Below are 232,816 nucleotides of genomic sequence, written 5' to 3'. Positions count from 1 at the left end.
AGATGTTTGAGGACTTTCTGCAATGTCACCCCACAGCATCTCAGTGAGATTAAGATCTGGGCTTAGACTAGGCCCAGGACTTTCCATTTCTTATTCTCAGCCGGTTCTTGATGGTATGGCGTGTTTTGTATCATTCTCATGTTGCAGTTCTGCTTTAGCTTTCATCTTTTTTTATAAATGTTCCTCATTTTTTCTCACACACCCTCTGAGACCAGATTGAATTCAGGGTGGATTCTAAGATGGTGAGTTGACTAAACCATGACACTTCTACCTCCATGCTTCACTGCTGGCATGCAGCCCTGTTAATGTCAGACATGTTATCTGTCCTGGTGTTCAAACTTACTTTTACACTCATCTGTTCAAACTAATATTTGTTGATGTTTTCTGTGGCAAATTTCAGTCTGACCTTCATCTTTATATTATAGAGCAAAGGTTTCCTCCTTGCAAACCTCCAATGAAAGTTAAAGTTGTGCCAAACCAGCTGTAGGTCCTGTGATTACATTTTAGGGTTTCAGAGTCTTCTTTTAGCATCTTGCTGTCTGTTTTCAGGGCAAACTTGCTTGGACACCCAGACCTGTGCATGTTGGCAGCTGTTTTCAATCTCTCCTAGTTGTACACTGTTTTCTATAAAGTGGAATAAATGTGTGTGATTTTAGCCATTTTTGGTGGAAACTAACAAGAAAACTAGTTTTTATTATAGAAAATGTTTAAATGTTTTATTTTCACTATTGTGTATTAATATCACTTAAAATTTTCAAGATTGATAAAATTGATGTTAAATATCCTGTCGTGTCCAAATATGTTAGAAAAACGTGCAGGCCGCTCAGAGTGACCAGTTAGATGATGGTGTGCCTGATTTCTACACCTGATCCAGACGCCGGTGGATGACGGCTGTTATAAAAGTCCCGAGTTTCAGAGTTTACTTCATCTGTGCATCACACCAACCACAGTCCCGTATTTATGTCAGCTCAAGTGAACATAAACACCAACACATGCTCATTCATTTATATTGTCCACAGAGCTGCGACCCATTTACATCTGTTGTGTATACAAGGAACCATTAATTGCAATGTTTGGAGACTCAAACCGGAGAAAACAGAAGTTTCACCTGCAGAGGTCACTCACACAGTTTCTGTTTTCAATTTGTTTCTGTTCCTCAGACCAGTTCATGACCATTTTTACAAGAATGTCTCTGTTTTTTGTTTATTAAATCTTCTTCAGGCATGGAAAAAGGTCCTAAACTCAAGGGATGAGCCAGAGTTGGGTCAACACATAACAGACAACAAGTCAAAGAAACAATTTGGGGGTTTTGTTACCAGCAGACTGTCAGAAAGAAACACTTGTATTTTTTTTCCTTGAATCTAAGAAAAGCACCAAACAGAATGAAAAACTTAATGCCTGACACTTAGTTTCCCTTAATCAAAGAAGATTAGACTGAAGTCCAAAGGAAAACTTGAAACCTTCAGAGAGTCCCAAGGACAACTTTAAAAGATTACTGGAACGTCTGGATCACGGGAAGTGAAACCATAAGAAATCTTTTAAAACTCTTGAGTCATAAACCCTCCTGATTAGCTGCTCGGGCCTCTGAGATGTGGCCGTTTACAGGAATAGTGAAGGAAAGTTTGATATCTGAAGGACTTTGGAAACTGTTTCCTCACAATGAACAGGCAGCCTCAGATGTTTCAACTAAATCTGCCTCCTGCATCGTTCAGGGTTAGAAACTCTGCACGTACAGTTAAGATGGAGCACTTTAGGGCAAAGGTCCAGCAAATAAATCATTCAACGAATAAATATTTATATAAATGAGACAGTTGAAAGCAAACTAAGACATATGGATCGACATTCACATCAATGTGTCAATAATTTATCAAATACACAAATTACAATGACCAATTAAAATGCTGTTGCCCTGTGATGGACTGGTGGTCCCACCTCTCACCCAATCAGCATACATCCATGGATGGATGGATTATCACTCATCATTTCATTATTTTCATATTTAATTATTTCTTTAAATATTTTATAAGTACTGAACTATCCAATTAATTCATTAATTAATCATGCAAAAAACATTTCTTCATTATTGATTGAATTGTGGCACCTTTGATCCTTCATAGTTCAAGACAGAGTTGGATGTTTTGTACATTTAATAAAGAGATCATCAGATTTTTCAAGCTCTTTAGTCCTTCATCAGAAACCTTGAGGTAATCTCCAGGCCCAGAAAGAGCCCAGGAATCCCACCGAACCAGAACATAGCACTGGAAAGTGTTGTCCTCTGTAGAGAGGCAGAATCCTGGGTTTTAGTGGTTCTTTTCATACATTTATTAAATGGCCTGTATTTTTATAGCACTTTATCAAGACCCCAAAGGTCTTTACACTACAGACTGTCATTAACCCATTCACACACTGTAGCCACGGCTGCCCTGGAGTAGACAGAAGTGAGGCTGCCATACAATCAGCACTACGGGGCCTCTGACCACCATCAGCAGGCAAGGAGGGTGAAGTGTTTTGCCCAAGGACACAACGACTGAGACTGACGCAGTGGGGGTTGGAACTGGAAACCCACTGGTTACAGGACGAACCTCTCCCACCTTTGCAACTGTCACTCCATTACCTCCACATCATGATAAAAGCAGTAAATGTATTATTTAAGCTCTGAACTCATGTTAAAGTTTCACATTTTCTGAGCTTACACTCAATTATAGCTCTTATATATATATATATATATATATATATAATACACATTATATATGTGTATTATATATATAATGGATACACATATATTAAACTTGAGCAGCTTTAAAAGATGCACTGAACTCTCAGAATGATCTAATGTTATCATAGACACAATGAATGAAAAAACAAATAATCCTAATAAAAGTGAACTACCAGTGGTAAATTTAATTTAAATATTTAAAAGTTTTGGGTCAAAAAGTACTTTTCCTACTCATGAAAAATGCTTTAATCCACATAAATCCTGATCAAATTGGATTTCGAAGCTTTTTTTATAGATCTTTGTTGCTTTTTACTTTACATTTTTTGGACATCATGGATAAAATAGTTGGTTTTGCTCAGGACTCACTCAGTTTGCAGAGCCAGGAGACCAGGACCCACAGGGCCACGAGATACGGTTCGGAGACATGGTGCCACTTCCACGTCACGATGGGCAAAGTGGTAACTGTTGCTGTTCCATGGCCACCGTTTGTGGTGGAATCGTTCCCGGTGCTTGAGGCTCCATGATTCTGGTTCGGTGTGGTCACATGGGTTGGGACATTACTGGCCAGACTCAAGGCCACCATCAACAAGCAGAGGAACAGTGCTGATCTCCAACAGTCCTCCATGTTCTAGTGAAGTACCCCAGGTTTCCTTTATCTGAACTGTTCAGTCCTCAGATGCAAGCTCTCACTCCTCCTGAGCTTTGACTTTACTAATAACATCCAAGATTTTATCATCCAAGACCATGATGAGACCTTTTTCTGCTCTCCTCTCAGGTCAGGATTCACTTTTCTACAGCAGGTGAAGCTCAGCCCATTCTGATGCTCCACCTTCTCCTCCCACTTCTCACCCAGACCAGCTTGTTTGACCACTTCTCTCAAAGACAGATTTGACACTATTGTTTCTTTTTATACACTGAGAATAAGAAACTAATATTAAACCTCACAGATGGCTAGAAAAACACTTCAGAAGCACTTTATGGATTGGACCTCAGGTTGTGTTCTCAATAAGAAAATGTTCACTCTATCATAAATAAGACTTGCTGAAATATGTTGGGATTTGCTTGATTTTGTGGAAGATTAACAACTTTTTAACCATAGTTCATCGTTTCCATCATCAGTATTTGAAAACGTCTTATAAAGTGAAAGTAAAAGAAAAAAACTGTCTGAACCGACTTGAAATCTGTATGATTGGATTGACCTTGAAAAGAGCCTTGAGATGACATGTGTATTGAACTGGCCTATACAAATAAAACTGAATTGAAACTGAATCAGTCTGTTTCCCCATCTGCTAAATGAACAAAATAAAAGCTGGTGATTATGAATCTGAAATTATTATTTAATATTTAATATTAATAATTTAATATTTTATCAAATAATATTTGGGTCTATTAAAGGTTGTCCTGTGAATACCAGCCCAGTAAGGCGATGGTATTAGGACAGAATAGAAAGGTGTGAGACGAGCTCTGACATTATTGAACAGCATAAACTCTGCACATATATGGAATAAATTCACACAATTTCTTAAAATACTTTGCTAAAACAATCCAACTAAACTACCAAGCAGAATGAAAGAATAATGAAGACTAATGGGCTATGTACATTATAAACAAGTTGATTAAAGATGATTGAAAATCATAACCAAAAGAGTGATGCAACATTACCATGCAATGTTTATGTTTGAGAACCACGGATTATCTTGAAGAATCTGGAAGTGAAGTTAAGTTAGTCTTGGAACTAACTTAGACAATAATCATCAAACGTTTAGACAACCATTCACATTGTAAGATCAGATAAAATATTATTTTAATAAAATAATGTTTTAAAGAATGATCTGCTGAATAAAACCAACCTTCTGGATGACTAATTCTCAACGGTGTCTCATTAGCTGCCTTTACTTATTAAATAATATTCAAAGAAATATTATTAAGGGAATATTTTGGAAAAGAGCCAAATCTTTCTGGAGAAATGGGGCTTAATGGTGTTTACTTAGTTATCAAATTTAGTAAAATTATGTTAAGGAACTATTATTTACTGGATTGAAAACTAAACCTTTCTGGGTAAATATTCGTGTTCTTAGCCGTTAGCAGTGAAAGCTAACAAAGAAGCTGATAGCTTAGCACCAGATTCAAACACACACCTTTAAAATACCGTTAATAAAAGGGTTAAAATGCATAAGCGGCGCGTTATGATCAATCTTCTGTGTTAAAATCACCCTTCAAGTAAAGTTTGTCTTAACTTTAAAAACACAGAAACACAGAGCACAAAACTGAGCCTGTGGTGCTGCAGATAGCCTGCTAGCACCAAGATAGCTGAGTTTCACACAAACAAAACTTCATAAAATGAAAAACGTTCAGATCATAAATCTTTCTCTATTTCTCTGCCCAAACCCTAACTTCGTATGAATCATGCTGAGGAGTTGTCTGGGCGACGACCAAGTTTGAAGAAACATCCACTTTGAACGAAGGTTAGCTTCAGCTAACCTCCGAAGCTGTTGGGGGGGGCGGCTCGTTGTCGGGCCGACCAAGCTGCACGTTACCACGGTGATGCGGCTCCTGTTGTCCTCCTTTCAGACCGGTAAAACCGCTCCAGTCTGCTTCGTAGAGACAGCGTCTCTGCAGGGGACTTCTCTGGAACACAGTTTGCTTCTGCAGGCCTCAGAGAGAAAGTCAAGCAATGCTTATACCTTAATCTCCCTTTTATGAATGAATACCAGGTACACAAACAGTGATTCATCCTTACTTAACTCAGTGCCTATGATCGATGATCTTATGACACCTTGGATCCAGTTTGAAGAGTTTATGTCTGTTTGCCAGCAAAGAGACATCAGCGCGCTGTCTCTCCGACCAGCCTCGCAGCGGAGTCTCGGTGGAAGAGATCGGACCATTGGAAAGGTGGGGATTTTATATGGGCAGTGGCTTCATGGGAAGTCCGCTGTTACCCCCCTTCCCCTTCTGAAGTTGTGCTGGAAGTCGGTTAAATGCAATTTATTTTGAAAGTTCCAGAAACGTTTGTACTAGAGTTTTCATGTTGCAATCCATGGCTGTGGGTCCCAACAGACTTAAAACACCAAACATCTCACAGGTTCTGCTCTTCATCATTACAGTCATGGTCACCAACTCATCATCATCGTGTTAATCTTGTTTCTGTCAAAAAAATAATTTTTCATAAAGCTAGTTTATTTTCAACCTTTTGTCCCGTGGGTCTGCAGGAGATCATGGATGAAATGATCCTGTTGGTTATTTTTTTTAATTACATTTTCAACTGAAAGAGATAAAATAATTTGAATAATTTGCCAACAATATTCCCTCTAAAATTAGCTCCAAATGTTGCCAAAACTATGTAAAACATGTAAAAGGTTTGGGTTTTATATCTAGTCGGTACCAGGACCAGGAGCATTATAGGTGTCTTGGGTGTTTGGGTTTTCTTCATTACCTAGGTGTTTATTTATGTCTTGCCATATTCAGTTAGTTTGTCTGTGTTCATTATTGTCAGTAAGGTGTTTCCATACTAGTTCTTTCCTTTGTGTTTAGTTTATTCTTGTTTTCTGTTCTTTGTCCATTTGGATTTATTTCTCTCAGTTCAGTCTTAACGTTTTCCTCTGGGTTTGACATTTCTTTGTGTCCTTGTTCAGCTCCTCTGTGTTTATTAGTCTCCCTCCCTCCCTCCCTGCCTCAGTTGCTCCACTTTGTCCTCTGTTTTACCCGCCTGCTTTAAATGTCATTCTCAACGCCTCCCTCAGTGTTTAAGCTTCTAGTTCTCATTTGTTCATCGCTGGATTCTTCCATTACTCTGTTGGACTGCCTGATATTTTGCCTGTCCAGCTTTTGTTCCTGTTCCTCCTGTGATTCCCTTGAGAGTTCTGTTTTATTTATTTGAAGTATTTCATTACCACAGTCAGCTTCTGCACTTACTTAGTGCAGTACTCCTTACTGCCTCACAAAGATGACAATAGGCCTTATTATTGAGGACAGGACATGATTTTCTCCGACCACTTAAAGCACATATTAATGTCTTAAATTAAATAATAATAATAATCATCATCTTTATTGGTCATTGCACATTACAATGAAATTTGTCCTCTGCATTTAACCCATCCCTTACTGGGAGCAGTGGGCTGCCATTGTGCGGCGCCCGGGGAGCATTCTGGGCCTAAAGGTCTTGCTCAGGGACCCAGAGTGGTAATCTGTGGGATACAAACCTGACCCCTTGTGTCTCCTCTGGAACACAAACCTCCTGTTCTAACCACTAGGCCACCACTCCCCTAAAAGACTATCATATATTATTTAAGATGTTTAAAGTAACTTTTAGAGATGCAAAGCCTCCTCCTGTTGTAATTAGCATTTTCGCCTTGCAAAATTATTCATGCTGGAGGAAGACTAACACTGCACATGGGTGCTCCTCTCTCTTTGGGTGTAGCTAAACATGTTGACCTGTTCTCTTCTCTTTCCTATTTTGAAGAGTCTCTGTCGTGTAAGATCATATTGGGGAAACAGAGAAACAGGAAATTATGAATCAGTGAAAGTTCCCAGGAACTCTAATGATCTTTAGATGCATACATTTAGAAAATGCTTCAGTTACCTCCCGTTCATTTTATAGGACATGTTTTCAGAAAGGTATTTTATTAAAGAATTTTACTCTGGATTTTTTTCCCCCACTGAATAAATTTTCTCAAACGAACGGTTGAATTTGTATGTAAGTGTGAGATCCTGCTGCTGCAATAAAAGATTAATTTATTTTAAGGTATTTTACAAATTTTTACCAGGAGGCATTATGTATAAAAGGTGCTATACATGAAAATGAGGCAGCTTTATTTGGGGCCTTAAATGAGGAAGAATTTAAATGTTAAACTATGATCAATATTTATTCAGAGTTTATGTGAAGAGTTAGTCCTGGCATCAGCAGAAAACTAATTTAGATTCAGCCCACAACTGTTCAGTTTTCTCATCTTTGTTTTGCTCAGACACAAAAACACAAATAAATTGCTTTTGAAGCTTAATTTTGTATTTAAAACAAGAGAGGAGGAATGTTCAGACAGAGTGGTTATCACTTTATTTATTAAAGTAATCTGACTGTGCATCAGAACCTAGATAAATAAAAGTCAGTTCTGCTGTGCAGTTTGTCTTTTCAGAAGTGTTTGGTTCGGAAAGTGGCAAAAAGTGGTTCTTTTCTTCAAGTTTGAACAAATGATGGGAAAGAGATTTGCCTCGTGGATCTGTTTTATTGGAAAGAGGCTCCGGGTGCGCTGCCTGCCACCAAACTGTTAAGCCTTCATGGCCTCCGTATGTCTGTGTTTCCGGGACAGAACCTGGTCAAGAACAACCTGTTTCAGTTCCCTGAACTGAAAGTTCGACGGTACTCCTAAAGATCAATACTTAGACGTGGGCGAAGTCCAGTTCTAGTATTCACAAAGGACAAATGCTTTCAAAGAACCGTATCTTCATATGTTTGTTATATAAATCTTCAACTGGACATATTCTCTGGTTTCAAAATCCATCTAAAGATAACAGATTTGCATCTGAAAGGAGTAATTGCATCAGAATATTAGCAACAAATCAAAAAGCAGCCGGCAGGAGAGGAAGGTCTTTGGATGTTTTACAGATAAACAGATTAAAATCCTGAAAACTTTAGTTATTATACCTGGGCTGGTGTGCTACTAACTACAGAATCTTGTAAAAGTTTTATGTGACAGACCAACACAAAGGAGTGTTTAATCAAGACGTTGAAGGCAAATGATTCATTTTCAATTGTGTTTGGAAATAAAAATCTAAACGTGTAGCATGCCCTCTTTATTCTGCTACCCCAGAAAAAATGTAGTGCAACCCCTTTCCTTGTGAAATCCCTTAATTACCAGAGTCTTCCCCCAGGCTGTTTCTCTGATGAACATTTAATAGAGTACAAAACAACAGCATACAGATGTTGCAAATGTACCTTTTCTATTATATATGTGTATATTGTAAATTGTAAATTTGTATATTATGTAATGCAAAAACAAAACCAAAGAGGAAAGTGTACCGGAGTCAAATTCCTTGTTTGTATGTACGAACTTAGCAATAAAGCTGATTCTGATTCTGATTCTGATCTGTGTGTAACTGAATCTGAGTATAAATGCAACTGATATGTGAAGGCCTCAGAGGTTACTTTGTGTCGGTCTCTCACATGAAATCCCAATAAAATGTGATAGAAGTTTGTGGTTGCCATGAGACCAAATGGCCAGAGTTGGAAAGGGGTGTGAAAACGTATCCAGGATACAGTAGTAACATGACTATTTTATTTATTTTTTTAAATATATCATCATTCAAAACAACTTAAGATTTCCATCTGTCTATTTTTTCTGGAATCCTGTTTATGGTGGGGGTGCTGGTTGTGTGTGTGTGTGTGTGTGTGTGTGTGTGTGTGTGTGTGTGTGTGGAGGGGGGGTTATCCAGGCAGGTTTCTGCAGAAGACTTACCCATACAGAGGGAAAACCTGCCTGGCTCCAACCTGGTCAGGGTTCAAACTTGTGACCTTCCTGCTGGGAAGCAACAGATTCAACCACCAGCAACACCCTGATGCAGAAGCTAAAAACTTTCAGCCTTGGCTTCGTCTGTTCTCAGGAAGTCGGCGCTGTTTACAGTACAGCTCTGTTGACGGTTCATTTGTGAACTAGTTGCATAAAGAAACACAATGCCAGGGTGGAAAAACATCAGCAAGTAACTTCAGAGCAGCAACTGTCACTGAAAAACAGAGTGAGCCTTCATGGTGTATAAATCACTGAAGCTGACACATAAAGTTTACAATTAGTTTTTATTCTGAACATGGAGAACAGCTGAACTCCCAGGTCCGGATGAGACCTGGGTGGCCCCTGTCAGAATCAGCCCATTGACCTACGAACCACAAACTCATCCTGCATCATGAGCTCTAACCATCATGCTGTCGGGTCAGTGGCTTGATGACAGGAAACCCCGAGTCACAAAGCCGAGGAAACAAAGCATGAACTGATTGGTTAAACAGGAGGATGTCAGTTAATAAATACCAATTCACAGACACTGACTCAGGATTTTGAAGAACATTAATTCAACCTGATTTCTTTGATTCAACAACAACCAATAAAACTCACCAAGTTTAAAACAATCAAACAATATGACACGAAAACAACCAGTTCTGCCATTAACCAAAACCAGGCTCTGCAACCTGCACCTCTACAGTGACCCTTAACTCTTGATAATAATAAGGGTTTTACATATTTATGAGAAGGGCTCCTTCAGCTGGACTCATTCTACAAATTAAAGAATATTTGTTTCCTTTTGTAAAAGTAAAATGTTTATTTTGTTCTGAAATCTGAAAATAGAAATACATTTTAGTTCCTTAGCTGTCAAAATAGCACATTTCATTCACTATTTTTTTATGAAATCTATATTTTGTGCAGCTCTTGACAAATGTTATTTTGTAGCAGCGAGGGGAAGAAGTGGTTGCCCACCGCAGGAGATTTCACACTGTCCTGCGGTGCTTGTGCTGCCAAGCAGAGGATGCCTAATTAAAGCACCATCATGGACGTCTGCTGAGGAACGACATGCACCGGAGTGTGATGCAGGTAAGTCACACAGAGATGTTGAATAAACACGGGATCCGAGAAGAGACCATTAATATGAGCGCTGATCCGATACCAATGAGACACATCAGCTTCGCTCAGCTGAGGAGCAGCTGCTATGTCAGTAAGAGGTGAGACTCTGAACAGGAAGCAGCAAATACCTGATCCAGCACTTGATCTGTGTGATGTTTCAGGAAGCTGTCATGGAGCTTTCTGATTCCTGCCTGAAGGTCAGGAGGTCATCTGGAAAGGGTTCCAGCACTGACCTTTAAGATTTATCTAGATTCCCTGGATACATTTTTGCTTTTTAAAGATCAAACAGTCAGAGACGCAACGTGTTGAAACCTGTTCCATCTTTGGTCCAAACCAAGATGTTTGTAGATGCAGAATCTCCAAAACATTTAAAAGCTAAAAATAGGCGTAGTTGAAGATGTTGAATCTGATGTAACTTTCTTCAGGTCATATAAAATTTTGTTTCATTTAACATTTAGAGAAGTCTGTATTTTGATAATTTCGTATACGTGATACAGTGTGCCTTACATCGTTCACATTTATATTGGCCTTCAAAAATACGAAAAGATGTCTATGTTTGATATTTTATACAAATACAAATCTGAAAAGTGTGGCATGCATCTCTATTCAGCCCCCTGAATCGTGTTTGTCTGCAGGCCCTAGGAAGGTGATATTAGGAAGGTATTGGGGTCTGGGTTTTGTGTGTGTCTGCTTGTAACATTGCTTCAGTTCTCAGATAGTGCTGTAGTTCTCAGGTGCGCTGGGTGACAGGTGTGACTGATCTGCTGATTGCATGGAGGAATACTTAAGCAGGAGGCTGCCAGCACTTCAGTGCCCGGGTGTTTGCCTTCAGTGGTAACAAGATCAGCCACTACTAATCTTTGCTTTGTTTTGTTTTTTTGCTCCAAGTCAACTTTGTGTATGCTACTTAGCAGGTTGCTAACCTGAGTCTTTGGTTTGGCAAGATCACAATCTTGTTTTTCTCTGCTCGAAATAAAAGCCCCTTGTTCAGAGGCAACCTGTAATAAAGAAGACTGTGAGAAAATGGTCACAGGAAGCTGAAGAAGCTCTGCAAGGTTGCTTTGAGGCTACAGACTGGGACGCACTGTGCCAGCCACATGGAGAGGACATCAATGCCATGACTGAGTGTGTGACCGACTATATAAACTTCTGTGTGGATAACATCATCCCCACCAGAACCGTGAGATGCTTCCCCAATAACAAACCTTGGATCACCAGTGACCTGAAGGACCTGCTTAACAAGAAAAAAAAAGCCTTCAGAGAGGGAGACAGAGAATCATTGAGGAGTTTACAGAAGCAACTTAAAGTCAAGATAAGAGACAGCAAGGAATTGTATAAGAAGAAGCTGGAGAGCAAGCTCCAGCAAAACAATATTAGAGATGTGTGGACAGGGATGAAGAAGATCACAGGCTTCAAGCAGAAGGAAGATCAGACTGATGGAGGTCTGGACAGAACCAATAAACTGAACACATTCTTCAATAGGTTCAGTTCAGAAAGAAGCTCAGCATCCTCCTCTCCTGCTCACAGCCAAACAGACATCCCATCTTCCTTTGTCCCACAGGACCCACAGCTGTCCAGTAACACCTCAAATGTTTTATCTTCCACCTCAGCCCTAGACCCTTCTGCTTCTACATGTTTGCCTTCAACCATATCAGAAGATGCTGATGCTTCCTTTGCTTCCTTCCACCTGTGTCTCTCAAGAATTCAGGTGAAGAGACAACTGGAGAGACTGAATCTTAATAAGGCTGCAGGTCCAGATCATGTCAGCCCTAGAGTCCTGAAGGCCTGTGCAGAGCAGCTCTGTGGGATTCTGCAGCACCTCTTCAACCTTAGCCTGGTCCAGAAGAAGGTTCTGGTGTTGTGGAAGACCTCCTGTCTTGTTCCGGTACCAAAGAAAACTCACCCATCAGTCCTCAATGACTATAGACCTGTTGCCCTGACATCTCACATCATGAAGGTCCTAGAGAGACTCCTGTTGGCCCACCTGAGTAAGCAAACAGTAAACCATCAGGACCCCCTTCAGTTTGCTTATTGCTGTGGAGTTGGAGTTGAAGATGCCATCATACACCTGCTTCAACAAACCCACTGTCATCTGGACAAAGCCAGCAGCACTGTGAGGATCATGTTCTTTGATTTCTCCAGAACATTTAATACAATCCAACCTGATTTGCTTTGTCAGAAACTCCAGAAGACTCAGGTGGAGGCCTCAACAATCTCCTGGATCAAAGACTACCTGACAAACAGACCACAGTTTGTGAGACTGAAGGGTTGTGAGTCTAACCAGGTAGTCAGCAGCACAGGAGCACCACAGGGGACGGTACTCTCACCATTCCTTTTCACTCTGTACACCTCAGACTTTCAGTACAAGACAGACTCCTGTCATCTGCAGAAATACTCGGATGATTCTGCAGTTGTTGGTGGATCAGAGATGGACAAGAAGATGAGTACAGGAAGGTGGTGGACCACTTTGTGGCATGGTGTGGAAACAATCATCTCATTTTGAACGTGAATAAAACAAAGGAGATGATTGTAGATTTTAAGAGGAACAGGAATAAGTCAAAAACTATTTCTATCATGGGAGAAGAAGTGGAGGTGGTGGAGGAGTATAAATACCTCGGTGTTCACCTGGACAACAGACTAGAGTGGAGATGCAACTGTGGAGCCATCTACAAGAAGGGACAGAGCAGACTGTACTTCTTGAGGAAGCTTAGGTCCTTTGGTGTTTGCAGCAAGATGCTGCATATCTTCTATAAGTCTGTTGTGGAGAGTCTGATCTCTTCTCCATCATCTGCTGGGGAAGCAGCATCAGAACCAGGGACTTAAAAAAGCTCAACAAGCTGATAAAAAAGGCTGGTTCTGTTCTGGGGACTCCTCTGGAACCTCTGGAGATCATTGTGTAAAGATGGATTCTTCATAAAATGAAGAACATTATGGAGAACCCTGAGCATCCTCTTCATGAGACTGTCCTACAACAACAGAGTGTCTTCAGTCAGAGGCTTCTTCAGATCTGCTGTAAGACGGAGCGCTACAGGAGATCCTTCCTGCCCACAGCCATCAGCATCTACAACGTTCTTTGAAGAAACCTTCATAATATGAGCTATAACAACATTTAATTTCCCTTTGGGATTAATAAAGTATTTTTGAATTGAATTGTTTACCTTGCCGCACTGACATCGCTCCCAGAAGTTTCTGGGCGATCAAGATTACCTACTCCTGTAAATAGGATCTGCGTTTTGAGGACTTCATTTCCAAACTCCTGTTACTCATCTGGACAAGGATCAAGCTGGCAGCTTCCCATTTCCTCCGTCTTCTGGACCAAGGCATAAGCGTACCCTGTCCACCCTCCAACGCAAGTACCTGCACCTTTTAACTGCCTTTTGAACTCACCTAAGGTCACTCTAACAGCACCAGAGAAAACATCTGAACTACTCCTGCTTCGCAAACCTGGACCCCAAATCCCTCTTCCCGTGGGGGTTAGAGTGCACCTACTTAGTAAGCCATTTCCCAGATTTCAATAGTTATTTTTCGCTAGCTTAGCATTATAATAGTTCTTTGTTTCACCGGTCATCTCCTTTCTCTTTCCATACAGTTGGCGATCAACCTGTTCACGTTCCTGATTACTTTGCTGACAATAAAACACCTTTACACTTGTTCAATTCTTCTGAGTGTTTTTCTGTATGTGGGTCAGATCTGTTTCGAAAGAGATGATGGAAGGATAAATAATAGAAACAATAAATAACCATGAATAAAAAGTGAACAAAATTAAAAACAATTTACAGACAGTAAAATGCTTAAAATAAATATATATATATATATACATCCAAACTGTCTCCAACAGTCCAATAATCTGAGCTCTATATCCAGAGCAGGAAGATGTAAATGAGGTGAATCTGTATCTGCTGTATTGTTCATGATGATGTCAGCAGCCTCAGCCTAAATGATCATCTCCAACATCTGTGGAGAAGTTCTCTGGTGCTGCTATCTCCTCTCTAGCTTCTAAATGCAGGAGGAACCAGAGCTGCTCACATTCCAGGTTGGTGCTGAAAGCAGAGGGAACGACACATTGATCTACTGGGAATGTCTATTGGTTCCCACCATGATCCCAGGACCAAATCTACCTTTAACACTCCTCTCTTCTCCTCCACCAGCAGGCTCTGCTCCTCTGTTCACTTCGCTTTTCTCCACCTTTTACCTACGTTTTGTTTCATCTATTTGATATAAAATAGATGAAGTAGGAAAAAGACCAGCATGGTGGGTAAACACAATAAACCCTATGGATTATTAATAAAAAGAAAATCGAAATAATGAGCATGTAAATAAGCTAGGTTCAAACATGTTGATGCTTTGCGACAGTTCATTTAATCTTGCAAAGTTTTATCATCGTGATTTGAACATTTCTGAATTCAGTCTAAATTCTATAATCTGATTTCTCTCCATTGATTATTAGGAGCACATTTGTTTTTTTTTTGCAACAACCAATCACAGCTCTTAGAAGACAGACTTGGCAATGGGGTCAACGGGGTCACCCACACCTCCTCACTAAAAGGAATCTCTGTCATCTCCTCCTCAGAGTCGCTCTCAGCAGAGAACTGAATCTCTCTGAAGCTGAGACTCCTTGGCAGGAAGTTTCAGGCTAGGTTAGGAGCTCTCTGAGAGACTCTCAGGATCTTTGGGAATATTGGTTGTTACAAAAGACAAAAAAATAAAACAAATGGGCTCCTAGGAATCAGTGAAGACAAATTAACCGATCATAGAATTTAGACTGGATTCAGAAATTCTTAAAACTTAGCAAAATAAAATTTTCACACAGCATCAACATGTTTGAACCATATTTATATGCAAATTTTAAATAGCTTTATTCTGTTTACTAGCCATGTTGGTCATTTTCCTACTTCATCTATTTGATATTAATATGGACACTCACCTGTCAGCATTTCCTCACCTTAGGAGCTCTCTGAAGGCCTAAGATGCTTCGTGAATCACTTTTATGTTACCGAGGGAAAATTCTGAGAATAATCTAAGATGTTTCTTAAAATGACATCACTAGGAGCTACTTTTAGTCTTTGGGTTCTTTGTGTAAACTGTTGGAGGCACAAAATATTCTTAAATAAAATGAAGACAAATTGTTCCCTCTCAGAGCCTAACGCAGGGACCTTTTATTCAGAACGCAACTCTGAATACATCACCAAAATACAAAGAATCACAACATTTGATACAAAGAAGGGCATGTATGTTTATTTATAAAATCATATGAGTGTGTGAGAATTCTTCAGCCAAGTCTACGTTTTACAAGTCTCTGTTGCACTCAGATGGGACTCTCAGAGAGAAGATTAAAAGCATCATATTGTACAAAGGCATTAGGAGTGTCATATTTTTGTTAAATATTGTGACCCACATGCAGAATCAAACCTGGAGGCAAGACTGCAAACAAGTTAAAAAGGTTTATTAACAGATGGGCGGTGAAGCAGGGAAATAAACTGCAGCAACGGGTCTCAACTGCATCTGGAAGGAGGAAGAACTTTATTAAAGGTGTTTAGATGGGTTTTCTAGGTTTAATGAAGGAGAACATCTAACTGCCTGGGGGAAGGTGTCTGGCTCAGAAGGGTGAGGATGTTCCTGGTGGTAGATGGAGGGCTGGCTTAGAGGTGGTTTGCTTCCAGATGTTTGGTGTTTGAGATCCAAAGGAGTACTGGGTGGAGAACTTCAGAGAGCAGGCTGGCAGACGCTTGAAGGCAATGAAGAACTGCAGAGGATTACCATGCTCAAGATTATGGAGGCTTAGGAACATGGAACTTTCAAGTGTAGTCAGAAACCAGCAGGGGAACTCAAACCTAGGAGGCACAGGAAAAGCAGAAGGTCAAGGGAAAAACAGGCAAACAGAGCTTCTCAAATAAGTCAAAAATCACACAAGGGACTTCAGATAGCTAGATTGAATATGAGGCAATTACTGGTTGTCAAACAGCTCCTTACATCTCCAGAGATCTGATGACCTGATCATCTGCAGGTGTGTCCTCAAAGCCAGCATCCTCTCCAACAAAGAGCATCTAAAGGACAGAGATCTTACACACAAACAAGTCACACTCACATCCACCAGGATCATGACAAGGAGAAAAAATTTTCAACCACATTATATGAATGTGCCATGGCATGATCATCAATACATCAGAAAGTCTTACGTTACAAAAGCTGGATGTTTTCCCCACATCTGATTAACAGATGAGAATGTCAGATTTTTATGATGTGATGTTTTACCTGACACATCCTTTACAGTTTGACTGAAATACAAACCTGAATGTTTGAGGGGAAAATGTAAGAAATGAAAATGATGCAACACACTGGATGCACCTGTGAGCATGCTGCAGGCATCCCTAAACCTGCTGGACTGGAGCACAAGAACCTGTATACCTCTGCTGTGAACAACCACATTTGAGAAACAGAAGCAAAAACCTTACAAAAAATCCAGCTGTTTTTCTTGTCTCTAAATGCAGAGGTTAATTAATACACCTCAAATTAACTAATTCTGTCCTGATAGAGCAACCAGTAGGTCTCGATGCGAGGATGCAAGGCACAGATGATTCTGTTTTTTCTCTGACTACAGCACATATTTGTAAAGAATGCATTTAATAGCTGTACAACTTGGTTAATTTTAACCACATTCTACCTTTAAATAAATCAAATGCCAGGATAAGAGATTTAACTGATTTTAATAACCCATAGCTCCTCATTTAAACCTCCTACATCTCTAATTGATTTAAAAATATGATTTCTTACAGGATTCCTGCTTGATACAATTGGACTGCTCCTCAGCACCTTTCAGAAAGAGACATATTGGACACAGCTGACCTGAGAGAGGGCTCATCCTTCAGTTGATCATCTGGCTTTGGGAATCACCTTGTTTGAGGTAAAATCATGTTTCATTTCTGTCAAAGTGACATCTTTTTCAGAGATTTAAGCATGCATTAAGCCCCTAAAATACTATCAAAACTACAAATGTTTTTATAAAATCCTCCCGCTGCCACCCGCATGTTCTTGGTATATCTGCCTCTTTTACAATGCTTTACATGACTTGGGAAAAGAGCTGTGTGCCACACTGTGCAGGCATATGTGGGTTCTTGTCAAATTTTCACTGGAAATTTCAGTATTGCGGCTTTCATTTCTTGCTGATCAGAGGCTGTGGAGTTCCCTGGTGGAAGCCTAAATTCCTTCTGGTTTTCCTCTGCATTCTCTGAGCAAATTGCAGCTTTGCATTCATGGAAAATGTTTTCTTTGATAGCCTTAGCCTCTTGTTGACAGCACATTTTTTATTATGTTGTACCAGGAACCTCTTCATAAATGTTTTACGTTTGGGTGTGAGGTTGGGATCGGCGCTGGATCTTTCCTTCACATATTTAATGTGTCGGTCTCTATAGATGGGATCGGTGCTATATCTTTCTGTCATATATTTCTTAATGAATATTTTACGTTTGGGTGTGAAGTTGGGATCGGTGCTGTAGTTTTCCTTCACATATTTAGTTTGTCTCCTCCAGAAAACAGCATCATGCTTGTATCTAGCACTTAATTGGTCCTTCCTCTCTGCTTGTTGAAGAATATGTTTTTTTCATTGCCTGTAGTTTTTTTTTACTTAAATGTAGGAGAGGTATAATTTCTTTCTCAGATGTTCTTTGTTTTATTTTTTAACTACATTGTGTCCTAGCTGTGCAGTAATCCTGTGCCTTACTTTTTGACTCTTCATCAGAAGCGCTCTCTGGTTTCTTAACACTCAGGTTTGCTTGTGAAATATTCAGAAAGCCCCAGGCCGGAGGAAAGGCACCACAAACGTTGTCAGTGGCAAATGCAGATACAGGTACAAACATGTACGTGGCATGGGGGGCCACAGTTTCAAAGAGGTTGTACAGATGTTCAACCATGAGCATCATCATGACTGCAGTTCCATCCAGAGAGACAGGCCTGCTGAATTTCTGGAGTGAGAATCAAAAACTCCAAACCTACCACCTCTGTCCAAGAAAACTGCAATGTACTCTGGAGTCACCAACAGGAAAGCATGGGCGAATTTTCAGGGCTTAGGAGAGAGACGGTTAAACACTGAAGGACACGGCCAAGTGGATCATCTGTAGAAGGTGAGCATTAAGTTGTTGGCAACAGCAGCTCAGCCAATGCCCCCCTCCAAGAAGGTGCCACATCTAAATACAGAGCCAGGCCAGGTGTAGCTTCTAAAAAGAGAAGAAACAGAGAGAGAACATAGAGTTAAAAGCTCAAATAACAGCCAGAGATAGAGCGGCTTAGGTTATTGTGAGCTTTATCAGAAAGGAAAGTTTTAAGCCTAGCCTTAAAAGTAGACAGGGTGTCTGCCTCACGGACTAAAACTGGGAGCTGGTTCCACAGGAGAGGAGCCTGATAACTAAAGGATCTGCCTCCCATTCTACTTCTAGAGACTCTAGGAACCACCAGTAAACCTGCAGTCTGAGAACTCAGTTAAATCAAAGTCAAAGGTTATTAAAAATGGTCAGACAGGACAGGGTTGTGAGGAAATATTTCTTTACACTCATTACCATATGTCAGCACAAGGATCCAGAGAATGAACACCAAAGTATGTAGATTTGCAAATGTTTTGAAAAAGGCCAGTTGAGTCTATAAAAGCTAGATGTTGTTTTTCAACTCACTGACAATTGTTTTAAATTCTGACTGAGACAACCAGGCCAACCCACTACCAGCCAAGGAGAGCTGTCCCCACAACGGAGATCGGCGCTCCTGCTGAGTCCTCTGCCTTTTCACTGGAAGGAAGTGTGCAGGATGACAGGATGACCGGTTACTTGCATACACACTACACTCAAAATGCCAACTATTTCTGCACTGATTAATTCAAAAAGGAATTATGACCATTATTAATAGGTATTCTTTGAATACATAAAAATATCATTAGCAAAATAATTAAATGTAGAGATGCTAAATCGCTTTTCTGATGTTCACACAGGACTCAGCATTGGAACCCACTGTCGGCGGTCTACCTGTCCAGTCTGTGACGGCTACACATTCCCAGGCGAACAGGAAATACTGTAGCTTTTCCCATAATCATCAGTGTACATGCACAGTTCTTACCTTTTTGGCTTATCACAATAAGGGCTTGCAGTTTGACACAGTGTTACTTGACAGAGTGCTTGAGCTAGGAGAGGCATTTATGTTTGCATAAAACAGCCGTTCATGTTGGATGGCACATTTGCTCATAATCACCTGACAGTTGAAGAGATGCCCAAACAAGTGCTGACAGATAGGAATATCTACACTGTACACAGAGCAGGTGTAATAATGATAGCCCTGAAAATTCGCCCATGCTTTCCTGTTGGTGACTCCAGAGTACATTGCAGTTTTCTTGGACAGAGGTGGTAGGTTTGGAGTTTTTGATTCTCACTCCAGAAATTCAGCAGGCCTGTCTCTCTGGATGGAACTGCAGTCATGATGATGCTCATGGTTGAACATCTGTACAACCTCTTTGAAACTGTGGCCCCCCATGCCACGTACATGTTTGTACCTGTATCTGCATTTGCCACTGACAACGTTTGTGGTGCCTTTCCTCCGGCCTGGGGCTTTCTGAATATTTCACAAGCAAACCTGAGTGTTAAGAAACCAGAGAGCGCTTCTGATGAAGAGGAAATGCCAGCTTGGCTTGGTGAAGTAGGCAACATATTAGAGGAAACCGTCGCAGCATTGCCAGATATGTCCAAAATGCTGAAAGCCAGGAGACAAAAAGTAAGGCACAGGATTACTGCACAGCTAGGACACAATGTAGTTAAAAAATAAAACAAAGAACATCTGAGAAAGAAATTATACCTCTCCTACATTTAAGTAAAAAAAAACTACAGGCAATGAAAAAAACATATTCTTCAACAAGCAGAGAGGAAGGACCAATTAAGTGCTAGATACAAGCATGATGCTGTTTTCTGGAGGAGACAAACTAAATATGTGAAGGAAAACTACAGCACCGATCCCAACTTCACACCCAAACGTAAAACATTTATGAAGAGGTTCCTGGTACAACATAATAAAAAATGTCTTATATTCTAGGTTCTTCAAAGTAGACACCTTTTGCTTTGATTACTGCTCCGCACACTCTTGTTGATGAGCTTCAAGAGGTAGTCACCTGAAATGGTTTTCACTTCACAGGTGTGCCTTGTCAGGTTTAATAAGTGGGATTTCAAGCCTTATAAATGGGGTTGGGACCATCAGTTGTGTTGTGCAGGAGGTGGATACAGTACACAACTGATAGTCCTACTGAATAGACTGTTAGAATTTGTATTATGACAAGAAAAAAGCAGCTAAGTGAAGAAAAACAAGTGGCCATCATTACTTTAAGAAATGAGGGTCAGTCAGTCCGAACAATTGGGAAAACTTTGAAAGTGTCACCAAGGGCCGTCGCAAAAACCATCAAGCGCTACAAAGAAACTGGCTCACATGAGGACCGCCCCAGGAAAGGAAGACCAAGAGGCACCTCTGCTGCGGACGATAAGTTCATCCGAGTCACCAGCCTCAGAAATCGCAGGTTAACAGCAGCTCAGATTAGAGAACAGGTCAATGCCACACAGAGTTCTAGCAGCAGACACATCTCTAGAACAACTGTTAAGAGGAGACTGTGTGAATCAGGCCTTCATGGTAAAATAGCTGCTAGGAAACCACTGCTGAGGACAGGCAACAAGCAGAAGAGACTTGTTTGGGCTAAAGAACACAAGGAATGGACATTAGACCAGTGGAAATCTGTGTTTTGGTCTGATGAGTCCAAGTTTGAGATTTTTGGTTCCAACCACCGTGTCTTTGTGCGGCGCAGAAGAGGTGAACGGATGGACTCTACATGCCTGGTTCCCACCGTGAAGCATGGAGGAGGAGGTGGGATGGTGTGGGGTTGCTTTGTTGGTGACACTGTTGGGGATTTATTCAAAATTGAAGGCATACTGAACCAGCATGGCTACCACAGCATCTTGCAGCGGCATGCTATTCCATCCGGTCTGCGTTTAGTTGGACCATCATTTATTTTTCAACAGGACAATGACCCCAAACACACCTCCAGGCTGTGTAAGGGCTATTTGACCAAGAAGAAGAGTGATGGGGTGCTGCGCCAGATGACCTGACCTCCACAGTCACCAGACCTGAACCCAATCGAGATGGTTTGGGGTGAGCTGGACCGCAGAGTGAAGGTAAAAGGGCCAACAAGTGCTAAGCATCTCTGGGAACTCCTTCAAGACTGTTGGAAAACCATTTCAGGTGACGACCTCTTGAAGCTCATCAACAGAATACCAAGAGTGTGGGTAGCAGTAATCAAAGCAAAAGGTGGCTACTTTGAAGAACCTAGAATATAAGACATATTTTCAGTTGTTTCACACTTTTTTGTTCAGTATATAATTCCACATGTGTTCATTCATAGTTTTGATGCCTTCAGTGTGAAGCTACAATATTCATAGTCATGAAAATAAAGAAAACTCTTTGAATGAGAAGGTGTGTCCAAACTTTTGGTGTGTATATATATATATATATATATATTTGTTTTTTTTTTTTTGTTTCTTTTAGGTTTTTCCAATTATTTCCAATTTTTTATTTTCGAAAGTATTTTACAGTCTGTAAATGTAAAATAATTCTGAAATAAAATAAACTAAGTTTATTTTATTTTAGGCTAACTGTTGCTTCTGCTAGCTAACCGCCTCAGGTGTGCGCGCTCCCCCCACCGCGGGAGCGCGCGGACAGGAACCGTCAGAGCATGAAGGAAGAAGATGCGGCTGGGTGAGTCTACGTACGGGTTTAAAACACCACAGAGTCGCATATTTGGGGCGTTTCGGCGATTTTTAACGGTTCAGTTCGACAAAGATCGTTAGTATGAAACTCCAGCGATGTCTCCGTGTATCTGCGGTACTTCACGGAGCTGATAGACCCGATTAAAGTCACCAAACTCGGTGTCGTGAGCGAAGTTGTCTCACGGGAGAAATGGTCGCTCTCAACTGAATGTTTGTTTCAGAGTGGAACAGGAAATAAAAAGTATTCTGTAATGATTAAAAACAGAGCAGTCTGGACAGGAGGGACAGATGTCAGTGTGGTGTTCGGGCTGGTTGACAGCTCCACGTCATCCGTCAGGTGATGAGCTTAAATGAGCCCCTCTCTGTGGGGCCGCAGAGGCTTTTATTCTGGGAATACTGGGACATTCAGCTGGGAAACAAAAGGCTGCCCGGTCCTGGAATGAGTGCATCTGAATCCTGTTCAATCCTGATCAGAGTTGGAAAGAAAAACTTTTAATTAGCTGAAAGTCGTTGAAATAGAGGAGTGGCTTCAGGGAACTTTTCCACCTCAGGAAAATCAGGAATACCAGAAATTAATTACAGCTCTGATACAACATGCCTTCATCATGCCTTTACCTGCAACACATGGAGGGTTATTTTTGAAATTATCTGCCTTCACACACACACATGAACTATGGTAACCTCTCATTATTAGGGTTTAACAGGATGTCAGCCAACTCTGCAGCTGTAAAAGCTCCAGCTCTTCTGGGAAGGCTTTCCACAATGTTTAGGGGTGTGTTTATGGGAAATTCTCACCTTTCTTTTTCAAGTGCATTTCTGAGATCAGACACTGATGTTGGACGGGAAGGCCTGGTTTACATTCTCCTCTCTAAATAATCCAAAAGGTTTTGTTTAGGCTGAGATCCGAGTCAGACAGTCAAATTCTTCCACTCCAGACCATCTCATCCACGTCTTTATGGACCTTGCTTTGTGCACTGGAGCAATGTTATGTTGGAACATGAAAAGACCATTCCTAAACGGTTCCCAAAACGTTGGGTGCATGAAATTGTTCAGAATATCTTCCTTTCACTGGAACCAACAGTCTGAACCTCCCTCTGCACCAAACTTTACAGATGGCTCAGTCCAGGGTAAGTGGCGTTCTACTGGGAATTGCCAAACCCAGATTTATGACCCAGATATGATTCATCACTCTAGAGAACATGTCTCAACTGCTCTAGAGTCCACTGGGGATGTGCATTCTGTACTTTGCATTGCCATTGATGATGTAAGGTTTGGATGCAGCTGCTCAGGAAAGGAAATCAGAATTAGCTTTTTTGCGAAGTTTGTTCAGACAAACAAGGAATTTGATTCCGGTACACTTTGCTCTCAGAGTGGAAATAAAGAATATCTTTTTAAATGTACTGTTTGTGTGCATGGTGTGTGGGGTCTGCAGAGATATTAGCTGGGACTTTCAGTTGGATGAGCTTCTGGTGGAGGATGTCTGGGTTGATGGTGTTGAAGGCTGAGCTGAAGTCCACAAACAGGATCCTGGTGTACATCCCTGGGTGGTTGAGGTGATGCAGGATGACGTTTAGTCCCAAGTTGACTGCTGAAAGAGTCTGTTTACATCTTCCTCTGAGATCCTTAGTGCAGACAGGGGTTCTGAAGGTAGGGGAGTGGTTGGTGTATGGCAAGAATTAGTGTCTGAGGGGATGTGGAGGAGTTGGGTTGAAGTGTGAACTGCTGCCCAGTAGAGGCCATTCAACTGATTTACCAGGTGAGGATTCTGCTCAGGGTTGGGGGAAGGTCTCCTATAGGCAATCAAGTTTTTTAAACTATTCCAAACAACAGAAGCGTTTCCATGTGAGAAGCTTTTCTTCAGCTTCTCTTCACTGCTTTGATCTCCTTGGTCAGTTTGTTCCTGGCCAGTTTATATAGGACCTGGTCCCCACTGCTATGAGCCTCTTCCTTATCTCTGTGCGGCTGCTTCAGATGAGACGTGAACTAAGGTTTGTTATTGTATGTGCAGAAGGTCTTGGTCTGCACATACATGTACTCATAGAAACTGATGTATGATGTTATCACCTCAGTAAGCTTGTTTAAATCAGTGGCTGAAGTTTTAAAAACAGTCCAATCTGTGCAGTCAAAGCAGGCCTGTAACATCTGCTTTGACTTCACTTCTTAACAGTCTAAACCACAAGTTTGGAAGCTTTTAATTTCTGCCTGTAGTTTAGGATGAGATGGACCAGAGAGTGGTCACAAAGTCCCAAAACAGCCCTGGTGACAGCATGATATGCATCCTTTAAAGTTGTGTAGCAGTGGTCCAAAGTGTTTTCATCCCTGGTGGGACACTTAATGTCCTTTTTGTATTTGGGACGTTCATTGGAGAGTTCATTCTGTGAAGCTCTCTATGATATGTTGTTGAGCGAATCTAAAGACCACTTGGATTTGGAACTCTGTAGCTACTGACTGCAAAAAGCTGGTGACATCTGCACTCTATGTGCCTCAGCATCTGCTGCCTGTTCCCAGTCGTTTCCTCTTTGTTAGAATCCCACAGACAACTGTGGAAAACCTGGGTCTGTTAGGAATAACCTTTTTTAAGCTCATAGCTGTTTTTCCCATTTATACCACAGTGATATAAAGTATAAGTTCTAATGTTTCCCTTTTGTTACAACAGGATAAGAAGCTCATAAACATACATTACAAGGATAAATGGCCCAATGGTTGTCATGAATGACCTGAAGCTGGGGCACTGGGGTTGATGGTGGAGCAGCTGGTATAACTGGTTTGATTAGAAACCTGCAGCACACTTAGATTAAGTATGTACACCCGCTACAACACAACCTACCAGATAGACACCACAATAGTGACACATAGTCTACTGATAATCACTGAGGGAGGAAACATCCATTGCATTGGAGAACCAGATATAAAACTATATTTCTATCGAGGCTCTTCATCATCCTCTAACAGACGGTGACGGTCCGAGACGGGAGCCTCAGCGTTGATCTCTGTAATTATTCCTCTGCCTTAATTTACATTAAAAGAGCTAAAAGTTAGAAACTGTTTGAGAGTCGTTCCTTTAAGAGTCAGAGTTAGATAAAGTGTGTGATCGCTTCTGGGGACCAAGGACCGGAGGATCTCTGAGGCGTCTGACCACCAACAGGGTACGGTAGCCCGGACAGGTCAGAAGGATTTCTAAACTGAACTTGTTGCACAGAAGTATCACAGAACCACGCTGGAATTCACTGAGCTCCTGAGAGTGACCCATTCTTTAACTAATGATTGTACAAACAATCTTCATGTCTGGTTCTGGCCATGTTAGTGACTGGAACATGATTCATACTTCTGGCAGGATAGTGTATGTTAATATTTTCAGCAGCTACCATCATTCAGATCATATTTGGATGTTCTATCAGTTTTGGAGAAACATCCATCTTTTTTCTCAGTCTCTGTAGTTAATGGCAAACGTCTTTGCTGTTAGCTTCTCCTGACAGATACCTTTATACAGTGAGATTATCTGATTCTGTGTAACCTTTCTGCAAGCTGTGGCTTTAGCTACAGGATGAAAGTGGGAGAAATCCTACGAAGACAGTTTTATTAAAAGGAAATCAGATTCAGTCTAACTTGGCAGGTGTGAACACAAGAAGACTTTATGCTGAAATCAAAATGAAAGGTGTCAGGGCGTGCTCACTTTCGCAGCAAGTTTATTTCAGCTTTTTTATGTTTTGTTTGCTTTTCAGTTGGATTGTACAGAGTACCTGTCACATTAATGGTTGAAGTAGGTATGAAGTAATATTTTTACATCACTAGAACCTTCTGTTTTAAGAGGTTTGAATACTTTAAAGCCCGTGTCAGATCGACACTGGGAGGAACATTAATGTGACCCCTCTGTGAATGTGACAAAGCCATCAGTGTTGATGAAGAATGAACTGACTGTCCTGAGTCTCCTGCATCCCGAAGGCTTGTTGGAATAAAATATTTCTGCACAGATTCTTCAGTGTCTTAGACTAAGCTTCAAAGCATGTGACAGTAACATCTTGTAATAGTAAAAGCCCTTCTTGATGCTCATTATATTTGAGGTATCTACATCATGTATGGTTGTACACTTTGTATGCATATTTCCTTGTGTTTGCGCATGAAGCTGTCTCCAATGTTCATGAAAATCTGTACAGAAATATTACATAATGAACTGCTGCAAAAGCACTCCGGTATCTTGTTTAAGTCGACAGTAACCATATATGACTACCTGACATTTCCTGCCACAGATTCTTCTCCGTATCGATCTGAATGACACAATGTTCAAGAAAATCAACACAAGTAGAAAGATAAAGCCCCACGGGTTTCTGATAATCAGTCCTGACACCACTGCTGTCCCGTGTCGGCTTGTTTGCGATTATTTGGACTGTACAGCGCCTTGCAAAAGTATTCACACCCCTTAAGCTTTTCCACATCTTGTTGCGATTCCACCTCGACCTTTCTTGTGGTTTTATGTGACAGAACACAACATGGTAAACAAATGTCAAGCAGGAGTAAAATGATTCTTTTTTGATTTTTTTTACAGGTAAAAACTCAAATCTGAGGCATGTACTTGTATTCTGTCCAACTATAGATCTACCAAGAGATGGATGTCCACCTAAACTGACAGGTGGGGCAAGATGAGCATTAATCAGAGAAGCAGCCATTATCGTTACTCTGGGGCAGCTCAGGTGGAGCATCTTGGCACACAACAGTTATATGAGGACACAAACCTGTCCTCACTGGAGGAGGGACAATAAGAAAGCTATAAGAAGTCCTCTTTGCATTTTGCCACAAACCATTGTTGAGGTAAAATAATGCTATCACTAATATCCATGTGGCCTCAACCTCTCCCAGTCCGGATGTCGTGAGAAAGAACAGATGAAGAGCAGGAAATTAAGATTAACACAAGTTTAATTTGGAAGATAATAAGTCCAATGATTTCTAATGCAAAATGAAAACATACAGAATAACACAAAGAAAGAAAATTACGTAAGGCCTTCGCAGATTTCGGCAAAGCATGGCTGTCTTTACCCCGATGTCTCTGTCATTACAAGTTCCAGAACATCTTTATACCGTTGACTTCAAAGCTTACCGACTGACTTCCCTTTTTGCAGTCTGATGTTATAAATCAGCCAAGCTCCCTTGTGGTATCTATACCATTCCCAAAAGTTGACATTTATTGCTTTATTGTCCCTACAGCCAGCTTTTACTGTTTGCAGCTGCCGAGAACCTCCTAACCTCTGTTTCATCCTTGTTCCATCCTGACTCCTGCTGTGATCTGTGATCTCTCCTCAAGGCTCACTCATGTTAAATCTCAGTTTAATGTTCCCACATGCAAACTAAACTAATATCATGAAAGTAAATGATTTTAATTCTCAACACCATATAGGAAATACCACAAACATATTGAAGAATGTGCTCTGATCAGATGTGACTGAAATATAAATCTTCAGCCTACTGGCAAACAGCTTTGTGGAGGACAACTAGCACTGTACATGGTGGTCAAAGTCCAGTCCAGAGTCCAATCTGTGGCCACACTTGAAAACTGATATTACCAGATGTTCTCCATCCAATCTGACTGAGCTAGAGCTGGGCAAGAAGAATAGGCAAAATGTGACTCTGTAGATGTTCAAAGCTGGTAGAGACAAACCCCTAAAGATCTGCAGCCGTCGGAGGTTCTACAAAGAACAAAATTAGTTGTGGTTGATAAATGTCCAAATGTCGAAGGGGTGTGAATACTTTTCTGCACATCTGTAATGAGGTTTGGTCTGGTAAAATCCCATCTTGGTGCAGCTTCTCTCATTGATTCCAAAGTTCTGCCTTCAGGCTCCTCTGAGAATTCAACCCTTGACCACACAGATAACACGAGTGCAGATTAATCAGCGCAGCAGTGAGTAATGTTAAAGGGGATGAGCCCAGTAGGATCTATGTGTTTAACCTTGGTGATTGTTCTTTTCTTTGCAGGACCGAGAACATCACATGTTCCCTCAGCTGATAGCTACACAGGCTGATATAAAGAGGCTTTAAACCTTTGCTTCTCTGGTTTTGTTTCTTCCAGCCTCAGAAATGGATCACAAAGCTGTTTTCACAGCTTTGGAGAAAGTCTGTGAAGACAACATCTCTGTCCTGTGTGGGCCCTCTGAGTCACCGTACGGCACCGTAACCAAGCGCCTGGTCCAATGTATAAGGAAAATCCAGCAGCACGGCCGCGCCCTGGAGCCGATGGTGGCCAGCTTCACCGCCGTCTACCATCACTACGACTTTGACTCACAGACGCCTGGAAACGGATACCGCACCCTGGTCAAGGTGAAGCACACCATCCCGTCTAGATGAACTTTATTGTTTGATAGTTTTAGATGTTGTTGAAGACAGTAAACGTTCCTCAGACTACGTGCAGCCGTACCATCCATTTAGAACATTATTGCATTCAGATTTTTAAAGCTTATTTTTCAGATTAGAGGTCAGCTCTCTGCCACTGCTTCCACACCACAGGACAGGCGGATTAAACAACGAATGAATAGCTGGAACATGGCCCTTCCTAATGTTGCAGAGTCAACAGTTTACATCTGAGGTAGCCTGAATATCTGATCAGATCAGAGGGTGTGCTTGTAGTCCATACCAAGGGGATCATCTCCTCTGTAGACCACAGCTTTTCCACAATAACCTATTAGTTCTGCTTCTGCTTGTTCTTCCATTATGTGACATCATGCCTCATCATATTTTATATTCTGAGAGACAACCTGACATGAACGTTTCTTAGGTTTTACTTCCATGACGTTCCTTCTGCTCTTCAGCCTCTGTTCTTTAGAGGTCATGCTGCTTTGGAACTTGTCGTTCTTCCTCTCTTCAGCAGCAAAACATTCAAAATGGCTCTTTGACTGTTAGTCACTGGATCCAGAGTAATGCTGCATTCCATTTGTACTCAGAAGTCGGTTCCTGAAGCACCAAAGCAACCCCAGACCATCACACCACCATGTTTGATTGTAGGTATGATGTTCTGCTTCTGAAATGCAGTTAGTTCTTCTCCAGATGTAGCAGGACCCCCACCTTCCAGAAAAGTCCTTTTTGTCTCATCAGTCCCCAAAATATTTCCCAGACATCTTGGGGATCATCGAGATGTTTTTTGGTAAACGTGAGTCGTCTCTTTGTGTTCTTTTGGGTCAGCAGTGGTTCTGGTCTTAAAACTCTCCCATGGAGGCCATTTTTGCCCAGTCTGTCTTTCTTATTGTTGAATCATGACCTCTGACCTCCGCTGAGGCAGTGTTCTGGGTTGCTCTCTGACCTTCTGGATCAATCAATGTTCTCTCGGAGTAACTATGGTAACCCAGCTACTCCTGGGAAGGTTCTCCATGGTGGATCATGGTTCTCACTGTGGTTCTTTGGAGACTCAAAGTCTCAGAGATGGCTTTATGACCTTTTCCAGGACAGATGGATCTCAGTGACTTTATTTCTCAACTTTTCTTGGATTTCTTTAGATTGGGGCCATGATGAGTTGCTGTTTTGAGATCAAGCCAAGAGTACCCTGGTTCGAATCCCACAGCCTGCCACTCTGGGTCCCTGAGCAAGACCCTGAATGCTCCCCGGGCGCCCCACAATGGCCGCCCACTGCTTCCTAAGGGATGGGTTAAATGCAGAGGATCATTTCTGCATTGTGAGATCAATAAAGTTAACATTTATTTTTATTTTATTCCCCTAACAAATGAAACCCTCATTTGAAAGTTCTGTTTTGCTCAGGTTCTCTTTGTCTGATTCCAACATTTGAAGTGCAACAAAAAAACAAAAACAGAAAAAATCTTTCAGAAATAAACGGGACCGTATGTCTCCATGCAGACCCCGGCCTCCAACTCCTCATCCAGGATGGAAACATCTAGTTAATATGTGCTCCTCCTACATTCAATGATGGTTTATTTTTATTTTGTTGCTCTGAAGACGAAGCCACCAAGCAGCTTTCATCTAATAGTTTGTGCCCTTGTCTGTTGCTTCCAGGTCTTACAGTCTTGCCTTCTGCACATCATTCATAAAGGCCGTTACATTGCCTCTAACTACAGAGGAGCCTTCTTCAGGGTGGAGCACAACGCCTCAGAGATGGAGGCGTACTGCAGCGCCCTCTGCCAGCTGCGAGCTCTGCTCTACCTCGCTCAGCAGCTGATCCACGACATCGACCACGGTCAGCTGTACATGCAACAGGATGCTGACCTGAGTGGCAGGTTTGTGCAGGAGTACAGCTCCATGCACAAAGCCTGTTTCTACGGACGCTGCCTAGGCTTCCAGGTGAGCCCGGCAGCTTTGTGATGCACGCATCAGCTTGATTCATCGTTCTGACTTGATTCCTTAAGAACCGGATCTGTTTTGTTTGGTTTCCCAGTTCTCTCCTGCTCTGCGACCGTTTCTCCAAACCATCGTAATCAGCATGGTTTCATATGGAGAGACGTACGGCAAGCAGCAGTCTGGGATAGGTGAGGCTCATTCCTCTCATGCTCTGAATGGAGATGGTCTCCTGTCCTGAGATCTCCTCTCCCTGCAGGAACAGCTGCCCTGTCCCTCCTCACTTCAGGAAAGTACGTGATTGATCCTGACCTGCGAGGGGCTGAATTTGAGCGCATTACTCAGAATCTGGACTTGCACTTTTGGAAGTCGTTCTGGAACGTCACAGAGTCCGACATTTTATCAGTAGGCAGGGTCAAATACCCTTTGTTCATCAAATTACCAGAAGAGCTCTGCTGCGTTTGAGATATTTACTCCTTGCATGTTTTCCTTTTCCCAGGGTTTCACCCGGATAGCCTCTAACCCCGTGCAGGTGAACCTCACGCTAACCGTGCCTCCTGCTGGCCTGCGCCTGCCTCTTGCCTCAGACCCCAGGCTTACGACCACCGTGTCGCCTCCCGTCGCCCACTGGGGCCCTGGGCCGGTCCACATGAGACTGATCTCCTATGAGCTGCGAGAGGGTCAGGTGAGGATCCACCAGTCTGATGCATGGAAGGTTTGAAATGGTGAACAATGAGCTGCACTGTGTGGTAAACCTTCTCCTGTTTCCACCAGCCAACAGGAGAAGGTTTCAAATTGAGAACACCATCCCAGCTGTGAAGTACAAGGATGGCAGCATCATGCTGTGGGAGTGTTATGTAGCAGGAGTGACTGGTGCACTTCTCAAAATAGAGGGCATCATGAGGAAAGAACAATATTGAAGCAACATCTCAAGACATCGTCTAGGATGTTAAAGCTTGAACACAAATGGGTCTTCCAAATGGACGTCTCTCAGTAATACACCAGATTAACCCCAGATTAGATCCAGTTGCAGGTTCTGTCAGGAGGAATGGACAGTTTGAAGGAAAGTTGACCGTATTCTGAGGAATTGTAAACTTCTAGATTTGAAGAATGTTTAAAGACCTCCTAATCCTAGCTGAACTGAAATACCAAAGGTTGTTGGATTGAATGTCAGACAGTGAGAAACAAAACATGTGTATTTTTATACAGTGTATGTGAATATCTGGTTTCAGCTGTAGGTTTTCTTCTTCTCCGTTTCTAATAAAGCGTTGTTCTTTCTATATTTTAGGACAGTGAAGACCTGCTCAGGTTTTCCCAGAGTGATGCTGCCCCCATCTCATCGCCCCGTCTGCCCTGGGTACAGAAGAGGCCTCCTTCTCCCTGGTTGCTTGTCCACTTCCATGGAGGAGGCTTTGTGGCCCAGACGTCCCGTTCCCATGAGGTGAACCACACACAAGAAGACAATGGAGCAGCTCATCAGACTGGTTTGCAGTTGATCATGTTTTGTGTTTTGTTTCCTTCATCAGAACTATCTGCGTAACTGGTCGAAGGAGCTGAGTGCCCCGGTCCTCTCTGTTGACTACTCTCTGTCACCTGAAGCGCCATTTCCTCGAGCTCTGGAGGAATGTTTCTACGCCTACTGCTGGGCCCTAAACAATTGCCATCTGCTGGGTTGGTCTCCTATTAGGAGATACTTTGATTGAGGAATACAGAGAAACAAAAGGAGGTCTTCACTGATAATTCAATTCATTTCAGTTTTATTTATATAGCACCAATTTATAACACATGTCGTCTCAAGGTTCTTCACAACAGTCAGGTTCATACATTCCAATTAATCGTAACCATTGAACAGTTCAGTCAGATTCAGTTAGTTATTCAAATTGGATAAAAAGTTTTTCTATCTAAGGAAACCCAGCAGATTACATCCAGTCAGTGACTTGCAGCATTCACTCCTCCTGGATGAGCATGTAGAGACAGTGGACAGTCACTGGTGTTGACTTTGCAGCAATCCCTCATACTGAGCATGCATGTAGCGACAGTGGAGAGGAAAAACTCCCTTTTAACAGGAAGAAACCTCCAGCAGAACCAGAACCAGGCTCAGTGTGAGCGGCCATCTGCCACGACCGACTGGAGGTTAGAGAGAACAGAGCAGAGACACAAAGAGAACAAAGAAGCACTGATCCAGGAGTACTTTCTATGGGAAGGAAAAGTAAATGTTAATGGATGTAGCTCCTTTAGTTGTTTCATCTAGAAAGAAAGAACAGATAAACTCTGATCCAGTTTTCAAGGTTAGAGTCTGAAAGAGAGAACATAGAGTTAGTTACAGTAGAAGCTCAGTCAGTAGCCATGTCTAGGAGAGAGAAAGGGTTAAACACTGAAAGACAGGGCTATGTGGATCATCTGTAGAAGGTGAGCATTAAGTTGTTGCCAGCAGAAGCTTGGATGATGCCCCTCTCCAGAAAGGTGTCACAGGTAGACACAGAGCCAGGCCAGGTGTAGCTTCTAGGAAGAGAAAAGAGAGAACAAAGTTAAAAGCTGAAATAACAGCAAATAATACAAAATTGGAGAGTAGTGTGAGAATGTAGCAGAGAGGGTGAAAGTGGTCATTATGTCCTTCAACAGCCTAAGCCTATAGCAGCATAACTACAGAGATAACTCAGGATAACCTAAGCCACTCTAACTATAAGCTTTATCAAAAAGGAAAGTTTTAAGCCTAGTCTTAAAAGTAGACAGGGTGTCTGCCTCACGGACTAAAACTGGGAGCTGGTTCCACAGGAGAGGAACCTGATAACTAAAGGATCTGCCTCCCATTCTACTTCTAGATACTCTAGGAACCACCAGTAAACCTGCAGTCTGAGAACAAAGTGCTCTGTTAGGAACATATGGACCAATCAGATCTCTGATGTATGATGGAGCTAGATCATTAAGGGCTTTATATGTGAGGAGGAGCATTTTAAATTATATTCTGGATTTAACAGGGAGCCAATGAAGGGAAGCTAAAATAGGAGAAATATGATCTCTCTTTTTAATTTTCATCAGAACTCTTGCTGCAGCATTTTGAATCAGCTGAAGGCTTTTAACTGCATTTTGTGGACATCCTGATAGTAAAGAATTACAATAGTCCAGCCTTGAAGTAACAAATGTATGTCCTAGTCAAAGTTAACACCAAGGTTTTTTACTTTATTATCGGAGGTCAATTTAATGCCATCCAGGTTAAGTGATTGACTAAGCAGTTTCTTTTTTAAAGACTCCGGTCCAAAGACGACAACTTCTGTCTTGTCTGAATTTAGAAGCAGAAAATTTAAAGTCATCCAAGTTTTTATGTCTTCAAGACATGCTTGTAGTCTATCTAACTGGTTGGGTTCATCAGGATTTATGGATAAGTAAAGCTGAGTATCATCAGCGTAACAGTGAAAATTTATCCTATGCTGCCTGATAATTTGACCTATTGGAAGCATATACAGGTCCTTCTCAAAATATTAGCATATTGTGATAAAGTTCATTATTTTCCATAATGTCATGATGAAAATTTAACATTCATATATTTTAGATTCATTGCACACTAACTGAAATATTTCAGGTCTTTTATTGTCTTAATACGGATGATTTTGGCATACAGCTCATGAAAACCCAAAATTCCTATCTCACAAAATTAGCATATTTCATCCGACCAATAAAAGAAAAGTGTTTTTAATACAAAAAACGTCAACCTTCAAATAATCATGTACAGTTATGCACTCAATACTTGGTCGGGAATCCTTTTGCAGAAATGACTGCTTCAATGCGGCGTGGCATGGAGGCAATCAGCCTGTGGCACTGCTGAGGTCTTATGTAGCCCAGGATGCTTCGATAGCGGCCTTTAGCTCATCCAGAGTGTTGGGTCTTGAGTCTCTCAACGTTCTCTTCACAATATCCCACAGATTCTCTATGGGGTTCAGGTCAGGAGAGTTGGCAGGCCAATTGAGCACAGTGATACCATGGTCAGTAAACCATTTACCAGTGGTTTTGGCACTGTGAGCAGGTGCCAGGTCGTGCTGAAAAATGAAATCTTCATCTCCATAAAGCTTTTCAGCAGATGGAAGCATGAAGTGCTCCAAAATCTCCTGATAGCTAGCTGCATTGACCCTGCCCTTGATAAAACACAGTGGACCAACACCAGCAGCTGACACGGCACCCCAGACCATCACTGACTGTGGATACTTGACACTGGACTTCTGGCATTTGGCATTTCCTTCTCCCCAGTCTTCCTCCACTCTGGCACCTTGATTTCCGAATGACATGCAGAATTTGCTTTCATCCGAAAAAAGTACTTTGGACCACTGAGCAACAGTCCAGTGCTGCTTCTCTGTAGCCCAGGTCAGGCGCTTCTGCCGCTGTTTCTGGTTCAAAAGTGGCTTGACCTGGGGAATGCGGCACCTGTAGCCCATTTCCTGCACACGCCTGTGCACGGTGGCTCTGGATGTTTCTACTCCAGACTCAGTCCACTGCTTCCGCAGGTCCCCCAAGGTCTGGAATCGGCCCTTCTCCACAATCTTCCTCAGGGTCCGGTCACCTCTTCTCGTTGTGCAGCGTTTTCTGCCACACTTTTTCCTTCCCACAGACTTCCCACTGAGGTGCCTTGATACAGCACTCTGGGAACAGCCTATTCGTTCAGAAATGTCTTTCTGTGTCTTACCCTCTTGCTTGAGGGTGTCAATAGTGGCCTTCTGGACAGCAGTCAGGTCGGCAGTCTTACCCATGATTGGGGTTTTGAGTGATGAACCAGGCTGGGAGTTTTAAAGGCCTCAGGAATCTTTTGCAGGTGTTTAGAGTTAACTCGTTGATTCAGATGATTAGGTTCATAGCTCGTTTAGAGACCCTTTTAATAATATGCTAATTTTGTGAGATAGGAATTTTGGGTTTTCATGAGCTGTATGCCAAAATCATCTGTATTAAGACAATAAAAGACCTGAAATATTTCAGTTAGTGTGCAATGAATCTAAAATATATGAATGTTAAATTTTCATCATGACATTATGGAAAATAATGAACTTTATCACAATATGCTAATATTTTGAGAAGGACCTGTATAGTAAAGAGAATTGGCCCAAGTACTGAACCCTGTGGTACTCCACAATTAACCCTGGAGTTTGAAGATAACTAATATATACACTCCCCGGCCACTTTATTAGGTACACCTGTCCAACTGCTCATTAACGCAAATTTCTAATCAGCCAATCACATGGCAGCAACTCAATACATTTAGGCCTGTAGACATGGTCAAGATGATCTCCTGCAGTTCAAACCGAGCATCAGAAAGGAGAAGAAAGGTGATTTAAGTGACTTTGAACGTAGCATGGTTGTTGGTGCCAGACGGGCTGGTCTGAGTATTTCAGAAACTGCTGATCTACTGGGATTTTCACGCACTACCATCTCTAGGGTTTACAGAGAATGGTCTGAAAAAGAGAAAATATCCAGTGAGCAGCAGTTCTGTGGGCGCAAATGCCTTGTTGATGCCAGAGGTCAGAGGAGAATGGCCAAACTGGTTGGAGCTGATAGAAAGGCAACAGTAACTCAAATAACCACTAGTTACAACCAAGTCATGCAGAAGATCATCTCTGAACACACAACACGTCGAACCTTGAGGTGGATGGGCTACAGCAGCAGAAGACCACACCTGGTGCTACTCCTGTCAGCTAAGAACAGGAAACTGAGGCTACAATTCACACAGACTCACCAAAATTGGACAATAGAAGATTGGAAAAACGTTGCCTGGTCTGATGAGTCTCGATTTCTGCTGCGACATTCGGATGGTCGGGTCAGAATTTGGCATCAACATCATGAAAGCATGGATCCATCCTGCCTTGTATCAATGGTTCAGGCTGGTGGTGGTGGTGTAATGGTGTGGGGGATATTTTCTTGGCACACTTTGGGCCCCTTAGTACCAACTGAGCATCGTGTCAACGCCACAGCCTACCTGAGTATTGTTGCTGACCATGTCCATCCCTTTATGACCACAGTGGACCCATCTTCTGATGGTTACTTCCAGCAGGATAACGCGCCATGTCATAAAGCATGAATCATCTCAGACTGGTTTCTTGAACATGACAATGAGTTCACTGGACTCAAATGACCTCCACAGTCACCAGATCTCAATCCAATAAAGCACCTTTAGGATGTGGTGGAACAGGAGATTCTCATCATGGATGCAGCCGACAAATCTGCAGCATCTGTGTGATGCTATCATGTCAATATGGACCAAACTCTCTGATGAATGTTTCCATTACCTTGTTGAATCTATAACACGAAGGATTAAGGCAGTTCTGAAGGCAAAAGGGGGTCCAACCCGGTACTAGCAAGGTGTACCTTATAAAGTGGCCGGTGAGTGGACATTGCCTTTCAATAGTACACACCCCTTGAACCTGAACTATTCCACATTTGGTCATTAAGAACACAAATATTGATGTATGTTATTGGGATTTTATATGACAGACAAACACAAAGTCTTGAGATAGAAGAAAAATGATTGATAGTTCTCTAAGGTTAGGTGTGCATTTATATTCAGCCCTCTGAGTCAGAACTTTGTAGAACCACCATTCTCTGCAGCTCCAGCTGGAGGTCTTTTAAGGTTTGTCTCTACCAGCTTTGAACATCTACAGTCTGAACTTATTTTTCAGCTCAGGTTCAGTAAGGATGGAGAACACCTCTGATGATCAAGTCTAAAGTCACAGATTCTCAGTTGGATTCAGTTCTGGACTTTGACCAGACCATTGTATTGCTTGAATCGGCTTTGATCCAAACCATCTCATCTCTGGCTGCGTGTTTAGGGTGGTTGTCCTACTGGAAGGTGAACCTCCACCGTGGTCTCAAGTCTTCTCCAGCCTCTAACAGGTTTTCTTCTTCTCAGTCTTCAATGAAGGTCAGATTTGTGGAGAGCACCACTCAGTTGTCCTGTGGACAGATTTTCCCACCTGCAGCTCCTCCAGAGTTACCATGCTCCTCTAGGCTTCTTCTCTGATCAATGCTCTCCTTGTCCAGCCGGTCAGTTTTGGTGGATGTCCATGTCTTGGTAGGTCTGCAGGTGGTCCATCCTCTCTCCATGTTCAGATGATGGATCAAGCAGAACTCTGTGAGATGTTCAAAGCTTGGGCTATTGTTGTGGAACCTAACCCTGCTTTTATCTTCTCCACAACTGCTATGGTCCTTGGTCTTCATGATGCTGGTTGTTCTCTAATGTTCTGTAAGGAACCTCTGAGGCCAGAGACAGAACATTTGCAGTTGGACTCAGATTCAGTGACACACAGCAGAACTCTGGTTATTAATGTTGGTCTCTGGTTGCTAATTAGGCGGCTTCTGAAGAAAGTTGGATTCGTTAGATTTTATTTAGGGGTATCAGAGTAAAGGGAACACAAATTATTTTAAATAAAATAAAAGTATAACCAAAAACCAATAGAAATGTACTGATTATCAGTAAATTATTACTTTAAAGAAGGGAACATTTTGCTGTGAGGTAGGTCCAGATGAAAGGATCCTTTACTCCGAAGGCCCGGTTTCCTTGCATCTACTTTCTGTTCTCCCGACTGCAAAGAACAATCGAATCTTTTGGGATAAAACTGAGCCTGTACGGCCCGATTTCATTCTGGGCTCGTTAGTCAGAGTGACACAGCAGAAATGGGATCTTTGTTGGTGTTACCTGTGCATTGTGACCTCCGTGTTTTCGGATAAACTGAACAATTTTCTGGGAATTGTTTGGACAGTAAAGAAAAATCATTGTTGAGACAAATGCATGGAGGGAGTTTTTCCAGCCTCATTTTGCAACAGTATTCTTCAGATTTCGGTAACATTAGTGAGATTAGAAGGGAAGCTCTGGAGATGAAGCAAAGCTCAGCAGCAAACTGGACGTTTTTATTTGGAGACAAGTTAGAAACATGCGGTCCAGACCGGAACATCATCTTTCTGTTCGGCTTCCTGTTATGTTATGAAGTCAGGAGCTTGTTGATGATACAGGACATCTGACATTTAACCAGAAATCACTGGGCGTGTGTGTATATTTGAGGCTGTATAAATAATTGTGTGGATCTGAGTGAAGACACCTCTTTGGGTTTCTGTATGAACATGACAGCAGGAGCTAACAGTGTCATTTTTCCATCATTGGTTCTTCCTAAATGCCCCTCTCTGAATCCCAGGTTCTACTGCAGAGCGAGTCTGCCTGGCCGGGGACAGCGCCGGAGGAAACCTCTGCATCACCGTGTCCATGAGGGCCTTGGCCGCCGGGATCCGGGTCCCTGACGGCATCATGGCCGCCTATCCTGCCACCTTGCTTACTACTGATGCCTCGCCCTCTCGCCTGCTCACACTCATCGACCCTGTGCTGCCTTTAGGCGTTCTCGCAAAGTGCATCAATGCCTACGCAGGTATGTGGGCGTCGCTCCATGCCTCATTTAACACAGCAGAACTTTCCGGCGCCTCTGGAACGGAACGCAGGACACCGGAGAGATTTGAGGAAACCGGACGATGTGGGAGGAACGGAAGAGGAGAATGTTTAACATCTGCAAGCTTCTGCACTGAAAGGCCGGCATTAACATCTGCTGTGTGGCGCCACCTAGATGTTTTATTGGTTTGACTGGTCTGTCAGATCAACAGTTACTGGGCCAAGAGATGATAGAGGCTATTATAATAGATATACCATAGGACAAAACCTTTTTATTTTCTGTTTTTTATTTAAGAAATTTTGACAATTTTCCTGACATGTAAACTCTAGTTTTCTCCCCCAGGTTCGGACTTCCAGACGCTTCAGCCTGCCGAGAGGAGAGGCAGCCTGAGCGCTCTGGGCAGAGACACGGCCCTGCTGCTCAGTGACCTTACTCAGGGAGCCTCTAACTGGATCCAGTCCTTTCTGGACCCTGGCCGGACGCAGAGCGACACATTGTTTCCGTCACATAGAGGGAATGATCACCGCAGGGCTTTGGCTCCCGCTGCCACATCAAGCTCTGCAGACATCCTTCCCTATCCTGATGGATTTGAGCCGCTGCGCTCTGAGTGTCACGCTTACGTCCTTCCGACGTCCTGCCCCGTAATCAGGAACCCATTTGTGTCTCCCCTGCTGGCGCCGACCAACCTGTTGAAGGGCCTGCCGCCTGTTCACTTAGTGGTAAGAGAGAAAGGAAGAGTTAATTTTCCGTACTGGAGACTGGAACAGGATCTAAAGATTTATGCGCCATCACACAGATACAGGTGAAACACTGAAAGGTTGTCCCCTGGCGGGTTCTGTTTGGGAACCTGGAATCAGAGCAGGTTCCCAAAAAAACAGCCAACTTCCTGATTCATAGATGAAATAAAAAAGATTCAGACAGAAAAATGGTAAAAATCTTCAGTTTTTAAATCTTCAGGTGCGATTTATTGGCGTTGGCTCTTTTCTGATATTATTGGGTGGATTTATAAACTGCACGCACTCCTGTTAATGAGGTCAGAATTTTCCACTTTGTTGTGTAAAAAAAAAAACAATTAGACCAAGATGAATAATATAAAAGTTCCCGCTTCCCATCATCTATAGACACCGTACCCACTGTGAAACGTGGTGGCGATATCATGCTGTGGGGATACCCGTCTCCAGCAGGGACAGGAAAGCTGGTCAGAGTTAATGGGAAGATGGATGGAGCTAAATCCATCAAGCACAATTTATGTTAGAATGGCCTAGTCAAAGTCTAGACGTGAATCCAACTGAGAATCTGTGTCAGGACTAGAATATTGATGCCCACTTGATGCTCAAAGCTAATAGGGACAAACCCCAAAAGATCTGCAGCTGGAACTACAGCGAGCTGTAGATCTGAGCAACCCTGAGTCAAAGTATTGACACCCCACACTTTTCAGATTTCATTTTGTAGAACATGATGAAAACTGTACATAATTTTCCTTCACAGTTATGCTCCATTTTGTTTTGATCTGTCCTGAAAAATCCCAATAAAATACACTGACCCCTTGTTCCTGCGTGTTTTCCTGCAGGCCTCGGCGCTGGATGCTTTGCTCGACGACTCGGTGATGTTTGCCAAAAAGCTGCGAGCGATGGGTCAGCCCGTGACCCTGGTGGTGGTGGACGACCTTCCTCACGGGTTCCTCAACCTGGCGCAGATCTGCAAGGAGACGCAGTTCGCCTCCGAGTTCTGCGTGGCACGGATCAGGGAGATCTTCCAGCCGGAGATCTCCAAACGCTCCGCGCCGGCAGAGACCTAGCTCCGAGACTTTAGGCTGGTTCTGCAAAGTCGAGAAGTAAAACTCGGATCATTTGCAGAGAGGGACGCTGGGGAGGAATGGAACAGATGAGGGGAAAACACTGCACTTTAAACCTGCACTGCACAGCTTAACTGGATATGGCAGCATTTTTCTCAGATTTTCCTGTCTAACGTTCTGATTGGTGGAAGGTTCAGAAGCACAGGAGATGATCTGTCCCTCAGCTTCTTCTTGAGTCACTGGTACCAGCTCAACGCTCTGGTTTTTAAAACTCATTCCCAGTTTGAAGAAAAACATTAAGACCATAAATCCAACCTCTTCATTCAGCAGCTGACCGATCAGCTATGCAGGTTGGAGGCTGACCATGAAGCAGGTCTACAGGTTACTCCTTAAATGTTCTGCCTGAGTAGACTGGGCTTGGACCTGAGTTCATCCGTTTGCTCAAAAAAAGCCGGAACACTTTGTTCTCCGTGGACAAAACCATAATCCATCTTCTGGTTATTGTCCCTCTCCCAGAAACACACTCCAGCTCATTCAGGCAGATCCCAAGGGGTTCCTTGCCCAGAAGGGATATTGGTCCCTCTTTTTAGTTCTGGTTCTGTCTTTGTGGCCTCCTCCCAGAAGCCTGAACCACCTGGGCTGACTCCTTTTGCTGGGCCCCTATTAAATGATGGAGCTCCTCTTCTTATTTCTAACGCAGAGCCTGGCCACTTTTTCAGATGAAGCTCATTTAAGATCCATTTATCCAGGATCTGGTTCTTCCAGTCTGGATCCATATCTCAGCACCAAAGCTGGAGCGGTGGATCCAGAGCTTCATCTTGCATCTCAGCTCCTTCATCCTCACCATAGACAGGAGCAGCGTTCTCATTAGTGCAGATGATCCATCTAGCCATCACACATGATGAACCTGAACTGGTCCAGTTGAAGCAGATGGACCACCAACCACCTTTCCTCTGGTTCAGAACCTTAGACCTAGAGAAGCTGATGAAGAGCTTCTCGGTGGAGTCCAACTTGCAGTGGAAACGCGTTCTGGGGAATCCAGACACAACCAAACTCCTGGTGACTCCCGGTTCTGTCCGATTGTCTTCTTCGGTCCACCTGGATGCGCTACACTCCAAGCTGAGCTCTCTCATGGTTTCCCGTCACTCACCGGAAGTATATGCAGATGATTCAAACTTGGCTTCAGATTTTTGGGGAGGTTTAAAACCCAGAACGTTCTGCTGGTGCTGGAATGTGATTAATTTTCTTCTTCAGAACAAAACAGGAAAACATTCTTCTGATGAGGTTCTGATGACTCACTCTAACAGAACCTGATCTCTGTGCCTTTAACAGAACGTTCTGCTTCTTATCGTCACTTTAATCAGCACTGAAGCTAGACCTTACGAGGAAGCTCATTCCAGATGACCCGTGGGTTTTCATTATTAATATTGTTGTATTTGGACCTGATATTTAACTTGATGTTTACAGCAGTTTGCGGTTCTGAGGTTGGAGAAAACAAAATGTAAAATCATCCTTTGTTTCTCACTGAGTTGTGATATCCAGAGTGTAATAAACCAGAACTACCAGAACTGTTTGGGTCTGTTGAACATTTACATTAGGGATGATGTTAACAATCAGCTACAGAAAGAAAAAATATTTCTGAAATAATTTTATATATTTGTTGTAAGATTAGTTTAGTTTTGGGCCACTTTTATTTTGCAGTTGGAGATAAACAGTCGTTTGTCATGGACGTTTTGCATCATACTGAGAAGTACCTTTCATGATGTAGAATCACAGTGTTTCACAAGAGCCCGCAGCATTACTAATTTCACACATCACCAGTAAGGTTGGTTTTAACGACAAGAGACGGGCCTTCAGGAACAATAGAGCTCAGTTAAAAGAGATGTAGAGTCAACAACCAGAGACTGAAGGACACAAGGAAGAGAAGTTCCCCTCGGTAAATGATGGCAGTCTGTTGATGCCATGACCAACATGGAACCCTACAGAAGGCGCTTAATCACAACAGATGATTTCAATAACGCCAATGAATTAAATCACTTCTGCCGGCGCCTTGAAAACCACTCAAAGCAACACTACAGTCCCTCACAAGTGACCCTGATCACCCAATCAGAAGCAGCTTCTTGTGTCTTCAGGTTCAATCCTCTGGCCCAAATGGAATATCTGCCTTCCTGCCAATGAGCCCCGATGACACCTGCTTGGTTCCTGTTTTTCAGAAGTGGCTGGACTCTCAGCAGTTCCAGAGAAGTTCTGTCTACTGGGAAATGACTACAGACCAATAACTCGCACCTCTGTGGTTAGAAAACTAGATGGTATCCATACTGGCAGCAGATATCAACCTGCTGCTAGACCCGAACCAGTTTGCATACAGGCAGAATAAAGGTTCTGAAGATTCACCTGGCTCTGGAACTTCTGGACCCCAGGGCCTAGGCCCGTTTACTGTTCAGCCTTTAATCCATTACAGCCTTATCTACTGATTCAGATGATGATCAGCATGGATATCAACCCTGTCATTAAATAGCAACAGTTCATCCTGTCCTGGTGATGCAGCAACCACCTTGTCCTTATGGTGAAAAAGACTGAAGAACCCCAGAGCTGTTGGTGACCAGACTCCACTGATCATGCATCAAACTGGGATCAGTCAGGTGGGCTCCTACAAGCACCTGGGGGTCTACATGGACCACATGTTCTCCTGGAACATACATGTTGGAAGTCTGTGTTCCAAGCTGCAGCAGAGGATGTTCCTCCTCAGAAGACAGAGTCCAGGGTTAGTAAGAAGATCAAGCTTCTCCTCTACCAGGCGGTGATGGAGAGCTTTTTACAGTTCAGGGTCCAGGCTGGGTATGGAGACCCATCTGTGCAGGTTCTACCTCCAGTTGCACTCCAGCATGCAGGTTACCCTCCAGTTTTAATTTTTTTAAACTTAAATTGTTACACTTTAGATATTTTTCTGTTTTTAATAGCTTGAATGATTTTCTAATGTCAAACTGTCTTTTATTGTTGATATATTTGATTGCTGAATTGTATTATTTTTACTATAGCTGCATGTAGTGCAGCTTCACTAGTCCAAATGTACAAAACGACAGCTAAAGAGCTAAACAAGGCTAAGCATGGAGCAAAAAACAAAAAATATGCACAGATTTAAAAATCCTGATGAGAATGTTAACTCTTAAGATAAAAGAATAAGAATTTATTATTAACCAGTTTTAATTTATTAATTGGAATTAAACTACAACCTTTATTTCACTTAAAGAACTGGTTATACAAGTTAATTAATCACAGCAATAAAAAACACAAGTATGGTGACAATAGTTTAAGAATCTGAAACTACTGATATTAACTTATGATAAAGTTACATTCGGAATAAATAATCCAAGTGACTAAATTTCAGCTAAAAGTCCAACAAAACTGCAAACTTTTCATTTAAAAACATCAGTAATGTTTAAGTTAAGCCACTCAATGCTGAGCTAGATCTTTCAGAATTAGAAAAGGATCCTAAACTAAGTATTTTCTTTAAAGATGGTCAGCTGTTGGACTTACACTAAATGAAAAAGCAGCCGAAGTTCAAAAAAACAATGTTGAAAATCTGGAGCATTTGAAACAAACATAAGGAGATAAGGAACTGTTCAGTTTGTACAATATATATTTTTTTATTTTTGACATATATCACATTATTATAATATACATATTTATCACAATATAGCCGAAAACAGTATGAACTTAATCTGTAGATGGGACATTTTGTGTAACGCTTTTTTGCACTAAGACCAACTTCATAATGTCATAACAAATATTTATGTTCTAACAATCACAGATATCTTAATATAATAAAGGGAAAATTGTATTGGTGTGGCAAATATAATTTTCAGCAATATATTATCACATTAGTACAACGTGATCAATATATTGTAAGAACATAAATAGTGTCTGAACTAACATGATAATTACGTCTATTGTATTGGTATATTAGGATATTATACAGTTCACAAAGAAAATAAATATATTGTAAAAATAAGAAAAAAGATATTGTTAGTACTAGAAGGTTTTCAGCTTATAACATGAAATAGCTCTATTTTTATTAACTGATGTATTTATTTAGGGGACTTCCTTAGTTTGGAGCTGGAGATTTTGAGTAAAAAAGCAAATTTGGAATACGACTTTCGTTCATACTCTTGTGTGACAGCAGGGGGCAGCAGTGTGACTCCAGACGCTTGATAATAAGCCGCCGGGATCCACCGAGGAAGCGGAGGCGACCATGTTGATTTAAAGAAAGAAGAAACACAATAGAGACAATTTATTTCAGGGTATTTAGAACTAAGTTAGAAGAAAGTTGTTGGTTCACTGCACTCAGAGCATCGTTCGTAAAGTTACAGAAGATTTCAGGTATGTTTGTCGGAATTTGGAGCGTTCACTCTCTGTTAAAACCCCGTTGGTGGCACGTTAGCTTGGTGCTAACGGCTAACTGTTGTGTTGGATTTACGAAGCGTCAAAGATTAAGATTCAAACAAAGGTCAAATTATGTACCATATTACCAATAATCAGGGCTTTGTAACTATGTATGTGTTTAGATAAATAAGTTGTGTGGTTATCAGTAGAACTATTTGTGCCTGGAGTTTAGTTGAAGATTGTTTTAGCCGTTAGCTGCTAATGTCTTTCCTGACTAGCAGTTTAATGCCACCTTAAAGGTTCCCGTTCAAATAAAACCAGTAAACCAATCAGAACTCTCCGCAGGCTGGAATGGGTGTCATTGTATTTATGTTTTTGAAATATTTATTTAGACTTTTCTGAATTGGACGTTAATTTGTGATTAGCTTAAACGCTCTGAGTCCTCCAACCTTCACTGAGTCACTTTATTTCTTATTTTCAGTCTAACCTGTTCTGAACACACCTGCTGGATTTACCTGCGAAGCATCAAAACAACAAACAATTGTCCTGTGTTGGGTTTATCCTGAAAGGCAAACGATGGTTCTTATCAGCCCACAAGACCATAAATTAAGTCAGTTTTAAAGAAAAAAAAACAAAAAACGAACACAAAACCTGAATTGCAGCGATCTGAACTGGATCATTTTAAAGAAAATAACATTTTTTTTATCTCATAATCCATGAGTAATCTAGGTTTTTATTTCTGTGGAAAAGAAAAGGCAATTCAATTGATAATTTGGGACACATGTCACTTTAGAAAGAATTTAACGATGTTAAACTAGATAATTACATAGATCAAATGTGGATGGTGACATTCCATAATTTATCCATACTGCTTAAATGTAAGGCAACTCAACTTAATCTCTTGATTCTTAAGATGCTTCTTATCCAAAGGTTTCTTCTGTTCTAAACATGGGTTGAGAACTGAAGACATTTTGAGATGAGATGTGAAAAATATTCAAGAAACAAGACATGAACTCCAATTTCCTTCTATTTGAACAGTCCAGCAATAATTTCCTGCTCTGTTTAAGGGGGATGCACGATATATCGGTCTTATAAGTAAAACTGGGTTTTTTCCCACTGAGAATATAAATTCATTGTAATGTAGTTAATTTGTAAAACTTTAACTGAATTTGTGGAAGTTTAAACAAAACCAGTTTATTGGCATTAGGACCACTTTAGAGTGGCTTGAACTGTTTCAATCAACAACCAGCTACATTTATCCCTGACATCATAAACAGACTTTAAAGATCTCATTGTTGGAAAGAATAATACAGTTTTAAATGGGAACATTTATTTTCTTAAAGCTTTCTATGGTAAACTTGCACAGAAGGACCCTCAGCTGTAACCCACCCCCATCTTAAAAACATTCAGTACTTTAAATGGTCAGATCCAGATTCTCCAACAGACCAAAAATTATTTTGCCAGATTTCACAGCATTTGGACCCTTTTAGACTTGGTCAATTTTAAAAACTGCAGTTGTTACACTGATTAAAACCAATGTATTGTATACTATACATTGTAAACAGTCTTTAAAGCAGAGATTCATTATTTCAGTTTTTCCAAACAGGCTTATATGCAAAAAGTTGATCAAATAATATGTGGGCCACGTTAGACCAGATCGACTTCAGAAGTTGGTGTAAAACCAGCAACAGTTGGACTCAGTAATCCTTTACCAGTTAGCACTGTTCAACCTTGGTTCTGATATAATATATAAAATGAAGTCCAGCCACTTGGATCGAGTTACTGCCTTTGCAGCAATCCCTCCTCCTGATCAAGTGTGTGGTGACATTGGAAAGCAACAACTCCCTTTAGACCAGAAGAATCCTTCAGTAGAAACGGGCCCGGCATGAGAAGCAATTCGCTAAAAGTAGCTGGCTGCTGGTTCAGTGGGCAGACAGACAAGTACTAAGCATTGAGTACTTTTCATGTGGAACCAGTACCTTCTATAGGATGGTGTAAGCGGGGTACACCTCCTTAACTGCAGCAATGGCTCCTTCAGTGGATCTGTCCTGCAAAGACATGAGCCAAGTATGGCAGTACTGTGCCAGGGCTACCTTTTTATAGGAAGAAAATCAGGAAAAGAATTCAAAGTTAATGGTGGAATAAACAATGTAATCAACAAAAAATGTGTTGGTTTTCAAAGCTGCTGAGACATTGTGGCGAATAATTGTGACTATGCTGTTTTCCATATTAGGTAGCTATAACTCTGTGTGTAAAGCTAAATGGCCTGAAGTTGTATAGCGGTTTATCAAGTCCCCAGAAACCCCAAAGAGCACCCAGTCACACACTGACAGTGGTGAGCTACATTAGAACCTCAGCTGCCCTGGGCCAGACTGACAGGAGTCAGGCTGCCATTCAATCGGTGCCACCGAGCCTTCTGGCCACCATCAGCAGGCAAGGAGGGTGAAGTGTCTTGCCCAAGGACACGATGACTGAGACAGACAGAGCGGGGGTTTGAACCAGCAACCCACCAGTTACTGGATGAACTTCTACCACTGTTGCCATGGTTGCCACTCGAGCAGTCCAAGTATTGGAGTATTTGATCCAGATGTTGGTGCTGAAAGTAGAGAAAGTGTCCTTTTTTCCTACCTCAAAGACAAACCTGAAAATGTTCAAACTGTAAATGTTTGGTTCAGTTTTCTGAACATGATCTAGGAAGAAAATATTCACTGCTTTTAATGTTTAGGAGGCAAATAAAACATCTCATTATGGTGACATAATGACAATAAAGAATCTTGAAACTTTTGTTTTATACAGGTCCTTCTCAAAATATTAGCATATTGTGATAAAGTTCATTATTTTCCATAATGTCATGATGAAAATTTAACATTCATATATTTTAGATTCATTGCACACTAACTGAAATATTTCAGGTCTTTTATTGTCTTAATACGGATGATTTTGGCATACAGCTCATGAAAACCCAAAATTCCTATCTCACAAAATTAGCATATTTCATCCGACCAATAAAAGAAAAGTGTTTTTAATACAAAAAACATCAACCTTCAAATAATCATGTACAGTTATGCACTCAATACTTGGTCAGGAATACTTTGGCAGAAATGACTGCTTCAATGCGGCGTGGCATGGAGGCAATCAGCCTGTGGCACTGCTGAGGTCTTATGGAGGCCCAGGATGCTTCGATAGCGACCTTTAGCTCATCCAGAGTGTTGGGTCTTGAGTCTCTCAACGTTCTCTTCACAATATCCCACAGATTCTCTATGGGGTTCAGGTCAGGAGAGTTGGCAGGCCAATTGAGCACAGTGATACCATGGTCAGTAAACCATTTACCAGTGGTTTTGGCACTGTGAGCAGGTGCCAGGTCGTGCTGAAAAATGAAATCTTCATCTCCATAAAGCTTTTCAGCAGATGGAAGCATGAAGTGCTCCAAAATCTCCTGATAGCTAGCTGCATTGACCCTGCCCTTGATAAAACACAGTGGACCAACACCAGCAGCTGACACGGCACCCCAGACCATCACTGACTGTGGGTACTTGACACTGGACTTCTGGCATTTTGGCATTTCCTTCTCCCCAGTCTTCCTCCAGACTCTGGCACCTTGATTTCCGAATGACATGCAGAATTTGCTTTCATCTGAAAAAAGTACTTTGGACCACTGAGCAACAGTCCAGTGCTGCTTCTCTGTAGCCCAGGTCAGGCGCTTCTGCCGCTGTTTCTGGTTCAAATGTGGCTTGACCTGGGGAATGCGGCACCTGTAGCCCATTTCCTGCACACACCTGTGCACGGTGGCTCTGGATGTTTCTACTCCAGACTCAGTCCACTGCTTCCGCAGGTCCCCCAAGGTCTGGAATCGGCCCTTCTCCACAATCTTCCTCAGGGTCCGGTCACCTCTTCTCGTTGTGCAGCGTTTTCTGCCACACTTTTTCCTTCCCACAGACTTCCCACTGAGGTGCCTTGATACAGCACTCTGGGAACAGCCTATTCGTTCAGAAATGTCTTTCTGTGTCTTACCCTCTTGCTTGAGGGTGTCAATAGTGGCCTTCTGGACAGCAGTCAGGTCGGCAGTCTTACCCATGATTGGGGTTTTGAGTGATGAACCAGGCTGGGAGTTTTAAAGGCCTCAGGAATCTTTTGCAAGTGTTTAGAGTTAACTCGTTGATTCAGATGATTAGGTTCATAGCTCGTTTAGAGACCCTTTTAATGATATGCTAATTTTATGAGATAGGAATTTTGGGTTTTCATGAGCTGTATGCCAAAATCATCCGTATTAAGACAATAAAAGACCTGAAATATTTCAGTTAGTGTGCAATGAATCTAAAATATATGAATGTTAAATTTTCATCATGACATTATGGAAAATAATGAACTTTATCACAATATGCTAATTTTTTGAGAAGGACCTGTACTTGTAGGTTTTCTGGTCTTCTGGACCTCATCCTCACCGCAGCTGAATGTTGTTCTTCATTTGGTTTTCTCGCTCTTTGGTGACAGTAATGCAGTTCAGACTGTCCGGAAGATCCTGATTTAGTTCTCTAACATTTTACTGTTCAGTGTTTTCCAGACAGAACCCAGAACCAGAAGTTTCCTGATGCTTCATGGCTGACATGTTCTAATGAACTAATGAGCAACCTGCATGTGAGAGTCTTAAGTGTTTTGTTTGGATTGGTTCCAGGTGGGACGTTTGAGTTGTCGGTCTGGATTTTTTGGAGGCGGGGAGTTTGCAACGCTGCACGCTTCGGGCCGTCCGGATCATCTGTGCTGTCGACGCAGAGGAGGACTAAAACCGGAGCACAAAGGAACCACGCTGAGGACTCGACAAGGGCGGAAAGCTTCTCTGCTTTGGACTAAAAACCTTGTTGGATCTTTATTTTTTTCCACATATGAAGTAACAGAACCTCTCCCCGTGGAAATAAACGAAATACTGAACTTCTGGGGACGACCTTGTACAAAGTTGAAAATCCTTTTCCGGATCAGGGATATGCAGCAGCTCTCTCGGACTCGCAGTAAAAAGCAGAGATATTGTTGATGATCTAAACAGAAATATTGACCTGAGCTCATTTTGCTGCAGATTGCCTTAGTTGTTCTGTTTCAGGACTTGAACCACTTTGATGCTTGTTCACGTATAATTTTTCTATATTGTGGACGAGTCTATTTCTGCACGTTTGCAGATTTCTCTTCATTTTGAAGAGTTTTTGTGTAAAAACTGCGTAGTTTTTGTTGGCTGTGCGGCGGTTACTCTGTTGTTGAAGAGGACTGAGCTGCACGTGTGTGTGTGTGTGTGTGTGTGTGTGTGTGTGTAAATATTATTGAGCCATTTCTCGAACCGTTTCAGACACACAACGCTTTATCGTTTTTTTTTTTACTTTTTTACTTACAAGAGAATTAAAAAGAGACAGAAATCTATAAACAAACAGAAGTTTAGAAAAAATGGCAACGGCCCGAACGGAAAATCTTGGTCCGGTCATGATGGGACTGAATAAGCAGAACGGGCAGCTCAGAGGACAGACCAAACCTGCTGTAGGACCACCAGCATCAACTCAAGGAAAGAATCCAGCCGGGAGCAACCAGGACGGAGGAGGAATTAAGTTTGGAGACGACTGGAAGAAATGCCTACAGCTCCCCCCAAAGGACAACAGGGTCAAAACCTCCGTGAGTCTCGGCCCAGTCAGTGTTAGCCCAGTTTGGTTTTAACAGACTTCCCTGACGTTATGTTCTGTGTTCTGCTGCAGGACGTCACGTCCACGAAGGGGAACGAGTTTGAAGATTACTGCTTGAAAAGGGAACTCCTGATGGGAATCTTTGAGATGGGCTGGGAGAAACCTTCACCTATCCAGGTTCTGCGACCTTTTTACATGAATCCATTTTATTTAACCCGCCAGTTTCAGCTTCTTGGTCTTTCCTTCTACAAAGTTCCTACAGACTGGAAAATATTTGTTCAAGACTTTTGGTTTTTCCTTTTTTGGTTTCTAAAAGATGCGAAAAACAGATGAAACATCAGAATGTTTAGAAAAGATGGTCCATATTACTGTCATCAAGTGTCAGAGCTGCTTCTCTGTGCAGAACCATAGTTTATCCATGTCTTAGGTCAACCTGTGGGTCTATAAAACCAGGATTTACCTGCTGCAGAAACAGTTTGCATTGCAGAGATCACAGCAGCAGCCATTAACATAAAATGTAGCAGTTTAGTCTGTAAATCCTCTCGGTGGAGCAGTGAAGTTTTGATGATTTTCCCGGTCATCCGGTGTACATCTACAGGTAACCCTAAAGTTTCCTCCTTTAAACAGATCAACTTCACCTGTTGTTCAGGTCAAGCATCTGTCAAGTTGATAGAGGTCCACCAATATGAGATTTTCTTTTATTGTAGATTCAGGGCGACCGCTGCTGTTAGGTATAGTAAACCAACATGTTTCTCTTCGCCTCATTTGACCTGTGATTGTAAGGTCAGAATTTTCCTGCTTTCTCTCACATGAAAACTGTGCAGAAATCAGCTGAAATGATCCGGTTGAAGCTGCAGTGATTTCTGTGTCCTTCTCTGACTGTTGGTCTGCTGTTGCAGACATTTCGGGCTCCACATCATTTTTATCTCAGCTCCCATCCCTAAATGGGTCACTTGGTCAAACGTTGAGCAGCCAGGAGGAATGTGCATCTGTTTCACTTGGAGTATTTTTACATAAAAAGGGACATTTTCTCCTGTGTATCCTTTTGTTTGGTGCTATAATTGTACGCACACAGTTTTTGGCTCATATTTGTGGAGATTTTCCAAGCAGAGCGTCACAGAAGAGATGATACGGATCAGGATCCAATTCGATCCGAGGAATGAGTGAAGCTCAGGTTTTAATGTAAAAATATGTCATTAATTCACTGACTCCTTCCCTCTTATTCAGACCGTTTGTCAGCACCAGCTGTTGCTGCATTAAGTTCGGCCACCGCTGGTAAGAGTGAATGTTTGAGTTTGACCTGGCATTAAAAAGCTTTTCTGCTGCTCCACGTGTGTGTGTGTGTGTGTGTGTGTGTGTGTGTGTGTGTGTGTGTGTGTGTGTGTGTGTACACAAACACATGCCAGGTGTCCACCTGCTCCATCTGTCTCCCGGTCAGTTCATCCTTTCCTCCTCTCATGATGGAGTGATGTAACCAACTCAGGCTCTCGGACACTGATGAAGAGAAGGTCACCGACATGCTGCTCACAATGAAACATCTTTTGAACCTGACAACACTTCCTGTTTCCTCACATATTTGACCCTGCAGTCCTGCTGCCAAACACTAGGTGTCAATAATGACAACATAACACTGCTTCTCAGGAGGAATGGTAGCAGAAGACACTTTCAATTTACCTGAGAGTTTTTTACTCAGTTGCACAGATGCTGTGTCACATCAGGCTGTGCACAAACAGCCTCAACATGTCCAGGGTTTTTACTGATGAAAAGGAAGCGAGTTTAGAAGAAAAGTTAGAATCTCTGCAGGAATCTGAGGTCTCCACTGATGGTTGCATTTAAAAGCAGTAGGTGATGCTGTTGTTTCCTCTGCAGGAGGAGAGCATTCCCATCGCGCTGTCTGGACGGGATATTCTGGCTCGAGCGAAGAACGGAACAGGGAAAAGTGGAGCTTATCTGATCCCACTGCTGGAGAGGATAGACCTGAAGAAGGACCACATACAGGGTGAGTCTGGTTCCCCTCTCCTCTAGCGCTCTGTTTCTCCTCCTGATGAGCAGAGCTTTCACTGTTGCTTGACTTCTCCTGCAGCCATCGTCATGGTGCCCACACGTGAGCTGGCTTTGCAAGTGAGTCAGATATGCATCCAGCTCAGTAAACATCTGGGAGGAGTCAAAGTCATGGCGACGACCGGAGGAACCAACCTGCGGGACGACATTATGCGCCTGGATGAGACGGGTAAAGACCACTCAGCCACAAGCTGAAAGTTTTCCTGTAAAACAGAAGTTCAGGTTTTTATCCAGCAGCAGGTTTTCTTCCTCCACCTGCAGATGTTAATCTGTCTCTATAATTTCAGTGCATGTGGTCATCGCCACGCCCGGTCGGATCCTGGACTTGATAAAGAAGGGCGTGGCGAAGGTGGACAGGGTCCAGATGATGGTGATGGACGAGGTAAATATAATGCAAACCTGTTTGCAGCTGCTTTCTCTGGAACGTGGTGTCGAGCGATCTGTTCTCCTCCTCCTCTTCAGGCAGACAAACTGCTCTCTCAGGACTTTGTGGTGCTCATCGAGGACATCATCAGCTTCCTGGCCAAGAACAGGCAGATCCTGCTCTACTCAGCAACCTTCCCCATTAGTGTTCAGAAGTTCATGGTGAGTAATGGTTTCCTTTGGTGGATGGTTCTGTGAGGGTTGATTGGTCCAAATCCATCCAAGTTCATGGATTTCTGAACTGGGAGAATGTTATCCCTGGAAGCTGGTGGGAATGTTGGCACTCTGTCAGAAGTTTTTAGATGCAGACCAATAGTTCCTGGTCTGGGTTCCTGGAAAAGTCTGGAATTTAAGTCCAGTGTTTTTCAGGTCCAGGCAGATAAGAACAAAGGAAAAGCAGCAATAAATAATATTTGTGTTTTCAGACTATTCCCAAACTCCCCAAAAAAATGTTGTGAGCTTTTCTTGGTGAGGTCATATTTAACCAGTTGGACCAAGTCTGTCAGCATCAGAAGCTCAGACTGGACACTGATGACATCACGGGGGGGACTCGGGCCGCACTTTGGACACCATTGCTCTAACCCAAGTTCTATCTCTCTACCAGAACCTTTTCTGGGGTAAATGTCTTTCATCAGTTTTTATCCTGCTACATGCTGTGGGAATTTGGGAAGCTTCCTGTAGTGGAAATACTTCTGGAAATCTGATTGTGGAAAAATCTGGAGTTTTGTCTTGAAACATGATTGGGCAACAATTTCTCCCTCTGATTCAGCAAGAAAACCAGCAGTTTTTCAGCCTGGGGGATGAAACCTTGGAAAATGTCTTAGTTTAACATTAAGATTCACACTTCCAGGAATTGGAATTTATTTCACATCATCTTAAGATTAAAATAATAGTTTTATTTAAAGGAAGAGATGGAGCGAATCCAGGAATCCGTCCGCAGTCTGAGGATGGATTTAATCCATGCTTGGGCCTGACTCTCCATATGTTCCTGTTGCAGGTGAAGCATCTTCAGAAACCCTATGAGATCAACCTGATGGAGGAGCTGACCCTGAAGGGCATCACTCAGTTCTACGCCTACGTGACGGAGCGACAGAAGGTCCACTGCCTCAACACGCTCTTCTCCAGGGTAACACCTTATTCTTCCTGATCTCCTAATGTCAGAACAAGATGCTCGGACCTTTAGAAGTCAGGTTAAAATCAGGTTTTATGTTGAGATGATGCTCCTGCAGCCTCCATCTGTCTACATTAAGGATGTTGTAAACGATTATTGTGGTAATCAGGTATTCTACGCATTTATTCTGACGATTAATTGAGTAATCGAATAAAAATTCTGTTTTTGTGTTGCAACTTAAGGTAGTAGAAATATATGACAGAGAAAATGGAATAAAAAATTTGATTTGCTTTTTAGATAACATTTTATTGCTTAAAATGCAATAAGATTCAAACATCACCTTTTAGTTTTAAGTATGAAATATAAAAAAAATTCTTTCTCTAAAGTACAAAAACAGATGAGAAATAAAATATTTGACATTAACTTAATGATTGAGTCATATTAGTCAACACTGACTGCCTTTTCCAGATCTGACACTAGACCTTCAGTCTGAGGTTTGAGGTCTGATAAAACTCGTGAAGGGATAGTTTACCTCGACTGATGCAGTAAAAGGTCATGAGTGATTCATGTATTTTAAGCTTCAATTACTTCAAAGTTGCATTAACTAAAAGTATTACAAAAGAATATTGTTTTAAAGATTACAAAACTAAATGTGATCTTTGCAAATAGGTTTGAGTTTAGAAATTTGGATACAAAGAACTGAGTTTTGTTGAGTTATTGTAAATAGTAAACGTTTATTCATGTTTTAATGAAGATTATATTATTATTATGTTGGTCCAGTGTTTGCAAAAACCTTTATTTTGACTGTTAGCTGTAAACAAATATTACAATTATAAAATGTCGGACATCGGCAGCAGTGCTTCGTGTTCTTTCTTCTTGCCAGAAAGAGCTGCAGAGCTTCCAGCAGGTGAGCTCGATGTATGCAGCAGATGTTTCCTGTGGAGGCGTTGCAGCATCGAGGACGCGCTGTAATGAAATGCTGAATTCATGTAGCTGTACACGCACTGCACTCTTTTCTTTTCTGTTTAGTTTAAAGATGCTTGTTGGCGTCGCGTCTTTCCCCTCGCCTCCTTCCTCCAGAGCTGCTAGGATCCCTCAGCCGCCATGCTTCAGCTCTGGTCAGCAGTGAGAGAAACTCTAATACGGATCCGGGCGGAAAACTTTGCGCTGAATAATAAAACATAATTTAACGAGGCAGATAATTTGCCTCGAGGAATTGTAGAAATCGAGGTTGTGGACTCGTTCGAGGAATCATTTCAGCCCTAGTCTACATGTTGGAGAAATGAGACGTCCTCATTTATTGATCTCCTCTGTGTTCTTGTTCCAGCTTCAGATCAACCAGTCCATCATCTTCTGTAACTCCACTCAGAGGGTGGAGCTCCTGGCCAAAAAGATCACTCAGCTGGGATACTCCTGCTTCTACATCCACGCCAAGATGATGCAGGTTGATATTCGATTCAGTTTCAGCTTCACTTTCTTTGAATCTTTTAGTTTTGACAGATTTCTGGGTTCTTGTTGTTTTGTAGGAATACCGGAACCGCGTGTTCCACGACTTCAGAAACGGGCTGTGCAGGAACTTGGTTTGCACCGGTGAGTTTTTCCTTCCTTAAACTTGGAAGAACTAAAAGCTCCTCTTGTTTCCCGAACATCTGATCTCATCTGGCTGTTTCCCGACAGATCTGTTCACCAGAGGAATCGACATCCAGGCTGTGAACGTGGTCATCAACTTTGATTTCCCTAAAAATGCAGAAACGTACCTTCATCGCATCGGAAGATCAGGTGGGTGGAGAACTGCTTTGTTTGTGGATGCTGGAAGCATTGATGAGCTCCCCTGTCAGTTCAGAATACACCAACCTGAACCTTTAATGCTCTCTGGGCTTTCCACTGAAACACTGATGAGTTCTGGTGACTCTGACTGAGTTGCTGCTTCAGACACAAAAGTTTCCTGAAAGTAACAGGAGCATCACGGGTGGTACAGGTCCGTATCACAGCAGGAATACATGTTAATGTTTCCAACACATTTACACCATGTCCAGGTTCTGTTGAGTAGATGACTTAACCTCGTTGATGTTTACAGCCGCCCTAAACATTAGTGAGAGCAGCCAAAGATCTGATTCAGCGGTACCGATCCAGGCGGTCGGTTCAGCCAACTGATTAGAAAAATGAAACCGGACATTTTCACTCCTCTAACGTCTCTCCAACATCTGTGACGGTGAGAAGTTTGACGGAAATGGACAGTTGTGGTGGCCTAGTGTCAGAGAGCAGGGCAGTCCTGGAGAGGCCACAAGTACTCTGGTTCAATTCTCCCCGTCCTGCCACTCTGGGTCCCTGAGCAAGACCCTTAGCTCCTGGATACTCCCTGGGTGCTGCACAATGTCAGAACCACTGCTCCTTGTGGGATGGGTTAAATGCAGAGGACGTTTCCTGCAGTGTGAGGTCAATAAAGCCTAAATTATTATTATTAAAGAAGTCCGGTTCCTCCAGTCTGAGGGAATGTGTGTAATTTGTGCCCTGGACTTTAAACGCTGTAAAGCACCAAGATCCAATCCACATCCCTTCATATCTTCCTTTCAAGCAGACATTCCTGTTAATGGTTTAAACTGGTTTTGACCAATAGTTCTGTAGGCTGCACTTGTTCAGTTCTTATGGTTGTTCATCAGTAATTAAAGGTAGACTGGATCAGGGTTTTGCAACCTCCGGTTCCGGAGCCACAGGTTTGAATTTCAACAACAGACCAGTACCAAGTACCAGTAATATATTTAGATATTTGTCTTGCCAACAGGTTGGAAATGTTGCATCCCATAGAAGATGATGTATTCATCCTGTTTTCTTATTTATTTTTAAAGAACCACCATTTTATTTCTAGTTTTAAGTTTGAAAATAAAGTTACTGCTCTCAGGTACCATTAGCAGCTCTAAACCAGTTTAATTTGGCTGGACTTGGGCTAGAACGGCTCTTTGGTTGCAGAACCTGGACTGGATAAAGACTCGGCACCGTGCCTGAGGAGCCTGCAGCATCTTTGGTTTGAGTTTCACTCTGAATTAATACGAATATGAATTTAACACTTCAAATGTGCTTCTCTGGTGTCAGGGAGGTTTGGTCACCTGGGTCTGGCCATAAACCTGATCACCTCAGAGGACCGCTTCAACCTGAAGGCCATTGAGGAGCAGCTGGTGACCGACATCAAGCCCATTCCCAGCAGCATCGACAAGAGCCTTTATGTGGCCGAGTTCCACTCGAGCAGCGGCGACTGCGAAGTGGAGGAGGTGGAGGAGAGCCCTCAGCGCCAGCAGGACAGTACCTAAAACAGGTGATTCACCTGGGAAACAGTCGGTACCATTCCTATTCCCAATCCTGCAGGAATTCTAGTTTCTTTACACAGCCGTCCTAATCTGATTGTTTTCTCCTCCTCAGAGCATCTTGACACTCCGGGCTTTAGCAGACATCATCACTTGAAGCAACTCTTCGTTTTCCTCATCATCCCTCTGCCAGATCCTGCCCCACGGCTGGAAATGCTGCTTTTAGTTCCTCAAACTTCTGCTTCTTGCTGTAAACTGTTGTTTTGCACCAGTCCAGAACCGGACTCTGAGATCCAGAGTCAGTTTTCCTCTGCCAGCCGGTCCGTCAGTTTGTTTCCCAGATGTGCACGCCCCCCCCCCCCCCCCCCAGCTGCCCCTCTGTTCACTGACACTGCTGTTGTCACTTAAGTGCCTTACTTCCTCCCTCGTGCATGCCCCCTTCACGTCCTGCTGCAGCAGCAGAGTACGAGCACAAACGGCAACCCGTTTCAGCATCCCTTATGCAAGAAAACGACAAAACTGTCTCATTCTCCTGCTCAGAGGTGTTTTTAAAGTGTTGCAATAAAAAAGGCAGCTTTCTTTAAATACTGCGTGACTGTTTTCCCCCTCCTCCTAAAATGCAAACGAGCAGGAATGAAGTTTAGAAAAACCCTGCATGGATTCATGGGCGTGCACGGAAACGGGAGCAGCTCACTTTTACTTCCCAGAATCACATTTGGCTGCTGCGTACCGTCAACCAATCGGCTGCTGCGTTGGAAAACTGACTGGAAACGGTTTGAATCTGTTTCCAGACGTAAATGTGTCCAACATCGGTGCAGAACAACAGTTCAAGCTTCCTGTACTGTTTTCCATCTTTTCCTGCCGATTTTTCAGTTAAACGAGTCGGAAGCCCGGACGTGTTGCACTTAGTGAATGTATTAGATGCCAATGTTTGTTCTGCAGCCTAGTTTGAATCCATTCAGTCCGATTCTGAGCTCATGTTCAGATAACTCTGGAGTTTGTTGCTGGAAATGAAACATTTCAGAGTCAAGCCGCATTGGAAGAACTTGGGTTCCAATTAGATTTAAACAGATGTTCATTCAGTTTCCCACAGCAGCACCAGAATCCAGGCCCAAACTGCAGAGTTGTCCGTGAACCGGACTCGGCTTTGAGTCCAGAAACGTCTGAACTTTTTTTTTTTTTTGCTGCTGTCTGAAACTGGTTCATGTTTGACTTTCCTGATGGACCAGGGAGCTGAAACCGGCTCCGGCTGAACAGGACCACGTTAGAAAGGTTTCCCCTCCTGCAGCAGCAATAACTTTTCCTATTCCAGCTCCAGTTTCTTTTGGTTCTGGACAAATGAGTGTTTAGTTTGGACTCAGCAGGATTGTAGCATCTCTGAACAGGGAGCTGGGGTTTCTTTTTGTCCTCCCCTCCCAGAGCATCATTATGATTAAAAAAAAAAAAACAAACAAAAAAACATAAAAAATATATTTTTTGCTTTTTGAGATACATTTTTGTTGCTTTTGGCAGTTCTGATGGGGCAGAACTTTTCCTTGAAACCGCGCGTTTGATCGGAAGCTTAAATCTCCTCTCTGGTACTTAAATCTGATTTGAAATAATTTTTTCACCAAAAAGTTTTGGTAGTTTTGTTTTAAGTGCCGAATGGAGCGTGGGGTCGGACCGGATGGGTTCTGGAAAGCACTGTGATCTTTCTGTTTGTTTTTCTGAACAGCTCGATCCATATTCCAACTTCAAACGAGGTGTTACAAATCATCTGGACCCACCAGGGAAACCGTAAATGATTCTGTTTACATTTTCCGATTACAACCAGAACATGTTTGTCTTCGTCAGAGGAGGAAGAGGAGGAGGAAGTTTTATTATTTTTTGTCTGGATACTGATTTTCAGGATTGAAGCAAAACCAAAAAAAAAAATGAGTGAGTGAGAGGTGTGTGTGAGGTGAGGGAGAGAGAGAGAGAGGTGTGTGTGTGAGGTGAGGGAGAGAGAGAGAGAGGTGTGTGTGTGAGGTGAGGGAGAGAGAGAGAGAGGTGTGTGTGTGAGAGGTGAGTGTGAGGTGAGTGTGTGTGTGAGGTGAGTGTGAGGTGAGTGTGTGTGAGGTGAGGTGAGTGTGAGGTGTGTGAGGTGAGTGTGAGGTGAGTGTGTGTGAGGTGAGTGTGTGTGAGTGTGTGTGAGGTGAGTGTGAGGTGAGTGTGAGGTGAGTGTGTGTGTGAGGTGAGTGTGTGTGTGAGGTGAGTGTGAGGTGAGTGTGTGTGTGAGGTGAGTGTGTGTGTGAGGTGAGTGTGAGGTGAGTGTGTGTGTGAGGTGAGTGTGTGTGTGAGGTGAGTGTGAGGTGTTTGTGAGGTGAGTGTGTGTGTGAGGTGAGTGTGAGGTGTGTGTGAGGTGAGTGTGTGTGTGAGGTGAGTGTGAGGTGAGTGTGTGTGTGTGAGGTGAGTGAGGTGAGTGTGTGTGTGAGTGTGTGTGTGAGGTGAGTGTGTGTGTGAGGTGAGTGAGGTGAGTGTGTGTGTGAGGTGAATGTGTGTGTGAGAGGTGTGTGTGAGGTGAGTGTGAGTGAGGTGTGTGTGAGGTGAGTGTGAGGTGTGTGTGAGGTGAGTGTGAGGTGAGTGTGTGTGTGAAGTGAGTGTGAGGTGAGTGTGAGGTGAGTGTGTGTGAGGTGAGTGTGAGGTGTGTGTGAGGTGAGTGTGAGGTGAGTGTGTGTGAGGTGAGTGTGAGGTGAGTGTGAGGTGAGTGTGTGTGAGGTGAGGTGAGTGTGAGGTGTGTGTGAGGTGAGTGTGAGGTGAGTGTGTGTGTGAGGTGAGTGAGGTGAGTGTGAGGTGTGTGTGAGGTGAGTGTGAGGTGAGTGTGTGTGAGGTGAGGTGAGTGTGAGGTGTGTGTGAGGTGAGTGTGAGGTGAGTGTGTGTGTGAGGTGAGTGAGGTGAGTGTGAGGTGAGTGTGTGTGTGAGGTGAGTGAGGTGAGTGTGAGGTGAGTGTGTGTGTGAGGTGAGTGTGAGGTGAGTGTGTGTGTGAGGTGAGTGTGAGGTGTGTGTGAGGTGAGTGTGTGTGTGAGGTGAGTGTGAGGTGAGTGTGTGTGTGAGGTGAGTGTGAGGTGAGTGTGTGTGTGAGGTGAGTGAGGTGAGTGTGAGGTGTGTGTGAGGTGTGTGTGAGGTGAGTGTGAGGTGAGTGTGAGGTGAGTGTGTGTGAGGTGAGTGTGAGGTGAGTGTGTGTGTGAGGTGAGTGAGGTGAGTGTGAGGTGTGTGTGAGGTGAGTGTGAGGTGAGTGTGTGTGAGGTGAGTGTGAGGTGTGTGTGAGGTGAGTGTGAGGTGAGTGTGTGTGTGAGGTGAGTGAGGTGAGTGTGAGGTGTGTGTGAGGTGAGTGTGTGTGTGAGGTGAGTGAGGTGAGTGTGAGGTGTGTGTGAGGTGAGTGTGAGGTGAGTGAGGTGAGTGAGGTGAGTGTGAGGTGTGTGTGAGGTGAGGGTGTGTGTGAGGTGAGTGTGTGTGTGAGGTGAGTGTGAGGTGAGTGTGTGTGTGAGGTGAGTGAGGTGAGTGTGAGGTGTGTGTGTGTGTGAGGTGAGTGTGAGGTGAGTGTGTGTGTGAGGTGTGTGTGAGGTGAGTGTGAGGTGAGTGTGTGTGTGAGGTGAGTGAGGTGAGTGTGAGGTGTGTGTGTGTGAGGTGAGTGTGAGGTGTGTGTGAGGTGAGTGTGTGTGTGAGGTGAGTGAGGTGAGTGTGAGGTGAGTGTGAGGTGAGTGTGTGTGTGAGGTGAGTGAGGTGAGTGTGAGGTGTGTGTGTGTGTGAGGTGAGTGTGAGGTGAGTGTGTGTGTGAGGTGTGTGTGAGGTGAGTGTGTGTGTGTGTGAGGTGAGTGTGTGTGTGAGGTGAGTGAGGTGAGTGTGAGGTGAGTGTGAGGTGTGTGTGAGGTGTGTGTGAGGTGAGTGTGAGGTGAGTGTGAGGTGAGTGTGTGTGTGAGGTGAGTGTGAGGTGAGTGTGTGTGTGAGGTGAGTGAGGTGAGTGTGAGGTGAGTGTGAGGTGTGTGTGAGGTGTGTGTGAGGTGAGTGTGAGGTGAGTGTGAGGTGAGTGTGTGTGAGGTGAGTGTGAGGTGTGTGTGAGGTGTGTGTGAGGTGAGTGTGAGGTGAGTGTGTGTGTGAGGTGAGTGAGGTGAGTGTGAGGTGAGTGTGAGGTGAGTGTGTGTGTGAGGTGAGTGAGGTGAGTGTGAGGTGTGTGTGAGGTGAGTGAGGTGAGTGTGAGGTGTGTGTGAGGTGAGTGTGTGTGTGAGGTGTGTGTGAGGTGTGTGTGAGGTGAGTGTGTGTGTGAGTGGAGCTGTTAGAATCACCAACCTGCAGCGGGAACTGAATGTGAAAGATAAGTGAAGCTGCAGGTCGGTGATTCTGTTTTTGTCATCTGATCCGACATCGGGTCGTTTGTCGGTTCGGACCTTGGATCAGGTGTGAGCTCTCGTCAGGAATGTGATCTTCTTGTTTTGTGTTTTCCTCCAGAAATACGTGCAAAACGTTTTTCTGTTGAGACATTTTCCTCTTTTTTTTCCCGTTTTCTGATCACGTCCCTGACGATCAATCCATCATCATCTCCTCTGGGATCCGGTTTAAGGATTCGTTAACAAACATATAACTCTCATAACCATTGACATTTTTTACTGCGATTCCACTTTATTTTCAGAGGCTAAGCTAAATATTCCCATTTTTAGGGAACAATGGACGGTAAAGCGATCTCTTTTGGACCATTTCAGACACAGCTCATCCCTGGAGCTTTAGGAGGATCCGATTGTTTGAGTGGGATTGGGATTCAGAGGAGGTGATGATGAAAGTTTTGTCGTGTGTTGTCGACCATCTTTGTGACAGCGCTGTGATGTGGAGCGCTGACGGGGGGTGGGGGGGTGGTAGATGAGCTAAAGCTAAATCTTAATGGATGGGTTTTGGGTTCAGGCGAATTCATAAAGGAGGTAAATAAACCTAACTAAAACTTTGACACCATGAATTTTTAGGATGCAAAGTTAAATTGGATTCAAACTTGCTGCACCGATTTAAACTCACCCTGTTGCTGGAGGTTTCTGATTAAAGACCATTTAAAATTTCAAATTGGCTCAAATTTCTCCGGCCTTTAATTTGGACTTATTGCTCAGGAAGTCTGTTTATTTTCCTTCTACATGTCCTGCAGGATTTGTTGCAATGCTATCACATTAAAAAAATGGAAAACTTTGAACTACAAAATTGTAATTTTGTGTATTTTTTTTTCCTTAAGCTCCAGTGAGTTGCTGACCAATCTGCCCTCTACTGGTGTAACATGGAAAAACATGCAGGGGCTTAAAAAATCAATAAATTGGCCTGAACTTTATTTGGTCCTCTTGGTTTTTATTTTTTCGTGGATGTTTGCACTCATTCATTGTTTACATTTGGATGTTATTTAATCTAATGTAGGTTCCAGAACCGTTCCGGAACCTGTTTGCTTCATTCTATTTTATTGATTTTGACTGGGTCACAGGAGTCATTTTTACTCTGTCATTTTCAGCCACACTGAATGTTTCAAGCTGCTTTTTCTTCTGCAGGTAATTTTGGATCTGCACATATTTTTCTCCTGGATTCTTCATCCACCCGTCTACTCTGGTCCATTCTGGATTGGCTCTGTGGCACATTTAATCATTTTTAACTTCCTTCATTTTAATTTTACACAAACAGTTCTGCTGTTAGATGTTTTTCGGTATACATGCAGACCAGTGACTGGGCCGTAAATGATTAGATTTACTAGAACCTGGGACAGTTCAGAACAGAACCAGGTGGCTTTGTGTAAACCCAGTGAAACTCCAGCCCTGGTAATGCTACGGGACGTCCTGTCTGCTGGCCTGATAACACTATGGTTCCAGTCCAGATGGTACCACCCATGCCCTCTGGTGATCATTGTAGATTTTACAGTTTGCTGCACATCTATTGATTTAGATCTCTGTATTTGGACCAAATGGTGTTTGAATCTGACCGTTCTGTGTGTGCTCAATCTTTTATTTATCCTCTCAAATAAGTTTTGAGCTTATATTATATCTCTGGATCTGGTTTCATTTGCTCATTTATTACCCTGTAGATATATTGTCATTCTGTCATTTTTGTGTATTAAACTTTAAGTATGGTTTGAGTCATGTTTTAAACATCTAATATTTAATTTAGGCCTAGCATTTTTGGGGTAAATTTTACGTGTTGGTCACATTTCTTTAATGATCTAATTTCTTGATTTTATTTATTTGTTTGTTGCCTTGTTTTCTCAATATAACCTCATTTAAATGAATCCACATCAAGATTTTGATTATTTTTAGCATGTTTAGCTTTTATTTTGTCCCGTTTTGTGATTGTTTGGTACATTTAACTTGTTTTTTTTGCTCCTTTCAGTACCTCCTCCAGCAACAAGCCGGTGTTCTTTGTCCCTGCTTGTCTCTCCGGAGGACTTCCTGCCGCCATTCGACCTTGAAGCTCCTCCTTCCTCTAATCTGACTCCCACCGCGGCCTGTCAGTCCATCCAATCAGGACGTTTAGCCCCTCCCTCGTGCAGGGGTCTCCGCGTAGATTAGCCAATAGGATGTGAGTATTAAGAGCCAGACTGCACGGCCAGTAGTTTTGTACGTCAGTAAGGCCGCCATGTTGACAAGGTACAGGTATCTGCAAAACGACCCTTCCAACTGTTCTAAAATGAAGCCGCGTTTTTCTGAAGGACATAAAATGACGCACAGCTAGTTGGACCAATCATAACGGGTCTTTTTCGTCACATCCGCTTGTTCGGGGGTTGTGGACAGTACTTCCGGCCGCATCGCCCTCTGGAAACCGCAGCGTGAGTAGAAAATCATCTGTTTAAATTGAGCAGTCTCCTTTGAGAGCAGCAGTAGGTTCTGTCAGCGGGAGTTTATCCGCGGGTCAGACGGAACCTGCTGTCTGCTGCCAGTGATGGAGGCCGAGTTCCGGTTCAGTCATTCAGTTTCTACCTGGAGTTGCACCTGAAAGACGGAGGAAGCTTTAATGCAGTGTTTCTTAACCCCGGTCCTAAAACCATTGCATTACTTCCTCAGCTGCTGCAGCAGCCTTTTAACCATGCAGGACATTTTGCCCTGAGGAGCAGGGTGGAGAAACCCAGTTTTAAGAACCATTACACAGAAACTCCACCCGTTTGGTTCTTCTTAGTCTCACATGGTTATGATTTGGGGCTTTATTCTAATGAATACACTGAACATCCATACCTGAAACAGCTGGTAATCATCGTACTGTTGCACCTGTCAATGGGTGGGACCATGTTCAACATCAGGTTCTGAGAACCTTTACCAGAACCACACTGGTGGCATGGGTGGAGTCAGAGCTGGTGCAGATCTGTTGGGCACTCCCACTCTGCAGGGATGAGGAGCCACCAGAGGCGACCCAGGGTTCTGGAACGAAGTGGGTCTGCAGAGTATCAATCAAATATGTAATTTAGAAGTTATTGATCACCAATAATCTGTGTCTTGCAGACTTTTCAAAATTGTTCAAATTTCTGTTATATGGGTCCATTTGCTTTTATTGTCCTTTTAATCTTCTCTCCTGAATAGAACATATAGTAACAGAGCTCTGCTCCCCCTCCCAACCCGTTGCTGTGCACTGCTGGCTCAAAGAAAGCACACATTTGGCAACTAATAAAAAAATCTTCCACATCTCTAGAGCCACCTTCGTCCGCTGCCTGATCCTCTTTGCACCGGTCCCTCATGGTTTCTCCTGTAGGTGGTGGGCCCTCGCGTCTCTCGTCTCACAGGGCCCAGCTGGGTCCTGCGAGAAGTTACCCGGCCACCAGGCGCTTGCCGACAAGTCCCGACCGCAGGCCTGGCTCCAGGGTGAGACCCTGGCTCCACCGTACCGGGCAACACCATGTGCCTCGTTGTAATAATAAGATTCAGACTTCTTCATGAGGCGAAGAGCCGCTGCTCCTCCACATTGAAGAGTCAGTTGAGGCGGCATGGGCATCTGTATCGGATGCCTCCCCTGGCAGGTGTTCCAGGCACGTCACGCCGGGAGGAGGCCCAGCGGACGGCCCAGAAAACGCTGGAGGGACCATTTCTCTTGGCTGGCCTGGGAACTGCTTAGGCGTCCTCCGGAGGAGCTGGAAGAGGTTTCTGGGCAGAGGGAACTCTGGGCGTCTGCTGCCCCCGTGACCCGTTTCCGGATAAAGCGGGAGACTACGAGTATACAAATATTTTATTTAAAATATTGTTGCTTTCCTATTTTAAATAAAAGAAACTCGGTCATGTCCTGGACTTTTGGATGATTACTGTGAGACAGTGATGCTTTTACTTAGCGTCAAACTGGCCACTGTTTCTTCTGGCTGCAACTTTGACACACAGCTCCTGACCACATCAACAATTTATAGAAACAGTATTCCCTGACAACCGTGCACCTCTTCCATCAGTATATCGCTCCCTGTCAATCCCTGGCTTGATGCCTTGACTCAGCCTCCAGATTCTCCAGATCTTAATCCTACAGGATGTTCTGGGTGCCTTTGATCCATGAGGATGGAGCATCCATGGGTTTTTGTGGATATGTTGTCCAGTAGGTCTCCTTAGCCTTAAAAGTCCTCTATCATCCGATTGGCTCACCTCTGGAAGCCTGACCTCAATGTTCTGTGTGTTTAAAATAGAAGTCCATGGATCAGGGGCAGAACTTTGACCAGAGGAGGTTATATCTGTGTCTAACCCAAGTATTTATCCTCTTTGTTTTCTCAGTGCCTCCCAGAATGGGCAGTGTTTTGGCTGCCAGCTCCCCCAGCCCACTCCCTGATGCATCAGCTGCCAGTTCAGCCTCACCCGGGGTGACGATGCCACCTGGCTTCGGGATGCCTCCGGTGTCCCCAGTCGTTCCTCCAGCTGGGACGGGATCTGGACTGCAGCAGGAGGCAGAAGACACTCTGCCCAACCCCGGAACGTTTGATGAGTGTCATCGAAAATGTAAAGGTAACCAGAGCTTCATGTGCCTGAAAACATGAATGTAGAGCAGAAGGTAAGGAGCTTGTCTGCTTTTCTCCTCAGAGGTGTTTCCGATGCAGATGGAAGGAGTCCGACTCGTTGTGAACAAAGGTCTTAGCAACCACTTCCAGGTTAGTGTGTAAATGTGTCAGGAACAGTTCAGCCTAACAGTTGGACTGCATATGAACTGCAGTTCCCAGAATATAAGAATATGTGATCATAAAATGAAAGTAAATACAGCAATGTGTTCCATATCAACCACCAACCTCGATGTGTTTTACTGGGATTTTATGTGACAGCCCAACACTATGTTGTGTGAAGTGCATCAAAAATGATAGTTGTCAACATGTTTCACGAGTCGAAACTTTGCAGAACCACCTTTCACTGCAGGTCTTTAGAGGTTTGTCTCCAACAGCTCTAAACATCTACAGACTTTCTTCTTTGTAAAACGGCTCCAGGTCATTCAGATTGGATGGAGAACATCTGTGAACATCAGTTTCCAAATCGTGTCGTAGATTCTCACTTGGATTCAGGTCTGGACTTTGACTAGGCCATTCTAACATATGACTATGCAACTTGGTTCTCCAGAGCTCCATGTTGCTTGTCAGACCCTCGAACCGAGCAGAGACATTAGACATGAACGTAAGAAAAAATGCTTGTTTTAGCTTCTGTAAAGAATTTCCACATTTGAATTGATGACACATGGAAAAAAATCTATTATGAAGAAAATTACATTTTAACTTTTCTTTTGTGTTTATATAGAATGTTTTGTTCCACTCATTTTTTAATGTTTGATGTATTGGTTTTTGGTCTAAAACCTGAAATCAGGATAAAAACCTCTTTAAGCATAATAAATGTTAAATGGGAGGTATCGAAGGTACAGAAGTCTTTTAGGTTTCATGTTTGTTTTGCAGCTTGTTGTAGAAAAATTAGGGAGATGTCCGCCCGTCCTTCTAGAACCTGAAGGGAGATGTTTGCCCGTCCTTCTAGAACCTGAAGGGAGATGTTTGCCCGTCCTTCTAGAACCTGAAGGGAGATGTCCGCCCGTCCTTCTAGAGCCTGAAGGGAGATGTCCGCCCGTCCTTCTAGAACCTGAAGGGATATGTCCGCCCGTCCTTCTAGAGCCTGAAGGGAGATGTTTGCCCGTCCTTCTAGAACCTGAAGGGAGATGTTTGCCCGTCCTTCTAGAACCTGAAGGGAGATGTTTGCCCGTCCTTCTAGAACCTGAAGGGAGATGTTTGCCCGTCCTTCTAGAACCTGAAGGGAGATGTTTGCCCGTCCTTCTAGAACCTGAAGGGAGATGTTTGCCCGTCCTTCTAGAACCTGAAGGGAGATGTTTGCCCGTCCTTCTAGAACCTGAAGGGAGATGTTTGCCCGTCCTTCTAGAACCTGAAGGGAGATGTCCGCCCGTCCTTCTAGAGCCTGAAGGGAGATGTCCGCCTGTCCTTCTAGAACCTGAAGGGATATGTCCGCCCGTCCTTCTAGAGCCTGAAGGGAGATGTTTGCCCGTCCTTCTAGAACCTGAAGGGAGATGTTTGCCCGTCCTTCTAGAACCTGAAGGGAGATGTTTGCCCGTCCTTCTAGAACCTGAAGGGAGATGTTTGCCCGTCCTTCTAGAACCTGAAGGGAGATGTTTGCCCGTCCTTCTAGAACCTGAAAGGAGATGTTTGCCCGTCCTTCTAGAACCTGAAAGGAGATGTTTGCCCGTCCTTCTAGAACCTGAAGGGAGATGTTTGCCCGTCCTTCTAGAACCTGAAGGGAGATGTTTGCCCGTCCTTCTAGAACATGAAGGGAGATGTCCGCCCGTCCTTCTAGAACCTGAAGGGATATGTCCGCCCGTCCTTCTAGAGCCTGAAGGGAGATGTTTGCCCGTCCTTCTAGAACCTGAAGGGAGATGTCCGCCTGTCCTTCTAGAACCTGAAGGGATATGTCCGCCCGTCCTTCTAGAGCCTGAAGGGAGATGTCCGCCTGTCCTTCTAGAACCTGAAGGGAGATGTCCGCCCGTCCTTCTAGAGCCTGAAGGGAGATGTTTGCCCGTCCTTCTAGAACCTGAAGGGAGATGTTTGCCCGTCCTTCTAGAACCTGAAGGGAGATGTTTGCCCGTCCTTCTAGAACCTGAAGGGAGATGTTTGCCCGTCCTTCTAGAACCTGAAGGGAGATGTTTGCCCGTCCTTCTAGAACCTGAAGGGAGATGTTTGCCCGTCCTTCTAGAACCTGAAGGGAGATGTTTGCCCGTCCTTCTAGAACCTGAAGGGAGATGTTTGCCCGTCCTTCTAGAACCTGAAGGGAGATGTTTGCCCGTCCTTCTAGAACCTGAAGGGAGATGTTTGCCCGTCCTTCTAGAACCTGAAGGGATATGTCCGCCTGTCCTTCTAGAACCTGAAGGGAGATGTTTGCCCGTCCTTCTAGAACCTGAAGGGAGATGTTTGCCCGTCCTTCTAGAACCTGAAGGGAGATGTTTGCCCGTCCTTCTAGAACCTGAAGGGAGATGTTTGCCCGTCCTTCTAGAACCTGAAGGGAGATGTTTGCCCGTCCTTCTAGAACCTGAAGGGAGATGTTTGCCCGTCCTTCTAGAACCTGAAGGGAGATGTTTGCCCGTCCTTCTAGAACCTGAAGGGAGATGTTTGCCCGTCCTTCTAGAACCTGAAGGGAGATGTTTGCCCGTCCTTCTAGAACCTGAAGGGAGATGTTTGCCCGTCCTTCTAGAACCTGAAGGGAGATGTTTGCCCGTCCTTCTAGAACCTGAAGGGAGATGTTTGCCCGTCCTTCTAGAACCTGAAGGGAGATGTTTGCCCGTCCTTCTAGAACCTGAAGGGAGATGTTTGCCCGTCCTTCTAGAACCTGAAGGGAGATGTTTGCCCATCCTTCTAGAACCTGAAGGGAGATGTTTGCCCGTCCTTCTAGAACCTGAAGGGAGATGTTTGCCCGTCCTTCTAGAACCTGAAGGGAGTTGTTTGCCCGTCCTTCTAGAACCTGAAGGGAGATGTTTGCCCGTCCTTCTAGAACCTGAAGGGAGATGTTTGCCCGTCCTTCTAGAACCTGAAGGGAGATGTTTGCCCGTCCTTCTAGAACCTGAAGGGAGATGTTTGCCCGTCCTTCTAGAACCTGAAGGGAGATGTTTGCCCGTCCTTCTAGAACCTGAAGGGAGATGTTTGCCCGTCCTTCTAGAACCTGAAGGGAGATGTTTGCCCGTCCTTCTAGAACATGAAGGGAGATGTCCGCCCGTCCTTCTAGAACCTGAAGGGAGATGTCCGCCCGTCCTTCTAGAACCTGAAGGGAGATGTCCGCCCGTCCTTCTAGAACCTGAAGGGAGATGTTTGCCCGTCCTTCTAGAACCTGAAGGGAGATGTTTGCCCGTCCTTCTAGAACCTGAAGGGAGATGTTTGCCCGTCCTTCTAGAACCTGAAGGGAGATGTTTGCCCGTCCTTCTAGAACCTGAAGGGAGATGTTTGCCCGTCCTTCTAGAACCTGAAGGGAGATGTTTGCCCGTCCTTCTAGAACCTGAAGGGAGATGTTTGCCCGTCCTTCTAGAACATGAAGGGAGATGTCCGCCCGTCCTTCTAGAACCTGAAGGGAGATGTCCGCCCGTCCTTCTAGAACCTGAAGGGAGATGTCCGCCCGTCCTTCTAGAACCTGAAGGGAGATGTTTGCCCGTCCTTCTAGAACCTGAAGGGAGATGTTTGCCCGTCCTTCTAGAACCTGAAGGGAGATGTCTGCCCGTCCTTCTAGAACCTGAAGGGAGATGTTTGCCCGTCCTTCTAGAACCTGAAGGGAGATGTTTGCCCGTCCTTCTAGAACCTGAAGGGAGATGTTTGCCCGTCCTTCTAGAACCTGAAGGGAGATGTCTGCCCGTCCTTCTAGAACCTGAAGGGAGATGTCTGCCCGTCCTTCTAGAACCTGAAGGGAGATGTTTGCCCGTCCTTCTAGAACCTGAAGGGAGATGTTTGCCCGTCCTTCTAGAACCTGAAGGGAGATGTTTGCCCGTCCTTCTAGAACCTGAAGGGAGATGTTTGCCCGTCCTTCTAGAACCTGAAGGGAGATGTTTGCCCGTCCTTCTAGAACCTGAAGGGAGATGTCTGCCCGTCCTTCTAGAACCTGAAGGGAGATCTGCTGGCTGCCTCTAAAGCCTCATTTAACCCTTACAGCCTGTCAGCGAGCTTCTCTGCTTTCATCTGACTGTAACGAATCATAAAGCCACAAATTGCATCAATCTTCAGTTTCTCCAGTCAGACATTTAGTCATTCACTGATTGTTGCAGGGAAATCTTGGTTCTAGACTTGGTTTGTTTTTCTTCACCTCAGATCTGCTAATTTTTTAAATTTTAAACCAACTTCGGGTTTAAATGCTTAATAAACCGGGTCCTTCCAGGTGAATCACTCTTTGCTGCTCAGCAACACTGGAGACTCCAGCTACAGGTTCGGAGCGACATTTGTTGGATCCAACCAGACCGGTCCTGCCGAGGTACGCAGCAGTTAAAACTCTGAATCCCATCTGTTTAAGTTTTGAGCTGTAACCTGAATCATCTGCTCTGGTTGCTCAGTTTTCCCCCGTCATGGTGGGAGACATGGATAACAGCGGCAGCCTGAACGCGCAGATCATCCATCAGATCAGCAGCAGAATCCGATCCAAAGTGGCCTTCCAGGTGAGCAGAGCAGCTCCAGAATGGATTTAGTTTTTCTTTGAGCTCCTGGTTGGTTTCTGAGCTTCACTCTAACGCTGAGTAAATCTGTCTGCAGACGCAGCAGCAGAAGTTTGTGAACTGGCAGGGCGACGCTGAGTTCTGGGGAGACGATTTTACAGCGACGGTCACATTCGGAAACCCAGATGTCCTCGCTGGTTCTGGTATGTGATCTACAGGTCCAATCAAGCTCCCACTTAAGTTAAACAAACTGCACATGTTTATGTGTGTGATGGTAGGACGGAAAAAGGCATTTTCCTGAACAACCAATTAGCATTTAGATGTCATCTGATGGTTGTTATGGAGACTTGGTGATTCCAGGATACCTCTGTGATCTCTGGAGATGTTTTTACCTCCCTCACTGTCCTCCTGACTCGGTGTGGTGGAGGATAACCCGTGTCCACGTCCAGCCTCGCCTCAGCTTCAGCTGGTTTAAACTCATTAATTATCACTCTGACTGTAGACTTATTTATGATTAATGAATGAACAGCTGCCTACTTGAATTGCATGTTCTCTTATCTTTCCCATTTTGAGTGTCTAATTCAAATTAGCCTCTGTGTCGCATCATATTTGTGTTTCTGAGTTTTCCTGTGTCTCCTGCTGTGTTGCTGCCATCAGGGATCATCATCACCCACTACCTTCAGTCCATCACTCCAGCTCTGGCTCTGGGAGGAGAGCTGGTTTATCACTGCAGGCCCGGAGAGGAGGGCTCAGTCATGTCTTTAGTGGGCAGGTACACAGGTGAGTCCCAGTGTCCATGGTGGGGGTGGGGTTGGTGTTGGAGCTGAACCTTCCACGTGTTTTCTGAGAACTTCGCTCTGTGCAGGCAGTAACTTCATTTCCACGCTGACCCTCGGCTCGTCCAGAGCTCATGCATCGTACTACCACAAAGCCAACGATCAGGTGACCTCTCCGCCCTCGCCTCTGATGTCCGCAGGCGGTTCTGTTTGTTTCTTGTTTAAAGGTCCAGATGTTCTGCCTGAGCAAAAGAACAACATAAAACCACATGGATGTGGACCACTTGGTTGAAACTGGTTTTCTAACTATGTGCAGCCAGAATTAAAGTTGAGTAAAAAAACATCTGAGGAGAAAAGTGATGGGAAACATCCTGTAGGTGTCTCCATGTGCTCATCTGGAACATCTGCCTCCTCCACAGCTGCAATCAGAAAAATGTTACTTCAGTTCATTTTTGACAATGTGCAACAAAATAATAATGTCAAATAATTAAAAAACCTAAAGAAAGAAAATGAAACCGATGAGAAATAAATGAAAGTAAATAAAAGGGCATGTTCATTGCGACCTTTGACCCCTGAATATCTCTGATGTTCTGCAGCTGCAGGTCGGAGTGGAGTTGGAGGCCAGCTTACGGATGCAGGACACCAGCGTGTCATTTGGCTACCTGCTAGATGTTCCCAAAGCTAATCTACAGTTCAAAGGTCAGTGTGTGTCTGTAAGGAGTTCAAGGTCCAGGTTTTACTGCAGTTTAACTGGAGATGCTGTTGAACTTTCCTGTTGATGCTCAAGTTTCTGTTATTTGAGTTCAAATCATCAGCAGTGACCTCACAGAGGCAGCTGCTGCTCTTCGTGAGTCTGAGAAGTCTTCGTTCTACACGAGAAACACCTCAGACCAAATGTCAGCACGGTGCTGGATGGATGATGATATGGACTTGGTTTCCTCCTACAATCACTGAGTGGACCAGAATCTTCTCTGTAGGCCAAAGGATTCTAGAGTCAAATATGAGGCCAAACTGGGTCATCAACAGAACCAAGATCTCAAACACAGCAGGACATTTAAAACAGAATAACTGAAGAAGAAAGAATGATGGTAATGTAATGGCCTAGTCAAAGTCCTCAACAACTGACTGAAATGGATCATGGGTGGTTCTTTGATTTTGGTTTGGTTCTAGTGAAATCGAGGACTCGTTAACTTGAGGTAGAATGAAAGTTCTTGTTGAGGAGATATTTTGATGCTTTTTCTTGCCTTTGGCTCCAGGTTCCATCGACAGTAACTGGATCGTTGGAGCAACGTTGGAGAAGAAGCTGCTGCCTCTTCCTCTCTCTCTGGTTCTCTGTTCCTTCCTGAACCACCAGAAGAACAAGTTCCAGTGCGGCTTCGGCATCACCATTGGTTAGAACGTCTGACGGTGCTGCTGTTTCCTCGCCTCGGTGGGTCACAGCATCCTTTTTGTCTGATTGCTACAAGAGCGGCTGGTCGTTAGTAGAAGATAAAGTGGTTTGCAGCATAAATCTCCTGGATGATTGATGGAGTGATGCAGAACAGGAGCCTTCAGGAGTTCAGCAGCGTTCCTGACTTCCTTTTCTGAGACCTTTTCCTGCTTTTTTTGACTAAGAACTTTGTCTTGTTATGAAGGAAGGAAACATTTTCTTTAACAGACACTAACTGTAGCAGCTGTTTGGATCAGCTTTGCTGTATCTTCTCAGTCGTCACCTGTTCTGTTGCCTTTTTCTGTTGGTTCTGTTAGACCCGTACGGATGAGCTGTAAATACATCCTGGAATCTGATGGATGCAAACCAATCTTAAACTCCAGTTTCTTATTAAAGCGTCTCAGTCGTTCCTTCGGTCGTTGAGGAGAACATTTCTGATGAGTTTCTGAAACGTTTCAGTTTAAAAGTTTCATTCAAGTTTGATTCATTTTTTTATCACTTTAAGATGATTGGTTCAAACATCGGTGCGCCGTGTTTTTCCTTGTCTGGTCTCGTTCCAACCACAAACTTAAGTGGATTTTATGTGATGGAGCAACACAAAGTCATGCATAACTGTAACGTGTTTTTCAAACACAAAAATCTAAAACTGCTGTGCATTTATATTCAGCCCCCTGAACCAGAACTTTGTGGAACCACCTCTGGCTGCAGGTCTTTCGGGGTTCACTCAGACTGGATGGAGAACATCAGTTTTCCAGTTTCAACGAGCTTCCCTGTCTGAAGGAAAGCATCCCCACAGCATCATGCTGCTACCACCATGTTTCGCTGTGGGGATGGTGTGTTCAGGATGCTGTGCAGTTAGTTTTCCTACACAGACAGTGGTTTTAAGGTTCAATTCCAGTCCCATCTGAGCAGAGCACCTTCTTTTGGCTTCCTTGGTTTTCTTCTTGCTCCTCTTCCATAAAGATCAGATTTGTCGAGTCCACAACTGCTAGTTTTCATGTGGACTGAATTTCACATGAGCTGTGGATCTCTGCAGCTCCTTCAGAGTTACCGTGGTCTTCTTGGCTGCTTCTCTGATCAATGCTCTCCTTGCCCAGCCTGTCAGTTTAGGTGGATGTCCATGTCTTGGTTGGTGTGCAGTTGGTCCATCCTCTCTCCATGTTCAGATAATGGATTAGCCAGAGCTCTGTGAGACGTTTTAGAACCTAACCCTGCTATGAACATCTCCATCATGGTCTCTATGATGCTGGTTGTTCTCTGATGTTTTCTAGAGAACCTCTGAGGCCAGAAACAACATCTCCAGTTAGAATAAGTTACACACAGCTGGTCTCTGGTACTGATTAGGAGACTTCTGCAGGTAGTTGGATGCACTGGATTACATTTAGGGGTAGCACATTGAGTGGGGCTGAATACAAATCCATGCCAGGCTTCAGATTTTCATTTTTAAGATATTTTGAACACCATGACTCATTTTCCTTCCATTTGACAATTATTCACTAGTTAGTTTTAGTCTTTCACATGAAATCCCAAAAAACAATATGTTACAGTTTGAAAACTTTTAGTGTGTGTGAGTTATTCTGAAAGACAATAACTGCAGATTATTTCTGTATGAAGTATGTTTAGAGGATTCTGGATGAGACTTTCAAAGCTCAGAACACCGATCCAACTGTTGGCACGGTGGAGGTATCATCATGCCGTGGGTCCGGTTCTCTGCTATTGGTTCCAGTGCATTGAAAGTGGAGGAAATAGAAGGAAGACTTCCTCCAAATTCTTGAACTTCACCTAAAATCTACCAGACGGATAAAAATTGGACCCATTTGGATTTTCCAACTGGACAATGATCCAGAACACAAAGAAAGAAAACATGAAGCGTAAAAAATGGCCTACCTAAGGTTTACCTAAACCCTACTGAGAATATTTGTGCACTGTGCTTAAAAGTGGGTCAGTACTACCAGGAAACCAAGCAGTTTAAATGAAGTCCACCAGTTCTGCCGTGCAGAGGGGTCAAAGGTCAGCCAGGAGCTTGTTGACACCCACATAAAGTGGCTGTTCCAGGTGCAGCTAGCTAAGACACATTTAACTCAATATTAGTGGGGTTTATGCATATATTTGAGCCTGTATGTATAATTTTGACCCTTCTGACCAGAACTTCAGGAGATGATCTAAGGACTCAGATGACTTCACATAAGAGGCAGAAACAAAGACTTCTGTGGATGAAAGAGTTTATTTTGGTAAATTTAAATAAACTTAAACTAAGACAGGAGAATATTACAAGATAAAGCTGGACCAGAACCAAACTGTTGGAGGATCCTGGAAGATAATTCAGGCATTAAAGTGCAGAAGGTCCAGTTTTTATTAAATAACATGGGCTGTTGGTGAAGTCAGAATAAATACTGGTTGTGAGTTTTTTTACTGGGTGTTCTGGGTGAAGGACTCCCACAGAGCGGTCAGCTGAGCCTGCAGGTCTTGAGTGCTGGCATCCAGCTTGGCCCTCAGTTCCTCTCTGTATGGAACCAGACTCTGCTGGATCTCCTGGGTCTTCTGAGCCACCTGGGTCTCAAAGCTCTGAGCTAAGGGAATCACGTTCCTCTGGAACTCTTCCAGGCTCTGCTCCATCTTCTCCCTCACCTCATCAGTGTAGGGGACCATCTGGGCCTGCAGCTGGGTCACACTGGTCTCCAGCTGCCCCTTCAGCTCCTGGCTCTTCTGCAGCAGGAGGGCCTTCAGGGCTTCGGGGTCCATGGCCTCAGCGTAGGGTGCCGCCTCCTTCTTCAGCTCCTCCACCTGGTTCTGGAGCTTGGCCACCAGTTGCTCGCCGTATGGCCTGATGTTGGAGCCCAAAGCCGTCAGGTCGTTCTCCAGACGAGCCTTCAGCTGTTCTGCCTCCTGGGTGAACCGGGTCACGAAGTCCTGGGTCAGAGGAGCGGCCTGAGTCCGCAGGGACACGATGTACTGGTTCACTGTGTCTGCGCTCTGGGAGATCTTCGTACTGATGGAAACAAAAGCCACTTATTACCCTCAGGTCTTCCATACCGTGTCATGATCCAGCTCTAATTTATTTGGGTTTCCCAGCCAGGCAGCCAGACTAAGGAACCAGTCAAGGTCCAAAGATAAACTTTGACAGACCTTCAGCCTGAAGATCAGATGTTGACCAAAACCACCTTAAAAACAACAGTAAAGTCTGGCTGCTTGGAGGGAAGATCTAAAGGACTGAGGATGCAACTGAAATCTGGTCTTACTTCACTTCCTGTCCAAATTCGGACTCTTGGATCTGCTTCAGGGATTCCTCGGCGGTCTGCGTCGCCTTGGCGACGTAGTCCCAGAAAGCTGCCTTCACCACATCCAGGTTGCTCTTGGGAGGCTCCTGCCACAGGATGTTGGCATTGCAGACTGTGGAGGAAGCATCAAATTAACCTCCCTGTTTGTGTTTAGTTGAAATATTTTAAAACCTTCAAGATTTGCTCACCAGTGAAAAGAACCAGAACCACGAGGACCTTCATGTTTCTCTGCACTGCAGGATGAAAGATATTCAGTCAGCTTCAAATCAAATCCAATCATTGATTAAAGACAAATCAGAACAGAATCAGAGTTTTAGTTTCACCTTTCAGAGGCAGCTGGTTTCTCCTTCAGTGTCGGGTCGGTCTGTTCTGCACCGACGGCCGGTCCAGGATTTTATAGCTTTGTTTGAGGGTAAAGTCCTGCCGAAGCCGCCCTGTTGGACACATTCCTGTCACTGCTGTCATTCCACATCACAATGTGGGATCATTTACTGAATCAACAGTTCTGGTTCACACCACTGGACCAGCACCACGTGCAGCAGCTTTACAGGCTGTCCTGTTTGGACCATCAGAAATCTGAACAGCAGGTCCGGTTTCAGCTTGTTGTCAGTTTCCCACACAACTGAGCACAAATAAAAAACACACCAGAAGACAAATGGTGAAGATCTGAACATGAAATGGAGAAGAAAACTAACTGCCTACATAAACATTTGGCCACTTTATTAGGCACACCTGCTGAATTGCAGCCAGGCAGCAGCTCTTTGCATTTATCCTTCTAGAAGTGGTGAAGCTGACCCGCTCAAGTTCAAACTGAGCATCAGAACCAGGAACAGGGGATTTAAGTGACTTTGAAAGCAGCATGTTCACACAGACTCATCTAATCTGGCAATAACTGATTGGAAAAACATTGGCTCCTTCAATGGGTTCTGATTTCAGCTGCAACGTTTGGATAGTAGTGCCAGAGTTTGACGTTCACAACATGAAACCATGGTTTCATCCTCTCTTCTATCAATGGTTTAGGCTGGTTTCCTGAACATCACTACAAGTCCAATGGTCTCACTAGAGAACATTTGGGATGTGGTGGAACAGGAGATTCTCATCATTAATGTTCAGCAGACCGATCTGCAGCAGCTGTGTGTTGCTATCCTGTCAGTATGGACCAGAATCTCTTGTGTTTCTGACACCTTGAAGAATCTCTCACATGAAGGATTAAGGCAGTCCTGAAGAGAAATGGAGATCCAACCCAGTACTGCCAAGGTGTACCTAATAAAATGGCCAATGAATGTATTATTCCACCTGTAATTCCATCCATCCATCTATTGTCTATAGATATTTATCCTTGTGAGAGGGTGGTTCTGGTACCTATCTCCAGCTTGGAAGAACGATGGGATACACCCTGGACCGGTCCGTCCCACAGCAACACAAACAACCAGGCCCACATGCACTGTGTGAGGGGCACAGCTACTTGCTTGATGCATTGACTGGACCTCCCAACACTGCTGACATTTTGGTGCAGATACCACAGCACACCTTCAGGACTCTGATGGAGTCCATGCCTTGATGGGTCAGGAAAAGAGGAATAACACACTATTAAGCAGGTAGTCATAATGTAATGCCTGTTGTGTGTACGTCAGCAGAATCAATCAGTGTAATATCAGTTTAACATCATATCAGAACCAATATCTCCATCATCCAGGACTCCGTATTCCCAGTTTTCTAAATTAGCCAGATCATCTGCCTCCTCAGATTCCTCAGGTGCTCCATCCTCACAGATGGTCCATCCTCATCAGGTGGTCCACCCTCATCAGGATGGACCTCACAGATGGTCCATCCTCATCAGATGGTCCATCCTCATCAGATGGTTAATCCTCATCAGATGGTCCATCCTCATCAGGTGGTCCGTCCTCATCAGGTGGTCCATCCTCACAGATGGTCCATCCTCATCAGGTGGTCCATCCTCATCAGGTGGTCCTTCCTCATCAGATGGTCCATCCTCACAGATGGTCCATCCTCATCAGGTGGTCCACCCTCATCAGGATGGACCTCACAGATGGTCCATCCTCATCAGATGGTCCATCCTCATCAGATGGTTAATCCTCATCAGATGGTCCATCCTCATCAGGTGGTCCGTCCTCATCAGGTGGTCCATCCTCACAGATGGTCCATCCTCACAGGTGGTCCATCCTCATCAGGTCGTCCTTCCTCATCAGGTGGTCCATCCTCATCAGGTGGTCCATCCTCACAGGTGGTCCATCTTCATCAGGTGGTCCATCCTCATCAGGTGGTCCATCCTCATCAGGTGGTCCATCCTCATCAGGTGGTCCATCCTCATCAGGTGGTCCATCCTCATCAGGTTGTCCATCCTCATCAGGTCGTCCTTCCTCATCAGGTGGTCCATCCTCATCAGGTGGTCCATCCTCACAGGTGGTCCATCTTCATCAGGTGGTCCATCCTCATCAGGTGGTCCATCTTCATCAGGTGGTCCATCCTCATCAGGTGGTCCATCCTCATCAGGTGGTCCTTCCTCATCAGATGGTCCATCCTCACAGATGGTCCATCCTCACAGGTGGTCCATCCTCATCAGGTCGTCCTTCCTCATCAGGTGGTCCATCCTCACAGGTGGTCCATCTTCATCAGGTGGTCCATCCTCATCAGGTGGTCCATCTTCATCAGGTGGTCCATCCTCATCAGGTGGTCCATCCTCATCAGGTGGTCCTTCCTCATCAGATGGTCCATCCTCACAGATGGTCCATCCTCACAGGTGGTCCATCCTCATCAGGTCGTCCTTCCTCATCAGGTGGTCCATCTTCATCAGGTGGTCCATCCTCATCAGGTGGTCCATCCTCATCAGGTGGTCCATCCTCATCAGGTGGTCCATCCTCATCAGGTGGTCCATCCTCATCAGGTCGTCCTTCCTCATCAGGTGGTCCATCCTCATCAGGTGGTCCATCCTCACAGGTGGTCCATCTTCATCAGGTGGTCCATCCTCATCAGGTGGTCCATCTTCATCAGGTGGTCCATCCTCATCAGGTGGTCCATCCTCATCAGGTGGTCCTTCCTCATCAGATGGTCCACAGATACTGTCCTGGAAACTTCCCATAATTTTACTCCTGAAATGTCTGTTTTATATAGAAGCAAACTTCTAAAACCAGATCTTCTTCACTCATCCTCATCATGATGTACAGTACAGACCAAAAGTTTGGACACACCTTCTCATTCAAAGAGTTTTCTTTATTTTCATGACTATGAATATAGTATCTTCACACTGAAAGCATCAAAACTATGAATGAACACATGTGGAATTATATACTGAACAAAAAGGTGTGAAACAACTGAAAATATGTCTTATATTCTAGGTTCTTCAAAGTAGCCACCTTTTGCTTTCATTACTGCTCCGCACACTCTTGGCATCCTGTTGATGAGCTTCAAGAGGTTGTCACCTGAAATGGTTTTCACTTCACAAGTGTGCCCTGTCAGGTTTAATAAGTGGGATTTCAAGCCTTATAAATGGGGTTGGGACCATCAGTTGTGTTGTGCAGGAGGTGGATACAGTACACAGCTGATAGTCCTACTGAATAGACTGTTAAAATTTGTATTATGGCAAGAAAAAAGCAGCTAAGTGAAGAAAAACGAGTGGCCATCATTACTTTAAGAAATGAAGGTCAGTCAGTCCGAACAATTGGGAAAACTTTGAAAGTGTCCCCAAGTGCAGTCGCAAAAACCATCAAGCGCTACAAAGAAACTGGATCACATGAGGACCACCCCAGGAAAGGAAGACCAAGAGTCACCTCTGCTGCGGACGATAAGTTCATCCGAGTCACCAGCCTCAGAAATCGCAGGTTAACAGCAGCTCAGATTAGAGAACATGTCAATGCCACACAGAGTTCTAGCAGCAGACACATCTCTAGAACAACTGTTAAGAGGAGACTGTGTGAATCAGGCCTTCATGATAAAATAGCTGCTAGGAAACCACTGCTGAGGACAGGCAACAGGCAGAAGAGACTTGTTTGGTCTAAAGAACACAAGGAATGGACATTAGACCAGTGGAAATCTGTGCTTTGGTCTGATGAGTCCAAGTTTGAGATCTTTGGTTCCAACCACCATGTCTTTGTACGGCACAGAAGAGGTGAACGGATGGACTCTACATGCCTGGTTCCCACCGTGAAGCATGGAGGAGGAGGTGTGGGGGTGCTTTTGCTCAAAATTGAAGGCATACTGAACCAGTATGGCTACCACAGCATCTTGCAGCGGCTTGCTATTCCATCCGGTTTGAGTTTAGTTGGACCATCATTTATTTTTCAACAGGACAATGACCCCAAACACACCTCCAGGCTGTGTAAGGACTATTTGACCAAGAAGGAAAGTGATGGGGTGCTGCGCCAGATGACCTGGCCTCCACAGTCACCGGACCTGAACCCAGTCAAGATGGTTTGGGGTGAGTTGGACCACAGAGTGAAGGTAAATATGCCAACAAGTACTAAGCATCTCTGGGAACTCCTTCAAGACTGTTGGAAAACCATTTCAGGTGACTACCTCTTGAAGCTCATCAACAGAATACCAAGAGTGTTTGGAGCAGTAATCAGAGCAAAAGGTGGCTACTTTGAAGAACCTAGAATATAAGACATATTTTCAGTTGTTTCACACTTTTTTGTTCAGTATATAATTCCACATGTGTTCATTCATAGTTTTGATGCCTTCATTGTGAAGCTACAATATTCATAGTCATGAAAATAAAGAAAATTCTTTGAATGAGAAGGTGTGTCCAAACTTTTGGTCTGTACTGTACATATTTGGCAGGAATCTCTCTCTAGCTTCATGTAAGACAGACATCTTTAACTGGAAGCTCCCTGGACTTTAACAGACTCCTGGTTTGTTTTCTGGCGTCTGCTTTGGGGGATACTCTTAAAGCGTTTCTGGGATAAAACTTTGAGGCATTGATGAGTTTGAAACGCTCGCTCCACCTCTGATTCTAACCAAACATTTCCTGAAAAGCTCTACAAGATGTTAAATTGACTTCTTTTGTGGTTTTATCAACATGTAACTAATTAAAGTTCCACATATTGTGTATTATGAGCGTTTAGTGACTCATGTCTCAGATACGCTCAGGTTTCTTCAAGGTCCTTCTATCCACGTCAGATGAAAATATGTTTATCAGCAGTTTTTTGTTCCTTAGAGGGAAACTTATCAATTCGTTGGGTTGTATCAGGACACACAGAGTCCTCCCGTAAAGATTATCACAGGGTGAGACGGCAGGGCGGATCAAAGTCCGGCTTACATCTTAGTGACCCACAAACCCTCTGACAGCAAGAACAATCAGACACATTATGGATGATTACTCAGGATCTGGATCAGAACAAACCAACTGTGTCGCGTCATTTTATCTACTGAAGGTTTGGGTCCTTTTCTTTTAGGAATATGTTTTTTTTTTTTTATGTGAATGAAGCAGATAAATCTCCTCACCAGTCACCATGGCACCATTTAGGTCCTGTTAATATTTATTTATAAATCTGTCAGGAGCTCAGCTTTGTCTTGTTTCTCTTGCGCCCCCTGGTGTTTGGACCCTGAATTTGCTGATAGACAAAAACCTGCCATAGTACAGGTACATCTGAAAAAACAAGAATGTCTCTAAAAAGCTTAATATTTTTTGTCCCTCATGTCAGAAATGGAAACTCATGTATTATATAGATCCATTTCACATAGAGTGAAATATTTCAGTCTTTATTTCTTGTAGCTTTGATGATTCTGGCTCACCGAGAATAAAAAGTCAAAGTTCAGAGTGTCAGAACATCAGAATATTACATCTTAACAATAAAAAATTATATTTTAAACAGAACTATCAGGCTTCTGAACATTATGTTCATTTCTATGAACTCAACACTGGGTCTGGGCTCCTTTTGCATGGATTACTGCATCAGTACGGCGTGGCATGGAGGAGACCAGCCAGTGGTTCTGCTGAGGTGTTCAGGAAGCCCGGGATGCTTTGATAGCAGCCTTCAGGTCATCTGCATTGTTGGTCCTGGTGTCTCTCATCTTCCTCTTGACAGAACTCCATAGATTCTCTGTGGAGTTCTGGTCAGACCAGTTTGCTGGCCAATCAACCACAGTACCACTATATATTTTGGTACCTTCGGCACTGTGGGCTGGTACCAAGTGCTGTTGGAAAATGAAATCAACATCTCCATTAGGCTGGTCTGCAGAAGAAGCAATGAAGTGCTCTAAAATGTCCTGGTAGATGGCTAAGGTGACTGAGGACTTCAGAAAACCCAGTGGACCAGAACCAGCAGATGACATGGCAACCCAGATCATCACTGACTGTGGAAACGTCACACTGAACTTCAATCAACGTGAAGACATGCAGCTCCCTCCACACTTCCAGCCCCACCTGGTAAATTCAAGGAAAACAGACTTAAAATGAATACATTTTTTACTATTGAAGTAAAATCTCACACTAAACATTTCTGAACCAACCTTTACTCTGAAAACATTTATTTCATGGGGATAAAAATCATCACCAATAGATAACTGTTTACACATTTATTGGCACCAATAAAATAAGTTCTTTAGAGAACAACCAGCATCGTTAAGACCAAGGAACCCAGCAGGAAGGTCAGGGAGAAGGTTGTGGAAACATCTAAAGCAGGGTTAGGTCCTACAACAACATCCTAAGCTTTGAACATCTCACAGAGCTCTGTTCAATCCGTCATCAGAACATGGAGAGAGGATGGACCACCTCCAGACCTACCAAGACACGGACCTCTACCTAAATTTAATTACCTTCATGCCACTGCAATGTCCTCTTCCTATTATGTCTCTTTTTCATGTTCAACACTTTGAATTGTCTTGCTACTGAAATGTGTTATATGAATAACCTTGTGTGATGGAAATTCTGGTATTAAGTGTTCCAAAGTGTATGACCTTTAGGTTACCTCTCACCTCAGAACATCTGTGTTGGAAGCTGTAAAAACCAGTATCAGACATTTAATGGTTAAAACCCATCCCTTAGGGTGATGTCTCAGGAAGAGCAGATGGTCTGCTCGTAGATAACTTTGTTACATCTGATCCGAGGAGGGTCTAGGGCCATAAAACACAGACTCTTTGAAGTTGAGATAACCTTGTCATGTTTGGTGTAAATGGTGTTTGTGGCTCTGCTTAACTGACTTGCTCAGTGACAGAGTCATTCAAACACTGAATGCCTTTGAATAAAACTTATAAAGACAAAGTCTGGATTTTCTCTAATGAGTTAATTTCTCTCCCACGTTGATAAGAAGATTCCACTACACTTGCCTTGCCTAAACTGATAGGCTGGGCAAGGAGAGCATTAATCAGCAAAGCAGCCATTGGGCCATGGTAGCTCTGGAGGAGCTGCAGAGATCCACAGCTCAGGTGGCACAATTTCTCCATAGGAAAACTCCACAAATTGGACATTTATGGAGGAGAGTTGATGCGACAATAGATGGAGCTAAATCCAGGACCATCCTGGAAGAAAGCCTGCTAGAAGCTACAGAAGACCTGAGGCTGGGAAGAATTTTAACCTTCTAGCAGGACAACCACCCTACACATACAGCATACAATGGATGATAGATCAGAGCTAATTCATGTGTCAGGATGGCCTAGTCAAAGTCCAGAATTAATGATACTGTATCAAGACATGAAAACCTATGTCCACAGACTATCCATCTCAATCTGCCTATTCCTGAGCAGTTTTACAAAGAAGGAAGGGTGAAACCTCCTGTCTGGAGATGTTCTAAGCTGGTAGAAACAAATCCCAGAAGACCTGCAGCCAAAGGTGGTTCTACAAAGTACTTCATAATGCTCTACTTTGTGCTGATCTGTGTCATGAAATTCTAGTCAAATATACTGAGGTTTGTGGTTGTTATGAGATAAATGTGCTGTATATGTGAAACACTGACCACAACAGACATCTCCATAAACGGTCACCTTCTAGTAGCAGGTAGATCATCTCCTGTAACAGAAAGGATCTAGATATTTATTGTTTATATTATGTATAAGAAGTTATAAGCTACTGAGTTCAGCTTATATTCAGTCACATGTTTATAATAATTGTGCCAGACTGACTCAAACATGTAAATGTTCTGTTCTAGTCTAAGAACCGCAATGTTCCGACCCAAAAAATAAACTTTAGATGAATCACAAAAAAGATCCTGAAACTCAAACATGTACGTTTAAAGCAATAATATTGACACGTCTGTGTCTCTCTACTGATAATTAATCTAGAGTGTCACACAGATAGGGACGAATGTCATCACTGTCCTATGAAACTATCAGAGAGTTTAGTTTATATTATCAGCACTGTAAACATCATGTTCATGAAGATTAAAATCCAGATGTCATCTCATTACTTTACGCTGCGACAGCCCTGAGCTCAGCATCTCCTCCATACAACTCTGCTGCCTATAAATACTGATGAGGACACCTTCAACATTCATCAGCTGGCTGACTGACTGAACAGGTAGGACTCCAGCTCCTCAGCATCACTTCTCTGTAACAAACCTGATCTGAAAGAGTTAACTCTGTGTTTCTTTCAGAGAGATCCAGGATGATCATGAAGATCCTCGCTGTCTTCGTCCTCGTCTTTCTCACAGGTCAGAAAATCTTGATGCTTTGGTAAAAATCTCATAAAATAAACAAGGTTTAAAACTGTGTTGTCTCTGCAGGTTGTAATGGTGGACACCATGAACACCTATCCCAATACCAGGTAGAAATGGTGCAGGATGCTTACTGGAAATATGTTCAGAAGTCCACGATGACCTCGGAGGACAGTGTGGAGGACATCAGATATTCGCCTCCAGGACAGTATCTGTGGTAAGAGGAAAGATCAACGCATTTCTACAGAGCCTTAAAGCTGGATGGGTATTTAAAAGTAACATTCATTTATGCTTAACGTGGCCCCTTCTGAAACTATAAAAAGCTAAACTTAGAAAGACATGGACATATTTCAGATACCATAAAGTCATTATTTATTAAACATCAAGAGGTTGAAATAGAAAAGCTAAGAGTGAAGAATCCAGTCCACCCCACGACCCAACAGCTTTTAGAACCATGTTTAACAGCAGTAACTCTCAGGACTCCTTATTGCAGCACCTTGATTCTTTGCTTTTGCAGCCATTCTGTTGCAGATGGCATGAGGTATTTATGCTGATGTGCTGTGTCTGGGTTTCTCCAAACATGGTTCTGTCCATTATGGTCAGACATCTCTACTTTGGTCTCATCTGTCCAGAGGACATTGTCTCAAAAGCCTTGTCCTTCATTCAGATGCAGCTTTGCAACTAAGTCCTGCTACCATCTTGTTTTTAGGGAGAAGAGGCTTCCACCAATCATAACAGCCAGACTGGTTTAGTTTTTTTCTAATTGTCCTGTCATGACCTTTAACCTTTAACCTGCTCACTGAGGCTTGTACGGTCTAAGCTGGAGCTCTTCGGTTTTTGGTTATTTCTCTTACCTTCACGCTCTGACCTTGGGCTGAATCTATCCACTTTTGGTAAGATTGGCAGCAGTCTGAGATGTTTTACACAGTTCCTCTCTGCAGAATGATGGACTTCAGATAGTTTGGAGATTACATTCTAACCAGGTTGATTTTCAGTATCAAGGGCTTCTCTAAAATTATTGCTGATGTATTTCTACCCTGGCATTGTGCTAACACACGTGTTTGCTCCAGAGCAGCAAACTAGAAAAACTCCTGCAATGCATTTGATCTGCAGCCCCTAGTTGCTACTCTCTCCCTGAAATACTTTGGAAGAAGATGGGTGCACTTAGTTTTTAGACTTGAAGAAGGTGTGTCTATTTAACACTAGCTATATTTTAACTATCCTTGACATGTTTCAAGGAGGACTGTTGTTTTGTACTGTGAAAAAGTTAAAGTCATCCAATAAAACCATACAGAATAACTATTTAATTTGAGCCCAAACTATTTACTGTCTGAAGAAACGAGGTGTTCCTCAGAGTTCTGTTTGTGTCTCTGCAGCTTCCTCATTTCACAGAGCATCAACGTCATCCACACATTCTTCCGCCTTGTTTACGCTCATATAGTTTTGTGGACCACCGACTTTTTCCACAAGCTCTGCCATGAGGTAGACCACCTTCACCACGAACTGGAGCATTTTTTGCACCACTTGGAAGATGACATACATTACCATGCTAAGGAGCTGGCGGCTCAAATCCGTTGCAAGTTGGAGGATCTCAAGAAGTGTGCAGCCCACTACATTGAAGGCTTGGATTCCAAAGGCCTGAAGAAGGCCCTGATCCAGAAATGCCAGGAGCTACACGAGGATTTGAATAAGTGCTTTGAACACCTGCACACTCACAATCATCATCAACATGATCACCATCACCATCATTATGGTCACCTTCATCATCAACTTGATCACCATCATTATGGTCACCATCACCACGGTCACAAACCTCCTGGTCATAAACATCCTGGCCACCATCATCATGGTCACAATCATCCTGGTCAGAAACCTCCTGGTCACAATCATCCTAGCCACCATCACCATCATCATCATGGTCACCATCTTCCTGGTCAGAAACCTCCTGGCCACCATCATCATGGTCACAATCATCCTAGCCACCATCACCATCATCATCATGGCCATCACCATCATGGTCACCATCTTCCTGGTCAGAAACCTCCTGGTCAGAAACATCCTGGCCACCATCATCATGGTCACAATCATCCTGGTCAGAAACCTCCTGGTCACAATCATCCTGGCCACCATCACCATCATCATCATGGTCACCATCTTCCTGGTCAGAAACCTCCTGGCCACCATCATCATGGTCACAATCATCCTAGCCACCATCACCATCATCATCATGGCCATCACCATCATGGTCACCATCTTCCTGGTCAGAAACCTCCTGGTCACAAACATCCTGGCCACCATCATCATGGGCATAAAGATGGAACCGACATGAAGAAGAAAGTTGATGAAAGCATGGAGGGCTTTAAGGCCACTTTGTTCTCCCTGGTCCATAGCTTTGAGATTAAACTTGCCCAGACAACTAATGAGATCAATAAAAAAATTGTTCCACATAGAAGGAGACACGGGGCTAAGCTTGTTCAAAACTCAGATCACCTGAAGGACGACCTGGAGTCTATATGGAATGACTGGATGTCCTTCAGTCAGAAAAAGACCCACTGAACGGATTTGAAGACAGCTTTGTCTAATGGTTGTTAGTAAAATAAACACTTAAATCTGTACAATACTGAGGAGGCAGCATCTAGTTTTTCAGTTTTATACTAAAACATGTTGATGGAGACCTATTTTTCTGACACGAGATGATTTGCTGAATTGTTAATAAAATGTCTCTAATATTTTATTGATCAAAATAAAATTTGAAATACAGAAAGTCTCTTGTTGTCTTTCTTCAAATATTTCTTTGCAACTTATTTAATGAGACATAACCAACCCAATTTTGGTCCTTCCTTTTGTTCTGGAAGATTTGTGTGTTTGGAAATAGTTGTATTCTCTCTAATACAACTAAAATAGAGCCTCTCAGACTATCAGCCAGTAAATAGCTAACACAGCCAGTAATGGCTGTGTTAGCTATTTACTGGCTGATAGTAATGGCTGTGTTAGCTAATAGCTGTGTTAGCTGCTAGGTGTGGCTGTGTTACATATTAGCTGCGTTAGTTATTAGCTTTGTTAACTACTAGGTGTGGCGGTGTTAGCTATTAGCTGCGTTAGCTATTAGCTTTATTAGCTATTAGCTGTAGTAGCTACTAGGAGTGGCTGTGTTAGCTATTAGCTGTGTTGGCTACTAGGTGTGGCTGTGTTAGCTATTAGCTTTGTTAGCTATTAGCTGTGTGAGCTACTAGGTGTGGCTGTGTTAGCTATTAGCTGTGTTAGCTACTAGATGTGGTTGTGTTAGCTATTAGCTGTGTTAGCTGCCAGGTGTGGCTCTGTTAGCTATTAGCTGTATTAGCTATTAGCTGTAGTAGCTACTAGGAGTGGCTGTGTTAGCTATTAGCTGTGTTGGCTACTAGGTGTGGCTGTGTTAGCTATTAGCTTTGTTAGCTATTAGCTGTGTGAGCTACTAGGTGTTGCTGTGTTAGCTATTAGCTGTGTTAGCTACTAGATGTGGTTGTGTTAGCTATTAGCTGTGTTAGCTGCCAGGTGTGGCTCTGTTAGCTATTAGCTGTATTAGCTATTAGCTGTAGTAGCTACTAGGAGTGGCTGTGTTAGCTATTAGCTGTGTTGGCTACTAGGTGTGGCCGTGTTCGCTATTAGCTTTGTTAGCTATTAGCTGTGTGAGCTACTAGGTGTGGTTGTGTTAGCTATTAGCTATTGGCTACTAGGTGTGGCTGTGTTAGCTATTAGCTTTGTTAGCTACTAGGTGTGGCTGTGTTAGCTATTAGCTATTGGCTACTAGGTGTGGCTGTGTTAGCTATTAGCTTTGTTAGCTACTAGGTGTGGCTGTGTTAGCTATTAGCTATTGGCTACTAGGTGTGGCTGTGTTAGCTATTAGCTTTGTTAGCTATTAGCTATGTTAGCTATTAGCTGTAGCTGTTTTAGTTATTGTAAGATTGTACAAACTATTTGACTTCTTCAGCTTTGCTAATAAATAATTATTTCCATTGTAATATTACTAAATCATCTTTTACATTAGCAATGTTTCTTGGCTCTAGGAAGATTGTATGAATACAAAGAGTAGTTACATGAAATAGCATAAAACTTACAAAGTACTGACAAACAAACTAACTAGTATATGTCTAGTATCAGTTCAAAAACAGTTAATAACCAGTAAAGGACTAACATACAGTGGGGAGAACAAGGATTTGATACACTGCTGATTTTGCAGGTTTTTCCACTTGCAAAGCATGTAGAAGTCTTTATTTTTTTTTATTATAGGAACTCTTTAACTATGAGTGACAGAATCTAAAACAAAAATCCGGAAAATCACATTGTTTGATATTTAGGTAATTAATTTGCATTTTAATGCATGACATCAGTATTCGATCAGTCAGAAAAGCAAAACTTAAAATTTGGTATTGCAGATAGTGCCCAGCACTGTACAACTTTATATGTGATTAAAATGAATTAGGATTTGGCTTTTGAGAACTTAAGACTGACTCCAGGTCCTTGCCTTGGGCTGGTAGCAAAAGAACTGGGTAATAGAAAGAGTTAACACTATAAAAGACTAAAACTAAGGTTAGCCATTAAAATGTACCTAAGGTTAGCCAAATGCAAGTGTTAGATCAGGATTAATCCTGAAAAATCATTGTCATTTGTATGCAGCTGCTGGACATTCTTCAATTTCTGTTTGCAGACAGACAGACAAGCTTCTTTTAATGTATAATGGGACTACTTCCCCCTTACTTCCCCCTTACCTGACTGCTTTTATGACTAGGCCCAGCACCCGGTATGGACTGTGCTCCCAGGCTTTTCATCATTTGTTCGTTCCCTGAGTTAGAACAGAACCGGGTAAGAGAGCAATTAAAAATGCTGCCCTCTCAACCTGGAATGATTTTGAGAAAAGAACTTGGTTGAGGTTAGCCACTGAAAAACTGGTCAAATTTCTGCTGAGACGAGCTTTGATAACCTGACCAGATTACCCGGAAAAGGTTAATATTTACCAAATATAAATGAATTAGAGGAAGGGGAAATGTAGGTATTTGTCAACAAAAATATATTTTGGGAGAAATGATATGTTTTACTGGTGGGAACTGTAAAGCTAAATACTGAAGTCTTTCATAATACCTTCAAATCAGAAGCAAACATTGAAGCTGAGCGTTTTATTAAACTCCAATGAGTCTGCAGCAAAGGAAACAAAGTGCCAGGCAATGAAAGTATTTGCACTGAAATCATGTATTTTAATGAAAGAATATCATAGACATCATTATTCTGCAGGAAATCATCGGCCTGAGAAAAAAGGGACACAAAATGTCATCTTTGATATGTTTAGCATTTAAAATCAAAAATAGATGTTTCCTCTTTCTCAGATGTTAACAGAAACTCATTAGCGATGAATCGATTCAGTTGTCCTTTTCTGACTCTGTGCCCAGTCCTCCCACAGATACTCCAGGTCATTCTTCAGGCTGTCTGAAGCTTTTTTCAGTTTGCCCCAATGTCTTCTTCTACGTGGAACAATTTTCTTATTGAGGCTGTAGGTTGTGTGGGTAAGTTTGACCTCAAAGCGGTAGACCAGGGAGAATATGGTCACCTTAAACTCCTCCAGGCTTTCATGCACCTTCTTTTTCAGAGCATTTTTGTGGTCATGGTGTTCTTTGGGGTCATGGTGGTCCTTATGGTCATGGTCATGGTGTTCTGTGTGATCATGGTGGTCTTTGTGTTCAAGGTGATCTTTGTGGTCATGATGGTATTTGTGATCCTTGTGGTCCTCGTCATGATGGTCATGGTGTTCTTTGGGGTCATGGTGGTCCTTATAGTCATGGTCATGGTGTTCTTTGTGGTCATCGTCATGATGGTCATGGTGATGATGGTGACCATGATGATGATGATGGGGGATATGCAGGTGTTTAAAGCATTTATCCACATGCTCATGCAGCTCCTGGGTCTTCTCCAGCAGGGCGATCTTCACGCCTTTGGGGTCCAGGGCTTCAGTGTAGTGGGCGGCGCACTTCTTTAGCTCCTCCAGCTTGGAACGGGTTTGAGCTGCCAGCTCCTTGGCGTGGTAGTGTAAGTCAGCTTCTAGGTAGAGCAGAAAATACTCCAGGTCGTGCTTTAGGTGATCTACCTTGTGGCAGAACTTACGGTAGAAGTTGTTGGTCCACCAAACTATATCAGTGTACACATTACAGAAGAAGTCATAGATGATTTCGATGCTCTCTGCGATGAGGGAACTGGAGAGATACAAACAGAACCCTGATGATCACCTTGTTTTAGGTTCTAGTTAAACATTGATTCAGTTAACTTTCATTAGATATCTTGTTTATGTTAAGTCCTCCTTCTCAATCTCTGTTAAAGTTAAACCCAGACATGTTTGGTGAACTCCTGGCTACATTTAAGCACCTAAAACAAAGAAATCGGTTTTATTAAGAAGGATAAAATGTGTCTGACTAGAGAGAGAGAACTTGCAGCTTGAAGGAACCAGAACATCCATCCTACAACCATGTCAAGGTTAGTTACAGATATGCCTGTGCTTCTGACCTGAAAGTTAAAGAGATGTGTCCATGGTTTAAGAAGAGGCATTTATAACAGTAAAAAAAAATAAAATCAGTCTCTGCCTAAATCTCAGCAAATATCCATCCAGCTTTAATGCTTTGAAGAAATGTGTTGACCTTTCCTCTTACCACAGATACTGTCCTGGAGGGGAATCCCTGATGTCCTCTACATACTCCCAGGGAGTACTGGTGGATTTCTGAATATATCTCCAGTAAGCATCCTGCACCATTTCTACCTGGAATTTGGATGGGTGTTCATGGTGTCCACCATTACAACCTGCAGAGACAATATAGTTTAAAGCGTTTTTTATTTAATGAGACATAACCAACCCAATTTTGGTCTTTCCTTTTGTTCTGGAAGATTTTTGTGTTTGAACCTCGTCGTCTTCATACTCGTCTTTCTGACAGGTCAGAAAGTCTTGATGCTTTGGTAACAACTCTGAAAATACACTGATATAGTTTGGTGGACCAACAACTTCTACCGTAAGTTCTGCCACAAGGTAGATCACCTAAAGCACGACCTGGAGTATTTTCTGCTCTACCTAGAAGCTGACTTACACTACCACGCCAAGGAGCTGGCAGCTCAAACCCGTTCCAAGCTGGAGGAGCTAAAGGAGTGCGCCGCCCACTACACTGAAGCCCTGGACCCCAAAGGCGTGAAGATCGCCCTGCTGGAGAAGACCCAGGAGCTGCATGAGCATGTGGATAAATGCTTTAAACACCTGCATTTCCCCCATCATCATCATCATGGTCACCATCATCACCATGATCACAAAGAACACCATGACCATGACCATAAGGACCACCATGACCCCAAAGAACACCATGACCACAAAAATGCTCTGAAAAAGAAGGTGCATGAAAGCCTGGAGGAGTTTAAGGTGACCATATTCTCCCTGGTCTACCGCTTTGAGGTCAAACTTACCCACACAACCTACAGCCTCAATAAGAAAATTGTTCCACGTAGAAGAAGACATTGGGGCAAACTGAAAAAAGCTTCAGACAGCCTGAAGAATGACCTGGAGTATCTGTGGGAGGACTGGGCACAGAGTCAGAAAAGGACAACTGAATCGATTCATCGCTAATGAGTTTCTGTTAACATCTGAGAAAGAGGAAACATCTATTTTTGATTTTAAATGCTAAACATATCAAAGATGACATTTTGTGTCCCTTTTTTCTCAGGCCGATGATTTCCTGCAGAATAATGATGTCTATGATATTCTTTCATTAAAATACATGATTTCAGTGCAAATACTTTCATTGCCTGGCACTTTGTTTCCTTTGCTGCAGACTCATTGGAGTTTAATAAAACGCTCAGCTTCAATGTTTGCTTCTGATTTGAAGGTATTATGAAAGACTTCAGTATTTAGCTTTACAGTTCCCACCAGTAAAACATATCATTTCTCCCAAAATATATTTTTGTTGACAAATACCTACATTTCCCCTTCCTCTAATTCATTTATATTTGGTAAATATTAACCTTTTCCGGGTAATCTGGTCAGGTTATCAAAGCTCGTCTCAGCAGAAATTTGACCAGTTTTTCAGTGGCTAACCTCAACCAAGTTCTTTTCTCAAAATCATTCCAGGTTGAGAGGGCAGCATTTTTAATTGCTCTCTTACCCGGTTCTGTTCTAACTCAGGGAACGAACAAATGATGAAAAGCCTGGGAGCACAGTCCATACCGGGTGCTGGGCCTAGTCATAAAAGCAGTCAGGTAAGGGGGAAGGAAGTAAGGGGGAAGTAGTCCCATTATACATTAAAAGAAGCTTGCCTGTCTGTCTGCAAACAGAAATTGAAGAATGTCCAGCAGCTGCATACAAATGACAATGATTTTTCAGGATTAATCCTGATCTAACACTTGCATTTGGCTAACCTTAGGTACATTTTAATGGCTAACCTTAGTTTTAGTCTTTTATAGTGTTAACTCTTTCTATTACCCAGTTCTTTTGCTACCAGCCCAAGGCAAGGACCTGGAGTCAGTCTTAAGTTCTCAAAAGCCAAATCCTAATTCATTTTAATCACATATAAAGTTGTACAGTGCTGGGCACTATCTGCAATACCAAATTTTAAGTTTTGCTTTTCTGACTGATCGAATACTGATGTCATGCATTAAAATGCAAATTAATTACCTAAATATCAAACAATGTGATTTTCCGGATTTTTGTTTTAGATTCTGTCACTCATAGTTAAAGAGTTCCTATAATAAAAAAAAATAAAGACTTCTACATGCTTTGCAAGTGGAAAAACCTGCAAAATCAGCAGTGTATCAAATCCTTGTTCTCCCCACTGTATGTTAGTCCTTTACTGGTTATTAACTGTTTTTGAACTGATACTAGACATATACTAGTTAGTTTGTTTGTCAGTACTTTGTAAGTTTTATGCTATTTCATGTAACTACTCTTTGTATTCATACAATCTTCCTAGAGCCAAGAAACATTGCTAATGTAAAAGATGATTTAGTAATATTACAATGGAAATAATTATTTATTAGCAAAGCTGAAGAAGTCAAATAGTTTGTACAATCTTACAATAACTAAAACAGCTACAGCTAATAGCTAACATAGCTAATAGCTAACAAAGCTAATAGCTAACACAGCCACACCTAGTAGCCAATAGCTAATAGCTAACACAGCCACACCTAGTAGCTAACAAAGCTAATAGCTAACACAGCCACACCTAGTAGCCAATAGCTAATAGCTAACACAGCCACACCTAGTAGCTAACAAAGCTAATAGCTAACACAGCCACACCTAGTAGCCAATAGCTAATAGCTAACACAGCCACACCTAGTAGCTAACAAAGCTAATAGCTAACACAGCCACACCTAGTAGCCAATAGCTAATAGCTAACACAACCACACCTAGTAGCTCACACAGCTAATAGCTAACAAAGCTAATAGCGAACACGGCCACACCTAGTAGCCAACACAGCTAATAGCTAACACAGCCACTCCTAGTAGCTACTACAGCTAATAGCTAATACAGCTAATAGCTAACAGAGCCACACCTGGCAGCTAACACAGCTAATAGCTAACACAACCACATCTAGTAGCTAACACAGCTAATAGCTAACACAGCAACACCTAGTAGCTCACACAGCTAATAGCTAACAAAGCTAATAGCTAACACAGCCACACCTAGTAGCCAACACAGCTAATAGCTAACACAGCCACTCCTAGTAGCTACTACAGCTAATAGCTAATACAGCTAATAGCTAACAGAGCCACACCTGGCAGCTAACACAGCTAATAGCTAACACAACCACATCTAGTAGCTAACACAGCTAATAGCTAACACAGCCACACCTAGTAGCTCACACAGCTAATAGCTAACAAAGCTAATAGCTAACACAGCCACACCTAGTAGCCAACACAGCTAATAGCTAACACAGCCACTCCTAGTAGCTACTACAGCTAATAGCTAATAAAGCTAATAGCTAACGCAGCTAATAGCTAACACCGCCACACCTAGTAGTTAACAAAGCTAATAACTAACGCAGCTAATATGTAACACAGCCACACCTAGCAGCTAACACAGCTATTAGCTAACACAGCCATTACTATCAGCCAGTAAATAGCTAACACAGCCATTACTGGCTGTGTTAGCTATTTACTGGCTGATAGTCTGAGAGGCTCTATTTTAGTTGTATTAGAGAGAATACAACTATTTCCAAACACACAAATCTTCCAGAACAAAAGGAAGGACCAAAATTGGGTTGGTTATGTCTCATTAAATAAGTTGCAAAGAAATATTTGAAGAAAGACAACAAGAGACTTTCTGTATTTCAAATTTTATTTTGATCAATAAAATATTAGAGACATTTTATTAACAATTCAGCAAATCATCTCGTGTCAGAAAAATAGGTCTCCATCAACATGTTTTAGTATAAAACTGAAAAACTAGATGCTGCCTCCTCAGTATTGTACAGATTTAAGTGTTTATTTTACTAACAACCATTAGACAAAGCTGTCTTCAAATCCGTTCAGTGGGTCTTTTTCTGACTGAAGGACATCCAGTCATTCCATATAGACTCCAGGTCGTCCTTCAGGTGATCTGAGTTTTGAACAAGCTTAGCCCCGTGTCTCCTTCTATGTGGAACAATTTTTTTATTGATCTCATTAGTTGTCTGGGCAAGTTTAATCTCAAAGCTATGGACCAGGGAGAACAAAGTGGCCTTAAAGCCCTCCATGCTTTCATCAACTTTCTTCTTCATGTCGGTTCCATCTTTATGCCCATGATGATGGTGGCCAGGATGTTTGTGACCAGGAGGTTTCTGACCAGGAAGATGGTGACCATGATGGTGATGGCCATGATGATGATGGTGATGGTGGCTAGGATGATTGTGACCATGATGATGGTGGCCAGGAGGTTTCTGACCAGGAAGATGGTGACCATGATGATGATGGTGATGGTGGCCAGGATGATTGTGACCAGGAGGTTTCTGACCAGGATGATTGTGACCATGATGATGGTGGCCAGGATGTTTCTGACCAGGAGGTTTCTGACCAGGAAGATGGTGACCATGATGGTGATGGCCATGATGATGATGGTGATGGTGGCTAGGATGATTGTGACCATGATGATGGTGGCCAGGAGGTTTCTGACCAGGAAGATGGTGACCATGATGATGATGGTGATGGTGGCTAGGATGATTGTGACCAGGAGGTTTCTGACCAGGATGATTGTGACCATGATGATGGTGGCCAGGATGTTTATGACCAGGAGGTTTGTGACCGTGGTGATGGTGACCATAATGATGGTGATCAAGTTGATGATGAAGGTGACCATAATGATGGTGATGGTGATCATGTTGATGATGATTGTGAGTGTGCAGGTGTTCAAAGCACTTATTCAAATCCTCGTGTAGCTCCTGGCATTTCTGGATCAGGGCCTTCTTCAGGCCTTTGGAATCCAAGCCTTCAATGTAGTGGGCTGCACACTTCTTGAGATCCTCCAACTTGCAACGGATTTGAGCCGCCAGCTCCTTAGCATGGTAATGTATGTCATCTTCCAAGTGGTGCAAAAAATGCTCCAGTTCGTGGTGAAGGTGGTCTACCTCATGGCAGAGCTTGTGGAAAAAGTCGGTGGTCCACAAAACTATATGAGCGTAAACAAGGCGGAAGAATGTGTGGATGACGTTGATGCTCTGTGAAATGAGGAAGCTGCAGAGACACAAACAGAACTCTGAGGAACACCTCGTTTCTTCAGACAGTAAATAGTTTGGGCTCAAATTAAATAGTTATTCTGTATGGTTTTATTGGATGACTTTAACTTTTTCACAGTACAAAACAACAGTCCTCCTTGAAACATGTCAAGGATAGTTAAAATATAGCTAGTGTTAAATAGACACACCTTCTTCAAGTCTAAAAACTAAGTGCACCCATCTTCTTCAAAGTATCTCAGGGAGAGAGTAGCAACTAGGGGCTGCAGATCAAATGCATTGCAGGAGTTTTTCTAGTTTGCTGCTCTGGAGCAAACACGTGTGTTAGCACAATGCCAGGGTAGAAATACATCAGCAATAATTTTAGAGAAGCCCTTGATACTGAAAATCAACCTGGTTAGAATGTAATCTCCAAACTATCTGAAGTCCATCATTCTGCAGAGAGGAACTGTGTAAAACATCTCAGACTGCTGCCAATCTTACCAAAAGTGGATAGATTCAGCCCAAGGTCAGAGCGTGAAGGTAAGAGAAATAACCAAAAACCGAAGAGCTCCAGCTTAGACCGTACAAGCCTCAGTGAGCAGGTTAAAGGTTAAAGGTCATGACAGGACAATTAGAAAAAAACTAAACCAGTCTGGCTGTTATGATTGGTGGAAGCCTCTTCTCCCTAAAAACAAGATGGTAGCAGGACTTAGTTGCAAAGCTGCATCTGAATGAAGGACAAGGCTTTTGAGACAATGTCCTCTGGACAGATGAGACCAAAGTAGAGATGTCTGACCATAATGGACAGAACCATGTTTGGAGAAACCCAGACACAGCACATCAGCATAAATACCTCATGCCATCTGCAACAGAATGGCTGCAAAAGCAAAGAATCAAGGTGCTGCAATAAGGAGTCCTGAGAGTTACTGCTGTTAAACATGGTTCTAAAAGCTGTTGGGTCGTGGGGTGGACTGGATTCTTCACTCTTAGCTTTTCTATTTCAACCTCTTGATGTTTAATAAATAATGACTTTATGGTATCTGAAATATGTCCATGTCTTTCTAAGTTTAGCTTTTTATAGTTTCACAAGGGGCCACGTTAAGCATAAATGTATGTTACTTTTAAATACCCATCCAGCTTTAAGGCTCTGTAGAAATGCGTTGATCTTTCCTCTTACCACAGATACTGTCCTGGAGGCGAATATCTGATGTCCTCCACACTGTCCTCCGAGGTCATCGTGGACTTCTGAACATATTTCCAGTAAGCATCCTGCACCATTTCTACCTGGTATTGGGATAGGTGTTCATGGTGTCCACCATTACAACCTGCAGAGACAACACAGTTTTAAACCTTGTTTATTTTATGAGATTTTTACCAAAGCATCAAGATTTTCTGACCTGTGAGAAAGACGAGGACGAAGACAGCGAGGATCTTCATGATCATCCTGGATCTCTCTGAAAGAAACACAGAGTTAACTCTTTCAGATCAGGTTTGTTACAGAGAAGTGATGCTGAGGAGCTGGAGTCCTACCTGTTCAGTCAGTCAGCCAGCTGATGAATGTTGAAGGTGTCCTCATCAGTATTTATAGGCAGCAGAGTTGTATGGAGGAGATGCTGAGCTCAGGGCTGTCGCAGCGTAAAGTAATGAGATGACATCTGGATTTTAATCTTCATGAACATGATGTTCAGCTTTCAAATGATATAAACTTGCTGATGCGTTTAACATGGGACCATTTGTCTCTGTCCATGCAACATTTGTGGAATATCCGTAAAAAGAAGAGTCAGCGTTCTTGTTTTGCATTCCTTTCTCTTTAAAGAGCTTTCACTTGGACTGTTTGGTTTTCTGTTTTAGTTAAATGGTCTAAAACTGCTTTTAATCTAATTGGGGTTTAATCTTAAAACATTGTAAAGTTAAAGTTAAGCTGTCAAATACTTTTAATTAAAAAAAATGTTTGGACAAAATAACATAAATTTCCCTCTAAATGATAAGAAAACAACTAGAACATTTCTGAAGAAATTTTTCTGCATTTTGGTGCGGTTATTAAAACTTGTTTTGTGTGTGTTAAGATCTCATAATAATGACTGTTGTAACTTAAAAAAGAATGTTTTTTTTTCCTAAATTTCTCTAAAAAAGTCTAATCTTGGCTGAATGCTTCCTAAATTCTCGGGCCATGGAAAATATTTAAGGTTATCCCCACAACTTTTTTGATAGAGATAATCTATTAATAATTGTTAAAGCATATATTTCTTTAAGGTATGAGCTTGTGGATTTATGTTTTAATAAATAATCTCTATATTATTTTATTTGCGATGTCTATGAAGGACTTATTTCAGATTTGCTTATATAATACCACGCCGTTCCATCTTTATTTGTAAAGCACTTTAAGATAAACTGTATGGAGGACCGATCCTGACAAAATTAAAAATAAAAGCAGAAATATATATATTTTGTTTTTCCTTTTCCTTACACATGCCTTTGTTCTTTTGACATTTCCTCGTCTCTCTTTTTCCTTTACCGTATGCATTTCTGCTTCATTATGCAAATGAGGAGGGCTGCCTTCTTCTCTCCAGCTCCTCTCCTATTGGTCAATATACAGGAAGGAGGAGGATCCATGTGCAGGCCGAGGGTGTGTCCTAATTCAGGGGCTGGATCCTTCCAAGTCCGTACTTGTGGGCCGATTACGTCACAGCGCGGCGCAGAAGGTCTGTCAGATGCTGCCGACAAATGTGTCCTTATTTTGCCTGATTTGAAGGATGACTTGTGAGTATCCTTCGTGGTCCATCATTTCCCATAATTCATTGCGGGTCGAAGTGATTTGGTCAAACAGGGGCAGCCATGGCGGACCATAGTGGCAAAAGCTGTGAGAAAACTGTGAAAAATGACACTTTCTGTGACACAAATGAACTTTTACAATGTTTTTAGAACGGGAATATAACTATGTAGACGTGAAAAATCTGCTTGATTTATCAAGACTTCGCTTAATTTCAAACGTGCTCCGATGTTTTCTGAGTTTTCCGTTCCCACCGTAGTAACTGCCGGTTTGCTTCACCAGTCCTACCGGCGGTGGAGCGAGCTAGACCCGGTAGAGATCTGACCGGACTATTGGTACTGAGCTCCTGCTGCCAGTCATCACAGTGAACGTTAAACACAAGTGATTTCTAACAGTTTATGTTAGTATTATTTTCATATATTGTGTTATTTGTTCATGGAAGTCGATTTGACATTACAGGTGATGTTAAAGATAACCTGAATAAATGGACGATTTTATGTAATCTTACCGTATCGCTGGAGAGTGTGATTGAGAATAAATAAGCTTTTAAATATTCATTTTTTATGAAGAAATGTGCTATACGTGTTTTTAAAAGTATATTTATAATTCAGCTAGCATTATAATTCGTGGTTCCAGGTACAGCTGAAGAGAAATACATTTTCAAATCCAAGCAAATCTCAGTAAAGAAGTGAAAAGTTTCAAAGAGCTTCTTTAGACATTTGCATAGAAATATTTTAATATGTTTTGCAAATTAAGAGAAATGTAAAATTAAAAAAGACTTTTTTTTTACACTGATATTAAGTAAGATGTTTTTTGTTTTTATTGTTTAGGTACAAAGGAGCAGACGGGTCCGTTTATTAAACTCAGGGCTGAGAACCACCACCTTTTTACTGGAGCTAAAAACTCAGCCACCGTGGCTTGGAGGTACAATAACAACATTCTTTACAGTCAGTTTCTGTCCAGTTTTAATAACTCCTATCTTTCTAACTTTCATAAATATCCATCCAGTGATTAATATACTTCTTTTGGTTTTCCCTCTTTCTTTTTGCTTGTTTAGGACAATTCTGGAGAAGATGGACCAACAGGTGAAGGTCAGCCCCTTGCAGGACAAATAAAAAGTGGGACAATATTAAAAATAAATATAAAGTTTGTTCAGAAGTTCTCATGTCACACACAAATAAAAAATATTTCTAAAAGTCTTGTTGGTTTCTCTGTTTAGTCAACTCTTTTTTTATTCCATCTAACTTTAGGATTGTAAGTATCCAGGGTCAGGAGAGGGAGTCAGTGAAAAGCCCACTGCTGCTACTTGGACCTGGTTTGTCTTTATGGATGAGATGGTGGGTCAGAGGTCTTCCACAACACCTCCTGTCCTGATTGCCTCCATCCATGAGGACACTCCAGGGCCAAGCGGAGCGGTGGTCAACCAGATGGAGAAGGAAGACAGTGAACCAGCAGGAAGAGGTCAGAAAAGAAAGAGGAACAGAGATGATGGAGATGATCAGGGAGGACATGAGGGTACAGAGAATGGACAGACTGTTTTCCATCTTAGAAAGAATGGTACTGAAATAAGGTGCTTTATAAGAAATAAATAAATGTGTTTTGTTCAGATTGTTTCTTAAAGTTTTAAGGTGTTCTAATAAATTTCTAAATTGTTTTTGTCACCAATGTATTTTATTTCCATTTGATCTAACAATACATCAACTTCATTTAAATTTCTAAATACAGTTTATTTTGAAAATTACAAATAACATTTTAAACAGAATGTGGAAAAAAACAACATTCAAGCAGATCAAGATTACAAGACAAAAGGCATAAAATAAAACTATGTACAAATATTTACAATGGAGACAGCAGGATCAACATGAGTGACCAGTTCCTGGAAAAATCTCTTCAACAGAACAAAAAGGCAGATGTCTTTCTGGATGGTGAGCGAAGCATCACGCAGGTCTGCAGATATTTGTGATGCCTCTCTCCGCTGTCCACGTCATCAAGTTTAAAGGGTTGGCTGGACCACATCACTAAGATGTAATCAGAAATATGCAGAATTAGAAGATGGTGCTCACAAAATATGACAATTAGTTATACCCCTCAAACAATCACATCTATGATATTATCCTTGCCTGCATGCAGTAGTCAAGTTCTGGTGGTGTGTACAGGTCCTTCTCAAAATATTAGCATATTGTGATAAACTTCATTATTTTCCATAATGTCATGATGAAAATTTAACATTCATATATTTTTGATTCATTGCACACTAACTGAAATATTTCAGGTCTTTTATTGTCTTAATACGGATGATTTTGGCATACAGCTCATGAAAACCCAAAATTCCTATCTCACAAAATTAGCATATTTCATCCGACCAATAAAAGAAAAGTGTTTTTAATACAAAAAACGTCAACCTTCAAATAATCATGTACAGTTATGCACTCAATACTTGGTCGGGAATCCTTTTGCAGAAATGACTGCTTCAATGCGGCGTGGCATGGAGGCAATCAGCCTGTGGCACTGCTGAGGTCTTATGGAGGCCCAGGATGCTTCGATAGCGGCCTTTAGCTCATCCAGAGTGTTGGGTCTTGAGTCTCTCAACGTTCTCTTCACAATATCCCACAGATTCTCTATGGGGTTCAGGTCAGGAGAGTTGGCAGGCCAATTGAGCACAGTGATACCATGGTCAGTAAACCATTTACCAGTGGTTTTGGCACTGTGAGCAGGTGCCAGGTCGTGCTGAAAAATGAAATCTTCATCTCCATAAAGCTTTTCAGCAGATGGAAGCATGAAGTGCTCCAAAATCTCCTGATAGCTAGCTGCATTGATCCTGCCCTTGATAAAACACAGTGGACCAACACCAGCAGCTGACACGGCACCCCAGACCATCACTGACTGTGGGTACTTGACACTGGACTTCTGGCATTTTGGCATTTCCTTCTCCCCAGTCTTCCTCCAGACTCTGGCACCTTGATTTCCGAATGACATGCAGAATTTGCTTTCATCCGAAAAAAGTACTTTGGACCACTGAGCAACAGTCCAGTGCTGCTTCTCTGTAGCCCAGGTCAGGCGCTTCTGCCGCTGTTTCTGGTTCAAAAGTGGCTTGACCTGGGGAATGCGGCACCTGTAGCCCATTTCCTGCACACGCCTGTGCACGGTGGCTCTGGATGTTTCTACTCCAGACTCAGTCCACTGCTTCCACAGGTCCCCCAAGGTCTGGAATCGGCCCTTCTCCACAATCTTCCTCAGGATCCGGTCACCTCTTCTCGTTGTGCAGCATTTTCTGCCACACTTTTTCCTTCCCACAGACTTCCCACTGAGGTGCCTTGATACAGCACTCTGGGAACAGCCTATTCGTTCAGAAATGTCTTTCTGTGTCTTACCCTCTTGCTTGAGGGTGTCAATAGTGGCCTTCTGGACAGCAGTCAGGTCGGCAGTCTTACCCATGATTGGGGTTTTGAGTGATGAACCAGGCTGGGAGTTTTAAAGGCCTCAGGAATCTTTTGCAGGTGTTTAGAGTTAACTCGTTGATTCAGATGATTAGGTTCATAGCTCGTTTAGAGACCCTTTTAATGATATGCTAATTTTGTGAGATAGGAATTTTGGGTTTTCATGAGCTGTATGACAAAATCATCCGTATTAAGACAATAAAAGACCTGAAATATTTCAGTTAGTGTGCAATGAATCTAAAATATATGAATGTTAAATTTTCATCATGACATTATGGAAAATAATGAACTTTATCACAATATGCTAATATTTTGAGAAGGACCTGTATATGTTGGACAATGAAAGTGAAACTCCTGTCATTTTAGTGTGGGAGGTTTCATGGCTAAATTGGACCAGCCTGGTAACCAGTCTTCATTGATTGCACATTGCACCAGTAAGAGCAGAGAGTGAAGGTTCAATTAGCAGGGTAAGAGCACAGTTTTACTCAAAATATTGAAATGCACACAACATTATGGGTGACATAACAGAGTTCAAAAGAGGACAAATTGTTAGTGCACGTCTTGCTGGCAAATCTGTGACCAAGACAGCAAGTCTTTGTGATGTATCAAGAGCCACGGTATCCAGGGTAATGTCAGCATACCACCAAGAAGGATGAACCACATCCAACAGGTTGCTTTTATTTTTCATTTTGTCAGGATCGGTCCTCCATAAAACCGAGGTTCACAAAGTGCTGTAAATATTGCAAACAAAACATACAGATTAAAACAAACAAGTTAGAATATACATCCCAGAAATTAAGATAGATTAAAAAAGAAATAAAAGCCAACCTCTCAGCAAGTACAAAACACTTTTGCAAATAAGTGTGTTTTAAGGTTTTTACACTCACTGAGCGATGATGCCTGTCTAACATGTACTGGCAACTCATTCCACATTTTCGGAGCGCCTACAGAAAAAGCACGGCCACCTCTTAGTTTAGGCTTAGTTTTTGACACTTAAAGGAGCTGCTGGTTGGTGGACCTAAGGGAGCGGACAGGTATATGTAGCTGTAGGAGCTAAGAGAGTTAATCGGGCCCACCCATTAACAGATTTAAAAGCAAATCGAAGAACTTTAGAATGGATTCTGAAATATACAGGTAACTAGTGGAGTGACATTAAAACAGGAGCGATGTGCTCAGACTTTCTTGTTCCAGATAAGAGCTGCGCTGCAGCATTTACACAATCTGCAGACACCTAATGAATGTATCACTAATCCCTCAGTATAGTACGTAATGGTAATCCAGTCTGAGTGCGATAAAAGCATGGATAACCATTCAAAACAGCTGCCTTGGTAGTAAGGACTTTATTTTGGCTAACTGCCTTAGATGGAAGAAACTAGATTTCACGACTGCCCTAATCTAGGTTTGTGATGATTGGCCAAACATACTGAGACAAGTTATCAAGATTTACTGAGGAGGTCTTTGATGTGTTACCAAAAACCATCACTTGTGTATTTTGTTCATTCAGATTCAGAATGTTCAAGGCTATCCATGCCTTTATATCATCAAGGCATTTAAACAAGGAATCTAATGCGTAACCCTTTGCCTTTTTAAGACAGAGATAAATTTGGGAATCCTCTGGATAACAATGAAAGGAAACTCCATGTTTCCTGAAGATGAAGCCAAGTGGTAGCAGATAAATGGAACAAAGAAGAGGGCCTAACACTGGGCCTTGTGGACCCCATAACGAAGAAAGGCAGACGATTCAAAATCACCTAGTTTGACCGAGAATGTTCGGTCCTTACTTTTTACCCCAAACCACTGTTCTAAATGAGAAATTAAAATTGTGTTGTCCACTGTGTCAAATGCTGCAGTTAGATCGAGGAGCACAATAAAAAGACAGTTGCCTTGAGTCTGTTGCTAGGAGCAGATCATTGAAAACTCTTAAAAGGGCACACTCAGTACTATGTAGAGCTTTAAAATCAGATTGAACGATCTCTAAAATGTCATATATTTCTAAAAAACCCATTAGTTGCTTGTAAACTGCCTTTTCAAGGACTTTAGAGATGAAAGGCAGTTTAAAATAGGCCTGTAATTTTGAAAAGTATTAGGATCAAGAGTAGGTTTTGTAAGTAAAGGTTGAATTACTGCCTGTTTAAGGTCTGTAGGAACAACCCCAGAGGATAAGTTATTAATAATTAACTGTACATTTGGTGCTATGTTAAGGAGGACCTCTTTAAAGAGCCGAGGAGGGAGAGCATCATATGGAGAGCCAGAAGGCTTTAAGCAAGCAACAATATCCTGCAAGGTTAGCAATGAAACAGGCTCAAACTTGTCAAAAATAGCAGAGCACAGGACATGGTAGATGGATTGTGAATACAGTGAGAACTCTGAGTTTTCAAAGATTATACTTTTTCAATGAAAAGGTGAAGAACGTTTTCACGTTTTCTGAAAAGGCTCGACACAGATAGTCTGACTTGCACGAAGACCCAATTCAATAGTTTTAAATAAAATATTGGGCTTGTGACAATTTGCATGAATGATAGCAGAGAAATGTTTTTTCTAGCATCCTTGACAATTTTCTGATAAGAACTCCAGTTGCATTTTATGACACCTGAAGTTTATCCTTCTGCCATCTGCATTCAACTGTAAAGGTCAGTCAGTCATTTTCTACCGCTTATTCCATAGTGGGTCACGGGGGAGCTGGTGCCTATCTCCAGCAGTCTATGGGCGAGAGGCGGGGTACACCCTGGACAAGTCGCCAGTCCATCACAGGGCAACACACATACAACCATGCACACACTCATTCACACCTAAGGGCAATTTAGAGACCAATTAACCTAACAGGCATGTCTTTGGACTGTGGGAGGAAGCTGGAGTACCCGGTGAGAACCCAGCATGCACGGGGAGAAAATGCAAACTCCATGCAGAAAGACCCCCGGTCGGGAATTGAACCCAGGACCTTCTTGCTGCAAGGCAACAGTGCTACCAACTGTGCCACCCGTAAAGGTTAATAAGTAATAATTAAAGGCTATGTCTAAAACCGTTAAGTTGATATCAGCCATTAAACTATGAATGTTTACTGTCAATAATGAAATGTATTTGGTTATGTTAGGTGGGCTGCACTGTGGCGCAGCTGGTAGCACTGTTGCCTTGCAGCAAGGAGGTCCTGGGTTGAACTTCCTGCCAGGGTTCTTTCTGCATGGAGTTTGCATGTTCTCTCTTCTTCTAAGGATTGGTTTTGTAAGCTGTAAAACAACTTTCGTCTTTTAAAACTGCTCTAAATTAGCAACCAGATCAGGGCTAGGAAATAAAATAAATGTGTTTAAAGTGAGATGCTCACATTTGTCTTACAAAAGTATTTGTCAGAAATCAAACAGAAAAATAAAACCCTGACACTGTGGCTCCAACCTGCATCAGAATGCAAAACAAGAACGCTGACTCTTCTTTTTACGGATATTCCACAAATGTTGCATGGACAGAGACAAATGGTCCCATGTTAAACGCATCAGCAAGTTTATATCATTTGAAAGCTGAACATCATGTTCATGAAGATTAAAATCCAGATGTCATCTCATTACTTTACGCTGCGACAGCCCTGAGCTCAGCATCTCCTCCATACAACTCTGCTGCCTATAAATACTGATGAGGACACCTTCAACATTCATCAGCTGGCTGACTGACTGAACAGGTAGGACTCCAGCTCCTCAGCATCACTTCTCTGTAACAAACCTGATCTGAAAGAGTTAACTCTGTGTTTCTTTCAGAGAGATCCAGGATGATCATGAAGATCCTCGCTGTCTTCGTCCTCGTCTTTCTCACAGGTCAGAAAATCTTGATGCTTTGGTAAAAATCTCATAAAATAAACAAGGTTTAAAACTGTGTTGTCTCTGCAGGTTGTAATGGTGGACACCATGAACACCCATCCAAATTCCAGGTAGAAATGGTGCAGGATGCTTACTGGAGATATGTTCAGAAATCCACCAGTACTCCCTGGGAGTATGTAGAGGACATCAGGGATTCCCCTCCAGGACAGTATCTGTGGTAAGAGGAAAGGTCAACACATTTCTTCAAAGCATTAAAGCTGGATGGGTATTTGCTGAGATTTAGGCAGAGACTGATTTTATTTTTTTTTACTGTTATAAATGCCTCTTCTTAAACCATGGACACATCTCTTTAACTTTCAGGTCAGAAGCACAGGCATATCTGTAACTAACCTTGACATGGTTGTAGGATGGATGTTCTGGTTCCTTCAAGCTGCAAGTTCTCTCTCTCTAGTCAGACACATTTTATCCTTCTTAATAAAACCGATTTCTTTGTTTTAGGTGCTTAAATGTAGCCAGGAGTTCACCAAACATGTCTGGGTTTAACTTTAACAGAGATTGAGAAGGAGGACTTAACATAAACAAGATATCTAATGAAAGTTAACTGAATCAATGTTTAACTAGAACCTAAAACAAGGTGATCATCAGGGTTCTGTTTGTATCTCTCCAGTTCCCTCATCGCAGAGAGCATCGAAATCATCTATGACTTCTTCTGTAATGTGTACACTGATATAGTTTGGTGGACCAACAACTTCTACCGTAAGTTCTGCCACAAGGTAGATCACCTAAAGCACGACCTGGAGTATTTTCTGCTCTACCTAGAAGCTGACTTACACTACCACGCCAAGGAGCTGGCAGCTCAAACCCGTTCCAAGCTGGAGGAGCTAAAGAAGTGCGCCGCCCACTACACTGAAGCCCTGGACCCCAAAGGTCTGAAGATCGCCCTGCTGGAGAAGACCCAGGAGCTGCATGAGCATGTGGATAAATGCTTTAAACACCTGCATATCCCCCATCATCATTATCATGGTCACCATCATCACCATGACCCCAAAGAACACCATGACCATCATGACCACAAATACCATCATGACCACAAAGATCACCTTGAACACAAAGACCACCATGATCACACAGAACACCATGACCATGACCATAAGGACCACCATGACCCCAAAGAACACCATGACCATCACGACGAGGACCACAAGGATCACAAAGACCACCATGACCACAAAGAACACCATGACCACCAAGACCACAAATACCATCATGACCACAAAGATCACCTTGAACACAAAGACCACCATGATCACACAGAACACCATGACCATGACCATAAGGACCACCATGACCCCAAAGAACACCATGACCATCACGACGAGGACCACAAGGATCACAAAGACCACCATGACCACAAAGAACACCATGACCACCAAGACCACAAATACCATCATGACCACAAAGATCACCTTGAACACAAAGACCACCATGATCACACAGAACACCATGACCATGACCATAAGGACCACCATGACCCCAAAGAACACCATGACCATCACGACGAGGACCACAAGGATCACAAAGACCACCATGACCACAAAGAACACCATGACCACCAAGACCACAAATACCATCATGACCACAAAGATCACCTTGAACACAAAGACCACCATGATCACACAGAACACCATGACCATGACCATAAGGACCACCATGACCCCAAAGAACACCATGACCATCATGACGAGGACCACAAGGATCACAAAGACCACCATGACCACAAAGACCACCATGACCACAAAGAACACCATGACCATGACCATAAGGACCATAAGGATCACAAAGACCACCATGACCATAAAGGCCACCATAACTGTAAATACCATCATGACCACAAGCACCACCATCAACATCTCCATGGCCATGACCACAAATACCATCATGACCACAAAGACCCTCATCAACATCACCATGGCCATGACCACAAAAATGCTCTGAAAAAGAAGGTGCATGAAAGCCTGGAGGAGTTTAAGGTGACCATATTCTCCCTGGTCTACCGCTTTGAGGTCAAACTTACCCACACAACCTACAGCCTCAATAAGAAAATTGTTCCACGTAGAAGAAGACATTGGGGCAAACTGAAAAAAGCTTCAGACAGCCTGAAGAATGACCTGGAGTATCTGTGGGAGGACTGGGCACAGAGTCAGAAAAGGACAACTGAATCGATTCATCGCTAATGAGTTTCTGTTAACATCTGAGAAAGAGGAAACATCTATTTTTGATTTTAAATGCTAAACATATCAAAGATGACATTTTGTGTCCCTTTTTTCTCAGGCCGATGATTTCCTGCAGAATAATGATGTCTATGATATTCTTTCATTAAAATACATGATTTCAGTGCAAATACTTTCATTGCCTGGCACTTTGTTTCCTTTGCTGCAGACTCATTGGAGTTTAATAAAACGCTCAGCTTCAATGTTTGCTTCTGATTTGAAGGTATTATGAAAGACTTCAGTATTTAGCTTTACAGTTCCCACCAGTAAAACATATCATTTCTCCCAAAATATATTTTTGTTGACAAATACCTACATTTCCCCTTCCTCTAATTCATTTATATTTGGTAAATATTAACCTTTTCCGGGTAATCTGGTCAGGTTATCAAAGCTCGTCTCAGCAGAAATTTGACCAGTTTTTCAGTGGCTAACCTCAACCAAGTTCTTTTCTCAAAATCATTCCAGGTTGAGAGGGCAGCATTTTTAATTGCTCTCTTACCCGGTTCTGTTCTAACTCAGGGAACGAACAAATGATGAAAAGCCTGGGAGCACAGTCCATACCGGGTGCTGGGCCTAGTCATAAAAGCAGTCAGGTAAGGGGGAAGTAAGGGGGAAGTAGTCCCATTATACATTAAAAGAAGCTTGTCTGTCTGTCTGCAAACAGAAATTGAAGAATGTCCAGCAGCTGCATACAAATGACAATGATTTTTCAGGATTAATCCTGATCTAACACTTGCATTTGGCTAACCTTAGGTACATTTTAATGGCTAACCTTAGTTTTAGTCTTTTATAGTGTTAACTCTTTCTATTACCCAGTTCTTTTGCTACCAGCCCAAGGCAAGGACCTGGAGTCAGTCTTAAGTTCTCAAAAGCCAAATCCTAATTCATTTTAATCACATATAAAGTTGTACAGTGCTGGGCACTATCTGCAATACCAAATTTTAAGTTTTGCTTTTCTGACTGATCGAATACTGATGTCATGCATTAAAATGCAAATTAATTACCTAAATATCAAACAATGTGATTTTCTGGATTTTTGTTTTAGATTCTGTCACTCATAGTTAAAGAGTTCCTATAATAAAAAAAAAAAATAAAGACTTCTACATGCTTTGCAAGTGGAAAAACCTGCAAAATCAGCAGTGCATCAAATCCTTGTTCTCCCCACTGTATGTTAGTCCTTTACTGGTTATTAACTGTTTTTGAACTGATACTAGACATATACTAGTTAGTTTGTTTGTCAGTACTTTGTAGGTTTTATGCTATTTCATATTACATTGCTAATGTAAAAGATGATTTAGTAATATTACAATGGAAATAATTATTTATTAGCAAAGCTGAAGAAGTCAAATAGTTTGTACAATCTTACAATAACTAAAACAGCTACAGCTAATAGCTAACATAGCTAATAGCTAACAAAGCTAATAGCTAACACAGCCACACCTAGTAGCCAATAGCTAATAGCTAACACAGCCACACCTAGAAGCCAATAGCTAATAGCTAACACAGCCACACCTAGTAGCTAACAAAGCTAATAGCTAACACAGCCACACCTAGTAGCCAATAGCTAATAGCTAACACAGCCACACCTATTAGCTAACAAAGCTAATAGCTAACACAGCCACACCTAGTAGCCAAAAGCTAATAGCTAACACAGCCACACCTAGTAGCTAACAAAGCTAATAGCTAACACAACCACACCTAGTAGCTCACACAGCTAATAGCTAACAAAGCTAATAGCGAATACGGCCACACCTAGTAGCCAACACAGCTAATAGCTAACACAGCCACTCCTAGTAGCTACTACAGCTAATAGCTAATACAGCTAATAGCTAACAGAGCCACACACACCTGGCAGCTAACACAGCTAATAGCTAACACAATCACATCTAGTAGCTAACACAGCTAATAGCTAACACAGCCACACCTAGTAGCTCACACAGCTAATAGCTAACAAAGCTAATAGCTAACACAGCCACACCTAGTAGCCAACACAGCTAATAGCTAACACAGCCACTCCTAGTAGCTACTACAGCTAATAGCTAATACAGCTAATAGCTAACAAAGCCACACCTGGTAGCTAACACAGCTAATAGCTAACAAAGCTAATAGCTAACACAGCCACACCTAGTAGCCAACACAGCTAATAGCTAACACAGCCACTCCTAGTAGCTACTACAGCTAATAGCTAATACAGCTAATAGCTAACACAGCCACACCTAGTAGCTCACACAGCTAATAGCCAACAAAGCTAATAGCTAACACAGCTACACCTAGTAGCCAACACAGCTAATAGCTAACACAGCCACTCCTAGTAGCTACTACAGCTAATAGCTAATAAAGCTAATAGCTAACGCAGCTAATATGTAACACAGCCACACCTAGCAGCTAACACAGCTATTAGCTAACACAGCCATTACTATCAGCCAGTAAATAGCTAACACAGCCATTACTGGCTGTGTTAGCATTACTGGCTGATAGTCTGAGAGGCTCTATTTTAGTTGTATTAGAGAGAATACAACTATTTCCAAACACACAAATCTTCCAGAACAAAAGGAAGGACCAAAATTGGGTTGGTTATGTCTCATTAAATAAGTTGCAAAGAAATATTTGAAGAAAGACAACAAGAGACTTTCTGTATTTCAAATTTTATTTTGATCAATAAAATATTAGAGACATTTTATTAACAATTCAGCAAATCATCTCGTGTCAGAAAAATAGGTCTCCATCAACATGTTTTAGTATAAAACTGAAAAACTAGATGCTGCCTCCTCAGTATTGTACAGATTTAAGTGTTTATTTTACTAACAACCATTAGACAAAGCTGTCTTCAAATCCGTTCAGTGGGTCTTTTTCTGACTGAAGGACATCCAGTCATTCCATATAGACTCCAGGTCGTCCTTCAGGTGATCTGAGTTTTGAACAAGCTTAGCCCCGTGTCTCCTTCTATGTGGAACAATTTTTTTATTGATCTCATTAGTTGTCTGGGCAAGTTTAATCTCAAAGCTATGGACCAGGGAGAACAAAGTGGCCTTAAAGCCCTCCATGCTTTCATCAACTTTCTTCTTCATGTCGGTTCCATCTTTATGCCCATGATGATGGTGGCCAGGATGTTTGTGACCAGGAGGTTTCTGACCAGGAAGATGGTGACCATGATGGTGATGGCCATGATGATGATGGTGATGGTGGCTAGGATGATTGTGACCATGATGATGGTGGCCAGGAGGTTTCTGACCAGGAAGATGGTGACCATGATGATGATGGTGATGGTGGCCAGGATGATTGTGACCAGGAGGTTTCTGACCAGGATGATTGTGACCATGATGATGGTGGCCAGGATGTTTATGACCAGGAGGTTTGTGACCGTGGTGATGGTGACCATAATGATGGTGATCAAGTTGATGATGAAGGTGACCATAATGATGGTGATGGTGATCATGTTGATGATGATTGTGAGTGTGCAGGTGTTCAAAGCACTTATTCAAATCCTCGTGTAGCTCCTGGCATTTCTGGATCAGGGCCTTCTTCAGGCCTTTGGAATCCAAGCCTTCAATGTAGTGGGCTGCACACTTCTTGAGATCCTCCAACTTGCAACGGATTTGAGCCGCCAGCTCCTTAGCATGGTAATGTATGTCATCTTCCAAGTGGTGCAAAAAATGCTCCAGTTCGTGGTGAAGGTGGTCTACCTCATGGCAGAGCTTGTGGAAAAAGTCGGTGGTCCACAAAACTATATGAGCGTAAACAAGGCGGAAGAATGTGTGGATGACGTTGATGCTCTGTGAAATGAGGAAGCTGCAGAGACACAAACAGAACTCTGAGGAACACCTCGTTTCTTCAGACAGTAAATAGTTTGGGCTCAAATTAAATAGTTATTCTGTATGGTTTTATTGGATGACTTTAACTTTTTCACAGTACAAAACAACAGTCCTCCTTGAAACATGTCAAGGATAGTTAAAATATAGCTAGTGTTAAATAGACACACCTTCTTCAAGTCTAAAAACTAAGTGCACCCATCTTCTTCCAAAGTATTTCAGGGAGAGAGTAGCAACTAGGGGCTGCAGATCAAATGCATTGCAGGAGTTTTTCTAGTTTGCTGCTCTGGAGCAAACATGTGTGTTAGCACAATGCCAGGGTAGAAATACATCAGCAATAATTTTAGAGAAGCCCTTGATACTGAAAATCAACCTGGTTAGAATGTAATCTCCAAACTATCTGAAGTCCATCATTCTGCAGAGAGGAACTGTGTAAAACATCTCAGACTGCTGCCAATCTTACCAAAAGTGGATAGATTCAGCCCAAGGTCAGAGCGTGAAGGTAAGAGAAATAACCAAAAACCGAAGAGCTCCAGCTTAGACCGTACAAGCCTCAGTGAGCAGGTTAAAGGTTAAAGGTCATGACAGGACAATTAGAAAAAAACTAAACCAGTCTGGCTGTTATGATTGGTGGAAGCCTCTTCTCCCTAAAAACAAGATGGTAGCAGGACTTAGTTGCAAAGCTGCATCTGAATGAAGGACAAGGCTTTTGAGACAATGTCCTCTGGACAGATGAGACCAAAGTAGAGATGTCTGACCATAATGGACAGAACCGTGTTTGGAGAAACCCAGACACAGCACATCAGCATAAATACCTCATGCCATCTGCAACAGAATGGCTGCAAAAGCAAAGAATCAAGGTGCTGCAATAAGGAGTCCTGAGAGTTACTGCTGTTAAACATGGTTCTAAAAGCTGTTGGGTCGTGGGGTGGACTGGATTCTTCACTCTTAGCTTTTCTATTTCAACCTCTTGATGTTTAATAAATAATGACTTTATGGTATCTGAAATATGTCCATGTCTTTCTAAGTTTAGCTTTTTATAGTTTCACAAGGGGCCACGTTAAGCATAAATGAATGTTACTTTTAAATACCCATCCAGCTTTAAGGCTCTGTAGAAATGCGTTGATCTTTCCTCTTACCACAGATACTGTCCTGGAGGCGAATATCTGATGTCCTCCACACTGTCCTCCGAGGTCATCGTGGACTTCTGAACATATTTCCAGTAAGCATCCTGCACCATTTCTACCTGGTATTGGGATAGGTGTTCATGGTGTCCACCATTACAACCTGCAGAGACAACACAGTTTTAAACCTTGTTTATTTTATGAGATTTTTACCAAAGCATCAAGATTTTCTGACCTGTGAGAAAGACGAGGACGAAGACAGCGAGGATCTTCATGATCATCCTGGATCTCTCTGAAAGAAACACAGAGTTAACTCTTTCAGATCAGGTTTGTTACAGAGAAGTGATGCTGAGGAGCTGGAGTCCTACCTGTTCAGTCAGTCAGCCAGCTGATGAATGTTGAAGGTGTCCTCATCAGTATTTATAGGCAGCAGAGTTGTATGGAGGAGATGCTGAGCTCAGGGCTGTCGCAGCGTAAAGTAATGAGATGACATCTGGATTTTAATCTTCATGAACATGATGTTTACAGTGCTGATAATATAAACTAAACTCTCTGATAGTTTCATAGGACAGTGATGACATTCGTCCCTATCTGTGTGACACTCTAGATTAATTATCAGTAGAGAGACACAGACGTGTCAATATTATTGCTTTAAACGTACATGTTTGAGTTTCAGGATCTTTTTTGTGATTCATCTAAAGTTTATTTTTTGGGTCGGAACATTGCGGTTCTTAGACTAGAACAGAACATTTACATGTTTGAGTCAGTCTGTCACAATTATTATAAACATGTGACTGAATATAAGCTGAACTCAGTAGCTTATAACTTCTTATACATAATATAAACAATAAAGATCTAGATCCTTTCTGTTACAGGAGATGATCTACCTGCTACTAGAAGGTGACCGTTTATGGAGATGTCTGTTGTGGTCAGTGTTTCACATATACAGCACATTTATCTCATAACAACCACAAACCTCAGTATATTTGACTAGAATTTCATGACACAGATCAGCACAAAGTAGAGCATTATGAAGTACTTTGTAGAACCACCTTTGGCTGCAGGTCTTCTGGGATTTGTTTCTACCAGCTTAGAACATCTCCAGACAGGAGGTTTCACCCTTCCTTCTTTGTAAAACTGCTCAGGAATAGGCAGATTGAGATGGATAGTCTGTGGACATAGGTTTTCATGTCTTGATACAGTATCATTAATTCTGGACTTTGACTAGGCCATCCTGACACATGAATTAGCTCTGATCTATCATCCATTGTATGCTGTATGTGTAGGGTGGTTGTCCTGCTAGAAGGTTAAAATTCTTCCCAGCCTCAGGTCTTCTGTAGCTTCTAGCAGGCTTTCTTCCAGGATGGTCCTGGATTTAGCTCCATCTATTGTCGCATCAACTCTCCTCCATAAATGTCCAATTTGTGGAGTTTTCCTATGGAGAAATTGTGCCACCTGAGCTGTGGATCTCTGCAGCTCCTCCAGAGCTACCATGGCCCAATGGCTGCTTCGCTGATTAATGCTCTCCTTGCCCAGCCTATCAGTTTAGGCAAGGCAAGTGTAGTGGAATCTTCTTATCAACGTGGGAGAGAAATGAACTCATTAGAGAAAATCCAGACTTTGTCTTTATAAGTTTTATTCAAAGGCATTCAGTGTTTGAATGACTCTGTCACTGAGCAAGTCAGTTAAGCAGAGCCACAAACACCATTTACACCAAACATGACAAGGTTATCTCAACTTCAAAGAGTCTGTGTTTTATGGCCCTAGACCCTCCTCGGATCAGATGTAACAAAGTTATCTACGAGCAGACCATCTGCTCTTCCTGAGACATCACCCTAAGGGATGGGTTTTAACCATTAAATGTCTGATACTGGTTTTTACAGCTTCCAACACAGATGTTCTGAGGTGAGAGGTAACCTAAAGGTCATACACTTTGGAACACTTAATACCAGAATTTCCATCACACAAGGTTATTCATATAACACATTTCAGTAGCAAGACAATTCAAAGTGTTGAACATGAAAAAGAGACATAATAGGAAGAGGACATTGCAGTGGCATGAAGGTAATTAAATTTAGGTAGAGGTCCGTGTCTTGGTAGGTCTGGAGGTGGTCCATCCTCTCTCCATGTTCTGATGACGGATTGAACAGAGCTCTGTGAGATGTTCAAAGCTTAGGATGTTGTTGTAGGACCTAACCCTGCTTTAGATGTTTCCACAACCTTCTCCCTGACCTTCCTGCTGGGTTCCTTGGTCTTAACGATGCTGGTTGTTCTCTAAAGAACTTATTTTACTGGTGCCAATAAATGTGTAAACAGTTATCTATTGGTGATGATTTTTATCCCCATGAAATAAATGTTTTCAGAGTAAAGGTTGGTTCAGAAATGTTTAGTGTGAGATTTTACTTCAATAGTAAAAAATGTATTCATTTTAAGTCTGTTTTCCTTGAATTTACCAGGTGGGGCTGGAAGTGTGGAGGGAGCTGCATGTCTTCACGTTGATTGAAGTTCAGTGTGACGTTTCCACAGTCAGTGATGATCTGGGTTGCCATGTCATCTGCTGGTTCTGGTCCACTGGGTTTTCTGAAGTCCTCAGTCACCTTAGCCATCTACCAGGACATTTTAGAGCACTTCATTGCTTCTTCTGCAGACCAGCCTAATGGAGATGTTGATTTCATTTTCCAACAGCACTTGGTACCAGCCCACAGTGCCGAAGGTACCAAAATATATAGTGGTACTGTGGTTGATTGGCCAGCAAACTGGTCTGACCAGAACTCCACAGAGAATCTATGGAGTTCTGTCAAGAGGAAGATGAGAGACACCAGGACCAACAATGCAGATGACCTGAAGGCTGCTATCAAAGCATCCCGGGCTTCCTGAACACCTCAGCAGAACCACTGGCTGGTCTCCTCCATGCCACGCCGTACTGATGCAGTAATCCATGCAAAAGGAGCCCAGACCCAGTGTTGAGTTCATAGAAATGAACATAATATTCAGAAGCCTGATAGTTCTGTTTAAAATATAATTTTTTATTGTTAAGATGTAATATTCTGATGTTCTGACACTCTGAACTTTGACTTTTTATTCTCGGTGAGCCAGAATCATCAAAGCTACAAGAAATAAAGACTGAAATATTTCACTCTATGTGAAATGGATCTATATAATACATGAGTTTCCATTTCTGACATGAGGGACAAAAAATATTAAGCTTTTTAGAGACATTCTTGTTTTTTCAGATGTACCTGTACTATGGCAGGTTTTTGTCTATCAGCAAATTCAGGGTCCAAACACCAGGGGGCGCAAGAGAAACAAGACAAAGCTGAGCTCCTGACAGATTTATAAATAAATATTAACAGGACCTAAATGGTGCCATGGTGACTGGTGAGGAGATTTATCTGCTTCATTCACATAAAAAAAAAAAAACATATTCCTAAAAGAAAAGGACCCAAACCTTCAGTAGATAAAATGACGCGACACAGTTGGTTTGTTCTGATCCAGATCCTGAGTAATCATCCATAATGTGTCTGATTGTTCTTGCTGTCAGAGGGTTTGTGGGTCACTAAGATGTAAGCCGGACTTTGATCCGCCCTGCCGTCTCACCCTGTGATAATCTTTACGGGAGGACTCTGTGTGTCCTGATACAACCCAACGAATTGATAAGTTTCCCTCTAAGGAACAAAAAACTGCTGATAAACATATTTTCATCTGACGTGGATAGAAGGACCTTGAAGAAACCTGAGCGTATCTGAGACATGAGTCACTAAACGCTCATAATACACAATATGTGGAACTTTAATTAGTTACATGTTGATAAAACCACAAAAGAAGTCAATTTAACATCTTGTAGAGCTTTTCAGGAAATGTTTGGTTAGAATCAGAGGTGGAGCGAGCGTTTCAAACTCATCAATGCCTCAAAGTTTTATCCCAGAAACGCTTTAAGAGTATCCCCCAAAGCAGACGCCAGAAAACAAACCAGGAGTCTGTTAAAGTCCAGGGAGCTTCCAGTTAAAGATGTCTGTCTTACATGAAGCTAGAGAGAGATTCCTGCCAAATATGTACAGTACAGACCAAAAGTTTGGACACACCTTCTCATTCAAAGAGTTTTCTTTATTTTCATGACTATGAATATTGTAGCTTCACAATGAAGGCATCAAAACTATGAATTAACACATGTGGAATTATAGACTGAACAAAAAAGTGTGAAACAACAGAAAATATGTCTTATATTCTAGGTTCTTCAAAGTAGCCACCTTTTGCTCTGATTACTGCTCCAAACACTCTTGGTATTCTGTTGATGAGCTTCAAGAGGTCGTCACCTGAAATGGTTTTCCAACAGTCTTGAAGGAGTTCCCAGAGATGCTTAGTACTTGTTGGCATATTTACCTTCACTCTGTGGTCCAACTCACCCCAAACCATCTTGACTGGGTTCAGGTCCGGTGACTGTGGAGGCCAGGTCATCTGGCGCAGCACCCCATCACTCTCCTTCTTGGTCAAATAGTCCTTACACAGCCTGGAGGTGTGTTTGGGGTCATTGTCCTGTTGAAAAATAAATGATGGTCCAACTAAACTCAAACCGGATGGAATAGCATGCCGCTGCAAGATGCTGTGGTAGCCATACTGGTTCAGTATGCCTTCAATTTTGAGCAAAAGCACCCCCACACCTCCTCCTCCATGCTTCACGGTGGGAACCAGGCATGTAGAGTCCATCCGTTCACCTCTTCTGTGCCGTACAAAGACACGGTGGTTGGAACCAAAGATCTCAAACTTGGACTCATCAGACCAAAGCACAGATTTCCACTGGTCTAATGTCCATTCCTTGTGTTCTTTAGACCAAACAAGTCTCTTCTGCTTGTTGCCTGTCCTCAGCAGTGGTTTCCTAGCAGCTATTTTACCATGAAGGCCTGATTAACACAGTCTCCTCTTAACAGTTGTTCTAGAGATGTGTCTGCTGCTAGAACTCTGTGTGGCATTGACATGTTCTCTAATCTGAGCTGCTGTTAACCTGCGATTTCTGAGGCTGGTGACTCGGATGAACTTATCGTCCGCAGCAGAGGTGACTCTTGGTCTTCCTTTCCTGGGGTGGTCCTCATGTGATCCAGTTTCTTTGTAGCGCTTGATGGTTTTTGCGACTGCACTTGGGGACACTTTCAAAGTTTTCCCAATTGTTCGGACTGACTGACCTTCATTTCTTAAAGTAATGATGGCCACTCGTTTTTCTTTACTTAGCTGCTTTTTTCTTGCCATAATACAAATTCTAACAGTTTATTCAGTAGGACTATCAGCTGTGTACTGTATCCACCTCCTGCACAACACAACTGATGGTCCCAACCCCATTTATAAGGCTTGAAATCCCACTTATTAAACCTGACAGGGCACACCTGTGAAGTGAAAACCATTTCAGGTGACAACCTCTTGAAGCTCATCAACAGAATACCAAGAGTGTGTGGAGCAGTAATCAAAGCAAAAGGTGGCTACTTTGAAGAACCTAGAATATAAGACATATTTTCAGTTGTTTCACACTTTTTGTTCAGTATATAATTCCACATGTGTTCATTCATAGTTTTGATGCTTTCAGTGTGAAGATACTATATTCATAGTCATGAAAATAAAGAAAACTCTTTGAATGAGAAGGTGTGTCCAAACCTTTGGTCTGTACTGTACATCATGATGAGGATGAGTGAAGAAGATCTGGTTTTAGAAGTTTGCTTCTATATAAAACAGACATTTCAGGAGTAAAATTATGGGAAGTTTCCAGGACAGTATCTGTGGACCATCTGATGAGGAAGGACCACCTGATGAAGATGGACCACCTGATGAGGATGGACCACCTGATGAAGATGGACCACCTGTGAGGATGGACCACCTGATGAGGATGGACCACCTGATGAGGAAGGACGACCTGATGAGGATGGACCACCTGATGAGGATGGACCACCTGATGAGGATGGACCACCTGATGAGGATGGACCACCTGATGAGGATGGACCACCTGATGAAGATGGACCACCTGTGAGGATGGACCACCTGATGAGGATGGACCACCTGATGAGGAAGGACGACCTGATGAGGATGGACCACCTGTGAGGATGGACCATCTGTGAGGATGGACCATCTGATGAGGAAGGACCACCTGATGAGGATGGACCACCTGATGAGGATGGACCACCTGATGAGGATGGACCACCTGATGAGGATGGACCATCTGATGAGGATTAACCATCTGATGAGGATGGACCATCTGATGAGGATGGACCATCTGTGAGGTCCATCCTGATGAGGGTGGACCACCTGATGAGGATGGACCATCTGTGAGGATGGAGCACCTGAGGAATCTGAGGAGGCAGATGATCTGGCTAATTTAGAAAACTGGGAATACGGAGTCCTGGATGATGGAGATATTGGTTCTGATATGATGTTAAACTGATATTACACTGATTGATTCTGCTGACGTACACACAGCAGGCATTACATTATGACTACCTGCTTAATAGTGTGTTATTCCTCTTTTCCTGACCCATCAAGGCATGGACTCCATCAGAGTCCTGAAGGTGTGCTGTGGTATCTGCACCAAAATGTCAGCAGTGTTGGGAGGTCCAGTCAATGCATCAAGCAAGTAGCTGTGCCCCTCACACAGTGCATGTGGGCCTGGTTGTTTGTGTTGCTGTGGGACGGACCGGTCCAGGGTGTATCCCATCGTTCTTCCAAGCTGGAGATAGGTACCAGAACCACCCTCTCACAAGGATAAATATCTATAGACAATAGATGGATGGATGGAATTACAGGTGGAATAATACATTCATTGGCCATTTTATTAGGTACACCTTGGCAGTACTGGGTTGGATCTCCATTTCTCTTCAGGACTGCCTTAATCCTTCATGTGAGAGATTCTTCAAGGTGTCAGAAACACAAGAGATTCTGGTCCATACTGACAGGATAGCAACACACAGCTGCTGCAGATCGGTCTGCTGAACATTAATGATGAGAATCTCCTGTTCCACCACATCCCAAATGTTCTCTAGTGAGACCATTGGACTTGTAGTGATGTTCAGGAAACCAGCCTAAACCATTGATAGAAGAGAGGATGAAACCATGGTTTCATGTTGTGAACGTCAAACTCTGGCACTACTATCCAAACGTTGCAGCTGAAATCAGAACCCATTGAAGGAGCCAATGTTTTTCCAATCAGTTATTGCCAGATTAGATGAGTCTGTGTGAACATGCTGCTTTCAAAGTCACTTAAATCCCCTGTTCCTGGTTCTGATGCTCAGTTTGAACTTGAGCGGGTCAGCTTCACCACTTCTAGAAGGATAAATGCAAAGAGCTGCTGCCTGGCTGCAATTCAGCAGGTGTGCCTAATAAAGTGGCCAAATGTTTATGTAGGCAGTTAGTTTTCTTCTCCATTTCATGTTCAGATCTTCACCATTTGTCTTCTGGTGTGTTTTTTATTTGTGCTCAGTTGTGTGGGAAACTGACAACAAGCTGAAACCGGACCTGCTGTTCAGATTTCTGATGGTCCAAACAGGACAGCCTGTAAAGCTGCTGCACGTGGTGCTGGTCCAGTGGTGTGAACCAGAACTGTTGATTCAGTAAATGATCCCACATTGTGATGTGGAATGACAGCAGTGACAGGAATGTGTCCAACAGGGCGGCTTCGGCAGGACTTTACCCTCAAACAAAGCTATAAAATCCTGGACCGGCCGTCGGTGCAGAACAGACCGACCCGACACTGAAGGAGAAACCAGCTGCCTCTGAAAGGTGAAACTAAAACTCTGATTCTGTTCTGATTTGTCTTTAATCAATGATTGGATTTGATTTGAAGCTGACTGAATATCTTTCATCCTGCAGTGCAGAGAAACATGAAGGTCCTCGTGGTTCTGGTTCTTTTCACTGGTGAGCAAATCTTGAAGGTTTTAAAATATTTCAACTAAACACAAACAGGGAGGTTAATTTGATGCTTCCTCCACAGTCTGCAATGCCAACATCCTGTGGCAGGAGCCTCCCAAGAGCAACCTGGATGTGGTGAAGGCAGCTTTCTGGGACTACGTCGCCAAGGCGACGCAGACTGCCGAGGAATCCCTGAAGCAGATCCAAGAGTCCGAATTTGGACAGGAAGTGAAGTAAGACCAGATTTCAGTTGCATCCTCAGTCCTTTAGATCTTCCCTCCAAGCAGCCAGACTTTACTGTTGTTTTTAAGGTGGTTTTGGTCAACATCTGATCTTCAGGCTGAAGGTCTGTCAAAGTTTATCTTTGGACCTTGACTGGTTCCTTAGTCTGGCTGCCTGGCTGGGAAACCCAAATAAATTAGAGCTGGATCATGACACGGTATGGAAGACCTGAGGGTAATAAGTGGCTTTTGTTTCCATCAGTACGAAGATCTCCCAGAGCGCAGACACAGTGAACCAGTACATTGTGTCCCTGCGGACTCAGGCCGCTCCTCTGACCCAGGACTTCGTGACCCGGTTCACCCAGGAGGCAGAGCAGCTGAAGGCTCGTCTGGAGAACGACCTGACGGCTTTGGGCTCCAACATCAGGCCATACGGCGAGCAACTGGTGGCCAAGCTCCAGAACCAGGTGGAGGAGCTGAAGAAGGAGGCGGCACCCTACGCTGAGGCCATGGACCCCGAAGCCCTGAAGGCCCTCCTGCTGCAGAAGAGCCAGGAGCTGAAGGGGCAGCTGGAGACCAGTGTGACCCAGCTGCAGGCCCAGATGGTCCCCTACACTGATGAGGTGAGGGAGAAGATGGAGCAGAGCCTGGAAGAGTTCCAGAGGAACGTGATTCCCTTAGCTCAGAGCTTTGAGACCCAGGTGGCTCAGAAGACCCAGGAGATCCAGCAGAGTCTGGTTCCATACAGAGAGGAACTGAGGGCCAAGCTGGATGCCAGCACTCAAGACCTGCAGGCTCAGCTGACCGCTCTGTGGGAGTCCTTCACCCAGAACACCCAGTAAAAAAACTCACAACCAGTATTTATTCTGACTTCACCAACAGCCCATGTTATTTAATAAAAACTGGACCTTCTGCACTTTAATGCCTGAATTATCTTCCAGGATCCTCCAACAGTTTGGTTCTGGTCCAGCTTTATCTTGTAATATTCTCCTGTCTTAGTTTAAGTTTATTTAAATTTACCAAAATAAACTCTTTCATCCACAGAAGTCTTTGTTTCTGCCTCTTATGTGAAGTCATCTGAGTCCTTAGATCATCTCCTGAAGTTCTGGTCAGAAGGGTCAAAATTATACATACAGGCTCAAATATATGCATAAACCCCACTAATATTGAGTTAAATGTGTCTTAGCTAGCTGCACCTGGAACAGCCACTTTATGTGGGTGTCAACAAGCTCCTGGCTGACCTTTGACCCCTCTGCACGGCAGAACTGGTGGACTTCATTTAAACTGCTTGGTTTCCTGGTAGTACTGACCCACTTTTAAGCACAGTGCACAAATATTCTCAGTAGGGTTTAGGTACACCTTAGGTAGGCCATTTTTTACGCTTCATGTTTTTGTGTGAATGCTGAAGGCATTCACACAAAAACATGAAGCGTAAAAAATCCTGTTTCTCTTTATTATTATCAGTGAGAATGCATTAATGCATCTTATTGTTGTTCTGTTTTTCTTTATTTTTATTTTTATATGTTCCGTATGTTTTTCTGCACGTAACTAGTCCTACATTTTTCAACCGATTTCAACAATTATGGTATCAAATCGTTCGGCTCGTTCTGGAGAATTATACTATGACTTTTGGTAACTTCAGCTATTATAATTTTTGAAATATTCAGCCTTTTATGCCAATATTTTGCTCCATTGAAATGAATGGAGATTCAGCAAAATTCCGTAAAATTCAGCTAAAACTTTGCGCTCTTTCACAGCTCACTACTTCTGCATACTTTCAGCTAGAAACACCATTCAATTTTTAAAATGTTCACAAGCCATTAAGCTATCTTCAAATGATTCAGCTTTTTGATATCTATTGCGGTTCTTCTACAATCGTGATTCAAATTTTATGCAAGATTTTTGACGTTTTCAATTTTATATTGTAATCCTATGGCGGAATTCGTCAGTTGGTAGAGTGTACACTCTAGGTTTTTGAATAACCTGAGAAAGAACAAACAAACTCTCCTCATTCGCTCAATTTTCACTCTACCTAAACAAATTATACATCAAAACGTAGGATGCTTTTTCGCAATTCAGAAAATGTCACCCTCATTGATGTGGGACAAACAGTTTTCCAGCAACACGCCCCAAAGCAACACAAAGTCAACACACCCTTTATAGGAAATCTATAGGAATTCACAAAAAATCTGAGCAAAAACTCCTTAAATTCACACCTTTTCGAACCGCCGCCTCTCGTAAACCATTTGAGGTAGAGACAGCCAAGAGACCCATGGTGACTTTGGATGAACTGCAGAGATGCACAGCTCAGGTGGGGGAATCTGTCCACTGGACAACTATTAGTCGTGCACTGCATAAATGTGGTCTTTATGGAAGAGTGGCAAGAAGAAAGCCATTGTTAAAAGAAAACCATAAGACATCCTGTTTGCCAGAAGCCATATTGGGGACCCAGCAAACATGTGGAAGAAGCTGGTTTGGTCAGACGAGACACCAAAATTGAACTTTATGGCCAAAATGCAAAATGATATGTGTGGCAGAGAACTAACACAGCTCATCACTCTGAACACACCATCCCCACTGTCAAATATGGTGGTGGCAGCATCATGCTCTGGGGCTGCTTCTCTTCAGCGGGAACAACGATTCTAAACATAAAGCCAGGGCTACAATGGAATGGTTTACAACAAAACATATTCATGTGTTAGAATGGCCCAGTCAAAGTCCAGACCTAAACCCAATAGATAATCTGTGCCAAGATCTGAAAACTGCTGTTCACACACACACACACACACACACACACACAAACACAAGAAAAAGGACATGCTGTTCACTGAGCTTAGCTGTTTTGCAAAGAACGGGCAAAAACAAATTCAGTCACTAGATGTGCAAAGCTGGTAGAGACATACCCTAAAAGACTGGCAGCTCTAATTGCAGCAAAAGGTGGTTGACTCAGGGGGGCATAATGTCCTTTTCAGGTTTTTATTTGGAAAAAAAAGATGTATAATTTTTGTTCCACTTCACAGTTGTACATTACTTTGTGTTGGTCTTTCACATAAAATTCCAATAAAATATATTTATGTTTGTGGTAGTAATTCGACAATATGTGAAAAAGTTCAAGGGGTGTGAATACTTTTACAAGCCACTGTATTATTACAGCTCATCTGTATGGGTCTGAACAGAAACAACAGAAAAAGGCAACAGAACAGGTGACGACTGAGAAGATATAGCAGCGCTGATCCAAACAGCTGCTACAGTCTGTGACTGTTAAAGAAAATGTTTCCTTCCTTCATAACAAGACAAGGTTTTTAGACCAAGCCCATATCACCATCCCTCCAGCACCGTGCCTGACATTTGGTCTGAGGTGTTTCTCCTGTAGAACGAAGAACTTCAGGTGGTTTGAAAACCCTTCTCAGACTCACGAAGAGCAGCAGCTGCCTCTGTGAGGTCACTGCTGATGATTTGAACTCAAATAACAGAAACTTGAGCATCAACAGGAAAATTCAACAGCATCTCCAGTTAAATTGCAGTAAAACCTGGACCCTGAACTCCTTACAGACACACACTGACCTTTGAACTGTAGATTAGCTTTGGGAACATCTAGCAGGAAGCCAATTGACACGCTGGTGTCCTGCATCTGTGGGAATAATTTTGATGTCTATTATACTCTTTTATTAGAACAGACACTTGCATTACAAATATGTTTAATGCATTCCATATATTATGGTGACAGCAGACTTATGGAGGTGAGTTAAATCAGCTTCACTCTTTGCTTTTGTTTTCAAGATTTTCTTCACATAAATTACAATAAGCGACAGATGTCAGTATTAACTCTGACAGTGCACAACAGTGAATATATCACATAATATAGCAGATCACTGGACTTCAGCTACAATTTCATTTTTCGTTAACATCAAATCTTGACTGTTAAGAAATATGTCTTTCTCTGTGGAGTTTTCATGTTCATGTGCTTGCATGGATTCTCTCTGGGTACTCCAGCTTCCACCCACAGTCTAAAAACATGACTACTAAATTAACTGTCTCTCTAAAATGACCTCAAGCATGCGTATGTGCATGTGTGTCTGTCCTATCTCCGGACACAGGAGACCTGTCCACCCATGGTTGGGTGCATGGATGGATAGGTTAAACCAATCAAAGACACGTTGGAGATTGTATCACATTCTGTGACATTGTCCGTGCAGCTCTGATTGTCGAAGCCCATAAAGCTTGGCAGGGATGGGAAATCTGTGAACAAACAAATTAGTTTGTGTTGCATCAGAACTTCACTGATAAGACAGATGAGCACAGATTTTATCAGAAAATTTAAGCAGCAACAACAAAATATTCTAGACTTGAGTTTCTAAAGTTCCCTGCAAAATTATTGGACGGACGGACGCATGGATGGATGGATGGATAGTAAACTACAGAAGACCATCAGGCTTTCAGATTGCTTTATTTTCATCCTCCTCAGATTGGATTTATTTTGAGAAAGTATCTTAAAAATAATGATTGCAATGTGAAATAAATATTTTGCCTCATGTTTTTGTACATTTCTATATTCATCATGATCAGCATATATTTCTACACTTTAACTGCTTCAAGTAACCCATTGACTCCTTAACAAATGTGCAATTGATCTATTTCAGGTATTTTTCATGGATATAATTTGATTATATCTGTATATTTTTAATAATCATCATGGTCCCACAATCAAGTTATTCATAATTTGTTATCTGTGTGAACATTAGTCATCTAATAAAACTTTTATAAATGAAGTCTGCAGCTGTTATGTCAGATTAATCAGCTCAGTTGGACTAGGAGATGATATACAGGTGACCTTTGATCTCTTCCATGCTGTGCTGTCAATCAGCTGTAAAACACTGAGTTTCCTGTTCGATGTCAAATCTTCAATCACAAATTAAAGACTTTATAGGGGATTGGAGGGATACCATTTAATTGTATTTAAGGCAGCCAAACCAAGTAGAACAGAGAGAGATGTGAAGTGTTAGCGGGTTCCTTCATTTCTGACCTGTGGTTGCATGTTCAGAGTGCAATGTGGAGTCAAAATAACAGACACAGCAATAAAAGGTGACAACAGCGCAGCTCAAGCTGGGAACTTCGAACGCAGGTCAGAAATCCTCCAGACATTTATTGGATATCACCGGTGCCGCCTAATCTGTATAAATACTCCAAGAAGTTTTCAGTCGGCCTCACAGACGTCACAGATCAAATCAGACATCTGAGGTGAGACTCAAACCTTTTTATACCTGTTGGATGATTTGAATTTGTTCTGAGCAGTGGGTAAATTCAGTATGGATTCAAGCTGAAGTTTGAGTTAGAATCTGGTGTAACAAATAAGACAAACGTAAATCTTTAATAACATTTTCCTAAAATCTCTATCTGATCATTTCTTCCTTTCATATCATTGCATTTTCCAGCTGACCGTGTTTGTGGTCATCATGAGGGTGTTTGCAGTAATCCTCGCTCTTGCAGTGATCTCAGGTGAGTTCAGTTTCCTCCAGGGACATGAAAAATCTTCGGGTTTAAAGAGTGGAAAAGGACCTTCATCTGTTGCTGGTCAAGAGCTGTTAGTATTTCCTGGGAAGGAGGGAGGAAGCTGGAAGACTTAGAGAGGAAACAGAGGAAAAATCATGGTTTTAAAATAGCAAACATGTTCGATTAACCAAGCAGAACCATTTTATAAATGGCTTTTTGTTTTGCAGATTTCTTTAGATTTGTAAGGTTTTGTGGCCTTCAGAGAAACAATTCTGCTATAGTAGAAACACATAGGTTCATAACATTTATGCTGTTTACAGTGAATATTTTATACCAGTTCTGGAATTAAATAAGTGTTGAGTTTGTGCTTACAGATCTTTGGCCCGCCCGTTTAAAAAAGAATTAAAGATCTTTTTCGGCAAAATAAATAAAAATAAAAAGATCTTCAGCATCTCCACAGTTTCTCTATTTATGTGATTTTCCAACTAAGACACATGAAAAAACCCAACAAAGATTCTAGATTTGACCAAATAACTAAAAAGCAACTTTTTACAGTTTGCAACCAAAACTATTTTAAAGATTTTAAAAATGAGAGATCAAGATGTTTCTTCTTTGTCCACTAGGATGCCGTGCACGAAGTGTTGTCCAGGACAACTGGCAGAGAACATGGGAGGTCACAGTAGAAAAGTTCAATGATTACATCACAGAGTTGAACACGAGGGCTGATGATGTGGTGAAGGACATCAAGAGCTCCCAGATCAGCCGAGAGCTTGAGTGAGTGCTCTGATCATTCAAACTGATGTTCAAACTCAATGCACATGCTTCACATGGAGGGGTAAAACCTGCAGCTGGAGTCAGCTGGTTCCAGATCATTTGGGTTTAGGTTCTGGTGGTGCAGAGGATCCTTGTATTACACCAACAGCAGACAGCTAAAAAAATCATTCTTACATGAAAAATAAAACAGCAATGTGAGAAAGTCTGTAACCAGTGGATAAAATAAAGCTTCAAATACTTTTCTGTTTATATTTAAAGAGTCAAGTAAAAATCAAAATGTCAACAGGTTTACTTTTACTTTTAATTTGAACCATTCATTAGTGGAGGATTTGTTCTCCTATCAGAAAATCTTGTACTTTACTTCTCACTATTGTTATTGATAAACTGCAGATGGACATTTTGCTCATTTTACTCAATCATCTTTGGAGAAAGCTGTAATCATTGACTTTAGAGGAAGTCGGTCTAATATGTAGATAATAAATAATATAATCATAGTAATAATCACAAAACCGCCAAAACTTCCATCAAAAATGTAATAACTGACACTAATATAAAATACTTGATAAGAATAAATAAGAATATTGCATTTTTTTATTGAGGGTTATAATGTAATACTATTTTATTATGTTTATGTTGGTTTCCCATAATTTTTCTGTAAAAAGATTAATTTTAATGTTGTAATAATCAGATTTGGTAATACAGTTTATTTCTAGTTATGATTGCTTTTCATACTTTGTTCCAGTTTTATTTCTCCAACCATTTTTATTTCTGTTTCTTCAGCTTTCTTTCTGCCAGGTGCTAGCCGTTAGCCGCTAGCTGCTAGCATCTCTAGCATCTACCTAGCTCAAGGCAAAGTCAGAAAAATGGCCTAAAAGCTCTGAAAACTGTAGTGTAACCTTTAGTTCTACACCCACAAAAAGCAGCAAAACTTTACTTGGATCATTTTTTGACAAAGAGCAAAAGTCTATTAAATAAATAAGCTGTTTCCATTGCAACAGCACAACAGTAAGTGCCATTTTGCTTAAACGTTTGCTTTAAACTGAATTTTATGGACTAAACTGCGCTCTAAGGCAGCACATTGTGTTGCAAACATATCATCAACACGATATCAGTTTGTGTAATATTCATAACACAATGTTTGAAGTGCAATAATTGTTGGCCAACGTATTCCCAGAGTTATGAACGTACAGTTTTCATGCTAACGTAATATTTAATCATCCGGACAGTCTCAGGGCAGCAGATGCTCACACTGGACACAGATGACATTACCCAGAAGGCCAAAGGTCACAGAGTGATGGAGGCATAAATAAGAAGAAGGAAAGAAGAAAATAGGCAGATAATTTAACTGATATTGCAATTGCAATATTGACTAAAACGTTTGCTATTGCAAGGTTTTCTGATATTGTGCAGCCAAGGGGCCCACATCCTCCTAAATCTTGCCCTGGTGTCAGCCATACTGAATGTTGAGGCTGAGGTTAGTGGGAACTCTCCGACTCTCCTCATCTGACTTCAGGGGAAGTTCAAGTGGATCCAAACGGATCCGACAGTCCTGATAAATAAGAATCTGAGACCTACAACGCTCTAAGAACCAGGCTCTTATATTTGTATAACAATATATATTTAATATTACAATGTTTAGACCACTCCTGAGCTGTTTATACATTTACTTTTAATTTGATAGTTTCAGTCCTCCGTATTTTGATGCTAGAATTCAGCAGCTTCTCTTTTAGATTCAGTATTTTGCCCCCATCAGTCAGTTCTGTTCTCAAACACTGATGAGACTCTGAGAAGTAAACACTCCTTCTTTGAGCTCAGACTGACTTCCATCTTAGGGTTCAACCTCGACCAACATGCATGCACACCATGCTGCTGGGCCATCTTATGCAACTAGACATCTTTCAATCAGCTGAATGTTAGGAGTCAGATCAGCAGGTATGAAAGGTGAGGCACATCGAGAGCCGCTGCCTGGACTTTGTCCACTTTCCTGACACTCCCTAGTCTTCTTTAACTCTACATTACTGTCAAACTGTGCTAATATATACAATACATCATGGGCCAGTTCACAACTGTTTGATTGGAAGCTGATTTTACTCTGTCTTCTTAACCTCCAAACACCACTAACTGAACTGGTCTACGTGTGTCTCCTGAACAGCACCCTGATCCAGGACAGCATGTTGGAGCTGGTTCTGTACAAGGACGACCTACAGACCAAGCTAGCCCCCTACACCCAGGAGGCTGCAGAGCGCTTTGGAAAAGACCTGCAGCTGCTGGCCGACAGACTGCGTGGACACATGACCGATGCCCGTGAGCAGATGGTGAACTACTTCCAGGAGCTCCAGACCGTGATGGAGCAGAACACGGACGACGTCAAGGCTCGAGTGTCCACCTACACCCGTAAGCTCAAAAAACGCCTTCAGAAAGACACCCAGGACATCCAGAGGTGAGTGAGACTGACTGGAGCTCCGATGATAAACTCTGGATAGCAACATTACTTTTACTGACTTCAGGTCATAAATGAACTTTTACAGGAAGGAGAAGAAAAGTCCAAAGTGTCACCTGGAAAATCCTTAATCAAATAATTCCAACATGCAATTGTACCTTACAGACATATTTTTAACATCAGTCAAGTAACAATAAACCAATACAGATAACTCTGAGAGATAAACAAATACAGGTCCTTCTCAAAATATTAGCATATTGTGATAAAGTTCATTATTTTCCATAATGTCATGATGAAAATTTAACATTCATATATTTTAGATTAATTGCACATTAACTGAAATATTTCAGGTCTTTTATTGTCTTAATACGGATGATTTTGGCATACAGCTCATGAAAACCCAAAATTCCTATCTCACAAAATTAGCATATCATTAAAAGGGTCTCTAAACGAGCTATGAACCTAATCATCTGAATCAACGATTTAACTCTAAACACCTGCAAAAGATTCCTGAGGCCTTTAAAACTCCCAGCCTGGTTCATCACTCAAAACCCCAATCATGGGTAAGACTGCCGACCTGACTGCTGTCCAGAAGGCCACTATAGACACCCTCAAGCAAGAGGGTAAGACACAGAAAGACATTTCTGAACGAATAGGCTGTTCCCAGAGTGCTGTATCAAGGCACCTCAGTGGGAAGTCTGTGGGAAGGAAAAAGTGTGGCAGAAAACGCTGCACAACGAGAAGAGGTGACCGGACCCTGAGGAAGATTGTGGAGAAGGGCCGATTCCAGACCTTGGGGGACCTGCGGAAGCAGTGGACTGAGTCTGGACTAGAAACATCCAGAGCCACCGTGCACAGGCGTGTGCAGGAAATGGGCTACAGGTGCCACATTCCCCAGGTCAAGCCACTTTTGAACCAGAAACAGCGGCAGAAGCGCCTGACCTGGGCTACAGAGAAGCAGCACTGGACTGTTGCTCAATGGTCCAAAGTACTTTTTTCAGATGAAAGCAAATTCTGCATGTCATTCAGAAATCAAGGTGCCAGAGTCTGGAGGAAGACTGGGGAGAAGGAAATGCCAAAATGCCAGAAGTCTCAAGACTCAAGACCCAACACTCTGGATGAGCTAAAGGCCGCTATCGAAGCATCCTGGGCCTCCATAAGACCTCAGCAGTGCCACAGGCTGATTGCCTCCATGCCACGCCGCATTGAAGCAGTCATTTCTGCAAAAGGATTCCCGACCAAGTATTGAGTGCATAACTGTACATGATTATTTGAAGGTTGACGTTTTTTGTATTAAAAACACTTTTCTTTTATTGGTCGGATGAAATATGCTAATTTTGTGAGATAGGAATTTAGGGTTTTCATGAGCTGTATGCCAAAATCATCCGTATTAAGACAATAAAAGACCTGAAATATTTCAGTTAGTGTGCAATGAATCTAAAATACGTGAATGTTAAATTTTCATCATGACATTATGGAAAATAATGAACTTTATCACAATATGCTAATATTTTGAGAAGGACCTGTACTAGTTTTATTTTATACTATATTTTGTGTTAAAATGAGTAGAAGTTCTCTGAAATGATAGACAAGCTAATTCTAGTGTGTGCTTGCTCCCCTGTACCATTATGAGCTGATTGTTCCCCTTATTAAGGATTGGATTATCTTCAAATAAATGAATCAATTAGATGTATGAGTCTTTGTTGTTGTCAATAGTCTTCAGTAAGCTTGACTTCAAAATGACACCTTATTTTGAAAAGATAAAAACAACATCCCTCTGAGACCTGCTGCCAGAAGACGATGATAAATCAGACATTTGTTGAACTAAATTAAATGAAACTGCTCCTGTTTTCTGTCTCAGACATGTTTTCGACTACATCGAGGAGCTCCAGAACCGCGCCTCAGACAACATGGAGGACATGAAGACCAGACTGGATCCTTACTTTGCTCAGGTACGGGACAACGCTGAGGCCAAGATCACCACCCTGAACGAGCTGCTGAAGACTCAAGCAGAAAACCTGAAGAACCAGGTCCAGGCGGCCACCGAGGACATCAAGGAAGGCTTCGAGAACACGGCCAAGGACCTGCGCACCACTCTGGGCAAGAAGATGGAGGAGCTGCGCAACTGGTTGGAGCCGTTTGTCTCCATGATCAGAGAAAACATGTAAATGGTGCCATTAATCAGGACCGCTGATCCAAAACCACTTCATGTAACAGAATTCACCAGTAAAACCAGTTTGTCACCTCCCTACAATTATTCCAACGATGCTGTAAAGTGTCTTCACGAATAAAAGCTCAAAAACAAGAAAAACTCCATTTCACACCTTGATAAGTGTCTGTCTTTACTGAGAAACGACTGCGAATAAAAGGGTTTAGGTTCACAGCAGAAACTAGTTTTACATGATTTACATTTTAAGGTTTTCTGTTAAAAAACTAAAACAACCACCAGCTCACATGAAATATAGTTTGCCTAATATGAAAGACTAACGTTACATTTTACATTCTTGTTATTCATTTATATAATATATATATATATATATATATATATATATATACTCATCCATCACCAAAACTACTTCACACACAGCAGCAAAGGCAACATAAAAATATATATTTATACAAGAAACTAAAACCAAACATTCCCTGTGGATAAATAAATGCTTCTAATATAGTAAAAACAACAGTTTTATTCTAAAATATAAAGATTAAAAATTACACAGAAGAAAACCTTTTTTGATTTAAAAATTAAGAAATGTGACATAATTATGCAAAAGACCAGTGTTTTAAAAATGTAGGAATAAAATGATTACATGAAAAAAGATGTTAAAACATATTAATAACTGAAGAATGAAAAACATAAGGGGCCTAAAACAAAACAGAAATAACAATAATGTAAAATAAATGTAACACTAATCTTCAATGTCTAGTTAAAAAAGTAAAAAAATAACTAAAATCAACAAAAGTTAAAATGAAAATCTAAATAGTAAATGTGACAAAATATGAAATAAAAGTTATAGGTTAATATTTAAAAAGTGTCAAAGTAAACAAAACAAAAAAATGGATGTGATTGAAAACCAGAATAAAATAAAATATAAAATGTCATAAAATACACAGGAATAACTCGAGTTTTAATAAGTATCTCAAAGGTATAACTAAAAAAATAAAAACAAATAAAGATGAAAAATACTACGTTTTTCACTGAGAGACAAACTGTGGCTTAGCAGCAGAACGAGACGCAGTTTTTCTTTAACCTCTATAAAAATGTCGGTTCTTTAGCTTTTTAAGTTCAAATTAACAAATTAAAATGTCTGCCGCTGGTTTCTGCCAGCGTAGCGTAAAGTTTTTCATTTCTGAGGTCACAGCATTGAAATTCAGGATTTTCTTTCTCCTGAAAGCTGGTTCTGGTCCATCACATCCCTCTGGCGTGATTCCTGTAATGTTCATGCAGACTCATGACGTCTGGGAAGGTTTTTGCACAAATCGCACAGGTGTGGATGTAGTTTGCCCGACCTGTCGTCAGCTCGCTCTCAGAGTCGCTGCTGTCACTCGTGGTCAGACGTTTTTCAGGGATCAAAGATTTAACCAAAAGGTGGAGCTCAAGATCAGCTGAGGTTGGTTTTCTGCCAAGAGAATCGTTTGTTTCCTCCACTGTGTCCGAAACACCGACAGGCGGCTCCGAGGAGACATCCTGAACGACGTACAGGCGGTCCGGATGTGGATATCTGAACAGGTCCTTCCTGTTGCTCACTGGAAGCTGTCGTTTCGGCCCAGATGAAGGCACTGTGCCTCTCTGGATGTTGGGGATGAAGGACATGATGCTTTCTGGAGGACTTTCCGGATTTCTCCCTGCGATGAAGTGGCAAACCTGATGCGCCTGCAGCAGATCTGTGCTGGAGAACTTGGCGGAGCATTTCCTGCAGGGGTACGGAAACAGAAACGGCCCCTCCATGCGTGCAGGCTGCGGCACACTCAGGCGTCTCCGATGAGTCTCTACGTGAGCCTTTAAGGCTGAGTGGCAGGAAAACGAGCGGCTGCACGGCAGGCAGATGTGGGAGCGAGCTCCTTTATGGAGCAGCTTGTGTGTCTGCAGATTCCTCGGAGTAGAGAAGAGTTTTCCGCATGTGCTGCATTTCAAACCGTCTGGCTGTCTGTGGCAGGAAGAAACGTGAGACTTCAGCTGTGCTTCATCTGAAAACATGCCGGGACAAGACGGACAGGCGTGTGACCTCTCAGCCGCGTGTTCCTGCAGGTGATCCATGTATGATCCCAGGAAGTGAAACTCCAGCTCACAGCAGCTGCAGCGGAAAGCTCGACTGGAACGCTGACGGAGACGAGAATGAAGCCCTTGTTTGTTCCAGTGGGTGGATGCTCTTCCCCAGCGTCCACGCCAGGTTCTCCCTCTAAGTCTATGAGGGTCAGGATGAAACAGGGAGACCTGGTTGCATGTTGGATCAGATGTTGAGGAGAAACTGGACTTCAGAGACACAATATCAACATCTTCAATAACGGGCAGACTTGAGCCACTTGACAAGGGTGGAGGTAAAAACCTCCTCCTATCACATTCATCTTTAGGCAATGCAACAATTTTTCCCTCATGCTTTGCTTCTGGACATGAACTTTGTTGGTCTTTCCTCCCTGAAGCTCCCCCCTCTTTCCAGATGTCAGTCAGGAAACCACCACAATCCTTGTCCTCACCGCTGGCTTTGCAGCAATCCGAGCAGTGCCGTCTTGTATCCGCCGCTCCGCTGTAGTCTTGCCTGCACGCATCACAGCAGCGAAACCCTCCAGACGTGTGGGTCTGTAAATGCAGAACATAGTGGCACCAGAAGCGATGGATCTGCTTGCAGATCGGACATTTAAAAAACACTGGCGTTACAACTGCTGCGTTGCCAACCTGGGATACCAAGAATCCACGAATCGTACTTGGATCTCTGAACATTTTAGTGCAGCTGAGGGGCTTTCTGTCATGAATCCGTCGGTGCTTTTCAAACGTGCACGTCTTGGTGAACTCCTTGGAGCAAATTGAACACCTGAAGGTTTTGTCCTGGTTGGCAGCAGAGCGGGACTGTCTGTTTCTTCCCAGTTCTGTCTGCAGTGTCTCCACCTCATTAAGGTGGACTTTAAGGTGACAGATGAGTTCGGTTTTGTCCTTGAACGTTTCGTCACAACACGGGCAGCGAGCATCCGGAGCCACGCTGTGGACTTTTGAATGCAGCTTGAGTTGAGAGAGCTTAGAGAAGTTCTTGGCACAGATGGAGCATCCATACGGTTTCCGGCCCGCGTGAAGCCGTTTATGGAGCGTGAACGCCGAGATGTGGCGAAAAGAGCGCAAACAGAAAGAGCATTGGAGGTTTTTCTTCTCTATCTTCTTCTTCTGGAGACGATGGCAAATTTTAGGTCCAGACGGAAAATTTGTCTTTATCTGACTTTCCTGATTTCCAAGTTGGACATTGAAAGTTTCATCACAGGAACTGGAGAAAGCAGGATTATCCCAAAACGAGCAGATCCGAGGTTTCTTTGCTTTTTTATTGCCAGCCCAGTGCGTTTTACTCCTCCGTCGTCTCTTCCGTATCGTTTTCCTCGGAGCAGCTGAGGAAACTGATTCCTGAAAAGATTTCTCCCTCTCAGACTCATTCCCGATACCTTCTGTATCCATGAAACAGGAAGCTTCATCTTCCACCTTTATTGTGAAAACATTTCTCTTTTTTCCCCGCCTGACGTTGGATGTTTTGCTAATTTTTCCATCCTCAAGAGCTGCTGCATCCCGTTTACATGACTGATCCTCATTACATTCCAGGATTTTATGATCTGCTGAGTCTTTCTTTAATGTTTGTCTCCTTTTCCGTCCCGTTTGCCTTTTTGTGGCCCTAACCTTGGAGTAAACTTTCACAGAATCATCCTTCGGACTGGATGTTACTCCTTCAATCTGGTGCAGATTCATCATTCCTCGTCTTTCTGCAGCCGTTCTAGTTTTACCTCCGGATTTTGTCGTGTTGCTTTTATCCTGAAATAAAGACCTCAGCTCGGGTTTTTCCCTATCAGGCTCTTTCTTAGCTTCAGTATCCAATAAACAGGAAGCTTCGTCTTCCATCTTGATTGTAAAAACATTTTTCTTTCTTCCACGCTTCACATTTGATGTTTTTCCATCCTCAGGAGCTCCTTTAACCCAGACATGAAGAAGATCTTCATCAGATTCCAGGATTTTAGGTCCTGCTTTCATGTCTTTCTTTAACATCCGCCTCCTTTTTCGTCCCATTTTCCTTCTTGTGGTTATCACCTTGGAGTTAACTCCCAGGAAATCACCCTTTGGATCACACGTTCCTTCGATCTGCAGCAGATTCATTCTACTTGATTCGGGGCGTTCTGGAGTCCTACCGGTTTGACCTCCTGAATCCATCGTGCTGTTTCTATCCTGAAGAGAAGATCCATCTTTCATCTTCCTTGTAGAAACATTTCTCCTTCTGCTGCGTCTGAAGTTTGATGTTTTTACATCCTCAGGGGGTTCTGTATCTCTGTCATGTTCTTCTTTGGATTCCAGGATTTTAGGTTTTGAAATTAAGTGTTTCTTTTTTGGTCTCCCTTTTCGTTTTCTGGGCGTCATCTTGGAGTGAACCTCCAGAGAATCATCTTTCAGATCCGGCGTGATTCCATGAATCTGTATGAGATTCTTCCTTCTCCGTCCATTCACCTCTGATTCTGAGCTTTCCTGGGTCGCTCCGGTTTGACCTCTTGAGGCTGTAACATCTTCTGGTTTCTGGCCTTTTCCCTTCATCGTTGGTTCTTCTTGTCGGTTTAAACCCAAAGCGGGAGCAGGATGATTTGGAAAACCTGAACCTCCTTCATCAAACTCCGATGCTGGTTCTTCTTTTGTTTTTTTCCTTTTTCGTTTCACATTTCCAGGAACGGCTGCGCAGTCTACGGACAGACTGGCGTTTTTCCCCCGGCTTCTTTTTGTTTGTATGAATTTTGTTCTGTTTTCCGACATCGGATCCTGCTCAACTTCCCCCAACAAGTCTGCACCTTCCAGATTACCTTCTGCCTTCATGTTGCTGCCCTTAGAGGAAGCTCTTCTTCGGGAACCTTTTAAGTATCTAATTAACCATTCCTCGGCTGCTGAGATGGTTTTGTTTCCTAAAGTGCAGGATCTCCTGATTTTCCTGCATTTCAGTCCTTCGTCTGTCTCATCCAAGTTGTGGAGTCCTGGATTTTTCTTGTTTCTGCTCCTACGTTTTTCTGATGATCCACACACTGGTGGGAGGAAATGCTCCACATCTCCACCTGCTTCATCTCCTGCTGATCCTGCGGTGGCATCATCATCTTCTATCGGTTTCCTTCTCCTGCTGGAATGATTGTGAATGGGGGAAACATCCGACTGGTTTGTTGCAGCTTTCCAGACTGGTTCCGTCTTAATGTGGAAGTTTAAAGTTTGCACTATTATTTGTTTTCTGTGACTTCGACATTTAGGCTTGTTCCAGCTCTGAATCGGATCTCCGTCCTGCTTCTGGCTGAACGTGCCACACATCACATTCCGGTCATTCGTCTCCTCTTTAACATGGAAAGTTTTAGTGTGTTTTCCTTTCAGAATTGCTCTTTTTCGTTGCATGTTTGAGTTCTTTCCAGGTTCATTCAGGATGTTTGGTGCTTCAGCAGATGGAAACCAATCCCAAACGGATATTGGAGGTGTTTTTGTTTTATCTCCTCGTTTTCCCAGTTTTCTGTGGCTGGACTTGGGAAACACATCCAGTGTTTGATTTTGCGCCTGCAGAGAATCGGCTCCTGTTGGGAGCGGTACGGCTGTAGGATTTCTGTCCTTCCTGCGTTTCTTCATGCTCTGGGGTTGAGTTTCCGGTGCAGAGCTATTCCCAGCGGAGCCTGAGCTTCCACTTTGAGAGGACATCCGTTCTTCAGCTAACAAGGAAAGACCTGTGTCTGACTCAGCAGTGGTCTCAGCTGCAGTCGGAGCTGGCTGGAGATGTGTCACAGAATCCATCTTCCGTTTTCTTACAGATGAGACAACCAGACTCTGCGTTTCACTTTGTTTAACCATCTTCCCTTTTCCGATCCTATTCCGACCGGTTTTCTTCTTGAACGTGAGCTCCGGATTTTTGCCCCCTGTCAGATCCATGTGCGGTTTTTCCTCCTTGTTCTTGCAAGTAAAATTGGATCCTGATAATCCTCCACAAGTTTCATCCGAAGGATGTTTTTTCTTCCTACCAACTTTGGGAACTTTAGCTGCTTTTTTCCTGCGTTTGGAAGTTCGTTTTGGAACTTGTTCTCTGCTGTCAGGAGGGATTTTTGTTTCTTTCCTGACAAACTCTGAGCTGATTTCTCTGTACTCCTTCTGCTCGTCTGATGCTGGATTTAAACTGGAATTCGGATCGGATGGTCGGGAAAGATTTTGAGCTGTTTTCTGGATTTCAGGCTTGGATTCGGTTCTTCCAGCCCCAGGAGCGTGTTTTCTGCTCATGGAATTAAAAATGTCTTCCTTCAGGCTGGACTCTTCTTCCAGACTTAATCTCTGGTTTTCCCTGCGATCCCAACCCCTGGTTATTACTAACAGTTTGGCCATCTTCATGAGTGTTTTCTTCTTGTGCTTTCTGCCAGGCTTATGTTTCTGCAGCTCCAGCAGCTGGTGAAGAACTGAGTGGTAGATGTTTTCCTTGCTGCTCTGTCTGGTCTGTGATGAAGCTTGTCTTTCAGCATCTGTTCGGTCATTCGAAGGCTGGAGTTCATCTCTTTTCCAAACAGGCTGTAAATCCGTCTTGTGTTTGCAGGGAGGAGTTTCACCGTCTCCGTTTGAGTCACCGAGGAACCGTTTCTCTGCAGCAGCGACGTTCCCAGTAACAGAGAGTTCATCCAGGGGAAAAGCATGATCCGAATTCCTCCAGATGTTGTCCACTCTCCTAAGATCCGACCCATCAGTCCTCTGATCCTTGGACTCTTCAGTCTGAAAACACAATCAAGTTTATTTTTAATGTTTGTTTTTCAATCAGACAAATCATCTAAACTACGTCGAATGCAGATTCATGGACTCCTTTGATCCCTCACCTCTGATTCTGGGATTTTCTGAGCAGAACCTGAAGCAGCCTGCAGGTTCTGGTGCCCCGTCATTTCCAGTCTCCTCCCAACGTCGGATTTTTTCCTCTTAGTCAAACTGGACTCCAATACTGCAGGACCGTCACATCTTCCCTCCATGATTCTCTTCCTGAAAATCAGAGCAAAGTCAAAATAAAGAAATACGGAACATTTTAGTCTGATGGCTTCTGGTTGGTGTGTTTGCTTCACTGAGGAGAACTTCAGGTGTTTGTTTCATAGACAACATGAGAAATAAAATGTGTTTTTTTTACTGGACCAACATGTCTGATAGAATGACTCCATGTTTAATGTTTACATTTTGTGTTAATAATTTATATTTAGTGTTTCAAAGCTTCAATTTCTATTATTGTGTTTTACTCAAAGACAGAAAAACAGGGGTTAAAGGTCAGGATTCCTGGTGAGGACTAAAGTGTAGCCATTTATTAACACACGACTCAATTCCAAAATGTATAATTTACACCAACAGCTAAGCTCGAAAGTATTCACACCTTGGCAGATTTAGGCTTAAAATAATCTTTTCAATTTAAAAGAATGTTTCTTCTGACTGGAAGTCATGTGAACGTCTTGGAGCGACCCAGCAAGAGTCCGGACTTAATTCAGATCGGGAATCTGTGAAGGAATCTCAAGATTAGGGTGATGGTAACGGGGACTCCCAACGTCAAGGACTTTGAGCTCATCACCAAAGATAAATCAACAAAATACCAAAGGAAACATAGAAAAAGCTGCTCCGCTTTTTGAAGTAATGAAACATAAGGAAAAGTAATGAAAGAAAATGGTATAAATAATTGTCTGACAAGCATTTATAATAAAATGTAAATTAAAACAGTTATTTTTTCTAAATAATTCCTCACTTTACGTCTCAGAAACAAACTTCTTGGTTGAATAAAAATATTTTTAAGTCTAAAACTGAAAGGGGTATGAATAATTTCAGCCTTAACTGTACATAATTACTTTAAATGATCAGCTGCATGTGGAAGTTAATAACCACAGATTCCCACGCAGGAGATTTTAGCAATAAAATCAGGAAAATGTTCAGAAAAATCCGTTTTCTGAAAATCAGCTTTAAAACATATTTTTCTAGAGGAAATTTGCTCAGCAGATTGTGTTATTTATTGTGTTTAACTGTCTATGGCTTTGTGAGGTCTCATGAATACAGCATGAATATCATGCTGTACTCAGATGAGCCACAACATTATGACCACTGACAGGCTCAGTGGTCATAATGTTGTGGCTGATCCAGATCTGTGTGCAGCTCTCACTCAGATGAATCCTGGGTTTTCCCGCATTGGAGCGCCCCCTGCAGCCGAACCACAATGAAACCCTGTTGACCGATCAGAGCTTAAAGCAGGATTCTGGAGCGATCCGAGCCGTGCCGAACCGTGCTAAACCGGTCTGCCTGCTTCCTCTCGCCTCACACCGGCTGATTATCCTCATCTACTGCCCTAGATACGGATAAAACAACGACTGCATCCCTGCGTGTCCGTGGGTCTGCACAGAGAGATTTCCTGCAGGAGGAGCTACAGACGGGATGCCAGGTCCTGATGGAGAAAACAGCAAACGGTCCAGACAGGAAGATGGATGTTCCTGAAAGAAGTTGGATTTATCCAGATCCAGTTTTCAGTTCTCCAGATTCTCCTTCCAAGCAGCCAGAATTCCCAGGATCTTAATGAAAGGATCTTCAGAACTTCTGAAGGTATTTCTGAGTGTTTTCCTGAAATATCTGTGAATCAGAATCAAATTTAAGCCTGACTTTATGAGTCCATAAAAATAAAATGTGAGCATGTTTCACAAATAAAATAACACAAATGCCATCACAAAAGGAAATGAATGGGCTCCTGAAAGCACTAACCAAGGATGTGTTTGGAAAAGCGTTAAATGTGCAGATCTGGCAACCAGAGAAAGCCCCTCCCCCTCCCGGGACAAACCAACAGCTGACTATAAACACAACTTAACTCATGCATGAAAGGATGAAGAGCAGCAATGATTTAACTTGATGTAAACATTGATCAAGTGATCACATGTGACTGCATGAAAACAGGCGCTGATGCTGGACTGGATCACCTCCCTGTCACCATGGAAACCGCTGCACTTTATTAGTCTGCTGAGAAAGTTATGAAAACAAAAGAAAACACCATGATTTTAGAAAAATGAGTTGCAATAATTTCAATTATTTAGACACTGGCAGACATGATTATAGTTGCTATGAGGCTAATCATGTACTGAGTATGATTATACTATAGATACATTTAATAACTGGTCGAGGCTTGGGTTGCTTTGACACAGCAGCAGATGACATGTACCAGCAACTTGGATTGTGTTCCTCTCCACTCTTCCTCCAGATTCTGGGAGCTTGATTTCCAAACTGTCCAGGCCTTTTTCAGAAGGTAGGACGCTTCTGATGTTATCTCTGGTTCAGGCGTGTCTAAAAGAACATAAGGAACATAAGGAATGGGACAGTTGTAAACCTTGGCCTACATACGTATGAGTGTCGAGGCTCTGGAAACTCTCACTCCAGCTGCAGTTCACACCTTCTTAGCCTCCTTCACCCAAACCTTGAAGAGGCTTTGCTTCACAATCCTCATAAGGCTGCGCTTAACCCTGCTGGTTGTGTATGTTTTTCTACCACATGTCTTCCTTCCGCTCAACTTTTTATTAATGTGTTTAGATTCAGCGCTGTGTGAACAATCCATTTCTTTTAGCAATGACCCTCCTTATGGAGGATATCAATGTGGTAGAGGTCTTCCTAATAGTGATGGAGGTCATGTCAGAAAATGTATGTATGAACCTATTTTTTATTGTTCGGATGTAATATTGAAATTGCTTGAGAAAAAACAAATTTAGGTTTTTATCAACTGTAAGCCATAATAATCCAAATGAACAGAGATAAATACATTACAGGTTTCACTTGTTGGATTTAATTACTGATAATAAATAATGTTTTTGGTTATTTTATATTTACTGAGATGCATCTGTCCACCGGGTAAGGACAGTGGTTGGTGAGGAATATTTGTCATACTCTAATATTTATAATATAAAGTATTTAATAGTATGAGGAGACGTATGAGTTCTGATGGACTGGTAAACGGGTCCAGCACTATGCAGGGCTGCTGGTAACCAGACACTAGTCACAGTAAAGTCTGACTGCTACCTATCTGCATCCAACATTTAAGTCTTTTAGATAATAAATCTATTTTATTTCTATCATTGCGCGTTCAGCTTTAATCATTCACCAGCTTTGGACACCAGGTGGCAGCAGTGTGCTGAGGGAAACCTATCTGCAGGAGCTGGACTAGGAGGAAAACTACAAGGAAGTGCAACTTGTGGTTTTCTAGCAGATAGTTGTTTTTACTGATCAGATTTCTTTTATTCAAACATTTTACGAGAAAATAACCACACTGTCTCTGAGTCTCTTTCTCTGTCTGTAAACAATAGAATAGTGACTCACTGAGGTTATTTTAATTAGGCAGCCTAAACATGTCAATGATCTTCATTGACATCCAGATTAATCAAAAATATAACTAAAGGAGCCGTGTTGCTCTTGTCCTTTTGGTTCCTGCACCATCTGAAACATCTGGAAAATGATTCAAGTATTTTCAAAAACAGAAAAATAGAATGAAGAATATTCGAGACTTTATTTTCCCATCGCCAACGTAATAAATTAAACTATGTAGGCAACAACAGACCACCACAATAAAATGTGAAAAGTCTATAACTAATAATTTAATGCTGATGAATGAACTTGAGTCTTTTCATTTAGTTATATTTTATTTAAACAGCTTGTTGAGTTCAGATAAATTATCTGCATTTTCATAACAAACGTTATTTTGAGAGAAATGTTTTTAAAATCTTATTTTGACTTGAATGTGCAATGAACTCTGACCTGTTTCAGACTCTGCTGGAGGATTTTAAATGGCTGCCATAAATTATTGTGTCAGGCCTGAAAGGTTAAACTAATGCAGTGTGAGTAATTCTCACTGAACCAGTACAGCTGCGAAGGACGGATTCATCTCAGGCACAAAGTTCAGCAGGTTGTCCTGTTTATGCTTCCTGCCATCATGAAACATTGATCTGAAGGAAGGCTTGGTTTATTTCTCCAACCTGGTGAAACAGACATTTACAGCTCCTGGGCAAAATGTTTGCAATCACACAAATGTTGACAGTTCAACTTATTTTAGATGAATCCACAAAGTAATCAGATATGGATTAATTCATTGCAAAGAGTTTTATTAGTGTTAAAAGTACATTTTCTAGATAATCCTTGATTTGACTGCATTTATGCCCAGAATGATGAGCTAACTCAGTAGTCAGTATCGTCAGTAGAGGTGAGATGGTGAAACAGATCGACTGAAATCACAATCAACAGAGTGATCGCTATCCGAGAGGCGCACACGGAACTGTTGTCTTGTATCGACGGATACCTCCGAAGAAAAGCTGTAGCCATCGTGAGTTTACGCTAATCTAGCCTCACAGGCAGGAAACTGCTGTTGAAGAGCAGCTGAAACAGTTAACTGAATCATCAGGAACGTCAGGCTGAGAGAAGAAGATGCTGGAGATTTGTTACCACCAGGCGGGTGTGAGTGCATCTACATGAACAGTAAGGTAAAGACTTTTGGACAAAAGGGGCAGATGATTCTGATGAATCATCCTTTCATCATCTGGAGAAAAGCTGAGAGCTACCATATGTTCTGTGTGGTGCTAGCGGTCACGCATCCAGACCTAATCTATGTGTGGGGTTGCCTGTCCTCCAAGGTTGTGGACTTCCTTCCATTTCTGTTCTAGAGCCGGATAAAACGGGACCAAAATGTCCCCCAAAAGCAGCATGTTTCCAACAATCCAGAAACTCTTTGTTGATGAGCTGTAGATGTTCCAGAGCAATGGATCACCACATCACAAGACTAAAGTGATAAAGTGGTTCAAAGATCCAGAACACTGAGGTTTTGGACCTGTTTTCAGGAAGCTCCTCAGATATCAACCCTGCTGAGAACCTGGAGTCAAATCTCCAAAAGTAGGAGGGGAGATCAGAAGCCAACCTGCTGGTTTCAGCTGTAGTCTGTGGGAAGAAATGAATGGACCACCATCAGTGAAGATTTGGTCCGTAGGTTGATATCCAGCAGGTCCGAGAGGATCACAGACGTTATGAAGTCATGGGTTTGTAGGAACGTTGTGTCCTGCCAAACACATTCCTGAATTCTGGACACAGCAAACATCCAGAAACATTTATTCAACCTTGTTGAATAACTGGTTCCACATGAAGACATTTTACTGAAATGTTTTGTTTAAGAACCTCATGGCTTCTTTTAATAATTTAGAATAAATTTGGGGTTTACAGTTTAGAGTTTTGCAGATCTCTCTTCCCAACTACTGGAAAGATCCTAGACAAACCTCAATGAAAGTGGGCCGATGTTGAGCTGTACTGGTACCAACGGGGCCGCGTTTCCCCCAGATTTGGCTCATTTCATTTCCATCTGCAGCTTCTGGAGAGACAAAGCTGTAATTTCAGAGCCTGCAAATACTTTACAGGAAATGTTTGTGGTGAGCCGAGGAAACGGCAGAGACAGCAGAACTCCTCGGATGTTCTGTCCTGGAAGAACTGCCCGCTACCTTCCTGATGAGCTCTCTGCAGGTTTCCATCTCCTCAGCCTGACACCTGTTTGCTGTTTCTCAGCTCAGGCAGACAGGATCTCATCAGAAAGAATTGCTTGATTTGTGCAGATGTGGTGAAGACCTCCTACTTTAACTGCCAGGAGCTTCTACTGCTGAGTCCAGGATGGAGTGTCCTGGCTTGAGAGGATCAATTAAAGCTGCCAGGACCAAATTTCCACAGGTTTCTAACAACAACCAGAAGCTGCAGCTCTGACATGTTTAGTGCCACTGGACAACCTGAGAAATTAGGGGTCTACAGACAAAGAAGCAGGGTGCCTTTTAAACTGGTATTTATGTGTGGAGTAACCAGAACAACCAGAAGGAACCCAAGGACCAGTAACAATGTCGAGTCTTGATCTGGTCCTCATTTCTTTACATTTGAACACCGGTTCAAGGTGTTGCTGATGAAATGCACGGATAATCTTCAGTGTGAGCCCCTCTATAAAAGGAGTTTAGTGAATTTGCTGCTCTGGAGAAAGCAAGTACACAATGTCAAGCTGGAAAGACATCAGCAATGACCTTAACGCAGCAACTGTTGCTGCCCATCAACCTGGGAAGGGTTATAAGGTCATTTCCAAGCTATGTGAGAGCTTTTCTCTTGCTCTCGGTGGAAGACACACATGTTTTCTCTCTCTCCCTCCCTGCTGATCCCTGCTTCTGCTTTTTGTCTGTATTTTTCTCAGAGCCTCGTTTTGCATATCCTCCAAACTTGTAAATTATGGATTTGGTCAGCTGGACTCTCAACGTAATTGATCAAATTTTTTTTTTTCCTACGAGAAAACAGGGTAAAGGAGACCCTCTTCTCCAGGCGGGACGTTCTTCTCTGGAAACACAATGGATTCTTGGCAGCAGTGGAAGATTGTGTTCCTGACTACGATGTCGGTCGAGGACGTAGAAAATGTGTACATATTTGGACTTTTAATAACAGGATTCCTGCTTTTTAGAGTTGGTGGTTACCTGGCTCATCGAGTGATTTGCAAAACGTGGGCGGCTGTTCAAAGCTGCCTGCGATGTTAGATGGAGTCTGTAAAGCGATCAACACTCAGACTGAAAAGTTAAGAGAGCAGAATCACAAGCTGGACACGATTCTTGAACAGAATTGCAGCCGGGCAGCGGTTGGACTCAGAGGTTAAAGGATATAATCTTGGAGAAGTTGTACGTTCCAGATCTGCGGAAAATACCAGAAATTTGGCTATTTGGATTCGGAATTGAGACGTACAAGTAAAACTTTCACAACTACTTGAACCACAACTTTATTGTTTTTCTAAATCTGGCGTCCCAATGTGGCCTTGGCAACTTCTGCTAACTGGCTATCGACAAAATATCTCCTGGATGTTATATAAAGACGACGCTCTTCCCCAGCACTCCCCTACCAGATGTGTGCTGATAGGACTATGCAGCCGATTGATAAAACTTCCACCTCTCTTCTCAAGGACAATGGTGCTTCTATCAGTGTTGACAGTCTAATTCTTGCAAACACACTCAGACTTATATATATTCACACCCTCAAGATTCCACCGTAACCTTGATAAAACTTTACTTATGTGTGTTGCTTACCTCTGCTGAGGTTTTTTGTACAATTTCAGACTCTATTCTGCTAAGACCCAGCTTTCTTAGACAACAATGGACTGTTATTACTTAGTTCAACTTCAGTACCAGTAAAAGCAATATATTATTAGCCCTGAAAATGTGGATTAAAGCTGTTTTGAACCAGTGACTCAGCTTCCTTAGTTAGAATTCATTGAAATGATGAGACTATCAATATTATCATCTTCTTTTAGCATAAGATGCTTTATTATTAAGAGTGGCTTGGAACCAATTTCTACCAGTAAACTTGGAAGGATTATTAGTATCATTTGATTTGTTTTTCAGTGTCTGTATCTGTTTATTTTCTTTGTGATTGAATTGTAATTGTTCTTCCTCATGTACAGCGCTTTGAATGTCTTGTTACTGAAAAGAGTTATATAAATAAACTTACCTTACCTTTTATTCTACAGTAGAAAAACATCTTAGTCAGCTGCCATCAAGGTGTTGCAATGGTCCAGTCAAAGTCCAGATCTCAATCTGATAGACATACTCTAAAGGGACCTTCACACAGAAACCTCAATGAAGTGAAGCAGCATTAGAAAGTTGAGTGGACCAGAATTTCTTCACAATGTGAGAGACTGACAGAAAACTATTGCTCCTGATGGAGGTTCTACAGGCTGAAGGAGGTTCTACAGGCTCCTGATGGAGGTTCTACAGGCTGAAGGAGGTTCTACAGGCTCCCGAAGGAGGTTCTACAGGCTGCTGAAGGAGGTTCTACAGGCTGATGGAGGTTCTACAGGCTGATGGAGGTTCTACAGGCTCCTGATGGAGGTTCTACAGGCTGCTGAAGGAGGTTCTACAGGCTGCTGAAGGAGGTTCTACAGGCTGATGGAGGTTCTACAGGCTGCTGAAGGAGGTTCTACAGGCTGATGGAGGTTCTACAGGCTCCTGATGGAGGTTCTACAGGCTGAAGGAGGTTCTACAGGCTGCTGAAGGAGGTTCTACAGGCTGATGGAGGTTCTACAGGCTGCTGAAGGAGGTTCTACAGGCTGATGGAGGTTCTACAGGCTGCTGAAGGAGGTTCTACAGGCTGATGGAGGTTCTACAGGCTCCTGATGGAGGTTCTACAGGCTCCTGATGGAGGTTCTACAGGCTCCTGATGGAGGTTCTACAGGCTCCTGATGGAGGTTCTACAGGCTCCTGATGGAGGTTCTACAGGCTCCTGAAGGAGGTTCTACAGGCAGATGGATCAGGGAATGGAGTGTTCTTCCTTAGTTTTCACACTCAGCACATGAACTATAAACCTAACATGATTTGCTTTTCCACAGATTCCAGCAGAACCACATGATCTTCATCGTGTTGACCACTAAACATTGTTTCCTTGAGGGTCTCAGTAAGGTCAGAAAAGACGACACCGGTTTCGTTAAGAAGAGTTGTTTACTTCGTGGCAAGCTCCACAAACATGATTTACAAAGAAACGCAGCAACAGAACAACCAGATGAAGATGGAAACAATGAGCTCATAAGGTGCCTTATATGCATCAGGAATGTTATGAAAAATGTCCACAAAATCCTACAGAGACACCATAGGTGCATCTACGGTTATATTCAGTCCATAATATAAAACTGTCTACACAAAAAATAGCAAATATTTACAGAACCGACTATTTACAGAACATGATGGGGAGCAACATATATATACCACAAATATATAGATTTGTAAATCCTGCAGGTTGATGCAGAAATGTTGAAGAGAAATCACAGAGTGGCCATCTGCAGCAGCTGCTCTTTGAACTGCTGCGCGTGGTGCGACAGATTTGTGACCCGGTCCACCATCTCTTGGATGGCGCCGGTGTTGGGGTAGTTCAGAGCGGCCGTTTTGGTGGCCGCCACCACCGTCTTTAGCAGGTCACACAGAACATTACTGGAGTTCATCACCCTGTTGGCCACCTCAGGGGCGGAAGCTTGCCTGGACAGCGTGTCCCCGATGAAGACCAGTTTGTGCGCGCTGAGGATGACGAACTTGCTGTGTGCGACGAAGATGCGTGGAGGTTGGCCGGCCCTGACGCCGGCGAAGAAGGCGTCCACGGCGCTAAGCAGAGTGGAGAAGTGCTGTTCGCACTGGGTCGAGTAGAAGCCGAGCAGCTGGCGGTCCCGGGGGGACACTCGGGTGGAGGAGGAGTGAGAGGGGGAGGAGCCTATCCACTGCGTGATGTCATTCTCCACAGGTTTGATCACTTCCTGCTCCAACTTCATAAACTGATTGATCTGAGGATGAAAGAATCCAGACTCAGAATTATTTACAGGAATAACGTTTTATTTGAACAAAGTTTTATTTTTCCTGGGTTTATTTCAGGCTCTGAGACGTCCAGGTGACTTAATCTCACCTGTTCCTGACCCAGCTGAATCTGACTCTGCTTGATGATGTTCTCCTTCTCCAGCAACTCCTTCTGCTGACGTTCAAAGTCCTCTTTGCCCTTTGGAGAGAAACACATCAACAAAGATAAGGATTTTTTTATAATAACAATTGTTTGGCATTATTATAAAAAAGTATTATTTTGCTGTAATTTCTGACACGCTGACTGGTAAAATTCAGTTAAGGTCATGGAAAACATGCAGCGGCAGCGTTATTCCTGACCATCCAGATGATGATGACATCCATTGCATTTAGCCTCACCTTCTCTGTCTTCTCCATCATCATGATGTTCTCACCAGTCTGCAGAACCTCCAGCAGCTCAGGCCCTAAAATCTTTACCAGGTATTGAAGGTTTGGCTGAATGTATTATTTGAAACTTAGTTGCACACAGTTCTACTCGAGCACTACTGAACATCTGGGTTCACAAGGAATCCTGTCTGACCTCATCTACCAATCTGTTCATCTCCACTGTAAACCAGATAGGGCTTACAGGCGATCCCTGATGTGCTCCCACCTCCGTCTCAACGTCCCTGTAGATGTCCTCCACCATCCTTCCATACTTTAAATATAAACACCTCTTAGACCGATTTAAAATAGGGTTCTACAGCAGAAGTCTGACATTTATTACTAAACTGCACACAGTGACTATTCAATCACTTATGAATTTATTGATATTTATTGATGCTTTCGTGTAAACGATACTGGAAATGTTTGGACTTTTCAGAGATCATTAATTGGAATTTATCGTCATCCCGACCACGCCTGGTTTCCATTTTAGAACCTGAGCTGCTAGAGTGTCAGAGTGATGAAGACATCATGATGATGGAGAAAGTAGACCAGAGTGAGAAGAAGCTGTTATAAGCTCAACCAGCATCACCCTGAGTAGGATGAGAATCTGCATATCTTGGACATGATATGAGAAAAACAACGGAGCGGCCATTTTTATTCCGGGATTATTTGATGTAAAAATGTATCATTTTCAACCAAAGGTCTCATGAATTATGATTGCTGAACAATAAATTAGCTTTACTGTTTGTCCTCTAGTTAAATCATATTCCAAGGAGCCAACGAGGAGTTGATTTTAAATGAGCTGAAAGTGTCATGACTTCAGTCCAGCCTGGCGTTCCTGTTTTACCTGCAGGTGGACGTAATCGTAGTCCTCCATCCAGCTCTTCACACACTTCTCGCTGTTGTTCATGTTGTCCTTGTCTTGGTTGGGATGAACGGGGAAGGCTTTAGTCTGGCCACCGTAGTTCTCTGTATCTGAGGACGGAGAAGTGAGCGGATGCACGTGGTTTTCCTCCAGTGAGCTCCCGACGGAGAAAGTACCGTCGGGGTGCGCTCGTCTGAAGAGCAGCTCAGCGTTGCTGCCTATCGTTGAGGCCAGCTGCTTGGTGTCGTCAGGAACAGTCCTGGAGACCATGACGAAGCGGTCCAGGTCGTCGCTCTTGTTGTGGTGCTGTCTGGATGAAGCCAGGGCGTTCAGAGCCCAGCTGCTGTTCTCCAGAGCTTGGCAGGTCTGCACAAGGATCTGCTGCGAGTCCTCCAGGCGTCCCAGCTGACGTCTGAGCTTACTGTGCAGGCTGGAGTCTGACAGAGATGTGGCGTTTGCTGCGGCTCCTTTTCCGAATGCCGTAAAGTCCCCCAGAGCAGCTCGGACTTTGTCCAGCACTGTGCGCACATCGTTGGCGTGGCGCTCCATGAAGGGAAAAGTCCTCCAGTGGGTAGAAGATGCCATCGATTGTAAGGCTCCAACAGAGAGTTCCACTGCTTGCTGTAGGCGGTACAACCTTTGCACGGCAGCGTCCACATCCAGAAAGAGGCGTCCCTCGGAGCTGGAGCCCATGGAAGAGGAGGAGGTGGACATGCTGCTTCGCGTGCTGCCGGTGCTGGAGAACGACAGGCGGTTCACGCCGTCCGTCACATCCGCCACGGTGCGAGCGTCCTGAGCGGGAATATCATAGATACCTTTGCTTCCATCCCGGTCAGCAGAAGAGCTTTTTAGCTGGAGAGGCTGCATGCCTCGCGGGAAGTCATAAACATCCCGCTGAGAGTCCGCTCCAGAATGAAGGGCGGGAGGAGGAACGTCGTAGATGCCCTCGTTGCCGTTGGTGTTTGAGTGTTGGTGATGGGCAGGGGGCTCGGCGCTGGGGGGGAAATCGTAATGAGAGTGGGGGCCGTGAGAAGGTTTGGTGAGGACGGGAGGAGGGACGTCGTAGATGCCTTCCTGATTGTGCTTGTGAGGCTGTGGGAAGTCATAGTTTCCCTCCTGAAGGTCTGCGTTGGTCCTGCAGGGCAGCACTGAGTAGACCTACGGAGGAAGGAGAAAAAAGAGGGTTAACATTCAGACATCAGGACAACACACACACACACACACACACACACACACACACACACACACACACACACACACACACACACACACAGACACACACACACACACACACACACACACACACACACACACAGACACACACACAAAACTTTATTTTAGGCCTAAAAAGTTACATTTTTGGTTTTCTCCAATTTTTCTGTAATAAACAGGATGTCCAAATAAGTAATTTATTATTTTATATTAAATGTTTGTTACATCTTATCATGTTTTAAGAAAAACTGATCAGTATCAGTGCAAAACCTTTTTTTTACTGAAGGAAAAGGTCCAAAAACATTCCCAACTTTGTTTTGTGCAAACACAGCTGAATGCCTCAAAGCAGCAAACTGCACATTTTCTGCTTTTACCGTCGTGATCTATAATCTGGTGGAAGCAGCAAGGGTGTACTTAGTTTCACACCGCTTGGCTCCGTTGTTTAATAAATAATGAAGGTGGAAGCTGCCGTTTGCTTTGTTCACTTGAAGTTTGACCGGATCAGCTTCAGTATGTTCTGATAAAGGGTGTACTTTCTTTTTACAGTGATTGGATCTGTGGGAGTTTCCACCATTAATCGGGATAATTAAAGAAAGTGAAAGACTAACCAGAAGGCATGGATTTTATATTTGAAAAACCTTAAAGTTTCGTCCTTCGATTTGTTGCAGCAGCAGCGCTGAACATGTGTCCAAGTGCCACAAAGCATTATGGGAGCTCAGCAAAAATGAATAAAACGGTGCACTTCACAGCTAGATGGGCCCCAGCAAACTGTAATTAGGAGCAACGTAAATAACAGGTCCCAGAGAACTCCAGGTTATTCCAAACAAACTGCTGGCTGTCCGAACGCCGCTGCAGGAATCTCTGGAAATAGGAGCGTTTTTCCTGCTGCAGTTCAAACACAAAGCCACACACTCAGTGGGTTCTGTTCAGCTCCGCTGGCAAGCAAAGCTTTAATTTAGACCAGCCACAAGAACACCATAAATATGTCCTTTGACGCATTATTCATTTAATGGAGAAAATCAGGAGAAATCTGAGGAGCTGCGTCAATAAACAGTTTTCAGCCTCCTTGATTCGGTTTTATTTGACAGAAATGAGTCGGGTGCCAGGCTGATGTGCCATGGAGTTAGACTTTCCCCTCACTCACCCCTTGGGAAGAAGGAGGAATGTCATAAACGCCTTGTGTCCGGAGGTCCATCTGGGCTGGAGGAACGTCGTACACTCCTTGATTTCTTGCTCCACCCTGCTGAGCTGGAAACATCTGACCAGGAGGAATATCGTACACCTGGAACACAGAAGTCACACGCAGCATTACAATCAGACAGGAAGGTCCGATTTGTTTGGGCCAAACCAAAGCCCGTTATTGATCAGGAAGGGGGGAAAAAACCAGAGTGGAACCGTCGGTATCCAGCAGCAACAGAAAATGTTCCACGAATAATCTGTTTTTTGTTCTGCAGCCACGGTGCCTAAAGGCTAACACACATTCCCTAAGAACAGAGAACCAGAACCAAGTTCCTTCTGAACAGGACTTCAGAAGAACATTTCCAGAATTCCTGGAAATGTTCTCATGATCTGTCCCTCTGCTGCATGTCCACGACAGGACTATCTGTTCTCAGACGCCATTACAGACCAACCTTCTGGCCAGAAGATGCATCAGCAACAAGCTGCAGGAACAGAACGATGTCATGTTGTTTTTCTGTCCTGCAGAGGAAGCATTGACCTTTACACTTTTCCACATTTAGTCATGATCCAACTACAAACATCAGTGTTTTATCGGTATTTAATGTGATAAGGATTCACTACTTGAAATTTGACTGACTTGTTTATTTCATCTTGATACACAGAAATGGTTTCCATGCAGCTGCTGAGAAGATTTGATCAGATTTCCATGTATTTGTTGCAGGCAGATATTAAAACAGAACAAACACTTCAAGACAAAACAAATAATAAGAAAGTAAATAACAGAGCTGTGGGATTTTAGAAGCAGGTGGTGATCATCATGTCTCGGAATCAGAACCAGCAGGTAGGCTGATCAGAACATAAAGAATGCTTCAACGTTTGTTCTGTTGATGCTCATCTTTTTTCTTGTTTAGTTGATGATGTGGAGCAGATATGACCCTGATTGACACATCTGCATGAAACCCAGGTGCATCGCGTCTGTTTTTGGCTCTAGTGACTTTGTTAGATGCTGTGGTGGTTGGATGGTGGATCTACAGTAGGAACAGCTGGTAGAACGGGTCATGATGCTGTAATGGGAACATGACACCTACCCCTTGTGATCTGCTGGGTGGGACGTCATACAGGTCCTGCTGGTTGTGTTGTCCGGGGCTGTAGGAGTAGGACTGGCCCACTCTGGTTGGGGTCACCACCTGTTGGACCACAACAAGGACAGAGATGCATAATGAGAGCTGCTGTCTGAAACAACAATAACAACTCCTGGCTGAACATTTCAGCACCAGCTCTCAGACCCGTGTCTGTTACAGTGCTGCTGCTCTTTAGTTGTTTTGGCTGCTTCTCATTCCTCGTCCCTCAGCAACCCTCAGTAATTACATTTGAGGCAGATATTTCCTGAGAACATCCTCCTTCTCCAGGAATCAGGAAGCCGAGTCATAAACAGACGCCTGCAGCTGCAGAGCAAACATTTCAGCTCAGTAGAGGTTCATCTAAGCTCTCTGCTCTACATGCTGCAAAGCTCAGACCTGACAACCTGCTGGGACAGACTGCCAACCAGACCATTAAAGAGGTGATGTTAATGCTGCTTTCTCCATCCCAAAACCAGTTTAGATCTGTCTGAGATCATTGTCCTGTTGGAACAAAGTTTCAACCATCTAGCTGCAGATTTGAAGAATTATTTCTTCATTAATCCATTCATTTTGTGCCATGCACCAGTACCACTGACAGCAGAACAGCCCTCAGCATGATGCCACCACCTCCCTACTAAGAGGTGTGAAAACCACACACTGAGTCCTCCCCTGGCTTCACTCTGGACCCTGTGGCTACCAGTCTTGGGTTTTTCTGAACATCTAAACCAGTTTGCTTTGTCCTGAGGAGGGCAGCTTGTGTCAGATGATTAAAACCTGGATAGAACCAAGTGTTTTCCAACAGGACAGTGATCCAAACTGGTTTTGTCCCTTGGAATGGTCCTCTAAAAGCTTCAAACACTTTGAACTTTGCTTTAAAGGTTGGGTTTGTGTCAGGAAACCAACCGTTTTTAGTTAGAAGTAGGGTTTGATAAATTATTATGAACTTTCTTCTTAGTTGCACTTGACCAACATCAAATGTGCACCAATTCTTAAAGACCGTATTCATAACAACGCTGTTCTGATTGAGGAGGACCTGAGCTAACAGTTCTATGGTACTAAAACCCAACCCAGAGGTTCTGTCCTGTAAAACGCTTCGCATTCGTTCAGCCACGATAATCTGAGCTTCGCCACAGTTTACTCTCAGAGAAGTAATGAGAGGACCATATTTCCTCTTCCTTTTCTCTTATCGATACGATCTAGATCAGAGGCAGTTAAAGTCCATCTGATTGGTCAGTTTTACAACCCGCCACAGTTTGAATCTCACAGCCTAATAAATATCTCAACCAAGTACAACTTTCCTGTTTAAAAATAATAGGACACGTTGAAGTTATGAAGACGACTACGATTCGATATATTGTGCAGCTCTAGTTTTAAAGCAGCAAAAGTTAAACCAGGTTGTTTTCAGCTGATGCTGTAAGTTTTATTTGAACGTTATTTATGAGGCTGTTTGAGTTTCAGCCACAGGCTGCGCTGGAAAATAAGACTGTGTGAAATAACTGAGGTTAAACGTTCATAACTAAACAAAACTTTGAGCAGCTGGAAGTCATTAGAGGAATACAATCAAATAAAACTTTAGCTCTATTTTATTTAAAGCTGTACATTGAATCCAATAAGGACAGTTTCATGATCAGAACGTTCTGTCTGCTCAGATAATCAGTCCAGATTCCCTCAAACCAGAGTATTTCTGCTGCAGGAAATAAAGAAGCTTTAAGACTTTCTTACTCTGTGAGGAAGAAGGAATTTAGTAAAGTTTTGTGATTAAAACCCGGATAAGAAATTCCAACACTGCATGGTTTCCCTTTCATGGATGACATCTTTGACCCTGTTAATGTTTTCTCACCTTTTTCTCCTCCTTTCCCTTCAGTGCTAACCAGCTCCTCCACCTCCTTCTCCTCAGCATCGTCTCATATCCACTAACAGCAGAGCAACAGACCTTCAGAGAGAAGCCAGGAATGCTGGGAATGTCTTTCCAGAGCTCATTCCTCCTCCTCTGCCCCCACTACTACCAGCACCCTGGATGGAGCAGTGCTGGGAAACAGGAACCATGCGTTTGACTTCTGTCACTGTGCCGTCGGATAAATGCCTAATATAATCTCTGCTGCCGGGTGGGGGGTGTTTCCTGAAGCATGACCTCAGAACGGGATTAACACTTCTGAGGAAAGTTGGGCTGGATCACCGAAAGGACCGACATGAAGAAATGGAAAAAGACGGGAGCAGAAAACGAGACTCCATCTATGGAAAGGAATTCCATTCATCTGAACCGGAGTCTGGATAACGCTGGTCCATATGTTTCCTATAATTCCCATCTGAACACAGTGATTTCAGGGGTTCATAGCTGGAATTTCTTTCTGAGCATGAATCATGCAGCGAGCATGCAGAGTCAGAGATAAAACCTACACACACACACACACACATATATATATATATATATATTACTATTACTACTAGTACTTCACAATACTCCAAGTGTAAACTGACTTTATGTTTTTTTCTCAAATCATTTTTCTGAGCGATGTGTTAGAAAAGTGTTTATGAGCACTGAGGCACATTTCTTAGCATTCAGCTTGTTTCTCATGGTTCCGTTTTCAGTAGAACTTGTAGGATGTTAAAGAACCCGGAGTTGGATCAGAAAACAAACCCAAGCAGGTCCACCGGGTCTAGTCCCATGACTGTTGCTATAAACACATCTTACGGTGTTCATCAAGTTCACTAAAAACTGAAAACTTCTCTATTGACAATACTGGGCCTGCTTGGACCTCAATATCTTATCCGTCCTTCCAGCAGAACCATCATTTAAAGTTTAAATGGGTCCCAAAAAATTGGACTTTAGTTATCACTTTTGATCCATTTTCCAGGTTCCAGTTCTGATCCCGTTCACTTCCCATTAGACGTCATCCCTGTCTGTTTCTGTATGAACTGGACCTGAAGGTTCTGTTTAACCTGTCAGATAGTTGGAGGTTAAATTCTTGCTTGTCTGCCTCTGATGTGCTGCTTGGAGCTCCACTGCAGCATCCTTCAGTATTTCCTTATGAACATATGGATCATGTCTGGTTTCTGTTGCTGCAGGTTCAGCCTGAGAGAAACAATGAAAGGATGGTGGGACGCAGACGGCAGCGACGTGTCCAGCTTTGGGTTGCCATCAGAGGCTCTTCTCTGTCCCGTCTCCTCCCGGGTGCTGCTGTAGCTGCCGGCGGCTAAATATTGACTGCATCCCATGAGGTAGGACGGCGGCAGAGGGAAGACCTCACCAAGAGCTGCAGGGCCTGCTCCACGATCAGGTCTGAACGAGTGCCGGCGGCGTTAAGCAGTCGACTCGTTAACACTCCCACCTGCTGCGCAGAGTGACTGGAGGCTCTCTCAGCAGAGGTGTGTTTGCTCTGGATCCTCACAGACTCCGGTTCAGGCAGGTAGATCTTTCCAGAGCTAATTCTAGGACATTTAATGGGTCGCATGACATCAGCAGCTACATCATGTTTTATTCCCTTATGTATCCTTGACCACTGAGCTGCAACGCTAACACTGTCTGAAGACTTCATTTAAGCTTTGCTGCAGAGTCCAAACAAAAGGGCATAAAACAGGATCCATAACCCAGTAAATATGTGGTGGATAAAAACCACTGCTGGGAGAACATAAGAAATCAGTCGGTCTTTTAAGCAAAAAATAAAGTAAAGAATAATTTCATTTAGCAGCTAATCATAGATATCAGGTGACTAAATATTTATCCAAAACGAAGGTTAGTTAATATTAAGGTAAATAAAATGAACCTTGTGCTGTCCTACAGATTTGTCTTCTAAGAGGACTGATCTTCTTGATGAGTTCTCCAGATCTCCTGGAGCTCTTTCACAGTTTTTGGGCCTTTTACAGCTTATTTGTCCTCAGTAACTAAATGACTGATTTATTCTATTGTTTGATGGTTCAGGTTTCAGTGCATTCAGGTAAATTAAGGATTCGCAACTTTAAATGTTGCAACGCACCATTTCTACAGTTTGAAATCCTTATAGTGAGTCGCAGTGACCAGGGTAGGATGATCTGGAGTCATGTGGAGAAGCACTGCTCCTTCCCCTCCTGATGCTGTGCACTGCCAGTCAGCTGACTGCTCCATTTTCCCTTGCTAGCACAAAAGATCAATTGGGCTGTTCAGAAAGAGTCAAGGTGTGTAAACTAAAGGAGCAACATCTATGTCTAATTAAGGAAACATTGTTTTAAAACTACAGTTTTTATGTCTGTTAAACAGCTGACTGCAGGCTACCGGAGCAGAGAGCCTGACTAGTTAACCTGCAAATAACAGCTTGTTATATTCTGCAAAAACCAGTTGGAGAATACTCCTTAAAGTGTTTATTTTGTATTTTTACTTAAATGTGTTAAAATCTTAAATATTAAACGCTATTACTGTAATTATGAATATATGACATTTTAGCAGCAGTAGGAAAAACAACAGCAGAAGAGCTATGATCATGTTTGTCGTTCTTGTTTGAAATATTTGTGTAGATAAAATGAGGATCATCATCCTGGGAGCATCTCATCCTGACCCATGTGTGTTTTAGTCTTAGTGGGAGGTGAGTTCCTGCAAAAACAAAAATCTGAAAGAGATTGAAAACAAAAGGACGTGTCAGGTCACGTCTCTGAGAGACAGGAAAAAGCTGCCAGCAGTGTCTTTAGGTGAGGTTTCTATCTGACTGCTGTTGATTTATGCTACTGTTGGGACCACACAGCCATGGGTGTTCAACACTAAAACTCCGGTACATACTTTCCTGGAACCTTTCAAAATAAAGTGCATTAACCTTCTTCCAGCACAGCCAGGAAATGGGGTAACTGCGGACTTCCTGTGGCGCCAATACCCAAATAAAAGCCCCACTTTTCCACAAGTCTTTCTCTTCCACACCGATGACCATCGGGTCAGGAGGGAACAGCTGAATGTCTTTTGCTGGCAAAAGGACATAAATTCAACTGGATCCAAGAACCGATCATTTGCAAAAGTTAAGTAGAATGAAATACTGTCTGTGTATCCGGTATTTTCATTCATGAACGGAGAAATTAAGTTGTAAGAGTTGCTTACATTTTCTCTTCGAGGCCCCACAGAAGCAAACGGTGTTCCGAGAGAAGCTGTTTCGACAAGCCGAGTCTGGAGGAAAGACGACGTCCTCAACCGTGTTTACGGTAACGAACAGCTGGTTACCTTCTGATCGGGAGAAACTGAGGAAGTTAGCGGGAAGCTAACTCTTTGTTCACGACGGATATCTTCTTCAAACTTCGCCTTGGGACGACATTCCCTCAACAGCTTCAGAGGTTGGGGTTTGGGCAGATTAACAGATTGGTTTAGGATGAAATGATCTGAACGTTTTCATGTTATGAAGTTTGTTTTGTGGAACTCGGCTATCTTGGTGCTAGCATGCTACCTGTAGCACCCAGGCCGGTTCGGGTTCTTTGTATGTTTTAAAGTTAAGATAAACTTTATTTAAAGGGTGGTTTTAACCAGAACATTGCTCATAATGCGCCGTCAGCGCTTATGCATTTTAACCCTTTTATTAACCTGGTATTTTAAAGGTATGTGTTGATTCTGGCGCTAAGCTATCTTCTAGCTTAGCACTTTAGCTAGCTTCTTTGTTAGCCCAACGGCCAGCCGGTAAGAACACGTGTGCTAGCATTAAGGCTAGTCAACAGAAAGGTTGTTAGTTTTCAAGCTAGTAAATAATAGTTCCTGAACATCATTTACTAAAGTTGATAACTAAGTAAACACCATTAAGCCCCATTTCTCCAGAAAGATTTGGCTCTTTTCCAAAATACTCAATAATATTTCTTCAAATATTATTTTAATAAATGAAGGCAGTTAATTAAACACCGTTGAGAATTAGTCATCCAGGAGGTTGGTTTTATTCAGCAGATCATTATTTTATTAAAATAATATTTAATCTGATCTTACATTGTGAATGGTTGTCTAAACGTTTGCTGATTATTGTCTAAGTTGGTTCCAAGACTAACTTAACTTAATTTCCAGATTCTTCAAGATAATCCGTGGTTCTCAAACATAAACATTGCATGGTAATGTTGCATCACTCTTTTGGTCATAATTATCAATCATCTTTAATCAACTTGTTTATATTGTACATAGTCCATTAGTCTTCATTATTCTTTAATTCTGCTTGGTAGTTTAGTTGAATTGTTTTAGCAAAGTAAAGAGTTTATTGATTGAAATATGTTTGACTTTGAGTTGACTTATTTTTGTTAATAAATTCTTGTATTTTAATAAATTGTGTGAATTTATTCCATATATTATTCCATATACTTGTTCTCTGCTGTCAGGAGGGATTTTTGTTTCTTTCCTGACAAACTCTGAGCTGATTTCTCTGTACTCCTTCTGCTCGTCTGATGCTGGATTTAAACTGGAATTCGGATCGGATGGTCGGGAAAGATTTTGAGCTGTTTTCTGGATTTCAGGCTTGGATTCGGTTCTTCCAGCCCCAGGAGCGTGTTTTCTGCTCATGGAATTAAAAATGTCTTCCTTCAGGCTGGACTCTTCTTCCAGACTTAATCTCTGGTTTTCCCTGCGATCCCAACCCCTGGTTATTACTAACAGTTTGGCCATCTTCATGAGTGTTTTCTTCTTGTGCTTTCTGCCAGGCTTATGTTTCTGCAGCTCCAGCAGCTGGTGAAGAACTGAGTGGTAGATGTTTTCCTTGCTGCTCTGTCTGGTCTGTGATGAAGCTTGTCTTTCAGCATCTGTTCGGTCATTCGAAGGCTGGAGTTCATCTCTTTTCCAAACAGGCTGTAAATCCGTCTTGTGTTTGCAGGGAGGAGTTTCACCGTCTCCGTTTGAGTCACCGAGGAACCGTTTCTCTGCAGCAGCGACGTTCCCAGTAACAGAGAGTTCATCCAGGGGAAAAGCATGATCCGAATTCCTCCAGATGTTGTCCACTCTCCTAAGATCCGACCCATCAGTCCTCTGATCCTTGGACTCTTCAGTCTGAAAACACAATCAAGTTTATTTTTAATGTTTGTTTTTCAATCAGACAAATCATCTAAACTACGTCGAATGCAGATTCATGGACTCCTTTGATCCCTCACCTCTGATTCTGGGATTTTCTGAGCAGAACCTGAAGCAGCCTGCAGGTTCTGGTGCCCCGTCATTTCCAGTCTCCTCCCAACGTCGGATTTTTTCCTCTTAGTCAAACTGGACTCCAATACTGCAGGACCGTCACATCTTCCCTCCATGATTCTCTTCCTGAAAATCAGAGCAAAGTCAAAATAAAGAAATACGGAACATTTTAGTCTGATGGCTTCTGGTTGGTGTGTTTGCTTCACTGAGGAGAACTTCAGGTGTTTGTTTCATAGACAACATGAGAAATAAAATGTGTTTTTTTTACTGGACCAACATGTCTGATAGAATGACTCCATGTTTAATGTTTACATTTTGTGTTAATAATTTATATTTAGTGTTTCAAAGCTTCAATTTCTATTATTGTGTTTTACTCAAAGACAGAAAAACAGGGGTTAAAGGTCAGGATTCCTGGTGAGGACTAAAGTGTAGCCATTTATTAACACACGACTCAATTCCAAAATGTATAATTTACACCAACAGCTAAGCTCGAAAGTATTCACACCTTGGCAGATTTAGGCTTAAAATAATCTTTTCAATTTAAAAGAATGTTTCTTCTGACTGGAAGTCATGTGAACGTCTTGGAGCGACCCAGCAAGAGTCCGGACTTAATTCAGATCGGGAATCTGTGAAGGAATCTCAAGATTAGGGTGATGGTAACGGGGACTCCCAACGTCAAGGACTTTGAGCTCATCACCAAAGATAAATCAACAAAATACCAAAGGAAACATAGAAAAAGCTGCTCCGCTTTTTGAAGTAATGAAACATAAGGAAAAGTAATGAAAGAAAATGGTATAAATAATTGTCTGACAAGCATTTATAATAAAATGTAAATTAAAACAGTTATTTTTTCTAAATAATTCCTCACTTTACGTCTCAGAAACAAACTTCTTGGTTGAATAAAAATATTTTTAAGTCTAAAACTGAAAGGGGTATGAATAATTTCAGCCTTAACTGTACATAATTACTTTAAATGATCAGCTGCATGTGGAAGTTAATAACCACAGATTCCCACGCAGGAGATTTTAGCAATAAAATCAGGAAAATGTTCAGAAAAATCCGTTTTCTGAAAATCAGCTTTAAAACATATTTTTCTAGAGGAAATTTGCTCAGCAGATTGTGTTATTTATTGTGTTTAACTGTCTATGGCTTTGTGAGGTCTCATGAATACAGCATGAATATCATGCTGTACTCAGATGAGCCACAACATTATGACCACTGACAGGCTCAGTGGTCATAATGTTGTGGCTGATCCAGATCTGTGTGCAGCTCTCACTCAGATGAATCCTGGGTTTTCCCGCATTGGAGCGCCCCCTGCAGCCGAACCACAATGAAACCCTGTTGACCGATCAGAGCTTAAAGCAGGATTCTGGAGCGATCCGAGCCGTGCCGAACCGTGCTAAACCGGTCTGCCTGCTTCCTCTCGCCTCACACCGGCTGATTATCCTCATCTACTGCCCTAGATACGGATAAAACAACGACTGCATCCCTGCGTGTCCGTGGGTCTGCACAGAGAGATTTCCTGCAGGAGGAGCTACAGACGGGATGCCAGGTCCTGATGGAGAAAACAGCAAACGGTCCAGACAGGAAGATGGATGTTCCTGAAAGAAGTTGGATTTATCCAGATCCAGTTTTCAGTTCTCCAGATTCTCCTTCCAAGCAGCCAGAATTCCCAGGATCTTAATGAAAGGATCTTCAGAACTTCTGAAGGTATTTCTGAGTGTTTTCCTGAAATATCTGTGAATCAGAATCAAATTTAAGCCTGACTTTATGAGTCCATAAAAATAAAATGTGAGCATGTTTCACAAATAAAATAACACAAATGCCATCACAAAAGGAAATGAATGGGCTCCTGAAAGCACTAACCAAGGATGTGTTTGGAAAAGCGTTAAATGTGCAGATCTGGCAACCAGAGAAAGCCCCTCCCCCTCCCGGGACAAACCAACAGCTGACTATAAACACAACTTAACTCATGCATGAAAGGATGAAGAGCAGCAATGATTTAACTTGATGTAAACATTGATCAAGTGATCACATGTGACTGCATGAAAACAGGCGCTGATGCTGGACTGGATCACCTCCCTGTCACCATGGAAACCGCTGCACTTTATTAGTCTGCTGAGAAAGTTATGAAAACAAAAGAAAACACCATGATTTTAGAAAAATGAGTTGCAATAATTTCAATTATTTAGACACTGGCAGACATGATTATAGTTGCTATGAGGCTAATCATGTACTGAGTATGATTATACTATAGATACATTTAATAACTGGTCGAGGCTTGGGTTGCTTTGACACAGCAGCAGATGACATGTACCAGCAACTTGGATTGTGTTCCTCTCCACTCTTCCTCCAGATTCTGGGAGCTTGATTTCCAAACTGTCCAGGCCTTTTTCAGAAGGTAGGACGCTTCTGATGTTATCTCTGGTTCAGGCGTGTCTAAAAGAACATAAGGAACATAAGGAATGGGACAGTTGTAAACCTTGGCCTACATACGTATGAGTGTCGAGGCTCTGGAAACTCTCACTCCAGCTGCAGTTCACACCTTCTTAGCCTCCTTCACCCAAACCTTGAAGAGGCTTTGCTTCACAATCCTCATAAGGCTGCGCTTAACCCTGCTGGTTGTGTATGTTTTTCTACCACATGTCTTCCTTCCGCTCAACTTTTTATTAATGTGTTTAGATTCAGCGCTGTGTGAACAATCCATTTCTTTTAGCAATGACCCTCCTTATGGAGGATATCAATGTGGTAGAGGTCTTCCTAATAGTGATGGAGGTCATGTCAGAAAATGTATGTATGAACCTATTTTTTATTGTTCGGATGTAATATTGAAATTGCTTGAGAAAAAACAAATTTAGGTTTTTATCAACTGTAAGCCATAATAATCCAAATGAACAGAGATAAATACATTACAGGTTTCACTTGTTGGATTTAATTACTGATAATAAATAATGTTTTTGGTTATTTTATATTTACTGAGATGCATCTGTCCACCGGGTAAGGACAGTGGTTGGTGAGGAATATTTGTCATACTCTAATATTTATAATATAAAGTATTTAATAGTATGAGGAGACGTATGAGTTCTGATGGACTGGTAAACGGGTCCAGCACTATGCAGGGCTGCTGGTAACCAGACACTAGTCACAGTAAAGTCTGACTGCTACCTATCTGCATCCAACATTTAAGTCTTTTAGATAATAAATCTATTTTATTTCTATCATTGCGCGTTCAGCTTTAATCATTCACCAGCTTTGGACACCAGGTGGCAGCAGTGTGCTGAGGGAAACCTATCTGCAGGAGCTGGACTAGGAGGAAAACTACAAGGAAGTGCAACTTGTGGTTTTCTAGCAGATAGTTGTTTTTACTGATCAGATTTCTTTTATTCAAACATTTTACGAGAAAATAACCACACTGTCTCTGAGTCTCTTTCTCTGTCTGTAAACAATAGAATAGTGACTCACTGAGGTTATTTTAATTAGGCAGCCTAAACATGTCAATGATCTTCATTGACATCCAGATTAATCAAAAATATAACTAAAGGAGCCGTGTTGCTCTTGTCCTTTTGGTTCCTGCACCATCTGAAACATCTGGAAAATGATTCAAGTATTTTCAAAAACAGAAAAATAGAATGAAGAATATTCGAGACTTTATTTTCCCATCGCCAACGTAATAAATTAAACTATGTAGGCAACAACAGACCACCACAATAAAATGTGAAAAGTCTATAACTAATAATTTAATGCTGATGAATGAACTTGAGTCTTTTCATTTAGTTATATTTTATTTAAACAGCTTGTTGAGTTCAGATAAATTATCTGCATTTTCATAACAAACGTTATTTTGAGAGAAATGTTTTTAAAATCTTATTTTGACTTGAATGTGCAATGAACTCTGACCTGTTTCAGACTCTGCTGGAGGATTTTAAATGGCTGCCATAAATTATTGTGTCAGGCCTGAAAGGTTAAACTAATGCAGTGTGAGTAATTCTCACTGAACCAGTACAGCTGCGAAGGACGGATTCATCTCAGGCACAAAGTTCAGCAGGTTGTCCTGTTTATGCTTCCTGCCATCATGAAACATTGATCTGAAGGAAGGCTTGGTTTATTTCTCCAACCTGGTGAAACAGACATTTACAGCTCCTGGGCAAAATGTTTGCAATCACACAAATGTTGACAGTTCAACTTATTTTAGATGAATCCACAAAGTAATCAGATATGGATTAATTCATTGCAAAGAGTTTTATTAGTGTTAAAAGTACATTTTCTAGATAATCCTTGATTTGACTGCATTTATGCCCAGAATGATGAGCTAACTCAGTAGTCAGTATCGTCAGTAGAGGTGAGATGGTGAAACAGATCGACTGAAATCACAATCAACAGAGTGATCGCTATCCGAGAGGCGCACACGGAACTGTTGTCTTGTATCGACGGATACCTCCGAAGAAAAGCTGTAGCCATCGTGAGTTTACGCTAATCTAGCCTCACAGGCAGGAAACTGCTGTTGAAGAGCAGCTGAAACAGTTAACTGAATCATCAGGAACGTCAGGCTGAGAGAAGAAGATGCTGGAGATTTGTTACCACCAGGCGGGTGTGAGTGCATCTACATGAACAGTAAGGTAAAGACTTTTGGACAAAAGGGGCAGATGATTCTGATGAATCATCCTTTCATCATCTGGAGAAAAGCTGAGAGCTACCATATGTTCTGTGTGGTGCTAGCGGTCACGCATCCAGACCTAATCTATGTGTGGGGTTGCCTGTCCTCCAAGGTTGTGGACTTCCTTCCATTTCTGTTCTAGAGCCGGATAAAACGGGACCAAAATGTCCCCCAAAAGCAGCATGTTTCCAACAATCCAGAAACTCTTTGTTGATGAGCTGTAGATGTTCCAGAGCAATGGATCACCACATCACAAGACTAAAGTGATAAAGTGGTTCAAAGATCCAGAACACTGAGGTTTTGGACCTGTTTTCAGGAAGCTCCTCAGATATCAACCCTGCTGAGAACCTGGAGTCAAATCTCCAAAAGTAGGAGGGGAGATCAGAAGCCAACCTGCTGGTTTCAGCTGTAGTCTGTGGGAAGAAATGAATGGACCACCATCAGTGAAGATTTGGTCCGTAGGTTGATATCCAGCAGGTCCGAGAGGATCACAGACGTTATGAAGTCATGGGTTTGTAGGAACGTTGTGTCCTGCCAAACACATTCCTGAATTCTGGACACAGCAAACATCCAGAAACATTTATTCAACCTTGTTGAATAACTGGTTCCACATGAAGACATTTTACTGAAATGTTTTGTTTAAGAACCTCATGGCTTCTTTTAATAATTTAGAATAAATTTGGGGTTTACAGTTTAGAGTTTTGCAGATCTCTCTTCCCAACTACTGGAAAGATCCTAGACAAACCTCAATGAAAGTGGGCCGATGTTGAGCTGTACTGGTACCAACGGGGCCGCGTTTCCCCCAGATTTGGCTCATTTCATTTCCATCTGCAGCTTCTGGAGAGACAAAGCTGTAATTTCAGAGCCTGCAAATACTTTACAGGAAATGTTTGTGGTGAGCCGAGGAAACGGCAGAGACAGCAGAACTCCTCGGATGTTCTGTCCTGGAAGAACTGCCCGCTACCTTCCTGATGAGCTCTCTGCAGGTTTCCATCTCCTCAGCCTGACACCTGTTTGCTGTTTCTCAGCTCAGGCAGACAGGATCTCATCAGAAAGAATTGCTTGATTTGTGCAGATGTGGTGAAGACCTCCTACTTTAACTGCCAGGAGCTTCTACTGCTGAGTCCAGGATGGAGTGTCCTGGCTTGAGAGGATCAATTAAAGCTGCCAGGACCAAATTTCCACAGGTTTCTAACAACAACCAGAAGCTGCAGCTCTGACATGTTTAGTGCCACTGGACAACCTGAGAAATTAGGGGTCTACAGACAAAGAAGCAGGGTGCCTTTTAAACTGGTATTTATGTGTGGAGTAACCAGAACAACCAGAAGGAACCCAAGGACCAGTAACAATGTCGAGTCTTGATCTGGTCCTCATTTCTTTACATTTGAACACCGGTTCAAGGTGTTGCTGATGAAATGCACGGATAATCTTCAGTGTGAGCCCCTCTATAAAAGGAGTTTAGTGAATTTGCTGCTCTGGAGAAAGCAAGTACACAATGTCAAGCTGGAAAGACATCAGCAATGACCTTAACGCAGCAACTGTTGCTGCCCATCAACCTGGGAAGGGTTATAAGGTCATTTCCAAGCTATGTGAGAGCTTTTCTCTTGCTCTCGGTGGAAGACACACATGTTTTCTCTCTCTCCCTCCCTGCTGATCCCTGCTTCTGCTTTTTGTCTGTATTTTTCTCAGAGCCTCGTTTTGCATATCCTCCAAACTTGTAAATTATGGATTTGGTCAGCTGGACTCTCAACGTAATTGATCAAATTTTTTTTTTTCCTACGAGAAAACAGGGTAAAGGAGACCCTCTTCTCCAGGCGGGACGTTCTTCTCTGGAAACACAATGGATTCTTGGCAGCAGTGGAAGATTGTGTTCCTGACTACGATGTCGGTCGAGGACGTAGAAAATGTGTACATATTTGGACTTTTAATAACAGGATTCCTGCTTTTTAGAGTTGGTGGTTACCTGGCTCATCGAGTGATTTGCAAAACGTGGGCGGCTGTTCAAAGCTGCCTGCGATGTTAGATGGAGTCTGTAAAGCGATCAACACTCAGACTGAAAAGTTAAGAGAGCAGAATCACAAGCTGGACACGATTCTTGAACAGAATTGCAGCCGGGCAGCGGTTGGACTCAGAGGTTAAAGGATATAATCTTGGAGAAGTTGTACGTTCCAGATCTGCGGAAAATACCAGAAATTTGGCTATTTGGATTCGGAATTGAGACGTACAAGTAAAACTTTCACAACTACTTGAACCACAACTTTATTGTTTTTCTAAATCTGGCGTCCCAATGTGGCCTTGGCAACTTCTGCTAACTGGCTATCGACAAAATATCTCCTGGATGTTATATAAAGACGACGCTCTTCCCCAGCACTCCCCTACCAGATGTGTGCTGATAGGACTATGCAGCCGATTGATAAAACTTCCACCTCTCTTCTCAAGGACAATGGTGCTTCTATCAGTGTTGACAGTCTAATTCTTGCAAACACACTCAGACTTATATATATTCACACCCTCAAGATTCCACCGTAACCTTGATAAAACTTTACTTATGTGTGTTGCTTACCTCTGCTGAGGTTTTTTGTACAATTTCAGACTCTATTCTGCTAAGACCCAGCTTTCTTAGACAACAATGGACTGTTATTACTTAGTTCAACTTCAGTACCAGTAAAAGCAATATATTATTAGCCCTGAAAATGTGGATTAAAGCTGTTTTGAACCAGTGACTCAGCTTCCTTAGTTAGAATTCATTGAAATGATGAGACTATCAATATTATCATCTTCTTTTAGCATAAGATGCTTTATTATTAAGAGTGGCTTGGAACCAATTTCTACCAGTAAACTTGGAAGGATTATTAGTATCATTTGATTTGTTTTTCAGTGTCTGTATCTGTTTATTTTCTTTGTGATTGAATTGTAATTGTTCTTCCTCATGTACAGCGCTTTGAATGTCTTGTTACTGAAAAGAGTTATATAAATAAACTTACCTTACCTTTTATTCTACAGTAGAAAAACATCTTAGTCAGCTGCCATCAAGGTGTTGCAATGGTCCAGTCAAAGTCCAGATCTCAATCTGATAGACATACTCTAAAGGGACCTTCACACAGAAACCTCAATGAAGTGAAGCAGCATTAGAAAGTTGAGTGGACCAGAATTTCTTCACAATGTGAGAGACTGACAGAAAACTATTGCTCCTGATGGAGGTTCTACAGGCTGAAGGAGGTTCTACAGGCTCCTGATGGAGGTTCTACAGGCTGAAGGAGGTTCTACAGGCTCCCGAAGGAGGTTCTACAGGCTGCTGAAGGAGGTTCTACAGGCTGATGGAGGTTCTACAGGCTGATGGAGGTTCTACAGGCTCCTGATGGAGGTTCTACAGGCTGCTGAAGGAGGTTCTACAGGCTGCTGAAGGAGGTTCTACAGGCTGATGGAGGTTCTACAGGCTGCTGAAGGAGGTTCTACAGGCTGATGGAGGTTCTACAGGCTCCTGATGGAGGTTCTACAGGCTGAAGGAGGTTCTACAGGCTGCTGAAGGAGGTTCTACAGGCTGATGGAGGTTCTACAGGCTGCTGAAGGAGGTTCTACAGGCTGATGGAGGTTCTACAGGCTGCTGAAGGAGGTTCTACAGGCTGATGGAGGTTCTACAGGCTCCTGATGGAGGTTCTACAGGCTCCTGATGGAGGTTCTACAGGCTCCTGATGGAGGTTCTACAGGCTCCTGATGGAGGTTCTACAGGCTCCTGATGGAGGTTCTACAGGCTCCTGAAGGAGGTTCTACAGGCAGATGGATCAGGGAATGGAGTGTTCTTCCTTAGTTTTCACACTCAGCACATGAACTATAAACCTAACATGATTTGCTTTTCCACAGATTCCAGCAGAACCACATGATCTTCATCGTGTTGACCACTAAACATTGTTTCCTTGAGGGTCTCAGTAAGGTCAGAAAAGACGACACCGGTTTCGTTAAGAAGAGTTGTTTACTTCGTGGCAAGCTCCACAAACATGATTTACAAAGAAACGCAGCAACAGAACAACCAGATGAAGATGGAAACAATGAGCTCATAAGGTGCCTTATATGCATCAGGAATGTTATGAAAAATGTCCACAAAATCCTACAGAGACACCATAGGTGCATCTACGGTTATATTCAGTCCATAATATAAAACTGTCTACACAAAAAATAGCAAATATTTACAGAACCGACTATTTACAGAACATGATGGGGAGCAACATATATATACCACAAATATATAGATTTGTAAATCCTGCAGGTTGATGCAGAAATGTTGAAGAGAAATCACAGAGTGGCCATCTGCAGCAGCTGCTCTTTGAACTGCTGCGCGTGGTGCGACAGATTTGTGACCCGGTCCACCATCTCTTGGATGGCGCCGGTGTTGGGGTAGTTCAGAGCGGCCGTTTTGGTGGCCGCCACCACCGTCTTTAGCAGGTCACACAGAACATTACTGGAGTTCATCACCCTGTTGGCCACCTCAGGGGCGGAAGCTTGCCTGGACAGCGTGTCCCCGATGAAGACCAGTTTGTGCGCGCTGAGGATGACGAACTTGCTGTGTGCGACGAAGATGCGTGGAGGTTGGCCGGCCCTGACGCCGGCGAAGAAGGCGTCCACGGCGCTAAGCAGAGTGGAGAAGTGCTGTTCGCACTGGGTCGAGTAGAAGCCGAGCAGCTGGCGGTCCCGGGGGGACACTCGGGTGGAGGAGGAGTGAGAGGGGGAGGAGCCTATCCACTGCGTGATGTCATTCTCCACAGGTTTGATCACTTCCTGCTCCAACTTCATAAACTGATTGATCTGAGGATGAAAGAATCCAGACTCAGAATTATTTACAGGAATAACGTTTTATTTGAACAAAGTTTTATTTTTCCTGGGTTTATTTCAGGCTCTGAGACGTCCAGGTGACTTAATCTCACCTGTTCCTGACCCAGCTGAATCTGACTCTGCTTGATGATGTTCTCCTTCTCCAGCAACTCCTTCTGCTGACGTTCAAAGTCCTCTTTGCCCTTTGGAGAGAAACACATCAACAAAGATAAGGATTTTTTTATAATAACAATTGTTTGGCATTATTATAAAAAAGTATTATTTTGCTGTAATTTCTGACACGCTGACTGGTAAAATTCAGTTAAGGTCATGGAAAACATGCAGCGGCAGCGTTATTCCTGACCATCCAGATGATGATGACATCCATTGCATTTAGCCTCACCTTCTCTGTCTTCTCCATCATCATGATGTTCTCACCAGTCTGCAGAACCTCCAGCAGCTCAGGCCCTAAAATCTTTACCAGGTATTGAAGGTTTGGCTGAATGTATTATTTGAAACTTAGTTGCACACAGTTCTACTCGAGCACTACTGAACATCTGGGTTCACAAGGAATCCTGTCTGACCTCATCTACCAATCTGTTCATCTCCACTGTAAACCAGATAGGGCTTACAGGCGATCCCTGATGTGCTCCCACCTCCGTCTCAACGTCCCTGTAGATGTCCTCCACCATCCTTCCATACTTTAAATATAAACACCTCTTAGACCGATTTAAAATAGGGTTCTACAGCAGAAGTCTGACATTTATTACTAAACTGCACACAGTGACTATTCAATCACTTATGAATTTATTGATATTTATTGATGCTTTCGTGTAAACGATACTGGAAATGTTTGGACTTTTCAGAGATCATTAATTGGAATTTATCGTCATCCCGACCACGCCTGGTTTCCATTTTAGAACCTGAGCTGCTAGAGTGTCAGAGTGATGAAGACATCATGATGATGGAGAAAGTAGACCAGAGTGAGAAGAAGCTGTTATAAGCTCAACCAGCATCACCCTGAGTAGGATGAGAATCTGCATATCTTGGACATGATATGAGAAAAACAACGGAGCGGCCATTTTTATTCCGGGATTATTTGATGTAAAAATGTATCATTTTCAACCAAAGGTCTCATGAATTATGATTGCTGAACAATAAATTAGCTTTACTGTTTGTCCTCTAGTTAAATCATATTCCAAGGAGCCAACGAGGAGTTGATTTTAAATGAGCTGAAAGTGTCATGACTTCAGTCCAGCCTGGCGTTCCTGTTTTACCTGCAGGTGGACGTAATCGTAGTCCTCCATCCAGCTCTTCACACACTTCTCGCTGTTGTTCATGTTGTCCTTGTCTTGGTTGGGATGAACGGGGAAGGCTTTAGTCTGGCCACCGTAGTTCTCTGTATCTGAGGACGGAGAAGTGAGCGGATGCACGTGGTTTTCCTCCAGTGAGCTCCCGACGGAGAAAGTACCGTCGGGGTGCGCTCGTCTGAAGAGCAGCTCAGCGTTGCTGCCTATCGTTGAGGCCAGCTGCTTGGTGTCGTCAGGAACAGTCCTGGAGACCATGACGAAGCGGTCCAGGTCGTCGCTCTTGTTGTGGTGCTGTCTGGATGAAGCCAGGGCGTTCAGAGCCCAGCTGCTGTTCTCCAGAGCTTGGCAGGTCTGCACAAGGATCTGCTGCGAGTCCTCCAGGCGTCCCAGCTGACGTCTGAGCTTACTGTGCAGGCTGGAGTCTGACAGAGATGTGGCGTTTGCTGCGGCTCCTTTTCCGAATGCCGTAAAGTCCCCCAGAGCAGCTCGGACTTTGTCCAGCACTGTGCGCACATCGTTGGCGTGGCGCTCCATGAAGGGAAAAGTCCTCCAGTGGGTAGAAGATGCCATCGATTGTAAGGCTCCAACAGAGAGTTCCACTGCTTGCTGTAGGCGGTACAACCTTTGCACGGCAGCGTCCACATCCAGAAAGAGGCGTCCCTCGGAGCTGGAGCCCATGGAAGAGGAGGAGGTGGACATGCTGCTTCGCGTGCTGCCGGTGCTGGAGAACGACAGGCGGTTCACGCCGTCCGTCACATCCGCCACGGTGCGAGCGTCCTGAGCGGGAATATCATAGATACCTTTGCTTCCATCCCGGTCAGCAGAAGAGCTTTTTAGCTGGAGAGGCTGCATGCCTCGCGGGAAGTCATAAACATCCCGCTGAGAGTCCGCTCCAGAATGAAGGGCGGGAGGAGGAACGTCGTAGATGCCCTCGTTGCCGTTGGTGTTTGAGTGTTGGTGATGGGCAGGGGGCTCGGCGCTGGGGGGGAAATCGTAATGAGAGTGGGGGCCGTGAGAAGGTTTGGTGAGGACGGGAGGAGGGACGTCGTAGATGCCTTCCTGATTGTGCTTGTGAGGCTGTGGGAAGTCATAGTTTCCCTCCTGAAGGTCTGCGTTGGTCCTGCAGGGCAGCACTGAGTAGACCTACGGAGGAAGGAGAAAAAAGAGGGTTAACATTCAGACATCAGGACAACACACACACACACACACACACACACACACACACACACACACACACACACACACACACACACACACAGACACACACACACACACACACACACACACACACACACAGACACACACACAAAACTTTATTTTAGGCCTAAAAAGTTACATTTTTGGTTTTCTCCAATTTTTCTGTAATAAACAGGATGTCCAAATAAGTAATTTATTATTTTATATTAAATGTTTGTTACATCTTATCATGTTTTAAGAAAAACTGATCAGTATCAGTGCAAAACCTTTTTTTTACTGAAGGAAAAGGTCCAAAAACATTCCCAACTTTGTTTTGTGCAAACACAGCTGAATGCCTCAAAGCAGCAAACTGCACATTTTCTGCTTTTACCGTCGTGATCTATAATCTGGTGGAAGCAGCAAGGGTGTACTTAGTTTCACACCGCTTGGCTCCGTTGTTTAATAAATAATGAAGGTGGAAGCTGCCGTTTGCTTTGTTCACTTGAAGTTTGACCGGATCAGCTTCAGTATGTTCTGATAAAGGGTGTACTTTCTTTTTACAGTGATTGGATCTGTGGGAGTTTCCACCATTAATCGGGATAATTAAAGAAAGTGAAAGACTAACCAGAAGGCATGGATTTTATATTTGAAAAACCTTAAAGTTTCGTCCTTCGATTTGTTGCAGCAGCAGCGCTGAACATGTGTCCAAGTGCCACAAAGCATTATGGGAGCTCAGCAAAAATGAATAAAACGGTGCACTTCACAGCTAGATGGGCCCCAGCAAACTGTAATTAGGAGCAACGTAAATAACAGGTCCCAGAGAACTCCAGGTTATTCCAAACAAACTGCTGGCTGTCCGAACGCCGCTGCAGGAATCTCTGGAAATAGGAGCGTTTTTCCTGCTGCAGTTCAAACACAAAGCCACACACTCAGTGGGTTCTGTTCAGCTCCGCTGGCAAGCAAAGCTTTAATTTAGACCAGCCACAAGAACACCATAAATATGTCCTTTGACGCATTATTCATTTAATGGAGAAAATCAGGAGAAATCTGAGGAGCTGCGTCAATAAACAGTTTTCAGCCTCCTTGATTCGGTTTTATTTGACAGAAATGAGTCGGGTGCCAGGCTGATGTGCCATGGAGTTAGACTTTCCCCTCACTCACCCCTTGGGAAGAAGGAGGAATGTCATAAACGCCTTGTGTCCGGAGGTCCATCTGGGCTGGAGGAACGTCGTACACTCCTTGATTTCTTGCTCCACCCTGCTGAGCTGGAAACATCTGACCAGGAGGAATATCGTACACCTGGAACACAGAAGTCACACGCAGCATTACAATCAGACAGGAAGGTCCGATTTGTTTGGGCCAAACCAAAGCCCGTTATTGATCAGGAAGGGGGGAAAAAACCAGAGTGGAACCGTCGGTATCCAGCAGCAACAGAAAATGTTCCACGAATAATCTGTTTTTTGTTCTGCAGCCACGGTGCCTAAAGGCTAACACACATTCCCTAAGAACAGAGAACCAGAACCAAGTTCCTTCTGAACAGGACTTCAGAAGAACATTTCCAGAATTCCTGGAAATGTTCTCATGATCTGTCCCTCTGCTGCATGTCCACGACAGGACTATCTGTTCTCAGACGCCATTACAGACCAACCTTCTGGCCAGAAGATGCATCAGCAACAAGCTGCAGGAACAGAACGATGTCATGTTGTTTTTCTGTCCTGCAGAGGAAGCATTGACCTTTACACTTTTCCACATTTAGTCATGATCCAACTACAAACATCAGTGTTTTATCGGTATTTAATGTGATAAGGATTCACTACTTGAAATTTGACTGACTTGTTTATTTCATCTTGATACACAGAAATGGTTTCCATGCAGCTGCTGAGAAGATTTGATCAGATTTCCATGTATTTGTTGCAGGCAGATATTAAAACAGAACAAACACTTCAAGACAAAACAAATAATAAGAAAGTAAATAACAGAGCTGTGGGATTTTAGAAGCAGGTGGTGATCATCATGTCTCGGAATCAGAACCAGCAGGTAGGCTGATCAGAACATAAAGAATGCTTCAACGTTTGTTCTGTTGATGCTCATCTTTTTTCTTGTTTAGTTGATGATGTGGAGCAGATATGACCCTGATTGACACATCTGCATGAAACCCAGGTGCATCGCGTCTGTTTTTGGCTCTAGTGACTTTGTTAGATGCTGTGGTGGTTGGATGGTGGATCTACAGTAGGAACAGCTGGTAGAACGGGTCATGATGCTGTAATGGGAACATGACACCTACCCCTTGTGATCTGCTGGGTGGGACGTCATACAGGTCCTGCTGGTTGTGTTGTCCGGGGCTGTAGGAGTAGGACTGGCCCACTCTGGTTGGGGTCACCACCTGTTGGACCACAACAAGGACAGAGATGCATAATGAGAGCTGCTGTCTGAAACAACAATAACAACTCCTGGCTGAACATTTCAGCACCAGCTCTCAGACCCGTGTCTGTTACAGTGCTGCTGCTCTTTAGTTGTTTTGGCTGCTTCTCATTCCTCGTCCCTCAGCAACCCTCAGTAATTACATTTGAGGCAGATATTTCCTGAGAACATCCTCCTTCTCCAGGAATCAGGAAGCCGAGTCATAAACAGACGCCTGCAGCTGCAGAGCAAACATTTCAGCTCAGTAGAGGTTCATCTAAGCTCTCTGCTCTACATGCTGCAAAGCTCAGACCTGACAACCTGCTGGGACAGACTGCCAACCAGACCATTAAAGAGGTGATGTTAATGCTGCTTTCTCCATCCCAAAACCAGTTTAGATCTGTCTGAGATCATTGTCCTGTTGGAACAAAGTTTCAACCATCTAGCTGCAGATTTGAAGAATTATTTCTTCATTAATCCATTCATTTTGTGCCATGCACCAGTACCACTGACAGCAGAACAGCCCTCAGCATGATGCCACCACCTCCCTACTAAGAGGTGTGAAAACCACACACTGAGTCCTCCCCTGGCTTCACTCTGGACCCTGTGGCTACCAGTCTTGGGTTTTTCTGAACATCTAAACCAGTTTGCTTTGTCCTGAGGAGGGCAGCTTGTGTCAGATGATTAAAACCTGGATAGAACCAAGTGTTTTCCAACAGGACAGTGATCCAAACTGGTTTTGTCCCTTGGAATGGTCCTCTAAAAGCTTCAAACACTTTGAACTTTGCTTTAAAGGTTGGGTTTGTGTCAGGAAACCAACCGTTTTTAGTTAGAAGTAGGGTTTGATAAATTATTATGAACTTTCTTCTTAGTTGCACTTGACCAACATCAAATGTGCACCAATTCTTAAAGACCGTATTCATAACAACGCTGTTCTGATTGAGGAGGACCTGAGCTAACAGTTCTATGGTACTAAAACCCAACCCAGAGGTTCTGTCCTGTAAAACGCTTCGCATTCGTTCAGCCACGATAATCTGAGCTTCGCCACAGTTTACTCTCAGAGAAGTAATGAGAGGACCATATTTCCTCTTCCTTTTCTCTTATCGATACGATCTAGATCAGAGGCAGTTAAAGTCCATCTGATTGGTCAGTTTTACAACCCGCCACAGTTTGAATCTCACAGCCTAATAAATATCTCAACCAAGTACAACTTTCCTGTTTAAAAATAATAGGACACGTTGAAGTTATGAAGACGACTACGATTCGATATATTGTGCAGCTCTAGTTTTAAAGCAGCAAAAGTTAAACCAGGTTGTTTTCAGCTGATGCTGTAAGTTTTATTTGAACGTTATTTATGAGGCTGTTTGAGTTTCAGCCACAGGCTGCGCTGGAAAATAAGACTGTGTGAAATAACTGAGGTTAAACGTTCATAACTAAACAAAACTTTGAGCAGCTGGAAGTCATTAGAGGAATACAATCAAATAAAACTTTAGCTCTATTTTATTTAAAGCTGTACATTGAATCCAATAAGGACAGTTTCATGATCAGAACGTTCTGTCTGCTCAGATAATCAGTCCAGATTCCCTCAAACCAGAGTATTTCTGCTGCAGGAAATAAAGAAGCTTTAAGACTTTCTTACTCTGTGAGGAAGAAGGAATTTAGTAAAGTTTTGTGATTAAAACCCGGATAAGAAATTCCAACACTGCATGGTTTCCCTTTCATGGATGACATCTTTGACCCTGTTAATGTTTTCTCACCTTTTTCTCCTCCTTTCCCTTCAGTGCTAACCAGCTCCTCCACCTCCTTCTCCTCAGCATCGTCTCATATCCACTAACAGCAGAGCAACAGACCTTCAGAGAGAAGCCAGGAATGCTGGGAATGTCTTTCCAGAGCTCATTCCTCCTCCTCTGCCCCCACTACTACCAGCACCCTGGATGGAGCAGTGCTGGGAAACAGGAACCATGCGTTTGACTTCTGTCACTGTGCCGTCGGATAAATGCCTAATATAATCTCTGCTGCCGGGTGGGGGGTGTTTCCTGAAGCATGACCTCAGAACGGGATTAACACTTCTGAGGAAAGTTGGGCTGGATCACCGAAAGGACCGACATGAAGAAATGGAAAAAGACGGGAGCAGAAAACGAGACTCCATCTATGGAAAGGAATTCCATTCATCTGAACCGGAGTCTGGATAACGCTGGTCCATATGTTTCCTATAATTCCCATCTGAACACAGTGATTTCAGGGGTTCATAGCTGGAATTTCTTTCTGAGCATGAATCATGCAGCGAGCATGCAGAGTCAGAGATAAAACCTACACACACACACACACACATATATATATATATATATATTACTATTACTACTAGTACTTCACAATACTCCAAGTGTAAACTGACTTTATGTTTTTTTCTCAAATCATTTTTCTGAGCGATGTGTTAGAAAAGTGTTTATGAGCACTGAGGCACATTTCTTAGCATTCAGCTTGTTTCTCATGGTTCCGTTTTCAGTAGAACTTGTAGGATGTTAAAGAACCCGGAGTTGGATCAGAAAACAAACCCAAGCAGGTCCACCGGGTCTAGTCCCATGACTGTTGCTATAAACACATCTTACGGTGTTCATCAAGTTCACTAAAAACTGAAAACTTCTCTATTGACAATACTGGGCCTGCTTGGACCTCAATATCTTATCCGTCCTTCCAGCAGAACCATCATTTAAAGTTTAAATGGGTCCCAAAAAATTGGACTTTAGTTATCACTTTTGATCCATTTTCCAGGTTCCAGTTCTGATCCCGTTCACTTCCCATTAGACGTCATCCCTGTCTGTTTCTGTATGAACTGGACCTGAAGGTTCTGTTTAACCTGTCAGATAGTTGGAGGTTAAATTCTTGCTTGTCTGCCTCTGATGTGCTGCTTGGAGCTCCACTGCAGCATCCTTCAGTATTTCCTTATGAACATATGGATCATGTCTGGTTTCTGTTGCTGCAGGTTCAGCCTGAGAGAAACAATGAAAGGATGGTGGGACGCAGACGGCAGCGACGTGTCCAGCTTTGGGTTGCCATCAGAGGCTCTTCTCTGTCCCGTCTCCTCCCGGGTGCTGCTGTAGCTGCCGGCGGCTAAATATTGACTGCATCCCATGAGGTAGGACGGCGGCAGAGGGAAGACCTCACCAAGAGCTGCAGGGCCTGCTCCACGATCAGGTCTGAACGAGTGCCGGCGGCGTTAAGCAGTCGACTCGTTAACACTCCCACCTGCTGCGCAGAGTGACTGGAGGCTCTCTCAGCAGAGGTGTGTTTGCTCTGGATCCTCACAGACTCCGGTTCAGGCAGGTAGATCTTTCCAGAGCTAATTCTAGGACATTTAATGGGTCGCATGACATCAGCAGCTACATCATGTTTTATTCCCTTATGTATCCTTGACCACTGAGCTGCAACGCTAACACTGTCTGAAGACTTCATTTAAGCTTTGCTGCAGAGTCCAAACAAAAGGGCATAAAACAGGATCCATAACCCAGTAAATATGTGGTGGATAAAAACCACTGCTGGGAGAACATAAGAAATCAGTCGGTCTTTTAAGCAAAAAATAAAGTAAAGAATAATTTCATTTAGCAGCTAATCATAGATATCAGGTGACTAAATATTTATCCAAAACGAAGGTTAGTTAATATTAAGGTAAATAAAATGAACCTTGTGCTGTCCTACAGATTTGTCTTCTAAGAGGACTGATCTTCTTGATGAGTTCTCCAGATCTCCTGGAGCTCTTTCACAGTTTTTGGGCCTTTTACAGCTTATTTGTCCTCAGTAACTAAATGACTGATTTATTCTATTGTTTGATGGTTCAGGTTTCAGTGCATTCAGGTAAATTAAGGATTCGCAACTTTAAATGTTGCAACGCACCATTTCTACAGTTTGAAATCCTTATAGTGAGTCGCAGTGACCAGGGTAGGATGATCTGGAGTCATGTGGAGAAGCACTGCTCCTTCCCCTCCTGATGCTGTGCACTGCCAGTCAGCTGACTGCTCCATTTTCCCTTGCTAGCACAAAAGATCAATTGGGCTGTTCAGAAAGAGTCAAGGTGTGTAAACTAAAGGAGCAACATCTATGTCTAATTAAGGAAACATTGTTTTAAAACTACAGTTTTTATGTCTGTTAAACAGCTGACTGCAGGCTACCGGAGCAGAGAGCCTGACTAGTTAACCTGCAAATAACAGCTTGTTATATTCTGCAAAAACCAGTTGGAGAATACTCCTTAAAGTGTTTATTTTGTATTTTTACTTAAATGTGTTAAAATCTTAAATATTAAACGCTATTACTGTAATTATGAATATATGACATTTTAGCAGCAGTAGGAAAAACAACAGCAGAAGAGCTATGATCATGTTTGTCGTTCTTGTTTGAAATATTTGTGTAGATAAAATGAGGATCATCATCCTGGGAGCATCTCATCCTGACCCATGTGTGTTTTAGTCTTAGTGGGAGGTGAGTTCCTGCAAAAACAAAAATCTGAAAGAGATTGAAAACAAAAGGACGTGTCAGGTCACGTCTCTGAGAGACAGGAAAAAGCTGCCAGCAGTGTCTTTAGGTGAGGTTTCTATCTGACTGCTGTTGATTTATGCTACTGTTGGGACCACACAGCCATGGGTGTTCAACACTAAAACTCCGGTACATACTTTCCTGGAACCTTTCAAAATAAAGTGCATTAACCTTCTTCCAGCACAGCCAGGAAATGGGGTAACTGCGGACTTCCTGTGGCGCCAATACCCAAATAAAAGCCCCACTTTTCCACAAGTCTTTCTCTTCCACACCGATGACCATCGGGTCAGGAGGGAACAGCTGAATGTCTTTTGCTGGCAAAAGGACATAAATTCAACTGGATCCAAGAACCGATCATTTGCAAAAGTTAAGTAGAATGAAATACTGTCTGTGTATCCGGTATTTTCATTCATGAACGGAGAAATTAAGTTGTAAGAGTTGCTTACATTTTCTCTTCGAGGCCCCACAGAAGCAAACGGTGTTCCGAGAGAAGCTGTTTCGACAAGCCGAGTCTGGAGGAAAGACGACGTCCTCAACCGTGTTTACGGTAACGAACAGCTGGTTACCTTCTGATCGGGAGAAACTGAGGAAGTTAGCGGGAAGCTAACTCTTTGTTCACGACGGATATCTTCTTCAAACTTCGCCTTGGGACGACATTCCCTCAACAGCTTCAGAGGTTGGGGTTTGGGCAGATTAACAGATTGGTTTAGGATGAAATGATCTGAACGTTTTCATGTTATGAAGTTTGTTTTGTGGAACTCGGCTATCTTGGTGCTAGCATGCTACCTGTAGCACCCAGGCCGGTTCGGGTTCTTTGTATGTTTTAAAGTTAAGATAAACTTTATTTAAAGGGTGGTTTTAACCAGAACATTGCTCATAATGCGCCGTCAGCGCTTATGCATTTTAACCCTTTTATTAACCTGGTATTTTAAAGGTATGTGTTGATTCTGGCGCTAAGCTATCTTCTAGCTTAGCACTTTAGCTAGCTTCTTTGTTAGCCCAACGGCCAGCCGGTAAGAACACGTGTGCTAGCATTAAGGCTAGTCAACAGAAAGGTTGTTAGTTTTCAAGCTAGTAAATAATAGTTCCTGAACATCATTTACTAAAGTTGATAACTAAGTAAACACCATTAAGCCCCATTTCTCCAGAAAGATTTGGCTCTTTTCCAAAATACTCAATAATATTTCTTCAAATATTATTTTAATAAATGAAGGCAGTTAATTAAACACCGTTGAGAATTAGTCATCCAGGAGGTTGGTTTTATTCAGCAGATCATTATTTTATTAAAATAATATTTAATCTGATCTTACATTGTGAATGGTTGTCTAAACGTTTGCTGATTATTGTCTAAGTTGGTTCCAAGACTAACTTAACTTAATTTCCAGATTCTTCAAGATAATCCGTGGTTCTCAAACATAAACATTGCATGGTAATGTTGCATCACTCTTTTGGTCATAATTATCAATCATCTTTAATCAACTTGTTTATATTGTACATAGTCCATTAGTCTTCATTATTCTTTAATTCTGCTTGGTAGTTTAGTTGAATTGTTTTAGCAAAGTAAAGAGTTTATTGATTGAAATATGTTTGACTTTGAGTTGACTTATTTTTGTTAATAAATTCTTGTATTTTAATAAATTGTGTGAATTTATTCCATATATGTGCAGAGTTTATGCTGTTCAATAATGTCAGAGCTCGTCTCACACCTTTCTATTCTGTCCTAATACCATCGCCTTACTGGGCTGGTATTCACAGGACAACCCTTAACAGACCGAAATATTAATTTGTAAAATATTAATATTAAAATATTAAATAATATTCTCAGATTCATATTTACAACACTACCTATCAAGGAATCCGTGTTTCACACCTTTTCATTGGCTCTGTGCACAATCACAGCCTTTTGGTCCCTCGCCTCTTTAATCCATCCATCTGGTTGCTAACTGCCTTCAGTTCTGTCAGGGCTCTGCTGATTGGAGCCATGAAAGATGAAATCTTTCCAACCAGCAGCACCAAACAGTCCGTTACAGCAACCTTTTCTGTTGAATCACAGCACCATAATGGCTCCAGCTTATTAAAGCTCCAAACTAATTAATGCAGGTAATTAAGCCTGGAATCCCACGAGGAAGTCAGCCGTCTCCAAAGTATGTCCAAGTGGCTAAACCCAAACAGCTTAAAGCGAGGGGTGATCATCTGCTGGGATCAGAGCAGGAGTTTAATCCTCTGCTGAGTGAGTAACGCTAATGGATGTGTCTGACATCCAGAAGTTCCTTTCCAAGAAGAACATATCCAGCAGAAACAATGTGGATGAGGGAATGTCCAGGCAGGAACGCTAGGCTCATGTGTACCAGGCGTGTCTGATGAAGGAGGTTTAAGGATCCAGGTATTGAACACCCCCCCACATAGATTTTCATTGCTTACTGGCTGCAGGGTGTTGAGACAATCATACCATTATATTATCAGGAAATATTGAAATGACAATTTTTCTCATGATGCTCTTTCTTATATGTGCTTCCAACTCTCTCTGTGACCTTTGGCCTCTTAGTGACAACTATCTGTGTCAGATGTAGCCTTCATCCAACAGGCCAAGCAGAGTATCTGCAGGCAAATGGTGAATTTATGACAGCTGGAATAGAACAGCCAACAGAAAGATTATTCCAAATATCTGCAACATTAATATTGCACACAGAGATAATGATAAGATAATTGGCTTCTTATTATGGAGATGATGCTCTTCAGCCCAGAGGATTCAAGCCGAACTGATGACTATAAAGACACTTCCTGTTCTTCAAAATAAAAGCACTGTCTGATTCATTGAGACATTTGACATTAATAGATGTTCACATATTTTCACTATTTTTCCACCAAACATTAATGCACATGGCCACACAGTGGCGCAGTGGATAGCAGCTGCCTTGCAAGAAGAAGGTCCTGGGTTCAGATCCCGGCCTGGGGTACTTCTGCATGAAGATTGCAGGGCCTGCGTGGGATCTCTCCGGGTACTAAAGTACAAATAAAGTATAAAATAACGAAGCTGTTGCAGAACTAGAGAGCATCTTCAGTGACAGACTGCTGCATCCTAGGTGCACAAAGGAGCATTATCACAGATCCTTCCTCCCAGCAGCTGTTAGACATTATAACCATCACTGCTTGCAACAAACGCAGTAAGTATTCATACCCCTGCTATTATTTGGACAGTTTTTCCTCTTTTTGTAAATAGTCTGTTTTTATGCACGATTATACATGCAGATTTTCTACATTTTAAAATAATTCTACTCAGTTGCATACTTCATTTAATCTGAGGATGCTTAGTATAATAACTGTACAGTATTTTCTTCTTATGTTGTAATTTGTCACTCAATCAGCATAACTCATCCTTCTTTTTTGGTTTTTATATTTTTACTTTTGTGTGGATCTGAATGTTTTACTTTGCTGCTGAAACACCTGAATTTTCCCACTGAGGGACAATAATTCTATTCTATTCTGTTCTATTGTAAAATGTAAAAGGAGGATCAGAGTAGAAACAAAACCTGGTCTGTTTTTATTTACATTTTATGAACAAATGGCATTTTGAATATTCTTTATTCCTCAGTAGTCATCTGAAACATGGCTATTAGCACCACAGCAGTCAGGTCCTTCTTATAACTGCTGAGCAGCTTTTTGAATGTGTCCACAGATGTTTGACTATTTATCTCTGGTGGTGAGCTCCAAGCCTTTGAGGCTTGAAGGTACCAGGTCCTTCCTCTTCTGCAGGACAGTTTCTGCCGTCCATCACATTCAGCTATTTAAAAGATATTTTGGTCTGAACCAACGTGGCGAGCAGACAGTCCAGCCCTCAGAGCGGCTAAAATAGCAGAACTGAGCTAGTTGTCTTTGTTTCCTTTAGACATGAAAAGGAATCTGTTATGGTTTGAGTTTATGGTTGGCTTAAAGAGCAGCATAGCCTGCATTCCTCCATCTGTCCTCTAATACTTGATCACATTTACTGCTTGAAAGTTTCCAGAGGAGGAAATGTCACCGCAGAGCAGATTATTCTGGTGAGGTTGATTTATGAAGACGGCACGCCCTGGTAGCCCATAAACACTTGTCAGAGCACTTCCTGAATTTATCCTGCAGTTCATTAAACCTTTTGTTGCACCAGATTGGATCAGTGAAGAAGGAAGTGCTCATAGGAGTGGACCTCGTGAAAGCAGAAGAGAAGAAAGAAAAAGAGCGTCTGGAAGGAGCTGATAAGAGCAGATATTTGAACTCTGAACCTGGTCTGTCTTTAAACAGCATGACCTTATCATCTCAGGCGAGGAAGAAGAGGAAATCAGCAGCAGGCTGAGATGAACGGGCCTCTCAGAGCTGAGGGATGAAACTGGCTCCAGAGCTCCAGGCTTCTGTCCAACATGGTCCCGGCATGGAGGTCATGAAGGAGGGGCATCCCAGGACAAGAAGACTGCATCAAACCAAGCAGCCAAACCTCAGGGTCCATTTATACACCAGAACCTCCAAGCCACATCAAGAGGAAACAACCGCTCTGGGTTTGCTGAAGTGAGCCAGCACGCAACCAGAACACGAAGAGCTCGACAAACAGAACCCTAGCTCTGTGGCTGTTCCTGGGAATACTGGTTAAGCTGGGAACCAGCCTCAAATATCATTCTAGGAAGCAGAACCACATTGGTGCTTCACAGATTACAGGAATCTGTTTTAAAAATAGCAGATGGGCCTGCTTAGTGATGAGATGACCAGGAGTTTGGAAATACATTCTCACAGCTCCAGATCCAAACATCCACATACGCTCACTTTTATGCAGCTTATTAAAAACTGCCGTAGAAGGTAGGTTTTATCTGCATGGTCCCTGATTGCCATTAATTATCATCCTATTTTCAGCATAAATATGATTAAAAGCTAAATATTTACTCAACATTTTCCAGGAAAAAAATCTAAATTTTAAAGATATTCCTGTTCTGTAAGCCATCATGTTTTACCGGGTCACAACAAGAAGCAGGAAAAAAATCAAACGGGTCCAATACAGAACCGTCTAATCTAACTGCAGTACCATAACATCTACCAGCAGCTCTACCAGAACCAACCACCGGAGCATAGCCAGGCCTTTTCTGGACACGTTATCTTTTTAATTCACAGGAACAAACTGATCTGAAGACCTGATACACGTCCAGAACTCCATTTCATCTATTTAGTATCAGGATTACAGCAGAAAGCAGCCACTCCTCACAGACACGTTCATCTCCTTAATCCCACCTCTGGGCCGAACCTGCTGCAGTGGCTGACAGACATGTCCTGCTGCACCGTCTCTGGATCCTACGTTAAGCTGCTGGCGCCTGCAGCCTGTTTGTCTTTTTAAACACACACCCGAGCTTGTTTCTATGACGACTGCAGCAGATCATTTAAAAAAAACACCCTGAAGATGCTAAAATCTCGTTGAGCATCTAATTACCATCCGTCTCCTGGAGGAGAGATGGCGTCTGAGGTGCTGGAAGCAGTTCAACGCTTCAATGAATGGGGACATGTTCTCATCATGTTCTAGCACCGACCTGCCACTGAATTATCGGATTTAATCATCTCTGAAATTCAAAACCTCTTAACGTTCCCCCCAAAACACCTAAACACTGCTGTAAAATGCATCCCGAGTTCAATTAACATAGTTCTTCAACCCTTTGGAGCAAATTCAGAAGCTTGGTCTCTCTGTAAAAGTGACACTCTGAATATTCAACCTGAACTGTCAAACTTATGGTAACTGCAGCTATTTAATAGTTATGGAAGTTGCAGAACACAGAAATGTAATTTTCTAACCTTGTCTGGGTTTTGTTTTGCTTGCTTTTACATAACTGTTCATGGATGGGTAATGACATGGTCTCAGAAATCCAACAGGTCTACAGATACAAGTCTGACCTACTACAAGTTTAAATTTGGTAACGATAACCCAGGAAATGTTCTGGAAACTTTTTCTGAGTGTTTGTCCAAACATCTTCAAAAGACTGTGGTTCCTGAGTCATAAACTAAAAGTCCAAACATGGTAGAAGAAGGTCTTGTCCCACTTCACACAGGTAAGCAAACCTCTTCTCTGTCCCCCAGGCTCCATGAAAATTCAGTTTTATGAATTAATAACGTTCTGGTCCCAATATGCTGAGAGTGTTATGGAAGGAGGGAAACTAATGCATGAAAATGCAGCCAAAGTCCAAAAAAACAATCTTCGAAAAACCTGGAAAACTGTTGATAAAGACTGTTTTAAAAGATGAAGATGAAGGTGTGTTCTGGACAAACACGTCACGTTCTTGACACATTTCTCAAGGACAGAGAAATCAGAAGACCCAGCCGCTCGTTATGTCGTCATTTCTCATCCCTGAACGTAATTAATCAGGAGGCAAATTGACAGATTAACTGATAAACAGAGCAGTAATTAGGTTTAGCTGAAATTAAAATGACTCGCCATGCTGGGTGTGTTCTCAGCAGCCAGGATGCTTCTCGGTGGGACCTGGTAGACCTCCTGTCCTGCAGGAACCTGGTAGATTCCCTGCTGCTGCTTGTATAGCCCCTGGGCCCCGGAACTGACCACCTGCTGGAGGTTCTGGACAGGAGACTGGGCGGCAACAGCGGCCGATGGCTGGGCCTCGAACATCGGGCCAATTAGCAGCTTCAGGCGGTTCCCGGGGGCGATGCCTTGGCGGCCATGCAGAGAGCAGAGCCACCATCCTTCCAGGCCGCCTGTGTTCTGCTCAATGACGGTTAGGATGTCCCCCTTCCTGAAGGCCAGCTCCTCCGGAGACTCTGGCACGTTATCATACAACGCTTTGGCCATCAGGTTCTGCAAAGACAAAGATCAGACTTTAGGTTTCCTTAAATTATTCATCAGCAAGAAGCAACAACAGCCTGGAGTTTCTGCAACAAACACGCTACATTTCAGGGTGGAGAAATCCCTTCAGTCGAGGAGTTTAATGCTTTGGGAAATGGCTCCTTGATCCGACACGGTTCAATGGACTGATCCTGTTGCTGCATCCAGCTCAGAAGGGAAAGATAAATTAAGCCCATAATGTTCTCTTGATTGATGAAATCGGCTTCTTCCAATCAGAACGCTGAGCCTTATCAAAGTAACGCTCCGTAAAAATGATTTACTCGTAATCTCATAAATATCGTAAATGACTAAATGCATTTCACATTTTTAGAAACGGATTCTTGTAGCCTGATGGGAGCTGTCAGACAGACAACCCAATCAGAGCACAGCCTGACGCGTTTAACTGTCCTAGTCCAAGACAGGAAACAGCAGCTTTTCTCAAAGGCTAAGGACACTGGTTATACTTGGAAAGTATCAGATCAACAAACCTGACGGAGCGAAGTAAATCTGGACAAAACCTCTGCTAACTTTTGTTTTACTGTCACTGTAAATTTTCTAGAATGCCGCAGGATCAAAAGAAGACCAGAAGTCCTGGTGAAACTGATACCATCTGGTTCACAGCAGGTTTATCACCTTTGGACTGATTAATGCTCTGAGTTTCCAGTTTAATCTGTATGCTGGGATCCCCAGCCCCAGAGTTCAGAAGCATCTTTATTCAGTGATTTAATAAATGAAAGCTGAAGTGGACCTCCAGATTTGAAAGCGGAGCTGACTTCACCCTCCGGTTTCTCGCGGGATGTCGTTTAAATCAAACCCTGAACTTGGAGAGCTTTTCTTATCCCACGCACCACTTCAGAAAACTTTTCTTCAAAAGGTCTGACGAAGGTTCAGGGATAATGACTGAAACCCAGAGATTCTGCAGATAGGAGAAGCCCGGGAGCACCCGCCGCCGCCGGTGCTGCTGGCTTTGAGTGGGCCATTTAAGGCTAATTACCGCAGTAAATGCATCGGTTCTTGAGCCTTTTCTAACCAGTGAAGGAGGTAACTGGGCATGAATGCTTCCTTTGAACCTTCAGCTCTCTGGAGCTGCCCAGCAGTCTTGCACTTTTACCCTGCACCCTCCATTAAGAGCAATTAGGAAATACGGGACTTGCTCAAAGGCACGTTGACATTAGATATCAAGGGAGAGCAGAGTACAAGCACAGCAAATGTCATTGCAGTCAAATTGAACTCAACTATCAGCAGAGCGTCTGTTGTTTACTGAAAAGTCTAAATTAAAAATCAGAGTGACAAATATTTGCAAAGAATTTGACCCAGTTATGTTTTCCTCCTTGATCATCCAAAACTTTCCATTTAGGATATTGAATCAGTTCCTGAGTCAAAGAGAAAGTAAAGGAGCATTTTTGTTGTGCTCAGCTGCTCATTGTGGAAATCAGGAAGCTTTCTTTGTGGCTGCTGCTGGTTCCAAGCTTTCTCGAACTTCTGTTGACCTTCCTCTTTCTGCCAGTGTAATCCACGCAGTCCTCATGTGAAACTTTCAACCGTTATCTCCCTCTCTGTCTCGGGTTGGGGCCTCCCAGTCTATTGTCCAAACCCCCCAACAGGGCCTGGAGCCAGAAGCACCCGCCCCACAACTACTCAGAGATCGACTGGGGAACCCTGGGGGTCGGGACCGCTGACCAATGGCAGCTGAGCTGGAGAGTCACCCTGTTCGCTAATTTAATGAAAGCCGGCAGGGTCGTCCTTCCGATTGATCCGATTACTGCTGCAGCTTCGATCAAACTTAGCAGTTATTCAGAAAAGAGATGAAGCTGCTTCCATAAAAGGGTTCATTTTAAACCTGTTTATCATGCATCCTCCAGGAATCAGGAGTATAAACAAAGGTTTTCCATACTTCTCTAGACGTTGACGATGAGTTTGAACTCTGAAGGCTTCACATTCAGACAAATCCTTAAAAAAAAACTCTAAACAAATTGAATGGGTCCATTTGATAGCTTAGACAAAAATATTTCTAAAATGGCCTAAATATGAGCAACAAAACAACCCAAAGTCCAAAAAAAAGTCCCTAAAAAAACCCTTCAAAACTCTGGGTCCAGACCACGTTGGGTACCGACCACGTTGGGTCCAGACCACGTTGGGTACTGACCACGTTGGGTCCAGACCACGTTGGGTACCGACCACGTTGGGTCCAGACCACGTTGGGTACCGACCACGTTGGGTCCAGACCACGTTGGGTCCAGACCACGTTGGGTCCAGACCACGTTAAATGATTACAGGAAAGCAAATGCAGTAAGCATTCTTACAGAACAGCAATAACTGGTAAACTGGCGAAACAAAAGTTGTCCCAATTAAAGTCTCTGGTGAACACATTTGTTAATCCTGCTTATGCACCGAAGGATCCATAGTGGATCAGTGAGAAGTACATGTAGGAACCCATCAGCTGTGGTGAGTCCGGGGACCGCAGAGATTCTAAAGGAAACACATTTTCTCTCTGCGCTTGACTCTTCTTTTATTGGTGGAAGTAAACAGGCAGATGACGTAACTGGATGAATCATCGTCACTTTTACAGCATCTCTGCAGATGACGGGCGGCGTATTTCAAATATGATATCTGAGGGCTGGTGTGAAGCAGTAAACATGACCTTTAACTGGACCGAACTGGTTGTTGGATGTAAACACATAAAGGTACACATTGATCCGTTTGTACCTGTGCTGCTCCCATAGCAAATGGGTTTAGGTTTGAGTCCTGATGTTCAAATCAGAACCAAGTAAACAACCCACACTGACAGTTACATTACTTTCCCCAACATAAAGCCAGGAAAGGTTCACTGTAGAGCTGGTGTTTGTTTGGTCCTCACAGGGTTTATTTCTCCATCTGAGGGAGCAGAAACTGTTGCAGACGAACCAAACTAGAGCAGGTTCAACTAAAAGATCTCCAGATCATGGTGAAACCGGTTCGGTGGTCTGTGGTTCTGCTTAAAAAACAAGTAACCAAGTTATGGGAGGAAGGAGCGGGAGAAGACTGGATGGATTTGGGCTCCGGTCTCTCGTGGTGAAGAAGCCCCTCGATTTCTTCCTACAGTGTCTCCCAGAATGCTGCTGGGCAGACCGATGCAGCATGCTGGTTTTCATGATGGTAATAAGAGAATAGCTCTTGGCCTAAGCTTGCCCACATCTGTGCTCAGAGCAGTAATTAAGGTGACAGAAACAGTTCCAGATGAAACTGGGGTCAAAGTGGAAAATTTCACTCAACTAGAGAACAATAAGAAAGTTACAGTTTTCCAAAACAGCAGCAGGATATGGATTTGAATGTCTGTGGGCAGATGTGATTGTGGAAATGAAGCCCAACTGAAAAGAAATTACACTGTCCTCCTTAACAAGACAAATTGTTACAGGAAGCAGGATTCAGGCTTGGATCTGACCCAGAGTCGGGATCCAGAGTCTCACCTCCACACAAACAGAACAAATGTGTTCTGATTGGGTGCCAGCTCTGCATTAACCTTTCCAGAAATAAAAAATGGCGGTTACGTAACAGAGGCCACCGTTGCTTTCAGTAAGAGCTCTTTGGGTGGTTTTCTCTCCTCTCATCAGGAGGAAGGTGGCTTTTCTCCAGAAGCACAACCACATGGAAGCAACAATCCACATTCCCAAGGCAACGAGCACACCCCTGTTTTCAGGCCAAACAAACAACCTGCTCCTAAAAGCGGTGGTACGCTCCGCCTGGGGCAGCGTCAGCGGGACCAAACGGGCTGTACCACTGCAGCACGTGTCCCGGGGGTGGTTCACACACTCTCATCTGGCCTCATTTCAGGGGCTTAAATATAGAACATAATTATAGTAATGACGGTAATGAGGAACTGATGACTTTTCCTAGCCGCTCCTCGGAGTGAGGCCTGCTGCGGGTGAGAGCCGGTTCAGATAAATGGGCCGTGTGAAGGTTCTGGTAGGGCAGGCTCATGGGAAGCGGTTCAGAGCTCAGAGTACAGGGCCGGTTCTTTATTCGGACCGTTTTCAGGAGGTCTGCCAGCTGCCGTGTGTTAACATAATTACACCACAGCCTCTGTGAGACTTCAAGACCAGAGGAAACTAGCTTTAAAGGGAACGTGACACAACACATGCTGCCTTTTCTCCCCGCCAATAAACCTTACGCAACCAAGCATGAATCAATACGGCCCAAAGAGGTGTACCTGGCTGTAAACGATCAATGCTTTATCTGTGAGGTCATAGGTCAGCTCGTTTCTGGCTACCTGGTCTTAAAATCTTTCCTATTCTGTGTTCTTATTAAACCAGGAGCACAGCTCACCCGGAACATGAACCCACCAGCAGTGGAAACACATAAATGATGTTTTATGAAGCCACCGTGGTCAGGTTCAGGAAAATCTTGCTGTTTACGCTGAAACACAGTTGAAAGGAAAAATATTCTGCCATATTCTGAAGAAACTCACCACAGCCTCGGCATCTGCGCACCCTGGAACCCAGTTTAGTTTATTGACTATACGGCCAGTAATGTCAGCACGCTCAGGACTTTGCAGCATTTGGTTAAACCACAGAGATGAGCACACCAGCGGAAGTTTCAGTTCGTTTAGCGGTTTTAAAGCAGTCTGCTGCCAAAACAATGAGTTGAGAGATAAACGTTAGCTGCCTTGTCTTTCTGTATCACTCTGATTTTTGTGTTTAAGCTCTTAGATGTACAGAAGATCAGGAGTACAAACACATGCCCCTGTGTTCACTAATATATCTCACCAGTTCTCTACAGCTTTATGGAGCATTAAAACCCACAGAGCAGCAATACTATTATATGCATCATGATGCTTTAGAAAATGTAACAAGATTTTTTACTGGAATAGTGAAACATTGTTGATGCACCAACTAATTGTCTGAAATGGTCGATTTACACTCGATCGGCAGGCCACATACAGGCACTTATGTTTTTCCACATCGTCAAATGCATTCAAACCAAAACCTCCCACCAGTGTCAGTCTCGAAACACCAACTAGCAGAAAGTAGTTTGTTGGAACTAGAACTGATCTGAATCTAAATTGGCGAGTCAGATCAGCTACTGCTGGCTGCTGAGAACAGAAGAAAGGGTTCGTTGCAATGGGGAAATCACTTCGTCCAAAAGCAGCACTTTAATGTTGATCTCTGCGTCCCTTTTGGCCTTTCAGGCATTAAACTGAAGAACAGAAAAAGCTCCTTTCAATCTGCTCATAAAAAGAAGTCTTTGTCCCCTGAGTAAATATGACACCGGCCCCGCTCGCCGGTGAATGACAGGCTGCCAGAGGAAACCTCCACGCCCTGCAATGTCAGCTCCTCACCAGGATGTGAAGCTGTGTTCAACCAAAGAGAAGGTTGCAGCGCTACTGTGATCATAGCAGCGTAATCATGACGAGAACAGGGAGTTTCCCCGGCAACAAAACAAGAACTGCAGCTGTAATCTGCGTTCGTACGTCCGGAGCTGTCATGACATGATTCAACTCACTGTCCCACATCTTCACCCAGTTTCCTCCGGTTCATGTCGACTCACGGTGGCTTTCTGCCTCCATCCTTCACACAGATAGATGCAGCTTCACACCTGCAGCCATTTAAACATCTGCTTGCTGTTTCAGGGATGGTTACGGTTTAGTCTGACAGGATTTCCAGCTCTTCACCTGAAAAACTGCTTCACTCTCTGGATGTTCTCATCTGCAGCAGCAGCATGAGAACATCTCTAAACCACATTAAATATATATATAATCACATTAAAATGATTCAAGCAGCCGCCGCTAACTTTATCCTCTGAAGGCTTAAATAAAGCAGCCGTGGAGGCTGTTCCAACCAGCTGCTTCTTAATGTTACTCAGAGGTTAGATCTGCTGTGATTTATTCAACTAAACCTGTTCAATGTATGATTTAAAACCAGCTGGATCATTTCCAGCCATCTGCAGCTCAACTGCAGGTGAGAAATGTATTTACTGACTTCATCTGTTCAGCTTTTTCAGGAAATACACAACTTCAACTATTCTGAATCAATCGCCTCGAAAACCAAAAAGTCAACAAATCTGAGTCCAAAACCAGCTCCAAACAAAGAGAGCTGATGACAGAGAGCGCTGGTACGTCTGCTGGCCATTTCGCTTCTTCTTCATTTAGTATCTCTGTGGTTTTGGACCAAAGAAGCCGTCTGCCTTTCATACCAAACATATATCAGTTTTTTAAGCAGTTGGGAAGTTTTCGGTCTGCTTTACATACTTTTCTATAATCAGTTTATAGTCAGTAATAATTAATAAATCAGTTTTCTACAAGGAAATGTGGTTCAGTCATATAAATCAAGTCCCAGCAATACATCACTCAGATTTATTCTGGTTCCTAATCTCTCATATTTCAACAGAGCCGACGGAACCAAACCAGGATCAGAAACACAATCAATGGCAAAATCATTAGAAATATATAAAAGTCAATTATATTATATTCGTCTCTAGCAAGAGTGGTTGAATGACATGGTCACTCAGCTCAGAGCTGACCCGGAGCCTTTTGGTTCTGTGATCATGTAATGGACCAACACTCAGTAAGATCTGTGGCGATCATGATTGTTTAGTTTGGTGAAGAGGGATCATGTACAATCAGGAAATGATAAATTACCCATAAAGTCATTACAAATGCTACAAGAATACAACTTCCTTTTCCTAGAAACCCGCCACCCACCCCTGATAGAGGGAATAATGCTAAATGATCATTTTAATGCAAGCATTTCTGTTTATTTAAAAATGATTTTTTTTTATATAAAATGTATTTATAATTCAGTTTCTGTTATTGTTTTAAATGTTTTTTAAATGATTGTTAATTTTTGTTCATCCACTGGATGGTGTAGATGATCTTCTGGTGGTGGAGGTGACATTTTATGGATTGTTTTGAAGCGTGGCGCAGTTGGTAGCACTGTTGCCTTGCAGCAAGAAGGTCCTGGGTTCAATTTCCAGGGGTCTTTCTGCATGGAGTTTGCATGTTCTCCCCGTGCATGCGTGGGTTCTCTCCAGGTACCCTGGCTTCCTCCCACAGTCCAAAGACATGCCTGTTAGGTTAATTGGTCTCTCTAAATTGCCCTTAGGTGTATGAATGAGTGTGTGCGTGGTTGTACGTGTGTTGCTCTGCAATGGACTGGCGATCTGTCCAGGGTGTACCCTGCCTCTCGCCCATAGACTGCTGGAGATAGACACCAGCTCCCCCGTGACCCACTATGGAAGAAGCGGTAGAAAATGACTGACTGACTGACTGGCCTAAATTATGTCAACAGAACAGACCCTTCAGGACGGGAAAGGTTTAATCAAACAACATTTAATCAACCTGATTAGCATCTAGGTTTGGAGATTTTCTGCTAATTTTATAGCCACTTAGACAACAAGGGAGTCCGGCATGCTGTCCTCCTCGGCCTGCAGCTCTTCCTGCAGATCTTCTCTGTCTCTGTAAACTGTAACTTAGATTCTGGAAACCATCTGAGGAAACAACATGATCCTGATCCGACCCGGGACTCCTGCAGGAGGATTTTTAAATCTGCGACAGACATCTGTCCTGAAACGGTTTACAGCTCGACACATCAGTAGCAGCCCGTTTCCAAGCTTCACGGCGATGCCAGGCACGGTAACCCTTGGAGACCGGCACTAATCCCTCCGGGGGGCGTTAGCTGACATGTGAAATATGTTCAGTGGTATCTCCACGGGGTCACATTGGATGGTTTTGCATACAGGAATCATCAATGAGCTGGATATTCACTGCAGTGTCCCTCTGATTTCACGCTAGGCAGAGATGTCAGAGAAACAAAGACAAATCGCCGAGGCTGCCAAGTCCTCCCGCTGAAACCCCGAGTCCGTCTGGGATAAAAGGAAAATCCGACAAGATTTCCACTTTTATCAGGGCTGCGACAAACAACCGTCTCTGCAACCTTTCAGCGAGACTTTTGGATGTTTTACACAAGACGAACAAATACCCAGAGTGATGTGGAAAAATCTCTGAAGCCAGACAGAAAATTTCAACATTTAAAACAATATTTATTTAGTGTTGAGAGAAAAAGAATCTTTGCAGATTTGACTGATTTCCAGTTTTTATTCTAAGGACTTTAAGACATAAACAAGAGAAAATGTACAGCAGGTTCCTTCATAGAGTTGGTCGGGTTGACTCCAACAGAAAATGAAGGAATTCCAAGATTTTTCTTATTTATGGATCGAAGTCTTCCACCTTTATCTTATTTTAGAAACTCAAACAAACTACCCTCTGTTGGTTGGTGCATTTAAGGACTAAAATGGTTTCAGTTCTTAGTTTGGATAGCAAAGAAAATGCGACTTCTGATGTCCGATCAGAGCTGCGATCAAGAAAAATCAGCCGATTCCGATGCCTGGTCGATCCATCGGTGCATTTCTGGTATAAAGACTGAAAAGTTTCTTGTGAAAAATTCCCACTGCTAATTTTAGACTTGTTTTGGTCCTATATTGGTTTGTACCTCCTCAAAACTAGCAGAGCTCTTGTAACGCCATGTTATCTTTCTTTACGTTATCCTTCCTGAATTTCTGCAGACGAGCTGGAAGATGCTGCTTCAAGGAAAACGGGTCAAACAGCAGCAGGAAACACACAGTGGTTGGAAACACATAGGCAAACGTCTTTTATAGCAAAATTATTCCATTTATATCTAGTAAGGAAGCACAATATATCGGCATTAACATCGGTATCGGCTGATGTTTTTTAATATATGTGTATCGATCAGATAAGTAAAACTGGGCTGATATTAATAACCGATTTTTATTACCATCTTGGTGCGGTTTGTGTTTCTGGAGGGGGGGGTCGGCCATGTGGTTTTGTTTGGTCATGTGACACTGATGCGGTGCAGGAGAAGCAACGTCAGCTGTGTGGTTATTTTACACGGTGTTGAAATATATATATGATATATAATCAGGAAATAGGGGTTATAAGACATAACAGTGATATTAATATCTGATATCAATATCGGCCTGAATTTTGATATTGATATCAGATATTGATATCGGATAGTAATATCACTGTCTGATTTTGATATTGGTGCATCCCTAATATTTAGGCAGAAAAATGACAACATGTCTCCAAATCTTCCTTCCAGGCAGCCAAACTTTTACACTGTTTCCAACCCGCAAAGCCTTTCAGTGTCTGGGGTTTTTTGGACCTGGGCTGCTTTTTTCACTCATTTTCGGTCCAGTTTGACACGGGACCTCAGAGATGGATCTTCGTCCACATTACAGGTTGGAATAACTTAGAGTGAAACTGTCAGCTTGGAGAAAAGACCTCTGGTTTCCGCTGAGCTGAACTTCTTTCAGGAGAAAACAAACATCTCATTCAGGAGCCGCTGCTCAGACAAGACGACACGCAAACACTGAAGCAGACAGGCTCAGAAAAGTAACGGTTCGTTAACAATGTAAAGGGGGCACCTTGAAACAATTGGTGCATCTTCTAAACCAGGCTCCCATGAACCATCGCCTGGAATGCTCTTATTCCCACAGGGAGCTCCTCGACCTCCCACCCCCACCCCCTCTTTCATTTTCTGCAGTCCCTTTCAGCACCTCCTCCTCCTCTGCTCTCAGAACAATGTCAGCTCTCCTCCAGCTATGTTGGCCCACTGCCTGAAGTCTGAACCCAAAAAACTCACAGTTTGGTTCTTCTAATCACTGCTCCTCGCTGTGACTGTGCAACTATTTCTGCAACACTTGCATCAGCTGCAGAAGAATGAGCTGCGAGGCAGAGAAGAGTTGTCTCCTCAAACTGTTCCACACTGAAACATCACCTAGTTTACACTGAATCGCAGGAATCTGAGCTTCACAGCAGCAGGAAACGCTCCGTTTTATTGAATAAGTTGCGTTTGTGAGAGGCTTCATGTGTTCAGGGTGTTGATAACTCTATTAGCAGATTCATTATGACCTTCAGTGGCCCCCAGACCTCTGGATCTCTCTTCCTTCCTGATGTGTGTCGTTTACTAACTTCGTAGTAGAAGTAAGATATATAAGTGAAGCTTAACTGAAGGATAACGAGTCGAGTCACTGAGGAGACGGAGACACGCTGTGATGTTTACGCAGGTCTAATGCTGCTTCTACAGCTTGTTCTGAGAGGAGTCCGCAGCACCGGGTCAATTCATCCATTCACTACTTCATACCTCCGTGTCATACCCAGGCATGAACATTTTGTTCCTTAACCCCTAGATGTCGGTTTATTTCTACTGGGTGAGATCAATTTTGACCAATTATGGAGATAAATCCAACTAATTTTATACATCTCCCTCTGTCCAAGGAGCTCCATCATCCAGGGGTTCAGCTGGGTTGATCTGGGCATTTAAACAAGATGCCTCCTGGGCACCTCCCTTAGGAGAACAGGCCCGACTGGAACCACGGAACAGACCCAGAACTCATTAAGGGACTACACATGTGTCCTGGGAACGGATGGATGGATGGGTGGAATGTCTGAAGACGATGGAAAAAAATGTTCTGGTTCTGAACACAAATAGAATCGCCTCCTTTGCTCTCATTTAATATCTTTAAATATTCTACGTTTTCTTTTCTAATCCTAATTTATATTTGTTATTTAACACAATGAAATCTCGCCTGGTTCAGTTTATTCATAATAAAACACATGAAATGTTCATTTTAGTGATTTTGCTTCTGTTCCGTGGTTCCTAGCAGTCGGGCCGGTCCTCCTTTCCTTAAATAAGCTTCTGTTTCTGTCCGTTGGTTTGGACTTCAGGACGATTTCAGCCACTAGGTGATCCATGAAGGATTCTCTGACCACCTGTTGGAAACCTCCTCCTGATGAAACCTGACCAGTGTGGGAGGACGTGGAGCTCCATGCTGATGGACGCAGTAAACTTCAACGCTCTCTGACTGATCTGGGAGCAGCAGGAACTGGATAGTCCTGCCGTGACGCCTGAGAGGCTGAGTTCAAACGCCGCCGCCTCCCTCCTGCGGCTCTGCGGCGTGACGTCAACATGTTTATTGTAAGTAGAGAGCGGTGGACATATGACCTCCTCCTCCAGAGTGGATGTGTACACGGATCTCTGCTGCCCCTCGCCACCATCAGCTTCATCAGTCTCTCTGCTTAAGGTGACCACTGTCACCATGGTGACAGGCGGCCCAGATACTCACTGACAGTACAGCCAAACTATCATCATCCTCCTCGCCTGTGATTACCATGCCCTCAGCAAGTCAGTGAGTCAGCCAGGACTGTGATGAAGGCTTTGGACCAAACAAAGCTCCTGGTGGAGCCCATCAGGCCAATCAGGATGTCCTCATCCAGGGGTGTCCAAACTGTGGCCTATGGGCCATGTAAGGCCCATGGAATGATTTTGTCTGTCCCCGACACAAGGTTGATGGAGATTTCCTCAGACCAGACTTGGGCGCACCCGTTCATTAAACTATGAAAAATATATCAAGCCTTTTCTAGAAAGAGTGACCCATTTCCTCTTTCTGTTTCTGTCTTTAGTAAAATAATTTACATCATTTTCTGCCTTTAAACAGGAAAACATTTCAAATTTTTCAGTTCTACAAATATTTTCAGATCCTTTTCTAAGAAAATCAGACTTCTTTGTTTATTATTATCTAGTTTTACCAAATGAAACAAAACAAATTGACAGTAAAATTCTTTTTTTACTTTGAATATATTTATTTTGTTTGTGGCCAGCATGTGTGATCAGGGCCACGTGGGTGGAAAGTTTGGCCACCCCTGTCCTCAACTATCAACAGCGACATAAAAGGAAGCCCTGATCTGCAGAAACAGAACTTCCTGTTATGCAAAGACTGGAGTGTCTGGATGCATCAAACTGAGACAAGTTGAGTTTCATCATCTTCATCATCCTTGTTTCATGTATAGACTGCGGCCACCTTCAGTCTCAGCTTCTGAACAGACATGGCAACAACAGTTCAGTTATTTGTTTTCTCCTAAACCAGAACATAGTTTAACCTTGATGAGATATGAGGAACCCTTCCAGACCTGATTAAAGCCAGATTGGGAAGGTGCAAAAGAGCAAGAGATTGATCTGGACCTGGTACCGATCTGTAAATAACTTCTAACCATTGTATTTATGAGCAGTGGGTATAGGAACAAACAAAGTTGAAGCAACAAGTGGCTGAGGGACAAGGCTCGGAGCTCAGAGTCGGGTCTTTGCTGGTTAGTCCGGACCTCTTTGCTGGTTAGTCCGGACCTCTTTGCTGGTTAGTCCGGACCTCTGCTGGATGGATGGAGGTGTTTCCCACAGATCCTATTTGACTGAGGCCTTGGAGCGGTCTACGACCTGAAGAGTTTAGATCTCATATCTGGCTTGGAAACACTTTGGAGTGCTGGACCTCCTGATGAGGAGAAACAGCTAGCTGATGGGGGTGTGACAAGACTTCAAGTTCTGGAGATCTCTTGTTATCAAAGCTCTAGGATCCTTCTGGACAAACGTCTGTGAGCTGTTCAGCTGCTGTGAGCATATGACCTCATCTGGTGGTGTAGGTTTGAGTGAATATGATGGGCCCCTGATATGAAGATGAGAGTGACACACCGTTGCGCCTCCATTTAAGACTCTTATTTTGAAGTAACGGGGGAAGATGTAGCTCGCTCACAAACTAGTTCCCTACAAAAACAAGAAAATGCATCCAGTGCTTTAAATTGTCTGTGCTGCAGCAGTTTGGGACTCGGTCAGAGAAGCAAATGATGGCAGACAGAGCATGATTTATTTCCAGGTCTAACACGACTGGCTAACCAGCTAGGCTATTCTAAAGCACTATTTCACACCATGTGATCCTCTCTGGTTCAAATATTTAGACTGATCAGTGGACAATTCTTCACTGAACAGAGACGTTTCCTGAAGCTTGAGATGAATCAAACACAAACTGGAGGAGTTCAAAGCTCATTGTGACACCCCCGGTAGCTGTGCTGCCCCAATGACCCGGTTCCACATAAGCAGTAGAAGATGGGTGGATCAAATCGGCTTTTCATTTTCCAATCTTTCAGTTGATTACATGGAAATATCCTCATAATTCAGCTTTTTTTCCATAATTTAAGCACATCAAATGTTTTGTCATTAATACAGAAATAAACATTTTCAATTTAATTTCAACTTTAATCTTTAACTGTTTTACTAAAATAAAAACGCTGATGAAAGGCCAAGGTTTTTCTACTGTTATTAGAAGCTTTTTATACCTTTGTCAATATTTTACAAAACGATGTCCAGAACATGTTTTATGAAAGATAAAAACAAAGGTCCTTAAAGAGGAATTAAGCTAATTTTATTCTGCATTTTGTAAACACAAAAATACTAAGAAGTACAAAGTTATTCAGTGTTGATAGTGTAGATTCCTGCTATTACTGTAGTTTTTCCTGTTAAATGAATTGTGTGCAGAGGTTCTGTGCGTTTTCCTTGGACCAAAGAGCTGGAAGTAAACATTACATTGAATTTGGTACCAGCTTTCTTTTTTCTTCCTCTGTTGCCAGTTACTGAAGTTCTGGATGGCTTTAACTCTCAGCCTCCAGCCCACAAGATGAGGTTCTAGTCCCGCTGCTCTGCGGGCCACGCCAAAATCACACAATCTGAGTCCAGGCCCGGTTCCTGCTCCTGGTTTTAGTTTTTGGGGGGGGCATGAGGGAACCAACTGGGCAGATTTTTCCCTCCTTACGCCCCTGTTTTATGCTCATTTAAACCTGCCCTCTGAACCACATCAACTTTACTCTAAAAATACATTTCCTCTGACAAGTTCCTCCTTTAAACATGAATCAGTTTGGACTCTAAAGGATTTTGGACTCCTACGAAGCAAAATAAAACCACAACCCTAAAAAAATAAAGAGCTTCTTCACCAGAAATGTCAGAAGCGACAGAAAGTAGCCAACCGAGCACTTACTTTGTATTTCATCCTGCTTGTTATCGCTGCAAATCCGGAAAAAAACAGACAAATATCCGCTTTAAGGCGACAAATAGCGACTCATCAAAAGAACAGCGGACCGGCGGAGGTTCTTCTCTCGGTTACCGATCCATCCGGACCCAGATCCACGGAGAAACACACAGGAATCCGTCTGAGAACCGCTGCACCGCTTTCTACTCCGCTTAACCGGACTGTTGCTCTGGTCTGAGAGGCAACGGCGCTCCGCAGCACACACTGCCGCTGATTGGTCAACACGACGTTCTAATCCCGCCCATTACTCAGCTCCTCCACTAATATGACGTCATCCTCAACAAGGGCCATAAAATTAACAAAATAAAAGCTCAACTAAAAATACACAGAATAATTAGTTTTATTTTGGAAAGAAAATGTTTTGTGACTAAAAAATTTTGGAAACGATAAAAAATATAAAACTAAAAAATGTTGTTGATGTTTCATGTTTTATATTTTACATACATTTTCAAAAATGCTAAATATTTTTTGATTGAAAGATGTAAAATTTTTGTTTCAATTTTTTTTACTGTAATTTGACATTCATAATCTTTGTTTTTAACGAATATGTGTAATTTATATATTTACAATAAAAATGTATCATTTAGAATTATATTTAAAATATTCCATATATTTATCAACTTATTGTAGGGCTCCTTTATGAGAAGATGATACCACAATATAATTGTGAATAATTATCCTCACTATTTTCTGTCTTTTCTAACATCATGATGTCTCCTCTTCTCATTGAGTTTCAGTATCACAGTCACTAAGATCTAGTTCAGTTGGGGGTGTAAAGAACAGTTAAAGTCTATCCAACTGGCCAAATAATATATATTATAACGATGCACCGATATAAGCATTTGGCAGTATCGATATTTGATATTGATGTTGCTTGTAGTCTGTCTTTCCACACCACCGTTCGTTTTTTGCCGTCTGGGGTTGGAGGCCGGGAGAAGGAGCAGGCCCTTCTGGTCGGGGTTTGGGCAGGGGTTGGGGGTCGGGTGTTGGGGGTCGTGCCGGCGTTGGGTGCTGTGGTGTGCCGGCTCATATGCTCCGGCATTAATGGCTGCAGCTGGGGCCTGTGGGCTCGTCACTGCAGCTCCCAGGGGCTTCTGCACTGTGACTGCTGGATGGTTCCCCTTGGGCTCTCCTCTGCACTTCTCTGTGGGGGTTGAGGTAGTCCCGGCGGTGGTTCTCCTGGAGTTCCCGTGCTCTGGGGGGCCTTTGGATGTCTGTGGCTCAGATCTCCTCCGTGTTTGTCTTCTATACACAAGCTCACACTCAGACCCACAGGTGTTTAGATTCAGGTGTTAACAGATACACAGATGTTCTATGTTGAGCTGCAGTTATCACTGAATACATCTTGCATTCATAAGAACCGTGCACTTTTCTGTAACAATGCTGTTATTATATATGTTTCTGCAGGTGTAGAAGCAGTCATCTAGGGTGTTAAAATATATATATACTGCTGTTATAGCAGATACCCAATATTTATTGATATATGTATTGCATATATTTTCCTACCCTTTCAACCAGTATGTTGAAAAATGACAAACATCAGCCAATACCGATGTTGACAATGATAAATCACGCTTCCCTAAAATATTATATCATTGACCAACAGTTTAAATGTTTGACCTTTGAAATATAATAGTCCAGCAAATATTCTACACTTTAACATAGAGATGACTCAAAATATTTTGCAGCTACAATACACTCTTTTTAATATTTCCCATAAATATACATGAAAAATACGAAATTTACTTTTTGAACAACTTTTTATAATTACTCTTTTATTTTATTTCTAATGTAACATTGTCTAACTTTCTGACTTGATGATTATCTTTGTCACGATCTCTTCGACTACAGCTCAGGAAGTTCTCTGGGTTCATTTCCGATTGTGAAGGAAGTGAGCTTATGCAGCGTATTTCTTCTGCACGGAAATGGTAAATGATTTCACAGAAAACTGCGACACCAGATAACAAATTCTAAAAGCCTCCTCACACCTCCGCCTTCTTCTGCAGGGTCAACCTGCTGCTCTAAAAGACAAACCAGTGAGATCTAGAATATATAGTTTTATTATTGAAGTTTATTTCATCTATCCACCCATCGACTGTCTCCACTTAGTCCAGGAGGGAAACCCAGACATCCCTTTGCCCAGCAAACCCTTTCAGTTCACACTTTTGGATCTCAAGGTGTTTCCAGGACAGGAGATGTATCTACTGTAAAACCTCCAGCGAGGTCTGGCTGTGCCCCAGGGTCTCCTCTCAGTGGGATGTGCCCTGACAAACACCAACAGAAGGTGCCTTGGAGGCTTCCTGATCAGATCCCTTTCGATGTGGAGGAGCAGCGGCTCTACTCCCATCTCCCCCTGGATGAAAGAGTCCCTAACCCTGCTAGGTGCTAAAAAGGAGTCAGCTTCACTTCTTCTCCTTTCTTGAAGACATTATACCTCTTATGCAAATGGCTTGTAGTTAAGCACTTAGGGGTTGACTGAGAATAAACTGGGCACCTACCCAGTTCCCCACCCAATCATCTGTCAGGGTGAATCCAATCACCCTTTGGAGGAAGCTTAGTCCAGTTCAGCAGAAGTTCAAGTGTGGTGAACATTGATGCACGGTAACCTTCTGTTTGCTGAAGATAAACTCATTGAAAAAAGTCAACTCATAAGATTTGATTACATATTTTTCAGTTTTATACTGTTTTTTTAATATTATTTTTTCTTGTTTATTTATAAAAAATTTTTGCATGTCCTCATTTTTCACATTTTATTTATTTATGTATTTATTTTTCTCTTCAGAATCACAGCAGATGATCAGTTATGAAAGTTAACATGGGAGTGAATATTTGATCTAAAAACATGGAGGATAACAGAGATTAGATGCTCGGGTACAGGCTGACCCGAGGAAAAAAAGGAACCAAGTTCTAACATAATCATAGGACTGTCACAGAATGTACCAGTACATACCAGCACACATGCTCATCATTCATCTTGTTTCGTTTTTGACACCCTGGACCGGAAGCAGAAGCGCTGGTTCTCTAAACTCTGTGTGTCAAACTAAGGTGAGAAGAAACGCTCGTCTGATTTCTATAAACCAGCAGGAAAAGTCTTTGTCTCTCTGCTCACACCTCGACTAACTTCATGCACTAGAAACCTTCTGCTCCCAAGGCCTCGTGTTTCATTTTGGGCCCGTTTCATTGCTGCTGCTCTGAAGGAACAGATCTGTAATTATCTTGCCTCTAATTTAAGTCTGCTCATTTATCACAAACCCAGGGATCCAATTGGGCCTCTTTGTCCCCGCTCAACAGTCACATCATCAGCTTTAAACAGTTGTTTGTGTAATGTACACTGTGCCCAGCTGGAGCCCATTCTCTGGACCACAAGTGGGCACCGAGGGGGGCTATTCCTCTCTGTGTGCCATGTGATTATGTGCATGTGAACACCTGCTTCCTTGGACCAACAAGACTCATTTTCCCATCTGTTTCTATCAGCGCCTGGAAGGAAGGCGTCTGTTAATCCTCTCCTCATCGTCCTGCTGCCCATCAGTCCTCCATCTCAGCAGCCTGAGCTCCAGCCCAAAATCCTGCTTCTGGATCTCACAGGAGGCATCAAATGGTAGCCGGCCAGGAAAGGATTTCTGCTGGCATCTGGTCCGTCATGGGTCGCCATGACAACAGTCATATTTCCAGCCTCACACCTACTGTGTTAGATGAGCAGGAAGGATGCCCAGTGTCTGTGGGGCATTTAGCAACCATTTCAGCACTTAGAGGGCGAGAGAAAACGAGCTGACACTGTTCCCCCAGGTGTGTGTGATGTTTGGGACTGACCTGGGTTTAACCCAGGGCCCAGGGGCCATTCGTCTTCTATAAGTTGAGATCACAGAGCCTGGGTGGCCCCTGAACACTCCAAGTGAAACTCAGCTCAGGCAGATTTGTGGAACCAGGCCCCTCGGATCTCACTCATCCTGTAGATCCCAACGTGCCCCCGCCCCCAGCAGCACCGAGGAATTCACTAACACAATATAGCAAGACCAGGCAGACAGTCTAAGATTCACTGGAGGTCTTCCTGCAGATTCTCACCCTAAACTCAACAAATACACCCATAGGAGTCATTCCCACAGTGCCCCAGTGTTCTCAGTGCTGGATGTTATTTCACCTTCATGGTTTGGGTGTGCCAGTTCCCTCAAAGCATCTCATACAAAGATCACAGCTTCTCCATGTCCCACAGCAGAGAATTATTCATGAAGCCAGCTGACCCTGCTGCAGGAGCGTGGGAAGACTCATTTTCCAAATCCAGTGCTGAAATGCAACATAATAAAAGTCAAATAAAATTCAAAGTATAGCCATACATTTCCACTTAGCTCTCCTAAGGATCCACCACACATTTCGGCTCGAGGTCTGGACTTTGACTAAACCATTGTGGCACCGTGATTCTTTTACTTTACGGTCGTTCAGTTGTTGATCTGCTGCCGTATTTGGATCCTTGTTCTGTTGATGGCCCAGTTTGGACCAAGCTTGAACTGTTAGACAGATGAACTCATACTTGACTCTCGAATACTTTGGTCTACAGAGGAGATCATGGTCCACTCAATGACTGCAAGGTGCAAAACAAGCCCAGATCATCACCTTACATCACTGTGCTAGATAGTTGCTATGAGGTGTTTGTGCTGCTCTGCTCTAAGTTTCTCCAAACATGGTTCTGTCCATTATGATCAAACATCTCTACTTTGGTCTGATCTGTCCAGAGGACATTGTTCCTGAAGTCTTCTTCTTCATTCAGATGCAACTTTGCAACCAGTGTTTTTCTAACTGTCCTGCCATGACCTTTAACTTGCTAACTGAGGCCTGTAGAGTCAGAGATAGAGCTCTTGGGTTTTTGGCCATTTCTCTGAGCTTCACGTTCTGACTTTGGGCTCAATCTGCTGGGACGTCCACTCCTGGGAAGATCGGCAGCTGTCTGAGATGTTTTCTTCCTGGATTAGAATCTTCCTCTCTGTAGGATGATGGACTTCAGACAGTTTGGAGATTATCTTATAATCCATTCAAGAACAACAATTACTTTTCCAGGGTCACAACCTTGGGTCACTACACTTGGGGTCAACTGACTCTTTGATGGTCAACCTTCTCAAAATGTTTTCTAACTGGAAATGTGATCATCTGCAGTTAAACCCGACAGATCATTATTGCAAGACTCCATATTTCTTTGCCTTTTAACATATAACATGTATAATACTCAACTTTAAATCTGATATGATTCACTGCGAATAGAGCATGAACATTTTAACTGTAACAGCAACATTTTTCAAGGTTTCTGCAAAGCAACATGTTAGTTTGGGGGTCTGAACTTCCTGATTTTGGATTTATAATACCCATGAAAGCAGCTGAATTTCCCTAGGGTAAGCAGTGGATCAGTTGGAGGGGTTCTGTAGGCTTTCTGTTTGGAACTGGGTCGGTATCATTCATCTCTGCTCACATTCAAAGAGCCAAACAGTAATTTTTCACCATGCACAAAGTGGAGCTGTTTGCAGGGATCAGTGTGTCGCTGGAATTTTAAAAGCTCTGCTGACACTGAGGCATTATCCTACAGCAGCCGGTGACAGAATGATGAACAGTTGGCTCTGCAGCCCAATACTGGAGCGATCCAGAGGCAAATGACTCACAGGGGAAGGTGTGCCCAGCAACGAGCGCTGAATGAACAAGAGCGAGGGCTGGAAACACACAGAGAACGTTGAACAGGGAGCTTTTAAAGACGGCCTTGGCATCCAGTTAATTCACTGTGAGCATGTGCAGCACAATCTACACTTTTACGGCCTTGTTTTCCACCACCTTCGGGTCACTTATATCACTGCCCAGTTGAGGGCCAAATAAAGCAAATCCTTTGGCTGCACACAAGGAGGCTTTCATGTCGCTGAAATACGACTGTAACAATCAGACCTTAATGGAGGCCCTCATGTTGGAGGGGTTGGTCAGTCTGGAGCCGTGGTTGTTGCAACCGATCGGATCGAGCCTCTGCATGTAAGAACACTTCCTTGTAGCAAAAGTACATTTAGATATCAGCAGTTATGTTAATAATTAAAAAGCTGTTCCTGCTGAAGAACAGCATCTCCACCATGGAGCCGAATAGAAACAAACACTATTATTTGTAAAACAAAAATTAAAAACCACATTACTTTACCTTCAGCTTCACTGCTTTATGCTGGTCTATTCCATGAAATCCCGGCCAAATACAACAGTGCGGTTGTAATGTAACTAAATGTGGAAAGGTTCAAGGGGGATGAATACTTTTGCAAGACACTAATGTAATCTTGCTTGATTTTATCTCAAGACACATTTACATCAAGCCAGTGATCCTTCAGCCCTAAACATGACCTGAACTGCTCAGACGGACAGAGTCACTGCTGTACCTAAGCTAAATTCGATTTCTCCTTGCATGTTTGGGCAGAACGCAGCTTTAAACGGCTGAAACATTGAGCGGCTGATTGGATGTGCAGCTTTGCATCCGAGCACACATGACCTGTGGAGTGGGTCGATGTGAGTGGATGTAGGAGACAGATGAAAGTGGCGATGACCTGTTTGCTGTCACACCTGAGCCCAGACAGGAGCGTATTGACCACTGCAGCCGGTGTCTGACTGATTTACCACCCTGACAGTGCTGTGCTGTGAGGAAGAGCGAGCACGCCCAGCTCTAATTAGCTCAGTTAATCCCAGCAGCTTCCGAGCTGCAGTGAGGGTGAAATGGAGGCTATGATGGAGCGGTTGTTTGTCTTTAAACCTGATTAATAAGCTGAAACAGTCAGCATGTGGTGCAGATCTGAATATTGCTCACCATAAATTAATTTAAAACTTGCAGAACAAAATGTGAACATGAGATATGATCATCTTCAAGGTTAAACAAGCTGCTCGTTGCTAATGACGCATCAGCGGAGGTGTTTATAAATCCTGCAGATTGCACCAGATGGTGCCTCACTCAACTTGCATTTGTTAGCTATCAGTCAGAAAACATATGTCATGTTTAATTTTACTTTTATAACTCAATATGTTTGCATGAGGTTTGAAGATTGCATGGTTTTATCAGTCAGGACAAACAGATGAGATCAAATCTGTCCTCAAGGTTCTGACTGTAGCTGGAGGAGGACATCCCAGGTGTTCGACTACCAGCTGAAGCCTTGAGGTTGTCTGAAGATAAATTCATATTTTAACAGAAACTGGAAGTTATCTGTAGATACAGATGTGAATAACTGAGCCTGTGCTAATTTCTCAAGTGGATAAATACACCCAGATGTTGCTCTGTGAAATCAAACTCCTCCAAAGATGCTCTGCAGGTTCTTCTCCAGCTTTGACTTTGAAGAAGGAAGAGATGGAAAATCCAGCCAGGACAACATGTGGAGTAGCAGATCAGGATGGTGAAATATAGAGATTTAGATCCACCTTTCAGGAGTTCGAGTCTCCATGGGAAAGTTTACTGGACCTTGGATTCAGGAGAAGCAGTTTGACTTTCAGAACCGTGGTCCAGATTTTTACTCACACACAGCTACTGAGAGGGTCCATCCGAGTTTGGATGTATAGTCCACATGTGTTTTATGGATCTGGAGAAGGTTTATGACAATGTCTTCAAGGCAGTTTTTGACACATACTGAACACCTTTCCAGGTTCCAGGTTCTGTATCACTAAACCAAGAGCTGCATCCACATTCTCAGCTTAAAGTCTAAATGATTTCCACTGCAGCCTGGCTGCTCCTTGCTTCTGATCCTGTTTGGGGTGTCAATGGTGAAGATCTCCAGATGAAGCTGCGAAGAAGAGCATTAAAGCTTTGCTTTTTGCAGATGAAATTCCTGTCTTCAAGGCATGAACCTCAGCATGTGGAGGAGTACTCACAGAGAACAGTCTGCTCCTCTCATGGTTCTCAGCTGTAAAGTGAGAAAACTCTTTCACCTGTCCTGGTTCCTTGCTACTGATTAATGGCTTTATGGTGAGGAAGGAAGTACACATTTCAATGCTGTGTTTGAAGTAATGAGGGTGTTGCCCCGGCGGAGGAGGAGCTGAGCTGAAAGGTGAAGGTTTGGATTTACTGCTCCAACCCTCACCTGTGGCCAGGAGATATAGGTCATGACTGCAACAACCTGATTCTGGATACAATCTGACAAAATGAGCTTCTTCTTTAGGGTGCCCAGACTTATTGACTGAGGAGCACCATCATCTGGGGGGAGCTCGGAGAAGAGTTGCTGCTCCTCTCCATCGAAAGAAGTAAGTAAGTTTTTCTGATCAGGATGACTCCTGGACCTCACCTTGAATGTTTTCTGGGGGTGACCCACTGGGAGGAGACACCAGGGAAGATCAGATCTCACCAAAGGGACCACATGTTCTTTGAGGATCAGCAACAGGAGCTGGATGTCAGAAGGTTGAGCTGTTTCTAGGTAACATGGATGGATGGATGGATGGATGGATGGATGGATGGATGGATGGATGGATGGATGCTTTATGGACAGGTTAGATTGGGTTAGGTTGCTTTTAAAGTTCTGCACAGATTCATTCATGTTTTGACTTTTCATGATAAAAAGCAACAAGCTGAGACGTGTTTCTGTGTTTTTATTCTCATGTGCAGAAACATCTGTGGAATCTCACATCTTCTCTTATGCTCTAGTCATCCAAACTCCACCCTCCTGATTTTCCTTTATCCAAGTGTGTGCCAAGGATTTGCGGTCCCACTCAGTGGATCCAGCAGGTTTGGACGGCTCTGACTTTCTGTCCGGGCTCTGAAACAAAGCATGGAGGGGATGACATGGTGGGTTTGGCTCTGCTCTGCTGGTTATTTATGGAGAGGATCCATCCATCCGTCCATCCATCCATTCTTTGTGCTCTGCAGGCAGATGCGATGAGGGTGGGAATTCTGGGAACTGAAGGATCAGAGCGAGGCAGCGACCCAACTGAGGAGAACCTCTGGCTTTGGGAAACGCTGTTGCAGAGTTCAGCTGAGATATGCAGGAAAACAAACACATTGAGGAGAATTTTAAGAGGGAGACGTTACTTGGGTCTCCTCCTGACTTCAGCTTCCTCTGACCAGACTTTACAAACACTGTGATCTGACCTGTATCTTCATGTTTACTTGGGACAGAGCTCTGTCCCACCAAACAACCGTTGGTGACTGGATGTAAGTTATCTGTGTTGGGCTCTTTGTGCCTCTGGTAATGCTGAATGGCTGCAGCGTGGGCAGCTTGTTAATGAACTCATAGCAGGGTTTAGTCTGGGCCGCCGTTCTGCTCAGGTCTAATCTAATTGTGGGTCTGGAGGACAGGCTGTGACGGTTCAGATTGGAATGGGGATCTGTGGCCAGGGAGCCAAATAAGCGTATAAAACATCCAGGTCCGGTCCTGGCTTTGGTGCTGGGATGTTCACTGTGTGGTGGAATGGTTTGCAGCGATGCTGGTGGTAAAGTTAGAGATTTGTTTGCATGCAATGATGAATCTGACGGTTTCCAAAGTAAAGCTCAGTATAAATGATGTCCTGACTGCAGGACAGTTTGGGGCTGCAGACCTCCACAGTGTCTACATAACCTAAAGGCCTCAGTTTAAACTGCTCCTGACTCCTGCTTTCTCAAACACATTAATGCACAGCCAGACGTGTGGTCAGGAGACTCATCCAGTTTCTGCTCTCAACCATCCGGAGTGGTTTGGTCTCAATGCCATGCTTCCTTCCTCCTTCTCCTCCTCCTGATGGAGTTAGTCAATCTACCACTTGCACCCCTCACACACAGGACTTCACTTTTCATATGAACAGAGGTTAAACAAAATATGAGTTCTGAAAACATTTAATTCTGCTGCGAAACCAACCGTTCAACCTGGAACACCTTCGGAAATCTGTCCATGTGAGAGGAGAACTTCACTGGAAGGTTAAAACGCTTCAAGATTCCTCACCGAGAGACAGTAAAACAGATCAATCAGGTGTTACAAAGCATGAGCTACAAACATTTTTATTTAATCTTTAAAGTCAATCTAAAAGTACAATTTTCTCCTTTTCAGGAGAAAATTCTGATTGGATGGTTGGAAGCTTGGACAGTTAAAAAATACACAGAACCACCAGGGCTCAGAGGAGAACCTGGGGCTGAGATGAGGAGAATGAGGGCTCAGGTTGAAAAGACCCAATAATTATTCTCTTATCTTCAAAACTGATTCAGCTGAACGTTTGGTTCTGGCAGAGTTCTGCATCTTCTGTGCAGTTCATCACCACTACAAAAGAAGTTTCCAACCTGAATCTTATGCATCTCATCCATCGTCAGTCTCCTCATGGCCTAGTATCTCAGGAGCTTTTTACCCTCACCTCCTCAGACTAATGCAGGGTTTATATTTATTAAATGCAGGAGCAGAAACCTCGGAGCAGATGAAAAATCCATCTCTGGAAGAATGCACACCAGGCTCAGTGGCTGACTCGGCCGGTTGTTTGTTTTTGCTGTTGAAGCTCTTGATGTTTGTATTTGAGCTCCTCTGGCTCTGAGGAGCTTTTAATACGGGTTAAAAAATGTTCCTCCCTGTAAATCATTTCATATTTCTACACAGAACAACTGGAGCTGCATATGTTGTGGTCCCAGAAAGTGCTCCTGCATGAAAACAATCCTTGGAAACAGTTTGTTCCACTGCTTATTCAGTTGTTGTCTTCTGGGATGGAAAAGTTATTTTCTGCATAAAAGGGCAAAGAGGAGCAACAGAATCTTTTAACCTTCTGTTTCTGATTGTGAATTCAGACGTTTCGCAGAAGATATGGATTTCTCCTCGAAGCTAAACCAATTCCACCAGAGCCGGCCTCCGAGCAGTCGGCTGGAATGAAAACAGGGCAGGATACCAACTCTGCCTGGCCGCCACAGGGTATCCAGCTCTGATGCTGACCTGAAATAACCTGCTGCACGGAGCTTCCCTGGAGCGAAATGGGGTCTGAATCCGCTTCACCACAGCCTCATTTCTTCTGGATTTACACGCTCGCCGTAAGGAGGGTGAAAGATGTTTGTTTATGAGGGAGGAGACGGGTTCAGGTCACACTAATGAAGCCTCCAGAGGACCGAGACATGTTTAAATGTTTTTCAATGCAAAGCTCTACATTTACTGCAAAGGGCTTTTTATTCTGTTATTATTTCAGCAAAGCAGAGATGTTGATGAGCTGCAGTGACTCTATGTTATCTTATTCTCTTCTGCAAGCAAACGTGGGTTGCTGCATGCAAAACAAGTCCGCTTTTATATTTTATCATCCATCCATCCATCCATATATATATTTTATATATAAAAGGTTTTTTTTACCTGGAGGAGGTATTTCACCATTTTCCTTTGGAGGACCATGGCTTCAGCCATGCTTGGAGCTGACTGTGATCTTTGGCTCCAAACCACTGAAGGTCTGGTTTGAAGTAAACAGAAGAATAATAGTGTCTGCAATGCAAAGACTTCCTGACCAGACACTCTCATTTTTACTGCTAAACCTTGAAAGCCATATGATATCCTGTTGATGTGGAGGGTTAAGTGTAAACATTCAAATAAAAAATGTAAGAGGTCACATGTGACAGAAAACTACCACTACACACCACTCTGAATGCACCATCCCCATAGGAAAACATGGTGGTGGCAGCATTATGCTGTGGGGATGCTTTTGTTTAGTAGGAAGAGGTAAGCTGATAGGACGTAATGAGAAGATGGACTAAGCTATCCTGTCCATGAACACCACAAACAGGATCAAAGATGAGGAGCAGCTCTGGTGGACGTCCAACCTTCACTTAGAAAGAGTTTTTATTACGGATCAGAAACAAGTGGACCCAAGATTCAGCCAGACACAGAACTGAAAGCTTAAAAGGTTTATTCAGCCATAGGAAAATGTCACTCAGGTTAAACTCCACACAGCTTCTGGGAATCACTGCTCTTGTCTTGGGTTGAACTTGAAACCTCAGTGGGTGGCAGAGATCTCCACAGAGCAGGTAAGAGAGGCGGGTAGCTTTAGGCTGAATAATCCAAGGGCTAGGCTGGCTCAATAATCCGGGGACAGAAACAGGGTCAATGATCGGAACAAGAGACGTCAGGTAAGGGGCAGGCAGAGGCATAAACCAGATGCAGGAAACAGGGTCGAAAACCAAAATCCAAACAGTCCGACAGGTAGCAGGCAGAGAGGCAAAATCCAAGAGACAAGGCAAGGTCAAGAACAATGATTAGACAGGAAGGAACGCTGTATATCTACTCAAACAATGGCTTTCAAAAATCTGGCACCGTCTGCTTGTCAGAGTCAGTATATATCAGGGAAGACACAGATGCTTGGCTTTCCACAGATTGCACTACACTGCAGCAGCCACCAGGTGCATCTAATCTGCTGATTGCAGCCAGGGAGACAGGGTAGAGCAGACATACCAGAATCATAACTGTTTTATGAGAACCAATGCGGTGGACATCTTCTTACATGATCTACAACCCCTGGCAAAAATTCTGGAATCACCAGTTTCTGAGGATGTTTCTTCAGTTGTTTAATTTTGTAGAAAGAAAACAGATCACAGACATGACAATAAACTAAAGGCATTTCAAATGGCAACTTTCTGGCTTTAAGAAATACTAAAAGAAATCACAACAAATAATTGTGGTAGCCAGTAACAGTTACATTTTTAGAACAAGCACAGGGAACAAATTATGGAATCACTCAATTTTGAGGAAAAAAATATGGAATCATGAAAAACAATCAAACAAAATAACACTCCAACACATCACTAGTACTTTGTTGCACCACCTCTGGCCTTTATAACTGCTTGCAGTCTCTGAGGCATTGACTTAATGAGTAACAAACAGTACTCTTCACCAATCTGACTCCAGCTTTCTCTGACTGATGTTGCCAGATCAGCTTTGCAGGTTGGAGCCTCATCATGGACCATTTTCTTTAACTTCCACCACAGATTTTAATGGGATTGAGATCCGGACTGTTTGCAGGCCATGACATTGACCTTATGTGTCTTTCTTCAAGGAATGTTTTCAGTTTTTGTTCTATGGCAAGATGCATTATCATCTTGAAAAATGATGTCATCATCCCCAAACATCCTTTCGATGGATGGGATAAGAAAAGTGTCCAAAATGTCAATGTAAACCTGTGCACTTATTGAAGATGTAATGACAGCCATCTCCCCAGTGCTTTTACCTGACATGCAGCCTCATATCATCAATGACTGTGGAAATTTGCATGTTTTCTTCAGACAGTCGTCTGCATAAATCTCTTTGGAACGGCACCAAACAAAAGTTCCAGCATCATCACCTTGCCCAATGCAGATTCGAGATTCATCACTGAATATGACTTTCATCCAGTCATCCACGATTGCCTTTCCTTAGCCCATTGTAACCTTGTTTTTTTCTGTTTAGGTGTTAGTGATGGCTTCCTTTTAGCTTTTCTGTATATAAATCCCATTTCCTTTAGGCGGTTTCTTACAGTTCGGTCACAGACGTTGACTCCAGTTTCCTCCCATTTGTTCATCATTTGTTTTGTTGTACATTTTCTGTTTTCAAGGCATATTGCTTTAAGTTTTCTGTCTTGACGCTTTGATGTCTTCCTTGGTCTACCAGTATGCTTGCCTTTAACCACCTTCCCATGTTGTTTGTACTTTTTTTTAGACACAGCTGACTGAACAACCAACATCTTGTGTAACACTGCGTGATGATTTACCCTCATTAAGGAGTTTGATAATCATCTCCTTTTTTTCAAGTGACATCTCTGGTGTTGGAGCCATGATTCATGTCAGTCCTCTTGTTGCAGCAGCTCTCCAAGGTGTGATCACTCTTTTTTACCTGGACACTAACGAGCAGATTTAATCTGATGCAGGTGTTATTGTTTGTAATGACAATTTGGAGGGTGATTCCATATTTGTTTTCTCAAAATTGAGTGATTCCATAATTTATTCCCTGTGCTTGTTCTAAAGATTTAACTGTTACTGGCTACCACAATAATTTTTCATAATTTCTTTTAGTATTTCTTAAAGCCAGAAAGTTGCCATTTGAAATGCCTTTAGTTTATTGTCATGTCTGTGATCTGTTTTTTTTTCTATAAAATTCAACAACTGAAGGAACATCCTCAGAAACTGGTGATTCCAGAATTTTTGCCAGGGGTTGTATAACCCATAGCCCTGCAGGACTCCCTCATGAAACACTTCCTGGATCACAGTTATTATTCTTCTCCAGAAATAAACCCATGTTTTGTTTCATTGTTCATGAAAATAAAATGTGGAAAATATTTTTGCATGACCCAGTTTTGTATCTTCTTGAAAAATAAACTCGCTTCTAATAAAAGTAATACACCAATAATGAGCAGATGCAGAAGAAGCCTTGATTTTTACAGACTGTTGGAGGCTCTGGTAGCTGCCTGTGTAGAAATCTTTTCGATTGGTTGAAAGGACCTGAAAACCCAACTGGTAAGACCTACTGGACTTAGCGTCCCCCTGCTGTGATGTTCTCCTAGCCTCAGTGTTTTCTGGGGAAGCTTATGTCCTCTTTGTTTCCATGGAAACATTGGCACATTGGAAGCAGATCGCACATAAATGGATTTAAATTGGACCCATTCGTGTTTTCTGTTGCTCTCAAAGAGGAGTTCTGCTGGTGTTTAAATCGGAGCAATCATGGTTTCATCAGCAGGTAATTGTTGCATCTTGTGAGACTTCAGGTGTCCTGCAATAAAACCCAGCATCACATCACTGCTGGTGTTAGATGTTCATCTCTGTCCCTCTGAGGCTACATTCTTCTGTCACTGCAGAGACACCAGTCCCAGAACCCCCCGTTTTCAGCCCGCTTGCGGGTCTCCTTTATCTGAATGTCCTCCGTAATTAGCAGTAGGACCACCATGCCCTGCAGTACCACAAAGACCTCCGTTTAAAGATTAAACAGTGCAGGAAGTGACTGAGTCCAAACAACAGGGTTGCCTTTCAGTCTGCAGGTTTTCCAGAGTTAGTCTATAGTGAACGAACAGGAAGAAACCAGAGATTCTTTTTTAAACCCAGAAGCAGCTGAGTTGCAGAAGTTCAGCCCGGAAAGATTCTGAAGGTAAACCGACAAAGTTAGACTGGATGCAGGAGACAGAAATATGAATTCTGCTTTCATTCACTTAAAAATCAAGAAAAAATGTTGATCCATTTCCAAGGATGGAAATAATTTGTTCTCTCATCCCTGCAACTCGTTTTTAAATCTTAAACTCAGACAAAAGCCTCCAAAGGACTGGGATGGGGGAAGTGGGTCACGGCAGCAGCAGCAGCAGCTGCAGCTCTCCAACCGAGCAGACAGCGTTCCCACCGGCATCGCATCCTCCAACCTTCTGCTCTGCTGCCACATTGAGGGAGGAGAAGCCTTTGAAACGAATCCTCGGCCTTGTCACAGAAAAATCAATGAAATCTGAGTTTTAACAGGAAGCCTGATGGATTCATACCTGCTTCCCTGCTGTTCCCACATCCGCCTCTGCAGAACAAACCAAGCTTTGTTGCACCAACACATCTGAAGGATTTTACTTCACTTATTGACTGTTTTTGCTTTTCTATCCCAGCTGTGAAAGCTGCACAGTTTTCCTCATTATTATACTTTTTATATGTCTTGGCATTTTTAACAAACATTTTGCCGTCATCTTCCTGAAACCAACCCAATTTCCTGGTGAATCTGGTACTGTGGGAGAGACTGTGTGGTTTGTTTATGTGGACGGCGGCTCATTGGCAGCAGAAACAGTGAGACAAGATGAAAAATTCAGAAGGAAAGCAGAGAATCCTACAGTCAGTAATGCTGAGAAATCACAAGTCAATTAAATCAGATTATTTCTATAAATTAGAACCAGGAAAACACCAAATGCTCCGTCCGAGACTCAGGTGGAGAGGTTCCTGTATGTTGGTGTCTCCTCCATCAACAGGATGGAGCAGGAGACGGATGGACTTATCCAAGCTTAGTCTGCAGAAATGAGAGAGATGCTCAGATTTCATGAGGAGTAAATGGAGCTGAGCTGAGAAGTGAAGCTCTGGAGCTGCTGCTCCATCTACATTCCAACCCTCACCTATGATCCTGAGATTTGGATCATGGCTGAAAGACCCAAATCCTGGAAACAAACAGAATAAAGAGCTTCTGCTTTGAAGATCAGGAGAGGAGCTCCATCATCAATGGGGCAAACTGGGGTAGAGCTGCAGAGAACAGCTGAGGTGGTTCATCTGATCAGGAAGACATCTGGGAGGAGATCTTGGGTTGAGATCCAGAACTAACTGGAGAACATATCTATCCCCCTGATGGACAGACGAATGGACGGAACCCTGAAGAGTCAGTTTAGTTTATTCCTTGTTTACTTATTTTAGTCTATTTGTGTGTTTTGTCAGGATTCTCTGTTGGATTTTTCCCATCGTTTCTGTGTATCTCTGTTCAAATACTGTTCATTTTCCCCCCCTGTATCTCCTCTGCCTTTATTGGTCTCAGATCTCCTCATGTCTCACCTGGTTGCCATGCCTTTTTTCCATTACACTGTTCCTGTCCCAATGCTCTGTCGCTCTACCACATTATCCATTTTCTCACCCAGTTCTTAAGTCTTTTGGTATTTATTAAATATTTCAACTCACCATGTGGCTCCAAAGTTCCTATTTAGACGCTGGTTCTGCAAAAAACCTACACAACATGACAAATGATGGCATAAAATATTTCAAAATATACATTGAATATATAAAACCAGTGGTTTGGGGACCAGAGGATTTCGTCTCTTCTTTTTGGAGATGATGTGGTCCTGCTGGCCCCCTCTAGCCAAGACCTACAGCATGCACTGGGGCGGTTCGCAGCCAAGTGTGAAGAGACTGGGATGAAGATCAGCTCCTCCAAGTCCGAGGCCATGGTTCTTGACCGGAAAAGGGTGGCTGGTCCTCTTCACGTTGGAGGGGATCGACAGACGGATCGGTGCGGCTGCCACAGTAATGGGGGCGCTGTGCCGGTCCGTTGTGGTGAAGAGAGAGCTGAGCCGAAAAGCAAAGCTCTCGATTTACCGGTCGGTCTACGTTCCTACCCTCACCTATGGTCATGAACTTTGGGTCATGACTGAAAGAACGAGATCCTGGATACAAGCGGCTGAAATGAGCTTCCTCCGTAGGGTGGCCGGGCACTCCCTTAGAGATAGGGTGAGGAGCTCGGAGTAGAACCGCTGCTCCTCCACATCGGGAGGAGCCAGTTGAGGTGGCTCGGGCTGTTATGATTTGGGGTTGTTTGTTTTTGGTTTTTTCTTTATGTTTTTCACTGCTCAAGTCTTGAATCATGCTTCTGTTTATTATTTTCCTGTTTATGCTTTTGTTTCATGTTTTTCTAGTTATAGTTCTATTAGTTTGTTTCTTTGTTCAAGCCATGTTTTGCTCCAGTCACGTTGTGTTCTCTGTTAATCAACTTTATTCGGTTCACCTGCACCTAGTTAATCTGTCTTGCTTTACCTGGTTTACACTCCATATATTCACACCTGTTCAGTTAGTCGTCACGGAAACATTTCTCATGTTCATGTCTTGTTTTCTAACCAAGTCTAGTCTTTTTGATCATGCCATGCCTGTCTTGCCTGCCCGTTTGTTTTGTTCCTGCCTCCTGCTGAATGTGAGTTTTCTAATTAAACCTTTTTGCACTTACCATCATGCTGCCTTCTGGTCTGCATTCTGGGGTCCTATATCTCACAAACCCTAACATGGGCATCTATACCGGATGCCTCCTGGACGCCTTCCTCGGGAGGTGATCCAGGCACGTCCCACCGGGAGGAGGCCCAGGGGACGACCCAGGACACGCTGGAGGGACTATGTCTATAGGATTATGTCCTCCCCCTGGAGGAGCTGGAGGAGGTGTCTGGGGAGAGGGACATCTGGGCGTCTCTGCTGAGTCTACTGCCCCCGCGACCCGGTCCTGGATAAAGTGGAAGATGACGAGTACGAGTATAAAACCAGACCTTTTTATCGTTTTCACCACCAACAGATACCAATGTGTATTTTAGTTGAAAGTATTGTTAAAATGCAGCAGCTTTTTGCTGTTGATTTGTTGCGTCTTGTTTTCTGCTCTGGTTGCAGGTCCTGAAATAATCCTAAATGTGCATGAAGTCATAGGTGTGTTTTTCCTGGGAAATTCCTCCTGCCTCAAGCGGAGGCTGGGGTCACGGACACGATGAGGTCAATAAACACATTTTCACCCTGAACATGTCAGGCAGACAGCTTCAGGCTTCACATCCATCAACGTCCAACACGTTAAATGATCTTGATCTTGACGACAAATACTCCACAAGCTGCATGTTTTATTCAGGAAACATCTAAAGGTGGTTTAGGTGTAAACCTGCTGCTACACTTTCAGCACCAAAGTTACAGATGTTTAGCAGCTGAACAGCAGAAGGTCATTAATGAAATCCATACGGGTCAAAATTTAACCTTTAGATATAAATATTATGTATGTATCTAAATACGTCATAGCCTGGACCAAGAAAGACAAAAACAGCTAAAAACATTGTGCAGATTTTTTTTTACCTTCATATTGCCTAGCAAACATCATGCTAGGACCAACGTTGTAGCCTGAGAAGCTGATGTCAGCCCACTGCTCCTGGTAATAAAGGCCGTCACATAAAACTGACAACGGTGTTTTCTACCAGCGATACGAATTTTAAGCAAAAAAAGGAAAAACAAACTCTTCAGAAAACTGTAACGCTAACCCAGTGGGAGACACACTGCCTGGAAGGAGATAAACACCTACGATTTGATGGAAAACCTGGACATGTGGAGATGAAAAGGAGTTTAAATCCAAAAGGTTCTGAATATTTCACCATGTCAGAATCATAATAACACTCTAAGCTTAATATTCTGTGGGAAAATCCTGAAAAATCTTCAAAAACTGTAAAAAACTGTGAAAGGGACCAAAATGATAACTAAAGTCCGCCTTCCTGTGACCCATTTAAACTTTGAATGATGGTTCTGATGGAAAGGACGGCTGAGTTACAGAGGTCCAAACAGAACTGGGTTTATCACTGTTGCAGCCTAAATCCTGTTAATGTCTAATGTGAAAATGTTTGCAACTGATGATCCAAGATGGCGCCGCAGATGGTCGCCTCGGCGTGTTGGTTCGCATTGTTTCGTTTTTTGCTTTAAAACGGTCTTCTGTGATGGTACCCGGAGCTCTCTCACCAGAGAAGAACTCATGAACATCAGGGCTACTACACCAGAGGAGTTATTTCCAACTTTTCTGCCTACTGCTCTGGAATGTTTGGACATTCTGGTTAAAGGTGCGCTCACCTTTGTTCACCTTTGTTCACGCGGTGAAACACCGGAAGAGAGGGAAACGGGCTGGGGTGCTGGTACGTCTTCGCCAGTGTGGACTACGAACACCGTTACCTGGAATATTTCTCTCTAACGTGCGCTCACTTCCCAACAAAATGGAGGAACTACAACTGTTGTTGGGGAAAAACAGGGACTTTTATTCATCGGCAGTTTTGTGCTTCACGGAGACGTGGCTGTGTGGATTAATACCGGACTCTGCGCTGCAGCTGGCAGGATTCCAGCTCTACAGAGCGGACAGAGACACGGAACTCTCCGGCAAAGCGAAAGGTGGAGGAATCTGTTTTTACCTCAACAGTGGTTGGTGCAACGACGTGACAGTGATTCAGCAGCACTGTTCTCCAGACCTGGAATCCTTCATCATAAACTGTAAGCCTTTCTATTCCCCCCGTGAGTTCGCTTCGTTCATCCTGGTCGGTGTTTACATCCTGCCGCAAACTAACGTGCAGGTCGCACAGCGCATGCTCGCCAACCAGATACTGAGTGTGGAGCGGACCAACCCGGACTCCTTAGTTATCGTCGTTGGCGACTTTAACAAAGGTAATCTGACCCACGAACTCCCCAAATACAGACAGTTTATAAAATGTCCGACCAGAGAGGACAACATTCTGGATCACTGTTACACCACCATCAGAGACGCTTATCACGCCGTCCCACGTGCTGCACTGGGCCAATCCGACCACATCATGGTCCACCTGATTCCTGCATACAGGCAGAAACTAAAGCTCTGCAAACCTGTTGTGAGGACGACAAGGAAGTGGAGCAGTGAGGCTGTGGAGAATCTCCAGGCGTATTTAGGCTGTACAGACTGGGATGAGTTCAGGACTACTACCAACAGTCTGGACGAGTACACAGAGGCTGTGACTTCCTACATCAGCTTCTGTGAGGACAGCTGTGTACCATCATGCACCAGGGTGAGTTACAACAACGACAAACCCTGGTTCACAGCCAAACTCAGAAGGTTAAGACTGGATAAGGAAGAGGCCTTCAGGAGTGGGGACAAAGACATATACAGAGAGGCAAAGTACAAGTTTGGCAAGGCAGTGAAAGAGGCCAAACGACTGTACTCTGAGAAGCTCCAAAACCAGTTCTCAGCCAACGACTCTGCGTCTGTCTGGAAAGGGCTCAAGCAAATCACCAACTACAAGCCGAAAGCTTGAGGGACGTAAACAAACTCTTCAGGAGACAGAACCCCCGGAAAGCTGCTGGTCCGGATTCTGTCTCACCAGCCAGCCTGAAGCACTGCGCTGATCAGCTGTCTCCAGTCTTCACAGACATTTTTAACACCTCACTGGAGACATGTCATGTGCCAGCCTGCTTCAAGTCCTCCACTATCGTCCCTGTTCCCAAGAAGCCAAGGACCACAGGGCTTAATGACTTCAGACCCGTCGCCCTGACCTCTGTGGTGATGAAGTCCTTTGAGCGCCTTGTGCTCTCACACCTAAAAGACATCACCGACCCTCTCCTGGACCCCCTGCAGTTTGCCTACAGAGCCAACAGGTCTGTAGATGATGCAGTCAACCTAGCTCTTCACTTCATCCTCCGGCACCTGGACTCCACAGGAACCTACGCCAGGATCCTGTTTGTGGATTTCAGCTCTGCCTTCAACACCATCGTCCCAGTTCTGCTACAGGAGAAGTTCTCCCAGCTGAGTGTGCCCGACTCCACCTGCAGGTGGATCACTGACTTCCTGTCTGACAGGAAGCAGCGTGTGAGGCAGGGGAAGCACGTCTCTGACTCCCTGACCATCAGCACCGGTTCCCCCCAAGGCTGTGTTCTCTCTCCTCTGCTCTTCTCCCTGTACACCAACAGCTGCACCTCCAGTCACCAGTCTGTCAAGCTTCTGAAGTTTGCGGACGACACCACCCTGATCGGACTCATCTCTGATGGTGACGAGTCCGCGTACAGATGGGAGGTGGACCATCTGTTGGACTGGTGCAGCCAGAACAACCTTGAGCTCAATGCTCTAAAGACAGTGGAGATGGTTGTGGACTTCAGGCAGAACCCAGCACCACCTGCCCCCATCACCCTCTGTGACTCCACAATTGACACTGTGGAATCTTTCCGCTTCCTGGGAACCATCATCTCCCAGGATCTCAAGTGGGAGCCAAACATCAGCTCCCTCATCAAGAAAGCCCAGCAGAGGATGTTCTTCCTGCGGCAGCTGAAGAAATTCAACCTGCCAAAGACTATGATGGTGCACTTCTACACAGCCATCATTGAGTCCATCCTCACCTCCTCCATCACCATCTGGTACGCCGCTGCTACAGCCAAGGATAAGGGCAGGCTGCAGCGTGTCATTCGGTCTGCTGAGAAGGTGATTGGCTGCAGTCTACTGTCGCTCCAGGAACTGTACACCTCCAGGACCCTGAAGCTGGCAGGGAAGATTCTGGCTGATCCCTCCCACCCTGGTCACAGACTCTTTGAGACTCTCCCCTCTGGCAGGAGGCTGCGGTCCATCCGGACCAAAACCTCACGCCACAAGAACAGTTTTTTCCCATCTGCCACCAGCCTGGTTAACAAAGCCCGGAAACCACCCTGACACTCTCCCTTTCCCCCACACCCCCCCTTTATACTGACAGGACACCTGTAACTTGTAACTCTATGAGTTACATTAACGCTCAGCTTGGACTCCTGCTTTACTTGCACAATGATCATCTGCACTGTTGTATTGCTCTTGCATCTTATACTGCTCTATATTTACTTTCACTCACTTAAAACTGTGCACATATATTTATATTATATTGTAGATATGTTTATACTGTTTAATTTGTATTGTATTGCACTGACTACGCCAAAACAAATTCCTTGTATGTCCAAAAACGTACTTGGCAATAAAGCTTTTCTGATTCTGATTCTGATTCTTTTTGCAAAGTCTGTAAACATTATACAATTTATTGGTCCCAAAAGTCATGGAGAAGTTTATGCAACAGAACCAGTTTTACGGCTGAAAACTGTAAACTGTGATGGAAATGGAAGAAGAACAACAAAATTCACCTCAATGTTTTTACGTTGGCATCCCTAACAACTCATTTAAATATTATAAAAATGTAGCGAGAAGGCTTATAAACTCTAAATAGGCTCATATTGTTGTTACAGTTGCACATCTAGAGTATTATAACTGAATATGCAATGAGGTTTCTCATTATGAAGCAAAAAGTAACAAGATGTTGTTGGTATTTACAGGCTCCGCATTATAAACAGCTCTGCTTGTTTTTTCTGCAGTCAGCATGCTGGTTCTGTGTTTGTAGGTCAACTCACCTGCAGATCTGGACATTGGTACCAGCCCTGTTCATAACTTGCAACCACAAGCTAATTTTTCCCAGGTTAATAAATCTGCTGCTTCGTGTCTGCACCTCCACCGGAAAATAAAACATCTGCATTTTGCTGAAGCATGAGATTCCTACAGTATATCAGCAGCAGACTTCGTCTGCGACGCCGGGGGGGCTCATTAGAGGCTGTAAATCCTGCACACATGCACTGTCAGCACAGATGCAGTGGGAAACAGATACTTCGCACCCTAAATACAGATGACCATAACGTAGACATAACTTTAAATATATTTTAAACCAGTTTATCATATCTCTGCAGTTTGTAAAGCATAAGTCTTGTCCTGTTGAGCTGAAGTTATCTGTGTTTTCCCAGCAGATGGATGTGGAAGCTGAAAGGTCTGATGGTAAAAACACCTGTTGAACAAACTCTGAGCAGCTGCATGTGGTACAGTAATCCATTCGTTTCTCTCCATCATGACCAAGACAACCAGATCTGGTCGAACATCACTGAGCTGACTTGAATTTTACACTTTCTGACACTTTCAGTGTAGAACGCATCTGCAGTCATACTACTACAGCACCGAGTGCTAGTATATAGTCCAGCCTCATAAATAAGGGAACTTTTAGCTGTTTAAAATGTGACTTCAGTTATTTTTTATTTTGATTTCAAAGTAGCCAGAAACTACATTAGCTGAATATACTAGCTTAACATTCAAAATGAGAGAAACCGGTCCTTTAAAATGCCCGGTTTAAAACACATTCAATTAAAATAATGAAAATATCCAGTTTATACTGGCTAGCCTGAACAATTTCCACACAAAAAAATCAATCATCAGCATTGCAGAGTTTTCAATAAAGAGAACTTGCAGCTCATGGTAATTTTTTATTTATTTCAATCACATAAAACGTATAAAAGTGTGAAAGAAAAGGCACAAAGCAGCCAAGAACAAAGTCAAAGGCTGTCAAAATTCACAACTGCACAACTTCCTGGTCAGACAGGGAGTCCCGTCCACACGAAGCGGCTGTGAGACCAACTACCCTGCTCCCAGAGTGGGAATGTTCGAAGCCACCCCTGTGGCGGCTCCGTGTGGACCGCCCTGACCACATAACCGGCTGGAGCTTTCATCTTTGCGGTCAACCTTTTCTCTGCGGATATCGTCTTCGGCTCACTGTGGACACGGCCAGAACCTGGGTAGCAAAGCAGAACATAATGTCCAACTAAGACAAAAGTGATTTCTCCGGTTTGAGTTAAAAACTAAAGGTTTACATGATCCAGTAAGAAGGAGAAAGTGAGGAAAAAGGTAATGGGAGCAGTAGCTTGGAGACCTAACAAACCAGCACCTTATGGTGGTGTGTAAAGGTCCTCTGTGTTGAACCCAGTCAGCATGTCATTCACCACAGTGGTAAATTACTGTTTGTGACAAAAACTGTAATTATAAACACAAACATTTTGCCATCATTCAGAGAGTTTCTGCTCTGGTTCTGCATCAGCATTCTTACTCTGATTTACACAGAAATGTGTCAGCATGTTCTTCCCATCAAGTCACTGGAACAATCTACTTTATATAAGGGAGTCGGCAGTGGTGTGCAAGTCTCTGAGTTTCTTCAACATAATCAGTGTGTCAGAGTTATTGATCATCTTGTTTACTCAACTCTAACTCCGAACAACAGTACCTGCTAAAATCACACATATCTTTAAAACTTAACATCCTGTAGTCTGAGTGTGAGTGGAACTCCCTAGTAATCCCCCACACAGTAAGGTGTTGTTGAAGTCAAGGTGTTTCTAGCCCAGAATGGATATATTGTTTCTCCAGTAAGTTCTAGGTCTGTCCCAGTGTTTCCACCAAGATTGATGTTCCCAGAAAACCTCCAATGGTAAGGCATCCAGGAGTCATCCTGATCGGATGCTCCAGAGCCCTCCCCCCTATGCAGAATCTCCACCTTAACATGGTGGGTGTATGATCCAGGGAGCTATGTTGTCCCCTGGAAGGGTCTCCAGTGGCAAACTGATTTAAGCTGTGGGGTCAGTCGTCTGTAAACATCTGGTGGTCAAGCCTTGATTCATATTGCTCAGGCTTAGCCTTGTAATGCACCAGAAAGCCCCAGCATGTAGAAAAGATGAAGGTCTGGTCTTCAGGGAGATGGGAGGCAGATGAGGGCAGGTCCCTCACTCCTGGCGTCATGATCGGACTCCATCACCTGATGTTTTAGCTTCTAGTCTCATGAAACAAGTTAAGATTCTCCAAACAGAACCTATTTGTGCTTTTATTAATTTTTTTTATAACATAATTGTTTGGTAAAGCTTGTTGACCTTTAAACCTGTGCATAAAGGCCTCTTTTTCTTTGCATGATAAAATATTACTTAAACGTGGTACACAACTAGGCCAAACATCACTGCGGCTTTAAGCTCGGTGGTGAAGTGTCTTACCTGCGTGTTTCTGTTTAATTAGTGGGATTAGTTCTCCCACGCTCCTCATGTGAGACAAGTGGGAGGCAGACAGTTGCTTAAGGTCAAAAATTAAACCATTTGGGCTGCAGATCCTGCTAAAGAACTTCACAGGCCTGAACATGGAGCAAGTTGCCTTCAGGTGAGGCCAATCTGAAGATGGGGCTGAAAGACGATCTCCCAGCGGGCTCCGATGTCTCTGATCACGGCTGAAGGACAGAGTGGTGTCTGGTTTCTCTGCTCCAAGTTTCTGTGAGAAAACAGGGAACAAAATGCGGCAGCCTCACCTCTAGAAACCCTAGATTTACCCACTTAAAGCACAACAGAGGTCCAGTGTCCCCCTCCCAGCTTGTTAAGAGAAGTCCTCAGGGACACCAGTGTTATTGAATAAGAGGAACATATGCCACCGTCCACCTCACCGAGATGAAGACTCCTGTCTGAAGAGGAGAAAGGCTCATTGATTGGGTGGTTAGAAGCATGACTGCATACTTCGATGACTCATTTACCCATGAAGCATCTCGATCCTTCATTAATTCCAGCGTGAACACCGACTGGCCTCAAGAGGCAAAAAAGACAAAAAGATTAAAACGTTTAAGTGAAGAAAACAGCAGTAAAACAAAAAAATACAAACATGCGTCATGAAAATGACAATGAAAGAGGCAACAAAACTACCAGAATGTAACTGATACCAGTTTCTACAGAAACAAAGAGGTTTTCACATCTGGTGTTCCTGACTTTTTAAGTCAAAAACAGGATGTTTCTGTTGCTCCTGGAAAATGTTCTATTTGCAGATTCTCAACCAATGATTTAAAGCCAGTTTCTATTATCTAGTGTCAGGAAATTAATAATATCTACCTGCAGAGGGTCACTCAGAGTAGTTCTGGTTGGATTATAAGTCACAATCTTATAAAGTTGACTGGCCCACATGCAGATCAGAATCACCATCAATGGGAACAGGGTCATATATAAAGTAAAGCTGAGATGGGGAAGTTTTAATCAATATTAATCTCCTCAATTTATCAAAATGCTGACATATGGGTATGAAGTGGTCGTAGGGTCAAAAACTGAAAACAATAAACTTTATTGTAATTAAAACACAATACAATCCATCAGAGACATAAACGAAGAGTCGTTGGACTCGGGTCTGCTTGGAAACCCTGAGGTGTCTGTAGCAGCACAGCTCCAAACACAACAAAGTGGGATGTTCTGTGTGTTCTGACGCGTTTCTGTGAGAACCAGCTCCTCAACTGGTCCAGAACAAACCGGCCTGGCTGTGATACCCATAACCCTCTCACCAGCAGTCTGATCATCACAGTCTGGTTCTGGTTAAGGTCACCTCCTGTGACCACTTTTTTTGCCTTCACCACATCTCAATGTTTCCTTTTTAAAAAGACAATCCATCTTGTCAACCTCCCCTGTCAGCTGCATATTGTTTCTGAGGAAGCACCAGAACCTCCTACACTCAGAGGTTTCATCTGTGGACTCTGACAGAGCAAACAGTGTTGGTATGCAACAATCCTCACTGGGAAAATCTCATCCTGCTGTGAAGAGCTCACCCCTGGACCCTGCAGGCCCCCTGACCTCTGACTCCTGCTCTCGACACGTTTCTGAGTCTGATGTGTTCTTCCGGACTCTCCTGGGAGGTTCTGCCCCAGACAGAATGACAGCGCTGTATGTTCTCAGAGCTGACAGCGAGCACAGGGAGCGTGTTTTCTCAAGGCCTCATCTCCTGTTAGAAAAACACTTCATTTGTTTGTGAGCCTCTGGAGAGTTCAGTCTGTACTGCTGAAGGTCGGTCAGAGCACTAGGAAAGCTGCAGCGGCACACAGACGTAGAATGTGACACAGATCTGTCGATGATGACTGCAGTTTTTGTTTTTATCATCCGGCTGAGATGTCCAGCAGCGTTCTGCCAGCACAGTTACATACAGAGAGACAGAAGACATTTGTATGAATGCTTTTCACACCAGACTCATGGAGCAATCCAGGCTCAGAAATCAAACTTGAGTCCTTAGAATCCTACAAACATCTCACAGGACACTTACCCTCATCAAACAAGACTGCAATGCTCTAAGCTACGGATTTACTTGTTTCTTTGGAAGTTGTGAAACATAAAAGACCCTTAGAAGCTTCTAAAGTGATTGCATCAATTATCTTCAATATTACACTTACAGAACTGCAGAAGCGCCGTCTATAGAAGATCGTTTTACTTCTGCAACCTGAAAGGATTGGTAAGACAGTTCATGTCGGTTTATTTTAAGACCTGTGTGTTGTAGCAGAGGATCTAGTGGCCAGACTTACAGATACATGATCTTTCTGATGGAAATGTAGGTTCTGATACTAGATCTTTTTTGGTTTTATTTGCCATGATTTTGGCGGTTTAAGCTTTTAAAGAAGTTCCTGCTTTCATAGAGCAAACAGGAAATTGTTTGTCAACTTTTCCTTTTCAGTTGTGTTCCAGGTTGTATCCCATGATAGTTATATTTATTTCCATGTCCCTCAATACGTAAAAAGGTGCTGAACAAAACATCGGAATCAGAATCAGAATCAGCTTTATTGCAAGTTTGTACATACAACAAACAAGGAATTTGACTCCGGTACACTTTGCTCTCTGGGTTTCTTTTTTGTTTTTTTGTGTTATAAGATATATTCTGCATATATCCTTATGTCCATAAATACATGTATACAATATACACATATACAAAGGTACATTTGCAACATCTGTATGCTGTTGTTTTGTACTCTATTAAATGTTCAACAGAGAAACAGCCTGGGGGAAGAAACTGTCTCTATGGCTGGTTTTAGTGAACAGTGCTCTGTAGCGCCACCTGAAGGTAAAACTCTGAACAGTTTATGTGCAGGGTGTGTGGGGTCTGCAGAGATTTTAGCAGCTCTTTTCTTGACCCTTGACCTGTATAGGTCCTGGATGGAGGGAAGGTCAGCTCTGATTATTCTCTCTGCAGACCTGATTATTCGTTGCAGTCTGGACCTGTCCTGTTTGGTGGATGATCCAAACCACACTGAGATGGATGAAGACAGGACAGACTGAATGATGGCAGTGTAGAAGATGACCAACAGCTCCTGTGGAAGGTTGAACTTCTTGAGTTGCCTCAGGAAGTACAGTCTCTGCTGGGCCTTCTTCCAAACAGTGTCTATGTGTGAGGACCATCTCAGGTCCTCAGAGATGGTGGTTCCTAAGAACCTGAAGTGGTCCACGGCCGATACAGTGTTGTTGAGGATGGTGAGGGGGGTGTATGGGGGTGATGTTCTCTGAAAGTCCACCACCATTTCCACAGTCTTGAGTGGGTTCAGTTCAAGGTAGTTCTGACTGCACCAGTGTACCAGCCGATCCACCTGCTGTCTGTATGCAGACTCATCACCGTCCTGGATCAGTCCAATGACAGTGGTGTCATCTGCAAACTTAAGGAGTTTCACGGACGAGTCCGATGAGGTGCAGTCATTTGTGTACAGAGAGAAGAGGAGTGGGGATAGAACACAGCCCTGGGGGGCACCAGTACTTATTGATCTGGATCGGGAGAAGATGCTCCCCAGTCTCACCTGCTGCTGTCCGTCCGTCAGGAAGCTGTTGATCCACTGACAGGTGGAGGCTGGGACGTTGAGCTGGGTGAGCTTCTGGTGGAGGATGTCTGGTATGATGGTGTTGAAGGCTGAAGTCTACAAACAGGATCCTGGCGTACGTCCCTGGGTGGTCGAGGTGTTCCAGGATGAAGTGTAGACCTAAGTTAACAGCATCATCTGCTGACCTGTTTGCTTGGTAAGCAAACTGCAGGAGGTCCAGCAGGGGGCCTGTGATGTCTTTCAGGTGCTTCAACACCAGCTGCTCAAAGGACTTCATGACCACAGACGTCAGGACTACAGGCCTGTAGTCATTTAATCCTAGGATGGTGGGTTTCTTGGGACCCGGGATGATGGTGGATCGTTTGAGGCAGGAGGGGACCTCACATTTCTCCAGTGATTTGTTGAAGATCCTTGTGAAGATCGGAGTGAGTTGATTTGCACAGGCTTTCAGACATGATGGGGAGATGTTATCAGGTCCTCCAGCTTTCTTTGTTTTCATGCGCTGAAAGAGCCTGTTTACATCTTCCTCGGAGATCTTTAGTGCAGGTAGAGGATCTGAAGGTGGGGGGTTGGTAGCTTTGTGGGAGGAATTTGTTCCTAAATGGGATGTAGAGGAGATGATTTGTGATGTGAATGGCTTCTTGTCATGTCTGCAGTAGAAGCCATTCAGACGGTTGGCCAGGAGACGACTCTGTTCAGGATGGGTGGAGGGGCTCCTATAGGCAGTCAGGTTTCTCAGACCAGTCCATACAGCTGAAGTGTCACCAGTAGAAAGGATGTTCTTCAGCTTCACTGTAGCTTCTCTTAGCTGCTTTGATCTCCTTTGTTAGTTTGTTCCTGGCCTGCCTGTACCGCGCCCAATCTCCACTGCTGTGAGCTTCTTCCTTTTCCCTGCGCAGATTCCTGAGGTGTGGAGTAAACCATGCCGTGTTGTTCCCAAAGGTGCAGAAGGTCTTGGTCTGCACACACATGTCCTCACAGAAACTGATGTATGATGTCACCTCATCAGTTAGTTGGTTTAAGTCAGTGGCTGAAGTTTCAAAAACAGTCCAGTCTGTGCATTCAAAGCAGGCCTGTAGCATCTGCTTTGATTGGAAGCCAAAGGTTATTGAAGACAAACTCAGCCCTCAATTCATGGCACCAATTTCAGGTTCTCAATGTTCTCAATATGCCGTCTGTCACACCACTTTAAGTTTATAAGTGTGTCGGCAGTTAGTTTTCCCACAAAATGTTTGGCACTAAAACTTCCCTTCAAGCTAAAGTGTGTTGGATGTAAGGGCAGTTACAACACACACCTGCGGTTAGAAGCTCTCTCCTTCATTTGCCCCACACACTGAGACAAGAGAGTCACCGTTTATCATGGTAGCGCACGCAGGATGAACGTTTGGAGAAAGCAGTTACTTGGACATCGGCAGGCTTTTTATTTAATCAGAAGTCAAATAAAACGTAAATACTGCTGTCAAAGAGAAAAAATTTTTTACCTGATAACCCTTATGCTCTCGGACAGCGCTTCCAATTACCTTACTGGTCTGGCTCCTTGCTTGCTACCTCAGATAATTTTGGGTTCTTCCTTCCTTCAAATCCAAGATTCAAATAGTTTCATAATCCAAAACATGATTTCAACAGAGAGACTGTTTCTAGTAGTAGAAATCTATCATCTTCACTTGTTTACCTCAATTGAGCTCCACCACATTTCCTGTACTGATGGACTTTGTAGTAAACATTTACCCTCTGACCTTTTACTGCCATCTTTAAGAGAGCACACGTCTAATCAAACATTTCCTTTTATTTTTAGTCAAGAAAACAATCAAGCCTCTGTTTAGGCTATGACTGGCTCCAAGATGGTGCTGTTATAGTCATGTCATCGCCCTTATATGGAAGTGCTTCCTGTTTCAGTGGGAGTGTCTCTGAGTTTGAAAGCTTTTTGTCCTCTTTGAAACTTACGGCACCTGGGAGCTGCCTTGGGAGAAAAAAAATATATAGCGTGCTCATGAAATACTAAAACATAATCTAAGAGTCTGAAAGAGAGCACATAGAGTTAGTCACAGTTAAGCTCAGCCAGTAGCCATGTCTAGGAGAGAGAAAGGGTTAAACACTGAAAGACAGGGCCATGTGGGTCATCTGTAGAAGGTGATCATTAAGTTGTTGCCAACAGAAGCTCGGATGATGCCCCTCTCCAGAAAGGTGTCACAGGTAGACACCGAGCCAGGCCAGGTGTAGCTTCTAGGAAGAGAAAAGAGAGAACAAAGTTAAAAGCTGAAATAACAGCAAATAATACAAAATTGGAGAGTAGTATGAGAATGTAGCAAAGAGGGTGAAAGTGGTCATTATGTCCTCCAGCAGCCTAAGCCTATAGCAGCATAACTACACAGATAGTTTCAGTTTATTTCTTTATGTACAACAATGTTGTCTCAAGGCACCCCACAAAGGGTCCGGAACGGTGCGGTGCGGTGCCAGAGCTCGGCCACCCCGGAACGGGCCACGTGTAGGGGCACTAAGTAAAATAATAAACTGATAAAGTTTGTCCTTCTAGAGCCCACTGATGGTCATTGTTATACTAAAACCACAATGATTGGGATAACTCTCTCTGTCAGACTAATTATAACCATTGGAAAAGAGAAGGGGTCATACAGGTAGCAGAAATGGAGGGTGTGTTTGCACCTCAACCATAACTGAGCCGGTTTAGGCTAAACCTGACTCTCCTTTACTCCAACCAACAGGGAGGGAAATATAGGAATATATAAATACTAATACATAATATAAAGTAGCCGCCAAAAATAAGTTGTCTACTTCATGGGAACAAAGTAAGATGCATTCTATAACAGTGCATCTTACTTCGTGGGAATAAATTAATATTTTGTGCGGACGCTATATATATATATTTCCCCCGTGTGAGTTCCTGGGCACCCTAGACAATCACCTGAAAGGCCAAGTGTGTGTTTAAGTTTTTGGGCTTTAGAATCTGATTTATTTGGTCTTTAAATGATTTACAAAAACTTAACACCATAAATGATGTTCTGTATTAGAAACGCCATGCCTTAATAACTTAATGATCTGATTTGGTTTGATAGCTGTAGAGTCCATGATGGAAGAGAGGATATTTGTTGTATTTGCTGCACCAGAACTTTTCTGGTAGCCAAAATGCTATCATCTGTTTTTAGAAACGTCACCGAATATAGAGGAGCAGAATAAGATCTAATTGGGCTGAATAACAGTATCCTTCCATCCATGGAATGGATCAGGGGGAATATAGGTCTGCCATGGGATTTTCTCCCAGCGGGACTAATCTGGATGAACTCCACATTCAGATGAACCAACACAGCTGACCCCTTTCCGTG

At 43.0% G+C, this 232,816-nt stretch overlaps 11 protein-coding genes and 3 long non-coding RNA genes across 14 annotated transcripts in view; 6 read left to right on the top strand and 8 right to left on the bottom strand.

Moving 5' to 3' along the window:
• LOC124879811 (sodium/hydrogen exchanger 3-like) overlaps window positions 1–3,464 on the bottom strand; it is a 35,596-nt gene extending 32,132 nt beyond the window's left edge. The window contains exon 1 of the mRNA XM_047384557.1: window positions 3,083–3,464. Coding sequence (XP_047240513.1) covers window positions 3,083–3,341 — 259 coding nt within the window. The 5' untranslated portion in view covers window positions 3,342–3,464. The remainder of the gene's footprint in view (window positions 1–3,082) is intronic.
• Window positions 3,465–15,495: 12,031 nt separating this feature from the next.
• LOC124879455 lies at window positions 15,496–17,212 on the bottom strand. The gene is made up of 3 exons (XR_007041037.1): window positions 17,089–17,212; window positions 16,288–16,376; window positions 15,496–16,148 (listed from the first exon to the last, which is right to left on the bottom strand). It is a non-coding gene; the product is annotated as an uncharacterized LOC124879455 (long non-coding RNA).
• A 4,763-nt stretch (window positions 17,213–21,975) lies between these two features.
• Window positions 21,976–42,130, top strand: lipea (lipase, hormone-sensitive a). The gene is made up of 11 exons (XM_047384052.1): window positions 21,976–22,080; window positions 28,150–28,397; window positions 30,078–30,362; window positions 30,457–30,547; window positions 30,616–30,761; window positions 30,856–31,041; window positions 31,645–31,797; window positions 31,883–32,027; window positions 38,522–38,749; window positions 39,110–39,486; window positions 40,338–42,130. The coding sequence occupies exons 1-11, from the start codon at window positions 22,071–22,073 to the stop codon at window positions 40,563–40,565; spliced, it is 2,097 nt and encodes a 698-aa protein (XP_047240008.1). The 5' UTR covers window positions 21,976–22,070; the 3' UTR covers window positions 40,566–42,130.
• A 2,613-nt stretch (window positions 42,131–44,743) lies between these two features.
• LOC124879839 (probable ATP-dependent RNA helicase ddx6) lies at window positions 44,744–58,107 on the top strand. The gene is made up of 13 exons (XM_047384598.1): window positions 44,744–44,942; window positions 49,618–50,594; window positions 50,675–50,779; window positions 52,472–52,601; window positions 52,686–52,832; window positions 52,951–53,045; window positions 53,126–53,248; window positions 54,084–54,212; window positions 55,525–55,641; window positions 55,724–55,787; window positions 55,875–55,976; window positions 57,288–57,507; window positions 57,612–58,107. The coding sequence occupies exons 2-12, from the start codon at window positions 50,373–50,375 to the stop codon at window positions 57,500–57,502; spliced, it is 1,449 nt and encodes a 482-aa protein (XP_047240554.1). The 5' UTR covers window positions 44,744–44,942; window positions 49,618–50,372; the 3' UTR covers window positions 57,503–57,507; window positions 57,612–58,107.
• Window positions 58,108–64,076: 5,969 nt separating this feature from the next.
• Window positions 64,077–73,695, top strand: tomm40l (translocase of outer mitochondrial membrane 40 homolog, like). The gene is made up of 10 exons (XM_047383722.1): window positions 64,077–64,292; window positions 66,202–66,429; window positions 66,505–66,572; window positions 70,810–70,902; window positions 70,982–71,083; window positions 71,178–71,283; window positions 71,738–71,860; window positions 71,946–72,022; window positions 72,453–72,555; window positions 73,113–73,695. The coding sequence occupies exons 2-10, from the start codon at window positions 66,213–66,215 to the stop codon at window positions 73,250–73,252; spliced, it is 1,029 nt and encodes a 342-aa protein (XP_047239678.1). The 5' UTR covers window positions 64,077–64,292; window positions 66,202–66,212; the 3' UTR covers window positions 73,253–73,695.
• Window positions 73,696–75,490: 1,795 nt separating this feature from the next.
• Window positions 75,491–76,999, bottom strand: LOC124879268 (apolipoprotein A-IV-like). Its single transcript, XM_047383723.1, has 4 exons — window positions 76,887–76,999; window positions 76,752–76,796; window positions 76,525–76,675; window positions 75,491–76,274 (listed from the first exon to the last, which is right to left on the bottom strand). Exons 2-4 carry the CDS (start codon window positions 76,783–76,785, stop codon window positions 75,695–75,697), a joined length of 765 nt encoding a protein of 254 aa, XP_047239679.1. The 5' UTR covers window positions 76,786–76,796; window positions 76,887–76,999; the 3' UTR covers window positions 75,491–75,694.
• Window positions 77,000–106,345: 29,346 nt separating this feature from the next.
• On the top strand, window positions 106,346–107,071 carry LOC124878925. The gene is made up of 3 exons (XR_007040900.1): window positions 106,346–106,724; window positions 106,801–106,857; window positions 106,930–107,071. It is a non-coding gene; the product is annotated as an uncharacterized LOC124878925 (long non-coding RNA).
• A 4,710-nt stretch (window positions 107,072–111,781) lies between these two features.
• Window positions 111,782–114,590, bottom strand: LOC124879891 (histidine-rich glycoprotein-like). Its single transcript, XM_047384712.1, has 4 exons — window positions 114,432–114,590; window positions 114,299–114,355; window positions 114,079–114,226; window positions 111,782–112,919 (listed from the first exon to the last, which is right to left on the bottom strand). Exons 2-4 carry the CDS (start codon window positions 114,342–114,344, stop codon window positions 111,968–111,970), a joined length of 1,146 nt encoding a protein of 381 aa, XP_047240668.1. The 5' UTR covers window positions 114,345–114,355; window positions 114,432–114,590; the 3' UTR covers window positions 111,782–111,967.
• Window positions 114,591–121,701: 7,111 nt separating this feature from the next.
• On the top strand, window positions 121,702–123,211 carry LOC124879410 (apolipoprotein A-IV-like). Its single transcript, XM_047383965.1, has 4 exons — window positions 121,702–121,815; window positions 121,906–121,950; window positions 122,027–122,177; window positions 122,428–123,211. The coding sequence occupies exons 2-4, from the start codon at window positions 121,917–121,919 to the stop codon at window positions 123,005–123,007; spliced, it is 765 nt and encodes a 254-aa protein (XP_047239921.1). The 5' UTR covers window positions 121,702–121,815; window positions 121,906–121,916; the 3' UTR covers window positions 123,008–123,211.
• A 4,097-nt stretch (window positions 123,212–127,308) lies between these two features.
• Window positions 127,309–133,185, top strand: apoea (apolipoprotein Ea). Its single transcript, XM_047383964.1, has 5 exons — window positions 127,309–127,403; window positions 127,598–127,661; window positions 128,279–128,429; window positions 130,582–130,869; window positions 132,731–133,185. Exons 2-5 carry the CDS (start codon window positions 127,619–127,621, stop codon window positions 133,035–133,037), a joined length of 789 nt encoding a protein of 262 aa, XP_047239920.1. The 5' UTR covers window positions 127,309–127,403; window positions 127,598–127,618; the 3' UTR covers window positions 133,038–133,185.
• A 15,368-nt stretch (window positions 133,186–148,553) lies between these two features.
• LOC124879963 (enhancer of filamentation 1-like) lies at window positions 148,554–156,253 on the bottom strand. The gene is made up of 6 exons (XM_047384825.1): window positions 156,056–156,253; window positions 154,183–154,281; window positions 153,060–153,197; window positions 150,686–151,861; window positions 149,522–149,611; window positions 148,554–149,402 (listed from the first exon to the last, which is right to left on the bottom strand). Exons 1-6 carry the CDS (start codon window positions 156,113–156,115, stop codon window positions 148,893–148,895), a joined length of 2,073 nt encoding a protein of 690 aa, XP_047240781.1. The 5' UTR covers window positions 156,116–156,253; the 3' UTR covers window positions 148,554–148,892.
• Window positions 156,254–158,761: 2,508 nt separating this feature from the next.
• LOC124878732 lies at window positions 158,762–162,801 on the bottom strand. The gene is made up of 4 exons (XM_047382814.1): window positions 162,585–162,801; window positions 161,278–161,434; window positions 160,499–161,176; window positions 158,762–158,779 (listed from the first exon to the last, which is right to left on the bottom strand). The coding sequence occupies exons 2-4, from the start codon at window positions 161,422–161,424 to the stop codon at window positions 158,762–158,764; spliced, it is 843 nt and encodes a 280-aa protein (XP_047238770.1). The 5' UTR covers window positions 161,425–161,434; window positions 162,585–162,801.
• Window positions 162,802–169,913: 7,112 nt separating this feature from the next.
• Window positions 169,914–201,107, bottom strand: nedd9 (neural precursor cell expressed, developmentally down-regulated 9). Its single transcript, XM_047384395.1, has 7 exons — window positions 200,871–201,107; window positions 186,618–186,992; window positions 175,539–175,637; window positions 174,416–174,553; window positions 172,046–173,221; window positions 170,882–170,971; window positions 169,914–170,762 (listed from the first exon to the last, which is right to left on the bottom strand). The coding sequence occupies exons 1-7, from the start codon at window positions 200,880–200,882 to the stop codon at window positions 170,253–170,255; spliced, it is 2,400 nt and encodes a 799-aa protein (XP_047240351.1). The 5' UTR covers window positions 200,883–201,107; the 3' UTR covers window positions 169,914–170,252.
• A 23,217-nt stretch (window positions 201,108–224,324) lies between these two features.
• Window positions 224,325–228,418, bottom strand: LOC124879707. The gene is made up of 2 exons (XR_007041094.1): window positions 224,796–228,418; window positions 224,325–224,642 (listed from the first exon to the last, which is right to left on the bottom strand). It is a non-coding gene; the product is annotated as an uncharacterized LOC124879707 (long non-coding RNA).
• Window positions 228,419–232,816: the final 4,398 nt, after the last annotated feature.

The sequence above is a fragment of the Girardinichthys multiradiatus genome, chromosome 13, assembly GCF_021462225.1.
Source record: "Girardinichthys multiradiatus isolate DD_20200921_A chromosome 13, DD_fGirMul_XY1, whole genome shotgun sequence".
NCBI classification, from domain to species: Eukaryota; Metazoa; Chordata; class Actinopteri; order Cyprinodontiformes; family Goodeidae; genus Girardinichthys; species Girardinichthys multiradiatus.
The sequence above is the reverse complement of the archived record's forward strand: the minus strand, read 5'-3'. Positions and strand labels throughout refer to the sequence as shown.

Coding starts and splice junctions, on each gene's coding strand:
- lipea (XM_047384052.1), top strand. Junction 30,548..30,615: donor CAAGCAGCAGTCTGGGATAG/GTGAGGCTCATT, acceptor CTCTCCCTGCAG/GAACAGCTGCCCTGTCCCTC. Junction 31,798..31,882: donor AGACGTCCCGTTCCCATGAG/GTGAACCACACA, acceptor TTCCTTCATCAG/AACTATCTGCGTAACTGGTC.
- LOC124879839 (XM_047384598.1), top strand. CDS start 50,373: ATGGCAACGGCCCGAACGGAAAATCTTGGTCCGGTCATGATGGGACTG. Junction 54,213..55,524: donor TCAACACGCTCTTCTCCAGG/GTAACACCTTAT, acceptor TTCTTGTTCCAG/CTTCAGATCAACCAGTCCAT. Junction 55,788..55,874: donor CAGGAACTTGGTTTGCACCG/GTGAGTTTTTCC, acceptor GTTTCCCGACAG/ATCTGTTCACCAGAGGAATC.
- tomm40l (XM_047383722.1), top strand. CDS start 66,213: ATGGGCAGTGTTTTGGCTGCCAGCTCCCCCAGCCCACTCCCTGATGCA. Junction 71,084..71,177: donor GATCCAAAGTGGCCTTCCAG/GTGAGCAGAGCA, acceptor ATCTGTCTGCAG/ACGCAGCAGCAGAAGTTTGT. Junction 72,556..73,112: donor AGCTAATCTACAGTTCAAAG/GTCAGTGTGTGT, acceptor CTTTGGCTCCAG/GTTCCATCGACAGTAACTGG.
- LOC124879268 (XM_047383723.1), bottom strand. CDS start 76,785: ATGAAGGTCCTCGTGGTTCTGGTTCTTTTCACTG. Junction 76,676..76,751: donor GGTTCTGGTTCTTTTCACTG/GTGAGCAAATCT, acceptor CTTCCTCCACAG/TCTGCAATGCCAACATCCTG. Junction 76,275..76,524: donor GAATTTGGACAGGAAGTGAA/GTAAGACCAGAT, acceptor TGTTTCCATCAG/TACGAAGATCTCCCAGAGCG.
- LOC124879891 (XM_047384712.1), bottom strand. CDS start 114,344: ATGATCATGAAGATCCTCGCTGTCTTCGTCCTCGTCTTTCTCACAG. Junction 114,227..114,298: donor CGTCCTCGTCTTTCTCACAG/GTCAGAAAATCT, acceptor TTGTCTCTGCAG/GTTGTAATGGTGGACACCAT. Junction 112,920..114,078: donor CCTCCAGGACAGTATCTGTG/GTAAGAGGAAAG, acceptor GTGTCTCTGCAG/CTTCCTCATTTCACAGAGCA.
- LOC124879410 (XM_047383965.1), top strand. CDS start 121,917: ATGAAGGTCCTCGTGGTTCTGGTTCTTTTCACTG. Junction 121,951..122,026: donor GGTTCTGGTTCTTTTCACTG/GTGAGCAAATCT, acceptor CTTCCTCCACAG/TCTGCAATGCCAACATCCTG. Junction 122,178..122,427: donor GAATTTGGACAGGAAGTGAA/GTAAGACCAGAT, acceptor TGTTTCCATCAG/TACGAAGATCTCCCAGAGCG.
- apoea (XM_047383964.1), top strand. CDS start 127,619: ATGAGGGTGTTTGCAGTAATCCTCGCTCTTGCAGTGATCTCAG. Junction 127,662..128,278: donor CGCTCTTGCAGTGATCTCAG/GTGAGTTCAGTT, acceptor TTTGTCCACTAG/GATGCCGTGCACGAAGTGTT. Junction 130,870..132,730: donor GACACCCAGGACATCCAGAG/GTGAGTGAGACT, acceptor TTTCTGTCTCAG/ACATGTTTTCGACTACATCG.
- LOC124879963 (XM_047384825.1), bottom strand. CDS start 156,115: ATGCTGAGGAGAAGGAGGTGGAGGAGCTGGTTAGCACTGAAGGGAAAG. Junction 153,198..154,182: donor CACCCAGCAGATCACAAGGG/GTAGGTGTCATG, acceptor TCTGTGTTCCAG/GTGTACGATATTCCTCCTGG. Junction 149,612..150,685: donor ACGATTACGTCCACCTGCAG/GTAAAACAGGAA, acceptor TTCTCTCCAAAG/GGCAAAGAGGACTTTGAACG.
- LOC124878732 (XM_047382814.1), bottom strand. CDS start 161,424: ATGGAGGGAAGATGTGACGGTCCTGCAGTATTGGAGTCCAGTTTGACT. Junction 161,177..161,277: donor AGAAAATCCCAGAATCAGAG/GTGAGGGATCAA, acceptor TTGTGTTTTCAG/ACTGAAGAGTCCAAGGATCA.
- nedd9 (XM_047384395.1), bottom strand. Junction 175,638..186,617: donor CTGAGAACACACCCAGCATG/GCGAGTCATTTT, acceptor GTGGTCCAACAG/GTGGTGACCCCAACCAGAGT. Junction 174,554..175,538: donor CACCCAGCAGATCACAAGGG/GTAGGTGTCATG, acceptor TCTGTGTTCCAG/GTGTACGATATTCCTCCTGG.